Source organism: Coloeus monedula (assembly GCF_965178545.1).
Source record: "Coloeus monedula genome assembly, chromosome: 4".
In the NCBI taxonomy this organism is placed as follows: domain Eukaryota; kingdom Metazoa; phylum Chordata; class Aves; order Passeriformes; family Corvidae; genus Coloeus; species Coloeus monedula.
In genome coordinates this window covers 63,174,940-63,448,074 of record NC_138784.1, presented here as the reverse complement: position 1 = coordinate 63,448,074, position 273,135 = coordinate 63,174,940, and the positions used below count along the sequence as shown (strand labels likewise).

Here is a 273,135-nt window from a genome sequence, read left to right as displayed (position 1 = left end):
CTGAAGGGGACATCCTGGCATGCCACCCACCATTCCAGACAGCCCTTGGCTACCCTGCTGCCCCCCACCCCCAAAGTACAGAGAAAGCTGGGTGCAGCCATCAGAGCCCCACTGGTAGTTAAGGCTGAAGCAGCAGAGGGGAGCACCCAGCCACAGCATCCTCTTGCATGCTAGAAATGTGCTTGTGCAGCCATGAACTGAGCCTTCTAACAGCAAAACCACCTGAGCCACATGTTTAGAAAATTCCTGAATGCTCCTGAAACCATTTCCTACAGTCCTAGAAACACTTCCCACAAGCCAAGCCCAGGAGTTCAGCTGCTGTCACTAACAGGGTGAGCAAGATACCACCCAGCATATTGAATAAGTGCCACTGTTCCACTCAGCTCTGATTTCACAGGGCTTGCATACTGAGTTGGTAAAAACCTTGTCAGTTTTTATGTGATTCAATTCTATTTTATTGCAAGGAAGTGCTGCAGCAGAAGAGCAAGCTCACACACCTTCTGCTCAGATGAGCTTCTCCTCTAATGCCATATGGACAAAACCATCACACAATTTCAATCCCAAAATTTTGTAAAAGTTTTAGTAACTCCTCAAGGTTTATTGTGCATTCTCTTTAACCCCTGCCCTCTCAGGTAGTCTTTGATAGCTGTGAGTGATGGCAGAGCAGGCAGTTGCCAGATCCTGCCTGCTGGTTTGCCAAGAGGAGGAGGAAGGAGGAAGAAATGCCTTGGGCAGCTCTGGTGTGGACAGGTCATCTATCACATTTTGTTGAGAAGATGCTCAAGAGTGAAACACTGAAAGAGAGCTGCTAGCAAAACAGTTGGGGAATTTCTGTCCATTCTTCTTTCCATCTCCAAAGGGTAGCCTTGTACCCTCCTCACTGTGTCTCAGCTGCAGTGCAGGAGTAGGCAGCAGAGCACTTATTCTCCTCCTGGCCATACAGCTGTTTCCAGGATGATCTGTGGACAGCTTCTCCAAAACACGTGCTAGAGTTTCAGCTTGGATCATCAGGATTCTTGGAGAGGACCTGAGTTGGTGCCTGGCTGTTTACTGAGAGCACAGTTTACCCAGGGTCACTCTCCAGGTGATGGATAAGCACCCCACCATGAGACCAGGGCAAAGGATGCTCAGGTGGGATGCTCAAGAGGGAAAAGGTACCCACAGCAGGCAGGGAAATGGGAATGCACATAAATCCTCTCTATTATCACATGAAGAACAAAATAATTCTCTCAGGCCACTCAAATTGGATGTTTTATGTGTTTTAAAGAGACTCTTATTATCAAGGAAATAAGAGATGATGGGTCATTGGCTGCTCTGTGCATCTGAGCGTCTATCTGCCTTTCGTGCCTTTTAATTAGACACATCCAGATATTGTCCAGGCCATGAATACATATTGCTGTTTGAATTTTGGGCTACAGTGGCTACAAGTGGAGTTTTAACACATGTGGCATTCCACCACCCCTGATGTAAACAACAAAACCATCTGTCTGTGGTTATGAGGAGTTGACCCAGACCAATGAGTCCAAAAAGGGCAACAGAGCTGGTGAAGGGCCCAGAGCACAAGTCCTATGAGGAGCAGCTGAGGGAGCTGGGGGTGTTTAGCCTGGGGAAAAGGGGGATCAGGGGAGACCTTATCATGCTCTATAACTCCAAGAAAGGAGATTGTAGCCAGGTGTGGGTTGGTCTTGTCTCCCAAGTAACAAGTGACAGGATGAGAGGAAATGGTCTTGCGTTGCACTAGGGGAGGTTTAGATTGGATATCAGGAAAAACTTCTTCACCAAAGGAGTTGTCAGGCACTGGAACACACTGCCCAGGGAAGTCTTGGATTCACTGTCCCTGGAGGTGTTCAAAAGGTGTGTGGGTGTGGCACGTGAGGTTATGGTTTGGCAGTGAACATGGTAGTGCTACATTAACATTAACGGTTGGAATTGATGATCTTAGGGGTCTTTTCCAATTTTAATGATTCTGTGGTTCTATAAGCAGAAAGGTGAGAACTCCAAGCACCTCATTAAAACTGAACTTGTCCAATATTTTTTGGCCTACGGCCCAGGCAGCAGTGTTATCCAAGGTGCCTCAGCATGTTTATTTTCAATTGCAGGGCTTCATCATCAATGTTTCTCTCATCCTTCATCTCCCTCCATACACTAAACACAGTGCCAGCATTCAGCAGATGATGTTGCTGTTTAGGCTGGAAGAATTCTGTGGAGGTACTGGGAGGAGATCTCTGGTGCTTCATTAACCCATGGCCTTCTGCCAGCTGATGTGGTTTCGTAACGGTACCAATTTTGGTGTGACCATGAATGCCAGTTGCTCTTTAGCACAGCAGTTGTGTGTTTGGAGTCAGCAATAAAAGGTTAACACTTGGAAAGGTGTTATTTTCTAGATGCCAGTCAAATACCTGGCAAAGAAGATCATTTAAATATGTCTGGTGGCAATTAGGGGTGTAAAGTCTTAAGGTTGTCTGAGATAATATATACCCAGATCTAGAAGGTCTGCCTTTCTCTCTATATTTACTATTCATTTTGCTGACTTTACAGTAACAGCATGGAAGGAACCATCTGAAATTCAGTATGTCTTTTATACCTTGTCTGGAAGCAACCTGGAAATCTCCCTGTGATTCATCTTTACTACAAACAAACCTCAGTGTCCTCTTTCTGAAATGCACATGAACACTAAAATGCTGTAAATCCCTCCAGGCTGACTGTACCCCAGCTCTGCAGTCAACAGAAGTGATTGCCCTAATTGAATGTGTCAATTATGAGTAATAACTCTGTTGTGGTGAGGTCAGCCTAACAGAAAGCCTTTAAAGACTTTAAATAGGGAACTTAACAGCAGAGCTCCTGGGTGGTTGGGTAATACAGCTTCCATGAAGACTGCTTTCATTAATTGATTTCTAGGCAACAGCACTGTAAGTAGCTCTAAGAAAACAAACTTCAAGGAGTCAAAAGCCTATAGTGTGATACAAAACAGACTGAAGGATGTTGCATGTGAATGACTTACTTATGTCTTGTAACTAGGCACCTCTGGCATTTATTAAATTTCACTTTCATGTGTATAACACCTGTGTGCAAAATTTGTCCAAAAAATTAATAAAGGTCTTAGTATGTTACTGCTGAAACACCGAGTGCTGCTGGGAATCCAATAAGCAATGTTAGGCATTTGAATAACACAGGTACATGAAATTGTGATTAAAAATAATTGAAAGAAAAGGCTCATTCAGTTCTATTAAGCTTTGATTGTTCCTAGGAGTATCAGGACACATGCTCCTCACCATGCAACATTATCTTTCTCCAGATTTCAGTTTCACCAAATATAGATTGTTCAAGAGGCTCACAAACCCCCTTATCTCACTTCACAAATAAACAGATTAGTCTCAGGCATGTTTTCATTCTCTTTATTTAGTAGTGTTTTGTCCTATATTACTAATTACCATATTAATAGCATTAGTAACCACATTTTAAAAATACACCAAAATTCCAGACTCAGACCATTTTTAATAGATGTTATTTATCACAAGTATGTCCATTTCTCATCCATACTTTATCCTTCATTTTTGTTCTAAAGGGTGAAAGAAGGCTCATGGAGGTATCAATGGCAAGTTTTCTTTTGCAATTGGAAAGTACCAATCCATTACATACTCACATCATAAAAATGTTTCTACCACAAGATTATATTTCATATTAATTTTTTAACACAAGCAAAACTGACCCATTTTTCTTTTTCAGTGCCCTCCCTAGTCCACCTTATGCTTCTTGCATACTTATTTGCTACTTTCTAGTCTCGGCAACATCAATTAAAAGTGTCTTGTAAAATAAATCTGGACTGTAGATACATGCTGAGCAAGTCAGAAATTTTTCTCCAAAATAAACTTTGCTTGAAAAATGTCAGTTTATTGTAAGTTGATGGGGAAGCAGGCATCCAAGGTCCATGGCAGAAGGGTTTGCCACCACCAGGCTCACTTGTTCGTGTACCACCATCCCAAGCTCTGGGGTCTGGGTATCCTGCCCTGGGGCACCACACTCTCTGGGTCTGTGGGTGAATTAGCTGCAGGCCAAGGTGACCACAAGAGTCAAGGGGTGTAGGAAATTTGAGGGAATGGGAAAAGGTGACTGCTCTATGTAATATGGGGGGAGGAAATGAAATATTTCAGTCTCCTTACAGTAACATTTTTAAGCATTTCTAGTTCTGAAATTCTTTGTTTCCTCTCATTTCACAATGAAATTCATTCTTTTTCTTTTGTTGCCACAAAAATAGTGATTTCCCCCTAGTTCTGCGTTCCAGCAGTCTCCTGCAGAGGCCCCTGTGTTATGACAAAGGAAGTGGGGTTGTGATGACAGTGGCTGTCCTCTCCCCCAGGCTGTGGCCTTGTAGGACCCCCTGAGCAGTGACCCTTTCCCAGGAGGCAGTGAGGAGGCTGCCTGATAAACAACTTCATGGTTTGGTCTCGGGGTCTGGGAGAGTTTAGCTAATGGTGAATTGGCAGAGTCCATTTGGTGCAAGAACCTTCTGTTCACTGCCAAATGCTGGGGCACCCAGGTTTTTACCTTTGCAAATAGATTTCCTCACTGAGCCCCTGTTCCAGTGGCTGCCCCCTGCAGCACCAGCTCGGGGGCTGTCACCTCCAGCGAGGAGGGGGAGCCTTTGTCACCCTGCTCCCAGTGCCAGCGCAGCCCCTGTCCCCTCGCCCCGTATGCAAATCTGCTTAAGTACACGGAAACTGGGCAGTGAGAATTAGTTTTTAAGGGAGAGTTTGATTTGAAAACACCTCCACAGCTCTGTCCTCATTTGAAATTTAACACAAGGTATTATTTTATCATGTTTGCAAATGTGGATTGTGTCCTCAGGGGAGGGAAAGAAGTCATTGATATGGAACAGAAATGTCAGGATTTTAACACAATTAATGGTATCCATCTAGTAAATGGCATTCATGCCCCATACGCATTGTATCTTCATTTCCATATTGCTCAAACTTTAAATGAAATAATATCATTATTTTGACTTCCTTTGTCAATTAGCTGATGAACAATTATTTTTGAGAATTTCAGATTACAAATCCTATCTGCAGATTAGATTTTTCACTTTTTGTGATAAATGGAGTTGCGTATAATGAAGTGCAGTAGAATATTGGTCAGAGGCTTGAGCTTGAGCTAAGCACAGCGTGAACATCTTTATGTTTGCTGGCAGTAAACCAGCTTCTCTCTTTTCTCTGTTTTGCACAGTCCTACTAAGCCAATCCTCACTAGAATGAGCACAAAACAAATGAATAACAGCTTTTGTACATCAACATTAAAATGGGAAGAAGCTTGGGAAAGGGCCTTCAACAGAGAAGAATGCTGACAAGTGCAAAAATGCCTGATGGATAAGCACCACCTTCTAAACATAGATCAGCCAGACATGGAAGTGATTTCAGAAGAGAAATGCAATCATGGATTACACACCAGCTCATTAGAAACTGTTGCGGAATACAGCATCCAGAAGACATGCATGAAAAGTCACATTTGGGGAATAAATTAAAAGGGGTGTAGTTGTTGCTAGATAAACATATGTAATATATATGCGTTGAAGAGGTTTGTAAATGTCATTTTTTTATTCGGACGGAAAGCAAAAAGCTTTAAAACCTTTCACAGTAGAGAGGCAGTTAGCTTCAGACTATTCCTATCCCAGTAGCCGAGAAGCTGTTAGGATATCTCTCTTAAATTAGCATTTATAGACTCTGAATGTTTCCATTACCTAGTGAAAAAAGCGTAACTTTTACTGCTACATTGCTGCACTTCATTTTCTTCACTGTATAATAAATTGACTAAAACTGTAAAGCTTCTCAATTTTTACTGCATATGTGTTCCAATTAATATGTCTGTAACAAACTTAAGACTCAAAAATTATTTCTGACCTATATTCTAGTTCTATGAAGCATATATACTATAAGGTATGTCTGACTGAATATCATAATGCTATAATTTCCCAAGATGCATAGAATTGTTTGTATTTGAAGTGACAAAATAAAAGCCCTTGATTTCTTTTTTAATAGGAGAAAGTAATTTACCCCTTAAATGTAACACACAGCTGCTCACTTCAAGGGCATTCCTTTTCCCTGTTCTTCCATGCAACTGCTGAGTGACACTCTCTGGCCCATGCCAATCAGATAAAATGAAACCTTCTGGCCTTAAGTTTAAGCTCAATACAACTCAGTAAACCCTTGAGTTTAAACTCAATACAAAAAATAAGAGACTAGTAGGCAAATACATATTGCAAATAGCCATGTGAGGGCTGGATGCAAATAGCCCTGGGGTGCCGGTGGGAAAGCGATTCCCTCCTCAGGTCCCAAAGGGCACTCTCAGTTCCAGAAGCCACTGAGAAGTAAAAGAGGAGTAGGCACGGAGTATGAAGAAAGAGCTCTTAGTGAAAGGCCTGGATGCCAAGCACCAGGCACAGAGCAACAGAGGGAGGCAGGGACCCCCTCTCTGCTCCTCTCTAACACTCCCACCGAGGCACACGTCTGTCCTGGCTCAGGAGTGGCCATCAGCACGTTGCTCCCTACATGTCTCTCGGTTCTCCTGTGTATCACAGATGAATCCAGCCCAAAATGAGCACTGCGATGCTGGTTTCTTCAGGGCTTTTTAAGCCTGTTGCTTTGTTCTTTGGCTTTCAGGGGAAATGGCTAAAATAATAATCAATTGCTAGTGTTGATCCCAAATAATGCAAAATGCTGAAGACATGAGGTAAACACGAGTTAAAACTGCTTTTTAACTATTGACTCTACAACACAAATTATTTCAGAATTTAGTGCATGAATCTCAAAAAATTTATTTTACTTTTGAATGAAAAATTATCTTTAAGCAAACTGCCAATAAACAAATACAGGGAATTAGACAACCTTTCTATCTAACTACCACTGTGGCACTGCTTGTCTTAGAGACTGAATACTGATGTGGATGTAAGCCAAGTAAATTGATTTGTGAATCTGGGCAGCATTTAAAAAAAAAATAAACAACACATTTTTTTAATCCAAAACTGCTCTTGTAACTGTATGTAGGAAATTCTCCTGACTTCTAACAGACCAGCACTAGCTGGTCAAAAACCCCACCCAAGTCAGTCAACCACCATAAACATTTACCCAGTACCTGCTATTGACCCGAAAGGGGTGGAAGGTAAAAATCAAGTAGTTCACGCATGAAGCAGCATAAACTCATTTAAGGGCCCACTTCAGGCAGGTTTTTAAATCTGTGGTTAGTCCAACCAGTGTCAGCTGGAAAATGCACATCCTCAGGGGCCAGATGCAGTCAGGAGTCCCTGTTAAGTGGTGTCTCAGTGAAGCCCATCCTCATTCTCTGCTTTTTGTTGGCTCACAACCACTCTTGCGCCTCAAAGCCTGTGAAAGGGTTTGTTACCTGGATGTGCTCTCGTATCACCATCTTCATTTGCTCCTTGAATTTACCTGTATCCCACATTATTGCAGTCATGGCACTTTTGCTGTGACAGAAATCACCAAAACAGGGTTTCTCTGTATTATTTTGTTTAGCATCATAGTGATGGTGTAATGTAAAAGCCCTTTCTAAATACAGAAACAAAAAGTTTCATCACGAGACATCACAACCCTGTCAGGGCAGCTCAGTGAATATGAACCATTTGTACACAGTCAGAAGGAGAGATGTACCAGGATGTATATCATTAAATGTTGAATCTGTAAGAATAGTATGTTTTATCTTTTTAAATGTTACCACTTTCCCATCCCACTCCATTGTAACTTGTCAATTCCAATTTCTTTCTAAGTCAACAAACTGTAAAGAAAACTGTTGAAATACCTGATTTTCTGTAAAAAGTAATAACAACAATAATTTTTGTTACTTCAAAGTATGCTTGGTATTAAAGTACCTAATAAAGATCAACAATGACTTTTGTAGCATACTAAAATAAAGTGTGATAGTGGTTTTCTCCAGCTTATCTGTGGTAAGGGCTGCTGTTGTTGGGATTACAGCCCTCCTAAACACAAGCCTGGACACCTCCTTCACGTCTGTACCTACAGAGATCCCTCAGGTATGTAAAGGCCAAGTAAAATCTGATCTCTTAATGAGGGCAGGGATTTGTATGCTTGGGTCAAATTCCTAGTATAAGAACCTTGATGGTAAATATCTCTCCACCCTCTGGTACCTGGCTACATATCTATAAATGGGCAAAAGTATAAAGTTTCTGATTACTCTATTTGGTATAAAACTTGGTTTACAGTAAGAGAAAGAAGAATGTAAATTATTTATAAGTTAATTATGGTTAAATAGAGAACTTCCAGGTTTCTAGGATGCTGAAGTCCTGTTCCTTTTTAAAAGCAATGCATTTCAGTTAATTCTAAATAGATTGGAAATCCCAAACAAGTGATTTCAATGACACAGTAAAGCTCAGAAGCTGATCGCCCGCTAATTTCACTACATGAAGGTATACCAGAGCCATCAGGGGCTGCCACATCATTGCAGAGTTTGCACCAACAGGAGGTAAGTACTTCCTTGTCAAAGAGATGCTGGGTTTGCCTCCATGCTGCTGATGCAGCAGTATCTGGAGATGATCTAGAAATTATTGTGACTGGGGTCTAATTATGCCCAAACTCCCAGGCTCTGACACATTTCGATTGGCGTAACTGATCAGCTTCCCTCACACCATCCATCTTTCCCTGTTCTAGGGAGGAAAATGTAATGCTGGCCCCAGCAGCTTTCTGTCTGTTTTCACTCTGCTAGTCTGATGTCCTTCAAACATTTAAAAGTTTTAGTAGTTTCAGCTGATTCTTTGAGGATTTGAAATGGAATAAGATCTCGATAGTTTAAAATAAATAAAAACTCACCCCAGATTTGTCCTGACTAGTTCACACATTGAAAAGCCAGCCATATGCTGAATAGGTTCTGAGGTAGTGCCAGAAAGCAACACTTTTTTCCCCCACGTGCTAAAGTCAAGAGGTTTATACATTTCTCCTTCCCAAGAAGCTGCACTTCGCAAGTGCAGAAGGGAATGGCTTTGCCTGTTGTTGGAGTAGCTGGCAGTACCTGCACACATTAGCCATGCTTGCAGCCATTCCTCCTTGGCCTCTGATCCTCATTGGCTTACATTAATAATTTGAGAAGAGACTTTCACAGAAGGCCCGGAATTCTGCAGAAGGTAGAATACGTAGTTTAAAAATCCATCCTCTTCCCTTTAGATCAAGTAACGTTTGTGTCATGGTGCTGAAAACACAAAGCCAAGGCTCGCAGTGATCAGATACTGCCATGATGCTTTCTATTACCCATCTGTCTCTCTTAAATTTTTGCTTAGTGTTACTTTATGCTGCCTTCTGAAATGTCTTTTGCATTTTAAAAAGTAAAGTGATATATCCTTCCTTTCTTCCAGATAGTCTCATAACCCCATGGGGAGCAGTTACACAGCTTTTCCACTTCACAAAGTCACAAGAGAAGTATTGCCTCTGCAAGAGACAAATCTCCAGGGAAAAAGTATAAGCAGACACATCATGCTCATCAACTCCCAAGAGGAGATGTGGCCTCTAATTGCCTACAAGACACTACAAAGCTCTTCTCCTTTTGAAAAAGCTCTAAAAGTTGCTGCAGAGCACTTCCTGAGATCACCAGTGAGAGACCAGCCGCCAAGTTTAAACATCAGCTCAGTCACCTGGGAAAACAGCCTGGGAGTGAAGATGCTCCAAAATGTTTGGAGCTCAGGCTGAATTTACCTCCACAAACCAGTTTTAAATAAGGATAACAATATGGATTATGACTCCATAGTGCAAATTATGACTCCAAGTGCAAATTAGCTTTATAGTAGCCTAATATAGCTGTTAGGATTATTAATAAGCAAAATTATATATTAATAATTTCTTAGGGGAAAATATTAAATAAAGATTGTCAAAATCCTATATGCAAGAAGTCTCTTTGATATGATTACCACATATTTTAAAAAGCATTTCCACAGTTTAACACCAGAAGATGCTCTAGATCATCAGCTACATTACCAGTTACACAGACTCAGGATTTCCCTGTCAGATCTCGGCACAGGAAGGTAGGAGTTTTGCTCTGCCATAGCAAAAAACCAGGCACTTCACTTTGACAGCTCTCAAGCATGGCTTTCTCAAAAGGTACCAGGCAAGAGTCTGGGATGTCAGCACAAATGTCAGGCTTACAGGTATGCAATTAGCACCTTGATTCTCCTTTATCTAACTTCAAGCCAACACAATGCAAAACTAGTAATAAGCTAGGTGGCAGATGTTCAGTATGAAAAAGAAAATTAGGTCTCTTCTCTACTTGCTTTGATGTTTTTTCCATTAAAAAAAATGAAATTAGTTGAAGTGTCACTGGAATATTCTGAGGGTCTACTAAGTGCCTGCTGTATTTGTATTGTATTTGTATTTGTATCTCAAATGGCAATTGAAAGTAATGTAAAGTATTATGGTCCTCAGGCCATGAGCTGAGATGGTTGGTGAGGGAGTTTTCTAGAAGAGCTTTTAGGTGATAAGCTACTATACATGTCATCAAGAAAGGAGCTGGTTTATTCAATATAGCTGAATTCATGTATACTTAAGAAGGATAAGGAATAAAATAATTCAGAAATTCTGAAAGAACTTCAGGCTTAATACATGCTATCACTGTTTGGGGGAAAGGGGTAATTTTTATTTTATGTGCTTTAATATAATATGAAAAATCCTCATATGCAGGTTTTAATTTATTTTGCTTTAAGTAATGTGAAAATTCTTCACTCACAAGATACCTTGGGGATGCCGGAAGCAGTGGAGGGGCTTTCCTGGAGCAGCCCCAGGAACGATGGCTATTGTCCTTATCTGTGCTGCCATCTAATGGCTCACCAGCCTCTGCGGGCGTCGTTCTCGGGAGTTACTTAAAGGCAGATTTGCATTTGCATTCCTAGAGATCAAGGTAACAAAACCAGTGCACGCGTTACCTCCTGTGCCTCCCAGAAACAGGGCAAAATCCAAGAGGTGAAACCATCACCGTATTAACTTGCACTGCATAAAGTTTGAGACAAAGTTTGAGAACTTCAGTGGTTTTATTTGAATTTCTGAGACTGAAGAGAATAAGCTTTATCTTTATAAATGCAGATGAGAACTTTGCTTAACATTTTAAAAGCATTTTCCAGACCTATGGAGCCCAACACTTCCTAGGGAAAGGCTTCTGCATTTCCCAGATAGGACAGACACTAATTTCTATTTACCCTCTCAAAGAACCATAGAATCATAGAATGGTTTGGGTTCAAAGCGACCTTAAAGATCACCCAGTTCCAACCCCCTGCCATGGGCAGGGACACCTTCCACCAGACCAGGCTGCTCAAAGCCCATCCAGTCTGGCCTTGAACACTTCCAGGGATGGGGCATCCACAGCTTCTCTGGGCAACCTGTTCCAGTGTCTCACCACCCTCACAGTAAAGAATTTCTTCCTAATACCTAATCTAACCTACTCTCTTCCAGTTTCAAACCATTATCCCTTGTCCTGTCACTAGGACCCTGCACTTGGCCTTGTTGAAACTCAGGAGGCTGCCATGGATCCACTTCTGGAGCTTGTCCATGTCCCTCCCCATGACATCCCATCCCTCAGATATGCCAAGTGTACCACTCAGCTTGGTGTTGTCTGCAGATCCACTCTCAGCTCCAGCATAAGCCGGGCAAGCTGCAAGTTATCAAAGCTCCAAGCAGTGTTTGGGGGCACAGAATGGAGGGATAGAACAGCAGAAGTAGGAGGCATCAGAACAAATGGAAAAGTTAGGTAGTTTAAGTCAAACCTCTGTACCAGGAGATAACCATAACTGGACAGCATTCCTCCAAATTGCTCTTGTTGAAAAAGCAGAGGTTAATGAGGCTACTGAAATAATGACTCTGAGATGATACTAAATATGGCAATGATGAGCTACGGTCATGCAATAGGAGACTAATGAGCATCTTCAAAGGCAACAGAACATAGAAAATTGATGGTCCCTAAAGGAACAGAACATCAGATTTAGGCCATCCAAGATAGCATTTGCTCTGAGAAATGCTAAAATGGTAAAATCTGATTACGGATTACCAGGATGAGGGCTGGGAGCAGCTAAAGCCCCTAATCGCAGAGGAACAATGCAGGGACTCTAGAAGCCATTAGCACATTGACCTCAAGAAAAAGCCGGCTGTGAGGGTGCAGTGAGATTCAGGCTATGGGAGGCATACCAGTAACAATGAACTCTTCCTGCCTAGTGAGGCTGTGCAGCCTCCCAGAGTGATGTCCCCAGGCCCTTACCACTCCCAAAGGAGTCTGGAGAACAGGAACCAGAGGCAGAGACATCCTACACAGGCACTGCCTGAGGAAGGAAAAGGCCGAGGATATAGCAAAGCCCAGAGAAGTAAACTGGAAAAAGTCCAAAGCCAACACTGATTTTGAGACAGGATTTTTGGCAGAGAAGCTCCCAAAGCAATAAGAAATTATCTCCACACACATATATTGCATGTATTTCATACTGAGGCACCTGGTAATCTTCTCAGAGGCCTTAGACAACAGGCCTCCAAAATGAGTTTGTTAAAGAACATGGCATGCATGTATGTGAGCCAACTTAAATAACTCTGCCTGCTGCTTTTTCATGGTAGGAGTCACTGCTCAGTGTTGAGCTCTGAGGAACCACCAGAGAAGGTGATACTCAGGTCTGCCAGTCATCACTGGACTGTGCTTCTGTTCTCACAGAGAGATCATACCTCCAGCTGTCACCAAATAAAACATATATTATATATATGTTATATATAGTTATATATTCCTTATATATTCCTTCCCCTTTTTGCTGCTTCTCTACCCTTACAGGCTCCTCCAAAATAGAAAAGCAAAATACATACATAAGTGTATTCAGAACCCATAAAAAACTCACAAACACATCACATTTTACTATTTTTCAGTAGCATGTATTTCTTTTTTTCCTTTTTACAAGAATTACAGAGGAGGAAGAGGCTTAGCTAAATTCAGCAAGTGCAGGGAAGAATCTCAGAACCTGAGATACACGGAAAGGCATGGAGTCAGAGTACTGCAGGAACATTCATGTTGGAGGGGCTTTGGGAGGCATCTAGTGCAACCTCCTGCTCCATGGGGTCACGGCACTCTCCATTCTGGTCCCGTAAACATCAGCAGTGAAAAGTACATGGTGTTTCTGGGCAGACTGCTCCAATGCTTAATTAATCTGCAAATGAGTCAATAATTAAGTAAATATCAATGGGGACATGCTGACACATGATATCAGAGCAGCTGCTATGTGTGTGGCTACACTCTTAAGGGAAACCATTCCAGTCTTCTTACAGTATGTTTTTAACTCATAGACATGTGCACAGAGGTCAGTTTTTAATGTATTAACAGTGCTAACTTGTCATTGGTACTGAATTATATTCTTGCTGTAGTTGGAAGGGATGTATTTCACTTAAGCTTGTCCATTCTACCTATAAGAGCTAAAGTCAGAAAGCTTTATTACTGTGTTGAGAAGTAATAAAGGTATATAGACCAACAGAGAAATTATTGGTGTGTAACCCTCATATTTGTAGCTGTGTTTTCTACAGAATTCCCCACCCCAGGCAGAAAAAATCAGGTTGAGCCCACATGTGGCTCCCAGACCCATGCCTGCAGCCTGGACAGTACATTAAACAACTCTGGCAGCATGCAGTACCTCTGTAAAAACACCAGGTTCTGTGAAAACTGTTTTGCATTGCTGGGGTAGATTGGAAAATTTGCAACAGGTTGTCAGTGAAAACTGAAACAGGTTATGCAAAGGAGCTGCTGAAACCCAGAACGAGGTGAAAGAAGCCAAACACAAGTTACTTGTGCTTGTACAACTTGGTGGATGTAGGAACGCACAGGCTGGCCTGGAGGTGTAGAAGACCAGTGTTACAGTCAGCAGTGTCTGTTTCCAGACTGTGAATTCTGTTCATCTAGGACCCTTCTCTGCTAGTGGGGGAAGTCCTTCCAGACACTGGGAAAATACTCAAAATCTGGAGACAACTGTGTGGTGTTACATCATCACAGCCCCTGTTTCTTACTGGACTTGAACAATATCATGAAGGTAATGAGTCTTCTTTCCCATTTCTGTGATTTTTCTCTTCCCATCATCTTCCTTTTCCTTTCTATTGCTAATTATCCTTCTTTTTTTGTTTTTTGTTTTTTTGTTGGTTTTTTTTTTTTTTTTTTTGAGAGAGAGAGAGTTTATAATAACTACTGTTATTCTGAAAGCCCAAATAATTTATCCTGGACTTCTCAGTAAAGAGGTATGGATGTATTATGTTTGTTTTATTTTGTTGGTTTTGTTGTGGTTTTGGTTTGTTTGGGGTTTTTTTTCCTATTCTTAAAGTGACTTCTGAGCACTCACAGTCATGATGAAATGCAGGAAAATATGGACATCACATATTGTAAAGTTTTCTAACCCAGAGGGCACACAAAAACTATTCAAAGCTCAACTGCACTTAAACCTCATTATTTTTAAGCCCATCTCATGCTACTTTGTAGTCTAATTCACTGTATTTTAATGCCAAGTCCTGCAGTAACTAGCTAAAAAGAGCACTCATCCAAGGGTGTGGAAAAGAATATGCCAGCCAGATGTCGTCCCAGGCCAGAAAATGAAGGAGTGCAGCAGGGAAAACAGGCTCCAGGTCTGAGCTGCCTGGTGCAGTGCCTGCTGGGCATTGTGCCAGAAAACAGCCTGAAGCAGTTTTCCCAGTTCTCACTCCTGTTCCCTCCTTTCTACCGCGTGTTAGATGGTTAGTATCAACAAGAGACCTTTTTAAGCAAAGGGATTTATTGAATACAACAGGATGTAAAGGGAAAAGACTTTCCAAAGGAACAAGGGAGGAGAAATATTTATGAAGACAGAGCATTCCAGAGCCCCTGTACAGCCCAGACCAAGATTAATATTTTGCACACCATGTTGTTAGATGAGAAGCCCAGGGATACCTCCAAGCCCCCCAATCCCTCCAGTGTCAAGTGAAGGTCCAGTCAAAGACATTGGTATGTCCCATTTTGTAAAGGTTTTGGGGTCACCACAGAAGGAAGAGACAGAGAATCAGAAGGGCTGAAGCACCACGACCCAGGATTTCACTGCCTGACTTAAGGACCAGACATGCTGCTAGAAAAAACTGTACTTGTATGCTACAGCTGTGAGAGATCAGTAGGATCCTTTTCTTGGGACTGGTCAGAAAGTTTAACATGGAGGAGATCAGCAGATGCATTACTCAAACCAGGCGCAATTTCTGTCTCCACATATGTCCAGCCACGTGGCTTGGTGATCCTGGCTCTTTTCTTGTGGCAGGGATTAGTCCACCCTGTGCCCAGACCAGCTCCATCAGAACTACCAGTTGTCCCAGTATCCCAGTTCTGTCCCCTTTACGAGACAGAAGCAGAAATTTGTCTGCTGGTCTCAAGACTTCATCAGCTTCACTAAAGCATGAGCCTCAGCCATATTTTTACCTGGGCTATCCAACATGTTAAAATCGGAGATGAATCACTAAGAATGTGGTGCCATGGCTGGTTCATGTCAATTTAAGCATGAGCTGCTATCAAGAGGAGCAGCCCTGCCCTCCCCTGCACACTCCCATTGCCTCTCCAGTGTCAATACTGGTGCTCATCTGTGTGCACAGTCAGCTGCACCACTGAGCTGGTTCAACCCACTCTATGGCCACATGATTATCAGTGCCAAAATGCATTGAGGAGCACCAGCTTGGGGACTGAAAGGGAAGTCTGTAGTGGATTGACATATCTTGTTCAAGCACCCTACACAATGACTGTGTGTGCAGAGTAAGTCTGGTGCATCCTGATCCCATTGGTGACACTGTGCATATACTGGACAACCCACTCAGTACTCACACAGGTGGTCCAAAACACCTCACATGTGCCAGTCATAAAGGACACTTGCTGTGAAGTCCATCTCTGTGTGACCACCAAGACCACTGAATATGCACAGACTGTCCTGGACAAGTCTGACCACTCAGCAGGATGTGCTGAATGTGCCCATTGCTCCCTAGACACAGCAGGATCTCTCATTTATCTATGGGAACGGCAGCTCCTCCTAGGACAACACCACCTCCACCCATGATTCTGCCTGCAGATTCCCAAATTTCCAACCTGTAGCGGACTGTCCATTCTCAGGGCTGTCCTGAAAGAAATTGCTGTGGCATCAGGTGAGTCAGATACAGATGAGTCAGCTGTAAATGCTACCCAAGACAAGGAAGAGAGATGACTTTGACTACAGAGGTTTTTAATCTGACAACAAAGCCTTCCATATACTTGGAAGTTGAAGCTACTCAGATAAATGTGACAAAAATGTGTAAGTAGGAGGGTCATTCAATTTTAGTACATAGAAAACTGCCTCCATTTCAAGTTTTGAATCAAGATTTTCAGCAAAGCAATATTTGGCCTTGATCGAGGCATTTCTGAGTGCAGTGGTATCTGTACAGAGACTGTGTAGCACTGCATGGAAAACCCAGACACCCCTGACAGACAGGAAATCTTCCTGCTGTTGCTCAAGGAGGACTTGCCCCTAGCTCTTCCCTGCACCTCCCTGCCAGGGCTTGCTGAACCTATCATGGGGCTCACAGAAGGGAGTTTGCCACTTAGATTAAAAAAGTAATGATAGAAACTGGCAATTAGGATGAGTATACAGGGTCATCTAGTGACTCCTCTGAGAGCATTAACACCAGCAGAGAAGTTGGGAAGGAGGGGAAGAGTCACAAAAGAGTTAGGAGGGAGGAGAGGAGTCATGACTTGGAAAAAGCAACTTAAACTGAAGGAAGGGCACTTACTTGATTTAATTTACCAAAGTCCTCCAAACAACTCACAAAGCAGCCTGGCTTTCAGCTGACATAATGTATGTTAAGTGAATGTAGTATAATTAACATTATTTGACTGGAAAATAAGTATTTCCAAGTTTCATTAGGCTTATAAGGAAAAAAAAAACAATTTTAGATGAATATTCCTGAGCAAAGATAGAGCTGTGGATTCAGAGTTGATGTTTTCCATGGCAAGTTACTTATGTATAGATGCTAGTGAAATTACTTGAAGGAGGCAGGGGAAGCAAACAACCTTTGGCCAAATGTGAAGTGCATGCACTGCACTGACCACCATGCTTCCCTCAATATGTTCTGCATGACCTCAGTTTCCATTTTATCAAAACTTGATTGAACTCAAGGTTCACAAGAAACAAGGGACTGAGTCCCAGCAAAAGGATATTTTCCCCTTGTTTTCCTGTGCCATACACAAGCAGGAGCAGTGAAAACAATGAGAAACCAAGCTGCACCCTTTTGCTCTGCACAACTTCCTGAAATTTCTCCTGAGCCAGATAAATCAGGCTACAGCAAAACACAGGTCAAGGTTAAAATGTCATCTGCTAGGATGCTGTGGAATTTGGGAACAGTCATATTTTCACACCATCTGCTTCTTTACGACAAATTACTTTGTGACCGGGGTGTATAATAAGATGTACAGAGAAAATGTAAGATGAATATCCTTCTAGCCTTTACTAGTCTCACCAGAGAAGCAACGGAAGTCTTGTTTTAAACTAAGAAGGGATAAAAAAGCACTAAAAACTGCATGGGAAATGGCCCAGAACTGCAGAGGATTTGGACAAAAGGCTTTCAGGGCTGCAGGCAGAGGCCTGGCTGGGGACGGCAGAACCAGCCGCTTTGTCACTGCCCTGGGGCAGCAGCCGACCTTCACCCACAGCAGCACATGTGTCAGCGCCTGTCAGACCGGCCCACCTGCTGGATTAACCAGTTCAAACTGGGTATTTGGAATAAACCGCAGGAACTTTCCTGGAGGGGATTAGCGAGTGCCTGCAGTGCCTGTCCTGACCTGAACGAAGATCTGAGGGCATCCCTGGCATTGCAGCTGCAGCAAACAGCTGAGAAGGGCTCATGTCTTTGTCAGGCACCAACCAAAATCGTGGCAGACAGGACGGCACTCCACAGGGAGTGGTGCCAGCTGGAGGCTTTCATTCCCATTCATTCCAGTTGTCAATGCCCTGCCTGAGGTCATCATGCTGCTGCCACTCACTTCTCCAGCCGCCCACCGAACGAACAAAAATGGGGAGTTGTGCCATGGGATGGGAGGAAGGCCAACGCTCCATCAAGGCAGCAAAAGGACAACCCACTGACAGAGGCCTGGAGGGAGCTGTGACATTCCAGAGATGATGTCTGCTCACAGTCCAAGAAGTGCCCGAGTCTGTTTTCATTTAAACCAGTTTTACAGTCTGGACTGGACTGGGATTCATATGCATTTTATGTGGCCTACACAACCCGCTCTGCCCTGCAGGAGATGACAGTTGCTGCCACAAGTGGTTTGCAGCCTCAGAGCGACTCAGATGCCCAAAGACCAGAGTGAAGCCTGCTCACTTCTTTCTTTCTGTGACTTTTCCCATGGCTGGCTGGATCACTTGGTGGTTTCTATGTCCCTTCCCTGCCTTGAGGCAACATCAGCTTCTCCATACAGGCTGAACAGGCTTCACACACTTTCTCTGGAGTCTGGAGCAGTTTTACAAACCTTGGAGCTGTGCAAAGGTACAGGAAATGTCCTGCTGGCTGCTGCATCCATCCAGGATGTGAGGTGATAGTCTGTGAAGCCAACCAAGTGGAGGTGATGGTGGCAACCTTCAGAAGGAAGCCTGGGGAAGGGGGAACCTTCTTACTACCAAAACTTGCAGTATCTCTGTGTTTTTTTTCTCCATTTTCTCATGTTTCCTGATTGTGTTACCAGTCTGTGAAATTCCACAAATTAAAAGTTGGACTTTTTTTCAGGTGAATCTTGGGGAGTTAGGAACATAGCTCCTAAGAGCATAATTTCCTCAGTCCAGAACTGTACCTGTGGACTGATGACCACCATGCATGCACATGCATTAATGTCCTGGGGTGATGGTATGAAGCCGCTTTATTCCTTAACCATCCGCTCAATGCCCAAGGACGCTGTGCCTCTAAGAGGGACCCGGGGTCGAGGCCACGGGGCCAAGTGCGGGGCAGTTTAATGGCTCAGCCCAACGGCTCGGGGGGCTCGGGGGTCTTGGCAGGGCTCGGGAGGGAGTGCACCGGGAGCGCTGTGCTGCTTTTTGGGTTTCTTTTGTATTCTGGATAGCTGGAAAAAGGTTTTTTTCTTGTTCTTTTTTCCCTTTCCTTCTCCTTGCCTCACTGCCTCCCTTCTCTCCTCACCGGTCCGGGGAGCCTGTGAGTGGCCCCAGCAGGCCCACAGGGTGGCCCCGGCTGGTCCAAGCCCACGTGTCTGTTCCCTCTCCCAGGAATTTTGAGGTTTTGAGGGTTTTTTTATCCTGTTCTACCCTGTTTTGTTTCTGTGTTAATAAACAGTTTGGTTTCTTTTTCCCACTTTCACTTCTTGTGACCTATTTGTCTCATTGATGGAGGAAAAGAGGAGGCCCTTTTCCCTTCGGAGGAGACACTCCAGAGTGTTTCCTCTTGAAGTTTTGTCTCAAAAACGGAGACAATGAACATTGCAGCCTGCTGACACATTGATCCTCTGTAGCTGCTTTGGGACAGGAATACATTAGTGCACACCAGAAAAAAACCCAGCATTGAAGGAAAGTTGTGCAACAGAGGGATGTTGCACTTAAAGTAAGGTTTGGGGTCATCCAAGGAAGACAGACAGGATGGACGGCAGGTAGAGCATGTACAACATATTCCTTATTATCCTCTTGTGATGTTCAGCAATTTACAAAGGTACCAAACTAATTCAGACTGTCTCACCAGGATCTGACACGTTACAAACCACAAGGTAAAAAATCAAACACAATGGCCTCACCTTCTTGATAAAAATATGGGAGTGGTTTCTTTATATCTCATCCACGCTTAAGGGAAGAGATACATGGTCTGGGACAGCAGAGCTGGAAACTGTTCCATAGGAAGTAATATAATCCAAAGTCCTATGTATTTTTAAGAAGTTCAACCCTGCCCCCTCATAAAGCAGGTATTTCAGTATGTGGCACTTGTGTTAATTGAATGCCCTCTTTAACGCAAATAAGGAAAGCCACACTAAAGTCTTTCAAGATTTCAGATAAGATCTGCAGCTGGTATAAATAAGCAAAATGTCACTAAGGCCAGAGGAATCGCTCTGTTCCTCCCTCTCCTGCCGCTGCAATCCCTGAACTTGACCCTACATTTCCATGCTCCTACAAGGAGCGCAGCACGAAGCACGTCGCAGCAATCCCTCCTCCCTGCCGCCTCAGCCTGTCTGGCCGTGCTGCAGCTGGAGCCCTGGCCCTTCCCCCGGGACACGGCGTGTCAGGCTGCCGGGAGGGAAAAAGCCAGGGAGTGTCTGGCCAGGGCGGGAAGGGAGGGCTGAGTTCCTGTCACTTCCTCTGTGATTATTTCAAGATTTTTCAGTAGAAGTCTTTACAGGATGGGTTGGGCTGTTTTATCAGAGACAGATTTTGGCAGGCTAGTTCCCAGGGAGGTTCTTTTCACCCTGCAGCCCTCAGCCAGAGCCTGCATACCTTACTTACCTCTCCAAATCCAGCACAGCCTGGCCCAACCGATGGGCAGATTCCGGCCTGCTGAGGGAGACAGCCGGGAGTGCCTGCAGGAGGACAGGCTTTTGATTTCATTTAAGAAATAACACTCAGACCTTGGCTGGTGACAAGCAGTCCTGATGGTGCTAACATAAATCTCTAGGTCACTTGCTTGACAGGGGCAAGGTTAACCCTTCATAAGCAAGGAGAACACTTGAAACTTTCCAACCAGACTTTGCTTTCCCAATCTCTCTTTATGGCCTCACATTTTAAGCGGAACAGCTAGCAAAGCGAGCAGGAAACAACAGCTCCTTCCTGCCACACAGCCCCAGCCATCCACGCAGGGAGCTTGCCTGCCCTGGGGCTGGGTTTGGGTGTCGGCCAGTGCTGATCAGCATCCCCGTCTGAATCAGAATCATACAATAGTTTGGGTTGGAAGGGACTGCTAAAAGTCATCTCGTCCAACCTACTGTAACTGTCCTGTTGCCATTGAAGCTAAGACTGGGAGAGAGATTATCCCAGCTGAATCCCAGTAAACAGCAGCAGAGCAGTAGCTCTGTGGCAAATGTGATAGATAATGATTTTTTGTTTAGTTGTTTCTAAATTCCCTACATTTCACGTATGTGTTCTTATAACCTGTAGTGATAGGACAAGGGGTGATGGTTTTAAACTAAAAGAGGGTAGATTTAGACTAGATATAATGAAGAAATTTTTTACAATCAGGGTGGTGAAACACTGGCACAGGTTGCCCAGAGAAGTTGTGGATACCCCACCCCTGGAAGTGTTCAAGGCCAGGCGGGATGGGTCTCTAAGCAACCAGGTCTAGTGGAAGGTGTCCCTACCAATAGCAAGGGGGTTGGAAATAGATGGCCTTTAAGATCGCTTCCAACCCAAACCATTCTTTGATTCTATGGGACAGCTTCTGTTAGGACAAGGGAAGGTGCTGTGCCAAAGATTGACTACAACAGAGGGCAATCATTTGAAGAGAAATACAATAATAAAGCAATTAAATCAGGAGGGTACCAACTATTTTCAAACAGAAAAAAAAATATCAAGAGGAGAACTCAAACCACAGTGGATTAGAGGTTTAGTCAGTATGAGGGAGGGAGGACGGAGGAATGACAGAATGACAGGACTATAGTGCAGAAGAGGTTTCTAACATCCACACAAATTTTACTGTGCACATGCATCAAAGGTCCCTATGATATGTAAAACCGTGTGTCCTGATTGAAGACAGCAGAGTTGACATACATCCCTTCCTCTTCTCCATGGTCTGGCTTTTGGAGTCCTACTGCTACATTATACTGCTTTGCTGGATGCTCTTTATCTTGGCTCTTAAAAAGCCCATGTGGGAGAGCAATACTGGGCACTTTGGTATTTTCTGGGCTTTCCCCTGCCCAAGGGTGCACTGTTTGTGAGGATGCCAAAACTTCTTCTCTTGTTCTGTCCATAATCCACTACCTGAAGGGTCTGGCTCTCTGCCTGGGCAGCTGCAAAGAATTAGCCCAGCTGAGGTTCAGCACGCAGGGAGGGAGTGCAAACAAGACTTGTTTTTTGCCATTCAGTCCACTCAACCTTCAAGAAACCTTGGAATTAAAAGTCCTAAGTACAAGTATTGAAATTGACTGTAAGGTCAGTGCTGCCTGTGGCAATCTTGGTTTCACTGACGCAGATTTGCATTACTTCAAAAGTGCCTTGAGAAGCCCTTTTTTTTTTTGACTTGTATCCCATCCTTGGAATGTCTTTAGTGGTTCATATTAGCTTACATGATCTCCTAAGAGTTACTGTGTCTTTTTTTCATTACAAAGGACTTTAGGTATTCTCACAAAGGGATAACCTGTTTGTTTCAGATGGCTTTGCTGATTCCCAATATCAGTTTTTCCCAACATCAAGCTGAACACTATTTTGCGTGCAAAATTTTCCTTTCTACTTCCTTTTCTGGCTGTACTGGTATTCACAGATTTTACGTATTTATTTGGACTAAAGCATTTTAGAAAGTACATTTCTCATTCATCCTCAGTTCATTGGTCTTTATCTTTCACAATGCTTCCAAAAGTTGTAACAATTGAATATTGGCCTTGAGAACTTCTGAAGTGTCCAAGTGCTCAGGAGTTCCAGAAAAAAATAAAGGCAAATTATAAATCACTCCCTGCTGAAAAGAGAGGCTTTCTATATAACTTCTGTAACATTATTCTTAAAATCATACCTGAAAAGGGCCTTAAAAAGTATCCCAGGCCACCATGTTCCCCAAGACAAGGTCAGCTATGCACTCTAGATTTGTTAACCTCTTAGCCATTTCCAGCAAGGATAATTACCTGCTGAAGACCAAGTCAGAAAGTATTTCTCCCCAGACAAAGCAGTAGATTATTTATTTCATGCCCTATTATCACTTATTTTTAGTAGTTCTCATGTATCATTTTCAGAACTGAATTGGTTTGAGGTGAACTGGATTATTCCTGCATATAAAGAGGTTCAATTTTATGTCTGGCAGGAAACAATATAAACTGGAAAAGGAAACCTACTTGCAAGTGGAGGGAAAAACAACCTTTGCTATTTCTTCCACTGTCTTCTTCAATATTATCAAGGACACCTCCATCTTCTTGCTAGTCTTCTAAGACTGATGCACAAATCTGCCCCATGCTTTGTCCCTTTGCCTACCCAGCATCCATTAACTCAGGGCAGTCTTGTTCCCCTCCTGGAGTCTTCTCAGGGCTAATACCAATACAAACCTGGCTCTGGGGATCATCACCATTATTAACACCACAGAATAAAAGCAAGAGAAAATGTATTAGACAGTGAACAAGATGGGGAGAAGTGCATGTCCTTGTACCGTCACGGGGAAAGTCTTTGTAGTGTTCTCACTCCTACTTGCCATTCTCCTGGTGAATGCATCCACCCCGACACAAATAATCTACAAGCAGCAAACAAACCCTTTCTAGTACTCTGTCGCTTTACAGGAAATAAACAATGGCACAATTACTCACTAATATCTCAGAGAAGTCATGCTAATTGCTTCTGCTGAAGCTCCAGGCCTCCTTATCAAACCTGCCAGGCTGAAGAAGCTAAAAGCCTATAAACCAGTAAATAATTAACTTTGAAGATTTCCTTCTTGCATCTCCTGGTGCCTCTTTTGCCTGCAACAGTGAATGGCTGAGCAACAATTCATTGTGATTTCTGTGGAGAACCTGTTTGCTCTTGTGTCACCTTGATGTGTGCTTTAAATCAATTGAACACTTCCAAAGAAATTAAGCACGCAAAAAATATCCAAGAGAGCAGGGTGTGGAAGTGCTGGGGACACCCCTCCACCCAGGCCCCTGCCATGGCAGGAGTGAGGGCTGCCATGGCGAGGGGTCAGTAGCAGTCCCCCAACCCCATTTCTCTGGGAAGGTTTTTTTGTAACACCTTTGCATCTTTATTCTTCTTTGCAGGAAGATGCCAAGGACTGACATTTGGGCCAGAGTTCCTGTCTGAAGCAATGGCTTCTCTCTGATCCACTGCAGTCAAGTCCCATGAGGAAACACCACAAGATGTTCTCCTTCCTGAGAAATATCTGCCTTCTGCTCCCCTCTGTGGTTTAATTAAAGCATTTTAGCATTCTCTGTTCAGCAGTTTCACCCTGTAGGAACTCTGTCAGCTCCAAAATTTTGCCTTGGGAGTGCAGCCATTTTGGGTGTTTGCCTGGGCATCAGGGCCTACCCCTCATTTACTTTTACCAGCTCAAACATGCTTTAACCCACAAAAACTCCTTAATGAAGCTGTACATTCTTAGCAAACCCAGCTCCTTCAAGACTATACTGGTACTTTATCATTCCAATCATCTTCTTTTCTGATAGGGCCCCAGTACCCACCTGCAAGCATGTTTGTTTACACAAGGGATGCTGGTCCTCTGCAGATTTCTTCATCCTGACTCAAAACAGCCACTGCAAAGGCACAGCAGTGGGAGGTAGATGGGGGTTTTTGTACCTGGCAAACAGTTCATGTGCTTACGTGCACATATGCAGCCATAGGCACTGCAACCTTTCCCATCCTGCCAACCTGTGTGGGTCAGTAGTGATGGGATTATCACAGAAAGTAAAGCTAAAATATGCCTCACGAGTGACCTTCATCAGTCATCAACATGTGGTCCACAACTGGTCCCCAGCAGCACAGACACAGGACAGCAGGTGTCTACATGAGGTCCTATTCCTTTTGGAAAGGTTTCCTTTCCCTCCCAGAAGCTGGTCTGTAGCTGGGGCCTCTGGCAGGAAACCAACAGCATAGGGTAACACAGGTGCGTTTGGGTATTGATACTACTCCTGCAATGGCCACCCTGCTTCCTCACACCTCCATTTGCTACCAAATTACTCGAAGATGGGAGCAGGAGACACTCTCCTGCTGTGCAGCAGCAGAGCATCCATGAACACCAAGGAGATCTGAATCCCTTGGGGCAGGAGAAGAGCCAAGGCAGCTGCAATTCCTGTCCCTCCAAGGTTTCACCCACACTCCACAGTTCCATGTATATAAATTAAAATTAACTTATTAAAGTAAATTAAACTTGTCTGAAACCATTCTCTGGCAGAGAATGGCCCACACCCTTACTATTGAAATCTTAGCCTCTAAAGCAGCATGGCTTCACCCAGGTTGCCCACTGGAAAGGAAGCCTGACACATGCTAATTCCCAAATCTGAGCTCAGCCTCATCTGGGTGACCATCTTTGCCTCAGGCCAAAACCAGCCTAGGAACCACTGTACTGCTATAGATGGTTTAGCTCCATGCCACAAAAAAAAAAAGCTCTCTGATGGTACTTAGCTTGACACAGGACATTTTTTTCAACCAAATTTACCTCCCTACTGGAGTGTGACACCTATAGAGATGAGGTTTGACCCTGAATTCAGTGACCCTCTTAGTTCACTGTCCTTAATGAAGAGAAGGCATCTCTATGGATGTATGTTCTTTGTGGATTTCTCAGATCAACCTTGGTCTTAAAAACTCCAATTTAATCAGTGTGACCAAACTTGCCTTCCTCATAAGATACTTCTTTACATATAAAACAGCCCACCTGGTGCTCCCCACATTTGGGACAAAGGAGGCTTGCAGCTGACCTATAAAGCATGTTATTAACTTACACCTTGTTTAGGTTCTCCAGAAACTAGTCCCTGGCAGTGCAGACCTGCCACAACAGATCTGAGAATGGCCCATGGTGCCCTGTGTTCCCCTGGGCTCTGCTCCATCCCGTAGGCAGCTCCCTGCATATGTGACTTTGCTTGCAGAAGAGGGAGTATCAACCCCACAGAAAGCTGTTGCCCATGAGGAAAGGCTGTTTTTAATTGAGGCATGATAAATCATTTCAAGTAAGTTACAAGTGTTGGTCAATGGATCTTCTAGCAAAATCCTCTAAATGAGCTATTCCTATTTTGTTTCGAATGGTAACACATACTTTCAAAGCACCGAATGCTGAGAAACTAAAATACTTAAGTGTAACAATGGGTTGCATTATTAAATATATGGATAGTTATTCAATCGGTTATTATAAATCTCAAAAGAAGTGCTTTAAAAGCCTGAAAATAAAAAAAAAAATAGTCAAAGAATGTAAGAAGGGCTGTCTCCACTGTTCTGTGCACAGCAATATTTCAATACAAAAAGGATGCTGCCAGATCAGTATTAAACATCCTTTCTGTATACTAGTGATTACACAGGTATAAAGACAAAGGGAATTAATGCCACCAAAACAGCACAAGTTCTCCCTTTTCTCCACACAGCTTTCTGTCCCATGTGCTAATTGTGCTTTGCATAGGGCTTGGACACTTTGCTGGAAAACTTCTAAGGGAATTTATTTTAATAAACAAGTTTAATAAAGATGCTAGGAAGTTTGGTAAATGTTTTGGGCAGGCAAAGTGATGGCATGGAATCTGAGGGAAAAAATATATACACATATATATACACCAAATACCCTCTGGTACTACAGAGGAAGGAGGAAAGGAGTGATTTTCAGTAGTAGTTGGGCAAAACCCCCAATTATTAAAAAAAGCACCAAATGACTAACACTGACTCACTCTCTTGGCATGATGTAGGTAGATTTCCTACTGTTATTTGTAGTTGTGTTCTGGTCTGGTTATGACATGTTGTCAGTAAAGTGGTTTGAAAAGTGTTAGCCTGGGGTCCAATAGTTCTTTCGTGCCATTCAGTATCCTATAAAATACAGATCTTCTTTTTTTTAATTTCTTTACATACCTCAAAATTCAGCCACTAGTTTTCTTCCTGCAGTCCCCCATCATCTCCACAGTCCCTACAATTTGGCTTGCTAGCACTAGCAGAGTTCAATGTATAGGTTTCTTTCCCTGTTAGCTGTTGAGTCCTGTCTCTTCCTGGCTGCTTGCTCCAGGAAAGGCCTCTTCCTTATCCTGGCCAGGAACAGGAACCCTTGTGACACACAGAGATTATCTTGTTTTGTCTTGCAAATTCACAACCTAAGAACCAAGTTTCAGCACACTTTGTTCGGAAAGAAGAGCTTTGGCCTGCATTTACAGACGTGGTCAAGTACCTTACAATCTATTTTTGTGCCTAAATTTTTTGAAGTAATTAGGTGCTTTCACAATTTTTAGGATCTGTGGCCCTCATCCAACATCAAGAGCAACTGTTTTGGCGTTATGGGATATCCAGTGTGCTTAAGACTTAATAAAAAGCAATGGTATGTTTTGCATAATCTCAAAGAGTATAGTAAGGTATTTATACTAGAATTAATTCACTGATTAAAACAGAGAAAAATATAGGGAATTTTATGTTTAAAATCATATAGAGAACTTCCTTTAAACAGAATATAGAGAAAGGGCACCAGAGCTGTGCCTAGACTTAGGGGAACTGGATGTCCTGACCTGCATGGTCCCTGGCCAAAGCATTTCCTTGTGGCCAACATGCCTAGGTTTCCTTCCCTGGGGAGCCAGGAGAGATGGAGGGGAACATTTAGTGCATAGGCATCTCATTTACTGAGTGAAATACTAGAAGATGGAAAGTGCTTAGGAGCTCCAGTATGTATTATCTTGGTTCAACAGGTGAATAAGGGAAACACAGTGACATGGAAAGCAAGCCAATTACAAATGGCAGATTTGAAAGAGCAGAGGAAGGTGACACCTTGAGCGAACCTACAAAATCCCTGTCAATAGGTATTGTTGAGAGGATCCAAAATATCACTGGAGGGTTAAGAGGGTAATGAGGATGTTTGACATTTTTTAGACAGGATTGAAAAATTGCTAGAGGTACAAACCACTATGCTTCAGAGCCCAGTTCCTCAAATGCTCAGAGGTAGAATTCAAGAATATTTGATATTTGTCCTCTAAGGAGCTTCTTAAACCTTCTGCTGAAGCAGCTGGCACTGGCTGCCCTAAAAACAAAATACTGCAATCCATGCATTGGGTTGGATTTTAATCTCCATTTGAGATTACATGAACTGCTGTGAATTGTCTGAAAAAATCCTGATCCAATATTTAAGTCAAACAGTATTCCAGGAAAAAAGGCAGGAAGAACAGCCTGTTTTCTGTCAAAAAGAGTGGTGGACTTCAGCATCAGGGGGATATCATCCTGCTAGATACAGATGTGAGACACAGAAGTGGAAACCTTGTGTTTTTATCTGCACAAAGCTATCTAGCCCAATTCATGTTTGAATGACAAACGGCCTATTTGCTCTGCCACAGTAAGGGCAAACCTGATTCATGGATTGACTGTTTAATCAAGCATCTCGTCTTCAAATAAGTGCTTTTCTGTGTTTGAGAATCAGTTTCAAGGTCATTTAGCAACTGGCAATGTCATAGAAGAGAAGGAGCTCAGTCCAAAAGCAGGGAAGGCAGTGTCTTTCTCTTGGCAGTAGATTAACAAAGAAAATGTTGATACAAGGCAATGACACGCTGTCCTTCTGAACATGCAGATGAGTCTACATAGTATTTGGATATGGAAAGTGCAGTGCTGTTATCAGGACTACTTGGCACCACCATTTTAGAAATTTAGGTGAACTAAGACCATGTAGCCACAGAGAGGAAAGGCCAGGGCAAAATGTATTGACAATAAAATATGTCTAGTAGATTGTGGGTAATTTCAGCTGAGTCACTTGGACAATAATGGAGTAAATCCCAGCATTGTGAAGAGCAATCCCACCTACATATTTTGGAACTATTCCAGTTTGCTTAGCACTTTCCGCAAGGCATTTAGCAGGGATGCCCTTTCAACATTTTGCTACATGAATCTTCTGCTTGTGCGGTTTCAGTCAGTTCCCAGAACATAAATTTTAAATCTCAGATGTTACATTTATGCTACATTTTTTTCCCCTTGGGGTTTTCATGCAAGATTTAATAATTACAGTGATATTTAACACTAAAAATCTGTGAGTCTTTAGGAGAAATTCAAGTCTTTACAACTTGCCACAGAGAGTCATATTACTTCTACAGTTTATAAACTTATTTCCTCTAACTTCTAGTTCTACTGCCCAGAGGGTAAAACACAAGGGTTAATTTAAAACTTTTGCTTTACTACATGCTAACTTGCACCACTTGAAAAGGTCTAGCATGTGTTGCTGGCTGATGAGTCCTGCCATAATTTAGCTCCCTATTGTATGTCTGACCTTATTAATCAATATGTCTTGCTTACATTCTGTTGGAGAACAGTTCTCATGTGAAGCCTTTTTAACTTAATTGTCTGTCAGATGAGATTAATTTCATCCTCATCTTGGAAACAGAACCTCCACATAAATTAGATCTACTTGGATACTAATAAAATTATAATAAATGTTGGCATGCAGTTTCTCTCATTTTCTTTGTAATGATAAATGTCATAGAAAAATAAGCTTTTAGGTAATTGCTTGTACTCATAGTTGACTAGAGTAAGAGAAAGAGCCTAACTTTTTTCTTTTCTTAGCAAGCTGTTAGAAATCCAGACTTGTGTTACAAAACTAGAGGTAGTTCTATCTCACCTAATCTTGCAGTATCTGAAATGGTTTCTGTCTCCTCTCCTGTCCAGTATGACAAGAAAAAGTTATAGCTGTTTAGTAGATTGTATTTCCACCTTTATTAAATTTAAACTCTCCTCAAAGTCCTGTTAATGAATGCAGTGTTGTGACAGTACTGAGCAGTTACGGTGGAGCTCAGACAATAGATTTTTCCTACATCTGAACCTTCCCTATGCCTCCTCAGCTGCTCTGAAGCACAGGGACGCTCTATTTTATGATGTTGTATTTCCCAGGATCGTGGTTTTATGGAGTTGAAGCTGGAGCAGAGCCTTCTAGAACATACCTACAAGCTTAAAGCAAGGACCTTATTCAGCACAGTGCACAAGTGCACCACTTATCGACCCAGCGATGGGAGAGGCCATCACTCGCTTGCAACTGCTCATGGAGTTGTGCCATAAATCCAATCAGTGCTGGGCTTCAAAGGACACCGCCACCGTGCCCCGCGAGTGTTTTGGTCTTCAGTGTTGTTTGTAGGGAATTGCTTTAATCCAACCACAAATATTATGCCCCATGGCATGGAAAGAAACAAGGAGGGACAGAGAACAAGACAGAAGTCTGTAGGCTGGTACTGCCACCAGAGTCACCACATCACCACACTAAAGGACGACTTCTGCTCTGCCCAATTGTTCCCTGAAGTGTCCAAGGCATGAGACACTCTGCAATCCCCCTCTCCACAAACAGCATGGACATCTTGCTACTTGTAGTTTCCTCATATCCCAAGCTCTGGAGATGGAGCATCTAACATTTCAGTGTGGGAAGGCTTCTGGAGCAAGTTCAGCTTTCCTTTTGCTCCATCTGATGATATTTTAGATGGAATGGGTTTGAAAAAGATTTTCCTTCTAACCATATTGAACAGTTAAGGGTGAGGGAGGGGTGGAGAAAATATAAGAAACAAACAGAAATTTTCCTCATAGGATTTCTTACTTTCATTCTACTTTAAAGTCTCCCTAATAAAAATTCTTGAATCCAAACAGTGCCAGGGTATTTCAAAAGAACAAGCTGACTTTTTTCCTTATGCAATAGCAATTGAACACCCTTTTTTGAATACACTTAATCAAAGCATGCTGATATCTTACCATATGCATCAATCATATATCCCCCAAGGTATATATGTCAGAGCCAGGAAAGAGGAATGTGCCTTTGCAGTCACATAGCCAGTGAACCACTTTGGGTTTGTGCCTCACTCTGAAGCCCATGTTGAAAGTATTACTGTAAGACAGATGATCCTGGGAGGTAAAGCTGCATCCTAAGGGTACATGGCAACAGATTCTTTTTTTTAATTCCAACCTAAGAGTTTGAATGAATCCAGGCTGAAAAGTTCAAAGGTTTGATAGATCGGAGTAATCTATCAGGTGAACAAGGCCAGGGCACTTCCATTTCTGCAGTTAACCCTGTCCTGGAGGAAAGAGGTTAATATACCATCTGGTTTCCTTGGACTTAACTGATCCCAAAAGACCTCTTTCACCTTCGTTGGTGAGGGGCTAGCAAATGAAGACATAAACTTGCACATCTGGCTGCATAGTGAGATGCCTTAATTATTCTGCTTCACCACCCTCTCCTATGCAGAAGAGTGTTCACGATGCCAGCACAGGGACTCACAAACTCCATGTGTCACTGTATTTATCTCGTTTAGGAGATTGAAAAGCTGACAGCAAATAAAGCAGATGCTCCAGACATTCAACAATTTCCTGTTCCACATGAAAAGTCAGCTTTCAGGTGTTGACTCTGGACTGCTTCTCCTACATAATGCTTGCTAACTGGTGTTCTGATAGCAGGTAGCTGTTGGGATGGCCCCTTGTCATTTCTCTCCATTGCCATATGCAGTGGACTTCCATAAACACTAGCCATTTCAAACCAGGTTTAAAACTGGTTTGTGCTGCCAGAACCAAGCAAAACTTGTTTACAGGAGTTACAGAAGATTTGGCCCCAGTATCTTCATAACTGAGCCTCTCCCTGCAATGATCACCTTCTCCAAGCAAATTACTATTGCAGCTGGTGAGGGGTCAGTAGCTCTGACCGAGGAAGCTGTGACCGGTCCGGAGAGATGGTCCCAAGAGAGATTGTCTTCCTGGGGCCCGGTGTCTTCCCTCAGCTGCTGGCTGGAGGGCCTGTGCAGAAGCTGTCAGCTCTTTAGTGATTTTCAGCTCGTGATTCCAGCTCAGCTCTGCAGGGCAGCCTCCAGGCCAGACCAGGGAGAGACGAGAGGCCCATGTAGCTGTTCCACACGAGGGAGCTTTATTGGTCCAGCAAAGGGGAGCCAGGGACGGGCATGTCTCTGCCCCCGCAGGGGCAGGGGGCTGGCTTTATAGGGATACAGGGGGTGGGTGTCAGAGGGTAAAGGCCAATGGGCTACAAAGGATCTGCACAGGGTCTCCCAGAGGATTCTGGGTTTGTCTTCTTCTTGCCATAACTGAAAGTGGCTGCCTTTCCAAGGAGTCCTGCTGGGAGGTTAAGCACTCTCCTTATCTCAGCAGATGTCCCTCCAGGGCAGGGACTAGGCATACCCCACAAATTACTTTCAAATAAAAAAAAAGGCTAGGATATAATGTCTATAGAGAGTACGTAGACCTTGGTATCAGTGCTATTTATAAGGCTGATGTCTTGGAGGGGAAAAAGCCGCTCACAAAACTATTCTGTCAGAAACATTCATGTATTTTTTTTTTCCCAGAAGGGTGACTTGCAGTACAAACCTGTACAGTTCAGGAGACTCAGATACTTGGGGTCTCACTTGTGATAGCAGCTCAAGCTCCAGATAAGCTCATGGGAATTACCAGGCTATGAGTTATGCTACGCTCTGCTTCCTTTTTTCTTATCATTTCCCCAATCTTAAAATTACAGGTCAGTTGACTGCTGCCAGACTGATCTTGTGCTATTTCTGAAAGCTTTTATTTGTTAACAAATCACCAGTGAATAGCAACTGCTTCCTCCTTTAATAGGCCTCAATGTATTTCATTGATAAGATAGGATGATTATAAACTTCTGCAACTCTCAGGACTGAGAGAAAAACTAACCTTTATTTACTTCATAGAACCTGACAATTACTGGTGCAGTTATACTGGAAAGTTCATCAGAGGCCTTAATTAGACTTGCTTACAGCTGTGCCTCCTCATGCCCATGAGAGCAATCTGCCCACAACTCTGTCACCCCATCATCAGTGAACTGATGTGTTTTCACAAGCAAATTAATTCCTGAACAAGAAACCTCCAGGTGAAGGTGCTTCTGGGAAAGCTGCTCTGGGGACATTCTTCTCCACTGCAGAGCTGAGTCACTTGCCTCAACACATCAGTGGAGGAACTGTCTGACTGGAGACTCCCTCTCATCGATGAGATCAAAGGATAATTCTCCATGTACCTCAGGTGTGAAACTTCTCTGTAGCTCTGCATGGTTCTCTATTTCTACAACCCCTTTCTTGTAGCCAATACCTCTCTGTTCAAAACTCCTAGACCTACCACAACAAAGCACAGAGAGAAGTGGATATGGTGACCTGTTCTGCACAGCAACTTCAGCTAACTGAGGTGTTTCATGTCCTGTCCTGGGGTAAGTTGCTGCCACTCCTGCCCAGGACGATGATCTGTAGGAGCAGCTCTTTCACCTGTGTAAGAAACCATCCCAGTGCAGTGAAAGCCTGTGTGAAAACTGCCCCAACTCTGCTATGAACAAGCATAAAAATACAAGCCACAGGGAGAGCAGGTAAGTAACAATAAAGAGGGGGGACGGACACACAAGACAGGTAAGAGGGCAAATTATCTGAATCATAACTGAGGCAAAAATCTCACTTCGGCAGCCTCCCCTAAGGAGCTAGCTATATACCAGCATTCCCTACGCTAGTATACCCGAAGGCCTACTCTTGAAAATGTTGCCTTAGAGTTCTCTCTATATAGGATAAGAAGAAATATACAAGTGCACTTACATTCAAAAGCTTATGAGTTTCAGAGCTGTCCCCCAAATGCTTGTAGAATACATGTTCCTTTTTAAGTCTTACTCCAGCTGCTGAACCACAATAACTCATGGATGGAGAAGACTGGAAAAATAAAAGCAGATCACTTAACAGGCATTGTACTCAAATCAGCTCTGTTCTACACATTCCTCATGTTGTGATAGCAGACTGCATAACAGACCTCCCATACAGCTGATGTGTACAAATGGACGATATTCTACAACCAGTCATACAACCATACCAAAACCGACATCTCCTTCTACTGCTGTTTTCATGATCTCAAAGGCTGTCAGACTGTGGAAAGCACAAGACATCTCATGTATCATTGATCAGCCCCCAGCTGATGAAGACAGGGCAGTGAGCCTGACAGCTACCCTTCACTGAGGCTAAATTAAAGAGCAATTAAGTTCCTTTATGGAGGAAGATGGTTGGACACAGCAAGTATCACTGCCCAAGTACACCACGTGGGACATAAATTTGCAATGGAAAGAGAAGCTTGGAGACAACTGGTTGAGCTACATGAGCCTTTGTGAAAGAATCAGCAGGCCAGCAGACAGAGTAAGCAACTCCAATTTCAATCATGAAGGAAGTGGAGGCTCTTTGAAACATCAGCTTAGCTAGAAATGAAAGGCTGGGCATGGCCACTAAGAAAAGTACTGATTTGGGTGTGCTACATTCATGCACTAAAGATGTATGAATTTATCAATGGACTTATTCTCCTCCTCAAAGAACCCAGGTAACTCTTCAGGCCAGGAGAAACCACTGTGTGACTGCAAGACATGTACACTGAAATAATACAAATTGCTAGCACAGAAAAAACAGCCCTTCCCTGATGTATTATCAGACCTAAAAATGATATCACAAACTCCTCTACAGATAATAAATGGCCTGTAAAATCAAGATAAGGTATTTTCCTAAAATACAAACTGCAGTTGAAAGGGAAATTACTGACGTAATGAAGAAGTTAGTAAAGAACATTCTACAGGTTATATTGTTTGGGAAGTAAGAATAAAATCATACTTGTACCTCCTGATCTTAACATTTATGATCAAAGTAGGCATCTTGTCAGAACAAATATTTTGTTTACTCCTTTAGTTTTACTTAGAGAAAATATGCATAAAAACTAGTTGATCTGCACTGTGCTTAAGGAGCTGTTTTGCAAAGGACATGAATGGGAAGAGATGCATCCTCTCCCAGCATGGCATGGGGGAAATAGTGCTTAAAAGCAGAGGAGTTACTTAGCCTGATACAGTTATTGGAGCATAAGCCTAATTTGACAATTGATTTAATAAAGATGAAGTAATTAGTTAATACTTCATATCTCATACGAAGTTATTAACACAGTTTTAGGTGGGAGATTTGGGGGGGGGGGAGGGAGGGGGTTTTGGTTTATCCCCTATTCATTATCTTGCTTGTATCTGTTTGTGGATGGTTTTCTGTTGGGCTAACTGCCCTAGAGTTCAATAATCTCATTACCTTGCTAGTGTTGCATCCATATGGATCAGGACATAGCTTCATAACCATGACTTAAAACAGAAGCAATACTGAAGGGGATGCCCACACCTACTCCATCCATTCCCAGCCACAACTATTTGTTTCCTTCCATCTGCACTAGTCTGCAGACACTATACAACATAGATCTGGCTGTAAAATAATATAACCCTGCAAGTAAAAGAGTCCTTTTCAACCAGAACAGAGGAAGAACCTCACGAGTTCCAGAGTCAGTACAGTACTAGTCATGTATGCCTGTATGGCGGGGAAATGATGGGCAGCAAATGTAGAGACATTAGATGGTGCAGACAGATTGTGCATATAAAAAGCAATATCCAGGAAAGGAAACAGTGCATGGAAGAAATCAGCTTTCCAGAGACTTTGTGGCAGCCACACTAAGTGTAGAGTATACAAGAGACCTTCCTTTGCACAGCTGGTTAATTTCTAAGATTTCATATAATCAATTAACATCCTCCACATTCTCTGCATCAAGAAAAGCTCAAGAGATTTTTTTTTGTTTCATCTTTTAATTTTCTTTTCTCTAAGCACTAGAAAATAAATTACCAGTTTGCAGTGCCAAAAGGCAGGTTTCTTTTTATTGTTAATGTACAAGAGATTACTTGCATGGTAGCGTGAGAGACTGTCTTACACATTACAGCTCTGCTACTACAACACTTGGAGGAGGTCCTGGACTTCTGTATCTGTATTGCTTGTATATATTGGCTGATTGAGCCCTAGGAGCTCTGATTTGTTCATTAATCTTTAATGACTAGTCCAACTTGCCAGAGTACTTAGCAGGCCAAATTCCATCTTGTTTTTTATTTCATTCTAGTGTAAAAATTCTTGGAGTCACCAGAGGGCATCATTACAGAGTGCTTTTTAAGTTCCATATAAATAATGCTGTAAGAAAGTAGATTTTGGGAAAAGTGCCTGCTAATAGCCATGGGAGTCCTTAGAGAGACTGTGGCATTCACAGGACAAGGGAGTATTTCTGTTTGCCCTTTTCTTAGACTCAGCACAGTACCACACATACTCTGCATTGCTGCAAATACTTCAAAGAAAAATTCCACTGGAAATAGTTTAGCTTAATTATAAGCAGATCCAAATCAGAGAATTAGCAATGGAACAATTAAAAATGTGTTTCATCTTCAGCCATCTCTTCCTTTCCCCACCTTCCTCATACATCATCTTTTAGCTGAATTCATTGTGATGAATCTAAGAGATTATGACAATCTAAAAGAAATCGAAATCTTACATACTTTATTTCACTTAACTTTAGAGATTTTATTACCATTCAACACTTTTTTTTCCCCCTCGATTTGTGGCTTTTCATCAGCAAAGAAAAATAATTTACCTTTCTTTACCCAAAGGGACTTAAAAATGAGGAGTCAGTCTCCTATCGGTAGCATGCAGCCTCCTAGCTCTGCTTGCCAGCAGGGAGTCTGTTCAGCTAATTCCCACACCTCTTCGTGAGCTGTTGCTGCCAGACCTGCAGTTATGTTAAGAATAAAGCAGTTCCTTTCCAAACACATGTTTTCAAGGACTTGTATATTTTTGTACAGTATCAGACTTCGCATTATGACATCCTTTCCACTGATTATTGATAGATTCATTTGAACTCTATTCATGCTTATCTGGAAATATAATCTCGCACGCAAGGACAGAATATGGCAATAGAGCTCAGAGTTGACTCCTGGACACATCTAGGAAAGTATTTTACGTGGAATTAAACAATTCATATTTTAAAAGGCAGGAGTTAACTGCTGCGATACTGAATAAGGATTGCTGCAAGCTGGCAGCTCTGCTACACACACTCTTACCTGCCCCCTCCCTTCTTCCTGTAAATGCAAGATACTACTTTTCAGTTATGTCATAAATTGTGTAACACTAAACTTTTGCATTCACAGCATCCTTGTTGTGCACTAAGGAACTCAGTCCATTGTGAGCACTGACCATTTTGTCTCCTACATATACAAATACATTGTATATTTTAGGGAAAAGCATATATATACACCTACTGTGAAACAGCAGAACAGGATGTGAAGCACCAATTTGGATTCAGTGTTTTACGAAGTGCTGCTCTTGTACTTCAGAAATGTCAGTTCTTGTACATGCTCAGTGCAGACATTTGAATCCACAGACTTATCAGGCCTATGCTAATATGTCCATTCCTTTGTTTTGTCAAAACATTACAGTATAGCTGGCAGTCTTCTGCAAATTGTTACTCCATTACTCATTGAGCAGTAATTCAGATGCTTAGTAAAACTAAGAGGATGACTTACTCCCAAGTTGCTGGATTTGTTTGAGCATTTTTTTCCCCTTTCACATATTTTGCTTCATTTCATTGGATAATTTAGGAGTAAATCTGTGAATGATCTTTCCCCAGCAGCTACATCAGACCTGGCACTATAAAATTTTTAAAGACTGACGTTAAGCTGTGCAGGCACAAGGAGCGTTTTGTTGATATTTTAAGGTAGGCAGGGTTAACAAAAGGCAACAAAGACCACACATTTTGCTCAAATTATTAATGACAACATTCTGTTCTCAGGAATGTCTGATTTTGCTAGGCAGATTTGTCTCTGAATTCATTTACATTATCTATTTAGCTATGCAAACCACACAAGTGAAGTCCTGTGCCTTTTGAAGAGCTTCACCCAGTACTTCGCAAAACACCCAGAAAAGCTGTACTCAGAAAAAAACTGTTTCTTTCTTAATCTCTCTCTGAAGCCTTTCCCCATCCTCTTCATGGAGAGAAAGTGTGAGCACAAAGACTTCACTGGGCAAAGGAAGGGTACTTGCCCCCCTCTCTCCCCCTACAGATTCCCAAATGTCAGTCTGGATTATTTTTCACAAAACATCAGGTATGGTCATGAGATGGTCCTTCTGCAGCAAATAATTGTTAAAAATAGGAGACAGGAGACAAGATGGTCAGTGCTCACAGTGGTCCAAGTTCATCAGCGCAACAAGGTTGCCGTGAATGCAAAAGTTTAGTATTAGCTCAGTGGAGGACTAGAAAAATCTTGGGAATTAAATCTGTCAAGGTTTGCTAGATGCACAAACTCCACATTCAGCTCAGGACATGAAAACTGTTGGAAGCAGGGACAGCAGTCCAGGAAAAAGCATTTATACCTGCTCTCTTAGGCTTTCATCAAGGCACCTGCTTACAGTGTCTGCTGCAGAAAGGATCAGTATCAGACAGATGGATCTCAGCCAGGCCCAGCACAATCATTCTTCTTTTATATCCTAGCTGCTGCTCTGTGAAATGGCCATAATCCTCAGAGCTTTCATCCAAAGAGAAACTTGATAGAAATTACTATTTTGCTATAAATGTTGTCACAGAATGGCAGGTACCCCACTCTAGAACCGCTCTGGGTCAATAAGCCTGAAATAAGCAACATCTTTAATCTCTGAACAGCCAGAAGAAAAGTGCTGGCAAGGCACATGTTATGCTTAGTTGTGTTTGCATCCTGGAGGTACCAGTAAGTTTCAGACTTTGCATCAGGCCAGAAAAATGATATTTGTGTCCTTTGAATGACTTGGACTTCTGCATACCAAAAAAATGGTGAAACTTATTTCTTTAGGCAGCAAGTCACCAAAGACTCACGTTTTCAGATCTGACATAGATGTTTAGTTAACTTTGCAAGTTGATGTACCTCATTTACTCTGGAGTCTGCACCTCTGCTGATGGTCTGGTATCTAGAGAAATTAGGTATTTTCAGACAGTTGCAGTGAGCGATATGAAAAAGTATTTGACTAGACCCACAACTAACTTCTAAGGAGATGCAGCACATTTTCCTGATACTATTACAGCCCATGGAGGTGAATGATTATAAACATACAGCACAATCTAAATGAACAAACAAACAAGAAAATCTAAACTTCCATCATATTATTAACAGTCAGTGAAGTCTGAAAGTCAACTTAAAATCTAGCCCATTAGAAAAATCTAGTACTTAGCAAACACTGCTACTTTTGTGTGAATCTAAAGATTTTATTTTTGTCTTTTGGAAGATGTAAGTCTAAGTCTATTTTTTCTGTTTGAAGCTTCATTTTGAATGACCACACTGTATAGCTAGAGTGAAGTTTGTGGACTCATCAACAAGTAACTCCTAGCATCACAACCACACTGGATCACGATTAGGTGCCAAAGCACACACCATTTACCCCCCAAACTAAACTAAAACCAAGGTTGAAGCTGGGGTCAGCCTCTGCTCCCGGGAAGCTGCTCACCTTATGCAGCTCGCAGAGAAACAGCACAAGAGGGCGCCTGATACCTCCAACACCTCAAGTCCGACTTCCAGTCTTTTCGGCAATAATGTCATATTTCCAATGGCATGACAAAGCCCTAAGCAATGCCATAGCTACATATGGTTACCTTCAGTTCTGCTACCCCACTGAAGGCATTTAAGAATATTTTCATCATCTATTAAATAAATGCTGGATTCATCATCTATTAAATAAAAACTGGGGGGGGGGGAGGGGGGGGAGGAGGGAGGAGTAGAAGAGAAAGACAAAACAAAAGCCAAATAGGCTAAATAATTTCATGTCAAATTTATTCTGGCAACCACCAAACCATGGACTTTGGCAGATTGCTTGTTGGTTTTAACAGAAGCCACTTCCTCTGCAGCAAGAGGCATATCAGCACTATTGTCTGCTTCCTGGGGATGGGCTCAGGGTGTTTCAGTGCTCCAGGTGAGAGCTCCAAGCTGCACAGCGTTCTTATGTGGAGCTGAGGGATTGAAAAACACAGAGCCACAAACCCCCACCGGTGTCTCTATGGGGAATTCTCCCATGCAAACCTCATTAGGAAATGAACTGGGTATTTTTTCTCCCTGCCCTGTCTCCCAGCACCCTGACAGGTCCTTTCAGCAGAGGAGAGGAAAGCTCTGCCCAGGGCTACTCCACAGCTGCTCATGCTGGAAGAGCCCCTTTGAGCCAGACAGAGGTTTTCCCAAGTTCATTTTAACACACTGATTTCTACCACTTTAAAGCTCCCTGCATAATTGCAGCTCACACAGCAGAGCCTGGCCTGGTGCACAGGTACAGACCTCACCAAGCAGCAGGCCCAGGCTGCTCCCAGGGCCAACTGCTCCCCCCTTGAAGCCACATTCCTCCCTCTCCTGCAGCAACATCCCCAAGGACAAACTGCTCCATCCATGCTGCCTTCTTAGGACAGGCAGGAAAACCAGAGAAACCCTGCTGCTCTTCTGGTCTATGAAAGAGCATGGGCAAATAGGACTTCCTTAGTGCTTTCCTCCCATAAGCAGGGCTGCCTGCTCAGAGGAGCAGGGATGTGTATAAAGTTCCCATTCCTGCTTTTCACTGCTTTGTTTGCTTAGGAATAAGCATATTCCCTACCCTTGCCTTCTCTTCTACAGCTCCGCACAGGCTATGGAGGAACACACAGAGCTACGCAGGCTCCAGATGCTCACCCACATTAGGGGAACACAAGCAGTCCTGCAAGTAGCTTCCTACCGAAGATGGCATGAGGTATGGCACTGCTCCTGCTGCCTCTTCCTTTTGCTCTGCTTCCCACTTCCAGCAGAGGCTCAGAAAAGGGACCTTCCATTTGGATTTCAGCCATCAGAGCAGGAGCAAGGTCTTCTTGTAGGGGCACAAGAAAGCCTTTCTTGCAGGGGTTGGGGCAGACCACACCACTGTGCTCCTCCCCAGTGGTGTGTGACAATGACATCATTATGCCAATAAATGAGACAGGAAGTGCAACGAAGCAGAAAAGCCACGGAAAGAGTCTGTGAAGTTCTGCCAAGAATGCTAACAATGGCGCTAACCAGAAAACAAGAAAAGGGTTTGGTTCATCTAACTTCTTCCAGTTTTAGTAAGCTCTAGTGTCACTTGTAACAGTAGGTAGTAAAAACCCATGACCTTGGAAAGGCACCACTTGAGGTCTTTTCTCTTTTTTTCCAGGTGATGGTAACCTACCATCTTACCCCAGACCACAAATTTCAGTACTTTGACAGCAGTATAATGATCCAGATAAACTGACCGGGATTTTTAAATTTCCCTTTTTTTTTTTCCTCCAAGTTATACTAGTGCATTACCAATGGTCTTCGTAAGCCATTCTTGCGTCTGTCTTTCTACTATGTGGATTCCTTTATTTTCCAGAGAATTGCAGCTGCCCAGGTCTGAGCTGAGGCTTCTTTACAGTCACTCGTGAGTGACCTATTTCATCTTGTAATGTAAACATACAGGCCCATCTAAACCTGATGTGTAAGAGTTCTCTCTCCATCAGTCCTAGAAATTTCTAACCAGATCCTAGAAGCTCACAGACAGCCAAGTTTGTGTCTCCTACCTGCCTTTTTGTCAAGCAGCTGACAAACAGTGGCAGTGTTCAGAAGAGAGGTGGCACTTGGCAGTAGGGAAGCAAAGCCTTCAACAACCACAGCTTTCCAGTTACAGATGTGGGCATAACTTACAGATAGGACCTTATGAAACCATAAAGCAAATCTGATTGCCAACTACTGCCAAAACAGGAGATTCCACCTCCTGCTTCCCTTGCACTGCCACTTACTTGACTCTGTAAAGAGCCATTCATAGAGCTACGCTGGCATCAATCAACCCCGGCAAGCAAAGTGAGGTTTCTCCTGCTGACCCAGCTCACTGCAAGTTCACCTTCCTGACAGCGCTGGTAAGCAAGCGGACTGGGAAGGGAAGGAAGCTCACAAATCCTTTGAGTTATGATACAGAACCTGTACAATACAATACAGAACACTGCAGCCTTAGCAACATATCATTTCCGTCAAAAGCTTGTTCATAAACTGCCATTTTCTACAACATAAACAATCCCACATAGAAACTACATTAAATACAAGCAGGTGTTACTGTTATTCATATGACACTTTCAGTTCCCTGCAGTTATAGCTATATCACCTATATTTATTAGAAAAATACAGTTATTAAGTAAGTTGTTACTTCCCCTCATAATTCAGCATCAGTTTTCCTAAAACCTACAGGTATGAAAAACATTAATTAATCTCCTTGACCTTCAGAAAATTTTATTTAATAATCCTGTTTAGCTCTCATACAGTTGAAATATTATGAAAATACCAATGGAGATGTAGCAAATGAGAGATTAATTCAGACCTAGCTCTTAAATGGGCTTCTGTATAAAATACACCCATAAATCAGAGACATTTCCAAAAAATCCCAACCTTAAATAGGATTAAGCAGTCTTCAAAAAAACACTACTCTCATCAATAGTCTGCCACCAAATTAAGTCAGCCTTTGTCTCATTCATACCCCCCCCCATAGGTGAGGCCAGAAAATCTGACTGTCTAGAAACAAAAGCTGTGTGCAGCTGTGACAATGACATTACTCCTGAGTGCAGTCACCTGTGGTGTGAGATACAGGCCCCAAGTTTACCTCCCTTGATTTTGTAAGCATGCTCCCCATTGTAAAGGCTTTCAAAAGACACCAAACAAGAAAGAATAGCAACTCCTGATTTAGAACCCATAGCAAATAATTTTTTGCTTTGGTTACAATAGGAGGTACACAAATGAATAGATTTGCTGCTTTTGACAGTGGCAGGAATTGGGTTGCCTTGCCTGTTCCCAGGGCTGTTCTCCCTTTGTACCAGGTGCAGAAATAAAAACCAAGAATTTCTGATGTATGTTTCTTCAGATAACTGAAAATTCTCAGTACTGCTATTGCTTCAAAGCTTCACAATTACAAGAAGTTTAACTGTTTCTGTTCAGAGTCACCTCTAAAGAAAGGTAAAATCAGTACAAATAAGGCTGTGCTGACCAAATGCAGAGGGCAGTCTTCCAGTCTGTAGGGATCTCTTATCATATTCCTCACTAATGCCCAGTAGCACATCAAGGACATGACAAACACAGGCCATGTCTGGAATACAGTCACCTAAGGGAATGTATGAATTCCTGCTGTTTTAAGGACAGTATTTACAATTGCAGCCTTTCCCTGCTCCATGCTGTGGTACAGAGCAGTACCTCCAGGAAGCCAAGACAAGGCCACCAGCACCTGAAGCCTTGCTACCGGCAGTAAGGAGCCTTCCAGAATACAAAGGGACCCTACAGGAAAACCAGAGAGGGACTTTCTACAAGGGCACGTAGTGATAGGACAAGGGGGAACGGCTTCAAGTTGAAAGAAGGCAGGTTTACATTAGGTACCAGGAATATTTTACTGACAGTGGTGAGACACTGGAGCAGGCTGTCCAGAGAAGCTGCAATGTCCCATCTCTGGAAGTGTGCAAGGCCAGGCTGGATGGGGCCCTGAGTAATGTGGTCTAGGAGAAGGTGTCCCTGTCCATGGCAGGGGGGTAGAACTAGATGATCTGTAAGATCCCTTTCAACCCAGACCATTCTATGAGTATGATAAGGGGAACACTACTGACCGAATCATTCCCCTCGTCACTAGCAGCCACTGCAAAGGTAGAAGGACAATATCCACTTGTGGCAAGTTCCTTCAAAATATAAAACATAGCTGCAGTTAAATGAACACAAGTCTGAAGGCTCTGTGCCCTGATATCCCACACAGCATCATCCTGTGGAGCACCAATGACAGCCTGAGCTATTGAGGCCAGGATGGATGCAGGGAGCAGGTCTGGAAATGTTCCCTGCTGAGACCAATACAATTTAGTGTTAACAAAGAACTCAAAAGTACTAGAACTGCAGACTGAGCCTGCCCCAGGTTGTATACTTTCAACAGAACAGGCTCAACAGGACCATGCAATCACAGAAATACACTACTGTCCACCAAGAGAACTGTGTGCTCATAGAAGCACAAAGGTTTTTACCTTTAAGCAGCTACTTACCCGAACACAACTCACAGAAGCACTGGGCTGCTTCAGCAATACTGTGCAATTAATGACTGATACAGCTGTACATTCACTGCAGATTTTTGGCAGCTATAGCCACATCATGAGACTGGTCATTTATTGTTACATAGAGACACTGAAGAGACACAGAAAGGATTATTTGCCCTTAACTTGTAATTGGGTGTGTCCTTTCAAAAATACTACAAAGGGGGACTTTATTGTGCCAGCCAGGAGAAGACTATCCCCAAAATATGGGGGTGGCCTGGGTGCTCTCCCACCCTTGGGGTCACCAAGAAGAGAATTCATTCCTGGCGAGAGAATGAAGCTGCAGCACCAGGCTACAGCACACAGGAGCTCAATATGAAAAAGCAAATCTCATCCCGAGGGAACTTCTGTTTACTTGAATGCCTTCCCTGTAATCCCATTTTATGGGCCACATGTTTTGGGAATGCTGCACAGTCAGGAGACTGGCAGAGACTGAAGGGACTGAAGTCCTCCTTTCAGAGGACTGTAGAAAAGCAGGACACAACCTCAAACACTCTCAAAGCAGCCTTCTGCTTAGCTACATGTGTATTATCATAAATATTTTGGTCTTAAATGGGTACTGAACTCCAGCAAAAAATATAAGATGTTGCTTTTTGAAGTAAGAAAAACAAGGGGTTTAAAATTCACATTGGAACATTTTTCCTGTTTGAAAATTAAAAATGAAATGTAACACCTCAACTTTTTAAAAATAACTCCAAGATGATAATGTAGGTTAAAAAAAAGGGAAGAGTGAACAGGTTTACCATTTTTTACTTGATAGCTCCCTTTATAGATAGGTCCATTAGCTTGCAGATGGAATAACACAACTCAGCAATAAGCATGGGTAGATTCAGAAACACTAACCACTATCTTTCTGTGCGGTATCAGATCTGGATACGCCACATTCTCTCTTTCTGCAGTAAAGACTGAGCAGAGGTGAATCAGTGTCAGGGAGAACTCACCCTGCTTGAAGCAAACTTCATATCCTGTAACTTGCACTCCAATATAGTAAATATTGGCATGGCTGCATACAAACAGCTTTTCAGTTGAAAGTATGTCAATTATCAATTGATTTACTCACCTGATAAATACTCTCAGCTACTTGTTACCAACACAAACCCTTTGTTCTCTAGCCAGGGAGCCTAATGTTTTAATCCCAGTCCCCCAGTCTTTTGCTAAGAGCACAGTGCTCAGTACCTGGCAGGAACAAGCACTTGTTAAGCTGCTGTGGTTCCTTTGCATTAGGATTTTCCATACAGTACTGTGAAATAGAAAGGAGGCACAAAATACAGCGACTTATAACCCTGAAGAACAATGAGCATTTCTGTGAGCTGGTTTTCTACACAGGATGTGGGCTGGGCCTCCTTGAGTTTGTGTAATCTGTCTGAAAGTCCCAAAACCACACTCTGAAAACATGCTTTTCCTTTAGCAAACAGACAGTCACACATACACAGTCTAACAGTAGTTTACACATCTGTCATTCACCATTAAGGAAAATTTTCATTAATATTTTTTTCAAGCATTTTTTATGCCAAATTAGGCACATAGACCCTACCTAATTAAAATATATAGCCTTTTTTGATCCAGCAAGAACTACATCTAGGGATGGAAGATTCACTTATTTTAAATTAAGTCAGAAGTTTCACTTCTGATAGTGCTTTAGGTGCCAGTTCACATTCTAGGATCATTACAGCCCAGAGACAAAAACTCAAAGGCACTGGAAACATTATCATGGAATGTGCTGGGAAGGATTATCCTATAAAGCAGCTTTTCTAGATGCTCAAAGACACTAGGTTTAACAACTTCAGGCAGTCCTTTGAAGTCCCATATTTCAGACACTCTTCTAGAGATCAACTCTCTCCCTTTTCTCTGAACAGCACCAGAGGACAGACCACCTAAAGGAACTTTGCTGAACAAGGACTGGACAAAGTACAGCAGAGATTAAACACAAGAGAGAAATGGCTTCATCCAGAGCTTTCCTCTAGCAGTACAGGGTAAAAAGACAGCAGATCTCAAGTAATTTTTGAAAAAAGAGCATACAGGAGTATTGCACTGTTTTACACTACTCCACGTTCAGAGAGCTTAATTCCAGTTGGAACTGATCTGCCTGATAATTTGACTACGACCCCTCCCTCCATCCCTTTCCTGTTTGCCTCTTGGAGCTGCAAGTCCTGGTTTAACAAGAACAATTGCTGAAGGAGTTCATACGAATTCTCCTAAAGTTTGTCTTCACAGTAAGCATGCCAATCTTGTATTTGACACTGAAACTCAGTACTGTAACAAGCTGCTAGGAATACTTCTATTCTACAAGGAAAGCAGCTGTATGAAGTAGGTATGTGTGTCAAAATACTTGATAAAAATTTACTACCGTAACTTCCAGGATGGATTACATGTTTTTAACTCCTAGTGAAACTACACAGTAATTTGAAGCTCTATCATATTTCCACTGCTCACAGTTTTTTGAGTTAGTATTTTTGAAGCTATAGCAAGTAGTTTGTTTTTTTTTCTTTCTGGGGGAATCAGAAAGAATGGGAGTTAAGATTGAGCAAAGTGGAAAAAAACCATTAATACTCCAGCAAACTGAAATTTATTTTTGCACACAATCAGGTTTCAAGTGGCTAGAAAACAAAGAAATCTTCCCTTCCACTTTCATATGTTAATTGAGATTAGCATATTATACTCATTTAGGCAAATTATGAGGGAATAAATCCTCAACCATGTTAGACACAGCAGTTCCTACCACACCCTATGATATTTTGACAATTACCACACAATTTGAGTCAGAAACTATTACATTCAGCACGGAACTGGTTGGCTTCTGTCTTCATCTCCAGCAACTTCCTGCCTGAGAACATGCATTATGCAAAAACAGCTCCTGCAGCCATGGAGGGGAGAGCTGCAAGGAAATCCCAAAACCCAGCAGGAAGCAACGTCTCTGTGATTCAACATGTTGAGTCTTTTCCTCTGAGAAACCAGCATAAAAAGCACAGCAATAACTGCACAGAAAAAAAATCCTTATGCTGTCTGCATTACAGATCCTAGAACCACTGGAGTTTTGAGTGACTGAGCCTGTCTCCCTCTTCAGATTTCAACACGTCTTCCTCTAGCATACTTTCACCTAGGATAGTTTGAGAAAAGAGAAAGGCTTGTTAAATGTTGCAAGACAATTGCATTTCACCTCCATCAGCTGTGCAGAAAAAACATTTCTGGATGCATTAACTAGATTTGATCCTTTCACTTGAAAAAACCCCCAAAACACCCCACAAAAAATGTAATATGATTATACCAAAGTCTGTCACTGCAGTGGAAGTAAAGCAAAACATCTCAGTGAAGGCTTTCAGTGTGCTGGGCTAAGTGCTGTAGGCTTCCACATTACAGAGACTGGACAGAGGGAAGGTACAAGCCATTTTCTAGGCAAAATAACAATAAAAATACCCAAATAGTTTTCTTAATATCACAAGCCACATAAGAGAATTAAATTCCATTCTGTTCCCTGCTATTCCCATCTGGTTTCAATTTGCTAGAGAAGACTGAAGCCTGTATTCAAAAAACAGACTGCATTGTAAACATTAGGCTCTGCCAGCATTCCTAGTAACTCATGAGGTACCGGAGTTACCATGGAAAGGCTAGGGGAGGATAGGAGAAAAAGGTCTATGAAAAAGCAGGACTTGCTCTCTCATTAAACCTGTTTTATTGCATTGTTTTAGCCATGAAAGGAAAATGAGAAGTGTTTGATGCTCCAAAGACACACACTTGCAGAAAATCCAGTTCTACTAATCTCTGTTGTTTTGCAACATTATGAAAACAAGCAGGGGAAAGCTGAGTAAAGTCAGAACAGACTGCCTGGGCCACTGACACCCCTGTTTTATATGGCTTGTGATTATAGGCTGCATACTGTTGCTTAATTTATTTCTTGTCATCAGTGAAAGATTGCTGCTTCATTTCCTGCAGGAACAGTTTTGTTAAATTGTGACAAAATAATGAGACTACAGCTAAAGAGCATCTCATGGTAATATTTAACAATATGCCTTTAACAAAACTTTGCCCCATCTCTGCCTTTTCCTCAACCCAATAGTTTCTAGTTAACTGTGCCCCTGACATGAGGCACTGATGTGCTTTGGAAAGCCACTCACACAGTTTACACAGTGAAAAAAAGGAGAAGGGCGTTTCTGCAGTAGCATGGTCCTGGAGGGATCCTGTTTTACATCATACAAAATCTATTTTGACTAATCTTGGGTTCACAGCCAGCCCCAACTCAAAATTTGAATACAAGGTTAGGAGGAAGTGATCTTATTAAACACATCAGTCCTTTGTTCACAGCATGGTCCCACAAATGATCAACAACTGAGGTGATGGAGCACTACACTGTAGTATCAGAACAATAGCCCACAGGACTGGTAAAGAGCAACTAAAGAGAACATCTCAAGCTGTGATTGCCTCTGGCATCCACAACTGGCCCCAAATTAACACTTCCTAGTTCAGGCACATTAAGAAGCTGTCAGTGTTTAAACGTTGAGTTGAACTCCAGTAACCTTGATGAACATGGCCCTACTGCTAATCACTTTTTACTTAGCTGGGTTACCACCAGTAACCTCTAAGTAGTTACAGTCTTTTTTCCAAGCACCTACAACACCTCCATAACTCCTCCTCCAGCCCACAGGCCAAGCTAACAACCCCACCAGCTGTCTCAGTGCTGGTTTTGGCCATGCCACGACTCCAGACTTCTGCACTGACTCCTTGATGATAGGTGTCATTAGCTAACAGACATTAACTTTCAGCAGGTTCTCATGTAAAGCTTCCTGTCCTTTCACTGTTTCTAAAGATGGCTGCCTTCACCATAGGCGCTTCTCTTACTCCGGGATTAGCTCACCACACTTTTCTCCTTGGTATCAGCTCACTTCATCAATTTCCCCAGCCCCTTTCCTCTAGCTTTCAGTGCTGTCTTCCTACCTGGAAGTCCTTAAATTTCATCTTAATGGACCCCCTTTAGCCTTACCATGTATATTACATATCAATCTGCTGCTTGCATCCTATTATTAACACTCCAACACCACCAGAAAGCTATAACCACATGCTTTCTTCTTTCCTTTCTGCTCAGACATTGGTGCAGTTATAATAACTACCAGTAATACATACTCATACACAGATTAGAGCACCTCAGGGTGACCATTACATGAGGAACTTACCCCAGGTCTTCCGTATCTAGATAATGTTATTCTCAGCCTCCAAAGGATACATGCAAACAGGCTACGTTATACCTAGCCAAGTCACATCTATTTCACACATGTGAAGAATATATAAACTGACCAGAATCAGGAATTGTGAAAGGCTCATTTTGAAACACAAACTTCTTTAACCACACCCACCCACAATCCCCCTCCACCACATGGATACACTCTTTTCCCATGAGAGGTTCACAGCTTGGCCAACTTTTTTGGTGAGTTCTCAAATAAGCAGCAAAAGGCTTTATTCTAAAGCATCAAACCAAGAACTGGAGCATGATTCACCTTGCAGCCCCAATTCTACTACCTACAACTTCATCAAGAACAGAAGGCACCATCCCTGCTTACATTCAGACCCTTCAATACCCACAAAGGACTTGCCTGCAGTGTGCAGACCCTATTGTCTGAAAGCAGTGCATGTTGACTTAAGCCCATCCTTCTTGTGATTCACCACTTCAGCTTATATTTATATACTGTTTAACAACAAAGGCTCCTTTCCATCTTTTGATAGGGATACTCCTACCAATATTCAACTAGCTACATGTTCACACAGTTTTTAGTTTATTATTCATTTTGTATTAAATAAAACTGTTAGAAAATGGGAATCCCCTGGATTGAACCACAGAGCAAACTACACAAGTCCATAGAATTATCGACAAAAGTTTAACTAGCAGCAAAACTCTTTATTTTTCATCTGCAATTTAAAAATATAATTGAAGCCAACTGGAATTGCTTAACTTTCTCACTAGTCAAGTAAACATACTGCTATGTCTTTTTAACTGAATTAGTATAATTCAGACATCAAGAGATTAAGATTTGACTGCCTGTGCCTAATTAGTGATGAGAGAGGCTACAAGTCTCTGTAAACAGACACTCCATTTTCTCCAGAATTCAAGATATTGAAAATTGTATTCTCAGTTAGTATCCTCTCATATACAGTTTGTTTCCCAAAGCAGCTAATACCAGCATAAAATTTGTGCTTCAGCAGGAAAAATCAAAGTAAGCAGCAAGATCTGTTCAGCTTTCTAACATCCTAACTTTAAATGAAACAAAACTCTAGACCTAACTGCAAACCAATATCCCCAAAGAGAGCATCACCACTGTCACTAAATGAGTAGAAAACACATAGTGGAAAATACACAGGAGTCTGAAGAAAAAGTGCAGCCCTACATAGTAGTGACATTTCTGTGTAGCTGCTGGAGGAGCATGCTAGGACAAGCCTGCTGTTTCTATCCTGGCTCCACACACAGGGACACTTCTGCATGCCAAAACCAGTATTTATCTGCTTCTTGCCTGAGTGATTCTAAGCCTGTTCTGCACATGCTTCACAGTGCCAAGAAACTCTGTACTTCTAGGTGGATTGCTGCAGACTGGCTTTTGTCAGGAAGACTGATCGCTTTTATGAAGTGTATGCGCACACCGATGCCAAACATACTGAGATTCATACAATAGGCCCAGACACTTTTCCTCCCAAAGTTAACACCTGTGTACTGCTGCCAATACTCATGCAAGAGGAAAAGAAGCAATTATATTGTCTTACACAGTTTTTCCAGTAACCAGGACCACATGCATTTTTTGCCTCTCTCCCTTAGGAAAAAAATCCAAAACACTGCTATGGCTTTCTTTATGCCTCTATGGATCAAGGTAACAAAAAACCCTGAACTGCCAAGTGAAGCAGTCTCGTATTGCTTGAACTGGACAAGTACTATTATCAAGTTACCACATTCCTTTGTTTCATAGCATGGGTATGTACCAACACCTCCAAGTAGGATGAACTCGTAGCTATGCACAAGAGAAGCAACAGCTAACGCGAAGACATTAATGGTTATTACCTAAATATATTAAGGTTATTATTATAACTAAGGGGAACTGGAGTATTCTGTTTCACTGTTTTCTCATGTTAGTCATGCCTGTGCATAGCCTCAAAGTTCCCATAACAGCACCTGGAGGACTAATTCTAGTCATAAGCTTTAGCAGTCGTTGCTTTGGAGACTATTCATGTGCTACTATCAAGTGCAGACATGTTTCAGTTACAACTCTAGATGCCCTTGTGTTGGTTCAAAAAGGAGAACACTGTCGAAGTGCTACGATGTAACACTATGTGGCTGTACCACCCCCTCCACAAAGCCGGTCAGGAAATGTACTGACCTTGTTCAATTGGAACTGGCAAACCAACTCAGGAGTTGCTATTTTTCTTCTCCTCATTAAGGTACCCAAGGTTCCTGGGGGAGGGGAAGACAGGAAACAAGCACTCTTCCTGCTCCCCCAACCTAAAAATAACTAAGACAGTTTTCTGCAACTTTTAAACCACAGAAGTACTCAATAAAGCCTGAAATATTTATACTCTGGGCAAACAGTCACAGAACTCCTTTTTTGCCCAGTATCTTTTTATCATTATCCAAACAGATCTCGAGATTGTGGCAGGAAAGTTTACTTTTCTAAGGGTAGACATAATCCTGTTGCCAGCTGTCTTCTTAAACTATAGCTTTTTTTCCTGCCAGTCAGTTAAGCTGTAACTACAAGCTACAAGCCTATTTTGATTTGTGAACTTGAGCACTAAAATCTGCAGGTTTAGCAGTTTCTCTTTCACCTTAGAAAACAAAGGAAACAAACACCTCAATCATAAAGTTGGGTACAATGTTGCAGAAAAAAAAAAATGAAGTTAAACAGCATACGAAAATTGCTAGAAAAAATGCATACATTACAGAATAGGTAGAAAACATTATGTATAAACATGGAAATTAAATTCCTAGTAACTGAGCACTGTAAAACACAAGACTGATTATGCTATTCAGACAAATTTAAGTGAAAGAACATTTGCAGGATTTTGGAGGCATGCATGCTCAAAGGCTTCCTTACTCCAGTTCTCCTGCATTTAAAAAGGCTACTGATCTGGTTGTTTGAACTTCCTCCCTTTCAAAAAGCTACAAAAGATAGGGCATGAACATCTAGTTCCAAAACAGGATTTAAAGTAAAACACGTATCTAGGTAAGGATAAGCACCTTCCTTTCTGTACTGCAATCTCTCATTCTTCAGCCAGTTTCCATGATTTTTTTACGTACTTCTCACAATCTGTTCACTGAATGGAAAACCTACAAGCTGATTTTGGCAAGTCTGTTTGGCAGGTGAAAATTTAGGCATAAAATTGCCATTCTTTGTGCTAGCCTTCAGACCAGCATTTTCTTTTGACATTTAGAAATAACAATTTCATTCAGATACAGCAAAACTATCTTAAGTTTTGAAGGAGTCCTTAAGTTTGAAAATAAGAAAGCTTAAATAAATCTTACATGCTGTATTGTTAGCTCATACATACTACCAGCTGACCATGACAGAGAGTATGCCTAGTTGTACACATGCAGAAAACGGGGGAAGGAGATAATCATGGAATGACTTTCTACTTCCACAGAAAGAAGTCTCCCAGTCACCCTCTCCATCCTGAGGCTCCAAAGCTTACTCAAATTTCACATATGAGCAGGAAACCAAAGTATACCACGTGGCCAGAAATCCGTAGTAGTTCAGACGTGAGTTCCCAAAGGGAAGGAAGTTATAGTTAAATACAAATCCAATCAGTGTTTCCCTCCACGAGGTCTAGAGGATGAATGGAAAAAAGCTCAGCTTTCCTGTTGCACAACAGCTAGGAATAATGTGATGTAGGATGTAGTGTAACTGTTTGAAATAGGGATGTTACTCACATGCAGATCCCCTCTAAACTGGTCTTTCAGAATTCTATAGTTGCATATAATGCCATCTGTTTTCATAATTTCTATGATCAGTAGATTACAGACATACATAGCCTTGAGCTACTTAAAAGTTGTACACTGTTCAAGAACTACAGGTTTAGGCCTGCTTATTTTTCAGCCAAGACAGACAGATTTCAGGGAGGTTTCCGTCTTACAGTCCATCCTGTTGCTGCAGTTAGGGGCAAGCCCTCTACTGATGATGTATTCAAATTCAAGCTTTCTTCAGTTCCCTTTTTTTAAATACTAAGTGAACAGCAGCTTAGAAAAGCTACAAATACTGCTAAAAATACTTTTCCAGCAACTGTTCTCTGGTTAACATCAGGAATACACCCTTTTTACCCACCCCTCTAAAGTGCTGCAGTTACCAGTAGAGGCCTCCATCATCCTCCCTTTGGCCATCTGTAATCACAAGCACAGTCATTCACATATACTGGTATTCTGTGCTTCCACTGTTTAGGCTTCCATAGGCTGAAGAACAGCTAAACAGGCTAAATGGACCTTGGGTATATACTCACTGTTTACAGAAGAATATATCCAATTCTTATTTTTCCTTGGAACAGCCAGAAGGTCCAGGAGTCCCCATTCAAACACTTCCAGCTGAAAATCAAAACTAAGGGAGTTTCAAAAAGATATCATATGTCAGACAAGCTACTGCTTAATGAGACCCAAGAATACATATTAAAATAAATGCCTACATTAGACTTATGTAAAAGAAAAGCAAATGACCTTAATGAAACATCTCATCTTTATTTACAATATGACAAACAGAGCAAGATCTCAGCTTATCAACTACAGTAAAAGTGTTTCTTAGCAGTAATAAACCCTCTCCTTCACTCCAGTGCCAGCTGGGCACATCCAAAATTCAGATTCAACCAAGAATCTTAAAAACACACAAAGAAAAACAACATCTACTGAACCTGCTTTTTTGGACACCCAGTTCAGTGGGGTTTTTTTCCTCTTTGCTGATCTATTTCTATAGTAGGGATTGATGATGCAGAAGAGTAATACCAGCTCTAAAACAGTACTCATTCTTGCATCATGTAAGAAAAACCCACTACGTAAACTGTTACTTCAGATATCCCTTAAAAGCTTCAGATGCGAAATGTGATCCAAGACTGCAACATGCTATTTCTAGAAAGATGCAACAGATGTTCTACACATATTAATACACACATCCAGAACAGAATGTAGAATTTACTTTTACTAAGTGCAATCAATACATAAATCTGGCTCAATGCCATTCAAGCAAAAAGAAGCACACAGAGCAAGACACTTTGTTCAATACATAGGTGGGCTCCCGGAAAAAAAAAAACCTAAGCTTAATGCAGCATCTACAGACACACAGAAGTACCTTTCAGCAAGTCACCTCTATACAGACGAGCATTTGTAGACAGCTCAAGCCCTCTTACTTGTGATATGCTATCTACTAAATACATTGGAAGGCTGTGAAGATCATTCATAGGAGAAATTTGAAACGTAAGGCACAGCCAATACACTGAACAGAAAGTATATGAGTATACTCTTGTTAGGTTACAAAAGTATGTGGCATTTTTGGGGTTTGTTTTAAATGAGGAAACAGTTTTATAGCCCATTTCAGTGTCATTACATCACTGAAACTAAAGGGCATGTTTAAGCAAACAGACAAAAGGTATCATACCCTTCAAAAAGATCACCCTGCTTTGCTACCTGTAGGATGAAGTTAAAATAGGTCCGATGTTAAGTTCCTCTTCTTCCTATAAGCAGGAACACTTGGCCTACAAGGCAAAAATTAGGTAGTTGCTCTTCTCCTTGATTTCTGTTAACTACTTCAAGTTACTTAAAGGGCAACAGGATTATTAAGTAGTCATACCACTGAAACAGAGGACAAGACAAACTAACAGCTGCACTTACAAGGCCACCAATATCTGTAGCACACAATCTACAGGAAGCGTGGAGGAAGAGCTTGCCTGTTCTAGAAAAAGAGAAATAGAAGACCCTGCACTGTCAGCTCCTAGAAGTAGAGCAGGCTTAGCTACAGCCTTCAGGCTACAGTCCTAATAATGCTTTGAAATTATGATTCCCTCCCATCATTTAGGTCTACATTAGCAATTGCAGGGTCCCAGGAGTGCCCTGAAAGAGTTATAAGATACATAGAACTCAGTATGTTGACTTTGCACTGCATAATTCATTTTATAGCAGCATGACTTTTTTCTTCCTGTTCACAGTAGTTTCCCCAGTTTGAAATATCCCTGCCTGCCAAATTCAAGAGACAAACAAAATAAAGTCTAAATGCTTCATTGGTATTCTTTATTTTTTGACCCAAACTACGTAACACATTCTCTGAAGTAGTCCCTTCAATTTTGGAATTCCCTCTCCAGCACAGGAATATGTAAACACCCATATGTAGTGTCTGTACTACAGGCCTAGACTAAAGTAGGCAATGTTAAACACAGGGACAAAAAGCCTTAAAATACTAGTTCTACTTCCCTGCAGAATCTAGTTGCACTTTTATGCAATTTTCCAGTGTTAGTGAAAATTTAAAGCTGGCATACAGTAGTGCCACACAGTTATAGTTAAGTGGGTTACTGCAAATCAGTAGCAGATTAAGCAAACCTGCTATGTTCAAGATTCACCAGGAGAGAGACCATTTAAGGTACTTAAAGCTCTCAACTCTTCTTGTACTCTCCCGAACATAGCAAAGCAGGTGCTCTGGCACTACGCATCAGGACTTCTATTAAAGTTTGGCTAGACTGTCACCACAGACCTAGAATCATAAGACCATACCAAACTGGGAAGCATCCATTAGGATCATGGAGTCCAACTCCTGGCCACATGCAGGACACCCCAAGAACCACACCATCTGCCTGAGAATATTGCCTGAATGCTTCTCGAACTTAAACAGGCTGCTGCTGTGACCACTTCCCTGGGGGAGCCCATTCCAATGCTCAACCACTCTCTGGCTGAAAAACTTTTCCTGATATCCAACCTACACTTACCCTGACTCAGCTTCGTACCATTTCCTCAAGCCCTGTCACTGGTCACAGGAGTGAAGAGACCTGTTATCTTTTATTGTTGGTACCTAGAGTCAAAGACTCTATAGTCCACTACCACTGTTTCCTAGTGATCTGTCATCTCCCCTGCCCAAAAGAAGTCAGTGCAGTTCAATTTTACTATCCCTGAAGAGGAGACACTCAAGCTCAAAAATTACTGTTAGCTGAGCCCAGACATTGTGGCTCCTGCATGAAGTACAGCCTTTCCTATGACTGTGCAGAGATAGGGAAGCAGAAGTGTTTCTCAGAAACAGTTTAAAAATAGGATCTGACAACTGCCCAGCATGCCTTTACAAGCTTATGAGCTTGTTCCAACATTTGTATGCTGGTGTAATGGAGCACAGCTTTGGAGATGAATTTGAAGCAGTACCACTCTGACAAAAGCAATAGTTTCATTTTATGAAGAGTAGCCCTCTAAATCAGGATATTTGTGACAAAGACATTTTGTGATAGTTAATAATTCTCTAATTAGAAGGCCCACAGTTGTTCTGGATGGAATTTGAGACAGCTTACCCTGGCTCAACAGATAAGACCACACTGCACAATCATCAGTGTGACAAATTGGACCACAAACACTGTGGCCCAAAATGAAGCAGCACAACCATCGTTTAGCACGTACTGGGGAATAAAGCTGGTAAAACACCTCTTAGGCTAGAGATTAAATCACTATCCCAATATCATGACCAGCTATAGTCTCACAGTCTTTTTGAGGGATTACTTTGTCTGCACTAGAAGTGGCACAGCTCTGCACCTCCAATTCTTTTTACCTTACTTCACTAAAATTTGGGGAATCACATGGCAGTCCGCTAACCTGCTAAGTAAAGGCAGGAACAGGGAAGGAGGGAGTTTGGCACAAGAATTGGATGCTAATGCTTGTTTCCCAGCTACCTCTTCAGCTTAAGCTCTTGTGCCCTCCACACTAGTTCTAACACCTCATATCTGCCACACAAGCTAGTTCTGGACTTGTTTTCGGTTGATCTATAGCAGCTGTACTAGCACTGGATCAAACAGCTATCAAAAATCCATATACAACAGCCAACCAGAGAGAAAGATACTAACTTCTGTCAATAGAATACTAAGAATTGAACTCCACCTAAGAAAGCTTCATGGGTTACCAATCTACTGAAGCTTGCTAGAAACAAATCCATTATTATAACCAGTGGTACTCTATGTCAAACAGGTACCCATTCTTAGCACACCCTTCTGCTGTCAGACATCACAGAACGGTTTGGGTTGGAAAGGACTTTCATGATCATTTAGTTCCCAGCCCCTACCATGGGCATGGACAGCTCCACCAGACCAGGTTGTTCAGGGCCCCATCCAATCTCCCCCTGAGCACTTTCAGGAATGGGACATCCACAACTCCTCTAGACAACCTGTTCCAGTGCCTCACTATCCTCTAAGCATCCCTTCCTAACATCCAATCCAGATCTCTCATCTCTTAGTTTAAACCCATTTCCTATCACTGTCTGCCCATGTAAAAAGTCACTCTGTATTCTTCGTAAGCCACCTTTAAATACAGGACAGCTGCAGTGAGGTCTCCCCAAGAGCCTTCTTTTTTCTGTGTTGAAAAACTCCAGCTCTCTCAGCCTGTTGAGTATTTCTGGTTTGAGTCTTAACAGACCACACTGAGTAGGACTACAGCAGTCCTCACAAGCTAAACCTTTGCAGAGACATGATATACTGCTGCATATCTACTTCTGAGTAACATCTACTGCATGACCATGCCACATTAACAAGCTCACAGATGGAGCAGTCACAGTAGGAAGTTTCAGTAGGGTTTCTTTTGTCCAACATGTAATAAGCACAAAAACACAGCAGCTAAGATTTCCTCGGTTTCTGAGCTTACAAGAAACACAAACTCTTGCTTTCTGTGACAGGACCACCTTCAGCAGTACTTTTGGGATGTTAAAGTCTCCAGTTCAGTAATTTCCCAACTCTGGCACAGTCCAAGTCTCCAAACTGGCAGTATTTCCCCCCATTTTCTTCCTAAAGATCCTCAAAAAGTACCATTGTGCATATACTACTCGGGAACCATTCAATCACTGGTTATTTTCATCTTCATCAAAGAACTGCTATTGACAGTGTTTCAGGGATAGTGCTGCATTATAGTCATGTCTGAGCACTACCTCACTCATGAAAGTAGCTACATGGACCTTAATACTGCTCTCCAAAACAACTAGGAGCTTATCGGACTCTACTTCAAGTAACAAGGTCATGCTGGAAGGAGAAAAACCACTGCCCCACTTCACTATCCAAAGGTGATAGCAGTGAACCTGGTGCTAATTCCCACTAATCCCAGGATTAGGAGGCCACACAACAGCTTTAAAGTTGCTTCTTTAAGTGAGGAACTCAACTGTTAAGAATTGTAGAACTAGCCAATAACTATTTTCCTCCTAAAGCAAAACCTTACTAATCTCAACTTTTTCAGAAAGGCTCATTATAACACAAAGCCTGAAGCAGTGTGCAAAGGAAATTCCTGTCCTGCTGCTGTTTGAGCATTCAACAGTCCTTCCACATCCAGGTGGATAAACTGATCAGTTGTCAGTCACTAGAACTCCTCTACCTCGCAAATAATGCAAATTCATTTGACTAGTGACTACTGAGACCCACAGGTATCACTTTTTGCTATTAGCTAAGAACTCATCCTGTAGGAATAATTCTTCACTGAATACCCCAGCTATTAGATTATCAGCCACTTCTGGAAGAAGCAAGCTTATTTCAAGTTTTACCCTGTACCAAAAAAAATATGCTTAAACCTAAAATCCTGTGAACACCTAACTAGCCTGTAGTTGAATATAACATTTCACTTAATTTTACAGGCTACAATTTCAGTGAATCTGAAGTGCTTTGGCCACCCACAACTGGAGGTCAATCTAGCAATGACTTATATAGTCAAGGTTCAGAATTATTTTTTGAGAGTGCCTGGCTCAGTGATTCCGGCTACATTAGCCAAAAGCCTTTAAGACACGCCCCTCAAAACTCCCTAATAACTACAGCTTTCCTGACAAAAAGCACACCTAACTTCACTAACAATTAAAACCTGCACATCTCCATTTTCCCAGCAGCTGCTTCTGTCTACTTCCATACAAACAGGACCGTTTGTCAAGCCACACAAAGAAGATTCACATTAGAGAACCATCCATTACAATTAGGCTTATGTTTGATCCATTCTTCACTACTACTTCCCCCATGAAGAATGAACAACTGAAAAAAGGTGCAGGATTATCTTTCAGCATGAGCACTTCAACTGTCTCAACTATGACATTAATGCATAGTCGGATCTATTACACTGTTAGCATCTCTCTCCTTTCTCCCCTAAATACCCTTGAACTCCTGTCAGTCCCTTTGCAGGGCCAAAGGTAAACAACAGTGTTTAAATAACAGGTCTTAGCAACGGCTCAGACCACACATACGTGCACAGACAGGCTACCATGGCAAGTTAGAACCACAAGTCTAACTGCTGGAGAACATCCAGCCCATTGAAGTATCCTCATTAAAGAACAAATTGTAGTTCAATAGAAATTGTTAGTTTCCCTGGTAAACTACCATAAATGTAAACTACACGCCACTTTTTACCCAGTCTCCCTCTCCTACAGATCTTTTCTTTCCTTTGAGATTAAAACACAGCTTGCATCAGACTGGCTGTTGGGCAAATCCCCTGTCTCAAAGAAATATGCACATTTTGCTTTTATTCATCTCCTGCAGCACAAGTAATTCAGAATCCATAAGACATTGTTTTGAGACTGCACTGCAACACTGCTGGAGCTACTGCTTCTTTGAAGGTAACTAATACTGCTTCCCTGAGAACTGCTAATAAAAACAACCTTGAAACAAACAAGAAGTTACTACCAGCTCATTAAAACTTGCCTATAGCTTCATATAAGCACAGCCACACCTCCGTTCAAGTACTGCTGCAATAAGCTGTGAGTTACACAGAGAACTTTTAAAATAATTCATTTCTTGGTTTTCAAGCAAAATCTGTATCAAAGTGAGTTACCTAAAAGGCTGGTTTAAGAATTAAAATTCTAGCTGATTTTCTATATAAACCATTCTCTAACATAAGCATTCAAACAATTATTTTACAGTGAGGCAGGCAATTACTCTGTTTCATAATTATAGAACACATGCCTAAATGCAAGTAGCAACAAAAAGGTTTATTCCCCCTCATCTTTAGTTCAAATTAATGTTCTTCTTTAAACACATCTGCAACAAAGTAGTCACAATGTCAAGTCCCACATGAATCTGTGCTGTATTAAAAGAATCACTGTACACTGAAAGCATCCCTGGAAGCTTCCATTACAAAGGGAGTATTTACCTTGTGTCATACGATGCCTACACAAGAAGGATCAGTAATCCAGTAATTTTAATGTTTGATCAACAAACCAACTGCCTCCTCCTAACACCATTTCCAGTAAGCTTTATTAAAAAAAAAAAAAAAAAAAAAAACCAACACCACAGCCTCACAATCTCTAGGACGCAAGAATCTTGCGCTTTATAGTCTGCACAGAAGTCAGCTGGCACAATGCTGACAGCCACCTTCTGACACAAAAAAGGGGGGATTGCTCTTTCAGAAAACAGAGCTTACATCCTAAAACCTAAGCTCAAATGACACTACAGGCTTTTGAAAGCTTCATACTGTGTCATGCTTAACTACTGTCTTCTTCCTTTCTTTCCTGGTATCCTCTATAAACCTACAAAGGAAAAATGTAGTGCTGTTAGATGCTTCTAATCCTCCCACAATATAGGGATGCTCTGCAGGCTATATATGCGACCAGTATGAACTACTTACAGTAGCTCCCAAGTCCCCAGTCAGTTCTTATGTAACTGAACTCCACCTCACCATATTACTTATGTAACGCATAATAAGGAGCATCTATTATACAGGAATCTTGTATATTAGTCATACAGTCAGTTACTTTAATTCCCATAGTTCTCAAACAGCACATTTGTGAAATATTCAAGCTATCAGGTTACTACTGCGGAGGTAAAAAGAAAAAAAAATCCTATCTGCCTAGGGACGGACTTAGAACAAAAAAAGTGAAACATTTCTAAATAGAACAAACCAGCATTTTAAACTATCAACAATTTTAACTGTTAATTTGTTCATGGGGTTAGATGCAGTGGCTAAATTTACACCCTGGCATACAAGAACAAGACATGAGAACCAGCACTAAACTGCTTTGAAAACACGAGAACCTCAACAAAACAGTAAGAGGAGTTGCACTCCTTTAAGAAAAGGGTTAGGATTGGAAAACATACATTTTTTGCTTCCCATCCATCGAATATTGAAATAAGACACCCAGAAAATAGATTTTGCCAACCTTCCAGGCCTATCCAGACCTGTGTAACAAGTTCATTTTCCTATGGACCTCAAAGTACAACATGGGGAACGTTCATCATATTCACAGACTGTATTTTTCATTTGCGCTAAGCATCCACATCAATTCTCATGTTAAAAGACGCAGGCCGTATGCGGCCTGATTTAGGAATATACCCATCACTCCACAGAAAGCTGCTCAACTCCTGCAATAGGAATCAACAACACACAAAGAACAGCGATCCGTTTTTCCTGTTCAAACAGAATAAAGTCATGAACACCTGGCAGATTTTCCCTTGGCCCCTCCATCCCGTACCCCCGGCACAGCAACACTAGAACAGCAAAGACCTCCTCATCAGAAGAACAACTCCGCATAGCCTGTGCGTTTTCCTCAGCGGCTTTAATGAAGTCATTTAGACATCGCTTAAAACGGCTGTTCCGGTAAGAACCGCTTCATAACCCCCGGGAACTTAACTTGGAGCAGAGTGCCTTCGCACCAAGCGGGCGGCACTACCGTGAGCGCACCCGGCTCCCACACTCGGGCGGAGCCAGCAGGCGCCCAAGGGAGAACTTTCCCTGGCGGTGGGTAAAGCCTTGCGCAGAGAGGGGGCGAAATGGAAAGCTTCCCCCATGAGCAGCTACACCCTGGAAGTGGGTGGAGAGTAAGGAGAAAAGCGAGAACCTTCCTCGGCAGCAGCTACACCCTCGTGCATATAAGTCTGATGGGGGAAGGGAACCAGCGCGGGACCGACGACGTTGTGCGGGAGGAGGGGGAGGGAAGCCCGGGCTCTCCCGGGCAGCCGCCGCCGCCGCCTAAGCCAGCTTGGTCCGCAGCCAAACCCCACAGGAATGCAACGCGGTCACATGACCTCCGGCGGACGTGCAACTCCCTTCCCTCTCCAGGGACACCCTGCGCCATCTTGTACTGACGCAGTTACAAAGGCAGGCACGAGTTGCTCCCCTCTCGCTCGTTCCCCACTCCTCTCCGCACAGCCCCGGTACTGTTTGGGAAGGGAAAGCCCAGGCCTGGTCCTGCTTTCCTTTTCGCCAGCTCTTCAGGGACGCCCTGCCCGCGGAGTCCTCCCTGACGCTGGGATCATGGCGCCTGTTTTCTCCCTTTGCCTCCCCCGGCAGCTCCCGACCCTGCCCAGCTGCGGCTGCCCCTGCTGCAGGATGATGTCAGCACCAGCCAATCAGGGCGCGCCGGGCCACCCCGGCCGGCCCGGCCATTGGCTGCGCCGCCGCTCCCGCCCCCCTCCTGACTCGGCCTCCGCCGCGGTTCGCTGCGGAGCCGCAGCCAAGGCACAAGTGCGGGGAGGGGAATGGGGGGGAAAAAAAAAACCCTACACAAAAAACCGACAACCAAACCCACCAAGACGCCAGCCGCCATTTCGCGCAACAACAGGCAGAACCCGAGCGAGCAGCCCCAGCCAAGCGCCCTAAGGAGAGAGAGAGAAAGAAACAAGAGACACGCACAGAAGAGTTAGACAGGAAAAAAATACCCATAGACTCCGCCATGATCACAAGACGTTTAATCACCCCCCCTCCTCCCTCAGACTTAATGCCCCATTACAGCCGCCTCCTCTGCGTCCAACCAGCTAGCAGAACCCTTCACCTCGGCTCCCTCCTGCCGCAGCAGCAGCTGTTTAGAGCCCCAAACTCTCTGTGCCCAAGGTGTGGGGGGACGCTAGTCTATGACGCTGCTGCTAACTGCTTCTCCAATCACCCGAATGTGGCGGCTCCATCGAGGCAGAGTAAGAGCTGCCAGCCCAGCTTTTATCTGGTGCCCCGAGTTTGCGCACTGGAGGAGGCTCGCTCAGCCCCTGGTGGGCGTCGAACGAAACCCCAGCCGCCGCCTCCCCTCCCTCAGTCAGCCGTATCGCTGGAGGGGCTGAAGCCGGGCAAGGGAGGCAGGGCGGCGTACGGGTACAGCGGGAGCTGGGAGGAGATATGGTAGCAGGAAGAGGGGCTCCTTACGAATGGCAAAGGCTGTGTCTGCCCTGAAAGACTGAGCGAGTTCCTGGCTGTGGCAGCGCCCGCTGGTCTGGATGGAAGGGCGCCATTCCTGCTTCCCGAGCGCTGTCCCTTAAAGGGCAAACGAGGCTCGTTCGCTGGTTGTCTCGTTCCCTGCAGAACAGAAACGCCTTCAGCGAGTGCTGTCCCACTCGCTTAAGGAAAGAAGCTTTCTCCCACTTGCCTTATATATGAGTCCTAAGCGCTTCGGGGAAGATTCTCAACCTCGAGTGTCAGAGTTTCAGTCAAAACCTCCTGAGCAGGTCTGCAAATACTCCCGCTCCTTTCTCGGTCCCCTCTTCCCCGCCCCTCAGTTCTTCTGCGTGTGTGAGATCCGGCGGGTCTGCCCGGCTTTTCGCGCAGTTTGGGCCGAAAATGTGCTGTTTGAGATTCACAAAAAACACATATGCCGAGAGTATCGATGGTCGTGAGGAAGAAGCCGGAGGTTGGGGGTGTGATAGCGGCCGAGGAGGGAGTTTTTGCGCTTATTCCTCCGAGGATGCAGCTGTGACTCAGACACCCTTGCTCCCACGCGCGCTCGGCCCCACAACAGGCCAGGACGGAGCCCCCGCCCCTCCCTCGCGGGCTACGCCGCCGGGGCTGCGGATCGCCCCCGGCGCCAGCCCCCGCTGCAGCCGCCCCTCCTCCGCTGCCCTACTTCCCGCCTCACGGCCCCCCTGCCCAGCCCCTGCCGCAGTCTGGTGCCGCGGCCGCGCCCAGACCCCCGAGCCATTCAGCGTGTTGCAAAATGGACTCTAAGGGCTCGGCGGGCGCGGGCTGCGCTCCCGGCCCGTAAGCAAAATGGCGGCTGTTTGGCTTCGCCTTGGTAACCCTGCCCCTGTCAGGCGGGGCGGGTGAGCCCCGTGCAGGGGGAGGGAGGGGAGAGCGGACGCCATTTTCCCAGAGAGAGGCAGTGACATAGAAGGGAGCGTAGGAGGCTGGAGGGAGGGAGGCACGGGAGCAGCGGCGGCAGCAGCGGGGTTTGTACACAGGTCCCAGGGCAAAGGCGCTTTTGAGCTGGTCCCTGTAGGGTTCTGCACACTGAGCTAGGTTTGGGGGGAGGGGGGGTCTCCTCTTGCCCTTTTCTTTCTTTTGCTGGAGCCTACTGAGGGCTGAGTCCTGCCTAGGGTAGGGATATCCGCAGTGGGCTATTGCATTGTTTTGGTTGGGATAGAGAAGGGGCTCAGCTGAGGGGTCCTGTTGCCTGGCCTGTGACCATTACAGGTGAGTCTTTGGTTATTCTGTTGTGGGTGCTTTGGGGGAGGGGGGGGGGTGGAAAAAGGGAATGAAATGCGATGGGAACGTCTCATTACCTTCGGTGCGAGTATAACTCCTTCCCACCCTGAAATGTGTTTAATTTCTGTTTAAGTTGCCTTGAATTTGCTTATCCTTTTGTGGGGTTTGGTTAAAAATGGCAGGCTGTCGCTATATCTTATGAATATGGCGGGTTACTGTAACTGGAGGAGCTGAGGAGAATTTTTTGGCAGTTACGCCAGATTTTATGCATTATGCTTGGAAAATGAGCCAAAAGGAGCTATTATGTGACAACATAGGCTTTCTTGTGCTGACGGTTTTCAGAACGGGTTTGTGCGTTATTGGGACTGCGTATTGAGTTTTACGAAGCTTGGGGAAGCCTATTCTTTTCCTCCATCCTGTATATTTTTGCTTTGTGGTACTAAAATGGCTCGTTGTAGGCCTAATCTCTTTGCCTTCCACACCCCCGCCTCCCCGCCTGCCTCCCTGTTAATATCTCCGCTTCGTGGTGTAACCTGGACAAACGGAGAGCTGTCCCCAGGAGTTTCTGTGCCAATTTAAAAGGGGATCATTCTCCCCACCCCCTTTCTCGAGGTTGTAAGTAGTTACAGTGGTGCACCCCTTTCTTGCTTTAGTTTCTGCAGCCAGTGTTCGTGTTCCCTGGGTGGCACATTTCAGTCTTCTTCCTGAAGCAGTAAGTGTTGGTGGGTTAGACCGTATTGCTGCAGACATAGGGGAGGAGAAACAAACGGTTCACTGTGTACTACTAAATAGGGTAGAGAAACATAATATAGCCTGATTATAAAGGTCCTGTATTCCCCCATACTCGGCTATTAGGGAATGTGCGGTGTCTGAAAGCCCTGAGGTCCCTAAAATGGTACCTACTACGTGTCGTCAAAAGCAGAAGTTCAGTGCTGCATCTAGATTTAGGAATGTTTTAGTCCATTTATTTACAGTACCTTAAAGGAATAATAACGAAGCGTTTCTGTTACTCACGGTTCAGATCAGAGAAAAGCAGGAGATATCCATGGCAGTATTTACAATGCATGATTAATTGATTATCATCACTATACTTTTAAAGTTACTTTTAAAAAAATATGGAGCAAATTTATTAATTTCCCTCTTTTGTCCTTTAGAGATTCTAAAAATGGCGGCCTCAGGCTGATGTTGTGGTAATCTAATCAGCTCGGGTCCTCCACACCCCATGCAGTGCGTTTGTCTGCAGCATATTAGTGTCTTACTATGTTTAAATGAAAAGGCTGTTTCCTTCAAATAACGTACAAAACACCTCTTGACTTTACTGTGATTTAAAAATGCTGTGTTCCAGCTGATTAATTTTATTGGTTATGTGTGTGAAAGGCAAGTGAACGAGACCACTCTTGTCGGGGAGAAGGGGGGTGGAAAGAGGCAACAGACTCAAGCAGCTCCTTCGAGGGGTGTGTATATGGTGCTGTAAGGTAATATGTATGTCAGTTTAGTAAACTGGAAAAGCTGCTGCGTTTGCGATCAATACTGTCCTGTGTCTGTCTTACTAACGATATAAAATCGGTAATATTTATCAACACGAGCAGTAGATTAAGATCACTGAGACAGTCAGCTAAATTCTTCCTGGAAACACGTTTGTGAACCTCATGTTCATCTTCCAGGAAATACCTTCACTGGACATCAGTGTAGTAATTCCATCTATTTGTAGTTGGAGAATACGAAATGAATTTAAGGGAATAATGCATGCAAGATTATAACCTGTTACTTTATTTAAAGACGTGAAATTTCTTGCTGCCATGTAATCTTGGCATTACTTTTTTTTTTTCAATTTATTTTGTGTATTGCTGTCTAAATTGTATATGTGGTAATACACGCACAAATACTGAGGGAAGGTGCAGTTCATAACCCCTAATTTTTTTCCTAAATGAAATATGAACCTTTTAGTATCACCACTATAAATACGGTTGAGTGGGGGGAAGGGAGGTCACAAGGATTCATTATTTGGTAGTTGGTGTAGCGTACTCTGATACATACTATAGAGGCTGCAAACTGTATGTTTTAAGCCAAAATAACAAAAAATACTTTTTCGCTTCTTTTTTTAGTGCCTGTCTTTAATCTCATCCTTTAAATTAATGAGATATTAATTCCTCTTCCAGTATAGCTTTAGAACCTTCTGGATTTAAGCAATCAGAAGTGATATTGAAGGTATTGAAGTGGCAAAGCTATCTTCAATCTCTGATGAATTTTAATTTGGATACCATTTAGAAACACTGATGTGGGATTTAAGGTATACCTAAAGTTAAACAGTAAGACAGTTAGACTTTTAGGGTGTTGTTAATGCATACCTTTAGTGTGTTTTGAGGCCAGAGGCTGAGTGATTTCGTTAATTCTCCAGTAATGCGTGCTCCCATCATCTTTATATAAATGTGATTTTTTTTTTTTTCTAAACCATGCCTTATTCTCTTTATTTAAAAGTACATGAAAAAAAACTCTAAAGAGTATATGGGCCTTTATGGAAACCTTTTTCCCTTTTTTCTTTCCTTCAGTTGAAAGCTCCTATTCTTGATTTTTTTCTGACATTGTGACTTAGGGGGCTATACAGTCTGCAACTCTTCATGGCCTCTGTCATGTTCTCAGGCAGACATCTGATTCACAATTAGAGGAAAATAACTTTGTACACTTCACAAAAAGTGTTTGGGGGAGGGTAATGAAATAACCCAAAAAATACAAATTTTCAAATTTTATAGCTTGTTTTCTCCTCTGAGAACCTCTTGGGAATTTAGAGAGATCTTCCAGAGTTTTCCTGTATGAGTTTTAATGAGTCAGTTTGCCTTCGTGACTCCTGTTTCTCCATTTGTAAAAACAGATCTGTGATTTTTTTTTTTTTTAAGGAGATGATGAGTCTACGAAACAAATTCTACTCTTATTTTTTAACTCCACTGATGTTTTTATTTATATATTCATAAAGAATGAAATATCTCTCCCCCCCCCCCCCCCCCCCCCCCCAAACTAATACAAACCTCTTGAAAGGGGGAAGGTTTGAAATGTAAATTTTTTTTTTTTAAAGTTAGGTCTCTGTTCCACAAATACTGTGTTACAAATGCAGTAGTATGGATTGAAGTTATGAAACCATATATGTATCTTGAAGCTTTTCGTGTCTGAAGGAAAAATTTGCTTAACTGTCACTTAGCCTTTTGGGTGAGTGTTTTTGCTGTCTGGGAAATTCCAGAGGGGAAATAATACTGACTCTTTAGACTAAATCTAGGGAAAGTTTCTCTTAGGACTAAGTAACCTCTTCAGGTTATTTTGAGGTAATGCAGCTCCTGATTTCTCTTGCACAGTTTCAGCACACACAACTATTAAAGTTCTGTTGGAAAGCAGCAGAAATACAGAAATCAGTGTCACACTGAAGGCCGTGCTGTTTCTCCAGTTCTGATCTTGGTTTGACTAAGGACAGTCTTAATTTTGCATGCATGCTAATACTAATTTTAGTAAGGACTATTTGTGGGACTGAGTTAAGGAGTGGTGTATGTAATTGTGGAATCGTGGTATTGTTCTGACGAGATTAATGTAAATGAAAGTTTAATTAAAGTATTTTGCTGTTGTCATGCGACATTCTAACAAAATTTAGTAGGAGGGGTATAGATGGGTGATATAAAATAGAACCCAATTCAGACTTCTGCAGAGATCCTAAAGAAGTGCATCTATGTTATTTGCCTTGTGACTTCCATACAAATGAGTATTTGTGAATCTCTCAAAAGCAAATTTTGTTAGACAGTGTTTTTTCAACAGGTACACTGTTCAAGTGTTTCCACTGTGCAAATAATAGTTTTGATTTATTGCTGAGAGTGACACTTAAGGCATCTCTGGGGGAAAAAAAGGTTCCAGCAAATGTGGAACGTGGATTAGGAAAAAAACCCTCAATTCCATCCTTCCAAATTCTGGATTATTTAAAATATTAATTATAGTGGACTTTTGAATTGTGCAAGATGGATATTTCTGTCTAGTTCAGTGTTCACATTTTCTTAGTAACCAAAGGATTGTACCCACAAAACCTGATTTCTTTGAGGATCCAAAATTCTGCTCATGACCTTCATATTACAGAAAAAACCTGCTGTAGTTGTGTTCAAAGAAAAACTGCTGTTACCTTTTAGGCATAACAAACAAGTACTTAAAAGAAACCTTTTCAAGGTTTCATATACTTGCTAGGAGAAAATGACATTATTTTTATTTCCTCTTGCAAATCTTAATGTGTTAATGAAACAGGCAAGATTTTAAGCTGTGTTGGTTGTTAGAAAATTTTAGTAATTAAGGTTATCTGTAAACCTTTGAAGATAGTTCTGTTCCACAGAGTATTTTTTTAACATGCCTGACGTTGTATATTATTTTTCAGAATTAAAATATGGGTAAGAACTATGGTAAGTCAGTGTCCATTCAAGTTACGTATTTCAAAAGTGCATGTGAGGAATATATTATAGTAACACACAGATTGCACCCTGTGCAAGTAGTGTGTTTGTTACTTTTGCATATTGTATTACAAGAGTGCTATGTCTTGTTTCATGTGATAGTTCATGCATTGCTTAGGTGGAGATCCAGTGTTGTAAAACCTAACTGAGACTTGGAAGGGACCAGCAATTTTGCAAATCAGGCACTTGCCAAAATAGTATTGTTCCTAGTTTTACAGTTTAGTTTTAAGTTAGCACTTGGATAGTGTGGATATAAAAATTTCATGCTGCAGGCTCAGGTTAAGGAAAGCTTTTTTATTTTTATTTTCATTTGTAGTTGCGTTTTGTGTATTTGATACCGTTGTAATCTAGGTAATCATTCACTTTTATATCTTCATTGCAAAAAAAAATTGCCATCAAGTTCAAAGACAAGATGATAAGACTAAATTTTCACTACCTTATTGTAATCTATATTGCAATTTAAGAAGGAAGACATATAATCTGTTGCTGGCCCCCTTATCACAGAATGGTGTGAGTTGGAAAGGACCTTGAAAATCACCTTGTTCCAATGCCCTTGCCATGGGCAGGGACACCTTCCGCTAGACTGGGGTGTTCAAAGCCTCATCCAGTCTGGCCTTGAACTTCCAGGAATGGGATGTGGCACTGCTTCCCTGGGCAACCTGTTCCTAGTGCTTCAGCACTCTCACAGTAAAGAATTTCTTCCTACCATCTAATCTAAATCTCTCATCTTTTGGTTTAAAACTTTTCCCCCTTGTCCTATCGCTATCTACTTACGTAAAATGTCACTCTCCCTCTTTTTTTATAAGCCCCATCTCGGTAGTGAAAGGCTTCATTGAGGTGTTCGGAGCCTTCTTGTCTCCAGGCTGAATAACCCCTGTTCTCTCAGCCTGTCTTTGTAGGAGAGGTGCTCAGCCCTCTGGATTATCTTTGTGACCTCCTCTGGATCTGCTCTAACAAGTCAACTTCTTTCTTGTGTTGCGGACCCCAGAGCTTTATGAACTGCAGGTGGGATTTCTTGAGAGTGGAGTAGAGGGGCAGAATCTTGACCTCATGCCCATGCTGCTTTTGATGCAGCCGAGGGCATGGTTGGCTTTCTGGGCTGTGAGCGCACGCTGCCGAACTGTTGTGCTGCTTGTGGACCAGCACCTGCAAGCCTCTGTGCTCCTCAGGGCCATTCTCCACCCATTCTCTGCCCAGCCTGTACTCGTGCTTCAGATTGCCCTGACACAGGTGCAGCACCTTGCACTTGGCTGTGTTGAATTTCAAGAGGTTCACACAGACCCACCTCTCAAGCATGTCAGGGTCCCTCTGGATGATATGCCTTCCCTCCAGAGTGTTGCCACGCCACAGAGCTTCATGTTGTTGACAAACTTTCTGAGACTGTTTAATCCATGTCACCAACAAAGATTTTAAACAGCTGTGGTCCCAATACCAGTTCATGAGGAATGCCGCTCATCACTTGTCTCCACTTTAACATCAAGCTTGACATCTTGCAACTTGTGCGAATGCAACCATGCAGCCAGCTCCATATCCACCAAATGGTCCATCCATCACATTCATGTCTCTCCATTTTAGCGTTAAGGATGTTGTGCAGAACCGTTATTTATCAGTCATAGAAACTGATGAAACTAACAGCCTGTATTTGCCACTTGAGAATTTAAAATTGTATACAGGATGGTAGATTTGGGTCTTTTACCCTGAAGAGTTATGAATACTTAAATTTGTTTGGTGTTCATTACTCTTTAACTTTTCTAAATTGATAGGGCTAAAGATACTTTTTAACAGTTGGTGATGCTCTTAGGTTGCCTTGAGTAGACAGAGGCGCCTAACTTCTAATTAGAATGGTTATTATGGGGCTGGGTTGAAAACTGTATCACGAGACAGATGATATTCCAAGTCTAGACGTTTAATCCTGTTTTAACTATTGATTTAAAGAAAGGTTTCCAATAAGGAGTGGTTTTAGTCAGTTCTGGTTAAACTGAAGACTTGAGAATTACAGCAGTTTATATATAGCTTTTGAGGAAGGTACAGAGTGATTACATGTCTCCTTTGGTTTCCAAACCTATCATTCTAGAACTGTGGAAGAAGCATGAATGGTTTATATATAATTCGTAAACAATACAGTAGTTATTTTACTGGTGATAAGGGTAAGGTTCCTCCCTCAAATGCCTTACCAAGTAATTCAGCTGATTTTTAAAATTTTTTTTTGCTTAGAATAGGAACGTTTGATGTGAATCTTTAATACCTTTAATATTATGTAGGATTTTTATGAATGACTGTGTTGTGGGGTTCTTCTAAATGTTTGTTCTCTGTCTTACTTTCCAGTCATATCTTTTGTGCTGAAAGACAAATGAAAGCCAAACACTGCATCTTTTTGTCCCCTTCTGTGTGGCAGTAGTAGTGAAAATTAAAAGCCATGTGTTGAGCTTCCATTGCTGGGCAGAATTTCTTTGTGCTTGAAGATTAGGTATTTTCTATCTCTGTTACTACAGTCAAAAATACATACTGAAACCTCCTTTGAAAGCACAAAGCTATAGAGTTAAAATGCATGGAATCTAAATTTCCTAACCCAGATAATACAATTTTGCAAGATAATTGCAATTGAAAATAAATTGGGGTTTGTTTTCTTGAAAGTAGGAAAGATCTTTTGATCTTAACACTTCGGGGTTTTTTGTGTGTGTCCTTGAACATGATATAGTCCCTCCATCTGTTCCCTCATTTTTTCTTGCCAGTACCCTCCCCAAGTTTTTGTAAAGAACATTTTTGTTACCAAGAATATTTTTGTTACCAAAAAATATAGTCTAGGTTGAACTGTAATTAAAATTACACAAAGGAGTTCTTCTAACTGCCAGAAAGAATTAAAAGTTTGTGTTTGAAAGACTGTGACTTTCTGACTTGCTTCTGTTTAGATTCCTAGGCCTAAGTGTACCAGTTGGGCAAATGTTTACAAATTGCTTCCATGAGTAGAAGTAGAAGCACTGTTGATCTAGTTAGGTAAATCAAATGCCACAGATTTAAAAGAGGAGCTAGTTTTTGGAATCTACATAAGTGAAAACATATCAAAACAAAAATATGTTTAGCTGAAGTGTCAAACTTGAAATAAGTCAAAAGAATTTACTTCTTCTGTAGTAGGTAGCTAATAATTACAGTAGACTCCCAAGTCTTACTAAGCAGCATAGAAAAAAATTAATTAGTCTATTTGATTTCATGAAGCCAGCAAAATGTTTATAGTGTTGAAGGCAACACCAGTATCTATTTTTAGCCGCATATTTTTCCATCCCAAAATCTGTACTTGTTGGGAGGAATATTGGTGACTGAATTGCTATTACTGTTATATTTAATAAAAAATAAATAAACTTAGCCCATACAGTTATAGACATGAATTAGAATTCTTACAGAATGTGGACTGTATCTACTTGCAGAAAGCCTTTATATTTTAGGATGTTTGTCAAGAATAACAACATAAGGTAACAGATGTAATGTTTTCTTGGTGAGCAATTGCTAAGTCACAGGCATTTTGTCTAAGTTTAATCAACTGCTTTTTTATCATTTTGTGCTAGATGGAGAAATAAGCATTTGCAGTAAAATAGCTGACACCAAAAATGACATAAAGCCAAGATACTTTTACTGGGAAATGACTTTATTAGTGTTCTTAGCTTTTCAATTCTTCATTAAAGGCATTTTACATTCTGTGATATACCATAGCAGGCTAATGTTAGGTAGCTAATATGTATACTTCTTCAAGCAATAAGTGATATTGCTATGAAAAAATAATTTTTCTCTTACTTCTCTTTATGTGCTGTACTTGTTTTGTAGTTTACAGTTCTTTGACTCTCCAGCTCAAATAATTTATGGTTTTTGAATGGCTAGGCCTTTTTTGTGTGACTTACTTTCAGTTGTATAGCAGGTGTTTAGTAAACTTAGAGACCTCAAGCAATTTGCAGTTAATTTTCAATTTTGGTTGAGTTCTGCAAATAGAAAACAAAATCTGTAAGCATGGTGTTTGTTTGAATATCTCTGCTTACAGTGTCTTTGACAGATTTCTGTTCAATAAACTAATTCTTACTCTTTCTGTGACTGCTGTTACCTTTATTTCCCTTCTGCCACTCATTCTTTTTCTCTTCCTAGTCCCATATTTTGTCTAACTTCCACTGAGAGAAGAAAAGGAGTGAAGAGAGTGAGGAGGTAAGGGCAAGTCTTCATGTTTCAAGGGACTGATGTAAATATTTGAGTAAGAGACACTGCTTTCACTCATGGGAATAAGCAAGAGCAGCACTGTTGGACCAGATAGTAAAGGAAAATAGCTTATGTCCAGTGGAAAGCAGCTTTGCTGTATAGCAGAGACTTGGGTAAACTGGCAGACTTACTCTTGGTTTATACTTAAAAATGTGGCTTGCTCTGTGCAGACTAGTCTGTGTAGTGCATGTTATGACCTGTGTACTGATGGAAACCTTGTTACATGATAGAAACTCAATTTTTTTATGCATAAATCTTGGATACCATAAAGGAGACAGGGGTTTTCATTTCTTTCTTTGAGATAGTAAACTCTGACCAATTCATAAAGTTTGGCTGCCATTCCAAATGTGACTGTGCTCTTTGTTGAAGGTAAAATCCTGTGTTTGTCTCAGGATGTTCATAAGCCAAAAGAAACAGTTTGCCCACAGAAGTTGTGGGTGCCCCGTTGCTGGAAGTGTTGAAGGCCAGGTTGGATGGGGACCCTAATCAGCCTGGTAGCAGAAGGTATCCCTACCTGTGGCAGGCTTGTTGGAACTGGGTGATCTTTCGAGTCCCTTCCAACCCGAGCCGTTTTGTGATTCTGTGCTAGTAAATCATGCTTATTTGCACTACTTTAAAAGCGAAGTTGGAGGAGGAGTCTTACTTTGTCAGTTGTAATAGCAGTATTTCTGTTGGTCTAATCATCAGGTAGGTCTGTGTCAGTACAACCAGTAATGTCATAAAACAGAAATTTGGCGGGGCTAGGAGCTTAGTACCCTTGAGCTCTCTGAAGCTTACTGAAAATTCAAAAGGTGATAGGGGCAGCTATGAGCAGTATCCTGCAAGAAACAGGGAGAGAAAGCATAATAATTTTAGCCATTATCTGTCATGCTTAACTTCAAACCAGCCATAGCAGGTATTTTTTTGGGTTTTTGTCTGACAGGGCACATGAGGAGGAGGTTAGAGGGACATGAGTACTGACAAGGTATAGGTGACAGTGGACAGCATAGAAGGTTTTTGAGGGGCTTGTGAGTGAGGCTGGAAGAGTTAATACTGTGATGGGGAGGAAGATACTGCTGAGAGGGATATAGAGAACATTAAATCAGTGGGAATGTTTGAGCACACACTACAAATACCAGATTCCTTTTAGAACACGTTGTTTCTTCTATATGATGTGCAGGAGTTGGTCATTAATAGGTCTTAATTTGTGTATTTGAGTGTGCCTACTATGTCATATTTTTCCTACTCCCCTTTCTTACTTGTCTCAGCACAAATTAGAAGTAAGCTGCTAGTTTATCTATTACATTACCATGGAAAGCAGCAAACAGTAGCAAAGGTCTTAAATTGGACTCAGAGTTGTTCCTAAGCCTGCACAGTTCTTACTGCACCTGCAGTGGTGTAACATCTGGAAGTTGGATATCCATCCTAATCTCTTAGGAAAATCTATACAGTTATGGAGCATGTTAGGGGAAACAGAGAAAACTTCCTTGTGTGTAAGATTAGTCATTTATTCATGTATTCTGCTTCTAGGTCTGATTAAAGATGTGTTACCTTCTGAGAAACACACAGCAGTGAATAAATATTGATTACTTTATACATTTATTTATGGTATGTGTATATATGCTGCATATTTTTTCCACGTTTGTGTGTTGATACATGCATATACGTATATACATGTGCATAGTGTAGTTTACTATTTGAAGGATATCTAGAGTATGCCATTAAAATGCCAGTTGCTCTTGCAAATTTTAAAAATAACCTAATTCTTGTTAGACTTGTATGCTCAGAGCACTAGTAGAAAGCAGTTTAGAAAAGCATGATTTTATTTAGTAAAATCCTCTTTAAGTCTTCTCTCTTCTCCCTTTCCCCATTAAAAAAAAGTTAAAAAAAAAACAAACAGAAAAACCCAAGAAAAAACCAGAACCCAACACACACACACCTTCCAAACCAAAAGCAAACAAATTCCAAAGAGGAGAAAAACCTGTAGGTAGGAAAGCCAAGTACTAAAGCTTAGTTTGTTGGTTTTGTGACAGTTCAGGACATGAGTTTTCACACTGTATTTGTGGACTCTGCCAGACTATTGGTAGTTGCATTTTTAATTAGATTTCTCCTGTATAGATCATGCTAGGGCATAGGTGTGTCAACTTTCCTTAGCTCCATTATTGTGGATTTCTTGGGATCAAGGGTGGTTCCCATGACCATGGGTTAAAATTATTGGCCTGTAAATCTGAAGGAAAATGACAAGAATTGCTTTTGCTCATGACTGCAAAACGTGTGTACACATATGATGTAATTGGAGGGAGGAGGAGAATGTTTAGATTGCATTCTCAATAAATCCAGCTTATGCGTAGAAGATGCATGGTGAGGTAATAAAATACAGTAAAACAGAATACTACCTTTTGGTCATCTATTACCTGAGATGACTTTGTATAAACAAGTAACAATAAGATATGCAGGAGTCAGCAGAGGTCTGAAAGCAGTAATACAGTCTTGGAAATCTTTAACATCTTGACTGAAGGACCTTATTGGTATCAGAAACAGTAATTAGTTTTGTAGTGATTCTTTGTAATTTTGGAGCCAATGTGGACTCACAGTAGCATGGATTTTCAGCTGGGAGCAAATGGAAGTTAGAGTTTTGGTTTGGGCTTAGTGGTGTAGAACACTTCTACAATCAAATTGACTTGAAGTTACAACCAGGTTAGCATTGTGAGCTGGTTAAACTGAAAGGTTTTGCTTGGCTCAAGACTGTCACGCAGGTAGTTTGTGTTTTAACACTGATTTTTTTTTTTTTTTTTTTTTCATCTGTAAGTCTCATAACTCTTCTACCCTCTTTTCCCTCGGTCAGTGCTTGAGTGGAAAATTGCCTGTTTCAGCAATTTCATTTGTTGCTCAAAGTTAATTCCCTTAAGATTTGTACACATCTCATGAAAATGAGCCTTTTTATATACTTTATAACTAATGTGTGTATTCTGATACGTAGTGCTGCTCCAGGAAATGGTTACTAATTTCTTGCCTGGATTTAAAGGTGTGAGGCAAGGGGTTTACCAGTACTCTTAGTTTAGCAAAGGAGAGCCTCTTCTGTACTTGTGTTCAGGGGAAATAAGCTCTACTTGAACATGAGGTGAACTGTCCATTGTGGGATAAGTTGGGAAACTGTAGTTTTTTAGGTGTTCGGGCCTGACAGTTAATTACTCTTGGCCATTTCAGTTACTCAATTTACTACATATGGGAAAATTATCGCTTTTACCTTTTATGTATTTTGTAGTACATATTTCAAGTTACATAATTCTGCTTTTAAGTAAAGGTAGTTGTCATATGTAGATAGATTAGAAGGTTTTGATTAATTTTTCTTCAACTCTAGTTCTGTGGATTTTGTATATGGACCTTGTGAAAATACAGAGTAGGTAGAGAGATGGTAATTTGGTTAGTATATTAATATTTCTGTAGTGACATTAGTTAAGGACTTTAAGGTGAAGTTGTATGCATCAGTATAAAATCTAAATAATTATTTATCTTCAACCAGCACTATTTTCTCTAATGAAATACTTAGCCTAATTATAGGCTAATTAGAATTAAGTTTTCCTCCTTAAACCTCTGTGTTTAGGGAGATCCTGGTAATTCTCTTTGCAGAGGCATTCTGTGATGAAATCTCCCAAATCTTGAAACTAACTAATAATTACTTAATAGTTATTAGATATCTAATATTCTAATATCTAATAAAATCTAAACTATCTAATAACCATTTTTTTAATCCTGTAATTGTTAATGGGTGATTACTGATAACTGCAATTGGCAGAAAAAATATTGAAGAACTTACATGTATATTGAAGTCATAAAAACAGTAACAATAAGACTTAGTGTTTTTGTAATGCCTGGTGATGTGAGAAACGTGAACTGGTTTAGCAATCAACTTAATTTAGTGTAGTCTTCAGTATGTGGGAAATTATTATATTTGAGGTAGGATATAATTTAATTGTAAGCTTAATTCATTATTTCACTGATGTCCTTTTTTTAATTAGAAAACAAATTTTAAGTCTCAAGTTGCTTTGTTCTTAACTTCGATAGTAAATGTATTTTTTGTAACTTCTGTATGCTTTTTGTTTTTTGTATTTGTCACATGACAATAGAATCTGAAAATTGATTCATGGAAAGGGAAAAACAAGGAACAGTAACCCTGTGTAAAAAACTGTCAGAGATGTGAAGAAGAATAGTAAAAACAGCTTTCATTAATTTTTTTTCCCCTCTGGTTTTTGTAGTATTAGACGTAAATATGGTTAAAAACAACACCAACAAACAAAAAACCCACACCATATTGTAATAAATAACATTAAGTATTATAAATAATAATACTATCTTGATATATTAAAGTCTCTTTAGGATTTTTTAATATTTAAGACAAATAAGTTTTTACTGGTGTTGCCACCATCTCTTATAATTGATTTTTATGGAAAGTTTTGTATCTCTGCATCTAGATGAGAGCTTTAGTATTCTTAGACATACAACATAGGGTTTAGCAGGTTTAAAACTACTAATGTAATTTCAGGAGATCACCCACTTAACTTCTGATTCAGGAGCTGAGCTGTCTCTATTTGGGGCTTTTTCCTCCTTTGGGTACCAGTGGAAAAGTTAAATTTTTTCTTCTGATGTGACACAGGTGATCTTAGCGGTACGTGACAGAAAGGAAATGTGGTCTTTGTTAGACCACAGAATAATGTTGTGTAAGTGGAATACCTCAGGGATAATATGTAAGGGTTTTTTTGTTCTTTAATGCATAAATTATGTTCTCTGTACAAAGTCATAGAGATTAATATTTTGGAATGTATTATGCTCTTATACTGCTGTTGTTAGAATACAATTAATTTTTTAAAAAAGGGTTCTGGTGTCATAAAGTGGATCATGAGAAGTATGGTGAGGCTTCAAATATTTTAGACTTGATGTGGCTACTGAGTCAAAAAGCTCCTCTGTATTCTGTAGAGACGCGAAGTGCCATTAAAAGTATAAACCAGTATGAACGAGCAGTGAAGTGTGATGGGTGTGAAGAGGTTGATCTTGGACAAGATAAATGTTTTAACCAGATAGAACAGAAATTTGTTTGGGTATAAGATGGACATTTTATTATTAGGGCAAGAGAAACTTTCTTACTGCAACTAAATAAAAGCAAAATTTATTTTAATAGGGGATGGTTCTTTTTCATGTAATAAAGGTGTACGGTGATTATGAGAAAATTTGGTGAATCTAAGACATTGCCAAAATTCTTTCAGAGCTTAGAGTGTACTATCACTAATAGAGTGGACTATAACAAAACTGGAGGGCATCTACTGTTATTAATTAAGGTACAGTAGATGAGCCATTTTGTCCAGTAAAGAGCTGATCAATGAACTTTGGACTAGCAGTTTGTATATAGTGGCTTTTAACTCTGTGACCCTGAAATTAACTGGACAAACCAGTGTGGTCTTCCTATCTTTAAAATTCATGTACTGCTTGAAGAAAGACTTTCTTAAACAGGAAGTTGTGGAAATGAGTGTACCTATGAAAACCATTTCTTAAAGGCCATGGATGACAGATTGTCAGAGTTCTGAAAGAATAATTACTTGAAATAGATGGATGCTTGCAGAAATTGGAAAGTACCAAATCATGACAGCAGATAGTATTCTGCTTCAAAGGATAAGCAATCTCTTCTTAGATAAAATTCCCCAGTGGTTGTGTTATTTCCTTTCTGAACTTATAAAAGTACTGGGAATATGTCATGACAATGCTTCTGTTTCTGTTGGTGAGCCTACTTTCTGTTGGCAGAAAATAATTATTTCCCATCATCCCAAATTTGACATCACTGTAGTGATCATTATTGGATGGCCTATATATAAGGTCACAGTTTTGTTTAATAAGTGGGTGTAGTGTTACTAATTTATCCTGCATCTCCCCCCCCACTCCCATTATGGGCATTTGTTGAGCATGGCTACTCATAAATAATGAGCAGTATTTGTTTGAATTAACTTGGCTGTGTAAGTATTGCAAGCCAGTGACTGCCTCCATTCTTCCATACTTAACTGTAGGTAGAGGAAAAGCGTTAGAGGGTTTTGTGTGTGTGATGAAAAAGGTGGTAAAAAACAGTGAGTTACTATTGCAGTCATGTTCCACTTCCGTTTAGGTGCCACAACATCTATTTTCTGCTCTTCAGGCAAAAAAAATATTTGATTCCTCAAGTTTCTGATTTTATTCAGTGTAGATCAGGGTATTAGAATTTCTGACTGAATTCTGACAGAGCTGTATTTGAGTAGCTTGCCATAGGATAGGAGGTTTGTTTTGGCTGTTTGTCCCCCCCCCCCGTTCCCCCCCCCCCTTTTTTGTTGTTACTTTGTTTTGTTTGTTTGTTGTTGTGGTTTTTGAGCAAGAATGGTGATGTATTTGCTTTGTCAGAGATTGTCATTAATTGGGATATGCATTAGCCGCTGATTTTCAATCTACACATAGCTCTAAAAACATATGTGTGGCTCTTCTTCTGCATTACATTTTAAAAAGCACCCCAAATATCACTTGATTATCAGATTTGGTAAGCAAATCTCTTCTTTCTGTGTTGACAGTGGAGGTCACTTGAATGTATGATGATTGAGTAACCTCAGGGGGTGTTTTTGCCTGCATTATTTTACAGCTGATGCTCTACCTGGTTAGAAGTGTTTAAAACCGCACCATCACCAAAATCAAGTTAAAAGTACAAGAAATATCTAAGTGAGGATCTTGATCCCAGGCAGTGGTGTCCAGTATGTCTTTTAGACCTACACTGAACCACTAAAACTGGTTTTTTAGAATTACCTAGTAACAGGCATAAAGTAAAAAGTCCATTCTGCTAATGATTTGGTAGCATAGGTCACACTGCAGGGAGTAATGGAACAGCCATTAACCCTGGGCTAGCCGATATACCTGGATTTAAAACATTCATGGTTTCAGTTACTGGGTAATTTTTTTACTTTTTCAGAAGGTGGGAACTAAATGGTGATTTGATGTTTCCTGTAAATTGTAGGTGCAGCTGTTCAGGATTCTGCCCTACAAGTAGAGTTACCTGTATGGCGGCAAAATGAGAGCTCACTTAAATTGTTAGAGGGGTTTACGGTTTTCTTCATGCCTTCTACTGAAAGTACTCTATACCTGCTTTTGGTTTAACATATTTTTCTTGCTACTTATTCTTGAAAATAGTATGTTTTTTCTTAATTTTATGCATGGCTAGTGATACGGTTTGTTATTTGTGGTATTTAGTAAGAAAATGCCAGCATTTAAATGAGGAAAGCAAAATATTCCGAAGGCTACTTGGCCCGATAGCTTTCCAGTTCACTGTATAATAGGACCAAAACACACCTTTTGCTGTCTAGAAGGAGAATGAACTGTACGTTTAGGCACTTCAAGCATCTTGGTATGTTCTTATGTTAATTGCCAAACCTCAATATTACAAAATTTAGGAAGTTAGATGAAGACTTGCTGCCATCTTGTACTTTAGAGATGTCTTGTACATGCCACTTTGTCATCCTGAAAGTGCTGACCTATTCAATAAAAGAAGAAATTCAGATTTAATTCCACAGTGTTTGTCTGAAGTCCATTTTTCACTGGGGGCTTGTGGTTTTTTGTTATCATGGTGTTTGACAAGGATAAGATGTTAAGATGAAGTTCAACCAGGGGAAGTGCGGGATTCTGCACCTGGGGTGGTCCAACCCTGGATGTACAGACAGATTGGGGAATGAGAGGCTGGAAAGCAACGCCATGGAAAGGAACCTGGGGGTCCTGGTCAGTGGAAAGTTGAACCTGAGTCAGCAGTGCCCTGGCAGCCAGGCGGGCCAGCCATGTCCAGGGGGGCATCAGGCACAGCATCGCCGGCTGGGCAAGGGAGGGGCTTGTCCAGCTCTGCTCTGGGGCAGCCTCACCTCGAGTGCTGGGGGCAGTTCTGGGCACCACAATATAAAAAAGACATTAAACTGATAGAGAGTGTCCAAAGGAGGGCAACAAAGACAGTGAAGGGCCTTGAGGAGAAGCAACTATGAGGAAGGGCTATGAGGAACGACTGAGGTCACTTGGTCTGTTCAGCCTAGAGAACAGGAGACTGAGGGGAGACCTCACTGCAGTTACAACTTCCTTGTGAGGGAAGAGGAGGAGCAGACACTGATCTCTTTGCTCTGATGGACCAGTGTGACAGTACCTGAGGGAGCATCCTGAAGTTGTGTCAGGGGAGGTTTAGGTTGGATATTAGAAAAAGGTTCTTCCCCCAGAGGGTGGTTGGGCACTGGAACAGCTCCCCAGGGCAGTGGTCCCAGCACCAGCCTGACAGAGTTCAAGAAGCGTTTGGACAATGCTCTTGGGCACATGGCATGACTCTTGGGGATGGTGCTGTGCAGGGCTGGGAGTTGGTCTTGATCATCCTGGTGGGTTCTTTCCAAATGAGCACATTCTGTAATTCTTTGAAAATACATTAATCTCAAAATTGTTGTGCTCTTGTAGACATCAGCTAAGATACAACATTTTGTGGTGTGAGTGTCTTTACTAGGCACAGTATGTGCTTCATTGCAAAGTGGTCTGTGGTCTTGCAGTTTTGACATTTTGGAAAGAGTTTGCAATTATTTGTTATGTAAGTACTGAAGATACTGGTCTTATTTTACTTAAATTATGTAGTCATTTGTGTAAAACCTGGTCTGTATTAGTGTATAAAAGTGCATTAGTTTACTAATCAGTGAATAGCTGAGAGCTGTTTACGTTTCTCCTGTACTTGATTGGGTCTTCTGCCCTATGCAGTAAGGGAAGTGGGGGACTTGTAGTAAGTGGCGGACAGGTCAGGTCCTTTATGCACTCATGGAAGTCAAGCAGATTGTAGTTTGCTCTACAGTTAAAAGCTACTAGTGATTATTTTAATTTTACTTCTTTAAAAAAATCACTTCAAAAAGTGGCACTGAACAGGCATTGTATCTTCTAGCAGTGATTTATTAAAATGGAAAATGTTTCCTGTCATTATTGTGAATTGTTAGAATGGTTTTGCTTTTAAAAAAATCCTAAATGGTAGTTAAGACATTAGATTTTTTTTTTTAAGTGCAAAACAAAAGTGAACAGTGCTGTCTGAGACCTAGTTGCAAATTCTCTAACTAGGTTTCTGTTGAAAGGTACAGCAACTAGGCTTTGACAACACAGAGCAGTAAGCAAAAGTATTTCATGTTCAGTAAATCTGCCATAAAGTGAGTCCTTGGCACTTCCCTGATTGTGCTGGGGTTTTTAATAATAAATTTGAGTGATTGTCCATTTGTAATATTTTCAGGTTCAGTTGTTAAGATCGTCACACTCTTTATAAAGAAGTTTATTTGCGGTTAACTTTTAGAGAGGATTGAATGTTTTCCTTTCCTTTTGCTTGTGTAAAATTAATGAAATAATTGTGACAAATATAAGTGGCAGTTTTTAAATTAAAATACATACGTGATGTAAAATTGCCTGGGTTTAAAATGAACTCACTTAATCTTTTGCATGTTTTGGGTTTTTTTAACAGGGTTTGTGGATGCACTTAGATGTTTGCAATGAGCACTGTGGCTGGCATGCCCCAGTGTTTTGGATACCAATGCATAGGACTCCGTAGTAATCGAATTTATCAGAAACGAACGTCATGAGCATAGTGATCCCATTGGGGGTTGACACAGCAGATACTTCTTATTTGGAAATGGCTGCAGGCTCAGAGTAAGTATGTGAACATAATTTGTAAGTTTTCTTACTTGTTTTTTAATTACTTTTTTATTCATTCATGACTCTTCCTTGAATACAATTGGAGAAAAATGTCTGCTTAGTTTTGTTGAATCTTTAATTAGTTAAATTAATAACTGTCACTTTATTCTTATGTCAGTTTCTTCCACTTCAGGGGGAGCAAAGGAAAGAAGCTAAATGTTTCTACAAATGCATATTTTTCTTGCTTATCACACTGAGAAGTAAAGATGCTGCTTGGTTTACTTCTCATGCTTCAAAAATTTTGCCATTTCAGTTTCCTTTTTAACTACGTGTAAAAAATATTTTTGATTTTGCACATTACAAAGGTAAATTAATTTGGTGCATTAAACTGCAAGAAAGTAGTAGTAATTAAGACAAGGGTGTATTTCTTCATGGAAATTGAAGGCCTAGCTTAAATGGCCAATACCATGTCTTCAGAAAGTTATTTCTAGTTGTAAAGCCTAGTAGAAAATAATTCATTTAGTAACTGTGTGTAAGCGATTACAAAGAGCCAATGAAATCATGCATTCAGTAATCTCTGGCTTTGCATGAAATAAGTGTAGTGAGTTTCTGGGTTTTGGGGGATGAGGAGGGTGGCTTGTGGGTTTTTTGTTAGGTTTTGGGGGAGAGGGGGGAGGGGTGTTGTGCATGTACTTGTGTGGTTTTTTGTGTTGTGGTTCTTTCTGTGTTTTTCCCCCTAGTCTCCTGTACAGTATTGATTGGCTAAGGTTTAGGTATTGTTGATCTCTGACTGGATACTTCTCTTGTCAAACATCTTTCCATGTGTGTAGCATCAACATGACTGTCAAATGTTTGGAAGAAAAACCACTTTCTTCTCAAACTTTGAAGGGAAGTTTGAGGTGAACTCTAGAATGGCTTTTTTTAAAGGATGTTTCTCTCCTGTGCTTCCAGTTATATATGAGGCTCTTCCAGGTTTGCACCGTTTCTTTGAAGAAAACCAAGAATTTGCAATTCAAAGTTTTTTGTTACATAAAATTTTTAAAGTTGTTTTATCTTTTCGTATTATGAACACTATATACCTTGGTACAGATTTTTTAACTTTAGTAAACCATTCATGTATCTTTTCATTATCTTTTCCTGTGCTTTTCTTTTATGTTTAGAGAGGGTCATGATTCCTGAGGTTGCTGACATTCCTTGCAGACACAGCATGTCATGCTGAAATTAAAATAAATAAATATAGTTGTCAGTATAAACAAGATAGGGTTCACAGTGTGTCGCTTGCTTGATGCTGTGGCAGAGCAACCCAGTCAGTAGCTGCTTTTCTTCACATGTTAAGTGGCTGTTACCAGTTAGATGAATTCTTGTCATCTCTGCCATACTCCTGCTGAAATATGTGTAGCTGCATGATTGGTGTACGCTGATTCAAAAGCCATGTCCCTGTCACAAGAAGTGTGACACAAAGGTGTGTCCCTAACCTACCAGCTTACACAGTTGTAAGCCTTTACTGTCACTGTCTATGTGATTTTACTTTTTGTTCTTGTACATTTTCCTCCAGAGAGTAGTGTGTTGGAGATAGAGTGCATTAATAGCAGTCATAGATGGTCTTTGAGCACGTTCTGGGGTTTTCCCAAGAGGGAGGAGCTGAATTTTTCCACTGTGACTGGCAGGTCTGATATTGCTTCATCAGTTGCTGAAGCATGAGCAAACACAAGAATGGGGGAGTGGCAAACTTGATTATGCAGGAGAAGCAGCTTCGGAAGAAAGCTCTTTGTGTAGTGCAGTCTCTTAGTGCTGAAAGATTATTCCTTATGCTTCAAACCAAGGCATAAGCGCATTAAAAAAGGGGGTCATTTATACGATTAACAGTGCCACATATTTTAATAATTGTAGCAAATAGCTGTCTATAGAATAACATACTAAAATGTTTAAACACCTTAAAAATTGGGTGAGATGGTCTGTTTCTTACATTACGTGTACTTAAGTGGGGTCTCCAGATAGATCTTAGTGCTGTCATAGTCAAAACACACATATTTTGCCTTTACTTGTGGATCTTACTAAAGATGAGTATGTGTGACTTTTTAGTGGTAAGGTCCTTGTAATAGTAAGCAGAACAAGCCATTTCTGAAGGTTCAAAATGTGCTTCCTTGGCTTCAGAGTGCTAGTGTAGCTTAGACCATAAGTATAAGCTACACATTGGGAAATGCCATTGGTGGTACTGCTTTCCTGGTTTTAATATTTATACATGTTCTTTAGAGAGAAGGCCTGTGTAATAAACTTCACAATTACAGTGTACAGATCACTGTATTGAGTTCAGTATCCAGGAGAAAAAGAACACTGGTGTAGTCTTAAATACAGATAACATCCGACCAGCCTATACTTGTAGGGCCTGCTACAAGGTGCTTGGGTAGCAGAACCCACTCACTTGTAGAGAAAGCAGTCCTTGGTTCTTGTTGTCTAGGTAGTGAAGCCTGTCAAATGTGTTTGGTTAGAAGTGTCTTGAAATAGAAAATGTTGTTTCTCATGCAAAATTTATTGTATTCTTTTATCTGAGATGGCCTTCAGCTAGATACTGTTCAGGTGTGCTGGTGCAAACAGAAAACAAACCTGGATTGTGGCAGATTGATGTTGCTCAGGTTGCATTTGGAGTTTTGATGCATTTTCAGGAAGTACTGTTAGCTAGGTTTTCACAGCTTAAAGCTTGGATACCGCACCTGCCTTTGAACATTTTAGTTCTAATGAGATTTTGTTTCCCATTTGAATATCTATGTATTTATGCCAGTGGTTGATGGCCCCAAATTCTAATCGATTGTATTTTGGGTGTTAGTCAAACACAGTGTGCTTTTTTTTGCTTTTACCCCCCCCCCCTTTTTTTTTTTAATTTATTGCTAAATGGTCAGAAACAAAACAATATTTAAAGGAGTGGAGTGGGGAGATTACATTTTGGAGACGAATTGACTTTCTTTGAATTGCTGCCGGTCAACTCCCTTGATATAAGTTAGCTGTAAGTGTTTGGGGACTGAGGTTTGGTAAATTAACTGGTCTCGTGTGTTCCTTTAATTTCTCACTAATGCCATCTGCTGGCAACATGCAGAATATTTTGTTTCCATTTTAGATATGAACAGTAGGAAATGACCCAGAACATGTAGTTGTTTAACTTGCTAAATGAAAATTCTCTCAAGGTTTTGGGTTTTTTTTTATATATATATATAAGCATCTCTGCTTTTATAATTGATTTGAGAAAATACTATATTTCTGTTTTCAAGGTATAGGTATGTTTTAAATCACTGCAGCCTAAGAGCATGTAGAAAGCTTTTTTATGGAGCTTTTTGTTTTGTTCCCTGTGAACATTTCACACAGTTTTGAATTGCTGACCACAACGCTTAATGAGTATATACGATATTTTAGCAAAATAACATGGTCAGTTTATCCCAGTAATGTTTGTTTATATAGGAAATAATACTAACGTTTTGGTCAAACTTCATATATACTGTGTGGTAGTGCAAACATTGCGGTTTTGATGAACACCAGAAATACAATAAATATCTTTCTTCAGTAAGACTGAAGTTGTTTGAGGTGAAGCTGAAAAATGTGGTATGATCAGTAGGCTGACAGGCTTAATATCTCAGTCTCTTACAGAACTGGCTAATGTCCAAAAATACAGGCAAGGAAAACCTTACAGTGTTCTCACAGAGCTGAATGCTTACACTTTTTCCTCCTGAAAACTTGCTGGGATGCCTGTAGAAATGCCAGTGGTGGGATTAGGGGGTGTTTGTCTGTAGCACAGTAGTTAGTGCCTTGCTGCTTGGGCCCTGCTGCTTGAGTCCCAAAAAAATGTAAAACTTGATTTTTAAGTTAGGTGATATCTCATGCTTTAATCATCTGTACAATTAAATATTTTTCCAAGAGGCATTCCTTCTCAAAGCTATCCAACTCTGAGATGCCTATTTCAGAAGAAGGGCTTGACCTTCGAACAGACAGTATTATATAGGGCATGGTTGCAAAACCAAGGAATTCAGTGACCTGTCTGCCAAAGTTGATTCTGTCTGTGGCTCTGTGGAAAAAGGGTGCTCATTCTGTACTGCTTATGGGGTCTGTATCACCTTTCTGTTGACTGTAAAGGAAACCTACGAAGGTTAATTTCTAGCTTCAGTGAATGCTTTTGGAGCTCCTTCCTCTAGTTCTTGGTTTCTTCCACACTTCCCCAGCCCAGTGCAGTGGGTAAATGGAACAGTAACAGTTACATTCAGAGCTCTAGTGAGTATCTGTTATAATTGAAAGTAGTGTCTGTGCCTGGATGAGCATTTGAGAAAAATTTTACTGAAAGCTGATTGTGCTCCAAATTTGTATTTATGTTACAACTTCTTAAATAGTTGCCTTTCTGTATCACCTGATTTTTCTCCCACCATTTTTGTGGTTTTCCTTGTTCAAGTAATGACATGCCTTTTTCGTATTAACATTGTTCTCTGAATCTGTTTTATGAGTGTTAAAATAGTGATAAATGAATGTTTTTGGAGGCTTTACACTTCTGCTTCCCACCACTGTTATGCCTCTAAATACTAAGTATTGTTCTCTTAACTGGTTTATAAATTGTTAGAGTAAGTAAGAAATGGATGTAGGGATGTCTTCCCTCATATTTTGCAGGAGACCTGGAGTATCTTTCTGATTATTGTAGTCAGTTGATGAAATACACAACCTCTCTTTTTTAAGACACTTTCATTCTGGTGTCTTTCACTGAATGTTTCTGTGTTTAAGTAGCTGGTATTTAGGTCATAATAATACTTACTTTTAATGAAGGAAACTCTGCTAAATTAATCCTGGATGGATTCTACCAGAATCCCCTCCTGCTTGTCCTTTATTAGTAAGCCTTCCTGCTCTGAAAACTTAGTATTTTCCAGCAAGACCTGGGTTGAGCATTGAATGCAGAGTGGGTAAGAGTACCCGTGTTATTACTTGTGCCATTCAGGAAATGGTGAAGAGTAGTAGTAGTAGAAGCAATGCAGTGATGAAGATTTACTTGTACTGGAGAAGCTAATTTCTGCCCTAGCCATGAGGAATGTGTAGCTAATGCCTCATTCACTGGCATTTTAGTTGGCTAGGTCATGAGAAGGATCACTGGATCGCAGAAGAGGTGTATGATTACAGCACAGATGTGTTGGTAAATAGGTAAAAGCAAATCGGTTGGAAAGGCACAGTTTTTTTCATTTTTGTCTTTTAGTCATGAGCTAAAGTTCTGAGCTGCTTCTAGAAGCTAATTCTAACAAACTCCAAATAAAATTGTATTTTCAAGTTGTGAAGGGGTGTAAGAGTAAGCGAGGATTTTTCTGGGTTTATGAGGTAACAAAGAACAAGTGCTATCAGAGTTGGTTTGTCTCATGCCAGTCAGAAGTTGTATTTTTAACATTAATACTTCACATGATTTGTGTGCTCACATGTTTGTTCACTCAAAAAAAGGCAGCTGATGACTGTTGGAGACAACAATCTTTTAAAAAAAGATTTTTTTCTTTGGACTCTAGAAACTAAAGCCCTCCCCCAGTAGTGCTTTTAACTAGTTTCTTATTAAACAGTTTTATCATGTGGTAACCTCACATGGGAAAAAGCTCATAAGGAGAAATGGGCAACCAAACCCATAAGTAGGACACTTTCAAATAGATGTGAAAATACTGCATTTTGTTCAGAAAGTTAATGATTAATTATATTTTTTCCAATGTTGTTGGTGTCCTTTTAAATCAAGCTAGTATTGCTTCATGGCATAGCAAAAAATCCTCTGTCAGGTATCTTAATGTCAAAGAAAAAAATCCCGTCAGTATCTATTTTAATTTAACATTCAGAAATACCAAGTTTATTTTAAAAATCAATTCAAGGAATTAATAAGATATGTGATAGGAACTGGAATTCACGCACAATAAATATAAAACTAGAAAAGTAAACTAGATTTATGATGTGAGTCAAGTCCGCTTCAGTTTTAAATGTTGATATTTTGTGGTGCCTTTCACTGTTTAAAAAAAACCCCACTGTAGGTAACCTGGATTCAATTGTCTTAGTGTGATTAAATCATATGGTGCAACAAAAAACCTGCAAGTTCTCTCAGTCACGCGTAACTGTTTGAGAAAGGTCGTGAAGATGTAATTTTTTGTGCTCAAATAGATCTTCCTGTTTTAGTACTCCTTTATCTTCTTTCATATTGTGGTTTAGTGCATATCTACCATAGTTTGTATATTGAAGAAGGCACTGCCTTTGATACAAAACATTCTCTTGCAAATTGTTACCACCTTTTTCTCTCTATTTAAAGATAAATCAATAGAAGCTACCTTGTTTAGATAATTTGCTCTAGTTAGGATTTCTGGTTGTAGGAGCAGTTAGTGCAGGTGGTGCCCTGCCACTGCCTCTGTGTGTCGCTGCAGGGCTCTATTGTTGTGGAGCCCTCGGAATTCAGCATCAGTCCTTGGGCAGAATTCCTTCTGGCAGCTTCTGTTACTGCTCAGTTTTTTGGTTTTTGTTTTGCTTTGTTTTGTTGTTTGTTTTTTTTTTTTTTTTGGGGGGGGGGGGGTTGGTTCTTGCATGAGGGGGCTGCTGGGGGAGTTGCAAGTTTGTTCCTGCCCCTGTGTGCTCCTTTAAACAGAATCGGCAGGAAATAGAAGTTGTGCTGCAAGTACCTCCAATTTATTGATATAAATTACATAGTAATTGCATTTGTTCTTCATCTGTCTTTTGCCTTGCAGACCAGAATCTGTAGAAGCTAGCCCTGTGGTAGTTGAAAAATCGAACAGTTATCCACACCAGTTGTATACCAGCGGCTCGCATTCACACAGTTACATTGGTTTGCCCTATGCAGTAAGTTTTGTGCTAACTATTCTGGACAAAATATATTATGTAAAAATCTGCTGGTTTTATCTGGAAAAGCTGATTCATGCTTATATTTCTGTATCTTACTGGGAGTTGGGTAAGTTGGCTAAAAATGGTCAGTTAGAAGCAAAATACAGAATATAGTGCACTTAAATATATGACATAATTGAGAAGTTAGAAAATAAGATTGAATTGTGACATAACTAAAATTTTAACCTTTTACTACAAAAATAAGAAGCCTGCAGTTCTTTGGCAAATCAATTCTTACATGTTGGCTTGAATAACCATCGGTGTATGAGCATTTACAATAACTTAACTTTTTAACAAAATCCTAGGACCATAACTATGGTGCTCGGCCTCCTCCAACGCCTCCAGCTTCTCCTCCTCCATCAGTGCTTATAAGCAAGAATGAAGTAGGCATATTTACCACTCCCAACTTCGATGAAACCTCCAGTGCTACTACCATCAGTACGTCAGAGGATGGAAGCTATGGGACAGATATTACCAGATGCATTTGTGGCTTTACACATGATGATGGATATATGATCTGTTGTGACAAATGCAGGTAATAAATATTAAAGTAAATTAAAAAGTAAAAATTACTTAAAACTTAAGGCTGCACTGAAAGTAAATGTAACTAAATGGTGTTTTAATTACATTGAGTCACAAGAAATTTCCTTCCATCAGAAAAGCGCTTGAAGGTTGTGTGGTTTTCTCATAGGCAATGTACTTGGTTAAGGCCAGTGAATATTGTATAATTTATTCTGGTCAGTCTTGACTGCTCATTAGTTTGGTCATGCCTTCACTTGTGCATTGCTGCTTACTAAGGGTATACCTTTTCCCCCTCTAAAAATAATGTCTCTGGTACTCTGTCCCAAGTTATTTGTTAGTATGGTAAAATAAAGACCTGGGCATTACTTAATCTGCATGTACTGAGTAATAAAGCGTCTTGGTGAATTGTGTATATGTGATTCAAAGAACTGGAAGGATGCAAAATAATGTGAAAGAAACTTCTCGAATATTGGTTTCTCTGTGCATGATCCTTCTGATAACTGTTTAATTTTCAAAGGATTTAGTTAATAAGTATTAAAAGACTAACCTAGTTTCTTATTGGAGAAGCTGAAGTTAAATGTTTAGACTTCTGAGTTTATGCTTAAGCACCTACTTGATCATAGTATAATAAGAGACTGCTGTTAAATACTTGGAGTTGGAAAAAAAAATCAGAAATTTTTAGAGCTGATATATTTAAGAGAAGAAGACAAATCTCATGTTTCTACTCAATATTAGCCTGTATTTTTACATTCAGTAGGGTTAATGAATGCTGCTGAATTTCTTCGATCTTTGTGTATTTATAAAATGATAGTTATAGCTAATTAAAATACTAATTTGAGCTGCATTCTTCTGTCTGCTTATGTAACAAGCTTGTTAGTAATTTCTGATGGTCCCTGATTCTGATAATCTTGCTCATTATTTTGAAATGTATTAAGATGTTCTTCCAGCAGTGAAGTTGTAGGCAGTCACCAGAGTAGGTAGAGTTTTTTCTTCCGAAGAAGAGATTCTCTGTGAGGAGTTGTGAATTTACCATGACTCTTTCCAAGTGGGAAGATAACTATTTTTGTGTCCCTCATCCTTCTAGCAGTGTAGGGATGAGTGTTAGCTACTGTTTTAGGTTAGCCTTCAGTCTAGCAAGCAGTCTCTTCCCTGACTCTGGGAATCAGTTAAAGCTCTTTCTATGCTGCACAACAGACTACCAGTTTATAACAGGGTGTATAAAAATACGTATTTATTTTTCTCTTAAAATATGTAAGGAAATCAAACCATATCTTAGTGTATATTTGTCAGTATAAAAATATCTTATGTATCCGTTTCTAAAAGGAAATTGAATCCTTTTGTTTAAAACCAAACCACTTGTTTCTACGTAAAGCATAAGTCTTGTTGCTGAGGGTATTTGTCTCTATCTTATTGTCTATTGTGATAATTTGCCATTTTATTTCTGATGCTAGAGAAAAATTTCCAAGAGATAAAATGAGTCAGCTAGCAGAGTGGTGGCAAAGACAGTGATTGAGATGTAGTTTCAGGCAGTATTGAATCTGAGTAAAGATGCCAATGAAAAAAAAGAACAGCTTACTTTCTCTGTGTGTTCTGCCCACTGTTTTAAAAAGTGTACTTTAAAGTTGGGATTTTGTTTTGGTGTTTTCGTAGTGTCTGGCAGCACATTGACTGCATGGGGATTGACAGACAGCATATTCCTGACATATATCTGTGTGAACGTTGCCAACCCAGGTAAGTAGTTTTGTTGATTTTGAACTCCAGAACTGAATGGAACAGTGCACAACTGATGTTTTTCTAAGTATCTGAACATTCAGGTAGTTTACTGTTTATTCTGTAATAGTCAATGGTAAATGCTGGAGGTCTGTTTTAATACTTAGACATACGGATTTATTTTCTAATTTCAGGAGTTTAGATAAAGAAAGAGCAGTGCTGTTGCAACGAAGGAAAAGGGAAAATATGTCAGGTGAGTAACATGTGAAGCTCTTTCCTTAGTAAAGGTCATAAAATAAGTATAAGTTACGTATATAGACTTAAGAGTGCGTACATGGTTCCTGCAGTTTTGACAGTCTTCAGCATATAAGGTTCAGTAAATCAATGCCTTTTACTTGACTGTATTTTACCAAGATAACATCGTATCAGAATTGCTGTAGTTTCACATGTCTTTATTAATGGTTTTCAGCACTGCCTTTTTTTTATAGCAGTGCGGAATAATTCAATCTGTTGAACAATGTTCAAGTTTCATAATAAGCAGTGTTGCTTTTCTAATAACTGTAACTCCTTTGAGTAAGGTGCTGAAAATAAGATGGAAAAGCTTCAAGTTTCTTCTATTGGTATGAGAGAGGGTTTCTAAGTCTTTCTTTCTGGAAAAAAGTTTTGGGAGGAAGTGCTGGTTTGTTGGATGTAGCTTGGGTGTTTTGTTATGGCTCTGGGTTTGTTTGGGCAATGGGAAAAGTTGCTAAACTGAGTTAATACGATGTAGATTATAACGATGCTTTGAGGGTTTTTTACCTTTGATAACCAGATGGCGTGTAGTGCAAGTACCCGTTTCAATCTATGTATTTTATGCAAGTAGTTCTTGTACCTGTTCATGGGATTTTAAAACTCATCTGGCCTAACTCGTCAGAAGTTCTGTCTGGCCATTACCAAAGTGTTTTGTAGAATTCTTGGTTGGCAGCTGGTACTTTCAAGCTCTATTACAAAAGTAATAATTTGAGCGGAGGTTATCCTCCTAAATGTAACATATTTTACTTTACTGAAGCAGTGGAGTGTGTGTGTGTGTTTTAAGATTTCTTTTAAAAATACCATGTAGATATGGTCCTGCTGCCCACTTCTTAGGCTTCAGAAAATTTGGGGGTATGTGGCACAGCTGTCCTTGATGCCATTGACACTTGGTGTTGTCAGGTACTAAGTTGCCTAAAGCCCCCTAAAGGCATTCATGACCTACTTAAAAAAACACAGTCATTTTTTGTTTTGTCTGTTTTCATTTCAACAAAACCAAGCTTATTTTACAACATTTTGGTTGATGACTTGGTCACCCAAATTTAAATTCTAAATATTTCTAGAACTTAAAATTATTTTTGCTGATTCTATTAAAATAGTAGAACAAGTAGATTTATAACTCACTTGGAGTTAATGAGTTCACTAAGTGGTCTGACAGTACTGTGAGGTTGAACTTGGATTTTCATACAGAATAGGGGAAGTTGATGATCTGAGCTATTCAGTCTCTTAGGATTTGTATGCACACTATCTGATCATTTACTGTAAACTTAAGGGAAAAGAAATTAAAAATCTTAGGAGGAGCTGACAAGATCTTACCTTTGAAGTTAGTGTTTAATCCTCCTCAGTCTTGATGATCAGTGTTCTAAATCTGTTATATGCATTCAATAGGAAAGGAAATACTAAATGGTAAAGCAAAAGTATCAAAACGGAGTTAAAAAGAAAGGCAAATTCAGGTCCTCTTTAATCTAAAATGTGGTCAAAGTGCAATATTGATTATTGTGATTTATTAATACATAACTTGAATGTCTGTGCTTACACCTCTTAATTTCCATTTAGCCTGGCTGAATGCACATTATATTGACTGCTGTACAGTTCATTTGGACTTGGTGATTTTGGGTATAAACTGTGTGAGACATTAGTAAAATGGGCAATTTTCATGGATGATTTCAAGTAGGAAAAGCAAAAGTGGCATCAATTTGAATGGATCTTTTCAATGTTTTAGATAGTCAACAGGAGCAGAATGTTACTTTTAACTTAATTATTACTAGTTTACAGGTATTTGATAAAATGTAAGTGCATAATTTGGGTGCTCTTTGAATAAGTCTATATATATAGGGCTTTTTACTTAGATATGAGAATTCTTCACAGTATAATGTTTTCGTTGTAAAGATTTCTAAAGAGTTGCTGGCTTAGCTGTGTTTCATCCAAAGGTAAGCAGTGGGGAGAAAGTAGTAGATCAGTTGGTGTGTTTCAAGAAAAGAGCTTTTAAATTAACATTTCACATGGTAGAAAATTGTGTGTGTTAAACTTTTATGTGTAACCACATCACCTTTCTTTCTGGCAGCATTTTTAGCCTGTTGTTCTGGGGCCTGTCATTGCATGAGATGTTGTTGATTTTGTGTTTCTGGTATAAAAGTCCAGTTGTGGTGCATCTTACTGTGCACTGGATTACCTACTATGGTTCAGTGAAGCGAGCACCTTTGTTAAGCCCGTACTTAGTTGTATACTGGATGGTTTGGGTTTGATTGGTGGGTTTGGGTTTGGTTTGTTTTTTTTTTTTTAAGATAAAATATCTAGATGTACAACTTACACAAGGATGTTGCTTTAAGCTGTTTGGCCTTGAAATTGATGCTGTCAAGATCACTTGCTGCTTCTGGGTAAATTAATCTGGGCCCATTACTTGTTGTGAAATTTGGAGAGTTTGTATCTTGCTTCTGACATGAAAATTCAAGATCTCCCCTTAGTGTGCTTTACCAAGGCTCTTCAAAGTGAAAGCAGGTTATGTAGGTTAGGAAGGAGTGTCTCAAAACAACACTATGTAATTATATGTTCAGTTGAGGTAATTATTCTTTGCAGTAAGTTAGAGCACGGTGTAGACAACAATACTGAAATGTTGCTTCCCTAAGGAAGACAGTGTTTTGTGGGGTTTGGGGCAAGGGGAAGAGGTCTGTGGCTGTGATGTCATGATTCTGTAGGCACTACTGTATGTACTACAGATGCTGACAGTTTCAAGAGGGCCAGGGGTTTCTATTTCTCAGGTGTTGGTTATTCTGCTACTTCTTCTTCTTTGATTAGACATTTCTTCTTTCTGTGTGCTTTTTATGCTCATTTAGAAAATATCCTCCACAGAAAAGTAAACAAATTGAGAAGACATCATCAGTTCCTAATTTATGAAGTATAATTATGTGCCTGATAAAGTGTTCAAAAGAATGACCAAGATGGTAAAATGGGTTTGTTTGCTATGCACAGAAGAATCCTGTTAAGGAATGTTGTGAGCAGGAAAAATCCAGAGTAACCAGTAGCTGGAGTTCTTTATTTAGTAAAGAAGGTTTCACGAATTAGGACTGCTGAGTGCACTGATTAAAGCAACATCCTTCTGAGATCAGAAGGAATGTTTTCTCTGTTCTCGTATTAAGTATTTGTAAAGCCTGCTTCTGTACCTTATGAGAAAGTTTTGCTTAGTGTGAAGTGTGTTTACTGAATGCAGACTATTTGGAAAAACTGCTAAAATCTGAGAAGTCTGTACTGAGCACATGCAAACAGCAGTCTCTTATCTGTGTGCATCATCTCTCTTCCAATCCTCTCCATCCTTCACAGCCTTTCATCTTGACAGAACTAGGGTAATCCTGTTTCAGGTCAGGATATGTGTTTGTCTGACATAAATGCTGATGTGTGCTAAATTTCAGGCTGTGGCCTTTAGGTCTGTGAGAGCACAGCAAAAAGAAAAATGTCTGTCGGTTTGTGTCTGATGGTCTCTTTTCTCTTCCCTAAGTAGCAGAATGTTATGTTAGGGGATTTTGAGTACAAAAGGCTTTTGGCTAAATTGACATATAAACCCTGAAAAAGGCATTTGACAGTGCAAATTGCAGCTGAAATAGTTGATTATGACTTACATGTGATGAATTAATAGAGGTTCACTAGAAATGCTGGTCAGTCATTAATTTTAATCCCTTCTAGAATACAGTCTTCTGAGAGAATCCAAATGCCCTATTACAAGTAAAAGCTATATATAAGTGAATAAGTTAACAGTTTATTTTGGGGTTTTTTTACCTTTTTTGTTCTGATTCTAATTCTGCTTATAATGGACTATGGTCATTAATTCCATTCAAGGAATGGAATTTAATCTGGTACCTTTTTCTTACCTCACATTACAAACCTCTCTTAATGACCAGTTTCTCATTGGTGCGTCATTTTCATGCTGTTGCAACTGTTGGTGAATTTTGCATATGAGTGCTTGGAGCGTTTGTCAGTATGAATTTCAGTGTTTTGAAAGCAGATGTAGAGTAACTAGTGAATGTTCTTTCTGCAGGACTTGATTATTTACGGAATATTCTTTGTTTTAAAGATGGGGATACCAGTGCGACAGAGAGTGGTGATGAGGTTCCTGTGGAACTGTATACTGCTTATCAGCATACACCAACAACAATCACTTTAACTCCTACAAGAGTTACAAAAGTCAATGATAAGAAGAGGAAAAAAAGTGGAGAGAAAGAACAGAACATAGCAAAATGTAAAAAAGTAAGTGAATTTCTCTTACTATTCTGTGTAAGAAATTATAGCTGTGTGACATTTCTTACCAAGAGACACTGATTTAAAAATGAAGCTGTTTTACTACCTGGTTTTAGCTTGAAATGTACTACTCTGCTGTAAATGATAGTCTTCTTGGGTGCCTGACCCCCATGGCCCCTCCTTACTTCAAGTTAATGTATCCTGGCTGGGAATGTTCAGTTTGATAATTGAGGCAGAGTCTCACCACAGGAATTGAATTTAAATGATTATTTGAAATACTTAGAGGTGGGACAGACCAAGCTTTGGGATACCCAAAGGAGAATTCCTTGATAGTCTTCATTTGCGGAGGTTTTGAGCACAGAAATGTTTGCTGTCAGTTGTCCTGATGTGACTCCACGTTCATTTATTTGAGTTGCAATTGTGTGGAAGTATGCTGTCAGAAAGTTGGCTGCTAAACTAATTAGATTTTTAAAATGCTGGCATTATAATGTTTAGCTACGGGTGTATAAACAGTATGATACATGTGAAGACAATACCTTTGTGAAGAAGTAAAGTACATGGAACTTCCTAAACAAGAGGTTTTCATAGTTAATTTCATTGGCTTGGATGAGAATTTTGTCCTTTAAAACTTGAAAGTCAGAATAAGTTACTGATGTCTTTTTGGAAATCTTTAGTAAAATGTTCCTTTGATTGAACAATCCTCAAGACAAATCTATTGCCGTGTACTCTTCCGTTACCTCTGATATTTTGGCTCGGATTCTGAAATTCTAGAGAGTCAAGTTGTAAGGAGGGAGAAAGGTAGAGGTACCTGACCACTGTGCACTTAGGTTGGAATGCTGAATTGGTTTTTAAAATACATTTTGTGAGATGTAACCTCTTACCTTCTTGAGATTTCAGCATAGCTTGTTCTGTTGTTTTCATCTTGCATGTTTAATTGAAAAGCTAATTCCTTTAGAGATTTTGTATTTCCTCCAGTGACTATAAATATCTAATTTTATTCCAGGCATTTCGAGAAGGATCCAGGAAATCTTCAAGAGTAAAGGTAATGTGATTTTGTTTGGGTTTTGTTTCAAACCTTAACTGTACATTACTTAAATAATAAGCATCAAGAGTGTAATTTGGGCTATACACTAAGCACTACAATATTCTCTTCTTAGTAACTAATATATTACATAAGCATCACAGTGATTTTAAATTAAGATAATGAGCACTACATCTTTGTCCTGCGAAATTAACTGAAATAATTAGTGCAAATTTTTGTCAAGAATAGGTGGTTTTCAAGAGCCAGTGGATGAATTGGGGCTCATGTGTGCTATGCAAGGGAGTAAAATTGAGTGAACACTTCATTCGAACTTAGTGGCTCCAGCTTTTCATAACTGTTAAGCAGCAAAATAATGAAATGGCTGTATTGCATTTGAAAGCTAAGTTAGTGGTTCTGCTCTTGTCAAACCTCCATCTATACCTGGTGGGACTCCTGGATGTCTGGTGGGATTTTACTCACTGGTACTGGCATAGTCCGAGGGAATCATATTGGGATGTCTGCTTTGTAAGATCTAAGTGTTACAGCAGTCTTTTAATTTTCTGTTAGATAAAAATGTCCATGGTATGAGAACTAGGTATTTCCATAGTTCATTCATGCTTGGTATATATCAAAACAAGTGGGATGCAATTTATGCTTCAAATATGTAAGATGTGCCTTGTGAAGATGGAATTGGGGAAAAAAAATCTCTAATTTTGTGAGGTTTTTTTAATATGGTGCTTGTAAGGTTCCACTGTTTTTTCATGGTTGTCTTAGCATCACACCTTTTAAATGCTGTTTGTCTGTATGGTTTTCTTCATGCACAAAAGAAATGTAAACAGGTGATTTGAATTGCTGAACTACTTGTGTTTTATTAATGTTTAATAGTGTCTCTGCTCAGGTGGATAGAAAAGGGAGCGTTGGCTGGCTGCTGCTGTCCGTAAGGAGCTTTGGTTGGCTGCAGCCTGGCTGCTGCTTGTGAGGTCTGGAGGTACAATGGCACTTTCTTTAAAAGTGAAAGGATCTGAAGCACTGCAGAAGAAAATTGTATAGTGAGGAGCAGATAAGGAGAGAAAAAATTAATGTGCAAAGCCTGTAACATTAGAATTCCAACCTTAATGTAGCAGATGTACGATTAGTAAAGTTTAGTAAGTTACGCAGCGGAAGAAAAGATAGGCATGATCTTTGAAGTTGAAAGGGGAAAATCAAGTCTGTGTATTACAGGATAAAAGCTGGAGTTCTCTATATTTTCATATGTTCACAAAAGTTGAGTGGGCAGGGAGATCTGACCCTCCAACTCCTGCACTTAGATTTGTGATGCAGTGCAGTTGTGGGAAGAAGCAATGTCATTCTCCATTCTCATCCCACTAAGAGTGGGAATCGCTGTTGAGGAGGGAAAGTATTCCTGAACTTGGATGATATTTAGTAAATAATAAAATTCTTGAAAGGACAAATGTAAAGTGACTGAATTTAACTCAATGTTTTTAAGTAATGCAAAGTTTTATACCAGACTTGCTAAAAAAACCCAAACTTTAAATCAGTGGCATATCTTTTCCCATCCTTTTGTGTCTTGTTGTAGACTTTTTTTTTTTTTTTAATTTTAATATCTTACCTTCTAATATCTGGTCATTTACTTTAATTTTTAGGGCTCAGCTCCAGAGATTGATCCTACTGACAGTTCGAACTTTGGATGGGAAACTAAAATCAAGGCATGGATGGATCGTTATGAAGAAGCAAATAATAACCAATACAGTGAAGGTGTCCAGAGGGAGGCACAAAAAATAGCTCTCAGATTAGGCAATGGAAATGACAAAAAAGAAGTCAGCACCAGCAATCTGCTTTTCAAACCTCCAGTAGAGGTAATGAGCTGTGCCTTGTTGTGTTACTGCATGCTCTTTGTGCCATGATATTAGATGCCTTAAAAAAACCCCAAACAACCAAAAAACCCCAAACCAAACCAAAAAAACCCCAAACAAAAATAAACACAGGAGGGGAAAAAAAACCAAACCAAAACAAACTACAAAAAAAAAGGGATTTCACATTCAGTTCCTGTTCCTTGTCTTACCAGATCTAAGCATCAGCATTTTAACATAATTTTCAGAATTTGTAACTGATTTTTATACATTCTGTACCACCCTGGTTGTGTTTACACTTGCATATCATTTATCCTAAACACTAGCTAAGGTGTTAGTCTCAGCCTGAACATTGGATTATCCTTAGACTGTATTTTGACACACAGTCAGCTTTAGTCAACTTCACTGCTGTTTCTTGCTGAGGGATATCTCGAGTGGTTAGAGTAGAATCAATCATTGAAGCTGAATTTGGTTTTTTTTCCCCCTACTGTGTGTATCAAGATGTTCATTGTCTACATTTTTCTTAAGGTGTGGTAAGTGTTCTGGATGTTCATGGGTGGTGTTTCTGATACTGATTTTTTTTTAAACCTTGTGATCCTGTAATTTCTGGTTTATGAAGAAATTGTGCAATGTCTTTTTCTAGCCTTACTTATCAGGAATTTATCAGTTACTTACAGGCTTAAAATCAGAGCCATGTAAAAGACTTAGCATTTTATAGCAGATATCTTGAGGAGTAGTTACTGTAGCAGATTAATGGAAGCATCTTTGCTTCTTTTTCTCAAAGACCATCATGGCATATGGGACACCCTCCTTAGAGGAATATCCCTACTTACAGAGCCTTTTGCCTACATAGAGGCTACTTCCTTTTTGATTGGTGATGACAGTTATGAGAGGTGTGAGTTCACTAATTGCCAGGGTATGTATTGGTTTTTAATTAAAGCCATCCTTCCATCTAAAGATATGAAAATGAATTTGGAAACTCTCTCAGGATTCTATTTTTTTAATTATTATGTTTTTTCCCTGTTCTGTTTTTCCTTGAATGGTTTGTGAATGTCATTTTATGTCTGCATGTTTTGTTTTCTTCAAAGGAATTGAAGCCTTTTGAAAGTGTTGTGCAAAACAGTGCAGCAATTCATCCTAGTCATGGTGAGAGTTAAGTGCAGTAAAGGCTATAGTACTTGAATTGTGAGAACATGAATATGTTGGTTTTCAGCCATGTCCTGGAGAAACTAGGGCTGAAGCATTCCTTGTGTCTAAATTGATTAGTAGCAGCATTGGTAGGGGAGCAGGACAGCTTGGTCACTTCAGTCTGGAGGTTTAACTACAAAAAGGAGGGCCTTTTTAGTTCATACAAAATGGTTTAGTAGTTGTGAAAGTATAATCTGCTGTTAATAATAATGGGAAAGTGGTAGGAAGTGAAAATTCATAAATGAATCTATGTCTTTACAGAGTTATGTGCAAAAAAACAAGAAAATTTTAAAGGCTGCCAAAGACTTGCCTCCTGATGCACTTATTATTGAATACAGAGGAAAGTTCATGCTGAGAGAACAATTTGAAGCTAATGGATATTTCTTTAAAAGGTTTGTTCATTCCTAATGTTTTAGTAAAGTAATTGTTAAAATGCTGTTTGCCAAACAGTTGCTTCAAGTACAAAGGGGTCTTAGTTACCAGCAGTGTCTCGTATTTTACTTTGTCTGTATTTTACTTTGTCTGATTAAAAGTAATGACAACTGGAATCTTTTCTGCCCCTTTCTCTTCTGGATATCCTGTTGTTTAGGAGCTAGTTTTCTCTTTTTTGTTCTTCCCTGATTACAGGATTCCTGCATGCTCAGTTGGGTAGTTGTGCACCTTAAACTAGGAAATAGACAGGTTCTACCATCCTAAAATAATTAATATGGTAATGATAAAGGCTGTATCTTTTGTGAGAGAAATGGATTTTAAGTCCATCAGGCTGAGAATGAAATTGGACACAGGTCAGCTTGGGGCTGTTTCACTGCTAGAGTTCTCTAGTTGGTTAATTGACTGTGCTGTGTGTGACTGCTTTTTTCTTCCTGTGAATTGTTTTCAAGGTTGCCACTAACTGCATGAGCACACCTACTTGGGAATTTGAAAAAGGCCTGTTGGAGGAGATAAAACACACAGCTTTTGCTCAGTAAAGATGGAAGGGTTCCTTGGCATTTGGAATAGCAGAACTTGAAGCATGGCTTCACAAAGTATTTTGGAGGCCCCTTTCCTTCAGGAGGGTTGGTGCTAGTGATGCTGCAGTTGTTAGGCAGATGTAGAGGTCTTACTTTTTCTTAAATGATTCTACATGGCATATAAATACCTGAGTTTCATTTTGGGGCCTGTCATAAGAAAAGTTTAAATATGAAAAACTTGGTATTTTCCACGTCTAGTGCTTGCTCTGTTAGTGTTCTCCCTTTAGATCCTATGCAGATGATACAGGGCTGTACCTCCATCTTGAGGTATTCTGAGAATACATTTGGGGAATGTACCAGTTAAAATCATGAAGCTTAAACATGTCATTCTTAGATTGACCTCCAAGTTTGGTATAGTGTGCCAAGCATCATGTTACAAAGCTGACTAATAAGAACAAGCACTATTTAGCATCATAAAAATTACGAAATTCATGGTTTTCTTGTGTGTTTTTCAGGCCATACCCATTTGTTTTGTTCTACTCCAAATTCCATGGGCTAGAAATGTGTGTTGATGCAAGGACTTTTGGAAATGAAGCTCGATTCATCAGGCGTTCGTGTATGCCAAATGCGGAGGTGAGCGCATTTAGAAAGTTAAACTAGGTTTTATTTACTTAAAAATCTCCTTTTCCTTGAGGTTCCTGATAATTTGAGCAATCCCTACAATTTTTATACAACTACTTGAAAGTAATTCATGGTAGTATAACAACATTCTCTTGACTACAGGTGAGGCATGTAATTGAAGATGGAACAATTCATCTTTATATTTACTCCATCCATAACATTCCAAAGGGAGCAGAGATTACTATAGCATTTGATTTTGATTATGGAAATTGGTAAGTATTTGAGAATGCTGTTCTAAAATACGTCAAATGCTCATTAAGTTACTTTGCAATTCAGAATGGCTTTGGTTTTGTATCGTTTGCTTTCTTGCATGCTTTAGTAACAAAAGGCTCCTTAGGCACTGTATTTACAATGAACAGCGTGTGCGTGGGTACAGCTGTGTATTTTTATTACTGTGTTTCTGTGGCCTGCTCTTAAGCCAGCTTGGGTGCAGTGCTGTGCAGACATGCCTTTGCTACTTGACCTGAGCTATGTATGACCACAGAGTAGGTGTGGTAATCAGCATGGGTTCAGACTCCCTCGAGATACCCTGCACTGTTAAGAGTTGTAGACGTACTCCTTCTAAAAGTACATCGTAGTTGTGTTCAGTACCTGTAGCTGACAGCGTGTTTCAGGTGAATGTGTTTGAGTAACATTTCCTGTGTATCCAAGGGGAGCTTAAAATTGTGCAGAGTGACTCTGAGTTTGGTGTGCTCATGCTGTAAATTGTGTCTGCCATCTTTGCATATGACTTTGATGCATCTGTTCGTTTTGTGTGGGTTATATTTCCGCCTAGGATTATACTCAGATTTTAGATGTCTTTTGTCTTTCAAGTAAAATACTAACCTTGAGTTCAAAAGAATTCTGTGTAGCAAAGCTAAAGAAGCCAAAACTTGTTTTAACCAATAGATAAGGTTTTTGAATTACGGTAGTGTTGTATATTATGGTGAAAACTTGAGTCACCTGCTTTTTAAGATGGTTGGTTTGCATTATAGCAGATGCTAAATGTGAAATATCAGTGATTTAGTATTGGAGGGTGTCATTGCTGTACAACCTAATCAAATATGCCTTCTTGCATTTAATTACTTGCAGTAAGTACAAAGTGGATTGTGCTTGCCTCAAAGAAAACCCTGAGTGTCCCGTTCTCAGACGTTCTGAGCCTACAGAAAACATCAATACTGGATATGAAACTAGAAGGAAAAAGGGAAAGAAAGAGAAAGATGTTTCAAGAGAAAAGGAGACTCAAAATCAGAACATCACATTGGATTGTGAAGGAGCAGCCACCAAAATGAAAATTGCAGATAATAAACAGAGAAAGCTCTCTCCCCTCAGGCTGTCCATTTCTAATAATCAGGTACTGACACAAGGATACTCAGAAATAAGAACTTTTAAATACAGATACTCTCTTTTTATAGCTACTAAGGAATTTTAACAAGTCACTGAAAAGCAATGTGGACATTTATCAAAAATCAGAATGATGGATAAGCTGTTTAGAATTTTATATATTATTTTCAGTTTTCCTTTATATTTGGTTGTAATTAAAAGTATGTTGGTTTGGTATACCGGTTTTAAGTATTTTTTTTTTCCTCTGAATGTCTTTGTGACTCTCTGATGTGAAGGCCTCATGTCATGGTTTCAGGAGCTCCCAGTCTGTCCTGAAGTGCCTTTTGGTTAATTGTGTTACTCAGTAGTATTTTAAACATAGCAGTAAGTAGCCCTGTTATTAAAACAGAACTCCAGCCCGGAATACTGAGTGTTGACTGCAGCTCCATTTTTAATAGAGCTCTGCAGCTCCATGTTTAACTCAGTTGGGAGGAAAAAAGTTTTTTGAAGCTAAATGTGTAGGTAGAATGATAAAGCTACCTGGTAGTGTACTGTGATAGTGAATTTTAAATTAGTCTTTTTTTTGAATGTGTCAGCTTGAAAGAGCTCTTGGGAAGGGTCCATGACATAAATTACTGATTTTGCAGAGCACCTATTAAAGATAACTATTTAACATGATTAGAGTGTTACCTTAGTAACTGCCTATATTTCTTCATTTTGGGGGTGGTGGTGATGAGTTTTTTTTGTTTGTTTTTTTGGTTTTTTTGTTTTAATATGATGGTTTTTGATGATGATTTAGGGGCTGAGAAGAGGGAGTTATTCTGGGAGGGAGCAATTCCTAGTTCTTTTAACGTCATTTAGGACTGAAGGAAATAAGATAAAAATGAGCATGTTGACACCCAGTTTCCCTAAGATGATAAATTGTTCTGGAGTGTTAGTAGCTAAATAGCTTAAAAATGCTTGGAAGTCCAGAAGGCATGCACATGCCTTGCAGATTATCATCTCCAGAGAGGTAGTATTTAAACTTTCCCATCTTAAGTGATACTTGCTTTGTGTTTTGTGTCATGTGTCCAAGAAGTGATAACTGGTATATGGAACCTTCTCCCGATCTTCTAATGTAATATACAGTGCTTATATAGAACCGGAGAACTTCTATTGTTTTTCGAAACTAAAGAGTAGGAATTGTGGGAAGAATAAAGCTGTTAAAAGTACATTTACATTTTCCCATACACTTTCTTTACAGTAGCATCATATATATCATCCCAGGAAAAAAGCTACTAATTTACTGGTTTCTATGTTTAGATATACATTTTAAGACAAACTATAAATCTTTGTCTAGTCTTTTATGTAAAAGTGAAATTAAATATAGGACTAGTGAACATTTAATTCATCTCAAAGTTACGCTTTCATGCTTGGTTTTTCTTTCAAAACAGGAAACCATTGTTAGTTAGGTAACTTTTGTGTTTCCATATGATATGGCACTGTCATTAGATTATATAGTGAGTGTTTAAATGGAAAATGTGACTTCAGTTGAATACACTTCTGAGCTGAGAAAAAAAAACTCCTGTGTAATGGTTAACATCTACTTTGGCATTCATTCTATTTTACTAAAACTGATACTATTTTTATGGGTGTATGACATAAAGCTCCTAATTATTTAACTGATTATTAAGTGGTTAGAGCAGTGGGCATTGTTAGTGTCCAAAAGTTTCTTTTGGTTTTTTTTAAGTTTTAATTCTGATACTTCTCTTTGCTTGGTGCAGTGGGGGAGCAGAGATGGAACACTTTCATCCTGTTTTTTTGGTTTGGTTACTTTTGATGTAGCAATCTGAGGATTCTTAGCTCTGTGTAGCTTTTAGTTCACTCTAGTTTGTGAGAGGAGCAGAACTTCTGTAAAACAGTCATTTCTATCTTCCAGGAGCCAGATTTTATTGATGATCTAGAAGAAAAAACTCCCATTAGCAATGAAGTAGAAATGGAATCAGAGGAGCAGATTGCAGAAAGGAAAAGGAAGATGGTAAGTTGGGAAGCAAGTAGTTGCCTAAAAGGCATCACTAAGGCTTAGTGACACCTGCTCTTCCCATGCTAATTGCTGCTTTTTTGTGGGCTTGTAGAATCTGAGCATGTGCAAAGTCAGATCCTTACATGAACTTATCCTTAAAATGCAAGGCTTGCTATTTGAGGACACATCATCTGGGTTCATCACTGCTTTCTGACAAAAATCTGCTTTTATCTTCAATTGTATATAATCTCTTTCGTGTCTTTAGATGATTTCTGCAATGTTTTTTTTAGATCTAATTATTTGTTCTTTATTATTGCTTGTTATTTGTAATGGTCATTTTTATAAATAGCATTGGGAATCTAGATTTTTGCCTATTTTATTTGAATTCCCAACTTAAGTCAACAGTCTCAGAAATCCTAATTTTCAGATTTTGGTAGAACAGTGCTAATAAAAGTACCATCTTAAAATACGCTTTTTTTTGTTAAGTATTCAAAAATTTTACCAAGTTCTTAAATCCAAAATAGGATTCTCTTGTTTGTCAGGCTGGTATGGATGCAGGCCTTTCTTCAGAAGTGATTGTAACATGTCAGTTTAATCTGAGGTTCTGCTGGACTTCATGTCAAACATACATTGAACATGTTTTGAAGTACTTAAAAAACAGAGTAATTATGTATTTATATATATGAAAGATTATTACTAAAACTGATCATGATTATTGTTAAATCCATCAGACAAGAGAAGAACGGAAAATGGAAGCTATCCTGCAAGCTTTTGCCAGACTGGAAAAAAGAGAAAAAAGAAGAGAACAGGCTTTGGAAAGAATCAGCACAGCAAAAACAGAGGTTAAATCAGAATGCAAGGAAGCACAGATTCTCAATGATGCTGAATTTATACAGGTAGTTATCTGGAGCTTTATTTTAAAGCTAGCTTTTAACATCACATATTTTGTCAATTTGGATGGTGAGCTGCATGTTAAGATGTAAGAATTTTTTTTTCTTCTGAACTCAAATATATGTGACCAAAATCTATGTGGTTCTTTGACATTGTATTTTATTAGCTCCTGAAATTTTTTCCAAATAAGATACATTTAGAGTTCTTTAATGAAGAATTTCAGTTTACATGAGTTTATGCAAACATACACACACCAGCTGTGTAATTCAGTCTGTCTTTGAAGTTCAGGATAGAAGCATTTATTGATGCTGAATTTAGTCACAGGTGACTTTCCTTAGGCACCCTCTGTAACCAGGGGAGAACAATTCGTTTCTTCAGTGGGTTTTTCAGGAACATATAATACTATAATCTTTCTGTTATTTTAAAGGAAATGAGTTAGTAAAGTGTATTTTTTTTTCTGAGTTCCATCAGATGATACTTAATGTTTTATAAACAGTTTTTAACTCTGTTGTTAATGGATGCTTCTTAGTTTACAAATACTTACATAATGATTCTCAATCCAGGTGGTTTCCCTGAGCAGTTTGTGTCAGCATTCTTTTAAGTACCTTCTGTGACAAAGCTAAACACCTAGTAAACTATAAATTGCAAAAAGAATATTGGACTGAAAGACATCATCATATAGGCAGTTGATTTCTAGCTTATGGATGAATGAATGTCAGTTCTTACACAAATCTGTCATGATCTGACTGGTGATGGTTTTGTGTGAATACTCTGCTGATGATACAGCACGTGCTTGGGAGGAAACTACAGGAAATCCTGTCATTTGCCTTCAAGAAGGAGAGAAGTATTGTAGTTCTGACAACAAAAATGAGATTGAGGCTTTTTGGACCTGTAAAAGAAGAGGGAACTGACTTTTTTTTTCCCCCCTAAGAAAGATAGGTAGTTCTTAAATGTGTGTGGGATCTGTGTACTAGACTTCTGTCTTGTCCCAGGAACCGGCAAAAGAAGAAACTGCCACCAAGCCCACCCCAGCCAAAGTTAATAGAGCTAAACAGAGAAAAAGCTTCTCCCGGAGTAGAACTCACATTGGACAGCAGCGCAGGCGACACAGGACTGTCAGCATGTGTTCAGATATCCAGCCCTCCTCTCCTGATGTGGAAGTCACTTCACAGCATAATGAAACTGAGAATGCTGCACTGGTAGCTGAGCCTGAAACAGAAACTGTTGTTACAGAAATGGTTACTGAAACAGAAGCTCCAGCACTTAGTAAATGCCCTACTAAGTATCCTAAAACAAAGAAGGTAAGTCTCTTGAGGAATGGGGAAAACAAGATGCACCTTAACAGAGTTTTAAAAAAAATTATAGGCTGCTTCATCAGTATCCAACTGCATGTATGTTTTCTTTAAAATGTTCACTCATTTCTTGAAAAAAAAATCACTCAGTGGTAATAGATTGAAATACATGTAATGAATGTCCTTTGGTGGAAGTTAGTTTGGATTTAAGACGCTTCCAGAATACATCGTCCAGAGCAGTTTTGGAACAAAATATTTTCTAAATTGATTGAAATAATATACATAACCTAAACATAACTAAAGCTGTTAATTTAAAGAAAAACCCAAGGAAATAAAAGTTGCCTTTCTTTCCCTTGTTCATTGTGTGCTTCAGATAGCAAACAATATCTCTAAGGAAATCACTAACTTCTAGTACTTCTCAGAATGTCTGTTCTGAAGTGAATTGATAGAAACACCCCAAATGTATATGTGCATGTTTGGGGGAAGGATTCTTTACTCTTCAGTGCTTCATTTTTAAATTTTTTTCCATTGGACTGCATTGCGAGAAACTTGTAAGAAACAGCACAATATTAAAAGACACTCAAAAACCTTAAATCTGCAAGTGCAATTAAAGCAGTACAGCTCTCTGCTTTAAAATTCACAGAATGCATTAAAAAGTATTTGTAGTGTGATGTACAAGAAGTCCTGAAAATTTCCATCAGTGGAGGAAAAGGGGGAGGAAGTCATAGGCTGAAACTCCTTGTCAATAGAAAAATAACAATTTCAAGATGGTTTTTTGTCTTAAACCCCTAAACAGAACTTAGGTTTTTTTTCCAAAAGGTACCTGAGTCATTCTGTAACACTGCTTACTGCATCACTGTTAAATTCTTGTGAGAGGGAACACTAGAATCTTTCTTTCTTTCTTGCCTGTTGCATAGCAGAAAAGAAGAAAGGCATCCTTAATACTATGAAACAGAAAAAAAGTGCAGTAAAATTCAGGTTTCCGATATCTGTGAAATGCCTCTGCATTGCACCCAGTGTACCCTAAGTGCAGAGAAGGTCTTCCTTTAAAAATTAATTAAATAAAAACGTGTTTCTAAAAGACAACTCAAAATTAAATATATTATGATAATTTGTGTTAAAGCCTTAATATCATATTAATACTTTTTAATGTTGCATGTCCTTAACTCTGAGTCATTTTAAAATCTAGGAGGTTAGTTTATCTATTAATAGAAACGAAAATCCACTGGCGTATTTTTTAAAAACACTGAACTAGCTAGGAAAGAATACTCTTTTTGGACCAGTGTGTCTTCATATTAAATTACACCACATTTACAGTTAAAGAGTGTTCAAGGCAGCTATGTGATGTGTTGACTGAGGCACAGTCTTGACAGTATGGAAATCTGATGTGGGGTTTCTTTAACTTTGTTCTGTTAATGTTACACTATTTCTCCTCAGCCTCACTGTTCAGGTGCAAGTTTAAATTTTGGTTTGGAATTCTGTTACTAAATTGACATCCTAAATACAGTTGATCTGAGAACTTGTATTGTAATGTTCAGTCAGAATTGAATGCAGAAGTAAACGTAGTTTACAACAAAAAAAAATAACTACACTTCCCTCCCCCCCCCCCCCCCCCCAACTGGTGTGTAAGCAAATCTGTACTGATTTCTTCTGCTGTCCCCATGATTTCTCTAAAACTGACCTCATTTTTGCCAGGTATGTTTAAACTTGGAGCCTGGAAACAAACTGTTTCTGGTTTATGTAATAGCTGACTAGGTGAATAATTGAACTAAACACTTTCTAAAAGCCACTGATAAACACACTCAAAAACACTATTTTTTTCTCTCTCTCTGTTTAGCACTTGGTTAGTGAATGGTTAAGTGAAAAGAGTGATAAAGCAGGGAAGCCTGTGGACAGTCTGCCAGAAAGGCCTCTACGCATAACCACCGACCCTGAAGTTCTAGCTACTCAGCTGAATTCTTTACCCGGACTCACTTACAGTCCACACGTATATTCAACTCCAAAGCACTATATCCGTTTTACTTCTCCATTCCTTTCAGAAAAGAGGAGGAAAAAAGAACCTGTGGAAAACATTACTGGCTCTTGTAAGAAGGTAATGCTTCCCTTCATTATGGTATTCTATCCCATATTAATTAAAAAGAAGTTTTTCTTTATTAGCATAAATTCAGGCAGAAAAAAGGCTGGTTGGCAAACCAGTTGTATTGCACATTTTGAAATGTTCATCATTAAAGTTTAAGTCACTAATTTGAACTTGTTGTATTACAGCGTTGGTTGAAGCAGGCTTTGGAAGAAGAAAATTCAACAATGATTGATAGATTTAATTCACCATCACAAGAGAGATCTAGAAGTCCGGCCATCAATGGTGAACATAAAAGTCCTTTATTACTGAATGACAGCTGTTCCTTAACAGGTGTGAAGCTTTTATAAATACACTACATAAGAGCTATATCAGAGTAGCTGATTGTGGAGCACTGTTTTTTAAAGTGATCAGTTGATGAAAATTCCAGGGGCGTTCGCATGTTTTCCTGGTACTTTCATTGAAAGAAATGCTTAGTTTCATAGTGGTTGGGAGTTTTTCCCCTCTTTAATGTATATTAGTTAAGAAACCACTGTATTTCCTAGCATTTAAAGTCAACAAAAGACTAATGGTTTTGGTATTAGTATTAAGAGGTCAAGTTATAAATTAAATTTTCTATGCTTTCTGTATACTTAGAATCCCTTTAAAACTCAGTAGGCCAATGTAGCACCAGGGGAAAAGCTGTGTAATCTTGTAGGCATAATAGAAAATCAAAGTGTACTAAAACCAACACCCTTCCACAAGCATATAGGGCCTATCAGGTGATTCCTGTTTACAGTCCTGAATTTTGAATTTCCGTCTTTTAGCTGAACAGTCTTAAAAATGCGTAGAAGCTGACTACCTTTTCTGGAGACACAGACAGTTCTTCCCAGCATCCTAGCACACAGAATTCAGTTACTGACGTATCTGTAGGCTGTTAAGAGTTTATTTTTCAGGAAGTCTGTAGGCTGTTAAAAGTTCATCTCTCAGGAAGCCTGCCCTTCAGAGACTTTCTTTTAATCTTAGAATTCTTTAATTTGGAATTACAATTTCATTACATAAAGCACTTAAACAACTGTTAGTGATTATTATATTTAGAAATCTTCTAACTTTTTTCTAATTTTAACACACAGATCTAACCACACCACTAAAAAAACGAAGACTGTATCAGCTGTTGGAGTCTGCATTCTCAGAAACCTCTACACCTACTCCTTCTCCCTATGCCACACCAACCCATGCTGACATCACTGCCTCTGAACCATCGTTGTTTGCTACTCCTCCAAGGGTAAAATCAGAAGATGAAGCTTGTCGAAATGGTTACAAACCCATATATTCACCAGTTACTCCTGTAACTCCATGTATACATGGAAATACCATGCACTTTGAGGTGAGATTTACAATGAATTGTTGTAGAGTGTTCGGAGAAAATGTTCAGACATTGCAGTGTAAATCAGTATTTGTACTCCTGCTACAAAATGCTGGGGGGGTGGTCTTTCTGGAGGCTAAAAAATAAATTGACTTGCAGTTTCTTCTTATTTATTTAGAATATTTCCTCACCTGACAGTTCCCCAGAAATAAAAAGGAGAGCTTACAGTCAAGAGGTAAGGAAACTTGCAAAACCTGCAGATGGTATCTCGATTTCACCTGTATGACTGCTCTGTTCTTAGCAAATGCTCTTCACCAGCCATTGCAAGTTTCTGAGAATTTAAAGGGTAACTTCCCCATTAGTTCTATTTGCTTACTGCTTTATATTTCCACTTCACCTATTATATTCTCTATTTTAAACTGGTTTCTCTTTGTATCACTTAAAAATTTTGATTTGGATAAGGATCAACTCCTGTAATGGAAAAGAGTAACTACTGCAATTTATAGACAGGAACAGAAAAAGAACACTTTGCTTTCCAGGCTGCAGTGAGATTCAGATTAACATTTCTCCTTGTTACCAGCATTTCTTTATTGTTTTTGTTGATCCCAGTTACGCTCAGAGTGAGAGAGCAGAACAGAAAGTAAATCTGCATAGGTGGTGGATTAGTTGAAGAGCAAGTGCTGTTGGAATATGCCTGGGTATTCCCAGCCTGCAAGGATGCATGTGTCCTGCTGTGGGGCTTCATCAGGTGTCTTTCAGAAGTGTCTTGGAAAAACTTCTCCTTCCTTCTCCCTCTTCAAAATGGGTGTTCTGGCACTGAGGAGGATTGATTTTATATTGAAGCGGGTGCTTTGTAGCTTCCTGGCCTGGGACTTGCACCTTTTGAAGCTCCTCCCCTTCCTCTGCCAGTCATAAATAAAACCTGGCACTTAGTGTTTATTTTACTTGGATTAATGTACATTTTATTGAAATGCTTTAACCTAATACATGGGAATAGTAGAACTAAGTGTCTGGCTGTAGAATTGTTTCTTAAAAACAGATAAATTCATGGTACTGGAAGGCCTTCAATCCCACTTAAAGGCACATGTGAATGTCAAATAGTTGCCATTTTGATGGAGTGTGAAAAAATAGTTAACATGCTTTTTCTTCATGCAGGGTTATGACAGAACATCGATTCTAGCACTGAATTCTTTCAGAAATTCCAACCTGACAGAAATGGGCCTGCAAGAAATAAAGACTATTGGATATTCTAGTCCAAGGAATAGGACTGATGTCACACGGCAGTGCACTGGAGAAATGGAATCTGTGTCAGACCTCCAGCTGGGACTCGAAGTAGTTGAGCAAAGTGCACTGCATAAAAACCTAGAAGCCCCCACACATGATAGGACTGATTCAAACAGCCAATTAGAAACTGCTCATTGTGGACGGGGCACAATTTATTCTTCATGGGTAAAAAGTCCTGACAGGACAGGGGTAAATTTCTCAATGAATTCTAATTTGAGGGACTTGACCCCTTCACATCAGTTGGAGGTAGGAGGTGGATTCAGAATAAGCGAGTCAAAGTGCCTGATTCAAGACGATGCAAGAGGCATGTTCATGGAAGCATCTGTTTTTTGTACTTCAGAAGATGGAATTGCACCTGGCTTTGGAAGGACTGTCAATAATGACAATTTGATGGATGGAAATTGCACACCCCAGAACCCTCCACAAAAGAAAAAGGTTATAACTTTAAGAACCATTTGGTCTGTCTTCCATTGTCTGCTAATGTTACTTCTATAACAGAAAGAATCCCAATGTAATAAAAACCAACTGGTGGCTCATATTTACAGTGTAGTAGACATTCAGGTGAAATGATGAAGGGCAAAGAGAAAAGCTGCATAAAACCATCAGTAAATGTATTTTTCCAGCGTAAAAGATACAAATTCTATTTCGTATGATTCTTAAATGAATTGCCCAATAAATAACTGCTTTTCAGGTTTGAAAATGGTTCCTTATGCCACCCAGTGTTTTAGTATTCTGTTACACAGAATATATACTAGCATCATAGAGATCATATACTGTGAGCATCTGTTATGAATTACTGCAAGAAATTGGACCAACAGATTTATGCTACTCAGACTTTAAAGTTAGAACTGCACAGACATCCTTAGGTCCAAGAGATATCTTTCTTGGCTTAATTTGTTTGGGTTTTTTAAAATATTGTTTGAAAAATAAGTACAATCTAAATTTTCTACTGTCATGAAACAGTTCATGTAGATAAGTGAAGTAGTCATGGGCAACTCAAACCAGGATTGGAAATTACTTTGCATAACTCGTAGACTGCATTTTACTGTCAGGTTGACTCCCTTTGCAGAAAGGATGACAAACATGAAAGGCAGTAATCTCCAGTGTACCAGCTTGCCTGTTTTGTCTCACCACAGACTCTAGTAATCTTTCTTGTTTGAAAGGTGTGATTTATTTTCTTTATGGAAGTAGTGATTAGGAGGGTGGGGTTGTTTTCTGTGTGTGTACGTGCATGCAGTGGGGTTTGGGTATTTTTGATCACACTGCAGCCCCTTGTATATGCCTGCTCCTCTGGGGGCATCCTGCTGGGGAGCAGTGAGGAGTGTACCTTCAGCAGTTCGCCATCAGAACTGGAGTTTTGTTTACTTGCTTCAAGCTGAGACATAAATGGAGCGATGTTGCAGGATCTCTGTTCTTACCTGGTCACAGCCCTGAGAATTTGATACATCTTGTGTGTGTTACTGCAGCTCTGCTGTTTTGGCAAACCCAAAGAAAACCCATAAGCTAAAATTTCTGTAACTTGACATTATTCTTTTCCTGAAGGCTAAATTAGTCTTCACAAATCCCAGCAGCACTTAGTGCTTCAGTAACCCTCCCCACCTCTCTTGCTGGCAAGGATTCTTCCAAGTTGTTGCTGCTGAGAGCTTACGCTACACTAATACTCAAATAAAAAAAGGGCTGGCTGCCCCCTGATACCCCCCAATCACAGGATTCCTGTCTAAAAGTCTGCTTGAAGAAACAAGCAGAGAAAATTGTACCCCTGAAAGAAGGGGTTTTAGAGTTTCTGAGGACACACACACAAAAATTTGCAACATTTGACAGTATAAAAAAAGAGGTGGTGGGCTGGATCCCGCCTAAGGTGAAAGGTGAGAATTCAGGAATTTTGTAGGAGACTAATAAGAGCCTTTTCCCTAGGGTCACCTAAGACAGCAATATCCTTAGGTAGGTCTTTGCAGGATGTTTTTGTGTATTTCTGCATTTCAGTGGACACTTGCTCCTGTTTTCTCTTACTATTGCACAAGTCCTTTATCAATATAGTCCTGTACATTGTGGCCACACCACATAGGTTTCTTAACATTTAAGCTTTCTTTAAATCAGTATTCTGTAGGAGATCCCTGTCACATGACATGGAAATACTACAAAATTGTTTGAAAGCAAGATCAGTTCTTAACCTGAACTTTTTTTTGCAAAATCAGATATTTTTCAGTTTCTGCCCTGACATATGGATGGGTCTCTAATAGGTCTGTTTGAAAGCAAACAAACAAAACCCCTTGGGCCTGCAAACAGAGCAGCTGCCTTGGTTTTTCTCTCTGTGTGTAGAAATGGATGTCCAATTTTGTTGAGGACTAAGCCAGATAAAGATTTTTTTTTCATTATTGCACTTCAGTTTGTTGGTTTGTATGCTGTATGGTTCAGAGCAGGATGTTGGTAACTAGAAGAAAATGTATAGACATTAAATGTCATTTTTACCAAACTAGTGTAGTTACTGAATAAAGTAGGTCTGAAGGTCAGTATTTCAGTTTTCTACTTCAAATCCTGAAGATTCATAGTGGAAACACTTGAACATGTATTTTTTTTCACTGGAAGCAATTTACTAACCATTTAAACTGGTTTCTGTTCTATGGAGTGTCAGTGTAGTGAGTCTACATACATAATACATGAAATAGGAACAATGTGTCATTATTTTTGGTGATAAGAATTAGCTTAAAAATGTGTTCTTAATCAGTCTTTCTTAAAATGCAGTAAAGACACAAATTCAAAGTAAACTCTGGGAAAAGTAAGTCCCAAATTCTGTATGTTAAGAAAAGGTATGAAGAGCTTAGCGAATCCTTTGATAATGTGTAGCAGAAGGGTACTGGGTTCTCTATGCAAGAGAGTAAATCTTGAGAGCAGAATGTGACATCTCTTGAAATTAGCTTTACTAGATCAGTATAATCTTAAAATTCTGCAGCTACAGGAAAAACTGTAGGGTCCCTTGTAACTACAGCCAACAAAATGACTTCAGCAGTGGACCTTGTGCTGACCTGTGTCATCCCCTTCTTCCCTGAGGCAGAACACATACCTTCTCTTGGCAGAAGCATTTTTTTTTACTATCATCTTTACAGTTGGTAGTAGCACAGTAATCTGTAAATTCACTGTAGATGTGGTGAAATATCTTCAATTAATCTCTGCCCTTTTTTTAGAACCACTTACGTGGTATGTCTTACTGAAATACAGTACGTTTAATAGAAACTATGAGAAAGAAAATGGGTAAAACTTCCTTTCTAATGTTTTTTCATGGGTTTTTTTTCCCTTTAGGTGTCCTTGTTAGAATACCGTAAGAGGCAACGTGAAGCTCGAAAAAGTGGCTCAAAGACAGACAACTTCCCCCTGGTTACTGTATCTCCTCATGCTGCTGGCGGAGGAAATACAAGTAGTAACAGTGGTGCTAATGATGGGTACAACAATAGTGGTGAAAATGGGGAGCAAACTGATAACACTGCAAGCCTGCCTTTACCACTGCCAACTACTATTTATAATGCAGCTCCAGAAGACACTGGCAACAACTGTGCAATTAAGGAATCTTCCTCCAGTGAGAAGAGTGAACCAGAAGTTCAGTGGTAAGCCACTGGACTAAAGTTCAGAAGAATTATTTATGTAAATTAAGTTTTTGGTATTTGAAATCTAGTTTTCATTAAGGTTGCTGTTGCAGATTACTGACTGGAAGCCCTTCTTTCAGCTTAGTAAAGAGTTGTCTTACCTTTCCCTCAGAAATACAGCAGATACCTCATAATGGTTAGAATACATGAATAATTACCCATAAGATACTTGTTAAATTATTTTAATCCTGCTTTTTTATTTTCTAAGAGCAAAACAGGTATTGGTTTGAGCATTTATGTCCTTGTATTTCCACTGTGTTGTCTGTGGGCTGAAGAGAATTTTTCATGTTAAATCCAAAGCCTTTCCAAAAGTATTGTAGGGCATAGGGTGGAACAGGAAAATAATCTGTATTGATAAGCAAAGGTTTCTGGGAGACCTTCGAAGGTCTGTTTTTCAGTCATGTGGCTGGAATGTGTGTGGGATGTTTGCTGTTGCTTAATTGCCCGGGTGCGGGGCTGAATGCAGCCTGCCAGTGGCTCGCGCTCAGGTGGGAGCATGTGGCGACACTCGCAGCATCGTTCTTGATTGCTCAGTGGTTCCCTTGTTTGCAGACCCGACTATATGGGCAGAGTGTGCAATGCCAGATACTCCAAACAACCCAAGATCCTGAGGAGAGGTGGAGTAGGGATAGGGAGGAGATAGAGCAACTTCAGTCTGTGTAAAACACTGCACAAATTTTCCTCTGAGTTTTTGGTAGCTTTAAAACAGATGATCAACTGTGGTGACCCTGTCTCCTAAATGTTATTAGTGCAAAATAAACCTGCAGATATTTTTCATGCTGTAGTGAAGGCCTAAGTGTGGTGGGGAAGAACCATGGGCTTAGAAGTTGAACATCCTTCTGCTCAGATGCTCTAGCTATTCCAGAATAGAAGGATTTTGTAAAGCCAGTTGAAGGGAGAACGTAAGTGGTCTTCAGTGTTCCACTGAAAAGTGGCTGTTAAGTTCACTTTGCAGAAGCTACTGCACTAAATTGTAAGCAAAGACTGTGGAAACAGGCTAAACAGGGAAGAATTTACTACTAAGATTTTGCAGTAACCCTGCAGAGCAGCACCAAAACTTACTCCAGTGCAGCAGTATTGTGGAGTGATGGCGTATGCCCTTGCCAGAAAGGAAAATAGTTTTGTGGAGTGCTGTCCCTTACAATGTTCTTGATCGGGTTGTGATTGAGAGATGTAATCAATTAAAAGAGGGAAGGTAGGACTGTCACTGCATGCCCACTAATCCGGCAAGTTAAGTGTAGAAGCTTAAACAGAGATAGATTTGTAGTGGTACACAATTTACAGCTATGCATCTTCTATTAAAGAGCAGATTCTTAACAACCAACAAACAAGATAACTATTTCCAATTCTGGAAGAAGACAGTTTTCTACAAATGGAGATTATGAACCAGTAACTGTGACCTTTATTGTTTTACTTTTCAGTTGTTCAGAGAAAGAAAAACCCACAGATCTACAGATACTTCCTTAATAAGAGGAAATGCCAATTTTCGTAATATAACAAGGTTGCAGGAAATCACTATATTCGAAGTGGGAGAAAATAGATACAAACTACTTAAGTAATAATGTTCCTTACACACAACCAGTTATTTGGTTGTTATGAGCAGCCAATGCTGTAAACTTTCTCTGACTCAGTATTTGCATATACATTGTCCTAAATTTGGTCCCTGGGAGTACATCCTCTTACATTTAAAATGTGTTTCTCTTGCAGGACTGCATCAACCTCTGTGGAACAAGTGAGAGAACGAAGTTATCAGAGAGCTTTACTTCTCAGTGATCATAGGAAAGACAAGGACAGTGGTGAGTTGATTTATTGTTGAAGATACATAAATCTAACCAGTTTCCCCATGGTAATCGCAATCATTCTAATACTGTGTTTGGGTCTGCTTCATCTGTAGGGGGAGAATCACCTTGTAGGCCATGCTCACCGTCTCATGTTCAGTCTCCATCTCATTCAAATCTCATTTCCCAGTTGCAGCTTAAGGTCCCTTCTTTCACTGAAATTACTGAAGGTCAGTAAGCAGATGACCTTGTATGACACTTGACATATTCAGTAGTCTCTAACAACAGCTTTAATAGCTCTTTTAAAGTCAAATATAACGTGCTTACTGATCTCTGCAAAAGATTTGATTTTCCCACTTTGATATTTATCTCTTTTTCTGTAGAACCTGATTCTGAAAACCCAGAGCCAACTTCTGAATGTCCGTCCCCAGATACTTCACAAAGGACTTGTAAGAGTCCATCAAAAGCAAGCAAGGTAATGCAAGGTGTTTGCACAATAAGCATAGGAATAGTTTCATCCGTCTCTTGATTTATCTTTAAAAATGTTAATTGTAGGATTTACTACTTAGGTGACAATACACACATGTTCATCTGTCTGTGCAGTAATTTCACATAGGTAAACATTTGCAAGAATATTTGTCCATATACACTAAAAAGTGGGTTTATATGCTGTGCTTTCAGTAGCTGTGTGTGTTTATGGATGATCTTACACTCTCTAGACAGAGAAGCGATTTTATCATTGGATTCAGTATCAGTGCTGGTCTAAGGGGTGAGTGCTGAAGAACTGGCACTCAGAACCGACAGCAGTGATGTGATTTACCCTTAACAGGAGGTTGCTCTTGCTGTGCCAGGGTTTGGCACTGTTTGGCAGTCAGGGCTCTGATAATATGGAGAAGGATTTTGACTAGTTGCCATATTAAATGAAGTCATTCAGGTTGTCTCATTTAGTCTGTTTGCTTGAACTACTCCAGCTTTAAAATGTTAAATCACTGTTTATTTCTGTAAATGATCTTTTCTGGAATTACTTTTTTCAGATTCAGAAATCTAAAACTTTTAACAAAGAATGGATTCAGGCTTTGACCTAATGGATCATATTTCTGTTCCAACCTTAAAATACACTTCAGTAGTCTTTGACTTGGAAGAATTATTGATAGATATACTTGCTAAAAATAGTGCCCTCTTAAGCTTACTCTTCCTGTTACTGATGTTTTTCTCACATCAAATAGACATCCTGTGCCTCAGCACTTTCTTTCAGAATCTAGGAGGAGAGTGTTCTGAGATGTTCTTTTCTGTTTATTGCAGGCATGGTTGAATATTTTGAATGTTTAGCACTGACTGCCTTTCTTTTCATTCCAGCCCTCTTCACCGAGTCCTGTAGTCTCAGCACAGCCACTTGGGAAAACACCCACAAAACCCGATTCGCACTGGGAAACTGCAGCTAATGCACCTGAGACTGAATGTGCGAATCATCCAAAATCCGAGCTGCAACAAAAACAGCTGACAAACAATGTCCAAGCACTTTCAAAAAATCATCCATCTCAGTCACATCTGCGCAGCTCTGCTGAGCAACTTTCACATTCACAGAAGTTGCCTTCCGCACCTTTGAAGCTGCATTGCCCCCCTTCGCCTCATGTAGAAAATCCCCCCAAGTCTTCTACCCCTCACACACCTGTGCAGCACGGTTATCTTTCACCAAAGCCTCACTCACAGCAGTTGGGATCTCCATACAGACCTCATCATCCACAGTCACCTCAAGTTGGAACGCCCCAGAGGGAAACACACAGAAACTTCTACCCGGCAGCACCGACCCTTCAGCCCAGTAATCAGGCGCAGGCCAGTGGCCCCCTCTTCACTCAGACAACATCAGGACAATCTTCAGCTTCCTACAGCCAGTTTAACCAACAAAATTTGAACAGCAACGCGCCACCTCCACCACCCCCTCCACCCCCTTCTTCTACTTACTATCAAAGCCAGCAACCCTCTGGAAACTTTCAGAGCTACAGCCAGCTGAAGGGCAACATACCCCAACAGACTGTGTTTTCATCTGGACCAAATCAAGCACTTCCTGGCACTGCAGGTCAGCAAACAGTGCCGGGACACCACGTAGCTGCAGGGCATTTTTTGCCCTCTCAGAACCCCGGTATTCATCATCAGGCATCGGCATCTGCTGCTCCTCCTCCTCCTCCTCCACCACCTGCTCCAGGACCCCACCTTGTCCAGCAGCAAAGTACTCATCAGCAGCACTCTGTAGCACATGTTGTCGGTCCAGTTCATGCCATGGCAGTGGCTCCTGGATCACACATTCATTCTCAAGCTGCTGGTCACCATTTGCCACCACCACCTCCACCACCAGGTCCTCTCCCCCACCACCAACCTCCCCATCCTTCAACAGGACACCAAGGTTTGCAAGCACAACACCAGCATGTTGTAAACTCAGCACCGCCTCCCCCGCCGCCCCCTCCCTCCAATGTTATCAGCTCGGGGCACCACCCTGCATCAGCACAAGGGTTACACCATCCATCCCATCAAGGACCCCCCCATTTCCCTTCCAGTGCTCACACAAGCGTCTCCTCCTATTCCTCACAAGCCCCACATCACACAGCATTAGGACCTGGACCTCAACATCAGCCTGCTGGCACAGGACCTCATTGCCCACTCCCTGGTCAGGGTCCTCACATCCAACCTCAAGGACCAAACAGTATTGCAACACCTACTGCTTCCGGGTTCTGCCCTCACCCCGGCTCCGTGACCCTTCCCCACGGAGTGCAAGGGCAGCAGCAGGCCTCGCCCGTGCCGGGACAGATCCCCATTCACAGAGCACAGGTGCCACCCACCTTTCAGAACAATTACCATGGGTCAGGGTGGCATTAAAACAGATCCCTTTAGTTATAAACATTTTTAAAATGTTCTGTAATATAAACCGTGTATATTTAATATGTACCTATTCAAGGTACTTTTTAAAGCTTGTACATGATACTTTGTATAAAAGCAAACACCAGTGCTCTTCCATTGTATCCTTTCCATTTTTTGCTTTTTAAAATTCCTGAAAATGTGCTGTTAAGCCAGTATTAGGTATTTCTTTTTATTTTCTAAGTGGACATTCCAGCTGTTTTTTCTGGCAGTAGGTTTGATGCTGCATAATGTTTAAAATTTTATTGTTGCAGTTAAATTCATTTAGTGAAAGTTTTCTATATTACTTTTATACAAATGTAATTAAATAAGTACACAGGCTAAGTGATGGCACTAACATTTTTTTTTCCATTTTCTGTCAACAGTTTTTGTGTGCATAGAGATAGGAAACAATGCAATACAGATTTTTATAGTTTTGGTGTGGACATGGCTTTTTGTTTCATCCGTTACTTGCAGAAATTGTAATTTAATGTATAGACTGTTTCTAATGTCTCAGACAAGTGCTGTAAATACTGTATTTCTTTCGCTTGTAAAGTTGCTTAAAGCTTCTTTCATTTGATATAGTATTGTATATAATAAGTCTTTTGCAAAAAAAAGTGTGATCTTTGTGATAGTAGTACAGTATATGATCTTTAATTTTTTTTTTTAATATACTGTCACATTGCAGCACTGGTTGGGCATTTTAATTCATGTTAATAAATCACAGTTATGTCAGTTTTACCTACTTGTCCTGAAAGGGTGCTGTATCAGCAGGAAAGTGGCCTTAAGTCTCTGATCTCCCCTGCTCCCTGTGAGGCTTCACTTCCCTGTAGTCTCCAGCTCTGGCTTCACTTCTGTAGCCCAGGGAGATGTGGAACAAGCTCAAGGAGGGGATTCTTTCCCCTGCTCAGTTTAGGGTCTTGGGTCAGTTTACTCTGCATGTAATCAAGAGCACTGATGGGGTATTTTGATGCTAGAGGTGTTCTGACCTTGGTTACAGAGCAGGGAAGTACCTGCCTGCTGCACTACCTTCCTGTTGCCCTTTTCTCGTGCTTCCTCAAGCCCTCCACTTGGGGTATAGGGGGGAAGCTGAGTGGGTGGTGCTGTAATGGGGTACAGAATGTTACAAACTCTGTAGCAGTTTGGGGTTTTGGTAAGGGAAGTGATTTTATTCCTGTTGCTGAAGGCGGCAGCTAAGCTGGTGCTGTTGTGCTCATCAGTGCAGTTACTCTGTCATGGGTGAGGGTGTCCTTCCATCACAGCAGTAACTGCTCGGTTCTGCTCAGCAGGAAGGTGCTCAATGGCTCCACCTCAGACCAGAAAGGAGAACCCCAGGGTGAGAGGAGAGCTGAAACAGAATAGGAGGGGAAGTGGCTGCTCCTACCCCCTGAAAGTAAGTGGCAATTCTTTTAAACATGTAGGAAAAAAAAAAGGGGAGGCAGGCAGCTTTAAATTCTGATTTGCTTATAACTACTGAAAAATCTTGCTAGTTGAAATCATCCACCAGAAATGCTTTCCTGAATAGCTACTGGTTCTGCAGAACACACACAGTGGAGTTCACATTTTACACTAGCATCTGTAGTGTAGGACAGGATTAGGCTAGCAAAAACAGCAGAAAAACCCCACCCACCCTCTGTGTAGTTGCTCAGACACTGATTTTGAAAATATGTGCATCATCCTGTATAGCTCAGCACTCAGATCTGGTTGTCTGCCCCTCTTCCATAGCTCCAGGAAGTGACAACATCATTTCAAATACAAGAGAACATAAAATACCAACTGTGACTGGCAAGGTCTTAGTGCAATACAGGGAGGGAGCTGCTGCACTGGGGAGCAGAACAGGACGAGGCCTGGGCAGGGCTCCCCAGTGCTGCTGCAGCACCAAGGCCAGGCAGGGGGCAGAGCTGTGCCAGCCCAGTGCTTGCTCACCTGCCTTGGGCTGGCCCTGGCACTTCTTCCAGTGCCAGCATTTTCTGTGTATTCAAGAACGCCTTTGTAACTGGTTGCAGCAACCAGGCACTACAGGGCTAGGCTGGGTGTGAAGCTGAACGTAATTTTTACCTCCAGTGTGAGTCCATTGTGGCACCATCCTTCTGAGCAGCGTTGTCCTTGCAGCCACTAAAAGCAGTTCCAGGGATGAGGATGAAGGCACACGGTCCTGAAACCCAACTGCAGTCAGGGCCTCAGCACTGGACGAGTTTCCCCGGACCAGAGCGTGTCGCACTGCGGTGCCTTGGCAGTTCTCTAGAAGAGTGGCTGCCCCAGCCCTCGGCATGGGACAATCGTTCCCTTGTTTACAGGACTTGTTACAGAACAGCTGGTGGAAAGACGCTTTTTTTTGGTCACATTTCACCCAGCAAACCACGCCCACCCAGCCCCTCCTGCCACAGGACCCGTGGGGTTGCTCTGACTGACACCAGGTGATGTGTTTCATAAATGAACATGGGAAGCTGTCTTTCTCTCGCCAGGACAAGCCAGCCCCCACCTCCCACCCCTCCAGCACCCCAACAGCTGAGTCGTGGCTAGGCAAAGATTCCAATGACCAGCAACACTGTCTGAAAAAACAAAACACTTTAATTAGACAACTGCAAGCACCTCAAACAACTGGTTATTGTTACAGCATGGGGCTATCTTCTCACAATCTAGTTATTGCAAAGGCATGTGAATAAATTTTTTATGGACAAAGTCAAGAAAAAAGTGGCACTGTAGTTACATGAAGATCAGGAGTAAGCTTACATTCATCCCACTGACTTCTAAAAGAGGCCCAAACACACCTCCGTACTGTACATTCTAAAATCTGTATTGCCTATAAGCTTCAGCCTATGCAGCTTTTTTTCCTAGGAAACACATAATTGTTGCGTGCAACTTACAATGGGCAGTCGTATGTCTACGGATGGGAAAGAATAAAGCTAGTGCAATTTGTTTTAGAAACATGTAAAGCTATGAATGGAATGAGCATGATCTTGCTTCTTGGATTATTTTACCCACTGCACTGTAAATATCTGCAGCTATATCCTTCCTTAACTGATGCCAAGCACACACTTTTATTATAAAAGATCAGTAATTCTACACAGAGAGTGGTTCTCATGCTCTACTTTTAATTTTTTTTCTTTTTCTTAAGGTATAGTACAACTTACAGTGCTTATAAAAAGGCAACACCATATGGTACCATGTCTTCACTATCACATTGTAAGGGAAATTGCTATTTTTCTTTTCTTAAAAGCACTTAAAATAGGCAAAAGTTCTAAAAGGGAGTGCTAAATGATAATGCATACTTTATTAGAAAGAAGTCTAGCCTTCCTTTAAAGTGCCGTTTGGGGAATGAAATCCTGTAAACCAGAGCCACTTTGTTTAAAATCCAATGAACAGGAACTGCTACAGAATAGAAAGTTTACACAATTCCTTAAAGCAGTTTAAAGTCCACTACATGCAATTGGTTTGCTATAAAGCTCTCTAAAACTTAGTCGCTTTACTCTGAAATTGAGTCCCCAGTCCCATATTTAAATGGAAATAAACATTTACAGGGTGCATTTACATACACTATAATACAAGAATGACATCCCTTTGCCAGAAGATAAAATTGTACAATTCCTCGCCGTAACTCAGTTCTGACTTGATAAATTTCTTACACTCGTAAATTATATAATATGCATCAGCTAAAATATTTTTTTTTTTCATAAATAGTTACAAAACTTGCCAAAACACATGGGGGGGAAGTTTCTTTTGTTCAAAAATCTGACATCTGAATGTCACACAACACAAGAAACAATGCTTAAAGACACGTTAAGTGTTTTCTGAAGAAAGTGGGTGAGTAAACTACTAGCTGAGGACAAAAAGACTACCCTTCCCCAAGAACACAGTGCACAAAAAGCAAAATGTCAAACAGTACCTCAAGCAAAATAAAGGTCTGAGGATTGAAGCCAGCTCACGTGTGATCCTGCTAAAGATTTTGTGACAGTCACCATTTAGGTCCAACGCATTGGAAAGTGGTTGCTGGCTTTTTTTTTTTTTTTTTTTTTTTTTTTTTTTTTTTTTTTTTTTAAACAGCTGGAAGATTCTGCTAAGAATTCAGCCACGGATGCCTAAGGCATTCTCCAGCTGAAGCACGTTTCTCTGGGACCATTTCTAGCATGGGGATCAGGAAATCTGTAAACTGTGCAGCATCTTCATGAGGCCAACCGTACTTCTCCACAAGCACATCAAAAAGACTCCAAGGTTTCAACTTGGTGATGTGTCGGAGTTCTCCTGCAAACAGAAATATTAACAGCATTAGAAAAACACCTTGTTACCCAGGTCAATGACTAATCCCTGTTTCGTTTTTCTCCCACTCTGCATTCACAGCACCTTGACCAGGCTGGGAATCATTGTTTAGGAAAGGCAGCACACACCAAGCTTGCTCGAGGTCCTCAAAGGAGATGAGTATGTTCGATGTCAAAGCTGAGAAACTGTTCCTACGGCCGTCAGTACGTTACACCTGGACTCCACTGGTTCTTCCTGCAGTCTTCACTCTCCCGTGCACAAAGGCACTCATTCACACTCACACCATGGCCAAACAACACTGCAGGCCTTTCCTTCTTAATCAGCCACTGAATCCAAATTTCACAGAATCTGCTCCAATCCCAAAATGGAGGTCTCAGAAACACAGGTCCTTGCCCCACTATGTGGCATTTGCCAGCAATGCAGCAGAGCACTGATTCAGAGCACTGATTCATTCCTAACGAAGCCGAGCAGAGGTTTGGTGCTCCAGAGATTCTGCTCCATCTCTCAGGCAAACACCCCCAGGAAGCTTGGTATGAATCCTTCCTGAGAGGGAAGCACCTGCTGCCACCCCAGTCTCTTTCAACCAACCACCAACACAAGTGGTAGCAGCAGCTGCAGCACTGAGTTTCCCCAAAGACAGGGGACTTCTGCCAACCTGGCAATGTGTCCCAGACCAAACAAAGCAGGCAAGAACCCTTCTGTAATTCAAACCAGCAACACTACCTAGGTCTGTCCACGGGTCATCCAGCATGATGGGGAAGACTCTTCAGTCTCCTGCTCCTCCATTGTGTGGGAATGAGGCCCAAAGCCATGAGATGTGCCATGAGGTACATGGTGAAGGGATTACCGTGGGCACAAGAGAGACAAGCAGCTGTCAGGCCAGATGACCCTCACTGCTGCCAGCAGGAGGGAGCGATACTGAGGTGTCACCTTGCATGCGACCCACAGCCTTTGAAATCCAGGCTCTCAATATCCCTCATTTTTATGTGATGTGGCTGCCCCCTCACCATTCATGATGGCAGTAACAGGGTATTTGACTACAGTTGCATCTTTACTTCTCCCAAAAGTATATATCTGACATTTGAAATCCTCCTCAGAGAGGATGAGAATAGGACCCCACCTTGCAGACATGTCAACAGGCTTGCTCCTCTCTCCTCCCCAAAGCAGGGGCATCTCTTTGGTAACATCTGCCTTCTGACTGTGTCAGACCACAGGTAGAACACTTCTATGCAGTGCTATACACTTACACTTTGTAGATCCAGTGCATTTATCACCAACAATCTAATGAATCTATGGCCCCTTGCTTCAATGAACTACACTAGTCATGAATCTGTGTGTGTGAAAGTTCTTACTGAATGTGACCAGACTTAAGAGTGCCAATCTGCTCTAATCAGTAATCAAGCTCTGCCACACCAAGCCCCTCTGATCTCTGGGGACCAGCTGGAACACAAGGGCAGTTGTTTCCTGCTGAATTTCTGTACTCTTAATGCAACCCATGGCCATCCCCCTTCTTCTCAGGCATATATCTGTGCCAGACAGTCTCCATGGGACACTGCAAAAACCTTTTGAGAGCCCCCAGTGGTGCTTCTGCACTGAGGAGAGCGATGGGGTCTCACCCAATACTGGAAGCTGAGCAGGCTTCACAAGCTCACTGCACCACCTGGGATGGGGGCATCAAGCCATACTACTTGTAAGCCAAGTGGTTTGTCAGCTTGGTGCTTGTCTGTGCCTGTAACCTACTGCCCATAAAATGCCATCAGACATCAGCTCATGGCTCAGAGTTTCTGCGCATCCCTGTGGCTAGAGAAGTTCCAGGGCAGGAGAAGTAAGCTGTGTCCGTATGATTGCCCCAGAGGCTGAGCATCTCAATGCAATGGATTAAAACCCCCAAAGGCTCAGCAGGCCCTGCTCAGCTCAGCAGTTTCTGCTGCCTCAGCCCTCAGCAGTAGGCTGGGTTGAGTGCTTGAAATTGTTAGGTAGTGCTTGAAAAAGCAGCTCTCAGCTGCTGTCACAAAGTCCCCCACAAGAGCAAGTGTGCAAACAATCCATCACCCACAAGCTCAAGAAGAGTCCTGCTGGTAACAGAAGCTCAAGGTGTGCTGCCCACAGCAAGGAATGCCAGCAGAGGCCATGTTCTGGTTTATGTGTGAACATTCACAGTCCAAGCATGTCCCATCAGTACCCAAAGACACAAAAAGGCTCTGCCTTGGGCCCACAGCTGCCCCACATAACAGGAAGGACAGCACATCTTGGAGCACCATATTCTTTTCCATGCTCACACTCAGCCCTTTAAATTTTTGTGCAACTCTGCAATTTAACTGCTGAAAATCTTACCTTTTGGAAGGTTTCCAAAAGAGTGTATTGGTGACTATTTACAAGAACAGGTAGTACATTATGTAACAGGAATGCACGAACTCAAATACTGCCAGAAAGCAATAGGAAAGTGACTTGTTACTGACTGCAAGTAAAAAAATTACCAAAAAAAAAAAAAAAAAAAAAAAAAAAACAAACAAACAAAAAACCAACATGTCCATGGCTTCTCCAGCTCCCAGCATTCACTGCATGGGCTGCTGTAATCATGTACCAAATTAGGCTTAGCTATGGGGGAGGGTGAGTGTGTGTTTCCATCCAGCACTGTCTTCATCTTTGCACTCACATTTTGTCATTTCCAGCATCTTTCCTCCCTCAGATCTGATAAGGTACGACTGCATGATGAGGCTGCTGGTGCCACAGTGGAAGGCGAGTTCTTGCTGTTTGAATACTCCTCATTTTGTGAAAGCCCATGCTAAGGCCAGCACAATATTCAGCAGAGTTCTGCTGAGGAACAAAGTATTTAGCACTATGGACTGAAGTTTTCCACAAGAAATTCCGTGAAGATTGTAAAAGCCCTTAAGATAGGATACAGTAAAAATTATCTGTACGGGGCCACACTTAGACTAATGCTTCCATTTTCAGTAAGGATCATGATGCTAACTATGGAAAAAAATAGGGTAAGTGAAAGACAATTAACACCACTCAGGTGCACAAAAAAGTCTAAGAATTAATTTTCATGTGGGTCCTTCTCATTTTCATCCTAAAGCATGAGAGTAGCACAGGAAATGAAGGTGTCTGCCAACACGTATCTTCATCTAGTTCAAGATGTTTGTACCATGTCATTGGAGGAGAGCAAGGCTGTACCTATATTTTAGGGAGAAATTTAAAAAGCACAGGCCCCACCAGTCTGACACCATCTGTATTCAGGGCATTAGCATGAATTTTCAAAGAAGTGCTAGAAATGGACTTCTTTGTGAGAACTTCCTAAGAGAAGCTCTTTATTTGGATTTGTGATAGTGAAGCACACAGGAGGTAATGCACAGAGGACAAGGGAGTTTTCTGAGCCATAAAACTCCTGTTGCCAAAGCAGAGGCAGCAATGATCCCTCTGAAAATTGGACTGTTAAGTCAGAAGGAAATTACTAAGAAAATTTCTGAAGGACCAGGGGTTAAAATGCTATTTAAAGCTTTCTCTGCTGACCGTAATACAAAAAACCCAGTGCTCATCGATGAAATTCATCCAAGACAAATTTAAGATGTGTCACCAGGCAAGAGGAAGATTACTGAACACTAGGACATGGATGCTGTGAAGGACTGGGGAAACAGCAGTGGGATATAATCTGCTGCTACACACCTATGACACAGTCCCAAGAACTAATGCAAGGACTGCTGGTACAGCAGCTGGAAATGAGGAGCTTGGAGGCAGCCCTCCCTCCCTCCCTCCCTCCCTCCCTTCCAGGAGGTTAAATGAGCAGCATAACAGTGAGTGCTTCTCATTGCTCAGCTTCCAAAGGGCAAAGCCAGCACCTGGCCAGCATCTTGCACAGGTTTAGCTCACAAGGAAACAGGACTAGCAAATACCAGAAGAACAACAGAAGGGACCATGGTCTAGAAAAAACAAAAGGGTTTTATCTTTTAGTGCCAAAACATATTAATAATTTTTACAGTCAAAATCACTCCCGTGACAACACTGGAGAAAAGGATTCCCTGGAGTTACTACTGGGCTCAATCAAGATGAGACCCTATAAAAATACGTGAGCATTTGTGTTATAGTATAAGAAGTAACTTACAAATGCTTTTCCTCTTTTAAATGCACCGTCCTATTTGAGTGTCACAAACTGCCTCAGGCAATTACTGAGAAAGGACTCAATCGTGTCAACTCATTAAGTTACTAACATTTTTCTTTTTGTGCCTGTGACTTCAGTAGCACAACTCAAATGTTTAAAGCATCTCTCTGAGGTCAGACTTGCTTGTGGACAGGAGCAAAACTCAAACGGTGATTTCCTGATTTTCACTCAAGACTGATGTTTTCCAAACAGGAGCTCACAGTGGGATTTCTAAGTCCACCCTTAGACCACAGCAAGAAATTCTCCCAAGAGCCTCAGGCCTGTACCTCGAGGCTTCTGATCTCTGGTGCTCAGGCCACAAGCAGATGAGTACGAAATGCAGCAGCTTGCTGGCAGACTCTGAAGCCTATCCCTCATACCCTGCCAGGCCACCACACACAAATCCCTGCTGGGGACACCAGAGGCCGGCAGTACTGGGGTGGCCAGGGAAAAGAAAAAAGATACCTGGTGCCCAATGCAAGGATGCTCAAGTAAGCAAGACACTTGCCACCTCCCCTTTTCCTCCACTAAGCACTTCAGTTTCCCCAACTTGCAGCAGTAAAGTAACTGGTATGATCCGAAAATGCAGCTTGGTTTGTTACTCCTTTGTCTTGCATGTGAGATTCTCTCGTTTAAGTAGAAACAGGTGGGATCCAGTCTACTTAATCTTCCACAGCAAACTTGCACTTGTATTTTGTGTAGTTGGTGAACCAAGCCTTTAATCCTACCTTAAATCCCACCCTGTGGATTTTAAGAGGCACCCCCAGTGCCTCTGAGGAATGTCACTGATATTCAGGCCCTAGAGGACAACAGTGACACTCTGCAGTATAAGATGCTCGTGGAAGCACCAGAGACGCCCCACATCACAGGAATTTTACAAACTGCCCTCTCCTGTGCACTGCCAACACTGCAGTTACTGAGTAACTGTTAGGTCATTTTACAGTTCTATGGCATCATTAGAAAATGCCAACCTGTCTGCTATAAAGTGAAAATTAGGAATGTGAGATACACTACAGCAGCTGCAATTGCTGTCTGAAGGTGCCGCAGGGTATCTCGTGCCTGGCCCTCTTACTGCTTTATACATTTACAGACTTGTGGGCCTCAAGTTTGTACATCTCAGTTACCAGGAGATTGTTTGAAGCCTGCTGACACAGTCTCTCTCTCTGCCCACCATGGCAGCCAGCTCCTGAAGCTCACTGCCTGCTGTGCAGGGAAGCACTTGCTTTAAAGCCATCCTCTGCAAATTTCACTGGCTTCCCCCCAGCTCTGACATGGTGGATGCTGGCAAACAGCAGTTCTGTCTTCAGCTTATCCACTGACTTCCTAATTAAGTAAACCTTTCTGATTCCTCCAGCAACCCTCTCTGCTCCACACTCAAAAGCCCCAGGCATTTCAGCCCCCCTTTAAAGGGCAGCTGCTCCCTCCTAGATCATCACTGCTGCCCTTCTCTGCACTGCAAGGCCATTACCAGCCTCCTTAAGGACACAGAGGCATATGGAGGTCCCCACTGTACCAGAAATATCCAGCACAGAACACGCAGCCCTCGTGCACAGGAGGGTCAATCACTGATTGTGTCCAGCCTCACGAGCTCCCAGAGCCCAGCACTGCCAGCTCAGCCCCCAGACACCAACACCTCACTGCAGCTGTTGGGCTGCACTGCCCAGCCCACGGCACAGCTCAGGCACATGGAGCCACAAGCAGGGCAGTCCACAGCTCTGGTCAGCAGGACTGCCCTCCCCAGCTGTGCCAGCCAGCCCTGGATGTTCCCCTACCGCAGAACAGGATGCTCCTGACAGACCCTGTCCCTCCATACAGCACAGCACTGTCTTGTACTTCGAGGGGATGGAACACACTTGAGGCATCACCACATCCCCCACGTGTCAAAACCCTGCCTTAAAGAGCAGCCTGGGCAAAGACAAAGTTCCATCGCTTGGCACACACCCATCTGCCCTGGCTGCTCCCCCAGTGTGCAGTGACCACACTCAGCTCAGTGTCCACTGCCAGTTATTCCCTTCCCACCTCCATTACTTCTTACCAGTAGCACCTGCTGGTCACCATCTAGGACCGCAGCTGCTGACAGATGATCTTCCAACACGTTATGAGCTACACATCACTTGAGTCCTCACACTTACATGAACATTAGACAACAGATTCAGACAGACACTTGTTAATATCCACACTTTGCTGAGTACATCCCCAAATGAATTTTAAATGAAATACTGAAAAGAACACCGCAAATTGTGGCTTTTCCCAGAAAGCCAAGTTTACACCAAAGTTCTTCTTTAATAACAGCTCTCCATTTAAATGGATATATTTCTTCAGTACCCATAAATGAACATATTCTCCTTTTGGATAGTATTATGCTTTAAATTAGTGTTGCATAAATACCGTTACCTTTTTTGGTGAAAAACTCCTTGGAATATTTCCCCAACATAGCGTATTTTCGAGGGATTTTTCCCAGCAGTTCAATGATCAATGCTATGTGGTCTGCATTGGAGAACATTGCCAGCAAAACAGAAACATACAACAGTTTAATCAGTACATTGCATGCACACACTAACACTGGCCCGGTACAGACAGAAATAGATTGATCCTGGTAAAAAACACACGTGCACACTGCTCGCTCAGTGGCTACTTTGCAAAGATGCTTTCAGCAAAACTTCCTTCTCAAAACAATGTTTGAGTGTCAGCTGCCACAAACAAGTTTTGCCATGTAATTTAAAATGTACCAACAGTTATTTTTCAGAACATTTGGGTAAAAAAAAAAATTGTCAGAGATTCCTGGGAAGTTTGCTTTTCAAAATTAAAAATTTTGTTGTGTGATTTCAGGAAATGCTCCTCACTGGGACATGCTACAACCAGCAACAGCAATTCCACTTCTGTCTGCATCACGGCACCTTTCAAAAAGAAGAGGTACTACCTCTGCGATTGAAGAATTCCCGAGAATATTTTCCAGATAGAGCAAAGTGCCTTGGGATATTGCCTAGCAGCTCTATGATGTGTGCTATGTGGTCTATGAGGGAGAGAAAAAAAGGACACGGGAGTGGAAGGGGCAGGGAAAGGATGGGATAAAAAAGAAGAGGAAAGAAACTGGAATTAGTAAAAAATCAGAAATAGTTTAAAATCAACAATGTTTGCAGCAAATCCATGCAGAGGTTTCCAGGATCAGCAGAGCTCTGGCATCATTAGTAGCATTTAGGAACAATGAATGATGCCCACATTACCACTGCAAAGAGCATTTACAAGCAAACAAGCATGAAAATGGACAGGTATACAGATGAAAGCAGGAGTTAACTCTGATTTTAAAAAAGTAATTAGTAACTGTCTAATTAAAATAAAAATACACAATGTAAACATTATTCCAGTGTCACTCTTTTATAAAGGGAAAATACTATAAAGTTCAAATTTGTTGTTTCTTTTCTAAACTAAAACGTTGTTATTTTCAATCAGGTTTCCACACATATGCAATCTTACAAGAAGGGCAGTTTAAATCCTTCAGGCAGTTGTTAAGTAGATGAGTATCTGCAGAAGGGAGTTTTTGCCCACCCACTGCTAGTGGTGGAACTTAAAACTAAAAAGAAAAAAAATCACATTTATATTCTGAAAACAACGTGTATGAACAGTTCTACTCAAATACAAAACTTAAAACTCACTGTAACCTCACTGGAAATTTAAGAGAAGGAGTATGAAAATATGAAGAAACTCTTACAGTATCTCAAGAGAGTCATACCTTCATCCCTGGAATAGTCTTCACCAGAGTGTGGTTCAAACAAGTAATCTCCAGTCGCTAGCTCAAACGCCTATAACGTAACAGACACGGTTATGGGTATTTCAAAAATAACATTTTCCATCATAAGATGTCAGCAAAACATCACAACCACCTCAGAAGCGAGAGGGAATTAACATTTGAAGCTCAAGGCCTATGACTTGGATCTAAGACTGAGGAGAGGCCACTTACCTGGGGACATCATTCCTGCAGTGCACGAACCCAGGCACTGGAGAGAGCCTCGTGTCCAGCCCCGCGCACGCCTGGGGCCGGACGCGCCAGCAGAGTGCCCACCCCGCAGGTGCTGCTGCCCATCCAGCTGGGATGAAGGAAGGAAATCCCACAGGGCTGGAAGTGCAGCCCCCCCACCCCCGCAGCACCTGGCCCGGGACATTCCGCATTCCGGCAGTGCTGCCAGCTCAGAGCAGCACCAGGCTGCCGAGGGAGCGGCTCCCCACAGGCCGGCTGCACTGGACTGAGCTGATGGTAAACACGGCTTTACAGACTCGTGCATAGTCTGGTGATTGTAGTCAAGTATTTCTAAACACATGTCAGGTATTTCTAAATACGTAATAAAATCTACACATGTATCTGAAGGCTATTTACCTGTCAGATTGCATGGTGGAGACTGAATTAAAGAAGTCTGAATACCAAGTAAAATCCACTCATGACTATAATTAAACACTTGAAATTGGCCAACAGAGTAAGCTTCTTTGACGACTCTGAGTTTTTTAAAATGCATTTTTGTTGAATCAGATGTCGTCAAATTAAATACCTCAATGATGGGATAAACTGTGAGACTGACACTGACGGGAAATCCAGAACAGACACCAGGACATCAGATCCCCTCAGGGCAGGCAATGCTTCCACTGGATGCTAACCCTGTGTTAGGTGAGGGCAAAACTGACTTTCTCTTTATGGGTTAATGAATATGAAAAGCTGCAAGGCACCAAAGCAACTACGAGAGCCCCTACTTGTGTGCAGACATGGATTCATCTGGTCTAATTTGTTAAACTATTCTCTTTCAGCTCTGGCTCACCAATTGCCCAAGCAGCCACAGGAATCTAATTCTTTCCAGGTGGTTCAAACTTCAAACTATTTTCCATGTCCAAGACATGGGAAGACATCTGATCCAGAAAAGCATTCCAAAAATGAGGCAGAGCTTCCTGGCACAATTCTAGGATGGGATTTCACTCCATTAGAACATTTACTATAAAATACTTGTCTCCTGAAAATAGACACTTTTCTGTTCCAATTTTTAATCTGGAGTTGTTAAATCACCTGTAAATTTAGCCTATTTATGAGCACTTGGCTTCTTCAAGCTGTGAACTGCAGTGTCATCCAAGTGGGCTACGGCCAACATAACTCACTGCAATCACACAGCAGCCAAGAAAACAAGAACACTCCTTGTTGACATTTCTGTTGATCCTATGAACGAGCCTTTAACTTCTGAAGTTACCATCATTACAAACAGTCATTCACTATTTTCTTATTCTATTCTTAGCTCAAGATTGACAGTTTCATTTTACAGCTGAAAAAAATCTAAAGGACTTCATAAAGTACCAGGTTTCTAAACTGAAATAAATGTTAAGAGCAGCCAGAAGTCATCACTGGGAGAGATCTCTGAACACAACACAGAGAACATTGTTATTCTCCTGAGATGAGACAGAGAAGACCCAAGTGTCCTCTCTGTATCTCATGGGAATATATTTATTCTTAGGAAGAGCTGGGCCAGCTTTCCCAGGAGAGCACATACTGATGGGGCTGATTCCTGAGGACATTGAGAAATTCACTGCTATGAAACACAGATCCCTGGAGAAGAATGGAAACATAGCTGAATTCAGCCACAAAGGTAGACTACACAAGAATACAGCGCCTGTCCCAAAACTGAAGTATTAATAGCTTGATATGTCTGCGTGGGACTAAAAAGATGAAACTGAAGAATTGTGAAAAGTGTTTCTAGAGAAGCACAAGAGGTAAGCATACTGCTGTGGTACTCTAAATTTGAGATCGGTCTGTGTATCGCAAGAGCTGAAAGCTCTCATAGATTTGGAGTATTTATACCACCCTCTCACTGAACAAAAACTAAAGCTTTTCAGAATGATGATGATGCTTCTTTTTTCCTTTTTGTATAGCTCTGACTCCATGCCCAGGATGGGCTGGGGCCACAGCCTTTGATTTTCTGGCTGTCCCTAAAGGACTCTAAGAACAAAAAAACTGACTCGGATGCACAGAACCAGTTGCTGTGGTAAGTATTTGTAATGATAGTTCGTAGCACCCAAGGAGGACAATGTCTCACAGGTTCATCTATGGCAACCTGGTAGTATGTTCCCATGTATTATCAGGACAGACTGGCTACACAGTGCAAGATAAATGAAATTCATTTGTCCTCATTTAACAAAGAATAAAACCCAGACCTAGGTTTCTATCATAAAGAATCAGTGTTAGAGATACTATAACGAACACATAAATAGCTGTAAGAACGACAATGACATCTCTGGGTTGTATCAGTCAGTTTTTTTTCTCTTTAACTCCATACCCAAAGGTGTGGTGCACCGGAGAGCTTGTGCTGTTACTGACTCAGTGCCACTGGAAGAGCAGCTCTCTGCTGCTGGATACTGAGAGCCACAGCTCTGGCTGTGGAACCACTGATGCTCTGAACTTCCTGGGCATTCTCAGTACTCTCTCACACTTTACATCCAGCTGTAGGCACATACAGTGCCCCAATCCCCAAACAGGAGGTCACTGACACTGTGACGACATGAGGAGACCAAGACCCCAAGGGCGGCACAGTGACCACAGGTCTGGTTCGCCCAACTGTGACCCGTCTGGGGCCAGCAGCGTGAGAGAGACCGTGTCAAAGTAGGGAAAAGCCAGGAAGGACCCAGCCTCAGGCATTATGGAGGCTGAGCAGAAGATACAGGAGGGGGAGGCTGGTGGAGCTGGATTTGCTCAGGTGGGAGAAGGGAGAAGGAGGGATTTAATTGCTGCACTCCACTGTCTGAAGGCAGTGGCAGAGAATAACAAGATACACTCTTCCCATTGAAAGGACAACAGAGAGCAGACACAGGCAGCAAGATGGGAAATCCCAATCAAATATGAGGAAAAAAAATTCTTTGGTGAGACTGGCTGAGTAGTGGGACAGGCTGTTCAGAAAGGCTGTGGAAATGCCATCCTGACAGGTGTGCACCCTCTGAGTGACCTCGTTCAACTTTGACAACAACCCTTGTTCAAGAAGGGGGCAGATAAAAGAGATCCCTTTAAACCTGATTTTGTCTATAATTTCCATGATGCTACAAATACAGACTAACCATATTTACTTACTTCCCCTTTTAAAGTGTTAATTTGTAAAAGCTAGTTTCTTGACTCCATGAAACTCCAACTTTAAAATATCATGATTTTTTTTACTTAATGTTGACATTTACCAAGAGAAGTCAGCATTTCATTTATTATGTGGAGATAAAAAATGAGATACAGCACACTCAACATATGGCACAGAAGCCCAAGGCAATCATCCATCCTTACAGACTGTTCTGGCAATTTCTACTTACCACTTTCCTAAGGTTATCACAGAAAACCAGTCTAGACTGCTTTTCTCCACCTGCAGATGGTGAACCTTTCATATGAACGGTTCCACTGCTGTTTTATAGGCTCTGAAGAGGCTCTTTTTCTTTCCTGCCACACGACTGCACGCAAACCTACCAGAGTACAGAACTGGGTGGCATCACTATTGTATATAATGGACCCATATCCAACCACACAACTGGAAATAGCTACATTTTCACTGTGTGACAGCTGTGTACTCAATCTGGTGACTGAAAAATGGATGCACGCCTAGGGAAAGCTGTCTGGGAGAGGACTGGAAGAACATTCACTTGGACTGCATCAGCCTCCCTGAATTGAAGCCCCAGCTGAAAAAGAACAAGCTACAGGCTAGAATTATTATTTTGACAGATGAGATGTAGCTCTTGGCCAGAGCTTCTCTGCCCCAGCTGAAATGAAGAGATGTGAATGGGAAGACTGTAACTGCTTTAAAAGTAGGCTTGGTTTTAAGAACACTGTTCCACAGGTCAGTGGGAGCATGGAAAGAAGATCAAAAAACTTTCTGAGATACACACACCAGCTGACAGTTTGTTCTCCCATGGACATCTCCCTCTGAAGAGCCAGGCAATGGGAAGAATATGAAAGGCATTTTGCATGGTTAGTGCTTGGTAAGAAAGGCCAGATATACAAAACAAGAGACTTGCATGGGATGCTCGGAAAGGAAACAGGGTTCTTTTATTTGCTGTACTCCAATCTTGGAATCATGCACATACTGAGTGGTTGCCTTGGAAAGTCAGCTCCCTCTCAGAAATCATTTTCTGTTGAGTATTTCAGGTTGTCCACCCACCACCTTCAAAAAGGGGGTACAGCGAGTAATAACAGCATTCTGTACTGTATCTGCCTACTGAAAAATATGTGCATGGCAACTTCAGCTTTTTCTCCCCTCAAAACTCCATTTTTGATTTTTCATTTTTCCTCAAAATACTGCTTCTGTGCAGACTGAGGCTTGTCATCACACCTTTGGTATGTGCCACTCACACATACTAACACGATGATACTCATGATCCCATGGAGACATGATCATTTTTTCCTTGCTTACAACAGTGGAAGAGTAGTTAAGGACAGTTACCTCTCCACTACACATTCGAGAACATCATACAAAGAAGTAAATTGGGGGCACAAGCCTGCAATTTACGTAAGGGCACTTACATGTAGGTTTAATTTTAACATCGTATCTTGCTCGTTGTTCATTCTGTTCCTCTGAGTTCTCTCACATGAACAGAAATGCCGATGAATAAACCCCACTGCTGTAAACTTGCTTGTCTTGTAGTAGCATGTCCCTTGTTTTCAAAGCTCTTTGCCTGTCCCCCTTTCCCTCACACCTGGTAGTGATTTCTTTAATCATCTGTATTCTCTTTGGGTAGATAAAACACCAAGTACAATTTACACCTTCTCTGACTTCCTGCTGATCTACAGCTGTCATCTATTTGCTAGGTCTTATTACAAAGAGAAGACATTGCAGGAATCACAGCTCTCCACAAAAGCCACCTCAGAAAAGTGTTAAAAACTTTAAAAGTCTTGTTCACGTCCCAGCCTGTAACACAGTCACCTATTTCCCCACAGCTCAAAAAAAAGGTAATGAACAAAAGTCAGATGATGAGATTCATCACTTCAGGTGCTTTTCCTGTTTCTAATCCAAGGAGATTGTAACAAGGAAAAGCAATGGAATCATGGCACTTGCAGTCACTTCCAGAAGCAATACAAAAGGGATGCCGTCTGCCAGTACTAACCCTCTTATCTTGCCAGGATTTCCTGGCAGCAGCAGTGGAGTACTGTGTTCCATGTTTTCTGGGATTTAGAAAATGCTAAATCACTCCGTGTCTGTTCAGTTTCTGCTCTAAAGACAGCAACCCTCTCAATACTATTAATGTGGAAATTCAAATCGATACAATTAAATCATCAACACTGCTTTCAATCCTGTCAAAGGTAGTGCTGGTTCCAAATCTATTCCTTTTTTTGGGTGAAACTGAGAGATGCACCTCCCTGTTGGCCAAATTAAATTAGGGCTTAGTACAGCAAGGGAACACCTTCTAGAATTTAGTAAATGTGGAGAGATTCCCAGTGTCTAGCTTTCCATGAGAGCACCTGAGTATTCCACTTAAATAGGCCATGTTGTTAAAAGAAAAATAAAAGGGCACTGTACAATTTCCCTAAGCAAACTTAGGAATGTCCAGCAAATGACAGCAACAATCACTCAGACAGAGGTCACCAAAGTTTAGGAAAAACAATAAGGTACACTTTGTTGCATTCTTTGCCAAGCACTGAACAAGCAAACAACTCTACTGTGGTCTGGAGAAGCCCACTGACATCTAACCTCTTTCACTGGCTTCACAGCACTTCATGCATGCACTGATTATAAGCCTCCAAAGATATGCATCATCCTCTTTTTTCCCTTCCTTTATTTGTTTTTCTAGAGACTTCGACTCAGCTCACCTGAGCAGAGGACTGGTACTGGTCTGAGGCTGTTCACATTCATCCTTTAAGCCTGATTCAAAGAAGATTGGAGCACAAGAACTGGGCCAAGTCAAACTATCTAAAATTAGAAGATTCAGCTCACAGGCTGCTGGCTTGCAATGCTACTTATTCACTGACATAACACCACAGAAACAGCACTGTAAGGTTATTAGCACTGAGTTATTCTGTCCTCTTTTGCTGTTTGGGTAAAGTCCTTACATGGCTCTGATTACGTACACTTCCAGCACAAGTGATCCTGATCAGAAACTGGCTAGTCCCATACTAAAGTCAATAGAAATAAAACAGGATTATTCTTTCCTGGAAGCTGCATCAAAACCATAGAGCTCCTGGCTAGATGAAGCCATCTCAAATTAACTGAGCCCAGGAAAGGAATGTTCTCCATGCAGACACAAAATACCATGTCCCAGGAGATTCGTACAGGGATATTCTGGAAATTGCTGTACATACGGGAACACAGATGCTTTGCATGCTCAGGGCCCTTTTATCAGAGGCTTTTGTTTAATAACCTCATCTTCATCCTTATTATTAAAAACTGTGTAAAACTGACAGGCTAATGGTATGATGAAAAAAGACATTCTGCTGCTGCTGAGATCAAACACAACCTTCTGTGCTTAACACACTTTATGCCATAAATACAAGCCAATGCAAGAACCAGTAGCTGGGCTACTCATGGTCAGTGCTATCCCTCAGTGAGCAAGATTATTTCATTAGCAAGCAAAAGGCAGTGAAAACCTTAGGCTCAAATGGAGATCTATAAAGCGTAAGGCCAGGTTAAGACCCCAGGTGAATCCTGGTACCAAGCATTCCGAGTCATCCTTCATAAAACCCAGGACACATAAAATGATAGGTGTGTTTTATAGACACATAAATCTCTGACACAGAAACCCTATGGACACTAAGTTCCAAGAAAGGCCTTTTTTGTTGCAATTTTTTAAATGGAGATGTGAGCTAGAATATCTGACACAGGAGTGGATACAGAGAAAATCTTCTATTTTGCAATCTAAGCAGTACTCATGTGTGCTTGGTGCTGTCACATTAGGTGAAGTATGGATGGATGGAAACTTGACAAGGAAAAAGTAATGGAAATACTGCTGGACCACTCATTTTGCGCAGTACTGCTTCCAAAAATGCCCTTAATTACTCTGGACTTGTACAAGCAAAGTAATCTCTGCTCCCCTTTGAGAGTCCTGGACAACACGGCTAACAGGATATCTGAGCTGTTATTTTGGCTGAAAATAAACACCACCTGCTCCAGCAGACAATCCCTTGTAAACACAGTAAACACTATGGAACAAAGTGAATTAAATACGAAACAGGAGCAAGATAACCTAGAAGGGCATTTTTTGAATCAAATCGAGGTACAACAAGGAAACCAAACTTTAGAAAGCAAGTGGGGCTGTAGTGGCATTAAAACTCTTCGTCATTTCACAGTTTTTGACTGCTTTAGGAATTGGAGAGATTCACATCATAACTTCCAAAGACAGCCTAAGTAAGTTATCTGGGAGTTTGCGGTTCCACATCAGGAATGTTTTCCTGCCTGTTAATCTCTGTTACAAGTCCTCTGCAGAAAGAGGTATTAAGGTCTTCAAGGCAATCCCTACCTCAGTGCTGTTTTCCATCTGATACAGGATCAGCATCCACAGTGCTCTGACCCATTTTCTCAGCCACACAGCAATGAAAGCAGATTCTGGGGGCTTTCCAACAATGAATTTTTTCTATGAGCTTGAGAGGCTGCTCTCTACTTTTTACACATCTATACCATGATGACAACTGAATTCAAAAACTGTATGTCAGGGCTGTAAATTTCTACTGCAGTTCTTAGGGGCAAAAACCTAGAGAGTGTGACACAAGGCAGAATTACAGCACTACTGCCTCAAATGCTTTTACTACCTGCAAAGCTTATGTAACAAAAAAGCAGAAATATATTTTTCTCATTAAAATACTGAAATTTCATTCATAATTGTGAATCTGAGTTAAGATACCTCCAGTGACAGTGATGCTTTAGGTTTTTTTCTTTCCTTGAGTCTGAAGAAAGCAGTATAACATGGAGAAGTTGTAATAGGCTGGGCAACCCCGAGTACTGCATGAATATTATATTCCTTAGGTGTGATATTGCTATTAAGTACCCCACTATCTTTAAACACAATTCTAGATAGACTTCAGCCTGATTTATGTGCCTTTACTACAAGACTAAAAGACTATAAAAGACTATAAAATTAGCAGCAATAGGTACAACTTGAAAGAAAGATGAATAAAGGGTGTCCAATAAAATAAAAGGTTACCAAGCTCAACTGAGGTTTACAAAATACTAGGCAACAGAGCAAACAGTCTCTATAATAATTTTTTAGTTAGTTAAGAGAAGAGTAATTAAAAGAATTAAAGAACTAACTGTGAAATATTTTATATGCTTTATTTTCAATGTAATAGAAAAATTCTCCATTTTGCCCCCAAATGGAAGAGTAAATTTGGAAATGGATGGGTTTTCTGTGTACTAAAGGAAAAGCTAGTATTAAACTCCAGAGGAAACATACTTTAATTTAACTTATGGGTTAGTTACTTCCAACACATGGCCTGCTGAGCTTATAATATCTGTAGGATTTTATGTTCCTTTCAATCCCCCTCCTCCTCCTCTCCCTCCAAGCTGCGTAATTCTTCTCATCACCCACGCCTGCAAACTGTGTCTAGTATTTGAATCTTCTCCTCCTCCTCCTCACACATTTACTCCTATCAGACATGCATTTGTAAAATATAAAGGCTTGATTAAGTTTTCGCTTTTAAAATAGGCAAAGGTATTTCTGAATTTATTTTTTGGAAATATGTACTATCTTTAATGAGAAGATGTATGCAGCTTGTTTATCCTCAAAGAGATATTACAGAGTGTTTCAGAAAGCTGCATGATTAAGTTTTCACTTTTTCTGTTCTCTAAAGACTCTTAAAAAGCTGTAATTTCAGTTCTGTGTTAAAACTAATTCTACAGAATTTTACCATATATTTTACACTAATAAACTGAATTCCTTCTCTTGAAAGTTTAGAACCAATCCTAATTCAATCCATGTTTTCACTGCACTTGGCACCAATTTAAAGTGTTTCACTGTTTTGCTACTTTACACAAGAAAAAGGGATGTAATCACAGTTAACAGTAGCACAGGTTCTACGACTGGAATGAAACAAGCAGCTGTACTTTTTCAGTTACAATTTGTCATTCAAAATAGACATATATTTTCTCTCTAAACTTGCATGTTTCTGACTACAAGTTTAAAATGCATCACATGAAAATTAGATGTGGCCTCCAAACTATTTCCTTTTGATTAAGAAGCCTTGAGAAATTGAAAGAAAGGAAAGAAAGCAGCAGCAGCTATCTGATACAACATACTTTATCATACATTTGTGTCAAAATGTCAGAACCATCCGCATCAGGTTTCCTCACTGAATAACAACTGTTTTTAGAAGGTTTACTCCTGTAAAATACACATTGTATTGCTCTTACCATACATGCTGTACTCCAGATATCAGCAGGTGTACTGTAACCTGCTCCTATTAAAACCTCTATGGATCTATATTGTCTTGTCTGGATGTCTTCTGTGAAGTGTTTATGCTAAAATAGAAAGAACCACATTAATGGAAAAAAAGGACAATAAAAAAGCTTGTTCTAAATAGTGAAAGCTAAAATGATGTAGTCACACTTACCACCCAGCAGGCATTCCCCAGGTCAGCAATTTTAACTCTAATTTTATCTGCATTTCTTGGGTCTAGTGGATTCACCAGTAAGTCAGCAGCACGAGTTTTTGCTAACACAAGCAAAAGGCAGAATAGTTAGTATGTTAAGCCTACTATTCATTATCTCTAAGCAGTTTTGCCTTGACACTTCATTCAGTGTTGTCATACACTGAAGACATCAAAATAATTCGCTGAATGTTACAAGAAATTAAAGCAACATAAATAGGATTTCTTACCCAGATTTCTAAATATCCTTATGCACTTCAAGTGCAAATTTTTTGCATTCTTTAGCTGCCAAATGACTATTACTAGAATATCCAGAGGAGCTTCTAAGCAAACCCAGTGTATATGTTTCCCAGAACAGATTCAGACAGAAATTGTTAGAGAACTCAGACTCCAAGAACTCACCCACTACACGCATGAAAGATATGCTCTTGGAACAGTTTGGTTGAGAAAATAAATCTTGCACTTCCATGCCTGGCTACAGTAAATAAAATCTGGTTGGATTTTTCTTTTTTTTTTTTAAAAACCTATCCCAAGGGGTAAAAGACTCACCGAAACCTGGCTAATTTGAGAGCCTAGAGGGCTGTCATCCTTTTCACAAATAGTTCAGCATTCAAAGTTCTCTGAAGGTCCTATTTGCATCAACTATGATCCAGACTAAAAAGGCAGAACATTAATCTAATTAATCTTGCAATCTTTAGAGGCTCTTGGGACACTGAAACCTTAACACAGACCAGTGGAGGTGCTGCTTTTTTCTCTGTTTTGACATACCACCTGCTAGATCCCAAACTGCACTGGAAAGAAAGCAGATAACAGAACCAGATATCACAAATCACAGGGCAGCACAGGACTGGTCTCAGCTACAAAGACTAAATTGGAAATTGATGGTAGGATAAGCAAGAGGTACAAGAGCCAAAAAGAACTTGTGACTCCCAATGATCTGTTAAACTGGTAAAAGACTTGGAAGAGGAAAATACACCAGACATGGGACAAGGACAAAAAATACTGGAGGTCTAATGGTGAATTAGGAGTGACTGAAATCAGATGGGGATCTTCAACTGCTGGCACGGGAAGCCTGAATGGGTCATCAGAGCACTGAATAGTGGCCAAGCAGAAAAGAAAGTGGCAGGATCCATCAGAGGAGAGAAGGAATGAAAATACAGGAGTAAATAACAAAAGAGGGGGTGGTGACCTCAACAAACAGCCCTCTAAAAGAGCTGGAATGGAGTCCAAGACTCAAGTTTATAAAAAGCACCAATACAAGGACAGAAGTAAAACACTCAAAAGATAGGAACTAGTAAGACTAGTAAGCTTAATATTAAAGTATTCCCTTAAAAGCATGCTGCATAGTACAGTGTAATTTTTTTAACACAACCACATGCATTACTCAAGAAATAACAGGACCTCAGCTCAGTAGTCTTTGCAAAAAAATAAAAACAAAAACAAACAAACAAACAAAAAAAAAAAACCAAAAAAAAAACCCAGCAAGAGATAAATCCTTCCCACATGTCTCGTTGAAGGACTGCAGTAAATAAAGTGGAAGGAAGGCGGGGGGAAAAAAGCCTCATGACTAAGACATCTGAATATGGCATTAGGCAACAGCTTTCTTCAACCCTTTTCTGAGAGGAACCTGAGCAGGTAATAGGCGAAAGTGTGCCTACACTTTTGTGTTTTTCTCAAAAATTTATGATGCTTATGTCCTGTCTCTTCCGAAAGACGAATTCTTGGATTCTGTATCTGACAAACACAGATCATTTAAAACTGAAAGTGAAGCCAGAACAAGTGTATCTTTTAGAAAGTACTCACAAAAAAGCATCCAAAGAAGCTTAACCTGTGCACAAAATTAGTGAGCACTTCTGTGTCCTAGTTCCATAAAAACTAAGAAATATCACCTTAATTCTCACAGTCTCAGAATGACAATGTACTTAGCAAACATTCAAACACTGGAAGGAGGAGGAGGGGAGTCGTGAGGAAATTACAGATCTATCTTCAGGGCATTTGGTCATGCAGTGAAAACTTGGAAAAGATAAAAACTGCTTATCCACTGAACACAAATTGGTTTGTGCACTGAATGAAGCAAGTACCCCCCAAAAATGAGACCATGTCACTTAATAATGTATAGCCATGCCTAGAGAAAGAGGAACAAATAAAAGTCTTCTTCAGTACAAGAAAAGGATACTAAAATATGGTGGAAAATGGTGTAGCACCATTTAAAAATATTGAATAGCCTCTAATTCCTGTATGCATCTTCTTTCTAAATACCTTCATCTCTTTTATTACTGTTATACTCAATGTTATTATTGATGCCTTTAGTATCTGTAACATTCAGCTTTTCCTCTTTCTGCAAAAAAGGTGAACTATCACTGAATTTACTGTCTTTCTTTGCACGAAAGGTGTGTGAATTGATGGGATAACAAAAAGGAGGAGTAAAGTAGGTTTGCTTATGGAAATAAGCTGTTTCCATGAGGACAAAACTGGCTTTAATCTCTGGAGGCATGAGGATTTTACACACCACTCCAGGTAAACAGCAGTAGAGTCTTTCTGCCTATATACAGCTGGCAGAATGAAAGAAACTACCAGGCATCTAGGAACCTCCTGTACCTTGTTTCAGGGACTTCAGACTGTCAGGAGATGGACTAGAAGCCTTATTTGCCTGGATCTTCCAGAAATGCAGTTCTACTGAGCTGTACTTTATTTCATATTTCTTACCTTACCTGTCAGACCCTGTAATAAACTGTGTGAATTGCTCTTCTGAAGTCTTAAACCAAGAAATACACTTGACTGCATTTTTCAATGCAGCTCTATCTAAATTTAGTAACTTCATCTGCGACAATGGTGATGGCAGGCTTGGTGATCTTCTCCCTAAGCTCTCATTTTCTTCTATCTGCTTACAGATTTAGTCTCTCAGAATCTTCTTTATTAAAGCTGAAACCCATATATCTATCATTTAACTGCTGGCACTATAAATAAGACCTGTGTGTAATATCCTGAAGCTATTTAATTCAGTGGCAAAAATCCAACTCTGCAATGACACCAAGATTTCACCTTCCATATCTTCAAATGGATTTAGAGGCAAACAGGATTTACAGGCAAAAGTTTTGGATTGATGGCCAGAATTTAGATGTCCAAAACCATGCTGAATATAGAAAAGCCATAATGATTTGAGGGTTGGCAACATGCCCTGTTGAGTTTTAATAACAGGTTAAGACAGGAACTGTTTGACACAGAAAGAATAATTAATGAATGAAAACACAGCATATTACAGAATTTTTCAATATGACAGAAAAGATGTGACAAAAAGTAACAGATAGAAGCTGCAGCCAGACAAATTCAAACTTGCTGCTACTCCTCTGAAACAACTCAGAGTATCAAGCAGTGGAACACACTTGAATCACACTAGATTATAATCTCATTTGTCCACTAAAGAGCAGGCATCTCTTTCAAAAATATGTTACAAGCCAACAGTAAAGGTTACTGGGCTTAACAGATGGTATATTACTGACTTGTTATCAAAGGTTGTCAGGTTACATGAGCTCATGCTCATCTTCTACCTTTAAACTACAGGAATGATGTTTCCTTGCAACTATAAATTTCCTTTTCTCTTTCCTGGGTAGACTGACTTGTCAATGCAAATATTTATTCTACGATAATTCATGTAATACCCCCTAAAAACAAGCTCTAGAGTGGAAAATAACCCATAAATCACAGTTCTGCAAGAAGAATCATGCAATTTACTTAAACAATCTTTTCTTAACCTAACCACTGCCTCTGTATTCCATTTATCTGCCTCTTGTATTTAATACAATACACCCCCATGCTACTAGACAAAAGTCACTGAGAGGAACACTTACTTTTTGGCAAATCTCCAGTGCTGGAAGCTGAAACCGTTCTGCTCCTGTCATGAGATGGGCTGCTCTCCTCTCTTTCAGTTACAGTTGATCCTTCAGAAACAGCAGAACCACAAGCTACAGACTCTAGAGCCCCAGAGAACACCGACGCTGAAAATTCAGAGAACTGGGACTCCGGAATTTTATGACGTCCATTTGGCAATTCACCATTAAACTGTTCATAGGAGCTGCTATAAGAGTAATCACTTTTTGCATTTGGATCATCAAGATTATACTCCTCTGGATTTGGACATTCTTCCTCTTCCTCATCTTCATCTTCAATCTGTTGTTCCAATAGGAATGGGCCGTTCACAATATGGCCATTTGTTTTGGGGGATTCTATCCACTTAGGGTCTGTAGAGTCAGTGTTGACAAGTTCCTGCTCAACGTCATCATCTTTTTCAGTGTTTTCCTTCTCTGTGTCTTCTTTTTCATCCTGATCTTCTGCTTCACCTGAAAAATTTCAGTGAGCAACACATTACATGAGACCTCAATAAATCAGACCAAAATTAGGCATTCACCATTTTTAACTCTTCAGTAACTACTTGACTTCTGACATATCACACAAGGAAACACTGAATATCACTGAAATATGCAAACCTTAAAATCTAAATTAAAGGCAAAAGAAAGGACTAATAAGGCTGCTGGAAAAATAAACAATGGGAAGTGGATCAGGAGGGAACAATCCAGAAGAGAATAATGTTATGAAGGGAAGATGAATGAGGCCTTGAAAGCAAGATTTAAAAATCCACAACTCAAACTGTGTCAGCAGGGAATCATCATAGAAGCAGGAAAATTCTCAGTAAGAGCAGAACAAAAACAAACCAAACTGAACTACAGTCTCAGTAGTTACACCTTTATCAGGACTGAAAAGTTGACAAGAAAGTCAGGGAAGCCAGAATGGAGCTGGACCATAATGATTATGGTCTAAGTCACCAGGATTGAACAGGAATTTTAACAAGACATCTCAAAAATTTTAGTGAAGAAACTGCAATCATTGCTACCAGACAGATAATTAAAAGAAACACTGTAAGAAGAAAAGGGGAAAGCAATGATGACTCCAACTACTACAGTAATATTACAGAAAACAAATACATCTTATTGTTCTTTTACTTCACTAGGATATTCAGTTATTCCACTTAATGTGGCATGATGACTGTTCTGTTGAGTTTTCTATGTGCTTTTTCGAGTTGTTTATAGCTACAGGCTACTATTGATGGTTTTCTTCATTTCTGTAGTAGGTTTGACTTTTCTTTACCTTTTTAGGTTTTGTAGTTACAACTTTACCTACAGGAAAAAACTAACTTAATAATCTAGGACAGTTTGGGAGATTTTGTTCACTGCACCAGATGCAACACTGCACAATTACTTTCCCCTCTGAAACAGCAAACTCAGAGTCAATAAAAGAAAGTAATACTAACCATCATCATTTCCAGGTTCTTCATCTACTACTTCTTCTATATCAGCTGTTTTTAGTTTCACCTCTGGGTGGTACTCATCTTCTTGTTCATTTGATGGTACAGCTGAGGTTACATTTTCTTCTATTTTTTTCCTTTCAGCTTCCCGCTCTAGCTCTTCTATTTCCTGCAGGCGTTTTTCTAGCAGCTCAGCTTGTCTCTTCTGTTTTTTCTTCAGTTTTTTCTTTTTGTTTTTGGATATTTTTCCAACCTGAAACATTAATACCAAAGAAAGAAAAAATACCCCATAAATAATTATTTTCAAGGCATCTCACACCAAACTCATTTGCAGTTTGATTACCATTTTTTTGAAAATACTAGATGGCAACTAATAGTAATTATATTGCTTTTTCCAGTTTACTACAAATCAAGAATGATATAGGGTTATATGAGGCAAAAATCCACCAAAATTTTACACAGTTAATCATGTTTTTATATGGTCATTATTAGATAGAAGAGCAAAATACATCTATACATCTAAGATGCCACAGTAAAATTCCTATGATCCTATAACCTTGAGTAAGCATAATAATCCTAAACTCCAATCCAGATTAATAGATGATACTGTATGTGGAAAATAATCTGGTATCATATTAGTTGTTTGCATATAAATTTAATACATAATTTCTCTCTGTGTACAATGCAAGTAATAACCAGCAAAAGTCTTCTGAGAAAAAAGACATGAGAAAACTAAAGAGACTGAAAATAGTGAATTTTAAACAAAACCTGTTTTTTTCTTGTGAAAGGAAAGCATTTTTATTATTCCCTTCTGCCCAAAACATATGAATTACAAACAGCAGATGGCCATCATGAAGTTACTCATTTTATATAACATCATGATTGAAAAACTCAGGTACAACAACAAGGAAATGAAAAATGAACACAATAGACCTAAGACTGAAACACTTCCTTACATTTTAACTGAATTGTGACTTCTATTTTTACTACTTGATAAATAAGACCTATCCAATTTTCATTCATTAATGTTTAGAGATCACAGTAAGAAATCCTCATATAATTAAAAAATTAAGTCCAAGGAACAGAGAGAAACATTTCCTCAAAGGTTTATCTGTTAATCCTGTTCTCTCTGTAAGAAGCCAAGGGATAATCTAAACAAGACAGTCAGTTTCACAACCCTGGTAATTTTCATCCATGTTGCATGCCCATTGAAATGATACATGTACTGTGCACACAGAAAGCAGGCTTGACCAGAGATACTTCTGAACAGCTGTATTACCACTGGTCATTTGCTATATGCATATGGCAAAGAGATCTTTCAAACCTCATAAAATTGCCTCTCCTTAAAGGCCTTGATGATTAAGGCCTTTATGCCCTTAAGATATCTGCAATGCACAATAGTTAGTGCATTCGCCCATTTTTGTCAGGATTTGAACGAATGGATGATTCCTCAAGAGAATAAAATGGCAATGCTTAACTTAGTTTGACATAGCTACAGAACTATATGTCTGTGAGGATTTCCATCACAAAAATACTGTGCTTAGAACTGGTAAAGCCAGAGACATGAAAAGAAAAATGTTCTGTGAAAGATAAAAGCTTTATTCAAAAGAAGCTTTTAAAAAGGGTCGAGACTACTAACAGTCTAATATCTACTAATACCCACAGAAACACAGAAAATAAGATAGTTAAATTGTGTTATATAACAATACTTACAGGCTTTTGTTGTGGAGCTGTACTCACTAAAAAGACAAAAAAAATTATAAATAAAATTAAGATTTTCTTTTTCAAAAACAACTCTATAAAAGCAAAAACTAGTAGAAATAATTTTAAAATATTCTTAAATAAATAAGGCAGTGTTAAGTTTACTTTGTTAGCCAGAGTTTTTACCCCTTACAAGTACGTGCTGCCTGAAATCATTTGATGTCTCCATTAGAGCATCTGGAATTAAAAGAAGCTAACAGCAATCTGTGTTCACTGTGTTGTAGTTGGCAAACAGTTTATGAAATTTCAAAAAAAAAAAAGTCTGAACCATGAAGAGTGGATAGAAAACATCAAATGACTGCTGAGCTGTCACAGATTAAATGGATATATCAGCTGGCTGAGCAGGTAGAGACTGATTAAATAATTCAGGGAATATTAGCAAAGATACAACTACTGTGTTGTACCCAACACAAAAGCCAAGTATTCATGTTTTTTATTCTGAAACAAGGCAGTTTGATTGCTAGGGCTGGAGGCATGAAGAAGTGCCTAAGGCAAAAAACACACCATATCACAGAAAAATCAGCTCCAGCATAGACCTCTTCCTGAGCACCTCTGAGTAAGACTCCATCAGTGACTGGGTCTGATGAGATTGCAATGCTGCCTGCGACATGCACAGAACAGCACCACAAGCCACACAAAACCTCCCTCCAGTGATCAAAACGAAAAGAAATAACCAAACATGGGAGACAGAAGCAAAGTGAAAGTGAACAAGAGGAACTGAACGGGGGAGAACCTCTCACAAGCTTCTTCAGACACACAGGCCTATGGCAGTTAAGGAATGCAAAATAAAATACAGCATTGCTTTACAGGTTCAGATCCTGCTGCTAAGCTCAGAGAAAAACCTGCCTGAATACCCCTGAAAGGGCAAGGTTTTCGAAAAGGTTATTAAACCTCAGCACCATCACTGCTATAAAAAGGGAAATTATACACAACTTATTCTTGCAGTGCTGTAAAGAAAACGCATCTTCAGCCATATATTTAATTACAATTTGCTAAGAACAAAGTGTGATAAGAATCCCGTTACTTAAAATAATATTTATTGTAATGTCAGGAAGCAATATAAAAGCTGCATGAACAAAAACAAGTTATTTCCCACACATATAACATACAATCTCTAGCTATGTGATTATACATTATGTAAAATTCAATATAATATATTCACCATTTAAACAATTTTTCATCTAAAAATATATAACGCTGTGAAATGGATTCTGACCACTGTATTTGTTCCTGATACAGAAACTATTTTTAGCATACCTCAGAGATTTTAATCTGCAATATATTTTCTGACAATATTACAAAGGGAGTTATTTCTCCCCTGCCTGTAGCTGATGTGCTCAACAGGCAAATTAGTAGCAACCATAGTACTAAAAATACATAGTGCATACTACTAAATAAAAAATCACTAGAAAAGCCACACTTCCTCCTTGTCTTCGCTGATTGCTGTGAACTTCTTTACCTTGATTTCTCCTAGCTAAACATAAGGTACAGTTCCTATCTAAACTCTTAGCAAGCTTAACATAAAACATTTTATACCACTAGGAAAATGGGCTTACCACAAGTTCAGTTAGGTACAATAAATTCCATTTTTAAGGGTGAAAACTATGAATGTAAAACTTTTCATTGCATCTTAAGAATAAGTTACAACAGACAAGAAGGCAGGTAATTCCACAAGGACACTGATGAACTTGTAACGGAACTACACATAATTTAGATAAGATTATTAATTATTGTCAATATTAGACATGCAAGCTTCCAGTGTGACTAAAACCCAGGCATTGAAGCTTGTGGGATGGGAGGGGAATAAGTTTATACCAATAAATCTTTTTCTGTATTGGGTGACCCTGAAAACTTGAATGTGCAAAACCAGTAGGAAAGCGTTTCTCTGATAGTTTCCAGAGCAGGATAAGAATTAAACAGGCATGCATCTTTCACATGCAATTATTTAAAATGTGAATTTTCATTGAACAAAATACTGTTAGCAATAATATACTGATGGTAATTTACTACATTGTATTTAAATATCTTGTTCATACCTGCTGAGCCAGAGGGGGGAGGAGCACCAGCTTTCTGCCACTCAGTAGCTTCAGCAGCCATCCTGCGCACGTAGGCATCATCCACGCACATCAAAATGTTCTCTGGCTTTATATCCGTATGAATGATCTTGCACTTGCTGTGTAGGTAATCTAGACCCTGAAGTACCTAATAACAACAGGATTTTTAAAAAATTTGCTTGAAACTGCAATTAAATTATTTAAGAAACTCAGCCTTCAGCCGCATTTAAAAAAGAGCCTGATTTTATCCCAATGCTCAAAAGTACCCAAAAACTGGAAAAAATATATACCAAGTAATAGCATAAACGTAATTTTCCATTGCAGCATGGAATTACAGTAGTTTATGAAACAAAATGGATGCATAGTAATACCAGTACAATAACTGAATTGCTTAATACTCAACTTTCAAAAATCAGTTTTTTAAACATGCGTAGCACAAGTTTTGTCCAAGGAGAAAAAGAAAAAAATATCTGTATTACCTTTAATAAGCCTTACCAATAACCTGAAAGCCTTACCAAACAATGCCACTCTCACTAGTCCAAACAGTTAATTCCAGTCTCACAAAAATTAAAGCTTTTTAATCTTTCAGGACTAAGCTCTTCCTCTTTTCTCAGGTATGAACTGTTTCAATTACTTGGAATTTTTACGTTTGTCTACATTCAAAAAGCAATTCAGGTTGGAAGACTGTGTGACTCAAACCTTCGTCTAAGTCATACCACCTTCAAAGTTGTATCCAACCTCAGAATCAGACCAGCCTGCTCAGAGCCTTCATCCAATTCACTTCCACCTACCTCTCAAATGCAGAGTTGGCTGGGCTGTGCACTGTCGGCTGGGTAAAAACCTGAGTGGACACCAGGCCCAAGAGCTTGGTGAGGAATGGAGTTACATCCAGCTGGCAGCCATCACTAGTGGTGTTCTCCAGGGCTCAGTACTAGGGCCCCCCCTGTTTAATACCTTTATCAATGACCAGGACAAGGGTACTGAATGTATCCACACAGAGTTTGCAGATGACACCAAGCTGGGCAGGAGTGCTGATCTGCTGGAGGGCAGGAAGGCTCTGCAGAGGCATCTGGACAGGCTGGATGATGGCCTGAGGCCAGTTGCGTGAGGTTCAGCAAGGCCAAGTGCTGGGTCCTGCCCTTGGGTCACAACAACCCCAGGCAGCACCACAGGCTGGGGCAGAGTGGTTGGAAAGAGGCCAGGGGGAAAAGGACCTGGGGGTGCTGGTTGATAGCGGCTGAACATGAGCCTGTGTGTGCCCGGCTGGCCAGGAAGGCCAATGACATACTGGCCTGTATGTAAGCAGTACTGTGGCCAGCAGGACCAGGGCAGTGATTGTCCCTCTGTACTCAGCACTGATGAGGCCACACCTCAGATCTTGTGCTCAGTTTTGGGCCCCTCACTACAACAACTGAGGTGCTGGAGCATGCGCAGGGAAGGGCAACAGAGCTGGGGAAGGGTTTGAAGCACAAGTCTGATGAGGGAGCTGGGGGTGTTTAGTCTCTTAAAAAAAAAAGGAGGCTGAGGGGGGACTTCATCACTCTCTAAAACTGCCTGAAAGGAGGTTGCAGCCAGGTGGGGGGTCACTCTGTTCTCCAAGGTAACAAGTGACAGGACCAGAGTAAATATCTTCAAGTTGCACCAGGGGAGGTTTAGATTGGATATTAGGACAAATTTCTTCACTGAAGAGGTTGTAAGGCTGCCAAGGCAACAGGCTGCCCCATGAAGTGGTGGAACCACGCCCCTGGAGGTATTTAAAAGAAGTACAGATGTGGCACTTAAGGACATGGTTTAGCGGCAGACTTGGCAGTGGGTTAATGGCTGGAATCTAAGCTCTTTCAGGTCTTTTCCACCCTGAATGATTCTATGATATGTTATATATATGCTTTCTCCTTGCTGAAACACTTTTTCCTTATGATTGCCTCTCATCAACTTTATTTTCATAGAATAGCAAAAGAACATATTTTGAAAGAACACATCCCAGTGAAATGTTCTGAAGTCTTTCAACTTGCTAACACTCTGACTCTACAAAAACTTAAATACAGACAGACAGCAATTTTTTTAAAGAACAGGTTATTTTCATTTTTCAGAGAGATACCATTTTTGTTCATCACTATCATCATCCTAATGGTATTTCTTACTCTTACAATGATTTACTTTCCAGATTTTATTAAGAAGCACGACATGTCAACCAAAACTGCAATTTAATATGAGTATTCACACCTATGGAAAAGACTCATTCCTTCAACTTTTTATTCTCTAAGGCAGCTCAGGAAACTCCCCTGTCATTGGGAAACCTCGGTTAAAAAACACAACCCAAACCCCCCAAAAACCCCAGCATGCAGAAGTGCAGGCTACCCATTAAGATCCTCTTGCAAATCGCACTGAGATGAAAATAAAATTATCTTATCTTAGATATTAGTAAGAGTTCAGTTTAAATATTGTTATTCTAACCTTCGGACTGTTAACAATGGTGGAAAAACCTAATGAAAATATTAACAAAACTTACCTGTCGAATTATGCTTTTTACACAACGGATAGGAAGGCCTTGATAATTAGACTTGATTATCCATTTTAGAAGATGATGTCCAAGTACTTCAAAGACCATGCAGACATCTGGAATTTAATTAAGGATGACTTCCAAATAAACTTGTTCATGAGATCAACAAAAACGTTTGCTTCTGTTCTGGCTAAAGGAATCATCACCCCCTTTAGAGGGAAAACGGTTTCCCCTAAAAGGAGCATGGTAAATGCTTTGGTATGTCATTTCAATTATACAAAGCCAGTATTCAACTGCAGAACAAATTAAAATAAAACATTTTAATTAAGCAAATTTGTCCATTATTTCTACATGTTAATAACAGCATTAGGGTGAATAATTAAAATAAGTAATTGTAAAAAGTAACTAATTCATTGTTGTTTTCTTTGAAACAGTTCAAAGTACTGATTTGGCCTATCATTTCTAGTTTTTAATAAATTTTAAATTATCTGAATAGGAGGTTTTAATAACAAAAGTGTGCAGCAACCATGTTTTAGAAAATGAACCATAATAAACATTATTTTATTAAGCTCAATATAGTCACTTGACAACAAATACTAACATAGTAAGAGAATGGATCTCTTAAAACCTGCAGTTTTAACTGCCGAGAATAATGGCAATTACCAAAGAACTCAAGAACAAAAGAAATGCAGAACTCAGAAGCAACATGCAAAAAACACCATGACAAAATATTTGACACAGCATTTACTACTGGCCACTGACAAGAGGCAAACAGTCAATTACCAGGGCAGGTTATTAGGAAAAAACAAGATGTAGGAACTTTCTGTGATTTGTGGTTCAAGGGCTTCCTAAGTTAAGAGACACTTAGATGCCTGGGTATGCTATCTTTCTTTTGAGAAAATCCTCAGATATTGAAGCTAAACTAAAGTTTCACTATCCATATCGTTCTGGCAAGAAGTTATATACAACTAGACTGTACTGTATTAATCCTCAAACATGAGCTGGGAATGACCTTAATGTACCTGGAAATCAGAAAGGATATTAAAATCTTAACTACATGATACTATAACCTTGCAAAGAATAATGTAATACAAATAACAGAGTATTAATTGATGGATACTGCAGGAAAATCTCAATGAATTAAGACTATCTCAGAGACCATTCATATGGAACTACACTGCTAGGAGAGAAATCTTACCTAACTTCTCTAAGTTTTATTTAGTAGAGTCTTGGCAATGATCTTAAGAGTCACTGCCTTGTGTCAAAATGAGACATACCTTGTCTGTCAATTTATCACACATATTCTTCTCAGGTACCTACGTAAAGGTAACTCAAGTTTTGACACCGACATCCCCTATACTGAAGTTACACAAACAGTAAAAGGTCTTAAGACTGGTCAAAGCACACTGTGAAGAACTGTAACACACCTGTTGCCAACTGTTCATCTCATATCACATTCCTGAATTCCTGTATTAGAGGAGACACCGAATTTCCCACTCACATCAACTGAATCTACTCAGAACATTTTAAAACTCAGTTCCATTCAGAAGAGGAAACAGTCTTGGTTACTTTACCCCACAATGAACAGTAGTCACTAGTAGAGCATACAGCCATCATAAAGGATGAGCAGAGCACATCAGTTCTGCAGGGCTTTTTAACTGAGCCCACACAGTCAAGCTGCAAAGCTACACAGATTTCAAAAAGGCAGGACACTGCAACATTCAGAAATGAAATATAGGCCACCCGCCCACAGTCCTTCAGACCACTGCTGCTGCAGACTCTCCAATGCACATTCCTGACATTCCTTGCACTTACGAAAGTGTTAAGCCTTGCCAGTAACCAAAAGAAAAGGGGATGTAAGGAAGTAAACAGCTGAGAGGGAAGGGGAGGCCACCAAGAAGGAAAATGTAGGAGGAATGGCAGAGGCAGGTAGAAAGAGGGAGGGTCACATGAAAGTGATGCCTACCTGAAAAAAAGAGATTGCAACATTTTGCTGGGAGGACTTGGACAAACTCAAGGGACACTCCATACTGGAGAGACAACTGGAATGGGGAGAAGATACAGAGCAGGCTCAGTGTTGGGAGTAGGTATGCAAAAATGTGACTGCTGTCTGATTTACCATCCTGATCTGAAAAACATTAACCTGAAGCCAGACTGTCCAGAACAAAGAGTTTGGGAAAAGCCGTGCATTAACTATTAGGAAACCAGCCTTTCAAGTCCCAGGATCCTCCTACAGCACCAATAACCTGACTGGTGAGGAGGTCCAAAAAGTCCTGCAGCAAAAAAACCCCTGAAGCCCACCCAGCAAACATGCTTCTTGTGAAAAGCTCTTTGAAGCAGCATGGGGGATGTCTCCCAGTGGGAAACTAAGCACAGCAGCAAAAGTGAGAGAAAATGTAACATTAACCAGCTGACAGACTTAAGTTCTGAGAGCTGTTCTTTCTTGACTCAAATCCTACCTGTAAACTATCTATCTATCTACAAATACACATTACTTGAGCATTTAGAAATGACAAAGGTTAAAGGCTACTTAAGCTCTAGCACCAACACTGAAGTCTTTAAGATGCATCTCAGTTGCTTTTGGATTGGCAGCATTTAGGCACTCTGGTATTTAATTAACACTCTATATTTTCTGGAGATACATTTATTACAATCATTGTAATGTCTGATTGGTGGGAATGTTTTCTTCTTTATTTTTTCCATTTGTCTCTCCAAACTCTTGTTCCATTATGTGATTATCTGAATCTTTCATTAAAAAACTGCTATACTCAAATGAACATTTATTGTCTCTAATAAATGTCCACTGCAAACAAACATAATAATTTACACTTACTGAAAACACCAAAGCGCCCAAGTTCATGCATTCTGTTATTTCATGATAAAGTCATAACTGCAATCTACGTAAAATATACAAGTAGCTAAAAAATTATCTACCTAGTGCAGCATAACATATTATTAAAATTCCTCTGTATATAAACACTTGCTACAGCTCCTAAGAGAAAGATGACAGTTTGCAGTCACACAGTGCAGGCCAATGGCTCTGCGCATTCCCAGCTCTGTTCTACATGGTTCTTGACAATTTTCCCTGTTTGGAAGCTCCTTGACATTTTGTGGTATTAACCATCCAAAGGATTCACCCACCTCTCTTCTGTCTTGCTTTAGCTTTTAAATGCATTCCATGACCAATAATCAAGCTTCTATGAAGCACATGTTGTTTTTATTTTATAGTCAAGCAACAGATATTTAGTGACTTGCCCAAAGGAAGCTGGAAACAGCAAAGCATGGAAGAAATCTCAAATTACTCTACTTCTCTCAACCTGTGCAACTCAATGACACTATTGTAGCACTAATAGGGCATTTTAAAAAGTAAACAGCACCAAAACATTAAAATCAATTACCTTCTCCATCCTAAGAGAACCTACACCAAAGATTATTTTCCCTAGAAGATAAAAAGGAGCTGATGAAATAATCAGTGCAACCAACTGCTGCTCAAATAACCCAGGATGCACAAGCTGTTCACAAGAAAACTCAAAGCACAAGATACCTGGTGTTCTATTTTTGCTGGCAGTCAGGACTTTGACAGACTTCCAGCTGTAATTTAAATTTCAGTCCAGTTATCAGCCCATCCTGCATGTATTTGTACTTTTCTGGAAAATGTACTTTTCAGTAAGGCAGGAACATTTGCTTTCCATATAAAAATTTCTGTACTGCCAGTTTTCAAGAGGAAGGTAAAACTGAAATAGAATAAATCAACATCAGCTGTCCAATTTTAATCTGCCAACACAAAGCTACCTGACCCCTTATTTTTCACTAGCACATGGTCTCTTTTGGCTTTGTCAATGTAAGTGCTATATTTCAAAAAGAAATAAGTTTGGATATGCTTTCAAAGTATTATTGCTAACAAAATTTACTCTTCACACCTAGAAACAGCCCTCACCTTTAATACAGCTGTATATATACACGTGAATTTTAGCAAGAATTTAAGAACATTATGGGGAAATTGCTCTGAGAAACCGATAAGAGTTATTTCTATGTATAGCTATTAATGCATTATCCTACTCCGTATTTCGTATTAGTGTTTTACAATAAAACAGTAGATCAAAATTTTTGGTTTCTAAAAACAACTTAATTATTCTTCAATTGTACAACTGTCAGATGAAGACCTGAAGTGCTTTGGTTGCATTGTATTTTAGTGAACACAGACAAAATACAGATATTTATATAACACTTCTTCATAAGCATCTCAGCTCAAACAAAAACCTATCTTTTGCAGCACAACAGCAGCATGAAGAAACTCAACCCAGTGCTCTTTGCCTCACTGTGTTACGCAATTTCCTTGATCACCATTTATATTTTAAATGACTACTAGCAACTATACGGTTTATTTCAATTCTTTTTAATTTGATGGTAAAACCCAGGACAAAAGCAGACCATACTAAGCAGAACATATCCTTCTACCACAGTAGCTGACCGCTGAAGCAACCAGGAAACAAATAAAAATGGGGCAAAGGAAAAAGAGATAAGACACCAGTCTGTAACTGAGAATACTTGACCCCACACTCTCATTCTCACCACATACCCAAAGGCTCCACAACTAACGTCAAGAGATGGATGAATGGGATGAAAAGTGCTTGTACACTTCTCTCTGGAAGGATGCTTTCTAGTGAAAGCATATTTCAGTAAATTCACATTTACTGACAGTCACCTTCTATACTACTCTCCTAGAAGGTGAGAGCTGGTGAAAAGTACCTTAATCTCATCTGCTGAAGACTGAAGGCACATCATCGAAATCAATGTATAATTAAGCTCTCTAGAGCAAGAACTGTCTTTCTGGCAATATGACATCATGAACAATGAGGTCTGCTACTGGGCTCCAAAACACAATGAGCACATACATAAATCCAGCAGTAACAGTAAATGAAAGCACAGTAATATAATAAGCTGCTAAAATACCTAATATAATTAGCAAGGATAACTCAGTTTAGCTCAACTCTAAACTCAAATGTATTTACAGACCCAAAATTTACGCCGAGAACAAGTCAGTTATATTTCACTTCATCTCCTTTTCCACCTCCCCCCTTTTGTTTTTTTAAAAGAAGCATTTGAATGCGAAGCTTCACAACCTTTGCCAAAAACAAGGTTAACACCTGGCCAAAAGATGATTACATGAACAAGAGAAGCATCTCCATGACCTCACACTTCCCACAAGAAAACAGAAATCAGCTTTTTCATGACACTGACAATTTCTCTTTGCCAATCTAGAACAAAAAAATATTTCTTTTAAGCTTCAGTTACTACAAATGTTTTCAGTAAACTCTAGTTTTTAAGTAAACTATCTCCAGTTATACCAGACTATGACAGGATACATGTGACTTCTTTTTTAATTTTGCACTGTGTTTAGAAAAGCTAAGTTACTTTCACTCCAGAGAGTGCCTTACACACTGCACTTCTCCTTGCATATACATATATTTTAGTCTTTCTAGTTTGTAAATGTGAAGTAAGATTAACTAGAAAAATCCAGCACCAAATGCTTACTTATTTCAGTAGAATATTTTTAATGAGAATGCCATGTTCTTAAAAGGATACGAATTCCATTCATTCCAGAAATTTTGAAGTCATCAATTAGCTGTACAACCATATCCTTGTTGGGATCATTAGGGTCACTTTCACGAACCTAAACCAAGAACACAAACACTGACATTTTAGGAAAAAAATCACTTTAAAATACTAATTAGTTAGATTTCCACATAAACAGTATTTTGGAGCTTCAGAAAACATGGTAACACATAACAAGCCAGATGTTTAGAGGAGAATATGTAAAAAAAAAAAAAAATCTAAAACCAATTCTCTGTGTTCTTTTTAATCCATTATTAGTGTTATTATTGTTATTGAACACTGTATTGCAATAGTGATACTTACACATTTGAGCAACTTTATTTCATCCAAGGCTGTCTCTGTATAATGCTGGGCACTTTTTACAACTTTCATTGCAACAAACCTTTTTCCCCTTGGAAAGAAAAGATACATTTTCAACACATATGCTGAGCTAAAACAAACATACTTTGAAGGTTGGGAAATTTTAAATAGACTATTTCACAGTCTAATGCATCCTGACAGAAAATGCTGAAATTACACTTAACAACAACTTTTAGCAATACTCTGTTAACAGCCTAATTTATTGAGTATTTTGTCTCCTTGATGCTAATGTTTCTAAAAGAGGAATCTGCTTACACATTTTATCATTTAATGAAGGTAATTACATTTTTTCTTTAAAGATACCACAGAAATAAAAATATTAGCTTATTCTTGCATGCTCAAGGCAACATGCAAATTCAATAAACAAAGCTAATTTGTCAAAGAAAATAGAATTACATTTATTTCTGAGAGCTTTGATAAACTACACCATTAATTAAGAGCTAAATAAGACTGTAGGCATCTTTCTGCACAAAATGATAGTAAACAGTTACATAACTTTATCATGCACGTAAAACAAAAGTTACTGCAAACAAAAGAAAGTAACATATTATGAAAAAAGTATATGGAAATAAATAGTTTTCTTACTGCATATCCCAGCATAGCCACACTGTAGAGAAGTGTCCCCATCCTAACTTTCTAATAACATGATACCGGCCATTGAAAAGATCACCAATTTTCACTGGATGATAGCCTCCTTTCATGAAAAATAAGTAGAAAAAAGAGTATTTAGAAAACAAACAATAATTTTCAGGTTTTCAAGTAATTCTCTTATAGTATAAATGTTCCTTTTCAAATTGCCCTGTACTATAAATAGGAAATCTGAAGAAAACTTTAATGTTAAAAATTCTGCGTTGCTTGGCTTGGAAGGGAAAAAAATCATGTCCTGTAACTACTGTAGAGTTTATTCACCCTTCTCTCTTATGGCTTTTATTGATGGTAATATTACCATCTGTTCTCTATTTCCTCAGGCTTATCTTCCACTTCAGAGACAGGACAGAAAATATCTACATTATTTCTTTATCATATTTGAAGCCTCTCCAGTCAACATATTTTGGATGATTGCAGAATCTCAGCAGAGATTGTTTTAATTCCCATTTGCTTTCTAGTAATAAAAGTAGCAATAAAATACTTCCTGAGAAAATGTTATGAACAATGCAGGATTTATTGATACTCTTCTACTTGGCTCCTGACCCACAGTAGCAATGCCTTTTTCTCATCTCTGAAGGTTTTACAGTGAGGAGGAAGAAGAGAAAGCAGGCAGCTCTGGGCTTTGTCCAAACTGCTTTTTCATTACCAAAGTCTGCAGTCCAAACTTACACCACTACACAGGTTCTCCACAACTCCATTAGGCAGAAAGGCCAACAGGAGAGGGCAAGCTGAAGCTCAGGTTTCTAGGAGGTGTAATGAAGCCTTTTATTTCCTTTGTATTTTAGGAGACATTCCTACTCCTAGTTAAACACAGGGAAGACAATGAACACCCAAGATTTTTATTCAGACCTTAACACACCAACAGTAACATCCACAATTCTACCTAAATTGCAAACAATAAAGCTGCACCATGCAACCCTCCAGGACATCACCAGCAGCAGACTCAGAGCAGCTTTCAAGGAATCACTTCTTTGTCCCTTTCTGGTCCTTCACAATGTCATGCCCAACTGTCCTTTGGCAGGATCCTCAGTTATTGAATCATGAAAACCTCAGACTACTTCTGTAAGTTGCTGTATCTGTTTTGAATCCCCTGAAAATCTTGTTAGAACTGGTTAAGACAACAACGTGAATTTATAACTTAATTCCTTGGATTTAAAACAGGGACTTCTCTCTTATCTCCTTTTATCTGTGGGAACAGTGATGTCCAATCTGGATATATTTATATTCTTTTTTTTTTTAATAACATCTTCTGCCTTAACAGAAGTTCAACAGTTTTTTTATGAACTCTCTTATGCTGCCAGAGCAGATTAATAAAGTTAACACAACTGTGCAACAGAATTATAAAGATTACATACTCAGGAGTAGGTTAAAGCTTAAATGACGTGTTGTGTTAGATGTTGGTATGTCTAACAAACTCTAAAACACACACAGCTTTGATATATATGTGCTAAGGTGTAACTGCAAGCTTAGCAAACAGCAGACCCTTCCCTCGGGGAAGACCTCCCCACCCCTCCCATCACTGGGAAGGAAACGTTCCTGAAAGCTGCCAGGACAACTCACCCAGCAAACTAAAATGATACTTTCATTTCCACTCCCGAGTTGTGCCAACCTCAGTAAGGATACCCACACTGCCAAGCCGGAACTCCTCATTTCCAAATCAAAAACCAGATCACTTTTGGAACCCCTGATGGGATTTACTCTCCAGGAGAGAAGGGGGGACATGGACTTACTGAGAGTAAGGGCTTTCTATTATACTGTCCATTTACAGAAAGCAACAGTATCAGCCACATATGAATCCCAAGTCTATTGCAGCTTCATTATTATAGAAATTTTGCTGAATAAATGCAAATACATGAATCTGTACTAATACAAAAACTAAAAACAAAAATAAATTTTATTTTGTCTATTTAAGCATCCTTCTAGTAACAGCTGATGGAGATGTTTAACAATCTGGATAAATATGATCATTATTTAAGACAGTTATTGACTGGTTCAAAACAAACAAACAAAAATATAATTACTTGGTAATTTTTTTTCCCGCAAAATTCTATGCAAGATGATGAAGTCATAGATGCCAGAGGAAACTTAAGAGAACATACAGGAATTCTACCTTTCCATTACTGAAAAGGTTTGCATTTGTTAAGTGAATCAAATCTGATGACCTGCAAAATTTATATGAGACTTCTACACAATACCCATCACAGATAAAAATATATTCTCATAAATAGTTTAGGCAAACAAGTGCCTTTTAAGTCTGACTCTACAAATAGCTTTTGGCATACTTGTGTTTCAAAGGGTCAAAAATAATCAAAAACTTGTGATAGTTTCTTCTCATCACAGACAGAAAACAGCAGAAGGGAAATAAGAGAAAGACTCCAAAGTTAATAAACTGGGGATTGAGAAGTTATTTTAGTAAACTCTACGTGTTGGAAGCGTAACAATACTATATATGTAAAAACCATGTTATTTTGGTCCCTACACCACTGTCATAACTAATTATAGCAATACATCAGCATATGTGACAGATGCCAACAGTGGTAGCATATATAGCATACAACTATATATATTTCACAAGATACTTTCCACTGTCCTGAGTCACAACAGGAGCAGTTTTGGAAATAACCTGTTACCACTCCTCTACATGTTATTCTCTGATTATTCATATCAGCAACATATGCGTGTACACGTTGTGGACAACCAGGTAACAACCCACTTAGTTATGTGTATTTTAAAAAACGGTGTCATCCCATGATTAATGTAACCATTTAGTCGTCCATGGTAACAAAAGTATTTCTAAATATTAGTAACAAGAAAGCATCCATGCAAAATTAACAAGCTGATAAAAATTATGTGCTTTTGGAAAAACAATACTGGCATTTGAAAATATACAATGTATAAGTAGCACTGCTGATAATGTAACCAAAAAAAAAAAAAAAAACCTGAACCCTGTTGTACTATTCACTGCAGCACACACAGAAAAAAAAGTGTCTCTCACAGCTAGCTAGCTACATGCATGCAAGAAAGAGGGTCAGAAAAATGAGTTCATTATTCCTGAATGTCTCCTGAATGTGTTGGTAATTGTAGCTGGCTCGTTCTATGTTTGTATAGGGAATTATTCCCTTTGTGAACTGGATGAATGGGAGACATCACCAGGGGGCAAAGAAGATGATCAGAGAAGCAAAAAATTCCAATTACACCCATGGCACAACACACTGTTGAAAAAAATCTCCAAGTGTTTCAAGGCTTTTCAGAGAAGAAGAAAATCTAGCTTTATAAGGTACCCCTTGAAAAAATCATTCAGTTGGACTTTTGGTATTTCTATTCCTTAAACAAATAAATATTTGAAAAGCATGTTATGCAAATTAAGTGACACAAACCAAAGTAATGTCACAGATTTAAACAGGCCCTGGAGGAAGCCCCCAGGGAACAGAAGTTAGTCTGCTTTTCACAGACGGCTGTTAGTCAGTCTCTTTCACATCAGGTGCTAATACAAATTGATCCATTTTCCTCATTAAAAAATACTACTATGACTATTTACTAATCACCATGTAATGTGGTCAATATGCAACCCAGCACACAGTAACATACCTTAAAAATAAAATCAGTAACAAAAATACTCAGGAAGTACAGCTAAGAGGCCATATGTTGAATTCCTGAAAAAAATAATTATATACTCGTCATCAAAATTTCCCTCCTATGAAATTTCAGATTGGGGTTGAGAAGAGATAAGTATGCTCTGTGCCTCAGTCAAAAATCCTGGAAGACTGCCATTTTGAAGACCAAGTTAGGAATAAAAGAGACACTCCAGTAATAAATAGTAATTTCCAAATATTTGTCTTCCATTCTGTAAATACAGATTAGGCTACCCAAAACAGAAAAGGATATTCAAACTAAAAAAAAAAAAAAAAAACCTCTCAAAAAAATGGAAAATGTATCTAAATGCCATTCCTGGAGTTCTTTACCAAATAACTTATTCATTCCCTATACAGAATATAAAACATACAAACAAATCCCAATGTGGTCATGGAATTCAGATCCTTATGGTGACCTTCCCTTCAGTTCCACATCAGCAGACTGAAAGAAGGAAATGCACTGCTCAGTCTTACAGGAAATTAGGGTCACAAAATAAGTAAATCCTCTACTGAAGCAAAAAAGCACTGCTCTTGTAGAAACAAGTAATGATCATGACATCCAAATGGACCAAATCTTGAACCATCTTTAATATACTTTCAAAAATTCCAAGCCTCGGGATCAGAAGAATTCAGAAGAACCTGTATGCATACAGGAGTTCCCTTTAACTTTTCAGGAAGCCTGCAAGTATTTTTAATGTAACACGTAGTTTATTTTAAAAGTATACAGATCTCACTACTGACCTGCTCCAGTTAAACAGGTAACTCATAAGCAGGCTCTCAACTTAGACTATTTTTTTGTTTTGTGATCTAGCTTCTGCAGATGGTGACTTTTGCGAGAGATATTGGAAAACAGACAACAATGGATTGTTTGAAATTAAATGCAGCCCTTACTTTGGGAAAGAATTAAGTGAGAGTTTTGAAATGCTTAATCTCAAGGAAATACGGATGTTTACAAGTACACAGATGTTTAAACAAATCCTTATTCACTGATGGAAGATGTTAAGGACACTGAAAGAGTTATCTTAAGGAACAAATGTGTTTTAACAAAATAATAAAAAACCAAAATACCGGAGCATGGTTTAGCAACATGTTTTTCTTTGCCCTGACACAGATTTTGACATTTAGTTTGAGTTCATTCTTCAGCTTTCACTACTGGCATTTCTAAGCCACTTATACATTTGAAATATAATATACTAATAAAATTCCTTACACCAAAATGAAACAGTCACTTTCCATTGTTAAATCTGAAAACATTAAACACTTGTTCCAGGCTGGGAAGGGGAATTCTTAGAATAGCACATTTCCAGGCTTATACAGAAACTTCTGATAAGACATTATCATATTTGACACAGGAAGAGTTTCTTGGTATGAGGAATACAGAATAACAGATAAAGTCAGTGTCCATACAGTGCTTTTTGACTATTCAAAAATACTAATCTGAAGTGATAGAACTCTGATGTAAGTATATTTGTATTCTTGAAATCTACTACAATAGATAACCCACAGTTGATAAAACTGTTATGTATCATTTTTTATGTAAGTACAGTGTACATTCTACCCTAATGGGAACAGACTTGCAACTTTAGCAGTGACATTAAAAAAAACTTAAGTATTGACACGGCTGTACTGCAGTCATGCTTTTACACATTTAACAGTATTTTAAAACTGAATATAACCAATACAAAAATTAAGGAAATTGAGTTAAAATGAAGATGTAGAGAGCCTCAGACAATGTTGAGAGCTGTGGAAGACACCATGTGGAAAAGAAGCATGTAACACCTTAAGCTAGTGCAAGTGTGAGAAGAAAGGAAAAAAAAAGATACAGTTTAAAAAATAATTTTAGGTAATGCTGTTAAAGGCACCAAGGCATTTTAGAACCTTTTGGAGTGTGAGAGGGGTTGTTTGTCTTGGTTTGGGTGTTTTTGTTTCTCTTACAACTCACATCAATAAAGGGAAGTTTATTCTCTATTCTTCTAACTAGGGCATCAGGAAGAATACAAGGATGAAGTACTTCCATATTTATTGAAAAATGTATAAAGAAGCTATGGCTAAGTGAAAAATTAAAGCTGAAGACAATTATGCATCGGGACCTGAAATGAAGAGTTGTTCCTAATTCTTGTATAAGCAAATTCCATAATTAAAGATCAGCTCTTTAAAAATCCCTCAAGAACAAGAGCCAAGACTGGCATGACAGTGTTTACCTCACCACCAGTGGTGAATTGCACACACCTTTACAGTAATCTGCAGGATCCTCTTGCTCCTCATCGTCAGACCCTAAAATCTCTTCCTCTGGCTCAGGCGGGGCGGGCTCCGGCAGGGGCGGAGGCGGGGGTGGGGGTGGAGGCGGAGGTGCAGAGGGAGCTTTCTGCTGAGGCTCTGGCCTGGAAATGGGAGAGAGAGCACACTTAGTAAAGAGCCTCATCACTAGGGTAGCCCAGCCCTTCGGGGGGGATGAAAAAACAGTGGGAAATAAAAAATGAAAAAAAACCCATGAAGCATCTCCATTCTCATTGTCACCTTTTGTATCCCCCTTGGTACACTAAGGAGGCATGGACAGAGAGGAACCTGGCCAAACCAAGAGCAGGTCTCAAGTGAAAGAGCTTGCAAAAGATACATGAAATACATAATCAGATACAGACAAGCTTTTGAAATTCCTGACGAGCAAATGAGATGTTAGACCCATCTTCTTGAGCACAACTGGGAAGTATTTTTTCAAAAAATACCAAGTTATTCAGAAGCTCCTGCCTGCTAGCTGCAGTAGGAAGGATCTCATGAATAGACAGCAAGAAACAATCTTCTAGAGACACTGACCCAAATCTTAATGCACTTCTCATTCTGTAGCTGCTGCCAACTATGGAAAGCTGTATCAGTATACAAAATACTGAAAACATCTATTAGAAAGTAAGAGAAAAAAACTGATCTTCCTAGGTAGTCTACGATTCTCATTCCAGAGCATATCACATGCTTTAATGTGCACTAATTAATTAAAAAAACCAAAACAAAATCACCAAAGCCTGACACCACCAAGAGATGGGTTTTTTCCTTGTTTTGCAGCTCCAATTAAAAAAAAAAAAAAACAACCAAATTGAAATAGATTTTATATCCTGTTCCGAAGAAAGCCATACCAGGTAGAACTATGAACTACTCACATTTCAAAATCGAGCATTTTCAACAGACTTAAGTTCAGGGTTGAAGTGATATGACCTCTTTGTCATATAACTAAGAAAGCCTTCCCCAAACAGGTTGGTGCTGTTATTTTTTGTATTCATAACTCTTACAAATAAAAAGTATATACTTTCCAAATACAATTTCAAAGTAACTAAAAGCATTTGTGCCATCAAAAGCTGCTATAACTTACATTTATATCTATTTCAAATTAACCACATCTAAAAAACACCATATTAACAGTATTTTATCCTTCATGTCATAAAAACCCCAGAAATCTGTAATTTGCTGATGTTTCAGAATTAAGATCCGAATACTTCCTTGATCATGAGTAAAAACCGTACTTATGTTTATCCCACATCTAAGTCCCCTTCCTCATAATTTCTTTTTCTTCTTACACACTGCAATTGTTCAAGACAGAGCACTTGGTGTCAAAGAGAACATGGTTGGTCAGAAACAAATTCCAATGGCAACATTCACCACCTGCACAGCAGCTGCTGTTATGCCTTTGCTTTATAGGACATCACTGCAAGCTGCATGGAATACCAAATTTATCTGCCTGCTACCCCTTTCAGATAATAAAATTCTTCAATCAATAAACGGTCAGATTTTAAAAGGAGTATTTTGAACTAATTTATCAATTTAAGTTACGATGAGATCTAACGAAGTAAATAAATTTATGTAATTTTTAAGCACATGAAACTAGACAGAATAGAAGAGAAAGAAGGGATCCATTTGTAGGAGAAACAATAAATATATTTGCAATGCTCCTACTTAAATTATGTTGGTTGTTTGCCTCCCTCTTTCATTTCTGGCTCCCTACAGAAGTGTTTATCTGGTACACCGAGAGGAAAGCAAACTGCAAATGCAAGGTGCAGCAAATCCTCTGACCAGCTAATCTTACCACAAACCAGATTACTGGCCCTCCTGGTTTCATGAACCAGCCAGGTTTCACAGTGTCAGCAAGCTGACAGCTCCCACACCTGACCTGAAAGCTTTAATCCAACAAACCATCATATAAGGATCTACATTACAAACCCTGAAACTTCATCTGCTAGGCACAGGACCATTTTGGATACACAGATCAAGAGCTATAAACTCTTAAAAATTAAAAACTAATGGTTGGACTTGATGGCCTTAAAAGTATTCTCCAGCCTAAATGATTCTACAAGCAGCAAAAAAGAATGCATAGTGAAATAGTCTGCACTTCATCAATATATCTGAACATGCCAGGAACAGAGGCACATCCATCAGTGCCTGGACTCCTTATTTTGGATGGTACCATCATCTTCCTTTGTTCTGACCACAAGTTTCCATGTTACTATTTTGGTCACATGAAATGGTACAACTATAGAAAGCACAGGGTAGGGTAGGGAAATGCAATATGGGGGTGTAAGTTCAAAAATTCGTTGAAATTGTGCTGATTTTGGTTTTTAAGATGACAACTACTTGCTCTATTTCTTTACATGACAGATTTTAAAGAGAATCAGAAGCATTTCAGGAATTGAGATTCACACATTTTGTCATTTTCAAATAAATATTAAGCCATTCCAAGAATCTCCCTCTGAGAGAGACAGAAGTATCCAGCACAGGATTTAAAAAAAACCACAAGACAAATTTATTCCTAGGGAAACAGGTTAAGAAAACAGGGTTGGCTCTGAGTCTTTCTCAAGCTACTATATTTGATTTTGGTTTGAAAAGGGTTATTTTTCCTGTCTTCAATCCCAGTTGATTTTTATATTCAGGACTGCTTTCTTACTGTCCTTTGTGGACACCAGGAAGAAAGGAAGGATACTACCTTGTTTCCTTCTGGATTTATGATTTTTATCTGCAAATAACAAAACACTGCTTTAAACTGAGGAAGATCTTTGATTTGTCCATTTAGCTTTGCTTGCACCTTTTGGAGCAATCAAATATTAGTACAGAAACATGAGGGAAGGAAAGCAACATGCTGAGTTACATCAGTCTGACTGCTAATTCTGCATTTTTGGCAATTTTTTCCTCTAGTTTAGAATTCTTAGCAAGAGATTCTTGTTGTTCTTTAGTTTTGTTCACTTTTACTTTTCTAGGGTATATGTAGAGATCAAGCCTTCAACACTTCACTTGACAGCTTAAATTCTGCCTACAGGTTGAGTAACTCATCCTGGCATCCCCAATCCAGCTCTTCTGCCAATTCACAGTTCCACAGTGTTAGGAAGGACATCAGTGAGAGAACTCCAATGTTGCTATTTCTTAGTAGGCCTTTTATCGAATTGCAAAGATAAGTTATGATGAATGCTTTAACAACATCTTCATTTGCAATTTATGGCATGAATATACAGTTTATTCAGCTTAGATTTCATTTTTTCCAGTATAGTCCGCTAAAATGTAAATTATTTTTCTTTTGAGTAGATTTTCAAACATCATTGGCATTAAAAAACCCAACCATTTAGAAAGCTGTGACTCACCAACATGTCTGTAATCTCCACTTCCTTTTTTGAAATATAATTGTCAAATACTATCATAACATCAAGAGCTATTCAACAACCATTATTTCAAGTTATTACTCTTTCTTACTCCTAAAATGCTTTGTAATAATGTGCATTATGTAGCACATGCATGCAGAGATAAATACTAAACCTGCTTTTCTTTTTTCTGAAGTAATCACTTGGTACTCTGTGGTCTACCACTATTAGGTTGCTCATCACCATCCAAGCATAAACACTTAATTAACAGAAGACGACGACACACCATTCTAGAGTCTCAGTATTCTGTCAGCAAGTACGCCCAGAACTGACCATCTCCACAGGCTACAATGACAAACCTTATAATTGTATTGAAAGAAACACTACAAACAATTAGCAAACACTAGCCAGCATTTTTTGTCTTTTAATTACTGCCTTTTCTGTGGACAAAAATAAATTTATAGCGAAGTCCAATAAAAACATAATTAAAACCTATTTTTAAATTGCTGTTAGAGGGAATACTTAGGAAAAGACAAAAGAAAAGCTGAAGTATTTCTCCTCTGCAGTGAACTTGAAGCAAAATACGTCAAAACCCTGCATGGAGTCTCACAAAAAAACCAACTGCCCACTGTTATGAAACACAACATTTCCGACAACTTAATTTTATTATTCTCCCTCATGGACATGTTGCTTCATGCTCCCACTGGGTAACAGCCAACAGTAAAAGCAATCTCCTTAACATTCAGACCTTAAAATGCTGAGAAAATTATACTATGAGAAATCCAGAAAAATCCATTCATTTTTTTGCTGTTGTTGATGTTGTGGGGTCATTTGTTATTCTTCTGTTCTGAAAAAGGTAAAACAAGAGCAGTGAGAGTGATTAAAATCACAAAATGCCTTCCATATGGGAAGCATCTGAACATACCAGAACTCTTCAGCCAGGAAAACAAGACGGAAGAGTGCTACAAAATCTTGAGAGATACAGAGAAAGCCAATAGGAAATGGCTGTCCACTGCCTCATCCCACACAAATTGGGCCAAGGTGACAGAAAATGCAAAGAAAAAAAATTACTCATGCAATATGATGTTAAAAACTAAAGCGAACTTTTTTCCCTCTGATATCACGCATAAGAGAAGTTAGTTAAGTTCAAATAGGGCTCAAAAAAACTCAAGGAAGAAAAATCAATTGATGGCTAACCCAGGAGCGCCTTTGGCTCGTGAAGCCCAGCAGCCTGAGACCGCTGGATGCAGAACAGTATTCAGCACACTGGGGCCCAAACCCTGCACTCCTCCCCAGGCAACTGCTCCTGGCCAGAGGGAATGCAGGTGCACCTTGGGTCTGTCCTTGTGCAGTCACCTCATCTTTTCCTCAACAAATGAATCATTTCCATTACTCAAAACCAAAGCAGACTTCAGGCCTCTTTATCCAAAACCCTCATAGACAAAAAGTATGTTTTTATTATGAAGTAGTGGATAAGAATGTCTTGCAGGCAAGACTGCTATAGAACAAGACTACCTGAGGAAATCCTCATGTTCTCATGGGGAATAGGCGTGCAACAGCAGGAGTCCTTCACTACGAACACTGTACTGCACACATGGTTACTACTAAAACCTGCACCTGATTCTCCTAACTTTAGGAAAGCATTTTTCAGAAGGAAACAGACTGTGCCAAATGAAAAAAAAAATGTGAGACAGAAATTGGTCAGATTAAGCTAAGAACTACCTCAATCTGAGGGGAAAACAAAACTTTCCCTTAAGATTTTCAGATGAACACAACCAAAGACTTTTTTTTTGCTAACAGAAAATGCAATTAAAATTAGGTTAAATGACTTCTTCATATACCTAATAAAATAAAATATGGAATAAACTATATTCTAACAATGTTACGAACCTTCTGACACGTCCACAGAGGTTCTACAGGGAATTTCAATCTGAAGAGGTAAAAAGAGGAAGCAAGGGGGAGAGTGAGCATCAGAAGAATTACGTTGTAAGCCTCCTAAGAGATGGGAGCTTTATGAAATCTACTAGTGTGTGTAGGTCCATCTGGAAGGAGCTCCAGCTATGCTTCTGTCCAGCTCCAGAAGGCAATAGCTTTCGTGCTCCTGGGAAAGGCTCTCAAGGTTCTGTAGAGTTAAAAGTCTGAAATCTTTATACACAAATTTCTTACAGCTGTTATTAATTCCTTAGAGACTCAGCTATTTGGATCTCTTTCTCATTTGTTCAAATGGTGTCTGCTTTATGAGCTGAATTCTTGCCTGCTCTTTTTTCCCAAATGCACATTTAGCTTAATTAGACAGGTGCCTTCTAACACTGAGCTCTTTGAACCGGAGGCAGCCTTAAATGGAGGCTTTCTAAAAAAATCCACATACATAAAACAAAGAACAAAAACCATAAAAAATATCAAAATAACTCTGAAGTTATCACTCAATGAACAAAATTATGTCACATGTTTTAAGTAAGACTTTAAGTGGATTGTAATTCAGAATATTATTAAATTTTAATAGTTATGATAAATCATTTGTAATTTAATCATTATTTTTAATTATGCCAGAGGTCATCTTACTGCTTTCAGAAAGAAAGTCTACAAACCCAGAAGGAAACAGGGCATAAGGTGATGTGTTTTTACCTAACTCCAAGAAACTGTTGATGTGAACTCCCAGGGACAGCTTTGCTTTGTATGAAAAGCGCTATTCGTGTTCTTACTGTGGTACAAAACTGTACTACAATCTCCAATTCTAGCAAATTTATGCATAAAAAGAGAGAGTGCTGGTATGTCATAAGCATTAAGCAGTTTCTACATCTGGTCATTATCAAACAAAATTATCATTCCTCCTGGGACTGTTAACATTCCTTCCAAAGATACTATCCTACCATCAAACATTAACAGAAGCACCAGTAAAAATCCATCCCAGAACGGAGCAGGCTGAGACACAGTAGCTTTCATAACCTCAAACAGAAACACAGAATGAATTTTTCATTCCCATCTTGCTTACTAGTCTTTTGGAGGCCACCTTGGGCACACTCAAAGTCCAAGTGAAATGCCAAGGAACACTGCCTTCTTCCGTTCAAAACAACAGCTACTATAAATAAATGCCATTTCACGCAGCAAGTACTGCAGTTTTACCACGTCACCACCCCAGCCCAGCATCACAGGAAGAGCACATCACCATGGGCAGAGCTGAAGGGAGCCAGTAGCAGCCTACCATTACATCAAATCACACCTAGGATGAAGAAGTAAAGTCTGCCAAGGTGAGGAGGCAACTCTTATGGCCTTTCTCTGACACAGTTACAGCAAGTTCCCAGAAGTAACTGGTTTCAAGCTCTTAAAGTCAGTCCCAAATGAAGTTTTGCTGTCAAACAAATGCAATTCTGTTAAACTGTTACTAAGACAGTCAACCAGAAGCCAAATCTACCCAGAAAGCCTCAAGCTTAATTGGACTTGCCAAAGTCATGTGTTCTCTTCCTCAAATACTGCTTTTCCCGCAAAGTTGTATTTTCCAGACGAGTCATTCATTACAGACTTGCAAAGAGAAAAAGTCAACAGTTAATTAAAAAATAAAGATCCACCCGGCAGCACAAAAAGAAAATATATAAATAGATACTCAGCACCTTACCTGTATTTCTGGTCACCAGTAAAGTGTTACAAAGGCTGAGAATGTTAAAATCATAGAATACCTTGAGTTCGAAGGAACCAACTAGCATCATCAAGTCCAACTCCTGGCCCTTCAGAGCCCCAGAAATCACATCATGTGCCTGAACATTTCATCCAAATGATTTTCTTAACACTGTCAGGCTTGGTGCTGGGACCATTTCCATGGGGTTCCAGTGCCCAACCACTATGTGGGTGAAGAACTTTTTCCTAATATCCAACCTAAACCTCCCCTGACTCAACTTCACGCCACTTCCCCAAGTCCTGTCACTGATCACGAGAGTGAAGAGATCAGTAACACACCTTCTGCAGAAGAGGTGACTATCAGACCCAGCTTCACAGAGAAGCATCACGCACTGGGCAACCTGACACCTAAAGAGCTACACCTACCATCAGGTTTGTCTGGATGGAGGTCCCTGTCACAGGTGTGACTCCATGCAGTGACTCCAGCAGCTACAGCGGAATGAGCTCTGAGGCATGACCAGACCGACCCTGAGCAAGAGTTCACTACTGAGACTGGGGAGCAGGGTGCCTCTTTGTGCCCTTCTGCACCAACTACTGAGTCTGTCCACTGCCTCTGTTAGCAGCTCCCAGATGTCACGTCTGGTGCCTGGGTTACATGTACTTGATTCTTTCACTCTGCCAGTGGAATGGCCTCCTATGGAGAGGAGCCTTTCTTCATGCCCTATTTGCCTACTGTGGTTGCTTGCACTCACTAGAGGCTACATTTCATAAGCATGGAGGTGGTTATACTGCATTTCAATCTCCCACCGCTGCTCTGGCAACACCCAAGTCTCATCAGTAAGTCCCACAAGAGCTTTTGGCTGCTACAAATTAAGAAATTCCAAAGCTTTTGGCTACCACAAATTAAGACATTCCAAAGAGGAGAAACAGACACCTGTGATAAATCCATGTACCATGGACTAATCAACAGAGAATACAATTCCTTATGTGTGCATCCTAACATGTCAAAATAAAACCTCCACCTGAAGTACGTCAGACATGGAATACCACTCCAAAGCAATGATAAAAAATTAGTTAAAAAAAAAACTAATCTCATAAACCACACATGAAGCTTCACCTTCTTCAAATCCTCTTGCAACGAGAGTCTCTTCTCATGCTGCACAGCTTCTTCCTCTATCTATGTGCAGGAACCTCCACTTCTGACCAACAGGATGACCTGACAGAAAACACTGGCAGACAGTGACAGAAATGGACGCTATTTTGACTTCTTTTTCCTCTCACTATGGCCGCATGATGGATTACTTTTAACAGAATGACTCACAAGTGTATAAATGGAAATCAATTTTTTACTTTCTTTCTGGCATGTTATGTTGTAGTATTTAATTTCTGCCTTTCTCTTTGTCATGTTAAATTATAGTGTCTCTAGTCTTTTTATTAATAAGATATATTCAGAAAACATGCTGTTGTTGCTTCAGTATCCTACAGTTGCCACTAGCAACAAATTTACAAGTTTTGAAGGAGAGGGGGAAGAAGCACCCTCTGCTCTCCAACAGCCCTAACTGACCCTGGAGTAGTTAGCAGATTTAACTTGATTTGGCACCAAAGCCACTTAAGTAACTGACCCTTTGAGGTCAAATACGGACTGAAATATGAACTCATAACTAAATTACAAAATACGGGATTTAGTCTTTATCACAAGACAGTTAACTCCTTCAAGGAAGTATATATTCCATTTTTATGTTATAAACCATATGAAGATAACTGAAGACAAATGAAGCAAAATGAGCTGAAGTAAACCAATAAATGTAGTGTTTCACACCCTCTTTACCTATTTAACGGCCTAGTAGAAAAGATTTCATAGGAACAGTAAAATTGTAACACTTCACTTAATATCAAATGCAGTCAAGCAGCAGAGTACCTCTTGCCTTTGGCTGGCTATTTCTTCCTGACCCCTAAAGCACCCTGGTAAAATGTAATCCTGACTTCATGTGATCATCTCAGTGCAAAAATGCATTTTTCATGCCCATGTTTACTTAATGTTTAAAAGACCCATTCATCCTGTTAAGTGCGAATGCATCATACTCTGGATTATGTCTGGGAACTCAGTTCTTCAGGCAATGAGAAAAGGGATGGAATAAGGTTGCATGACTAAGTCAGCAATTAGAAGAACCTCTCTGTCTCCAGCAAATACAAACATTCACTGCAGTGATAAATTCTGAATGCACCAGTTGGAACTCTGATAACTAACTTCTCTCCTTGTTAACCTTGCTTTCAACTTGCTTGAAACAACCATCTTACATGAACTCTTTACATTAACAATCATAACTCCTTTTCACTAACAGGCTTTCTTTCAAAATAAAGAATTCATCTCAATCCTTCAAAAAACACACAACTCCTCTCCCAAAACTTCCAAATTCCAGTAGCATTTCCTCTATAAAACAAGAGTTTTAATAAATCTCTTCACAATTCCTACTAGCATTTTATGAAAGTACCCAGCTTGCACTGCAGTTTCAGTAAAACTGATAAAAGAAAGCTAAATATGCAACTCAAAACATTTTAACTTAATTATTAGACAAAAGTTGGAAAGATGCCTATCATGCAAAAACATTTTGCTAGTGTTCAATAGTCAGTTATATTCTTCCATTTTGGTACATGTGGTCATAAGTACAATATATGAAATGTCTGCTTTGAGTTTCTCTCTGTATATTGCTCATTCATGTTAAATTAAGCATTGATTTTCCTAACAGAAGTAAGTAAAAGCAGCAGAAAGATTGCCAAGTCCAGCTGCAGTCGAAAGCAAGCAAATGGAAAAATCACAGATATGTTTTTCACAAAAACTCATTCTCACCAACACAGATAAATAACAAGCAGCTGGTTTTAGCTTCATGACCATTTAATCTTTCTGTCTTCTTGTCTTCATAGAGGCAGTAACAATTGTTACTCTTCAGACACATGAAAACACACTCTTATTTGCATAATTTTGATAAACTGATCTTTAGGAAAGCAGTTACTTAAGCTCCTTGGGTTAAAAAGTATCTTTTTTTAAGTGCCCAGATCTCTGATATTCTTTTTTGCTGCTGTTAGTTTACTTTTCATACTTCTTAATGCAAAACTTAAGTTGATCTCTTGTCCAACAACCTCATAGAACATGGTATAATTTATTTATTTTTTGCAGATGTTGTTTCCAAAAGCCACTGCATTCAGCATGCTCTCCTGTCACATTCCCCCAATGAAGAGGTCATCATTCTCAGTCTGTAAGGCTCCCCCATGAGCCCTTTGACTTTCCAGATGTTTCCAAGGAAATGCCTTTCTATCCCTTATGCCCATCAACCATTTGTCTTGGGGGCTGTAGAAGCAATTTTGGAGCCTTCCATTATTTTTACAGCTTGCAAGTGAAGGACCTTTCATTTGACTGGATCTTCAACAAGCAAGCAGCCACTCAGCAGTTAGGAAAGTCACCCCAGCATTACAGAGCACCGTCCAGCTGGCTTGAATGAGGCAATTTTGGATACTAAATACTGTGACAATTCCTGTTGAGATTTTCAGAATCTATTTTGTGTCAGCAAGCCTGAGAATAAGGGTTATCAGACCATCTGACTCATCCCAGCCTTGGCATGCTTTACCTCACAGCATGGATGCTGGATGACTCACTTACTGGAATATTCCTACTTCCAACAGCAAAAGAGAGTCTCATCCATGGTGGAAAAGCATTCAAGGAATCCCAGCTGTCGTGATATCCCAGATGAACTGTCTCCTTTGTAGAGAAAATGCAACTCTTCAAGAGGCACCTGCCTCTGTGAGTGAGATCTTTCCATATCCTGTGTCTTGCTACCAGAACGCTGTGCCTGAAGCTTCCTCCACCAGGGCAGTAAACTCTACAGCTCAGGAAAAGAAGCTCACCTTGTAAAGCTAAATTCTGGACCCAGTTTACAACAGGAAGTGGACAGCAACTATTATTTCCACGAGGCTACAGCCTCCAGTTCACTTCTTTTCCAGGGGTAACCTTATCTCAGGGTTTCTCGGAAGGACAATGGTGTCTGCTGCACCTGATCCCACACAGAGCTGTCTGAAAAACTGAACAACTTTTCTATTCTAGGTTTCAAAAGTCAAATGAGCAGGATGATTGGCAAGGAACAATAAAGATGAGAAACACTGTGGTGCTGAGTTCTAATGGCAGTAAAGGACCCTGACAGCATGACTTCAAACCCATGACATTTTACAAGCAGAAACTGAGGTCCAAGGAACATGGCAAGCTTACTGCTACTGAAAATGTAAGTGTTTAGGGTTTATGTTGGTGACACAGCTTCTGATCTGACTGGTGCTAAAACTATGACACACTACATGTTTGTGATGTGCCACTGCCATGACTTTCACTGAGACAGTGTCAAAGGCAGTTAAAGTGTTCTTTGCCACTGGCTCAGTAACAAGCCTCAGAGAAGTCTTCAAGCTATGTAGACTCTCAGTAATAATGAATAGAAAAGAGCTGAAGGAAACTCTGAGTTGAATCACTGTGTTTCAGAAGACAAAGCTAAGAACTGGAAGCATAGAAGGTTCATCTCCCCTTAAGTACGCATAGTTACTGCACAGGCAAAGTTGGTTTTCTCCTCCTAAATGAGGATGCATATATGCGGTCAGTGCCACTGTGCACACAGGCTATCACTGAGAGTTTTGATTTGCTAAGCCTCTGAAAACATGATAGCTGAAGCACAGGCTGATTGTAGGATGGGATGGAGATATTCCACTATAAAATGAGACATCCTTAAATCATCAGTGTGACAAGGCAGCCAAGCCTTGGACAGCTGTAAAATCAAGCTTAATCCTGATTGATAGTGTGGGTGCCAGACATAGGAAGAGGCTAATATTCTTCCACGAACATTTTATCTACTTGGATTTCTACAAGAGTCCTAGCTAGGGTAAATCAGTTCTCTTTAGACATTTGATGAATTGTTGCTAGGCAACATCAGACACAGACTAACTGTATAGTGCCAGGGTTGGGAAAGAAAGATGATGATTCATAGGGATGAAAAGAGCCCTTCACACTTCTAAAGAATACTGCTTCCAGTTCAGTTCATCTTCTCAGAACATCCCACTTCCCTGAGGTGGAGCAAGAACTTTGCGTGTAGGAGGAATACAGAAAGTCGAAGAGATCGTAGAACCATTCAGGTCAGAGAAGATCTTTAAGGTCATCATGTCCAACCATTAACCCAGCACTGTCAAGTCCATCACTAACTCAGGTCCCTAAGTGCCACATCTACACATCTTTTAGACACCTCCAGGGTTGGTGACTCAACCACCCACACAACAGTCAAGATGAGCAAAGCTTCACCCTAGTCACATCAAAACTGCAAGCTTAAGAACTCCCTGCCCTTAATGAGTCCCACTACTAAGTACTGCTGAAGGATAACAGAGGGCTGAAAGAACAAACAAGCAATGACTATCTTTTGGAAATACAGAAATAGTAAAGAAAACTAGAGTGAAAGGACTACCATGAAAAAAAGAAAAGCATTTTTCTTTAAGTCTGCAAAGACCTTTGTGAAAATGATTTGAAAGGATTTCAGAAGGTGAAAACTAGAATGAAAAAGCTAGGAGACTACGCCTCAGTCTGTTTTGCCCGTTTTGCCTCAGTACAAAACCTCCTTTGTCTTCAGTACATACATACGTCTCCTTGCTATTTCCATGCAAATATAGCAGTTATAATTGTGTATATATTTAACAGTGGCTTTCTGTAATGTTAGATAAAACTAAAAATTTATTTTCTATTGCAAACAGCAAACAATAGGTTTCAATTTCTATTATTAGATGTATCTACTTATCCAACAAATTTATAAAAGTTGCTAGATGCTTTTGTGCCTTGAAATACATTTCCTGTCTAAAAATGTAGGTCTGCATCTCTTCCCTTGCATAAAAATACCAACCACAGCACAGCATCAGCCTTCCTCCCAGTGCCACTGTGTTGCCATGGAAACTGGACCTGATTTCGACTGCCAACATAGCTTCCATGTAAGCAGGAAATGAGCTTAAGTAATATTTATATAATATGCAACAGAGAACATATATACAACATTCAGATTTCATTGGAGGCCTCGAGACTGGCTGAAGCAGCTTTAAGTATTCTCAGACGGTTTCTATCACACATACAAAGTACATTTTTATTACTAGTCTCAAAAGCACAGCATAGGAAATGCACATGTATGTGGAATTCAGTATATTCCTTTCTCCTTGCTTTTAATCAAAAAGACAGACAAGCTCCATACTTCATCAGTAGATAAAATCATGTGTTCTTCAAATTGCCCTGTGAAAAAACTAGAAGTTAATTTATTCCTTTAAGGGCCTTACTCTAAAAAAGGCACGATAGGAGACTATGAAGGCTACTTTGTGTAACACAATCTGAAACAAAGGAAAGCCAACCTAACCTTCAGCATTCCCCTTCTTTTAATAGGATGGCATGTCTTTCTTCTCTTTCCCCCCACCCCTTAAAAAAAATTTCCTGCTAAAATATTGCCATAAAAACACTGCCCCACAATTCTGGTGGGGGTTTGGTTTCAGTTTTTTCCTCTGAATACAAACTGTGTATGTCCACAAGCATAGAAGGGATCTCTGGAGATCATCTGATCCAACATCCTTGCTGCTCCAGCCAAACCACCTAGAGTCAGCTGTCCAGAACCATCTCCAGATGGCTTACTTGGAATATCTCCAAGGATGGAGATTCTACCACCTCTCTCATGGGCAACCAACTCATGCTGGTGCTCATCTTTCAGCACCAGGCATGAGATCAGGACACATTGTCAAACTTCTAAACAGCAAGCAACCCACTAAATGATGCCCAAAATACATTTTCAATACCAAAACAACTTTTTTAGGCAGCTTACTGTAAAACGACTAACACAAAATACCTTTCAAGACTATTTAAAGGGGTGGTAAATGCTGCCGAGACTTTCACGTAGAAGTAAAAAAACTAATAAGTCTAATTTCTCTCACCACTCTTAGACTCTCTTAGAACACTGTTTCAAAGGTAACATGTTTTGAAAAGAACTACTGCTCTTAAGCATTTTTTTTTGTCTGGATGTATTTATTACTAGAAATATCAAGAGTGGGAGACACAGAGGCTACACATACTCTCCACGCGCAGACAACATGAGAAAGACTCAAAAGCTGATTCAAATCCTTGATCTGCACAATCAGAAATGTAATTTTTACCTCAAGTAGCTAGTTCTTCCCTATACCATAAAGCCAATACCCAAAATCTATTACTAGTGTCAAGTCTTACCATCTTTCTCACCTTTATCGTCTTTCTTCCAAACAAAATGCTTTAAAATTGCAAACATTAACTGGAATGAATTATCTTGAGGGCAGAAATCCCACAAAAAGGAGCAGACCCAGGAACTTGAGCAGAATGTTATTAAAAAGGCTATTCTAGGTCAGTTCAGTGATCTACACAGACCAATAACCTATATTTAGAAAAACAGCTACATGCAGATGTCAAAGGAAAAGCATAATAGCAAACTAAGCACACAGGGATCCTTCCTCCCATAAGCAGTTTCATGGTCTCCAGAAAATAGCAGCTCAGAGGCCACCAGATGGGATTCCTGTGTATTTAGTAACTCCCACCTGATGTTTACTCTGCAACTCTATCCAGTTTCCCTCTGTGCAAATGGAAACTTCTAACATCCATCTCGCATGGCATGGAATTTCAGAGCATACTTACACCTTTTCCAAAAGATCATGACCTTGTGTTTGCTCTGTATCTGCCATCTCGTAGCTTCAACTCATTTCTTCTGATTCTTGTCCTGAAAGCCTGCGAACATTCATTCTGCAGTCACCTTCTCCCTGGCACACAATTTTAAGAGACATCTACTGTACACCCTCTGCCATCTGTTTGTCAGCCTTGAAGAGTCCTACTCAATTTTGTCTTTCCTCACAGGAAAGCTGCTCTACAATTCAAGATCCTACCCTTCACTCTTCCCTGAACCCTGTCATGCTATTCTCTTTGTAAGCAATATTCCACAGGCAACGTGTGGAGGGTATGTATTTTGGTACAATGACATTTTCTACCATGTTGTCTCCTCCTTTGTTTCTAATCATGTATTTGCCTCTTTTTATCACTACTGAGCACAAAGCTGATGATTTAATGAAACATCTGTTTCACCAGTAGTTCCCTAAATAATGATTATCACCTCAGAATCCTTTATTTTATATGAAAAGTTACGATTATTTCTCAGTGTGTACTGCTTCAACATTTATCTAGGCTGAATTTCATTTGCCATTTTGACATCCAAAATGCTGGTATGAGTATGGTGAACTGGGGCTGATGTAGCTTTTTTGACCAAGATCCACAAAGACAAAAATGAAAAAGAAGAAATGCACATACTTCCATCACATAATATAATCAAAAAAAGTTTCTTTGTATCTCCTGGAAAACAAAGATTTTATTAGTTTTTTGTTTGTTTCTAACATCCTAGGTCTATGACTAGCTCTTATAACTGTGACTCCCCTGAACCACCTAATTATTTTCTAATGAGAGTGTGATTATGGTATGAGTTATTAGATCTTTAAATAGAAGCAGATTAATCAGTAGCTCTAAAAGGAAATGACATTTCCTTTTAAAATATCATTTTACATTAAAATAATTATGTATCTCATGAATTTTAAATAAATAAGATTCTAGAATTGTACGAGACCTGAAATTAAAAATATTGACCAAAGTCATACACAAAGACTCCCGCTCTGCTTTAGTTAACTTTGGACAGCCCCACAAAACATATGCTTTGCAAAAGAATGCAGAGAAGACATATTCTCTAAAATAATTTTATCTTTGGCTCAAAGATACCACTCAGGTGTCATCTCTCTTGAAAAGAACATATGCAATTTATAATATAACCTGGGACTTCAAAACAGTCATCACATTCATAGAAATTCAAGTTTAAATATTAAATAATTGACAGGAAGAAAGTATCAACATGAAATACTAGGTAGTATAGACTAAATTAGAAGAGAATAGTGTTCATAATCACAATTCTGAAGCCATATGCCAGGAAGATAAAATGTACCTACCTAATTCAGAAAGGTGAGGAGACTAGAAACTAGAACTTAGAAACCGAGTTGACTTCAACTGTCTACAACAATGACAGAAAAAGAGGGCAATTTACACATTAGGTGACTAGTAAAAATAGGCATTTAATTTCAAGTGAATGAGTGCTATATTAATTAATGAATAAACTTTATTAAAAATAATTTTGCTTTTTTATGGGGAGAGTGTAACAACTGAAAGACAGGGCTACCTAAATTCCGGTGGTAACTGTTTACACTGCCAGAATATGAATAAAATGAACCACACAGGGCACAAGTTTTGATCAGAAAAACTGTACTTCTCTGGAAACAGCTGCATTAATAAAATCCTAGTGACAATAGGTAAAGATAATTGAGAACAATTTTAAAATCAATCATTTGGGCTTCATTGCTAGCTATTTACAGAAGCCAAGGATCAGTGTAGGCCAGACAGCTCGAAGCTTAAAGAAGATTTTTGCTTAGCAGTCTAGAGAAGATAGCAGTTTCTTCAGGCAATTTATAAATTAGTAGAAGTCATCCATGTGTTTGTAGCAAGGCAATATACTGAAAATTTTATTACGTTTTGCAGTGTAGTATGTTTTATTTTAATTTCATTACTACAACTGCAAAGAGACCTGGACTTTATAACGTTATTTATTATTTTTCAGGTGACTGGAATATATCCAAATAAAGATCCTACAAAATTATAGCAAGCTGCAACTTAATCCAATAACATAAAAAATAAATTTTCCCTTCAGCTATTTCTGTACAAACTGCTTTTCTCAGAGATGCCTGTTATTTACCTATGTCTATCATTAAATAAAAAGTAAAAAATCTTTATGAATCATTAAGATCTACAAAAATGAATAAAAAAACCAATAGTGGTTTGAAAGCAGCTGCTTCTTCGTGCAAATGAGAACTCCAGCACCAGAGTGATCTTTGTTCACACAGTCTGCCATTCAGCAGCATTCTCAGCTGTACCTTCCACAAAAGGTGTAATTTCCACTCCACGTGAACAACGTACACATTTGTCAGTACCATCAGGAATTTTAAGAGCAACTGGGCAAAATACAAACATACAAAATACACGGGTAATAAATAAAACTAAATTAACAGGAATGAATCCTTAAATGAAAACTGCTTTTTAAATATAAAATACTAGTTTGCACTTAAAATTCATGGTAAACCTCAGGAAGCTTGCTCTGACTTTCTTAAAATTTTTTTCTGTCAGATCCCACTGGAAAAAGCACCACACTACCTCATGTGCTAACACACAATTACATGGTGTTGAAATGGTTACAAATAATACTTCATAATAATCAGTGACCAGATGCAAAATTGTTATTATAAAGTGGGGCTTAAGCCCTGTGGATATTTCGCGTCTGTTTGGGGCTTTTTTTTCAATCTGTAGAGTAAAATACAAATCTAAGCTAGGACAAAGATAGGTGAAGGAATACTCCCTTGCTGATCTTCAAGGCTCTGCTCACTCCAGCCTCTCCACACAGATCCTCCAGCTGACCCAGCCCAGCAAGAGCAGAAAACAGTCGTAAGATATAAACAGGAAGATTCATTCATTTATTTCCTGTAAATTTTCTGACTCTGCTAAGTGTTTAGATCAATTAAAGAAAAACAGAGACATCAGAAATGTGACTTAGCTCACGTTCTCCTGCCTGGTTTTGAACTGTGACTGGAACTGCAGGTACCACAGCGTCCACTAAAAGAAAGGGTTTTGGTTCAAGAGCGGAGATCACAGCAAGAGGAGTGTGTAGGTACAAAGATTTTACTTCAGTTGTGAGGCAAAAAAACCCGTCTTTGTTTTGCCCCTTCAGCCTCGGCCCCTCCTTTTTTGCCATTTATTTTAGGCATTTATCTCTGGTAATTATATTTAATATTCAGTTAAGGGATACATTATTTCCATGAAAGTAAACCACAATCTTCGTCACAAAATGTCAGGAGTAGACAAAAATTAAGCACTCCCTCTCTCCTTTTGCAAAGTATAGGCTGCTTAAGGGCCTATGCAAAACTAATTTGCAAAACATGGTTCTTAAAACTCTCAACCCTGATATGTAAAGGAAGGACCAGAATGCATCATCACTCTGGGTACTGCAATGAAATGAAAATGTCAAGAATATACACATATACAAGCAAAGGAACACGCACACACAACACCAACACAGATGCCTCAAAAGATACATAATTCTGAGGGGTTTTTTACCTTTTTAAAAAACAGATTTGATACACAGCCACCACAAAATTTCTAAGCTCCAGGTGTTTTTTGGTCTGTCAGATATAATGAAAGCAGAAGATAATCATACTGATTCTGTAGATGATAAAATTATTCAAGAAAACTTTGTTCAGGTTGAGGAAATTCTCAGGAACCAGAAACAATGTGAGCAAAACTGCTGTTACAATTTTTTTAAAAATATGGCAATAATTTGCATTGCAGTCAATGTGCAGTGCAAAACACATTGTGAAATAAAACAGTATTATTTGCTCCTTACAAAACAAATCTAGGATTTCAAGGTCACACAAATACTGGGGGTGAGGACCTCAGGAATCATAGTGAGAAACTTTATTACAGACGTCCTCTAAGAAACACAGAAAATTATCTGAAAACAGGTTTGAGGGAAACTCAAAACTTTCAATTTTCTTTCAATTACCTACCAATTGTATATTTATAACTGCCTTAGTAAGGATTTTCTTTTAAAACTGAAATACAGTAGTCAGGCTGCATGTTTGTACAGGAATGGTTCTTTAGGAAGAAGTAAAAATATTAGAAAACATGACTTGTTTGTTGCACTGTTACTTCCCATGCTCTACTTACTGTTGTTTAATTAATTATTTTAGAGTTAGGGTTTTAAATTCTTTAGAGAAAATGAGAACCAGGATGCACGTACTCTTAGTGCTACATGTGACTACACCTCAGAGAGAGCTCGAACTACAGCATTCTCCTACTCATACAGGCACTGTAAACTGAATTAATCACCTGAAAGGCAGCTGCAGACTGCCCTGTCTCCATTCCCAGAGGTGGAGGAGCCAGGACAGAAACAAGTGAAGGGGTAGGGCCTGCAAAGCCATACTTTTTTTTAACACAGAAGAGAATACTGGTGTGGCAACACACACGAAATGAATTGCTTCATTTTGGTTTTCTCAGCTTCCGACAGTTCTGCAAGGCTAAGCAACCAAGCATATGACTCCACGCCTAAAAAAGGTTTATGGATATAGACTTAAGAGAAATCCCTACAGTGCCTGCAATACTCCTGACATTTTGGTTTTTTTAACTTAAATTACATTGCTCTTTGAAAGATACTGGAAGAAATTCACTAGTGGGAAGTAATTCACTGCTGGAAAAGATCAATTCTAAAAATGAACAGACTGCCCAAACTGTTAAAACCCCCAGATTTACCAAGCAATCTACCTGAAAAGCATAGGTATTTGAAACATGCTGGTTTTATTTAGCCTGAAAAGCATAGGTATTTGAAATATGCTCGTTTTATTTAGTCTATGGCCAAAAATAAAGTAACAATTCTTCTGCCTGCTTCCTTCTATCTCAGATCAAGTAACAATTAGGAACTACGCCCAAATGACCCACAATAATTTGCTCAACTTAAAACTTCACAGAATTTTTTTTTTACTGTAAAATTGCATGACCCTAAATAAAACTAGTAAATTCAACTTCTACAAGCTAAAAATTACTGTAAATCAAATTAAAAAGGTATGTAATGATTGTGTCATTAAGTATGCTGCTGCACTAGTGGCTACAAAGACTGGACAAATTCCTCTGCAAGAAGTTAAATGCTTAAGGTCAAAGAGAGAATGTGGCTATGAACAATGTGTTCTTCCACATTTTTCCTCTAAATCAAAATAATGAGAAAAAAATCAAAAATAGCAAGTAACTTTAAAAGTATTTTTTCTTAGAAATATACTCTTGCAGGTCCCATTTTTACAGCTCAATAACCAGTTCAAACCAAAGGAGGCCATGTTTTGCAGAACCAGCCTCCTAAAATAAACATGCAAAAAGGACAGGAAAGTTCAAAAATTACTGCTGCGAGAGTGTATGAATAGAACAGTAAGTGACAGTTTTGGAAGTCTGCTTTCAGAACCACAGAATCTGCCCTCAATTCTCCCAGGATAGGGCCTGTAGCTAAATCAAAACATGTCTGAATACAGGGTCTAATCCACACTGAAAGTTTATAAATGTGGGCACACTCTTCTGCCATGGTAAGCCATACTTCAAAAAGACTTAACCCTAACTCATAACACAAACAGCTCTTAAGCTGTTATCTCTTTTACTCCTCACACCTAATCTAATCTACAGTAATTTGGAAACATTGTAAATAATTATATAAATTTAAAAGGACAAGTTATCCTGAATAATAGGATAAAGAAATATTTTATGAAAACTTTAAAAGGACAGTCAAACATCAAAAGGCAAAATAAAGTCATTCAGTATTTTTTATAGGACTCAGCCTTCACCTGCAAGTGCATCATGGTGGTGTTAAAACTGTAAAAGCCTAAAGGTAAGAACAGCAAAAATCTTTTAATAAACAGTTCTTGATACTGGGAATGATAAGCAGGCTAGTATTCAGGCTCAGGGTTATTCAACCAGACTGATAGTAAGCTGGTTCTTGTTAGAGCTAAGGAAGAAGCTCTAAGCCCAAAGATATGTTCACTTTTTCCACGTAATTTCATGTAATAAAAGCATAAGGTATTCTGTAATTTTAACAGTTTGCATTGCAAAGTTATTTCAGAAAAACACTCTTGCCTGTATCCGTCCGGATGATGGACGGAGCAGTTATGTGTAGTTGCAACAATGATTCTTCTGCACACAGACAATGCGGAAATCTTCAGATAAAGGCTCACAGATTTGCCTTCATTTCTCCAGCAGGTGCCTTTCAGCACTTCCTCAGTGTCAGCTGCTCCAGAACAACACCTCTGTGTTCACTACAGGATGACCTCTCCAGCAGGCTGGCTGCCAGGCCCTCGGGCTCAGCTCCATGTCCTGCTGCCCAGCACATCCACCGGCTTTCCGCGGGGTGAGATCTCCACACTCCTCGCTGGCGCCGAGTCCCAGGAGTTTGGGAAGAGCACGGTAAGTGTGAGAAGTGCCTGAGCAGGTACACACTGAAGAGCACAGGCAGCTCCAGGCACAGGTACCCCAGGCACAGCCTGCCTGGGGAGCACTCCAAAGGCACTGAAGGCACAGTAGGGGATGCTCGGCTCACGGCTCTCTGCAGTCCCCATGAAGTCCTGTCATTACACTTCTACCCACACAGTAAGGTTAGACACCTACAGATAATGGCAGCCTTATCGGCACAACCAGGGAGCTTTAGCAGAAAAACTGAGATGCCACCTTTGAATATAAAAAGCTGAGTGCTTCTGAAGGACTTACTGCTTATATAATGGATTCTTTGCCCTCTTAAATTATGGTATGAGGGGAGAGAAATTGCTGTAGTCGAGAAATATAACATGAAGGCATCCAATTCAGACTCTCATCTTATACTTAAGATTAAAAAAATGTTCTCATAAGAAACAGGATCATTGCATTTCCATTGCAATTACTGAATGTACACTTATATCAAAACAAAGCCTGGAGTTTAAGTCACTTGCCAAAATATTACACTCTTTCCAAAAACAAAGGAGTTCTTTTTAAATAAAACTGAGCATCACTGGAAGTGCCTGACAGTCAATGGGCTGATTAAGAAAGGAGGTTCTTTGTAGCAAAACTGTAGAACAGTCTTTGTAAAAAAACAGGCTAAAGACAACCTTGAATTTTGTGAGAAAGAGTCTAGCAAAACAGAACAAATTAACTGTGTTTCTATGAGGATTTTTTTTCTCCCTTTTTGCACAAGGAAGAAACTGCAGTCCAGAGTCACACTGCTTACACAGTACCCAAATCCAGAGTACGCCACTTGCCTTCAAAACTGCAAATGGGTCTGGCTGAGTACAATCTTACTCTTCAGCACTGCCCATGAACTGTCATTCAGATTAAAAAAAAATTTAAAAAATATAGACAAGTGGGTGTAATATTCAGGCAGCATGTGCTACACGTACACAGTGGTGAAAGGGAACTCAGCAGTTGATAAGGCACTGTTAACATCTATAAAAAACTTCACAAGTTTACTTGTAAGTAAGCTTATAATAATGCCTTTTCCTATTACTACAAAAAAGCAGTGGTGTAACGTATTTTTATACAAAGGTGATTTTTAGCATTTTAAAGCATTGCTAAAACTCTGGACAAACACTGCATCACTTGTAGTGGCTTGTAGCTTACAGTAAATAAATTAGTGTGGGGGTGCAATTAAAAACTGTATGGCAGTACTATGGCAAACAGAGACTGAAGTTACTTGCAAGACTGTAGTCACATTTCTGTGAAAGACTGAAACTAAACTGGGAAATCAAAACAGACATCTGAAACACACATAAGTGACAAGATGAATGAGATGTCAGCTACCATATGCAAGAATCAGAGAATGGAATTTGTACACCAGTTATGAAAACAGGAAAGCAATAATTGAATCTACTTAGATTTAAAATGGACTCCATTCATCTGTATGAACAGGCTATAGGGTAGCTTGAAATTTCTCAACTGTAACAGAAGCAAAAAAAAAAAAATTAAAACTAGAAGAGAACTTCTAAATTTTTAAAGTTTATATAAATTTTTAAGCCAACTTAAAATCAGGATTGCAACCTAAAGCCATTAAGGCCCGAGGTTAATTCAGTAAATGACACAAATAGAAAGACAACAGAACAGAAATTTTCCAAGAATTAGTACTCTTCTCACAACAGAAAAATTCTGGCTTTGGTTCTCTTAAAGAGAGCTCCAAAACACTGTCATGACTTCTTCATTAATTCTGTATGTACTCCCAGCTCTTCTATTTCTATAAAATACATATAAAATGTATACCACGCATATCTAAAGCAGCCTCAAAACCAGGCAAGTACTGGAAGAGTTTGTCCAGCTTTGTGTGAATCCCATGACCCTGCATATATCTCACACATACTGTAGTTACATTGTTATTGTCATCAAAAACTATGTTGCATCCACTCAACCGTTTTTTACTTAAAAAACACATGCCCCCTTGAAAAAGAACAACTCAGAACACAGTAAGATGTAGGATTACATACCCTCCTTTTGCAAGTTCCTTTTGCAAGAAGCTTGAAAACCTGTATATTTTCCTTTTGGAATTTAAATATTTTTCTTGCTTGTTCTTACCTTCAACATAAAACTACCATCTATGTTTGAAGATTCTGCAGGTGGTTACAAGAATTATGTGATTATGACTTTAGAGATGATTAACATAAGAATCGAGATGTGAGGTTTTATTCTGTTTTGTCCTCTCCACCTCAGTCTGCACTGATAAGGATTCAACAACTCTGCCACTTTAATTAAAACAGTGGGAACTACTAATGCGCATCTGACTCATGCAAAACAGAGAATATACCAGACTAGAAATTTTATTTAAAAAATGTAAAGACCTGGATGAGTATCAAAAACATTTCTGAGAGTAGGAGGGGAACATTTCAGAACACCTTCACAACTTCTGTATACATTTCAAAGATAAGGTACAAGTTTATTTCTTCCTTATTCTGTACATGGCATGTCCAAGTGAATAATCATTAGAGAGAGAACAGTTATGGCCTTTAGCATAGCACCTGAAATGGCTTCAACAACTTACTGCTCACCATTTCAAAACAGTCTTCACAACAAAGGACTAATACAGAAATATTTTCTAGAAAAAAACCACGAAGTTTGTGATTTTTACTATATACTACTGATCACTTTCAAACCCACACATATTAACTTTTTCTTATCTACAGATATAAGACTTTATTCAGGGATCTACACTGAGCAAGGTCTTCAAAAACGTAGCATGAATTTACAACACTCCATACTTTAAGTACTGAGTATATCAATCACTTTGCATATGTGACTTAACCCATCTTCTAAAATTTAATATAAAACAGCACAACTGTTATTCTACCTGTAGAGGTATAGTAACCAACAGTTGCATATTTTTATCTTCAAAAAACATTTTTCTTACCTGAAGAGTTCAAAAATTATCAGTGTCAAGTGTGGTCCATTAATGCTCAGTAAGAAAAAGTCTCGATTTACTTGAGCCATTTACACATTATAACTAATCTTCTCCAAAACAAAACTTATCTTGACAATCCATGTAGCTACTTTGAGTTCTGCTAGCAGAAGAACAGTTACACTGAGTCACATCAAAGTTGCATCTACCTTGTCCATTATCCTACTCCTTGCAGTGGCTGAAAGTGGACATGTTGGGAAGAATACAGGAATGATCAAACAACAGCCAAACACTGGCCCAGTCTGTAACAATGTGCCACTGTGGCCCACAGACAAAATCTTTGTATTTATCAGTCTTCAGTGAAGTATTTTTCTAAAAACTTGTTCGGTTGCTCCTTGAACTGATAAAATTTTAACATCCTGTGGCAAGAACTTCTACACACTTAACTGCCCATATCTGAAGAATAATTTCCTTTTTGTTTGTTCAGAAACTGTATGCAAGCTTCCTCTGTTGGAAGAAACAAAGGAAAAATATTTTTTATTTACTTTTTTCATTTCATTCACCATTTTGTATTTTCCATGTAATTTCTCTCAATCATTTTATTCTTTCTGAGATGAAAACCATATTAAAGGCACGAGACAGTGCTTATTCACTCCTTCCTTTCCTGACAGTCTTTACAGTCCTTTCACAGCACTGAGCTGTGACTTCTGCAGACCCAGCATTCCTCAAGCACTGATAATAATTGCACTAGATCCCATCCGTAGATGTAAAAGGTTTTTCCCCCATGAGCTTCATTTCACATTTCTCACACTTAGGCACATTATTTCCCTCTTGTAGCATTTTTCTGCAATTTTTCAGTAATCCCTCAATTTTACTATCCAGACCGTATCAGCATGACTAGTACTAACACTACAAGTGCAGGAAGTCAAACTCCCTACTTTAATTTTTCTTACCTGCCTCCTCTCCTGCTAAATCCACCAAAAAGTCCCCAAAACAAAACCCAACTGGCTAACTTTTCTGTCTTACAGGTTAAACGCAGTGAACAGAAGAGCTGCAAATGACATAGCTGAAGCAAGATAGGGCACAGAATAACCACCACCAGAAGACGGAATCAACACCTTCCCTTCCTTCCCATTTCTGATGGCAGGAACTAATCTCCCCTTTTCCTTTCCTGGGGCTGAGCGTGGATCTGTGGCTCAGTCACACATATGAGGTCAACCTGAACTCAGTGTTGCTGTGAAAGAGGCAGTTTGCTCCTCTCTCTCACAGCCAGGGGCATACAGCTCTGCCCTCTGCAGCAGCTCTAGTACTCCTTTATTCATGTCTTTTGGAAACTGTTCTAACAAGCTGAAACATAATGGGCAATTTACAAAGTAAGTGCAAATGCAGGGATAACCTGATGTGGACAACACTGTACAGAGGATGGATAAGTTATTTCAATGGTAATGAGGTCTTGGATTTGCTGTTATTCAGTGTATCTTCTTAGTGGTATTTATTAGAATTACCACTTTACAATCTGCACAATTCACTTGCATCCAACTCAATTCTTCCAGTGAAAAGGACTTCTGCTTAATTCCAGGCACTTCCTCTGCCTGTGTTTGTGTTCACACCACTATGCCCCATAGCTCCCTAACCTGGACAAAAACCTGCTTCCATCCTCTGTGGCGATTTTCAGGCTCAACAAACCTTCATCCAACTGATTACATAAAAAGCATCAGTGCCAGCACTAAACAGAAGAAGCAAGCACTGGGACTAAGGCAAGACTTTAAATGTGGGCTTAAGCCAACTGTGAAACAGCAGCCTTGTTGTGTTTTTTCTGTATGAAATATCTTCTCTGAAATTTTACACAGAACCTTAAGAACTATGCAGTAACACATAGAGTACAAATGGCTTAAAGGGTAAATACACATAGTTCATTACAGACTCAAGAACAAAACTCAGGTGAGCTGGGTGATTCACCCCAACATTTCTCCTGCCAATGATACTGAAATAAATACACATACACAAATCTTCTCATACTCTTGATCTGTACAGTATAGCCTTGTATTGAAAATCTTTAGCATTCTATGCAGACTTCAGCATCATCTTAACCAAGTCTTACTGACCTGACTAATTCAACATTCTGTATTGTAAACTACGATAAAGAAACACAGCATTTTTGAGCAGATGAACAATGATTTCAACAATGTTGAGAGTATATACATGAATGAATATTTTATAATGATAGGTATTATATGTATTTGAGCCAAAACACTTACTAGAGGTAGAAAGCTCTTACATTTTACTATATTAACAGGGTTCCTTAGCCAGGTGTTGTCTTTCTTCTCAGAATGAAACTGAATCGTGCAATATTTTTAGTCACTGGTATTTGAAGATCCCTCCTTTTAAACTGCTTCAGAGAGAGCAAATGCCATCACCCTAAGTCACCTTGTCAAAAGCTCAGTGACTGGCAAATATTCTTATTCTACCTCCATAAAGAGCTATCAACAAGGCAGCCCCATCTCCTGGGGTTACTAAACCTTAGATCAAATGTCCTTTCATACTAGCATGATCTAGCTATGTACTATTCTAACTTTAAAGCTTTAACACTTTTCCTGCAACAAAATCATAACATTTTGCAGACAGTGAACTTGAAGCCATTATTACTGTCTATAACAGCTACTTTCATGTTTCAAATGGGTCTTTGACAGCTTTTAGATCTCCAGCTTCTGGCTGATGTACCCAGATCACTGAAATGAGCAAAAACACGAAAGGTAATTCTCTAGGGTATTTTGGTGGGATTTTCTTTCACAATTCAGAAAACTTTTCTTAAAAGTGTTACTGTTGAACCAGGGTTAATATTTAGAAACATTTCTCATTCAAAGACTGGTCAAAAAAAGCTGTAATATTGATTACAGATGAGAACACCTTTTCTCATTGCACAAATAACTACTTGTTGCTATGCATGATACATTCAGGAGGATGTTACACTGTGAACAAACACATCATTACTTCACAGGAATTCTAACAGGACTGCCAATGCCTGCCTTTAGCAATATTTTCCTTTTTAGAAATACAGAGGTGAGGCATCACACGTGCTGGACATGTAATCTTTGCAGGTCAAACTGTTACACATTTCTTTTTTAAACATCTATGACTACATTGTCAAACTTTAACAAACAGAAACAGAATGCCTTAAAAGTCCAACAGTTCCACTGCTGCCAGTAAGAACTGCTGAGACAAGACATTAAATGCCTTATACCACACAGATTAATTGTTGCTGTTGATCTGTGAATTAGAAGATGCTGGATCAATTAATGCTGAAAAGAAGTGGTAAAAACGGAAACCATCAAAATGCAAAGATAGCCAGCTATCCTAGACACTTCTGGAGAGCAGTGATAAAATGTCACACTCATGATGCTCCTATAAGAGGATCAGGATCCAGAAAAAAACACCCATGAAAGTCTTAACTTTCATCCCCCCATACTGGAAGGAATTGTGTGATAAGGCTCTACAAGACCAAATGCACCTGTGTTTTGTAGGTCAGCTCTTCTTCTACATCAGCCTTCAAGTAGTGGCTGACTTAGCAATTCCTGAGTGGGAACCATATACCCAAGAACATTTCGTAGTTTTTCTTCCTGCTGTTTCATTTTAATGTACCTTGAACCCAAAATACCCACGCAGTATGCTAAGGTGAAGATCGCACTATCTAATCATTAAGATGAAAGAAATGTCTGCCTACTTACCAGGTAGACATTGAAGGATTGATTACTAAATAACTCAGTTATGTGGAACCATGCACGAACTTTATTAGGCATCTGATTATTCAATATGCTGGAAGACATTCCATATTCTTACTTAATACTAAATGAGCTTTCATCTAGATCATCATACTCTTTTATGCCAGAATTTCTGTTAAATCCTGAAATTTCAATTGCAACATTTTCTTTTCACTAATGGTTTAATGTTTGCCAACTGCAGTTACAACGGCAAGGACTGCAATAAAAAAATCCACAAAATAAGGGTGAAGCACTAAGGCTGACTTAGAACAGTAATAAAAGAATCCTAGGTGAAGCTTTAAAACCTAAACACAAATGTTATGCTCCCATCCAGCATTCAGGCTCTGGCACTTACCTGATGCCCCAGCAAACTAACTCAGCTCATTGTGGTGGAAAACTTGTGGGGGCAAAGGGGACTTCATGAAGGCTGGTGCTAGTGAGGAAAGCTGCACCGCTCATTTGGGCTGCAAAATACTTAGGCTGCAGTGAGCCCTTCTCACAGACCCACACACAAAAGTTATTTATTTATCCCTTGTAGTTCGGTGGGAAGCATACGGAATCTGGGTAAGTCTGTCATGTCACCAGCACCAAAATCCTGTTACAGGATTTGCCAACTGGAAATCCAGCAGCTATCCACCTCAAAGACAGCTGGGACAATGTAAGATATCACCAGCTCTCTAGGTACTTGTTTCTGTTCCAGAAATCAGCCTTCCTGAAGGAAAGTAAACAGAAGAGGGAACTAATACTATACCCATAATTCATTAATCATTAATCCCAGTACTACCAGATACTGGTTCCCTAACAAGCCTACATAGATGCAAGAAAGGCAGCAGCATTAACTAAGCAATCCTCACACTCGCAAGGTCAGCTTGGGTTGGGTGTGCACACACACAGAGCACCTGCCAAAAGCTTCAGAACAACTGCTGTTTCCTGCTGTAACACCAAAAAATCCAAGAAAGCACAGCTTCATCAAAAGGTAAATCAAAGTATGTTAAACCCAGTAAAGGATCGCCACAACCATGCCTTAGTTCCTCGCTGATGTGTAACTGCATAACACAACATGGAGAAATAAAATGACAATAAAAATGGCCACAAGAATGATCAAAATAGCTTACAAGTTAAGGCAGTACGAATACAACAGCATTTGATAACCAAACACAAGACTTTTGCTTTGACTGTCACAGGCTGGCATCATTTCAGCCACAGCACAATCAGATCCTGAGGGACAGTAATGACTTTTGGTGCTCTGCTTAAAACCCTAAGGACTATCCAAATAAATACAGTCATTGATGAGTCCTGGAGGGAGATAGATCAAGCTTCCCTCAGGCAAGGATGTTCTAATCATCAGCCTGGTAAAAGTAAGCTAGAAACAAGAGTATTATATAGACACAGGTACTTTCAATCAATGTGGGCATAAATTAATGCTGCTCATAGAAACCAGGGTTTGGCCACCCTCAGTCAGTATCTGTTTCTTTTAGCTAATGCTTTAATGTTTGCAAACTGCAAGTGTAACAAGAGTGGGAACAAGATAAAGAGTCACCTAAACAATGCTGAGGTGTTAGGACTGACTTAAAACAAGCACAAGAGAAGATCAGGTGAATTTTTAAATTTTGTTTAAAAAAAAGCAAGAGATACTAAACTAAGTTAAACACATAACAAAATTTAAAAGATATATTTCATTTACATGTGCCTTTGTACTTACATTTCAAACAGTTTCTCCAAACTGAAATACCATTCCTTCTGAAAAAACGAAAACTGGGAGAAAAAAATCCTTCTCTTCAGACAATACACATACTATGTCTCTCCATACTTGTTTGGAAGAAACATATATATGCATCTTTCATACTAAGAATCCCAGTCCTTAAGAAAAATCAAATCACTTGAAAGAAAAGTTCTAAATAGACAAATCACAGTCATACAATTGAAGACATGCTAGCATCTCCTGCGAATAAGACACTCCCTTCGTGTTTATACTGTTAATGAACCTAATTACACCACAACACCATCATCATCATCTTAATTATGTTTATGGAGTCCAGCTCAACAAGAGCCTGGATTGCCCTGAAGTATGCAGATACAACCACTTGCAGTTGACTAAAACTTAAAAAAAAAAAAAAAGCACACAATATGACCTATGCAAAACACAGTATATTCAACAGATTTTGGAAAAATTACACTATCAAATCGGCAACAGTGGAACAGTAATTAGTAATATCTAGACATATTTGCCAAATTTAACTAGAAGGAAGCTCATAAAACTAAGAAAACTACACTGCCAAATCAAATAAATATTGCAACAGCATGATGACTCATGCAAAGCATTTGACACTGTCCCACACAATATCCTTGTCTTTAAACTTGAGGGACATGAGTTTGACAAACAGATCACTTGTGGATAAGGAACTGGCTGGCTGGATGCACTCAAGAGTTGTGACCAACAGCTCGATGTCCAAGAGGAGAGCAGTGAGGGCTGGGGTTCCTCAGGGGTCAGTCTGGGGCCGGTGCTGTTTCACACCTTTGCCAGTGACAGGGATCGAGTGCACCCTCGGCACGTTTGCAACAACACCAAGCTGTGTGGTGTTGTCATGCTGGAGGGAAGGGATCCAGAGGGACCTTAACAGGTTTGAGAAGTGGGTCTGTGAGAACCTCAAGAAGTTCAACACAGCTGAGTGCAAGCTCAGTGAAGCAAATCTCAAGGCAATCTGAAACACAAACATAGGCTGGGTGGAGAACAGAGTGAGAAGAAGAGAAGGATTTGGGGGTGCTGGTGAATGAGAAACTTGACACAATTCAGCAATGTGTGCCTGCAGCTCAGAAAGCCTATTGTGTCCTGGGCTGCATCCAAAGCAGCACAGCCAGCAAGTCGAGGTGATTCTCCCCCTCTACTCCACTACTGTACTCCTACCTGGAGTACTGCATCCAGATCTGGGGCCCCCAAAATAAGAAGGATATGGATTTGCTGGAAGGAGTCCAGGATGATCAGAGGGCTGGAAGAGCCCCTCTGCTATGAAGACAACCTGAGAGAGTTGTTGTTCAGCCTGGAGAAGAGAAGGCCTCTGGCAACACCTTAGAGCACCTTTCAGTACCTAAAGGGAGCTACAGGAAAGCTGAAGAGGGACTTTTTTCAAGAACATGTAGTGGCAGGACGAATAGCTTCAAACTGAAAGAGGGCAGATATAGATTCCAAAGTTAATTCTTTACTGTGAATGTGCTGAAGCACTGAACAGGTTGCCCAGAGAAGCTCTGGCTGCCCTATCCCTGGAAGTGCTCAAGGCCAGGCTGGATGGAGCTTTGAGAAACCTGGTCTCAAGTGGAAGGTGTCCCTGCCCATGACAGAGGAGTTGGAACTAGATGGTCTTGAAGGTCCCTCCCAACCAAAAGCATCTTATCATTCCATGAGACATTACTCTTCCTTACATTTCATTTTTTTTCCTTTTGTAAAATAAATAGTGCATTTCATGGTTCCTAGTAATTGGCATTTTGAAGTAAAATCAACATACAAAATAAGATGACTTATAAACTCTCAACTTTACATCTTCCTATCCAGTTAGTGATTCACTCCCAACAAATCACCTCCACTGACACTTTGCTGACATCACCCACACCACTACAAAACAGCAATTTAAAACCAGTCTGAATTTCACCAAAGTTTTAACAATTTCTGCTACATTCCATGAAATAAAATTCTAATTAAAAGCAGACTTTTGCATTGCTATGGAATTATGGGATTGAATGCTAACAGCAGCAACAAACGTGCCAAAATATAATTAGAAAGAAACTTGAAAACTCCCAGTCTTCTCTTGTAATTTAAATTACAAAACTCTGATTTTCAGCTCTGGAGGACTTGATTAAAAAAGAATTAAATTACTTGGGAACAAAAGATAAAATTAGATGTATCACGCTCATGGCTTTGGGACAAAAGGTTAACTATGCTCTTAACCAATTCCACCTATAAAATACTGTGTAAATAAATAGTAGCTGCCTGTAATGCCTTATATCTGCTGCACTTCACAGAATCATAGAATCACAGAATTGTTTGGGTTGGAAGGGACACTGAAGCTCATCCAGTTCAACTCCCCTGCCACGGGCAGAGCCACCTTTGACTGGGTGGGGTTGCTCTGCACCCTGTCCAGCCTGGCCTTGAACACCTCCAAAGAAGGGCCATGAGGATAGTGAAGGGTCTGGAGGGAAAGCCACATGAGGAGAGGCTGAGGTCACTTGGTTTGTTCAGTCTGAAGGAGACTGAGGGGAGAACTCAGTCTTCAACACCCTCATGAGGGGAAACAGAGGGGGAGGTACCCATCTCTTCACTCTTGTGACCAGTGACAGGACTAAATGGAATGGCCTCAAGTTTTGTCAGGGGAGGTTTAGACTGGCTAACAGGAAAAGGTTCTTCACCCAGAGGGTGGACAGGCAGTGCAACAGGCTCCCCAGGGAAGTGGTTACAGCAGCAAGCCCGACAAGTGTTCAAGAAGTCTTGGACCAATATTCTCAGGCACATGGTGCAACTCTTGGAGTGTCCTGTGCAAGTCCAGGACCTGGGCTCGATGATCCTGATGTGTCCCTTCCAACTCCGCATTTTCTAAGATTCTATGATAATACATTCCTCCTCCAATCAATTAAACTACTCATAAGAATTCATTTACATATGGCAGTACGCACAATATAAATCACCAAGGTTTACATTTCAATAAAAATAGCTGTAGCCCACTAATTATTATAATGTGCCTATCCTAACAAAAATGCAGTGCTATGTATTTTACAAGTAAATCCTTGTGTACCAGTATCTAAAGCATCTCTAAGCATGGAAAGGAAAAGAAGGTTATCAGGAGGAAACAACACGGATTCACCAAGAGGAAATCAAGTGTGACCAATACGATACCATCCTAGGATGGCATGCCCGGCTTGGGTTGATAAGGACAGAGCAGTGGATGTTGTCTACCTTGACTTCCACAAGGCTTTTGACACTGAATCCCGTAACATCCTAATAGGAAAGCTCAGGAAGTGTGGGTTAGATGAAGGGACAGTGAGGTAGACTGAGAACTGGCTGAATGGCAGAGTTGTGACGGAGTATATACTTCGACCACTTTTTTGCTATATCACAACACATTCTACTATGTCTCTTGTGAACTCTGGCCATTACAAGCTGATAACTGAGTTACCAAACTTTATACATATACACAGAACTGAAGTATTTTCATGTCTCTGACTTTCACTTCATATATTCCACATCTCTTTCAATGCATCAATACTTTAAAATAAATGTTCAAATAACTAACACAAAATCGAAGGTATGAGGTAATGAAACAAACTGATGACAGAGGACTGTGACCAGATGGTAACTCAGCAAAAGGGTGACAAGAAGAATGAAGACTGGAGTGGGAGGTAAAGGGAAAGCTCTAGGACAAATCTCCCACTGTATTATTTCCATGTAGAACTCCACTGCAATTCAGTCTCAGATTACTTTTTGCAGGCAACTGTACACACATGAACTACTAGTTGTGAACAAAACAACAAGGTCTTAGAAGTAGTTTACAGAACCAAGAAGCTGTTAGTCTCAGAAGCTTTCAGGACTTAAGGAAGATAGGTTTTCTTCAGCTCTAGCTGACTCATACAGGTTTAGACCAATGGAGCAGGGTGATGAAGCACCAGATGAAAACCTAGTGAAGCCTTCTAGAGAAGAAAAGCAATCATTTAGAAGGGGGGAAAAAACCTACAACCAAAACCCAGGATGGACTTAATCTAAACACTCTTGTCCCAAAGAAATCCAGTAGAAACCTGGCAGAAGCCTTGAAAAACAGATCTTAAACCAGCTCACACCTGTCCATGGGAAAAGATCTGGCAAGAACTATTTGCAGTGAAGGGCAGGAGTCTTCAGATGCCATACAGCATGACCTGAGAACAAACTGCAGTGCCCAGAAAGTTAATAAAGGTATTACAGTGCACATAAAGACATTTTTTAAAGTTATACTTTAGGTACAGCATTTTTGTCCTACAAATTTTATGTCTAAGATTGAGCTACTCTCTAAGCATTCAGTATTTGGCTGCAATCAAGGCTGAGAGTTGGGCTGAATACCCTCCTTTCAGTCTCAGTAAAAAAGGAACATTAGGTCTTTTACACAACAGCTGAAAAAGCAGAAAAAAAAACCCCAGCAAAAAAATGCTGTGCCTGTGATTTCAGGAGAGAGTTGCGTGGGGTTTTTTGGGTGTTGTTTTCTGAATTTTAAGGGATTTCTTTAAGTACAGTACTTGCTAGACAGGCAGACTTGAAAACATCAGCAGAATAGCTGCTTGTTGCACTTTGTTTCTACTCTGCTCAAGCAAATGAGCTGTGTTTACATGTTTTGTGTAAATAAACAGCACTGCACACACACACACACAAACTCACAACCTTCAAATAATATAATCTATTTCTCTTCCTGAGAAGAACAACTTGGCAAAGACTCAAGCATTAGCTCTCTCCTGGGCTCTGAGAGTAGAAATAATACATGCCAGGTTTTCCAAATACCAATGTCAGATAGCCAGATATTGACTAACACACATTGTGGCTCTGTGTCTTTTGTCTGCTCAGCTACCTTGCAGAGGAATTGAGCAGTATCTCAATGCCTGCGGCTCAGATTAACAACTGGTCTTCCAGTCTACCTTGGAGACACAGCCTTGTTTAGAATGGGAGTAATATGATTCTTCTTGCCTTTTTTAAACTGGCGCTTTTTGACCGCTATTATCAAGACATCCCTTTTCTGGACTAGAACACAGAGAAGTAGAATGTGAGACCGTTTATGCTCCAGAGCTGTTATTATTATTATATTAGAACTATTATTATGCATCCCTGTGTGACACTGATCGTGCCGTAATTATGCCTCTCCTGGTGGGAGAGATCTTTAAAGTCCTTACTAGGAGTTCCAGAGACAAACGGGACTCTCAGCCTTCGCTGCTCCTTGATAGCTGTTTATTAAGTCTTATCAGAGAAAAAGAGTCACTAGTGTGATCCAGACACAGCACAAAGCAGAGAATGCAGGAGAAAGCCTAATTATCAAGATTACACGGCCTTTTTAAAGGTAAATCAACCAACGGTTACTAAAAATGTACATTATTTTTACTTTTCTACCAATTATTTAGTAACACAGCCAGGAACTGCAGAATTCTTTGTCCAATCATCCCAAACTACTTTTACTGCAGAATATGGAGTAGTAGAAGAAGAAGGTTTGGAGAACAACAACAATCCTCCATTTTGATGGGTTTTGCTTTTATCTATTTATTACATTAACAAACCCAAAACCTCTAAATTTTTCACCCTGTGACAATCTTACAATAGTAGTCTATCACCTAATTTACACTAGTGTCATTTCTAGTTCTTCTCTAATAGTAGGCAGTTTTTTCCACAGACAGAGGTCAAAAGCTGTGTTATTCAGGGGTGTGAAACCCCTCAAAACAGGCAGAGAAATATTCTCCACACTCTGGGTTCCCACAGCTGTGCTGCGCTACCTCAAATGGATTTTGTAACAAGCACAGATACCAGTTCAGCAGAGTCAGTAGCATTCACTACTTGCTTTTGGTAATGCCTGAGCTTTGCCTTCACAAGATGTATAAGCCCGACACACTCAGCAGCATAAGTTCGAAGCACAGAGTATGTATCTACACATGGTAAGAATATACATCACTCTTCCTTTTCAGAAACATAGGTCTAAAAACTGAATAGGAGTTACATAGTAGACAAAACTCTGTAATAGCAAACTTCCAGGAGACTGAGAAGTAGTAGCAAAACATCTGTGCATTTCATATCCTCAGCTAATTTCAATCTTTTGCATGCTCACACTATACGGCCAAAAATCCAAACAGACCTAGATCCAGTTTTGACAGGTCCTACTAAACCCCTGTGTAGTGGTTTGGTCCAAAATACTCATTACTGTTTACCTTCTGTGAGATAAGAATTAGGAGAAACGCAAAGCAGGCACCAACCTTGAAAGAATATAAAGAAGCTTATTAACAGACCTAAAAGAAGAAGAAAAAAAAAAATCATACCACACCTTCAGAACACTTCTCCTCCCCCCCCCCTTTCTCCCAGTGACAATGTAAAAAGACAACCCTTGAGATGTTCAGTCTGTTTACCACTTCCATAATAACCTTGTTCAGTCCATTTAGGAAGAGGAGTCTCTCTTGCCCATGCTATGAAAACATTATCACAATGAGACAGCCGCCCAGGTTGGTTCTCTGCTCGCATGTGAGTCTCTCCCCACGACTTGCAGCTTTACCCACAACTGCTTTCGAGGGTCCACTCTTGAATTACTGGAGTACAATTTTAAGGTTGAGCCATTCAGAAACAAAAGTTCTCTTCACCCATCTCTGGGAGCATTTCATCTCTAAGAACAGAGGCCCTTCTCCTTCCCTGGGAGCAAAGGGTCCTCCCCATCTTCATCTCCAGGACTATCTCTGGGAGCATCTCTAGGAATTGAGGTTTTCTCCTTTTCCATTTGGAGCAGAAGTCCTCATCGCTTCCATCTCTCCCTATTCAAACTTCTCATTAAATTACAGCTGCGTCAGCATCTGCCTATCTCAGCGCAGGTGCTTTTGCTCACAAGTACATGTTGAACACTCCACCCCCCCATGCCTTCATGAAATTACAACAGGTACTCTGATACATCATAGCTTTACAGCAGAATTTCAGCTTTAAGCATCTCCTCTTTCTCCTCCCTCAGGTTTTCAGCTCTTCACAGCACTAAAAGGGTTAATCTCACCCAGGCCTTGCAGCTGGAATGAAGCTTATCACTGTTGGTCACTGATCTCTGCCGGACATCGGTGCAACTTCAGCTGAATCTTGGCCACACTGGTGGGGGGTGGGAGCCGAGCCGCTCCGGCTGCCCACAGCAGGGCTGTGGGGGGGTTCCATGGCTGGAACAGGTCCATGGCTCCAGGATGGCCATGGCCTGGCCCGGCCTGGCCCGAGCAGGGCCTGGGCTGGGCCCGCTGGCCCCCACACGGGGCCTGCAGCCACCTGTCCCAGCACTGGAAACGAGAGAGAACTTGGGGGGAGTTTGTCTATTCTTAAATGTGGATCACAGAGGCGGTCACAACTTTAAGTGGCTCAAAGAATTGTCCATATTCAAACTGGCCAGCTGATAGGTTCTGTCAGGTCACAGAGGAAGCTGTAAGCACCCCTTGGCAAGGACATCACTTCCGGGACTATGCTTGCTAACCCATGACACCCTGGGAGACCAGTGTTAGGTTATCTGATTAAAAGCTAATCATAATAGAGAAACAGATCCAGCAAGGATCAGAAGCAAAACAACAGGTCAACCCTAACAACCCCAACAGTGAAAATGGAGCATGTGAATCAGCTACTCCTACGACTGTCAATTAGATTTTATTCCCCCAGTGTGAAACCTATCATGATGAGTCAAAGAAGAAAGTCTTCCCAAAAAACACCCTGAAAACTAAAGGTTATTGCCTTAAGGGGTATGGGACTTACTATGGGATGTAGGTAGAGAAAGAACATTTTGAGATTGTGTAAAACTTACCACAGTACTGTGAGAATAAGCAGGACGCTACGAAATGCTTAGGGGAAGGCATTAGATGTGGAGAAAGACTGGTAAAGAAGTGGGTAAGGGAGAAATAAGTAAGGGAAAATAGATAAATGGGGCAGGTCCAGTGCAAACGGGCATCTGGTCAGGGCACTTGCCTGACTAAGCCCTGCCCTTGATCATGACAGTCCATCCTATATTGTCTATACCTGTCTTCTTTGTGAATGCACTTTCTATTTTGAGTTTGTGTGAACTCAAGCCAATTTCAAGTCAGACTGGCTATCAAGTAAATAAGGTCCAAGTGCCAGCAATTGGAGTGAGAACATGAATTCTGGGGGTTCATGGGTTTAGGGGCCAGAAACTACACAGACCATTTAGAACTGGCTGGGGGAGCACAGAGAGCTTGTGTGTGAGTTTCTGCGAAAATTCCACTGGACTTCCATTGTGAGGAGCTGGAAAGGAGGAAAAGGACGGGGCTGTCCGCGCAGTTTTTGCTACAATGCTCTGTGTGTGTGTGCGTGCATTTATGTGGGTGCCAATAAAAACCCTGGTTTAAGTTTCTGCTGCCCTGCATGGCCAGCTGTGTGTGCATTTTCTGTACGTGAGTGAGTGCACGCACACACACCTGTGGGGAATACACGTTCCTCACTGGCTGGCCCTGGGGACACAGCGGTCCTGCACTTACCTATTTAGCTACGACAGGAGATACTGCCCCTGGGACACAGAGCCCTCCATGCTTGGCTACCTCTAACAGCTGGCATGGCTAAAAGGACACATACTTCTAGCAAGTTTCTTAGCAAAGCTATCAGTAACACTTTGAAGGTGAAGTGTCTATATCTGCCTTAGATTTGAGTTTGGGTAGTCTTTAAGACTTTTAGTTGCAGACCGCTTAAGCTGTCCTGGCATCTGTTGGAACACACTTCATGCAGTTTTGCTAAGGCACTTTTTAAAGCACGGCGTATTTAAATTGTAGTAAAAAAATGTATTGGAATTCTCAGACACTGTTCTGGTTCAACTGGATGACTTCTGGTTCTTTTAATAGCCCTTGAAATTCCTATGTGCTAAACACATTTGAAAAGAATCTTGACCAGTTCTTTCCTGTATGTTTTCTTTTCAAGCCAGGATTCATTTAACAGAAAAGTAACATAAATAAAGCAAACATACAGGTGAAACAAAGTAGATATAAATTAAACTACAGGAACATATTTAATAAGATTGCCTTGGAGAAACCTGTGAAGAGATTTCCATAAAGAACACTACCACTTTTAAATATTAATGGTCTGCACAAAAAAAACATGCATTCACTGGCAGCATACCATAGTTGGGATGCCCAAGGAATAGGGTCTAAGCTAATTCATCATGTCAGTAATTCACTCACAAATATCAAGAGTTCTTGAGAGAAAGAGAAGAGTTTTTCCTTGATCACCAATTTCTTTGTAAGTTCATTCTTTTACTTCTGTTGTGGAACACAAGCATTCTGAGGATGGCTTTATGTGGCTTTCTAGACTAATACTCTGAAACATTAATTACCTGGAAAGCAGCCAAGTGAGATTTCTAACTAAGTCCATGAAGACTGTACTCTTTACTTTCAACAGAATGAAAGGTTTTAATTGATAAAAATGTACTTCAGAATCACTGTGGCTGATGATCTTTTTCATACCTTAGGGAAGTCTTGGTCCAAAGCTGTATTAGTCTTCTCAGAAGCTGGCACTTCTCATAGCTAAGACACCAAGCAGCAGTGGAAATTCCTGATTCTTGTCACATACGCAACAGGAGCTGTCAGAAAGGCTTTACACTGTCATACTGGGGATGACAAAGCACCACTCAGAGGAAACGTGGTCTGCTAAGGGCAAGGTAATCCTTTTATAGAAGGATTCATAAAGAGCAGGGCTAATTCCAAACATCTTCCATTCTAGTTCATGGCATGAAATAAACAGAGGTGAATACGTGGCTGGTATGTGGGCATAGCAGGAACTGAATGCTTCTGTGGACAGTGGCTGCAGCAGCTGAAGACAACAATGAGAATCTGTAGGTCCTGATGCTGGATACAGAATAACAGAAGAGCTGTCCACTGAAACCCACAGAAATTTCAAACCACCTTTCCATCTCCACAAAAAAAGAAAAAATCATTGCTGGATGTTCTGATATTGCAGTTGCAATAGAAAAAAATACTCTTTCTAGTAGTATTAATGAAAAAACAACTCTCCAAGTTTCTGCCAGAACTATTACAAGTTAAGCTTTGACAACACAGGACAGAAATGAAGCTTAATAGGGCTTTCTGTTGCAATAATATGACCTTCTTTGCCCCCAGAAAAGATACACACTATTGCCATGTACAGTTGTACTGAGCAACAGAAATAAGGATGAGTCCTTGCCTTCTTAGAAAGGCTGTGACCATTCCAGCAGATTTGTGGCATAGGAAGTTGCTTCATGAAAATAAGGCACTGAATTCTTAAAAGGTTTCATGTTACTCCAATGACATTTTACCAAGTAAGAAGTAGGTTCAAGAAATTCTCCTTCCCATGGAATTAGGCTGCTCCAAGTTTGGGGGGAAAAGGTCTGGAAGACTAACCAGCCCAACAGTAAAATACAAATGTTTCACACCCTCTCAAGAGAAGAAAATACGGTATTTTAGTAAATGAGGGTATGACCAATTTATGGCCATTTAGCAGATATCAAGATAAAATTAGGACACTTTTATTAATACAGAGAGGTTATTTAAAGTGCCTTTATTAAACACAATGGTCAAAACTTCACACAAATAGAACATCTACATGGGATGTGGTTCTGGTTTTGAACACTGTCCAATCAGGAAAGAGAAGCAATCAACCAGCCTGGCTGACCTAAAGCTATAACTAGACAAGGAAAGCTGTGTAGATAAACTTGGTGAAGAACATAGGCAGAGCTTGGAGCTGCACACATTTCTTTTGAAACTGAAGCTTTAAAGAATAAAAAAAGAGAGAGTGAAGCAGAAGAAAAAGGAAATCGCAGCTTACTATCCATCTAGTCACAAATATCAGCATGAGTTTGGCAGTCATCCTAGATGAGAAATTTCAGATCTGTTTTTAAGGTAACAGTGACTGTTTAGGTTTTGTCAGGGTTTACCCAAGAGTAAAGGTGAGTTTTGAAGACAATACAGAAGCACCTAAGGCAGACACTGGTTCAGGAAGTGTAAATTCCTGAAGACAGAACTAGTAAAAGACCTTCTGGTCACAACATCCTTTGGACAGAAAAAGTATTTTTCAGTCCACTGGAAAGTTTAGATGTCCTCCAAACTGTATAGTAGGATTCTCATCAAGTCAAAAGCTGAGAGATGCCACAATTTCCTGATAATATTCTTGTAACAAAAAACATGCACCAAAATGGAATGCTTAAATTTGCATACATTTGCTTAATCTGTTGCTAGCATCCCTCAGTAACTACATCAATTCCGGATCAATGAAAATACATGTATCACAACACAGTAAATTCACCAAATTACATGAAAGTCTAAACATTTTATTATTGATTTGTAAGTATAAAATATGAATATGTACACTACAGCAACAACAGAAATGCAAACACTGGGCATAGGTACACATTGTTTTATGCAATCTATCAAGTAACATTCCTTTACCATCCACCATGGGGCTGGAGCGGACCTTTTAGTGAAGGTATGACTAAGAAAGTGATTAGGCAAAAAGTTTCAAGTCATGAAACAGAGTAAATCTGTAATACAAAAGGCTTTGCTTAAAATGTTCCATTCCTTTTATCCAGACATTTTACCCTGGGATAGAACTGGAATACCTTGGAAAGTATGTTGTGCAAGTCAGTTTTCAAATTTTTGACGTACTTTTTTTTTTTTAGCCATTAAATAACTCTATTCAAACCAGCATTGGATTGCTCAAGTTAGTTTCCAGTGAAAAGTTCTCATACAGGAAAACCTCATATAACTCCCCAGAACTTTCAATCTCTCCCTTTCACAAAATTCTCCCATTTTCATTCCAACAGGAAGTGACAAAATCTAAGATTTTAGTTTTCAGAAGGTATATTAGAAATTTCCCTGTAATAAATACCTCACAAATACCTGCATGATGATAAGTTCTTAGTAATTTTTTTTAAAAAATTAAAGAAAAAAATTAAGTAGTGCACAGGCCATCTGAGTAATAGGGATACAAATGGCATATTTCACTTGTTATTAAATATCAAAGTATACAATTTTTTTACTTACAGCATGAAATTCCAGACAGACACAGAAATAAATCAAGTCTATCCCCGAAAACCAAAATACACTTCAAATTCTCCATCTTTTCAAAGCCAACTGATAAACTGATAGAGGCACTACCAGCTCCAAAAAAGGGTACACTGTCCCCTAAAAATATCACCTCAAGTGAAAGACTTGCTCCACAAGTGGCTGCTTCTATACAGGCTATTTCCATTTTTTTCCTACACAAGGACAATGGCATGTGCAACATTCCTTGCCTCTACATCCCTTTCATACTTCACTTAAAAGCCTTGCACGCTAAAACAAGTGAGACTGGGAAACCTTTAATAGGAAAACCACACAAAACATATGATTTATTTTGGGCCAGGACTGCTAATCTAAAATCAAGCACCTAGTGTAAGAGAGCTATACAGGTACACTCTCACCCAACAGAATTGGTGGTAGAATCAAGTGCCTCCCTGGACAAATAGCTTAGGGCCCACACTAAGATAGGATGATTTTCTTTCTACTTCTGAGATAAAATACAACAAATAGAATCAGCTTGTAATTTGGGGGGAAAAATATATACTGTTCACTGCTATCATATATTAAACAAAACACAGAAGTTGTAGTTGTATGACTACTAAAAATAGGTTTGAACTGTCCTGAAACAGAAGCTGTGCAATACTTCTTTCATCCTATAAAAAAGAACAAGTAAAGCAGGAAGAGAACTGAAGAAAATACAGTATTTTGAAAATGTGTTTAAAAGTTACTGGAACTGATTAAATAGTTGCATTATTCTGACAACTATTTTTTCTTTCCACGTTAGTTACATAAATAATAGAATCATTATCTTACAATGCCCTATTATCTAATAATTATTCCAAACCATTTATCTGACACACAGCAATATCAGCTTATAGCCCATGTTGTTAGCTGATGGTTCTACTTTTAAACATTTTTTCTATATTTATTACAAGTTACACTTCTGCCTTAGGAGTGCACCCACAATTAAATTAAAAAAGAGAAACACACAGACAAAAACTGAAAAAAAAAAATTCCCTGATGTTCCGAAACCTGAAGCAATCTTTCAACATCATAACTTGTTTCACAATGCCTCCTCTTATAACTAACATTAGGTCTCTTAGAAAAGGAAGCAGACAGTACTCAGTCTCCATCCTTTTTCTTCCTTCTCATTATTTTAGATTTCTTCCTCCTTTCTTTTATCCCTGACTACCTCCGTGGCATGACCTGATGAAGAAACCACGTAAAAGCAGTGAGAAATACATTAATCTGCTCTTCAAAGATAAATTACAAAGACAGAGGGGGTATATATAGCCCAAGGCCCAAAAAAAAAACCCAACAAAAAGCCAAACCAAAACCACCAGTGTTCCATAAACCCAAATACTTCTACCCATTAATTAACACGAACTTGTCATTTGAAAGTATCTTCCCTTTACTGTTATTTATAAAACCCCTCAAAATCATGAAAATTGAATTATATACACACCAGCTACCTACTTTAAGACTGTTCATGAGTGCCCACTATGAACTTCTTTTAAAAACGCTGAAGCAGAAACTCATTTCAAAGAAACATGCATATGCAGCCTTTGCAGAATGAGGGAAAAAGAGCAGGTCAAACACTTCAGAGTGATCAGCCTTGCCAAGAACCTTTATCAGAAAATGCTCCATGGTCAAACTGCATTGCTGACACAGATTTAGAATCCAAAATCAGAGCTAAAGAAATGACAAGTTCTTTGTCTTAATATGTGAAAAAGAATACTACATACATTAGGTTTGAAGTCTTTAGAGTATCAAGTGATCCAGGTGAAAGAATTAACTTTCCTCAAAAAAAACCAGAAACGTGCCAAGACTTCCACATGGCCCCTAAAAAGGCCAAAAAAAAAAAAAAAATCTGTGCAACTCAAAGGGTTCACTATACTGTGATGAGAATACATAGATGAGAAGAGTGCATAACTCATACAACAGAAATGAAAGTATTTTGGCTTTCCTGGAGAGCTCCTGAAAGACAATCTCTCCTCCATCTGGGTGCTGCTACTTGCTTCCTCATGACACTTGCAAGACGTGGACCTTCATGCAGCCTCCAGGAAAACACAAAGAATATGAGGGTACGTGGTAGTTCAATTACTATTTATTAGATAATGAAATCAGGTGAGTGTCACATTGTAAGCACACTGCAGGAAAACATCCATGGTCTCCTTAAGGCTCAGACAACCAAACAAATCAATTCAGCAACACCAGCTGCAGCGGGTTACCTGATCCACCGCCCAGTCCATGTGCACACACGCATCCGCAGTTACCTGGGTTACCTTATCAACAAGGAACCAGGACTTTGGCCAAAGGCAGCATTAACTACTCGGAAATTCAGGACACAGAGATGCTGTCTGATTGTGTCTGCTAATGAAATATCCCATAGCACACCAAAACACAGGTATCTTAATCTTATCACCTCACTTCTGCAACTTCAGTTTTTCTAAGGAGAAGGTAAGGGGAAAGGAAGGAATCTATGAAAAATGTCTCAGGTTTGTATTAATTTACTTTTCAAGGCTGCCAGTGTCTTTAAACATCTCATATGTTCCTCAACAAAAAGGTTCATCTTTCTTCCTAATGTCTTCTAAAAGGTTCCTAAAATTATAACAAACTATCCTAAGAAAACACTGAAGGATTTCTAAAATGCTGAGCCTCCACAGCAGCCAAACCATCCATTATATTCCAGCTTTCTTCTCATCAGTAAGATGTGACAGCATGTTGAACTTGCCAAATGAGCAGGAAAACCTACAAACACTAAACTGCCTTGTAAAAACAAAGACCAACCAAAGAAGGAGGCAAGTAATGGGCTTCTCTCTCCTTCCTTCTCTATGCCCATCTCATCAGTCTCTGTAAATGCACAGAGCACCTCCTCTCCCCTCCCCTCTGGCTATGCAAGTGCTGTCTAGCAGCCTCTGCTAGCGTGGAAAACAAGAAACAAGCCATGGACTCTTTCAGATCTTCCACACAGCATTCCCACACGGAGAACTCGAGCTTCTCAAAAACTCTAACCACTAGGAGCAAGGACAAAAAGCAGCAATAAATAAATATGCAAGAATTAATTCCCTTTCTCTGTTTTTCAAGAACATGCATATTCTTATGTCTGTATGGCATAAACCCACATCGCATTTTTTCTACAGAGCAGATTAGGCCACTTTAGCCGTTCAGACACCCAGTATTATAATTATTTATTTTTTTAAAATCTTACATATTAATTTTCAAAGAGCCTTGAAAGGAACTGGCAGCTAATAGGATAGACAGCACTGTTTCATAACAGCTTGCAAAAAAATTCAGTCTATTTTTAGATAGGTGAAAAGAATGTGGTTATTTAAAAAAAAACCCAAAAAACAGAAAACAAAACTCTCCTATAAAATATAACAATGTTTTCATTTATAACTGACCATGCAGCTGATATGTCAAATCAATCTCCAGGTGAACAGTACCACATATTTAAATCCTCGAAAGAAATCTGTGTTCATATACAACAATCACATTTTAATCTCTATTGCATGATAACACATCATGCTGTTAAAAAACCTTACTTTTTAATAAATCACATTCATATGAATCTCAGACAAATATATCTTTTTCTAATTGTGTGTTATGAGCCTTTAAAGGACCTCTTCATCTAGGACTACCATTAGTTCAACTATGAGCATGTTCTGCTCAAAACCAGACTGATCAGATGTTGGGTGCTGCATAACATTCATTTTGATAAAATAAATGTCTGTGTTACATACCAAATTCCCACACAGCAATGCCAACAAAAGTCTTTCCAAAATTCGAGTTAACACCTGTTTCCTTTACTATTTTCACTCCATCACCCTCCCTGTTACCACCACCATTTTATGAGTCTTGTACTTAAAAATTTTAGGCATAAGAGTGGGATAAAGGTTACCAGATAAATATTTGCATTTTCTCTCCTCATTCTTCATTTTGAACAAGTAAATACTAAAATTTCTCTCAAAGCTCTTCTTATATTTCTCCATTTTGGAAAGGTGACTTAACATCCCATTCCCCCCCACCATTTTCTGTATCTCTCATTGCTGATATTTTGTTATAACTACAGCTGATGAAAGGCAATGCAGTTTACTTCTACGTACCTTACATAAATACACTTGTAAGTCAAATTGAATTGCTCATTTTGATTTTTCAAACCACCCATGCCACACAGCACTCGTTCATTTTGAAAGATGTCTTTTAGCCTGTTTCCTTAAGATAGCATTCAGTGCCTTATCATGGCTCTCTATGCTGAGCCATTCAATAAAATAAACTTCAGACCATCATTTCAGCCTAACACAATTTGATGACTTAAAATTAATAGTATTTTTTTTTTGCCCAGGTCCAATATTAAAATGGAGAAACAGAACATTCAGAGGGTCTTTTGCATACACCCAAAATGTTTACTGTAAATAATGGGGGGGAAATGGTATTATGTTTCTCTAGACTGAAGCAGTTTCAAAAATAAAAATGCCCTAAAATTCAGTTGCAAGCAAAACAGAAGTGAGCAGGGCTGGTTTATCTGAAATCAACAAAATAATCACTAGGAGGCTATTTCACGTCAGAAGACTTAAATGTACATTTAGTTCCTTTAAGTATTTCTTTAAAAATGAAACAGCTACTTGAAATAGCACTAATCTGATGGACAGATAAAATAATTGCTTTAAGAACACTTCTGAGTCATTTTGTCCTTACCTGCAGGCATGAACCATTACTGCATGCAGCGACTGCTCCATTTCCTAGCACAGACTTGAACAGGGATCACATCTATCTTACAAAATGTGACTAATAGGGGGATTTGCGATTCCTGAGCTACTTTCCAAAGGACACTCCCTTTTCCACATAACAGGGCACGAAACGCTTCGCCAAGTTTTATTTCCTGCCCATCTGAAGCGGCAGGAGCGCGGCAGAACGGCGGGGTCTCTGCGATGCCGCTCGCGTGACAGGCGCGGGCGCGGGGTCCGCACCAGCCAGCCCAGCCCGCCCCGCCGCGATCCGCATGCTGCAGCCCGCCGGGCTCCGGGGGACAGGGTGGGACCCGGAACCCTCGGCAAAAACGCACAAAGCTCGACCAGGAGGAGAGGCTGGGTGGGCACGGTGCGAGATCCAGCATGCAGCACGCGGACAATGCCAGCAGCCCCGCGGAGGCAGAGGGAGAAGCCCCGCGTTCATGCGGACGGGGATGCGGCCGTACCTTTCTGGAGAGGACGACTTCTCAGAGTTAACTGACATCAGCAGCTCAGTCTTCTGCTTGATTTCTGGAAAAATCAGAAAACGTTCACCACCGACACCGCCTGCCCTCGCCTTCCGGAGGTCTCGCTTCCCTGCGCCCTTTTGTCCGCCGGAGGCCCGGGACGCGGCGCTGTGCGAGGCCGCCCAGCCGCGCTCGGAGGGCCGGGCCCGCGCACATGACCGCGCACGGCGGGCGGAACCATCACCGAGCGGGGGGCGCCGCTCCACGCCCGAGCGCGCGCGGGCACCGCGGGGGCCGCGCCACCGCTGCCGCCGGCGGGGGGGACGCGGGGGGACCTGCCGAGGGGAAGAACGCCGAAACAAAGGATTCCCGACACGGATCGTCTTCCCGGGTACCTTGCAAAGAGGTACTGCACACCCGCGAAAGCCTCCAGATTAAAAGCCCTGAAAAATATGGCTCTTTGAATCATTTTTGTCACAAAGAGCGAGGTATTAAATCACTACTTTCATACACGGGTGAGAAACCAGATGCGGAAAACGTTAGGCACATCTGGATTTCGGTTGTAGGGGCCTGCCTCTAATGTCCCCCAAATACATTGAAAAGTTGTGTTTCATTTTCCTTTATTTTTCTTTTTTTTTTTTTTTTTTTAATACCCGGTACTGCACCCAGAGGGTGGTTGGGCACTGGAACAGCTCTCCAGGGCAGTGGTCCCAGCACCAGCCTGACAGAGTTCAAGAAGCGTTTGGACAATGCTCTTGGGCACGTGGTGGGACTCTTGGGGATGGTGCCGTGCACGGCCAGGAGCTGGACTTGATGATCGCGGTGGGCCCCTTCCCACTCAGCACATCCGTGATTCTGTAATCACCAATCCAGCACTGGTAAGGCCTGGGTTGATGCCTCATTACCAAAACGCTGGCAGCACGCCCAGGCACGGACACCCAGCCTGCTGTCACCAAGGGGAGATGCACCCTGCCACTCACTTCACAAGACCCTGTCGAAGCAGAACAGTGACTGCTGAAAAGAGAATTCACCAGCAGCTCTGGAGTCGAGAGGTTTGTGACCCAAAAAACCCAAAGAACAAAGTCAGGGACATGAGCATCATTGTAAGATCATATCCTCGCCAGAGACCGTAGTGCCACCTATGGTAATACTGGTAAGACCTGAGCAACACTACATCCACTTGTTTACAGCCACAGTAAACCCGAACTGTTTGGGATTAACCATTCCACAATGGAAGACCTTCAACCTGAATTTTCTTTCTCTCTTCACACCTATCTCAGGTACAAAGCCTCGGAAATTTCTGAAAACAGAAGAGAAGCTGGATAACTAATTAATATTTTTTTTTCAACCAAAGTTACAAAAATATTATTACTATCTGAATGAGTTTATCACCCTCATGCTCTGGTGGAAGGCTTGCAAGCTAGCAAGTGATCATCACTTCTTTAAGCATATGCCACCTGCTCTTCCCAAAACATACTATTCAGAGTAACCTCCAAAAGTATCTCAGTTCTCACATCCAAAGTAGATGCCTCTCAGATCTTTGGAAACATGTCTGTTAAATGTCAGTATGTTCACAACTGGCTCCACTGCATGACTGCAAGTACCATAAAAAGTGTCTTTTACCATTGTCCATCCCAGGCAGCGAGTGTTCCTACCATCACAGCTAGTGGGATACTTCTCTGCACACCCAGACTCACATCCCAATGCAGGGATGAACTGAAGTTCATTTCCCCTACCACAGATCCTTGACACCAACTGACTATAGATATGGTCCTCAATCTCAAAGTCCAACAAGTTTTTTAATTTCTTCTGAAGATGCTTAAAATTGAAAATTGATTACATAAACAGATATTAACAAGGCAAGATTTTATAGCAAAACAAAATCCAGAGTTTGGGATGAAGTGATCAAATGATCTATTCCATAATTAAGTCTCCACATAGGCTTTGCAATAGATGTCTAGAGATTATTACACTAATACTTTATTGCTAACAGTATGCTACAAGATGTTAAAAACAAACCCAAGATATAAGTTACTTCACTGCAAACTATGAGTCCCTGGATTCTCTTAAGAGATGCACAGACATTTCTCCATTATGGTATCATAGCACATAATTTAATTTTACTTTTAGTAACCAAGTGACAACAAAGCTGCAAGAAGAATTTAAATAAAATGAGACCTCACAGGAAAAAAAAATTCTAATGTCTTAATGAGCATTCTACTCCACAATTAGATAAAACTTTCATCACATGATTTTGGGGTTTTTCTTTCCTCTGTTTCTCTTCCGTCAATTTGAAATATTTTCTTATTTGGGATTTACCAGTCTTTTTTCTCTGCTACCTGACATTTTTGCAAGTGGACCCCTTTTGTTCATTCATAAAAGCAAATCTATACCTTTACACATCCATATTGCACCAGTAAGGTCAGGCTGATAACATCACTATCACTCCTCATCAAAACTGATTGTGGGAATAATGTCAGCAAAATAAAACAGATGAGTTTTACACTAAGTGCCTATAGGCCATAAGAGAATAATGGCTGCAGAAATAGCAATGTTTTGTTTATTTTGATTATTTATAAATTACATATCCAGAAATCTGGGCTCAATTACAGAATTTATTAGAACTTAGAACTTGCATCCCAAGTCCAAATAACTACAGAAAAAACCCTTCAAACTGCAGTCACCATAGCACCACTCTACCAGCCTTTGCAACCAGAAGAATGCAAATTACAGTAGTATTTGTTAAATTCAAAGTAACAGAAAAAGAAAAGAGAGGAAAAAGTAAAGTTTTACAACTGAACAGCTCTTTCTGGAGGTTTCTTGGTTCAACACCCTCCAACCCAGCACAGAACTAACAGTTCCACCTTCAGTTTACCTCAATTACACAAGGGGCACAAAGGCAAATGCTGGACTGTTTAGGACCTACTGTTAAGAGATTCCAAGAACCACCTTTAATGGGTTTCATGACTTAATTAGATAACTGGACTGATCAGCACCCAGAGGTACAGTGAACCTCTGCTTAGTGAGCAAGCATTTATGTCCTCACTGAAGAGTTTTGGGTTGTCCTAATTTCTGAGGCCACAAAAGATAGCACTCTACATAGAACCACATCCAGAATAGATCATAACACTGAAAAAAAGTTGAAGATGAATGAAAATTAGGGCTTGCACATCTCAAAGCAGCAGTTAATGCAGCAAATTTCTTCAGCTACAAAATAACAGTAAGTTCAGGTATGGGGTAGTATCATTGTCACCAACTCCTCAGTCATTCCATGCACTTCATCAGCCCACTTTGCATAATTTTGCACTGTGTACAGATCAAGTGCCAGACAACTGGCTCTCAGCCAAGCCCTGAGAGAAGCAGATACACTAAGTCTCCTAAAGCCATACTATTCAAGCTGTGATTGAATGAAAACAAAAACCAGAAAGGCTCTGCACTGCCCAAAATGGCTTCCTAATCATCATGATTTTTATTTTTTCAAGCCAAAGCAAAGCAGAAACTAACGATAATTTTATTTCTTTTTTAGCCAAGATGTTTGCCTCCTCCAATACGTTCAAGTGCAAATTCTGTGCTGGACCAGAGAAAAAGGCAACAGATCAAGTAAAAACAGGAAGGAATCTCCTTTTAGAGAAAGATCATTTGCTTTGCCAAGAAATAAAGAGACCAGAGGCTCGGAAAAATGGAGAGGAGAGTCCTAGAAAGAGATGCTGGCAGTTTGTAAACTCACTGGGGATTTTCAGAGAGCATCATGCCAAAAGCTCCAAACAACCTGAAGTTTCCCCACCAAATCTAGAACAAAAAACTTCAGAAGGGAAGAAACTCTTCAAGACAAAGAAGAGAAATTTTTTTATTTCAACAGAGTGAAAGAAGAACAAAAAAAATTGATATGGGAACTGGGAATCTCTGAGGAATATATACATAAGATGGAAAAGAAAACCAGAGGACCAGAATTAGCCTGGAGTTTTGTTTATTTATTTTATCAATAAAAAGACCACACAAGAGCTCTCCACAATCAAAGAAAATAAAAAACCCTAGCTGCTGTTGAAGCACAGATGGAAAAGTGTGGACAAGGTATATGGCACTGCACAAACTGTTCCCTATGACATATGGGTAGTTATCAGAGTCACCACAATTTCAAAGTCAAGTGACAGAAGTCACTGTTTCACTAAAAATTTAATCATGTCTACCACAAACAGATTATCTCAGTGGTCTACAACATGTTCATCAGTCAAGATTAAAATATCTTACTGACAGTGCATGTATTAAATTTATCCAGGGCAGAGATCCACTGTTGCAGAACTCAACTAATACAGCTTTCTCCCCCCGCAACCCCCATGCCTTTTGGGTGCAAAGGAAGAGACAAAGTAGCAGCTAAACATAAGTACCTTCAATTTTTTGCAGTGTAAAGCCTGCCATACATAGTTTCCATATATGCTTTTTAAAATAAATATTATGCTAAACAGATGCAAGAAAAAGATACTTCGTTTTTAATTAATAGGTAGGCTCATCCACACACATTTTGTTAGTATAATCTGATCATACACCAGCAGGTTCAGAGCTTTTCTTCCATTTTCTGTGTGGTGTGTATGTTGGGACACAAGCTTGAGGTGATTTTAGCCTTTCTTCTACACTGTCTTTAAACATGTACTTCCTTACAATATCCATCCTAGTCTATTCTCCACTGAATCTTCCATCCTTATATCACAGCTACAGCTGCCTGGCTCTTACAGTTTGCCTATAAAACTCTCATCCTGCTGCAAGTTGACTACTTCCAGTGTTACTGTTAAAAGAAATAGTCCTGCTTCCCAAATGAATCTATGAAGACAGATCTGAAACTATTAAACAAATCAAATTAATCAAACTGCCTATTCTAAGTAATTTTTCAGCCTTGAAGTAATGAAATGCGTTAACAACTTTGGTATCAGTAACGTGATTTGGTGTGGACAGATCTATGTTTTGAGCTTTGGATAACTGTTGTAACAAGTGACATGCTAAACAACACAAAAGAAGGCAATAAATTTAAATTCCCCTGATGAAGCACTGGACACCAGACAAAATTAGACAGATTTGCACACAGCTTGAGAGGTTCACTGCTTTATATCTTTTAGATCATGTACTTTTAAAATAAATAGTTCTAAAAGACTGCTAGAATCACAAGCTCTGTGGTTGAAACAGGGGTTTCAAAATGGCACAAATCCAGAGCATGCCTAAATTTGGTAAGCATATGAATACTAAATGGAGTAGTATGGAACCATAATGAGTATAACTGCCCTAAAATAAATTGTTCTTCCTGATATTACTAAGCTTTTGAAGTGAAGAAAAAAAATAGTAGCTTTATGGACTTCTTCAGGTCTTTCATGCATAACATTCACATCAATGCTGATACACAAGTCAGTGACTGCCTCACTGAAGAGTAAGTGACAGAAAACCAGCTGTTTGCAATCTCCTGTTGAGGAGATTACATTAATATTCTTAATATTATTCCTCTTCAATATGTTAAATAATATTTCTGCTCAGAGCATGAGGAAATTACAATAGAACTTTTAAGGTTATGCCATACTTGAAATATTAAAATCACCATTTTAAGAAACTGTTTACTTCAAAATGATAAAGCAAACTCTCTCCTTTCCTAAAGACCTGTATAAGAAGTAGTCAGTAATATTGAAATGCACTTTAAATTTTAAACATTTTTGTAAGAGTCATGTTTTAATTACTGCTCTGAATGAAAAGTATGTTTTGAAAAAACACTCCCTCATCCCACACACAAGTCTTAGGGACCAGATAAAAGATAAAACAGGAAGTACAGATCCTTTCTTTCTATACACTGCACAAGTTCAACTACAGCTGGGTCCCACTCATGCTCATCTTGGCAGACATACATAATAGGAGTTAATATCTAATAAGAGGAAAAAATAAATAGGAATTTTTTTTAAGTCTTCCATTTTCCCTTGCATAAAGGGGAAGATGGATTTACTCAGTATCTACAAGTACATTAACTGGACTTAATAGTACCGTATCTTTTGGGGTTTTTGAGAAACTATATGTTGCTTCTGATCTTCTCTTAGTGATCTCAGAGCCTCTGCTTTTTACATTTCTGATATACTTGAAACTACTGCAATCACATGCTCAGGTACTTTTAAAAAACATATTCATATTCATAGTAGCATCACTGTGATCCTTCTAAACAGTTTTCGAGACATGAGCTGTGGCTGAAAAACAATACTTTCAGAAAATATTCTGAAAAAAACCTGTCTTTTTTCAAAATGGCTGCTACTCCCAGTTAACACCCAAGAGTTAAGTCGACCCTAATTCTTAAAGACAGACATCATTCATATCCAGATGACACTGACAGTTGCTAGCACTATTCTCCTTAACGGATATAGAGGCCAAAGCTGATCTGAAAGACAGTAGATACATTTAATGGTAGCTGATGCCTTGTTTTTGCAGAAGAAAATGGAAGACTGTTTACTGAGAACTTACAGAACAATGGTATTTTACTCAAGAAAAATAGCAACACCAGTACTTAACATTTTACTGAATCTTCACCATGAGGAGGACACCAACAAACACAGGATATAGAAAGGAGTGAAACATGGTAGGAAGGAAATACACACTGCAGACCACAAGAGTGAAAACAAGCTTGAGAACATCCACCATACAGTCAACTTTGTTTCTGTTTCTCCAAAAGGGAAAAAACCACACAAAATGCACAGATGAATTTGTTTTTTACTCGTTTAAATAATTAGTTTCCAAATATGTAAATATACATAATTCACGTAAGTTACACCTCTGAAGAATTTTTAACAGTGTCTTAATATAGCTTTACAGTTTTAATATACATATATACATGCATATATATATACGAGAGAATAATTTTGGAGGAAGTTTGTAGATAAATTTGAGGAAGCATTAGATATTTAAGACAAAAAGCATTACGACATGCTACAATTACTCAATAAATGGCCCATTATGAACACAGGGAAGCAGAATTACCTAACTATATTTAACTAGCTAAAGCTAACTATTAATTTGAATTTCTTTTAGTCACCCACATAACTAAGCCTTGTTGACATAATCTGGCATTTTATCTATTGCCAGACTGTAATATTCTTTAATGAAGTGCTTACTAAAATACAAAGGTGACAATAAGAGGAATTCTTCATTCTCCTAGTTCTGCTGGGTCTGGCAGCATTTGCTGTACCAGATGTATGCCCAGCACCACATTGTTTCTTTCCCTCCCTCCTCTCATCTCATGCCAATAACCAACTCTGACTTAAGTTTCTTTGAAAATCTGTGCTTCTACAGAAAGCCATTCTGCAAAGAAAAAAAAAAATGTTCATTTTGCATAACTACTTGTCAGATTAAATACCAGTAAGCACACCAAGGAAAGCACTATTAACCCCAAATATATCTGTGCTTGTTATTTATTAATTATTGATGTACTGACCTTCATTATTTGTAAGTAGTTAAGGTTTATGAGAAAGATTTTGTTTGGAAGGGACAGAATTAAGGACATTTCCTAGAGCCGCTAGAAAGCAAAAAGCTTATTCCTACAAGTTTATTCATTTTAGGGTAAAAAAAAAAAACAAACAACAACCCAACACAAAATATTTTAAGTAGGTTAAAACATATCCTCTGTCCTTTAAAAATCAGCTGCCAATCAGCTATTACTAGGCAAAAAAAATACTTCCATACAGAAATAACTGGACACAAGGTAGCTACAAGACAGAGTGATTTAAGAACTTATTATTCTGTTAGATAAAATAAAGTAAGTCATCTGCTGTATTTTCCAAAGCTTGTCTAGAGATAGTGGTTTGCCAAGCATACATGGACAGCTTTTCTGCCAAAGCTGAAAAAAATTCAACTTCCAGCAAAATGAGTGTTAGACACCCTCAAACTGCATCATTTCTACTATCTTTACTATCTTAACTCAATGGATGGAGTGAATGATTTCTGATTTCTAATCCAAAATTAGCATTATTAGTATTATTTTTCCATCATTTGTTATTATGTGCTTTTGGGGTTTTTTTCAAAATTCAAGAAAAAAAATAAATTGCTCTAATGTAGCAGAATGACAGTTCCAGTTTTAAAGAAAACCTTATAAAGCAATGACTAAAGCAATGACTCATAAAATCTTGCACACATTGATTCCTCCCTCTCCTAGGAGATGAAGCTACATGATTTACCCAAAAGGATTAAACGAGGTCACAAGTATTGAATACGTGTTATAACCTTAAACTTCAGGTTAGAATTTCTTCTCAGTCATATTTTTTAGAATCATTCACTGTTCTAAAAAGCTTTATGTTTTTACTTTTTGTTACAAAATTTACAGCTAGAAATCCTTATAGTAGAAATATTTTAAAATTAAAATAATTAGACAGCATATTCACCAAATGCTTTTCAATAACTTTTTATATTGTGATTATCATCACAGTATCTACACAACTGGTTTTTCCAAACATTCTTGCAAGGTTTTTGACATTTCTTATCCAGCAGATCATCAGGCTCTTATACTCCTTGAATTTTCGGATGCAAAAACATTCTCAGCTCTGTTCCTCTAGGACATGAGAAGGACTTGTTTCATCTCTTCCTGGCCTCATAAGAGTACAAGCACTTCTCAGGAAAAGCTCCATCAAAAAAGCACATTATTCCAAGCCCAAAGCAAGCCAAAAATCTTTCCACTTTAGCAGTGACTTGTGCCCTACTGGGACATGGATCCACATGGTGATCAGCTTACCCAATGTCTTAAGTCTTGAGGAACACTGGACAGGTTACAGAGTTGTCTCTGTCAAACTTCCCACTAAATGTTCCATATTGTTTATAATAGAGACAAGGGACAGAATAGGGAAACAGAAAGTGGCTTTACATGAAGGAATAAGAGCAAGAGGAGCATCCTCAGCAGCCATTAAAAGTGCCAAAACCAAGATAATGATGCCAGCTGTACCATGCCACACTCACCAAATAACATCGTATACTCCTGGCTTTACTTCTAGTTCCTACATTTGGACATAGTACAACTCCTGTGTAAATAAGCCTGACCACGTCCACTCAGTCATAGAGGCTCTGGAACCAGTGACCATTGAATGAAATAGAAAGGATTTGCCTCACAGCAACCTTCCCAACATTAAACAAACCTCAAAATTCTGTATCTGACCAGTCAGCCATCCTTCAGGTATGTTCTCTGCAGCTTGTTTCTTGTAGAAAAGACAACTGAAGGGCCAAAGCAAGCTCTGAAATCCTGCTAGAGCCTGTCAGACCAACATCAATTACTGCAAGGAAAAGTCTTTGCATCTGTGGCACCTGCTCATACCTTTGCTATCTCTGAGGTAAAGCACACAACTGGCAGAAGAAACTTAACAGGAAAGCACCACCGCTTTCCAGTCTTTAGAAATGCACGTGCACTGACTGCAACCATCCCTGCCTCTCGCACATGGTTGTGCCTTCCTGCTGCCATAACCACGACCACTGACAGCAAAAAAAACCCCTGAGACACTGCATAGAAGGAAATCACTGTCTACTGTAACACACACCCCCAGTAACCACGATAAAGCTGTAATGATCACACCTGAGAACAATATGATTCTCCATTAACATAGCATCATTTTATTACTTTAAAATTTTTAGTTAAGTAAATGGATCTACCTATTCTTAAATTACATCTTGATCAAGTTTAATCTTTTGCAAACAGTATCATCAGTAAAGCTGTAACACAGAAAAATTAAATTTCAGAATTATTACTGGAGATAAAATTGTACCGATGACAAATTTTAAATACGCATGCAGTGCCCACGAAAGGAGGAACCGTCTAATTATATTTTAAGTGTTTTTCTCACATATACAATTTTCACTCTTTAATTGCCAGTGCTCTGGATTTACATAGCAACATGAAAATACTGGGGATTTTTCTAGTGGGCTTCTCTCTAGTGCAGTGGACACAGCAGTTAACACAGGAAAGTATTTCTTTAAACTGATACAAATGTTAAACAACCCAACACTGATAAGTTGGCATTCAGCCAGCTTACACTTCCCACTTTGTAAGGAACGGAAATACCGTTAATTCTTCAGATGCCTTTGTGAAGTCTGAATGTAATTACAGCATAATACATACATGTACTGAGTATCTGTAATTGGAAATATTAAAAAGAACATACTATGTTGACAAAAATGGAATGAGAAAATATGAGGTGTTTCCAGGTAAGGGGGTGCTATGAAAGCCTTCTACTCCTGAAGGACTTCTATTAGGAATATTTTTAATTCTATAGATAAAACATACAACATTCATGCAAATACATGTCAAAATATCCCCTTGCTTTGTTTTTGCTCGGTTCTTCAAAGAAATGGGATGATTTTTTAAAAAAACCACAACATTATACATATGCAACAACAATAAATGATTGAAAAGGAAACTGGAGAAATATCTATAAATTTTTGCTGCGAGATATGAGAAAAGGAAGAAGAAATTTTTTTAAATCTGATCAGAAAAATATTCTGGATACTAAGGACAAAATATTTTTATAGGAAAGAAGAGAGTTGAAAGCAACCCCAAGAAGGGAGGTATTTACATAAAGCAAAGATTTGTCCAGAACTGATGAGATCTGATCCTGCAATTGGTAAGGCTATTTACATCTCTGCTGCTTGCCTTTTATTTCCTGTTGTTCATTAATATCTCATCTACATTATATCATAATCAGCCACTGCTGATGAAAAATTACAAGTGTTCTTGGCTGGCCTGCAAACCTACCTCTTAAACATTAAGACTTTCAAGGTTATTTTTTTTAGCTCTACTTTTTTTCTTTTTACATCCTCTCCTCTTCTCCATCTGACTTCCCCATCACTTAATTCAGCAATCAGATGAGAAACCTGCTATTGTCTTGCCTAAAAAGCTGGCTACAAATAGTTTCTTCTGTAGTGAAGACACAGTGATTGTGAGGAATGAGACAACTCTTAGAAAGATTAATTTATTGAAAACAGAAAAATTGAAAAATTACAGAAATTAGAAAAATATAAAAATTTGGGATCCTATGGCTCGGTAGATGGTATGCCCCAGGAGCGCAGGGATATGAGATCTTCTGGCTGAGACAGCACTAGACCTCAGGTAGAGAAAAAGAACTTGCAGTGCTGGGCTGACTTTAAAAAAATTACTAAAAGCCCCTTAAAAGGGGTAAGGCTTTTAATGCCCAGCACTGACGTCTCCCACAGGCAGCCTGGAGAGAGCAAGAGGGGGAAAAAAGACGCCACCTCTCCGCTTCGTCCTTTTTAAGGTTTTTGCTCCGCCCCCAGTCCGCCCACAGCCCGCCCCTTCGGTCCAAGGCGATTGGTGCTTTCCCTTTGATGGATCATCTCCATCCACCAATGGCTCATCGTTGTCAAGGGGGGTGGTATCAGTTAGAGATAAGGGAATACAATGCCTTCATTAAAATTCTGGTATTCAGGTTGCCATGGAACTTGCCTGCAGAGTAATGGCTCTGTAGCTAAAAATAGCTGCTGGCTATTAGACTGGGTGGGGGTTTTTTTGGCCTTGGAATCAAAATGCAAGTGAAAACACCAAAAAAAAGTATTAAAATACATCCAACACACCTCAAAACACTTGTAAAAGTATACAGTAAACACAGGAAAGGTAGCTCTTATGGTGTACCAGTGGTTTGAAGTTTGAAAGGGGCAAGTTAGTGATTTTTAACTGGGGAATTTTTAATTGGGAAGGGTGCAACTCTCTTAATAAACTATTTTGAACAATTGAAAACACTAATAATGGAACTAGATTTTTGTACCTGGGCTGATGGGTTAATTTTAAGATTCAATTTAAAAATATTTAACTCAAAATTAATTAACTAAAGCACTTAATATGCAAAGACCAAGCACAAACAGGGATTTCATGTATGACAGTGATGTAGGTGGCAAGAAATCACCCTCCACTCTGCAAATGTGTGGCGACGTCATAGCCCTCTGGTACCTCCCATCTTCTCCTAGATTGCATGAAGCAGATTTTATTGAGCCACACTGCTAGAGGTGCAGGAGGACATCACCCAGCCTGGCACCCAGCCTTCGCCTCCCCTGCACCCCCAGCTGCTCCACTCCTGGTCCCAGCGCTGGTGGCTGCCGTGAATGAGCCAGCAAATGGCATCACTGCCATGTGCTCATACCCAGCTGATGGCATCTTCAAACCAGGAACTCAGGACTTCTACACATCTTTCCCTACACAGGAGGCACAGACTTCAGTGGTGGCAAGACAGGTTTTCAACAACACAGTCCTAAGTTTGGCAGCTGTTAGAGCAACATCTAAACAATATACTGTTGAACGGCTGCCAACAGTGTCAGTTACATCTTCCATAAAAGTAAAACCCTACTGAACTAAAAGAAACTGTTTCAGAAACTGACCAATGCAGATAATCACAAAGACATGAAAAGGAAAAAGAAAATGGGAAGACAGAATGACAGGTAACACTCTACCTACTATTGTAGGTTTTGCTGAGGACTCAGAGCAAGGGTGCATCCTTAGAGCATTTCCCTTCATATAAACACAGGGGAACAAACTGAAAACTTTGTTAAATAAGATAAAAAACCTGATGAAATAGCATGGAAAGTTGTATTATCTGAATTCTCTTCCAGTTTCACTATCCTATTCACCATTCCCTGAAGTATCTAAGTTTACAGTCACAGAAGATATGTGCATGAAAATCAGATCACTCGAGTTTCAACAGGACTGGCAAGTCTAGTCCAGACAAACCTCACCGATGATCACCCTGGCTCCCATACAAGGAAGGAAACACGCTTCAAAGATTATGTATTTTTAAATGCCACTACTACTTCCCCCTACCTTTGGGAAACATGGAATGTGAATACATTTATATCATCTTTATTTGCTCCTGGTATTTAACACCCATAATGAGAAACTATGAATAAGCATCATAAGAAGAGACCATCTAACAAATTGATTCTAAACAATGTGATTTTGTTAAGTTATAAGAATCACCAATATGGCTTCAAATGTTAATTAGTAACTACATGAAGGAAAAGAAATTAAGAAGAGTACAGAGACAGTTGGGAAACACATGGAGTAAAATAAAATGGGCAGAAATCACTGAGAGCAGAGGAAAAATTAAGCAGGAGAAAAATACAGCAAAATTTCTGGAAGAAAGAGAAGGAACACTGACAAAGAAAAGGTATGTTGCCAAGGTGAAAACAGACAGCTGAAGACAATAGACAAAGAAGGATGAGAAAGCTCAGCAGAGTGTAGGAAGAAAAGCAAACTAAAAAAAGATGAGGACTAAAACTTACAAGGGAAAACACTAAATGCAGCAAATGTGTTCAACTTAAGTGAGCTGATAAGAGGTCGTTAAGGAGAAGGACAACAGCAGCATTTTGAATATTTTAAGGGAGACTGATGTGTGCGTTTCTGTGCAGAGTCTACACAGTACCCCAGAATATGTACTGGAAAGTAACACTTGCTTCCCCCCTCAAAAGGACATGACAGTAAGGACATTACTACTCCCCCTCCATGCCTGCACTGCTGCTTCTACTCAAACAAGCAACTAAGCAATGGCAAGAGCAGCTCAGGAAATGGCAGATTCGCAAGTTGCACCCATCACCTTACATTTAAAACCATGTTTTGGAGATTTCTATACAGTGGAAAATATGATATCTTGAGTACAATTTAACCTGACTTTAAGAGAGTACAAAGTGTATTTAGAGAACCTGCAGCATGTGCTTTTTTACATTAGAAATTCAGCTTTTGCCCATTGTGAATAAGGCAGTACAATAACATCATGGAAACAAGAAGTAAAACATAGATTTAAAAATTGGATCGTCTTCAGAGTTTTGATTAGTTATTCTTCATGCTTATTATATAGTTATTCTTCATGCTTATTATATAGAAGACTAGGGAAAAGAGCTTGCTTTTTTTATTTTTTAAATATGGAACACCCCCAAATTGCTATGTTAAAGTTGGAAAAACTTCCAAACAAAATGAGTCAGCAAACCACTCCTCCAACAAGAATAAAAAAAAGGCAAGACTTAACATTGCCCTGGTTTATTTTTTCTTAGAAATATCATTAGGAAAAGTGATTGAAAGTGACAAAATATTCAGACTTTATCCCTCTAGGAGAATTATTACAATTATTTCATTCCTCTGTTAATACGCTTGAGAAAGCACATAAGGGGACTAGATAAAGAAAAGGCCAGATCCAGAAGAAGTGTAAATTAAATTATTTTATGTTATGTTCAGCTATGTCCAAAGATCCTCGTAAAAATCTAGCTGGAACAGTTGTAAAAGCTACTAAACCCAGGATGTGCAGGTGTATAAATCCCTAGTGTACTATCAAGATCATTGAGGATATCAGCATTATTTTTAAGAGATAAAAAATGGCTTTCCTGCAGTTCTACTTGTTCCACTGACTGAACAGGCATAATGACAATTCTCAGCCACTAACTTTTAGACAGATTGAACTAATTCTGCCTATTAGTGTCTTCATCTGAGTTACCAAACTCCTTTTACCATAGGCAGGGAAACTGCAAACTCTGGACAGAGTTCAACTCATTACTTGGTTAATCTAATCCCAAACAGGCTGACTTCCCCCAGGTGCCGGCATCTCTCCACCAACAATAAAGATGTCTGTGTAACCAGGTTTATGTGGATGCCTACGCTGAAGAGATCCACATGAGATCAAGTGGATCCCACCTTTGCTGTACAGATTCAGGTAGTTGTATCAATTCATATAATCTTCACCCATTTAGTTACCAACTTCTGTTGTCATTTAACATGGGATTAAAATATCACTTAACATCACCCATCTTTGTGTATTAATGACACCAACTCACTTTCCTTCTATAAGGTATAAACAGGGAAAGAAGGCTACGGCTTGGATGGTTTTTTAGTTTGCTGAACAGTAGAGTCACTCAGCTGTAATTTTTAAAATTACTGTTATTCACTGCAATCCATACATGATAAATATTAGTACAGGTACTAATATCCCTCCACCAGCACATAAATCCCCTTATACAGACACAAGTCATCAGTCACATTAACATTTCATCTTCATTGAAAAAGAAAATAACATGGATATGACAAAGTTTGAAGACAGGAAAGGCACAACTAACCAGGGAGAGTATCAGTGGAGAAAAAATGGAGTGCTTATAAAAGTTCAAAGAAAATTGTAAGAAGAGTGCATAGGCATGTCGGCTGAAAAAAATAATTTTTAAAAAGCAGACAGGGAAAATCAAAGAAATTTCTGTTGTGTTTCCTTATCATCATTCTTATATTTATGCAAAGTAACAAAAGGGGTATTTTATTTTTTTTTAAGTACTATGGCAAGATAGGCAAAGAAGTACACAACAGCACAGGGAAATTTAAATACTGATGGAAATGCACTCAGGCTGATAAAGTTAAATGGGATAAATCTAAGCAGATATATTTGTAGATTAAGAGACACATAACAGGACTGTAAGAACATTTTCAGACCTATAATGCCCCTAATCCCTATACATATGACACTTCTGGTTACCAAGCCAAATTTTTAAAACCTGTGATTTTTTTAAAACCTTTATTTTTTAAATATGGAACACCCCCAAATTGCCCCCTGTGATGGGTAGAGTAAAGGCCATTGTAGAATCAGTATTTTTATTTACTGTCCTAGAAAATTTAAAACTTCATGGGGGATAAATATATTGCTACTGTTGGCAGCACGACATAATCATCAATGTAGTCACTGTGTTGTTTCCAGAGCACAAGTGCTCCAGAACAGGTATGGCCCCAGTCTGTGTTCTGCAGCCAGGGCCAGGCTCTGAAAAACTCTGGATACTGCCACAGTTACAGCAACCATTATTGACCCTTTTTGACTCAGTTGTGCATTTCATTTTTTTTTAAACTTTGAAGCTAATGCCACACTATCTGTTCACATATGTAGAGCATGTGAACTCCTGACAGAAGACAAGGTTTTAAACACACAGCAGGTTCAAGGAATCCTCATCAGAAAGACTAAGTATCTTATTAAAGGGCACATTTTAGTAAACATCAGTTGAAAAGTGTCTGAACAGGACAGTTAAACAATAGAAGACCTAATCCTGTAACCATTCACTGAACTAAGGTTTTAACAAATCTAGAAGGCAGCTGCATGATAGAATAAAATTGAATCCTCCACAGTCCAAGTAACAAGCAAAAGAGAAATAGGTCAATCAACAAAGATGTCATCTTTTGCTGTGTAGCAAAATCTATCCCAGAGTGCTGACATGTAGTGTTTTTTGCTCTGACTTAACACTTTTGTAATAAATGTTTATATTAAAATAAATGATGCAACATTTTAAAATATAAAGATACAGTTAGAATTCAAACCAAGAGTGCAATCATTAAAGTGAAAATACTACCTAAATTGTAGCTATCTTTTATTATTAAACCATGTCACAAAGTATAAATTATTTTATTCTGCCAATTAACCTGCAGTGTCAGATCACTGAAATATCTTTGAAGAAGCTAATGAGAGGCCATCTAGTGATGGCACAGGTTGGCTCATACCTGGATACTGCCATGCATACAGATTGGTGCCACAGCAGCTTAAATTACCTCTCCATTACACTCCTGACAACAGTATACGCATACTGAGTGTCCAAGCAAGAATAGTTGCATGAGATAATCAGAGTTTAAAAACAAACACACACAAAATACAACCATACTCTAACTACTTTCTGTGCACTTCTGGCACAGCACCCACAAAAACTAGTCAGCTGGAAGATAACTGGATGATTTTGTTTCCCTCTTTTTTTTCTTTTCTGTTATTTTTTTTTAACTTCTCCTCTGAGATGGGAGGATCAGTGTTTTGCAAAACAGCCTGAAAGAGCAGAGGATTCACACAGGTGTGGGATTTTCAGTCATTGCAAGTCACTTAAGTCATTACAAAACACCAGAAATGCCTGACTTGATAATTTGGCCCTCCTTGTATAGCACTGGTGTATGTGCCACTGGGGCAGAGCCTATTTTTGCCTCCTCCCTCTTGCCCTTGGACAGCCGCAACAATCAAATATTCAAGACTGCTGCTAATTTCACAAATTTTGCCTTAAGTTTTTCAAACTTTACAGCCAAGATTTGTCTCTCTTTGCCAGTTAAGGAGGTTTTGGTGATGCTAAAACTGGCACAAGTATAAGACCAAAATGTAACTGCACTTAGGGGGTTACTATCAGAGATAAAATCCTGCATATCATTAGCTGCTAACACATTCCAAAAGCAAACCTGTGATCTGCATGTATTTACTCACAAGTGGTATCATTAGTCACAATCCCAGTTTAAGCCCTCTGGCAGGCCTTTACTCCTTTCCTTACTTCATTCTTTCCTAACTTCATTGTGAGTACGTGGTCTTGAATCATGTCAAGGACTCCTCTTTTTTTTTACCTTGTTCTTAAGACTATTTTTGTATACCAAATAGACTATCTATATATTTTAAGCTGTGTGTTAACCTCCTAAGATCTACCCAGAGAGAATGTGCTCAGAGAAAACATATTTTAAACTACTAGTCTCCTTTATATTGTTCATTTTCTCAAATAGTTTTGTTATGTGGTGGCATTGTTGTGACTGACTCAAAAAGTAGCAACCTTCTACTGAATATGAAAAGAATATGTAAATTGTTATGTATGAATGAGGAAAACAAGCATGGTGAATAGCTGTGTTTTCCATTTTTAAACACAAAGCTATATATCCCACAGCTACCTGAAATACTGCTCCTGATTAAGTAATATTCACTTCAATTTGCCTGACCCTGTCGGTCAGTTCAGTGTTTTCCATGTATAGAGCTCACAGCAGGTTTCACCACAGGTTTCCAATGCTGAGACAAGAACCATTTCAGTCTTGCTATACCCACAGAGCTAGACTGGCTCTCTGGAAGAGGAGGACATGTTCATCACTGACCTGAGTTCTGCCCTGTAAGACCCATTTTGACAAAGTACAGTGAAAACTTTCATTAGTGTGGCAGAGAGGAAAAGGCGCTGAAATCAATATTTTATTACAGTCCACGTTTAAATCCCTCTAGTAATCCCTGTTCTTTTGCAGTTTGCCTTACTGTTTAAAAAAAAAAAAATCATTAGTCATCTTTTTCCTGCGGCATTCCTCAAGGCAGACTGATTATAATACTGCCTTCTCTCTCTTTGTGAGCAAAACGCTGCAGAGGACACTTGGCGCTGGTTTATGTTCTTGAAGCACCGCTTTCCTTTCATCTCAGAGACAGCTGTACTGCACACAGTTCCTCAAAAAGCCACGGTCATGCCCAATAAGTACCAGGATACATTTGTGTTTTATTGACACAACACTGTAGTGTAAATTCATTCAAAATCCAAAATGCACATTTTTCCAGTGATTCTGGAGAGTGTCAACTGTGAGGAAGATGCCAGACATGTTTCCCTTTTGAGGACTATTATAGTACTTTCCAATTAAAATCACTTTGTTTTTCTTCACACATTAGTAAGTACTTTCTGTACCTTCACAAAGAAATGGTAGGATAAGTGCGCTCCAAATACTTACCTACATTATAGTATTAAAGCCTTTTTAAGATACATTTTCATGCTAAGTCCTTATTTTTATCTCCTTCAGCATTATAGCCATGGAGCATTTGTGACAGACTTTAAAGCCTACTAAGACTGCAGTTTTTCATATTTTAGCTCCAACACTGCCATCAAACACAATTCAAAGCAAACACTGAGGATCCCATTTACACCAGCCAAAACATCTTACATAATAATGAAGTATTCTTATAAGAGTTTACATTATATTACCCTCAGTTAGGGTTAGAACATACTGTTCCATATAAAAACCTAGAGACAAGACTGATTCCCTGAACCAAGAGCTTATGGGCTAAGAATACAAGGAGTATACCATGGGGGAAGAGAAGGCAAGCATGGTGAGATAAAAGCATTTTTAAGTGCATCTACACAGGCAACATTTATCATTAGAGTAATGCAATTGCCAACCATATCCATCATCCCTCAACTCCTTATAGCTAGGATGGCAGAAAGGGCTAAGGATGTTGAAAAAGGTGAGTGCAGCAGCTACAAATGTTGGTGATGAAGGGTATTTATAGGACAGGAATACCATGGGAAGAAGAATGGAGCATCTACAGGAGATAAGGAATGAGTGGGGAAGGCTTACAATGCTGACAGATATGAAGAGACAGATGATGCAATCAGATTTGCACATGAGGGAGGAACACAGTGGGCAAATGTAGAAAACACGGAAAAAAATAATCAGGATCAGCTTAGCAGCAAATGTTGATGAAGAATCTTAAAAGGATACTTCAGTCAAAAGAATTCACTGTGCATGCTTCTTGGAAGGACTCAAGGGGATGATCCTGCAGTGATCAAGCTGGTAGATAAGGCATACTTATTTCCTCTCTCACATAAATTCTACCCACTTGAGAAGCTGCCTTTTAGTATATAGATATACTGCTCCCAGCCTCAATTAAGATGCTCTTCCGCATTTTGTATCTTAAGTCACAGCACATCATCACACACTCCAGGGGTTTTTCAGGGATTTTGGGGTTTTTCTTAATTGTTCTAAGAGTTTTCATGATTCCATACTAGCTTCACGTGGAATGAACTGGCAGTCTAACACAATTTCATCTGCAATACGGTATCTTTAGCAGCACAGTGTTCTTTAACATATGGAATTAATGTTATGCAAAATTTGAAGGAGAAGGGATTGGTAATAATCTTGCTGCAATGCCTCTGAGAGCAGGAATATGAAAATACTATGAATTAAATGACTGTGTCTTCTAGAACCATGTACTTTAAAATACCTTCCTGTTACTGGTTTTACGACTTCACTAGATGACAAAATGACTACACATTGATTTCTTCAATAAATGTGCATTTCTTTCAATCTCTGCTGAATTCTGTATTCACTTAATTATATGCCTGAATAGTAGGATCTCAGTATTATTTAACCCTTAAAACAACGGTGCATACATTTAACACTGTGTCTATCTGCTTTTTGCCTCTAAGTATGCAGCAATATGGAGAAACTGCTACCATTCATTTATATTCTAATGCTTTTCTTGAATCACACACTTCTGTATGATGAAGTAGGCAACTGCACAGTGTCACTGGCAGCTAGTAATTATCAACAGTCGCATGACCAGTCAACATTTCCTCTCTACAGCTGAACCCAAACCACAAAAGATGCTAAATTATTCACCTAGTTCTCCAAAAGATGATCACGGGTCTCTTTCCCAGATTCTTCAATAACTACAGAGATCAAAGTAGCCTTCACCCACTCCAACCTTCACTCTGAATCTACTCTCAACATCCAATGTTAAAATAAACTCCTCTGTCAAAGAAGGTGCTAAGCATCACTTCAAGGACAAATTTGGCATGCAGAATTTCTAACTATGTGGCTAGCCAAATCATGCAAGAGAAAGGTTAAACAACTTTACCTATACCTATTTAAAAAAAGAAAAAACAACCCAAAGGTCATACACCTAATGATTTTCTAGAAAAAAATACCATCTAATAAACGAAGATCAAAAATTTTTTGTCTATTGATTGCTTCTCTTCTCATTCTTGAGCAGAAAGTCCTATTTTAAGTCAAATTATGCTAATTAAATGTAACAATCTCATAGCACTGTCACCGTCATAAGCACTACCTGCTCACTGAGAAGAGCCCCTGAAGACTTCAAGTTGTAATAGTCATCAACACATGGATGAGTGTGTATCATCAGGACAAACCAGTTCAAGGTCCTTGCTTTTCTACCATCAAGACAATCAATTAAAACAAGTTCAAGGAGAACAGATCTAGAAGCAAAAAAAATGACATAGAATGAAATTACTCAAACCACTGAGTCTTCAGTGCAGCTGCCAGAGATATCAGTGTTAGGGACATCTGCAACATTTATGTCAAAAGGTTTATGTAGATTCTAATGGCTTTACATTCACATAGTCTGCATACAACCCTGAATCTCAGAAGGTCCTGCCTCTTCAATGAGGTCTTAACTGACCAGTGCATTTAATCTACATCCTATTAAAAATAAAGAAGGTAAGTAAAAAGGCAGAAATATAACTTCTGAAACCTAGTGATACAGGGTTTCACAGGATAATGCATTAATATTTGTAGATCATCAATCAAAGCATGGAAGGCCACATTTAAGGGAATTCATTTTCAAAGCAATACTTCCTCTAATTACTTAAAAATAAATTGACTATTGTATATTTAATCATTACAGTCAAGGAATACAATAATGTAGAAAAATTGTCATTCTTTGTGAACTAAGATATCACAAGCCATCCCCAGACTTGGGTTTGTGCTTGAGGTATTTTGTCCTGCGGGAAGGGCACATCTCAAAATTCGGAAGTGCTGATACTGATGAGGGAGTTCATGAGTTACCCTGAGTGAGAAATGTCCAACAGGCTTCAAGAGCCTTCAGCCCATAATTTCTTTCAAGAAGGAGGCAAATGAAAGAATATAAAACCTACTAAGAGGGCAATTTTAGAGAATGCAAAGTCTTTTTCTCTGTTGGAGAGCTGGCATATGGTGAGCTATCACAATGTTCAGTATTATTTACAGAAAACAATTACAGAGCTTCCCATTATCTGAAAGGTAAGTCACTACATCAGCTTTAAACTCCTGCAAAATGAAATACAGGTATAGGAAAAAAATGAAACAAAAAAAAGACATCACTCTCAATGTTACAACAAGAAACGTATGTACAATATGATAGCTCAATGTGTCTCTGCAACCCTGTGCATTGTGCTCTAGGATGACCCTGCCTGGCAGTCCCTGTACAAATGCCTCTTCCTTATACCAGCAGCCTGTGTTCTGAAAGCTGAAATCAATGCCAGCAGGGAAATCCTTCAGATAAAAACTTTGAAGTAATGAGGTTCAAATCAAAATTTTTCCCTTGCAAGGCAGACTAAAAATCAAATACTGCTCCAAATTTAAACACCCTGAGAACATTTATAGGAATTTATCTTTTCCCTTTACTTACAGGCTATTATTAGTTATTTTCTTATCAAGGCACTGGAAATGCTTGCTTTCTCCTATGATGTATTAGGGCTTCAGGTTTATAACTATACAGTTAATGTAAAAATATTACTATACAGCAGAACTAACATCTTCAGTCATCTCTAACTATCAAGAGTAGGCAAAATGAGCAAATAATTTCTAAAACACATATAGCAGAAGATAAAAAAAAGCTTTGTCAATCCACAAATAAGTCTGACAAACAATTCTACTTTGGAAACTCTGCAATACACAGATCTATCACTTGAAGGCATAAAAAAATAAATAACATTTGTTCTGTTTAAAACATCACAAGTGTTGAACCCACCCTCTTATTTTTGATCTGCTTTAGATCTGACAAGTAATTCCTGCTTTGATGGAGCATCTGACTGTACAAATATTCTGAGTGCCTAAGACAGTATTTAACTTTCATTTGGTAATTTAATAACTGTAAATGACATGCACATAAACGAACAATTTGTTTGGAGAGCCCCATCAGCTGATGTCTGAGATGTGAATCAAAGGTCTCCTTTGTCTGCCTAAAAGATGTTTTTCCAAGTGACCTCTGGCATGCCACTTAAAGGAGAAGCTTGAAGCTTTCATGAATCTTGAGGTTATATTCCTATGTGACCTTTGCTAAAGGCTTTGAATTTACCTAGCGTTAAGTTATTACAAAGAAACCCAGTTTGTTAAATTTAGAATATCAAATGTGCTACAAGTAACATCAAAAATTAACAACACGTAGAGCCCAAAACAAAATTAAATGTAGGCCTCATGCAAAACAAAATTGTCTGGTTTATGGATGGCTTTCAAATAATGATTCAAGAACACTTGATTCAAATACATGTATTGCTGCAAGTAGCTAAAAATCAGTACAAGACTGAGACTATAAAAATCTAATCATATTCATCTCCTTATATGGATTTATTAAATTACCAAAGGTCTTGATTTCAGTTCATCACCAGCAGCAGCACACTCAAATATTGAAGGAAATTCACACTGGCTCATGCTAGAACAATCCACATTGACTTAGCATTTTAATTACTCATGTTTCAGCCTGCTATCAGCTACTGTACAGTTTTTGTTTACAAGTCAGATTTTTTTTTCTCCCATCAGTGTCTAAATAAATAGCTTAGTATTCATACTTGCTTTGGGTTTATATTTCCTTGGAAGCCTCCACAAATATGAATAAATGCCCTAATGCTTGGTTTAAAACTTCATTCCCCAAATCTGACCCAGAAAAACTAAATATGCCAATTTCTCTGATTACTTTTTTTTTAAATAATTCCCAAGCAGCCTCCTTAGTGATCTAATTTATTTAAAGTAAATTAGCTTTCTCTCCCTGTTCTTCTGGTATTAAAATTAAGCTGCGTCCCATTGTAGTTTTTGGTGTTTTAACTTGATATAGTAAGATTAACTAGCACTTTGATTGCTCTTCTCACACAACTGAATACAAAGCCTTTCAACCATTTCTGCCCACTCCATACTTTTCACCTCAGCACAAGTGCAAAATGTCACGTCTAAGGCAGTTACATCACCCTAATGGTGTTCAAAAAACTAAATAACACAATATTAGCTTCACTCACACTAGTCACTTCTTAATGCATTGTTAAATAATACCACACAAACTAAAGAACAGCATAGAATTCATAACCACGGCTCTTTGAAATTATAACCCTGGTGGACCAGAACACATATTGCTGTCCTGAAACACCACATCTTCAAAGCCATATCCACACTCCTGATCACTGCAGTTAAGATACGCAGATAGACCTGTAGTCTAAAGACCAAAATAAAGCAGTATAGGAATACCTAATTCTTGCTTAAAGTTCCAGTTTTAAAACCACAGTGATGAGATTTCCATAAGCTTTGCTTTCTACAGCCATTCCACCACAGCGTGGCAGTGAGTCACAAATACAGTCACACAGACACAAGTTCCAGGTTTGCAGAACACAAAAGCCATTTTCCAAAGCAGCACAGCACAAGAAAAATCTTCACAGCAGCATAGCTCCCTCTCCAGCACATGGTAAATCCACAGCAGGAAATGAAATAACAAGGCTGTCCAGGAGTGTTTTTTCTTAATGACAATTCTCATTAGTATTTATGGTGATTTTAGGAAAAATTTAACCAGCTACACAATTTAAATAAGATGGAAGTACCCTTTCCAGCTTCCTTCCCACACTAATTTTCACATTTAGTAATATTTATTAAGATAAATTTGGATTATATTTTTTAATTGTTAAAATATTGAGATTTTGCATATGTTCACTAAGTAAATTCAATGGGGTGGGTAGAAATACTTGCAGAAATAACTAATCACAAGAACACTGTCATAAACAAATTACATAATAACCAGAACCTGATTTCCTATGATTTAAAAACCTTTTTCCCCACCACTCTCTTACTCCAGCTACTGCAAGCTTCTCCAACACCCTTCAAATACACCTTCCTGACACAGGACAGCAAAACTCTGACACCTGCCCAAACCAGAGGTGTTAATTCAACACTCCCTGCCCAGCAGGCAATTCCAATGCATTTTCATGGTTTGTCTTTGAGACTCAGATCTCCTGATTTGGTTTTAAGACTAGGCTAGAAGAAGTTTTCGCTTGCAAAGCCTGTTAGGTACCTGGAAGATTTTGAAACACGCAACTTCTCTGGAATATTACCTGTCCTTTGAAGTTATAAAAATTGGTATTTTAGCATTCGCTACTATTTTCAGTCTAGGACTGATTTATATGCACATCAAGGGATTTATTAGCATGTAAAGCTCATCTTAGCACCTCAACATGCTAACGTGGAAATTACTTACATTAGTTGATGCAGTTTAAAGCAAATTAAAATTGTATTTTAAACCTACCACAGCACAAAGATGTGAGGCTCTTTTTACTTCAGAGACTATTCTAGACAAAAGCATAAGCCAGTGTCCTCTGGCTCTTAAATCTACCAAAGCCAAATGTAATTTCTATGTTGAAGAATAAAAAGGAAAGTTTTGTTCAAAGAAAACCTCATTGTAGAAGAGGACAGAACTCACAGAAAATCTGAACAGGACAACAGGTGGGACCTTTCACCTACCTCAGACTAGCACATTACTTAAGTTGCTCATTCTTAAAGTGAAAAAAATCAGGCTGTGTACTATATCATGGCAGTTACAAGGACAGTTGCATTTTTATTATATACTCCCCATGCTCCTAGTAACAAACTACAAAATACCCAATTCTGCGAAACATTCTATATAGTGCATTTTTGACTGATTTTATCAGTCATGCAATGCAAACAAAAGTAGTAAAGAGGTCAACCCAAGCATGCAGCTGACTGATGGCCAGTATCCTGCTTGCTACCACAGACCTGCCAAACCTTTGTGGGAGAATAAAGAAAAAAAAAAGAAAAACAAAAGGTCCAATTTAAAAAATGCGCTAAAGGGTACTAAAAGATGCAGCTTTTTTTTTTTTTTTTTTTGTGGTTGTGAAACTGACTTCCTTTTACTATTTGCATTTGTTTTTATGTTCAAATTGTTCGTAAGCCCACAGATAGCTGGCTGCTTTGCCAGCTAAAATTTCAATTTTAACCCTGTAAACATGACTTATCATTTACACAGCTCTTTATATGTCAAACTTCATTCATGTGTGACAGAGCAGTCACCTTTTATTGCAGGAAAAATGAAGTAAAATTCAACATGTACCTTGTAAACAAATAATTACTTGGGACACACATGGAAACAAAGTTTAATTTAATGAGAACACAATAGATTCTGTAGCATATAACTTGATTATCTTTCAAGACAAGATCTTGGGCCTAGGCTATGTGGATAATTTGTCTAAGACAGGAGAAAACTCAACACAATAGAAAGACTATTTTAGTTTTTATTCAGGATTTTACAAAATGAGCCCTGTGGCCAAACTGCATTACATTTGCTTTTCTTTTTCAAAGTAAAAAAACAAGTAAGGAAAATAATTCTGCTATACGCAAAGAAATGTTTTTGTATTGCAGCTATCAAAAATAGATCCATACTTTGCTGAACCTATTTCTCAAAAGCATGCAGTACTGAATAGGAATGAAAATCCACACAGAGAGCAGATGATTCAGATGATTTTTGGAGCAAAGACCACTGCCATCCTCCAAAATTTCTCAGACCACCACCAAAACTCACTGTCAACTTTTGTGTTTAATTGTAGTTCTGCAAAGTCACTGCAAATTATTTTTCCCTGCCTGTCAGGTCACAACTAAGGAGCCACTAGAACACAGGTGAACCAGAAACACTTCTTATTTAAGGGTCTACAAACACACACACACTGGTAGCACCTCCTGAGCACAAACAGTAAGGTACAGGAAGAAGCAGTGAACTCTTTTACACATTTCTGGTGATTTTAAAGCAACAACAGATCAATTAGCATGGGTGCTGAGTGTTCAACTGCTTTCAAGGATCTCCTCCTCCCCAGGAGCCACATCTCCCTCACTGCAGAAGCTGCCTGCAATCCCTGCTCCCCGGGGCTGTATTGCTGCTAGACACAAAACCAGGTACTGCTTTGCTGGATCACTGGGAGACAGAAACCAAGGGCACACCTACAGAATTTACTCTGCCTTTAAGAAGCAGAAGGTAAAATAACAAAACTGTTATTTGCATTGGGGAAAAAAGCATGTGCAATCTATAAACTTTAAACTGGAAAGCACTGCAAAAAAAATGTTACAATTGCCTTAAATTAAGGGAATTAAAGCATTTGCAGCATGTGAGGCAGACAAAAAAACCAGACATCCCTCAAAGCATCTCACTTTCTGATGGCCTTAGAGAAATGCACAGGACTGTCTACAGAGCACAAGTCCTGATAGGATACTTGCTGAGTCAGGTAGTTCAAGCAGTCCATCTGTTGACTTTTGCTACGTTTTTGCCTTTTTTTAACTTATTCAAGGATTCTTGTTTCCAAAGGAAAAAAGCTCTCTCAGATATAAATGTGATCAGGGACCTGCTTAGTGATTAACCCAGCTGAAACCAGTAAAAGAAGACCCAGCTTTTATAAGAACAAAGGCATTCAGGATTCATTCTTAATGGGATTCCTCAGTAGAGAAAGACAATTCTAATGAAGGACCATTAAAATATCAGAAAAAAAAAATCACAACAAGGAAAGCATGACAGACACTAAAGTACAAGGAATGTTCAAGTTGTGTCACGGCTGTCCTTGTCCCTATAGAAACCAGGAGCTGCCTGAAGAGGCAAGGGAGCAACACTAAGGTAGAAAATCACAGAAAAGTGTCAGAAAACTGTTAAAGGAGACCCGTTTGAAAAGACTCAGATACAGTAAGCCTGTGGTAACACAGACACCAGACCATCACAGAAAGCAAAGCACTCAGAACAAGAATGCCAGGTGGGCATGGACACACGCTGTGCAAAGTACATGCCAGACGTGGAAGAAAAACTGTTAAGCAGAAATGACATAACATTATTTCTTGCTACAATACGCCCTGAGAAAAAGGACAGCTAAGAGAATTATAGTATGTTTCTTTGTAGCAAAAGAAATACCACCAGGATTCAAAATTGACACAATCACAGAAAATACACCCTAATGTATAATACCGGCAAGTTTCTGCCTTGCACTTAACTCAGGCCTCAAACATAACCAGGATACTTCACCTACAGAAACATGCAACAATGAACACCAGTAAGAGGAAAAACAGCAAGAAAGTCAGCACTGGACTCTGGGACGGAGTCTAAAAACCTCTAACATCATTTGCCAACTCATTTTGCCTGCTAAGTGAATTTTAGCATTTACATTCCCTGCTCAGTTATCCCAGATATAATATTGACGTGGCTTTACTGATCCTTATGCCTAAGACAGCCCATAACCATGAGGCACTTTCTACACAGCCTCTGACAGCATAGTGTATAAATTATAAATTATTAAACTTAATAAAACCTTAATAGCAGCAGACTCTACAGGCATAGGTCTTACCACAAAATAAAGTTTTGGAAAGATTTTCCTTTTATCCCAGTAGTGTTTGAATGTCTACTGTAATAGAGTAAGATTAAACTGCCTGCAATTACAGAGGCAGCACACACACAGAACCAAGCTACAGTGACAATACTACCGTGTATGATGTCATTACTTATCTTAAAAAGAAAATAGAAAAGAATCTGAAGTTAAACCTGTAAAGAAACTTAAACAAGCAAACAAAAAAACCCAAAAAAATCCAATCCTTAAGGGCATGATCCTTAATTGCCTAAACGTCATATACTAGACATAGCAACTTACTGGAACACTACCACAGACTTTAGGAAGCACCACTCACAACCTCTCTAACAAGCAGTCCAGTCTGATCTACGACAGAATTCACTGGGCACAAAGACCACCAAATCAAGATTTCTCAACACCACTTGAAAAGCAGCACTTGACAGGAATGCTTGTGCTGTATCAACCACACCAGAAATAGATCAGGAAAAATTGCATGACATAAGGACTGAGAAGCAGAGTCACTGCAAAACCCTAATACACAGCAGACAAACAGAACAGAGAAAGGCAAAATATGAATCACTCCAAGATAAATTAGTTTGTCTAGCCACTGCCTGATAAAATGATTATAAATCCTAACAAAATAAAGACCAAGTATTAAAGTAATAGACAGCACTACCTCCTCAAAAATACCTAATGGTCACAGCAGGGTTACTGACATGCCCATTACTGACAAGCCAAAGCATTAGAAATAAACCTCAAAAAACTAAAGCACCCAGGAAGAAAGCCTAACAAGAGAACAGCATACTACACAGATGTTCCAAAAATGTATGTGGAGTGGTACAGGCAGGATGGAGCAGGCAGACAGGAGCTCCAGTGAAACCACACTGAAGGAGAAATGCCACAGTTACTGCATGCCAGCAATTTCATTATATGTATTACCAAAGTAATAACCCAAACAGGAGCTTGAACAGTTCCTGAGCAGAAACACCAGCAAAAGCATCTTTCTGAAAAAGGATATACGTATCTAAATAAAAGGACCAGACACCTCTGATAAGACAAGCCCTGTGACATGGGATATGGTTTCTATACGTGCTAAGCTGCGCCCACAAGCTATTTAATGACAAGTCTCTTCAGTCTTCTCTCTCACATACAAACCCAGCCTGTGTGCTGTGCAGTGCAGCGGCACCTACACCAAAAAAGATATAATCAGCACATCCATTAATAAGTGTCTATGTGTAACAGACAATTAAATATTTCATAATTTCATTCACTCTAATTTGCCATAAGTAAATTTATATTGACTTTAAATTAACTAGCTCTAAATGTTTCATGTTCGCACCAGTGAGGATTTGTTTCTTAAGTAACACTGATACGACCCAACTGATTCTAACTGGTAGGTTAAAACAAGTTTCATCACGAAGCAGTATGATAATAGTTCACCTCTGCAAATGTTTAACAAACATTGCAGACATACAAAAAGGGGAAACCACATTTCCTCTCTATCCAAGCAAATACACTCAGGTGTCCTCAGTCACCAATCACCCACACCAAGTGCTTTGGCAGAACACTTCCTCTCTACATCAAGAAAATTTTGCATACAACAAATTGTAATGTTTTCACTTTAATCAAACTCCTTAGTGCCCCATTTTAGATGAAAACTTGAATTGCACGTCGTGCAAAATTTTTAATTGATATTGCCACCTAGTGGCTTGTTTCAACAATATCAAATAATCATAAAAGCCAGCAGGAGAACATCAACTTCTACAATAAATTTCCCAAAACCCATCAGATACAGTATTTCACCAGTATAGAAAAATCTAATAGTGCTTTCCACCCAAAACAAAGGAAATCCCCAAGGACTACTTACAGAACTAACCCTAAGGTAGTACACACTCCTTATAATAAAATTATTTCTATGGGCAGAATAAAACAGCATCATAAAATCATTTGGTTTGTTATGTAATAATGCAATATTGAAAACTCCAAACACATAGATTTTCGTAGTGGTACTTCTCCTCTGAAATTATTTATAAAGATTACTTTTTTTAATTTCCTGAATACAAAATAGAGAAGAGGAACATATTTCCCATCTCTCTGGTATTCAGTTTACTGTAGGTCTGTTGTTGTATGTTTCACGTCAAGGTGATGCGAGTACCCTAAATACAGAAAACAAAATGCAGAACAAGTCCTAATATAAGGGAAACCAACTTTCAAAACACTTCTGCTGGCAAGTGCATTTTAGTTACAAAAGAAACTAAAAACTAGACAATAAGTTCTTAGTATTTATACAGCTTTTCCATTGCTATTTCACATAACAAAATTGTTTAGGTTGGAAAAGACCTTTCAGATCATCAGCTGGAACCATTAACCTAGCATCACCATGTTCACCACTAAACCATGTCACTAAGGGCCACGTCCACATGCCTTTTGAACACTTCCACAGATGCTAATTCCATTCTTTCACTGGGCAGCCCATTCCTTTGGCAATCTGACCACCCCTTCAGTGAAGACATTTCTCCTAATACCCAACCTAAGCCTCCCCTGGCGCAACTTGAGGCCATTTCCTCTGGTCCTGTCACTTGTTCCCTGGGAGAAGCCAACCGCCACCTGTCTGCAGCCTCCTTTCAGGCAGTTGTAGAGAGTGATTAAGGTCACCCCGGAGCCTCTTCTTCCGGCTGAACACCCCCAGCTCCCTCAGCTGCTCCTCATCAGACCTGTGCTCCAGACTCTTCCCCAGCTCTGTTCCCTTCTCTGAACTCGTTCCAGCACCTCAATGTCCTTCTTATAGTGAGGCACTGAAAAAAAAACGAACACAGGATTCAAGGTGTGGCCTCACCAGTGCCAAGTACAGAGGGACAATCACTGCCTGGTCCTGATGGCCACACTATTGCTGGTACAAGCCAGGACGCCACTGGCCTTCTTGGCCAGCCAGGCACACACAGGCTCATTGTGACCCAAACCTACACACAAAATAGAGTCCTACAGTTACAGATAACCCTGCTCACTGTTCAGACTACAGCCATCTTCAGTATCCTGTGGAAACATTGGTGCTTATTACGCAGCATTAGTAAAAGCTGATTGACAAGACTGTAATTTTCATCCTTTCTGCTTCTACATCCCTATTTCTAATGGACAAAGACTTTCTTTTTACCTTGCTGCTTAAAAAAACCTACATAATTTTCATGTGTCTATCCATCCAAGCTTTTTTTACAGCATGAGGTTCAACAAGACCAATGCCAGGTCCTACACTTTGGTCACAAAAAGGCCAGGCAGCAGCACAGGCTTCAGGCAGTGGCTGGAAAGCAGCCCAGTGGAAAAGGACCTGGGAGTGCTGGTCTACAGCAGCTGAACATCAACCAGTGCATGCTCAGGTGGCCAAGAAGGCCAATGGCATTATTATAGTACAGCCCACAAATATATATATTCACATACACATAGAGAAAGACTGGGTATTACTCCACTTTTTTTTTTTTTACACATTTTATATAAAAATTATACTGATGTCATAATCAGGAAAGAAAAAAAGAAAAAAGCTTTTTTTTTCCTTAACCTTGAGGAGATACACAGACCAGGTCTTTTGCTTATAATATCATTCTCTAAAATACTCAAAAAATCTCTCCATTATTTGCTGCCATGTTTCTGATCTACTTTAGAACACTAAGTATTTCTATAATGAAGGAAGATAATACCTTGAAAATGCATTCAAGCCCTTTCAATATTTAGCTAAAATGTTTATTCAATACACAATGCTACATAGTTTTGTCTTCTTATACCTCAAAGCCCTTAGAGCCTCTTTCATGACTTCAGGTACAAAAGTTCTATTGTGAGAAGAAATAACAGCTTTCTAATGAGGTGCTGAATAACTACACGTTAAATGTAAATAAATCAAAAGCTACTCTGCAAACCACCAGTATTTAAAGATACTACTTCAACAAGATCCAATCTTCATAGGTCTTTCCTTCCTCATAAAATTTCTGCTTGTACTTTCTGCAAATACTTTCTCAGATATGCTGATTTAAGTACCATCTTTTGAATTCCCACTTCATCCATCTTCCTGCAAAAAGGCCCAGAATGCCACTTCACTCAGCCATCACCAGATCAACACTAAATTTATGCCTCGTCACTTCCTAACTGCCTCTTGCCAGCTTTGAAATCACCTGAGCAGATGCAAGTCCAGAACAGCAATTTTATGTATTCAGCATATTTGCATCCAGGCTACCTGAACAGAGAACAGTGATGACTGCTCACCACAGTTCACACTAAGCAAGACCATGGAGCCAATAAAAAACACTGCTGCCATTGTTTGTAATGGACCACAGACTTTGCGTTAAGGTGAGCCTTGGGACTTACCACTCTCTCTCTGAAGATTTGGCCTGCCTAGAGATTTGTTTTAGCATTGAACAGAAACAGCCCACTGATCAAAGGACTATTACCTACTTTGTTTCAGCTGTTGCTTCACCTTGTACAGTTGTGCATGTAGCAGCCACTGTTATACATAATATAACAATAATAATTATTCTGTGTAAATAACCATTTAAGATGCTGGAATAAAATGCAGTATCAAGTGTTCAAGACCTGGAGCCACTGCAGAGGACTAGAAAGTGACAGGATGATACAGAGACTTGGGGCTACAAACATCTCACCAGCAGTCAGCTGCTGGCTGCAGAACTGCAACCTGTGAGCTGGGCAAAACCACTCACAGAAGGAACAAAGAACAGGCATCAAACTGATGTAAAATACACCACTATATAGTAAATCTGGATGGCTTCACATACATTGTAACATGGATTTACAAGGCAGCACAGAAACAACATGTAGAATCACATAAAAATTATTCAAGTGGATTTCAGAATAAGGAGTAAAAAGCTACCAGCATCAACCTCATAGACCTTTCAGCAGGGCCAGGAGGCTGATGTCTGGCCATATCCCTCCCTTCTCCCAAATAAAAGCATCCACCCCAGAAGAGTAGGCATAGCACTGGAGAAAGAGCAGGTACTACAAAGTTCGGGTATGTAGCATTTTGTCTGTAAGCAACTGGAAACAAATGCTGATATCACTGTAACTCAGCTCTCAATAATTATTTGATTGGCCCTTTAAGACTATAGCAACCTCTCTGAAACCTGTGCAACAAAGCAGTGAGGAGAGACTCCAAGATTTGGAAGGGCAGATACAGATGAATCCATTAGCAGCTATTTAACCTGCACAGAAATACAGGTCCAAGCTGCATTAATAGAATACCTCAGCAGCTGGTGGGTGCAGATCATGCTGCAAATGTGGGAGATAAACAGTGAAGAACTTCAGGATGAGAAAGGACACAGCTGGAATGGTCACTGGATTCCTCCTTCCCAGCCTCCATAAAGAGAAGAGTTCAGAATTAATGTATCATCCTCTAAATAGGACAATGTATTACTAGGAGGGGATATAGCAGGCCATTTTATTTATACATACAAACACATAGACATTCTCTCTTCACCTCACTAAGTCTCCATTTCCAATTTTCCCAGAATTATTAGAGCATTTTGGGTGCCTGCTCACATTAACTGGAGTACATGCACATTTTTTCCCCCATCAGTGACACCCTACATTGTACATCAGTCTTTCCATCTTCTGCTAAAGCAATAGCCCCCTGACTCTGGCTTCTGCCCTGTCTTCTACTTCCTTTCTCCAAACACCCCCCCTTTATATTCATGTGTATCTGCTAAGATAAGGCAATGTCACTATATGCTCACTGACTTTTCATTCTGATATTCTAGGTATATTCTATTTATTGGCAGCAAATCACAGCTTTGCTGCTTTCCATCGCTGCTGATAAAAGCCAAAATTAAATTCTATGCTGTGAAATGGGTTGAACATGCTTTTAATTCTTGATTAGGTTTTATTTCCACATGATCTGTAATAATTCAGTTTGAAGGAAATTATATTATCTTAAAAACAAGGCAGATTGCTCCTTTTTATTTCGCTTGCTTATAATATCATCCTACATTGATGGGAACACCACAAGAAGCAAACCCAAGAACAAAGGTAATAATACTATGCAAAGAAGTGAGAAGAGACCAATTTTTCTACTTTGTGGTTTTTAGCCTCTCCTGGAACACTAAGAGATTACACACTTCATCCCTGCTATAAGACTATTACCTCTGTAGAGTGCTAAGGGACTTTATCTACTGAGTTTAAATGATATTTAAAGACTCCCAAATTAAGTTTCTTATGTTAAGGCAGTATTTTATGTACATACACATACATAGCTATTGCTTATTACTTATGCCAATGCAAATGAACTGTGAAATACGAAGTATAATGTATTGGCATAAACTGTGGAGAAAAAAAATTGGCTAAGGATACAAGCACTGAAAAGCAATAAAATCTTTGTCTTAGCTTTGCAGTATTATTTTAAACCAGCTCCTTTATTACCAATGTAAATTTCACAGCATCAAAATTGAAATACACTACAGAACAAAATCTGAGAAAAAGTTTGAAAAGCGGACTCTGAGAATTACGATTCTTCTTGCTGGAGATTGCTGCTTTGCAACAATCATTGCTAAATCAAACATACCAGCATCTGGTGCACCACAGTTCAGAGCTTAACATAGTAATTTAAACCATGCACAGTTTCAATTCAACTTAATACCTCGGGGCTGTGAACTGTAATTAGGAAGAAGCTGGCACACATTCAGTTCCATTGTCCTTGCATATTAACATCGCTGTGTCTTAAAAACATTCTGAATAAACTAACAAGACAAGCACGTTCTCTGCACTTTGCCCATCAGGTCCTGATGCTAAGAAACAACTCTCAGAGGTCCCATGTGGTTTGGTTTGCTTTTTTAAGTTTTTGCTAACTCTTGCATTATTTTCATTATTTTTGCCATAATTAAACACATACTGTATAGATTTGAGAGACACTGTCAACACATATATAATGCCACTTTCTGATTTAAAACCTCAGTCACATTCTTCTACTTAAATGTATGTCCTCCATAAAAATTCCCACTTATTGAAGAAATCACATAAAGTGATTTTTAGCAATCTATGCATCTCACAAATAAACTGAAAAGATAATTATTTGCTGACACTTAACTTTCTGGTGTTAAAACCATCATAAGAGGACCTTCTTTTACAGTTTCATAGTTTTATTTTTAAAGTTGCTTTACTACTTGACGTATTTGTCTAAAATTTTGATTGTTTTAAAGTGGGAAAGAAGACAGCATAGCAATGCAAATATGTCAAATTGTTTGATTTAGATTGCAGCACAATTAGGAGAGTGAATTATTCCTTTTTACATGTATAGACCACAAGTTAGCACATTCCTTTTTCATCATTAGCAAAGGCAGAATATCAGACAAAGCCATTAAGAGAGTCCTAGAATTTTAACAATATGAATTCTGCTCATTAGACACTGATACATACAGTAAACCCACACACTGATGTGTAGAAAAAACTGTAATGAAAACAGCAAAACTTTCAAAATAAATCTGTGGTTTTGTTTCAATATATGTATTCAGCTGTGGTTTATTTTAACATTCCTTTTAGTTGCAGCTGTTAAAAATTCTCTGTATTCACTAGCATGGCGAAGCACAAGGCAAGGATTAAGACAAGCTGCTACTGCAGAGAAGGTACAAGTGGAAGAGAAGGAGTCTGATCTACTTAAACTTTATCTCAAGCTTTCATAATGCTACAATTAGGACAAGATATGGCACCCTGTGAGACACAAGCTACTGAGAGTCATTCTGGAAACAAAAAATTAGATCAAAATGATTATTTTAAAAGGGTAACATCTTTATTCCCAAGACAAATATTCTCATTACACAAAACTGATTTTCTGGCTTCAGAAATAAACACTAGAGAATACAAATATACTACTTTTCAACTATAGGAACAGGATAAATATTTTTATTTCCTGCACCATGTTTCTTACACAGTATGTCAAAAATTTGTCAAACTTTATTGCAACATTTTTAGATAAACTAAAAATCAATTCTCAGTAGCACTTGTTTTAGACAACTGAAGAAAAATAGGTATTGTCTATTGGAATATATAGTTTCAACCTTGTTTTTTTCCGGATTTACAAGCAACCTGGATTAGCAGTGAGAACACAACACTTAAAAGTAACTGATCCATACTAAACACCAAAGCAGCTATGTAACAGGTATCTGGTGATCTCAAATATACTGGTAGCTTCAGCATAGTTCTTTATAGCTCTATTTCACATTTTGAGCCACTCTATTTCACATCTTGAGCCCACTCGAGACTCACATGCGCTTTCACATCCAGCTTCTTCAAGAGCCTTGACTGGCTGGTGTGCCCAAATTATGTTTGCCCACAGCAGCATTGCTGAGTTCATCACAAAGCTCTCAATTCCCAAAACTGTTCATTCCTGATTGAAGAGTGTCTCTATGAAATGCACAGTGTGGAAGCAAATACCAAAATCGCTGTGTGTCAACTTCTCAACACTGTTGACACAATCTAACTTACATGTTGCCATATAGCAAACATTTCTGGGAAACAAAAAAATAAACATTAAAATCTCTAATTAACATTAAAAAGAGAGGCAATGCTCTAAGCATCTGAGTGGAATTTAATTAGATGTCTAGGGACCAGCATCACGGACTTGGACACCAACATGTGCTGGGCACCATGTTACTAATATACAAAACAGGTCACCCCAAGCAATAGACTACCTTAAAAAAAAAAAGTAAATGGATAATAGTATCTGAAAAAGCATTTAAGATGATTTTATTCTTTTGAGCCAGAACTCCTAATAGTACCATGAAGCTCCTGGTTGTATCCAGGTTTCCCTGACACTTTACAACATTCACCTGGGAATAGATTCTGGCAAAAGGGATCTGTCATACTGTGCCTTCTGACACCAGGAAAGAGAACTTGAAAGAAAGCTTAAGCCTCTGATCTCCTCAGGGCTCCCTCTTTCATAAAAATGATGAATTGGGACCGCTGTGCTAAAAAGAAAAATCATTTAATGACCCATACAGCCTCATTCTAACCAAATCACCATGTGTTTGTTTTGTAACTCAGAGCTACCTGGCAGCAGTCAAGCAGCATGCTGATACCTGTTTATTAGTGAAACTTGATAGCAATGCTTCCCTTTTCATCACTCACCTTCCAACTCCATCAGTCTGTTGCTCTTATTTATTCTGCAGAAGGGTGGTAAAGCCACTGGACATCCCTTACACACCAAAGCCTAGCACGGCCTATTATCTTGTGATTGACACTTGCACATGGCAAGTTGAAATAAGAAGTTTGAAATTCCTCAGGCATCTTAACTCTTACTTCACAAGTGAGTGAACTACTGAGCTATTACATAAGCATGGGAACCAAAACCTTAAAATAGAGCTACTTTTTCACAGCTACTGATGAAATAATCTGAATTCTTAGATTCACAACTTTAAAGCAATCCCAGGCTCATTTTGACATCAAACTCAGACCTGCAGATGGCATCAAAGCCTACAGGAAAGTAGCATTTCAAGCATGCCCATTCCTTCACTATTTTTCACGCCCAGGAAAGCCTCCCCCACCATCATCATTACCTTACTGGTTTTGGGCATGAAAGCTCTTCTCAAACACACCTCTACTGATTGACTGTACAGATTTAGTAGCTAACTCCAGTTTTACGGCTCCTTCTTGAGCCAGGTACAGAAGTGCTACACATTAGATCACCCTGCTTGGATCTAGGCTCACAGATCCTGTCAGGCTTGTGCATACTGTCAGATGCTGCAAGTGATCCACAGAGGTGGCCTTGAAAATCTAGGGGCTGCCACACTAATCTAGGTCAAACGAGTACCTAGGCCAGTATTATACCAGTGGGTGCCAGAAACAGATGCTTAAGAGATGAGTATACAAGTGGATCACTCTCTATTAGGACAAATTTACTTGATAGGGCTTGAGCAAACAGGGGCTTGGAAGATCACACTGCACTGACAATAGCATTCTTAAAAACTAATGGTTCTAGTTACCAGTCTTATCCTTCTTAAACCCACCTGTAACTTGGACTCTACAACATATTGCAAAGCCACATTCTGCTTTTTGTACTGTACAAAAAGAAGTTGGGTTGGGGCTTTTTTCCACTGAAGTCATTCACTGTTTTGTAATGAATAAAGGCAAGTTATTTCTTCTTCCCCTTCTATACCTGTAATGATTTTTCAGGCATATCAAAACATTCCTTAACCAGCTTTACATATCTGAAAACTACTAGTCATAAATTAAGCTGCCCAATATCCTCAATCACCTTTACTATCTCCTTCTTTGAGCAGTTTTTAGTTCTACATAATCTTTTTTGAAACAGTAAGATGAGAACTATATAACAACCATACATGTAAACCACAATTTATAGAGAAACACTATTTATTTTAAAACTTTAACTTTCAAACATTAAAATAGCCATAAAAAAAAAGTTGGCTTTATTTATTACATTTTTAGTTAAGTACCTTACTTAACTAAAGTCTCATCTGCACTTAACTGGCATTCTTTTAATTACTTTCTACGTGGATTTTAATAACTTATGCTTTCTTTTCCTAGGATTCAGTGTCCTATGGTTTTATTTCTACAGGGCACATGATCTCAAATTCCAAAGGTGCTAAGTGACCACTCTGGCAGGAGAAAGGAATAAAACCAGCTGCCTTAAAGCACACAGAGTGGGCGCAGCCTGTGTAACTGCCCACCTGGCAGCAGGATGAATCCCAACCAACGAAAGGAATATGGAATTGTTTCTTTCCTAACCACTCTAGAAGAGGGAGGAGTCACCCTCTCTATTGACTATACCTTCTCTCTTGAAGATACCCCTCAATCATGCATTTGCTCACCTTATACCAACCTTTCAGGCAACCAGTCACAGAAACAGCAATTCCATCACACCCATCTCCAGGCTCCAAGCAGCTACCTAAGAACCTCTTCTATAGTGATTCTGTACAAACATCTATGTCCCAGTCTGTGATAAAGGAATAACATCACATACAGGTGAGCAACAACAGGAGGGTACCAAGCAGGAGACAAACAATTATTACACAGAGAAATTACTGGGGTGAAACATGAGACAAGAAAAGGCAGAGCAAAGCAAAGGGAAGAAATACATCCCAAGAGAGCTTTCTTTAGAAACATGAATATGAAACCAATACAATTTTAATACAGTTTGAAAAATAACAAACAACTGATTTTAACATCAGAATATAAGGTACATATGCTGTATCTAGACAGCTCTGACCTTTATCATTGCAACAAGAACAGCAGAGGTATAAATTTTTTTCCTCAGGGATAGGAAAATATAATTGACCCCTAACTATGGAATACTCCCTTGCATTTTAGAAAACTGCAAACTAAGCATTGACAGTAGCTCAGGGCAACTGAAGCCCTTGATTCTTTTAACCTCCTACATTCAAATTATCGACTTTTAATTGACTAACTTCTGTTGAGGAAAAACAGTGAGGTACCAATACTGTCAAGAAGCATTATTTCACCAGAGTCTATTCAGTGGTTTGCCTTTAACCAAGAAGCTCAAGATAAGATTCCTTTAGCATTAACATTCAGAGACACTTCCTTAGCGGAACATTACTTCATTATGCAGGACATCGATATAAAAGTCAAAAGTCTGCCAGCTGCTTTGCTGGATAAAACCAGAATGTGTTACTTAGACACGCACACTATTTTAATCATAGGATTTCCCAACGTACAGCCTAAAATAAAAACAGTACACATGAAATGCAAAAAAAGTTAGTACCTTTACAGAAGTACACTTTGAAACTTAGACCACCTTTTTCAGCCAAAAAGCTTGTTCAGAGTGTCTTCCTTTAAATACAAAAACTTCTTCTATAGTTACCTTAGGCTCAGATGCAGACTGCTGCAATTCTGTTCTGTAACTTGTGCTTTATTATATTAGGCTTATTTTTCCAGCCACTTCTCTACATACTTTCTGCACATTATCAGAAATCCATCCGAACATAATAGTTTCCAAAAGCAGAGTTCATCCTAAAAGGTGTATTACTGGGATAGAAAGCAGACACAAGAAGACTGCTGTCAAAGCTCTGCCAATTTCAGACAGGACCATCCTTCTCACACTTACCATGTGCTGTAACTGTTAACAGATTAAAAGTGAAAAATGAGAAAACAAGGATAAGAGTTGTAGAGAAGGGGAAAAAAAAAGAAGTCTTGCTATGAAAACTTGGAAGCGAGGGCTGTAACTTCAAATATATGAAGGATGAGACACAGTACTTTAAAAACACAAATACTGGGAGCTGTAATGACAGGTAGAGAGACAATTTTTTTGTTTCTTCAGATATTAATAAAATATTTTCAATTTTTTTTAAGCAGCCTAGTAGAACACTGCTCATTCCCAAAGTCCCCATAGGCAATTAGAACAGAATTAGTTATTGATTATAAAACTATAGGTTAGATTGCAAAGACAACAATCTGGTAGAATCACAACAAAAGCAATTACTACTAAAAGGGAAGGGATCAATTATGAATACAACTGCTATACAGTTACATTTTCATCAGTCCTGTCCCTTTCTTCTGTAGATAACTGAGGTCACCTCATTCGCTTTCATTAGATATTGGCATAACTTTGGGTTCTATCCTTCTGAATCTTTCCTAATCCTCCTCTTTAAAAGCTTTTAAAAACTTAACATTAGCTTCTCTGACATTCTTCAGTAAATCATCCCAAGAAGAAAAAGAAAAAACCAACCAACAACTTCAGAAACATTACACTTGAGGGGCAGATACAACACCACTGCAGACTGTGAGAGTTTATGGTCATTCTCACATAGAAAGGCCAAGAGCTACATCTGTAGCCTTTGGTCAGGGCCCAGAATACATTCAGTCAATACTCATGAGAACAGGAACTACCTAATAGATGCTGCTTCTAAGAAAAGAAACTTACTGAAAGAGGCTGAAAAACACTGTGGTAGAGGAACACTAACAAACAAAAGCAGTGAATTACTTTTACACATTTAAGATTTCATAATAATGTTATATATCCTAAACCTTGATAGCTGTACAATACTTGTGGGTTCAAGAAATTAGATATCTGGAAGTTCACAGTACAGAAATCTGGCACTTCCCATGTTAACCAACATGGATATACTGCACCACTATGAAGTAGTATCACATGGACTATATCACCTGTTCTAAAGTGCTGCTTAAAAACAAAACCAAAATCAGTCTTTGTATTTGGATTTATATATTTCTATCAAAATATGCAGCACACATAATCCTCTCGCCATAGGTCCACACACCATCATCTGGATTTTTTTTTTACTTACAAAATGCTTTCTTTTAACTTTGGATAAAAATGTACAGTTGATGTGCTAAAGAGGACAACTCTAACTGGTTTTTGTCATATTCACTTAGAAATAAAGTCAAGCAAAAAAAAAAATATCCAAGGTAGAAGTTCACCCCAGTTGAAGGCAGCACTAGTCTGAACACAAAGAGCCTACCATTCTGCTGAATGCAAAAGGTAATATACCTGAGGCCATCTGTTTGCACTAAGTGAAGGACAGTAAACAGGCTTGTCTGTCTGTAAGCACGTTTATCTCTCTCTGAACAGACTCAGGCATCTGTCAAAATCACTATTTCACAGACCTCTCTCAACACAGACCTCCACTTCAAGGAGAAATAAATTGCAGAGGACCCAAATTAACAATTTTGATTAATCTTTTATCCAGCTAAAAAAATACATAAGTAGTTTGCACACACTTCATGCAAGTCCATCTATTACAACCAAAATCAAGTGCTAACTTATCTTAATACAGTGAGATATTCTGTTTCAATAGCCTGGATGTTTGATTTCAAAGTAAGGCCGTATCAAGTAAATTTTATTATTACATGCAACTATAGACATAGTCTTGATTCAAGACAAAGTGCTTTCTCTTCAGAATATGAGACACTTAGCTTCTATTTTCTTTTTTTTCCACCCTGTTGCAAAAAAAATTCAGATTCACCTCCACCAGTTCTCATCACTGACTTAGGGGGTCAACACTGAGCAGCTACTGAGGACCAATCTCACAGCCTTCTTTGGCAAATACGGTCATAACAAACAAAAAGCTATTCTGAGTACCAAAAGTTTTTCTTCTTGTGTCATCATCCTAATACTCTTCAAACAAAAGCCTGCAAGTAAGCAACAAAACGATATAACTCTCCTAGCCAGTTTTACAGGAGGATTCCTGCAGTTCCCTTTGAAGCACATTGTTACCAGCAACAATGGAAGTTACTTTATAAAGCTATGACCTGGCAGAGAAAAGTGTTCCTAAGAATCACAGTTAAGAAGAAGAAAACAAAACAAAAACCTAAAAAACCTGTGTTGGATTCAAAACTAATTCACAATTTTCATGTAGTGAACAAGTTCACTGCAAGGAACTTATGGCGTAGAATCTCCACCCCTCAAATCAATATTTTCATTTCCATATACTGTACATTTGATGTGCATCACAGATACCATACTCCTCTAAAACACTAGTATATGCTGTAGCAGCTGAATTTAAAGCAAGGCTAGGAACAGGACAAAAGAGATACTGAAAGAATATCTGATACTGGCTTTACTTTGGGGGCCTCAATTATTTGCAACAAGACTTAAAAACTTGAAACAAGTTTTGCTTTCATATAGAAGCATAAAACAGAGTAGAAGGCCTCCAGAGCATAAAAGTGGTTTGAAGAGGAAAACATACGTAGCAGAAGAGTTGACAAGATGGCTCTTGTCAACTACAGCAAAACCACTTGTTTCATGAGGCAACTGACCAGATTGGAGCATTGCATCTAGAAATGCCGACTCAGTAAGGCAAATGGCCAGCTCCTGACTGTGCACCCCGACTTAACAGCAGCCAGTTTCTTCAGCAAAAACAAAGACTACCAGTTCTGTACTTATTAAGTGTCTGTGAAAGCAAACTTTTAACAAACTCATTCAGCAAAACATCCCAAAGCAGCTCCACTAAGAAGTGTATTAAATGTTCTATCACCTAAGAATAGAAGTTTATTAACAACCTTGTGGTTAAGACTTTACTGAAAATTTCAAAAATAACTCTGAACCTAGAGCTACAATGAAATTTAACCTATTTCCATTTTCAAACTGGCAAAAAACAAATCCATGTAACACTACCAACTGAATTTCCAAAAGGCTTCTGGAAACAAGGGAATCAATTACTGCATATCTTGCACATAACATTTGTTTCTTTCCATTGCAGTAACTCCAAATTCAAACAACTGAAAGCATAGCACAGCTTTTACACAATGCTGGAGGAAATAGCACTAGTGGAACAGGATGTGAACGAAAGTTAGCTGTTGAAGTCTGATCACTGCTACACCAGCACCTCGTCCTATGTTATTTTTACCCATCTTAAAGGGGAAAAAAGCACCCATTCATTGTAACTAGGAAAAAAAAACAAACCAAACACTTCATGGTCAGAGATATATTATTATTTCTTCCAATAGAAGTCATAAAGAAAAAGACATTGCCCCTTGAATCATTTGCCATAGCACATAGCAACATCTCTCCCCACCACATATATATCCATCCACCATACACTGCTTTCCAGTTCTCAGACTGACGAACTAGGAGGAGAGGGGAATGAGTGACAACAGGACATACTTCCCTGTCAGAACAAAGCAGGTAGACTAGATCCCCAAGTACCAAAACAAAGACAAGAGCCAATTGGCAACTTAATGAGTCACCAATAAAGTCCCACTGAACAAAACACAGTGAAAGTTAGTGACAGAAGCATGTAATCCTTCAAGGAGAAAAAATGAAATAGTCCAAAGCCACATTGTCCTAGGAGAGAGTAAAGTGTGAACACGATAGAGATGGAAGAATGTTCCTATGGGGTTCAGTGAAAACAAGTATCATGAGAATGAAAAAAGATCAACTGACAGTGACAAGAACATGAAGAGCTAGCAGAAGACAAGGAAGGGAAAACAGAGAGCGACTTCTGTTCTTATCTGTAAGATTAACTGAGACTTAAAACAAACCAAAAAGATACGGATATCAGCATCACTGACGATTAGACACATATGGGAAGGGGAAACAGCCTGATGGTACCGAAGAGGATGAGAAAAGGACTGTCTATAGATGGGACAATGCTGCAGAAAGAAACCTCGGAACAGAAAGCACTGAGAAACGAGACCACAAAGATGAGAGAACTGGAGAGAGAATCAAGAGGAACACGTGGGCTGGGCAGATCCCCGACAAACCGGGGCTTCTCAGGGCCGGCAGCCGGAGCGCCTGGCGCGGGTTCCCACGGGGGCACTGGGAGGCCCTGCCCGAAGGATGCTGAGCCCGGCACCCGGGCTAGGGATGGCGACATCCCCCGTGGGAGGGCCGGGCCCGGGCGGGTGCAGTGCCCTGCCGAGGGAGCCGCCGTGTGTCCCGCGGGCGGCGGGACCGGGCAGCCGGGACCGCCTGCAGGGGCGTTACGGGGCGCTGGGAGCGACGCGCGAGGGACGCACAGACAACGGAGGGGTCGCGGGGGGAGGCTCCGTCCCGGCGGGTCGGGGGTCCCCGTACTCACTTTTTCGCCAGGTGCTTGTCCCTCCTGCCGGCCGCCGCGGACTGCTTGGGCCGCCGCCTGCGGGCCTGCAGGGCCAGCACTGCCGGGAGAAGAGAACAGACGGGAGCCGGCGTGAGCAGCGGCGGCTGCCGCGCAGCCCCCCCACACCCCGCTCCCGCCCGGCGGCACAGCGCGGTACCTTTCCGCGAGTTCATCGCCCCGCGCCGCGCGCTGCTCGGCGGGCGCGCCGCTCCCCGGCTCGCCCGGCCCCGCTCCCGGCCCCGCCGCCAGCCGCGACCGCGCGCCGGGCACCGTCCGGCAGCATCGGCACCGCCGCCCCGCGCCGCCGCTGCGCAGGCGCGGACGCGCCGGCGGGGCCGCGGCCGGAAAGGCGCGGGCGGGGCGGGGCGGGGCGCGGCAGGTGGCGGCGGGCGAGCGCACCTGAGGCGGGAGCGGCTCCGCGGCCGCCGTCCAGGAGCTTCGTCGGTCTGTCGAGCGAAATCGGAATTAATTTTGCCAAGTTTTGGGTCCTGGTCGGAGTAGCGGAGCGCTCCGCCTTGTTGCTGTGCCACGTTGGGAGCTGTGGCAAGGGGCAGAGGAGAGAGGCGTCATGTTCTCTCCACGGCAGCAGCTGGGGCGAGATGAGCTTTAGCTTGTCCCGAAACCTTTGTGGGGTGAGATGCCAGAACCAATTAACCTCATGGTCAAATCCAGGGAAATTAGATTTCCTTAATTCTGATTCTCACTAAGTTGTTTGATTATCATGACGGACAAGTCTTGGCAATTGGTTTTTTCCTGCCAACGGCACCTTGTTGTCCATAGTATCAGACACTGCTCAGATTTGGCATAATAATGACCCCCTGAACGCTGTCCCTTCTTGCTTACTGTGCGCAGTATGGCTCAATGCTTGACAGTGTTATGACTGAAATTCTGTGCCATCTCTACCTTAATGCCTGGGGCCAACTATGATCTGGTTAATATCCTAAACTCCAGTCTAAGTGTGAGGCTTGTCTGGCTTATCTTCACGTGGGACTGGAATTCCAAGGCATAGTAACTGAAAGGTAACAGGACGGTCATTAAAATTTGAGGCAGAACCACCTCTCTAAATGGCCACACAAAGAATCCATAAGGATGAAGATCCTGAAAGCTGCAGTCAAGGCATCGTGAGAGTGAAGGGAACTAGCAGTAATTGCTGGTCTTAAGTAATTGGATCATTGAGATTTCATCTAGACAGAAGATTGAATCCCTTGGTCTGGTTAGTTCAGCTTAGGAAGGGGAGAGCCACAGAAAGATAAAGCTAGACAACCCAAAAAGGAGGCACTACACTGTATAATGCTTTTTTGTCTGACTAGAGAGCCTGGTGAACAGAAAACAATAGGACCATGAAGTTTCTAAATTGCAGCTCTCATAAGACATCCCAGCTGCATTTCTAAATCAAAACATTTTCTGTGTCCCATCCTCCATCATAAAAGTACACAGGAAAAAAAACATTTCTGCTGCCAGTAATACACAACACTGGCAGGTCACACTTCTCCCTTACTGTAGTTAGTCTTTTAGTTCAGTGGGATAGGTTAGGTAACAGAAGGCTTTATTGAAATTTTGAAGGCTTTCTGCCGAGAAAGTTCAGGTGCGTGAAAACTAATAATAGCTGAAAGTTAAAAAAGCAAATTATGTATTAACTCATTGTTTCCAGACTAATTTTAACTTCACTGGGTAAATTGTGGGCCTGCATGAATACTTGTTCCTGTGTAGAGAATGACAGAGACAAGCAGCTAATGATGGAGAAAACAGTGAGACTTGCTTTTTTTCTTTGTCAGGGCAGTGCTGCATTAAGGTTATCTTGTGGCTATGGTTCTAGAGCAGAAACCATACCAGGGTCCTGATCATCTTTTCAGCAACTTGTGTGCCATTCTATTTACTTTAAGAGGAGTTTTATAAGTAGAACTATTGGACAATTAGGTCTTAGATAAGTACAGGGAGCTTTGCTTACATCAACAGGATTATAAATCCACCAGATCAGGAGTCAGGAAGGAATTTCCCTCACGAGCGTAAAGTCAACAACATAATCAGGACAAGGGAACAATCTGCCAGCACACAGAGAAAGGAATTGTTAGGACCAGGTGGGTGTATATTACACACACAATTTCATTCAATTCTAGTGGAAACATATTTTGCAACTGTACTCTTTCAGGGTTTTGTTGTTTTCTTCCTCCCCTACCGTGCCAAGAGTCACTCAGACGATGATCATGCAGAAGTGCAAAAAAATCACTGAGACTCTCTATGTATAGAGGATTACCATGTGCAATTAACTGACTGGAAAGTAAATTAAGGTCAGTAGAGGCTAAATATATTTCAGAAAATGAAAAAAAAAACAAAAACAAAACCCCCACCCTATTTCTCAGACTCAATAGACTAAGTCCCTGAGAACACAAATAGTAAATGAAATTTTTAAAAAATTACAAGAATAATTTTATTTATGTGCTTGTTAAGAAAGAATCTAGCCCGTTTATTTGAATCCACTCATTTCAGGGAAATTTCCCACCTTTATTTAAATAGATGTATTTTTCTAATGGAAATGATGAGCCAAGAGAGAAGACAAGACTAACCAGCAAAAGGCAGCATTTGCAAAATCAGTGTACAACATAAAGGTGGACTGAGCCATAAGGCATCTGCCTCTCTATGAACACTATATGGGAACAAGTGTCTGTTTTGTTGCAGGGATTACCATAGAGCTCATTCACTCTGGGAAAGGTGAGGTTCAGGTGATATGACCTATGCAGAAAGGAGGGACAACAGCAGATTTAGGTGATCTTATGTGCAAACATCAGGAGAGAAGGAGAATTAAGTATCAAATTATGGAATGGTATTTTTGCCTGCCTATAATATAGTTTGGAGCAGTCACCTGATATCCACAGATGTTTGATTTTTCCTTTTGACCTAGCTTTGAAATATGCCCCTTACACATGAAGACATTAACTTTTCATTTTGTACAGAATAAGAAGTTACCTAGCAGCAGTCCTGTAAACATGATGCTGTCATTCTTCTGAGAATAATTGAAAATTCTTCCTTCAGCAGAGGGATGTTAGAAAATTTTGCCCTGATTTCTGTACCAGTTCCTTTTAGCACTGCTTTTCCCACTGTGTAGTAGCGCAGGCTCATATCCTTATTTCTGCACTTCTCAGAAATCAGGATATGAGCCAACTTCACACTGCTCTTGCACAGAATGGAACAAACATGAAATAACACATGAGGCAGAGGAAGAAAAAAAACCCAACCAAACGGTAAGTGGTGGAAAAAGGAAAAAGAAAAATGTAGTGAAAGGAAATTCCCAATTACCGGGTGAGCCCTCATTAATATGCAAGTCTAGCCTTCTCATCCTCTCGCCTTTCATTGTTGTCTCTTGTTCCTTCAGTTCCCACCCCCATTCTGAATTTCTTTTGGTATGACACACCCAAGTACGCATACAAACAATGAGTCTGTCTTTCTCTTGCTCACTTGAAGAATTTTCTGTCTACCGAAGTGGTTTTTTTTCCTCCTCTAGTATGTAAACAAAGCAAAGGACAATTCCCAGCTTGGTTTTGAGCAACACAGACAACAAACCTACAGATAGGAAGGATTAAGCAACAGTAACTAACAAGCTGAGTTTCTTGTAAGGTCAAGACTACTGGCTCATCAGTGCTTAAGTATAACCACTTAACATTAGTAGGAGCATTGCACAAATTCAACAAGAAGAGTAGACTTTTTATCTCGGTAGTGTGAGGAGAAAAAATAGCAGGAAGCATGAGTCGGGATTTCCAAAAAAAACCAGGAGGTCAGAAATTCCTGTTTAGATTCCTGGCTCATTCACTGATTCATTGTGCCCTTCCTAAAGCAAATTACATGACTCACCTGACTAATTTTCTTCATCTTTAAATGGTACAGTGCATGCCAGCTACAGAGAGTTTACATTGGTGGAGAACTCTTGTTTATCATGTTAATTTGGATTACTAATAAAAGAAGAAAGACATAAAGAACAAAGCAGACCGGTTTAACACCAATTTGGCATGAAATTAGAGACTAACCTATGCCCAGAAATAGCTGCATCAACCCAGATAGGTATTGAATGTTGTCTAAAATAGGGCATGAACTGGCATGACTTAACTCAGATCTGAAATAGAATTAAAACAGACTCTGGCTGGAAATATTTTTATGAAAATATTTCTTCTGGTGTTGAAGCACTCAGGTTTTCAGAATGACTCATTCTAACTTCCCCCATTACTTCCAGCAGGTTCCCAAACACCCCTTCAGTTAAACTACCTCCAGTTTCATGGGTCCTGGTCTTAAATTTCTTCATTAGACTCTACCCCTGGTTTCCAGCTCTTTACCCAGCTTGCCCTTCTCATCTTGACCTGCATCATCTCCTTTTTCAAATACACTGTCTTTTTTGAAATTCTGTTTAAATTGGATGGTTTCTTCCTTCATGCTGATTAGAGGTCAGCAAGGGAAGAAGGGATCACTGAAAGATTAGCAGCTGCTTTCAGTTTTCTGTTCAACCTCAACACAAGCAATTATAGGGAAAGTTTTTCAGCAGTGATGCAGTGGTGTTTTGGACTCAGTCCTACTATTTCTTTCTGATTGGCAGCTATGCAGTCTGGTCGTGCATGTGAGAGATTTATCTGCTAAGCAAGCATGGAATATTTTCAGACAAGTATTAAACTCTCATATGTCTCCAACATGTGCAAAATGCTGTTTTACAAAGTCTCATAATTTGCCCAAATTTAACCAGATTTTCATATGGATTTCAATGGCACGTCTTTGATATTAAGGCCCCTTTCTATGAATGTCAGCCTCCTACTCAAAGGTAGGGATTGCCAACGAGTGAGATGAGAATCCATTAGAAATCAGATGTAGGGCTTACCCTGTTTCGCTTTCTCTTGACTTGGACTACACAAACAATAATCACAAAAACAATAAGGGAAAAACCGTAAGCTTAAGCTTAATTTAAGAGGAAGCAATGGACTAATTTTCTCGAGAAGAATAAAGCTTCTTTCTTCCCTTTAAGCTCCCCTGTTCTTCTACTTGATGCAAGATGTTTTCACAGCCTTCAGAAAAATCAGACACCAGCTGACTAGTAGGATGATGCCATGTTATGTCAGTAGTACCCCAAACGTCCTTTCTTCACACATCCTGCAGTGTGACCTCACTACAACGCCCTCGCCAACACCATCTGGGAAACTAACAGCCACTACCCTGCTGCCACTCAGTGAGGACCAGTGTTCCTTTACAAACTTCTGGATTACAATGCATTCTGCAATAAACTCTTGTGAGGGGAATGGCCAGTAAAGAAGCACTGGCCAAACAAGTTTGTCTGGACACAGTTCCAGAGCTTCATCTTGACAGCAGAGTAAACTTGTCCTGTTTAATAGGAAGCAACCATTTGGTAAAGGATGGCTCAGTTACACAGGCAATGTGCATTAGCAGCTACAATTATCAGTATATTATTGCTTGCCATTAATGCACAGAACATTGCATCTTTTGCTTAATTAGTTTTGACTGCATACTGAATCCAAGGAGCTACTGGGCTAGAGGGGCATTTCTGAGAAGTGGCTGAGGATTCTTTTCATATTATCAAAACAGCATTCTTTAAAAAATATGAATTATTTCATCACTCAGCATGGGATATTTCATTCCATATGATTAAAGTTTTACAAAGTTAACAGTAACTGGATCTTACAAAGTAAAATGTCAGCCGGCTTCAAGAGTCATAGGCATTACCAGGCTGGTTCATAACTGGTATGAACTAGCCTTTCAGTTTCATTCCATCTGGATAGGTCTATAACATATCTAAACCATGTAAAACAGCAACATGAATTTTTTCAAAAGCAGAAAATCTTACAGCTAGTTGTTAAAATAAAAGCAGGAATAGCTTAACTTGTTAGCCAACCTTGTTAGCCTTCACAAAGAACACTCGTGAATGAACCTCATTATTTTCAAAGAACTGAAGAAAGACTGATTATCCACCTCTAGGCATGGGAAATTCCCCGTGCTCCTACTGTAAGATGTGTAACATCAAGTCACAGTGAGAATATTATAAACAGTCAGCTATGTTCATTCAAAGCACAGAGAATTAATCTACTGCAATTTGGCCTTGTGCATTGTTTCTTGGAAATTAATTCCATGGGGTTGATTTTTTGGGTTTGATTTAATCATGTTTTACGCCTACTTTGCCATTCATTGTAGTAACACAAATGACTGTGGTAGGAAAAATTCACATGCTTTTGCCTTCAGAGCTGCAAACTATTACAATAAACATTAAGAACATAAATATTGTCACCAAAGAGTATGTCTTCATTGCACTGTTAAGTCAGGCCTTTAAAATCACTATACTGTTAAAATATATTCACACAATAAGTCTGTCTATTTACAGTAACTTCTGAGCCATCAAGATTTTTACCCATTTTCCAGAAGCCTCAGTGCCTTACTAGCTGGACTGCCCTGGTACAGATAAACCACAAAACTCAGGGATTGTGGCTATATCAGTTCCTAGTCAGGAAGAAATCCAGTGTAGGACAATGATTTCTTCTTTGTTCAGATACCTGACTTTAACTTGTTTTGAAAATAAGGGTTTTTCTTTTCTTCAAACACTAGTTGCAATAGGCATATAAGTCCATTTCCTAAAACCTCCTCCTGTGTCCTAACTTACGCATTATTCTTAAAGTAAGCAGAAAATTGCAGAAAACTGCAGAAAAAGCAGAATGACAAGAAACAATTGCAAAATGGTGATAGAATGTGCATCTGATTAGTTGATGGTAGGATACGTCGAAATCAACATGTTTACCAATATGCTTGGCACTATTTGCATTCAGTGGAACAGTGCACTGGACCATTTATATGGGAACAGAAGCAAGAAATGATACTGTGAACTCAATACACTCACAGCATGCCTGTTATCATTGAAAACCCAGGAGAATAGAGTGCCTTTTCTGTCTCTTCCTTTGAGCTGTAGTTGAAATCCATGTGGAAATACAATGATGTTGATGGTTTTTTGTACATACCAATTTATCTAAGACTGTTCTGGTTATAACAACAATGGTTGGACTTCATGATCTTAAAGGTCTTTTCCAACCTAAACCGTTCTAAGAGACTATGATCTTTATTTGCCCTGATCAAATTTTTGAATGAGGCTCCGTGTCCTTTCTTTTCCCCAAAATAATACATAGTTCAAGATTAAGAATTCTGTTACAAACTAAAGTACTGTATGAAATAGTACTGGGAATTTACCTGCAAATAAAAAAAAGTATGCAAAAATCTTATTTGCAGTGAAATCAATCTCCGTTGTAATGGAAGTCTGCATTGCCAGCATATTATTATCCTTTTCTCTAAGTCAGGCTAGTCCTCATATGAAAGAATTACACATGTCCAAATGGTCTTTCATTTCAGGAGTTAATGATTGGCTATTACTCTTTAAAATCTGGAATTGCCTAACCAGCTGAAGAACCTGATTATGTGAAATACATGTCCCCTGTATATCATATACAACAGGGTAAAAACGTGGGTGCTACAATTTATTGGACGTGAGGGGAAAGAGCAACTCAAGAAACTGTTCTTGATTTTGTAATATGTTTTTTAACTTTCCAGTTGTTCTCTAAACTATTGGCAACTACTTTGTTCCATCTTCTTTTTCAGTAGAACTCAAGATGCACATTAGGCCCATGTCCAAGGTTTATTTGCAGCAAGTTATCCTTGAATCTTTGTTGTTTTGGTTTTATTGGGGTTTTTTAATTGCTGCTGGATAAGGGTACCTTTCACCAAATGTGTATCTTATTTGGCCCACAGAGAGAGGAAAGGAAAAAAGTGTCACCCTGTAACACTTTGTATCATGCTGAGCCTTAAATTAATATTTTATGTCCTTACTGTGCTTTCATTTCATCTCTTTTTTCTGTTTGGAAACAGTTGTATCCCATGCTGCCAGTGTACAGAGCCTATAGTATTTCATATTAATGTGCTCTTACACAGAGATTGTGATGGTTAGGGAGGCCCTTGCTGAGGGACTGAAGCTGTCAGATAAAAGGGATGTTTACCAGTTAAGGTTTCAAACAGCAGTGCTATGAGAATATATTAATCAGTTGGAGATACTAGATTGGAAGAGAAAACAACTTTTTCCGGTATCTGGCAGAAGAGTATTTTAGTCTAGAGGGCGACCAGCAAACCACTGAATGGAGAGAGACGGTAAGCTGTAGAACAGATACAGGGAGTTCTCTACAACAATTTCACTGACTACTGTGATTTTCCTCATATTTCACTCATTTGTAAGACTCATCAAGCAAGAACAAGGAAAATACACAGTTGAACATTAAAAGGATCCTGAATTATAACGCTAAGTCTAGCTAAAAATAAATCTGATTCTTATCTTTTTGGCTGGAAGGCATCCTGTGAACTAAAGGAGACAAGAGATCAGACACAGGAAATACAAAATTATTTCTTCACTTCGAAGAAGTGGGACTTAGCATGGACACTCCCTGGAACAGTGCTTTAATGCTAGTACTTGTGTGACACTCACAGAATTCAGGTGTAGATAAAAATACAGGCACTTGGTTCTTGCCAAGCATCTAATCCCAGCTTTGAGTAAGTTTAATAGTTACCAGTTAAACCATGCCAAGAGAAAATCGTTAATTGCATCAGTAAATTTTCACCAGTTGGAATTTATATTGGATTTTACATGCACCTACCCAATAGAATAAGGCTCCCAAGGGGAAAAGGAGACAGAAGTTACAACTCCTGTTCTTAACCAAAGGATTATATTACGCCATCTGTTATCCCCCACACTAATTAATACCTGCACAGGTTATATTGTGGTGATGTTGTAATTCTATCCATTTTATGCAGTGGCTCTGTTATCAGTTCTGTTTCTATGTCAGTCTGTCCTTTGGTAATGTCATGGTCTCTGGCCATTTGGTTGTTTTTGAGACCTGCTCCATATCTCAGTTACCACTTCACTACCTCTGCTGCAGGAATTTCTTACAGTACAGCCCTTTTTGCCCCAGTCTAAAATCTGATACAAATTGTTCTGCCTCAAAAGATGTCCAATGTGAATGGACAAGTTGATGTACTTTATTTTCTTTTTCTGCATATGACTCCCTGCTTGATTCTTTCATTATCAAACTTACAGAAAGTGTTTATCTGTAAGAGTCTGGCACCCTGAATTATCTTTTTTCCTGTGCTCCCCCTAGAGGACCACTAGAAGGTTGTGCTAGCTCCAGCTAGCTCACAGCATGCCTGGACACAGCTGTCCCAGAACTCTCTTTTTGTATTGTTTAAATGAAATAGCTGTACAGAAATGGAGAAACTAATGTGAAAACAGGGACTTAAACTGCTATATGGTCCCTCATGGAAAATGAGTAAGCAGACAGACAGAAATAGAAGTTGTCTTGAAGTGTGCAAGGCCACAGAATAGTATCACAGTGCACATGCTGCAATTGATGTTCACTCCACTAAATAGGTGGGATGGATATCAAGTTACTTTATCTGCTTAGCTAGGGAGATAAGACTAGACTCAGGGGACCTCAAGAACATTTCCGAATATGACTTTTTCAGGAAGAGATTGCAAGGTATAAAAATATAAGCCATGCTTCCTCTCCCGTCCACTTTGGACATCAGTGGCTTTGTGTAACTCTTAACTTTTCCCCTCTCTGAGAAGAAATGGTTCAGAGTTTCATCATAGTAATTTTAGGTTTTTGTTATCAGGAACAAACATGCCTTCCTGAATTTTTTTAAATGCCCTCTGCAGACAAAGATCCAGGTGCAACTTGCACAAGCAGGTCTGTGTTAGCTCTAAATGAACTAGTCTGGGTACTATAGCAGCAGCTTTTTATTGGGAACCTGTGGTTACTCTGCGCTAAATTAGTGAATTGATGAACTAGTAACCTAGAAAATTAGCAGGCTACACTGCTGAATAAATGCAAGCCAACAAGTTAAAATTAGCTTAAATTTGTTAGGACAATCTGTAGTTACTCAGGATCTACAGAGCTGAGAACGGTATCTGTGATCTTGGACCTTGAATTACACTCTGCCATGTAGCAATACATTACAGTCTCACTGGCCAGCAGACCGCTGAGTTGATCTGAAATTCAGGACCCAGAATCCCCAGCTATTTCTCAGCCTTACACTGAAATGAAATCCAGCCAGGCTTGACCTTGTCCACCACCTGGTTTCATGGGTGTGTACTAGTTTGAAAACAAACCAGTGGGAGGCACCAAGTCAGAATAACAATTTAATGGAAATTAAAGAAAAGGAAAAAAAGTAAAAGAAAACGCTGGTTCAAACTGACAGAGTCAAGATACAACCTGAGTCCCTGTTAGTCAGGGTGGTGGTAGCAGTCTGGTAGAATGATGACTGCAGTCCTCTGAAGCAGTGATCCTGTAGTAAAGGGGTCTGCTCTTCCTCAGAAAGTCCAGTGGTGGCTGTGTAGCTCCTGTCCTCTGGAAATCCAGTGGGATGGATTGTCTCTGGTGTTCAGAGTCTCAGATTATATCCACGATGGGATGCTTGGTTCCTCCCTCTGGGTGGAGCATCTCACAATGGGGTAATGAGTCATGAGGCCAAGTGTTGATTAGGCTCATTAACAGAAGATGGTCCGGAGGGAGTTATCTCTGAGTCAGGCAGCAGGACAATGATGGGCCATTAAGAGAAAGATAGTCTGGGGGGAGGAGGCAAGGAAACACTGCCCCACCTGATTTCAACAGCTCATGAGGATGGTAATGGAATACACTGCAACCCAGGAAAGGGTGGAATAGGAATTGGGCATGAGGCCAGAAAGCAGCTATATTGTGCTGTGGTATGGTCTCTGATCTGGAGGAACTAATGAACCAGAGTTTGGTTATACTGTGCAGCACAACAGTTTGCAGTTTAGACTGGACTTGAGAAAGTTTCGACTGTTTTAGATTAATAATGTGTTTGTTGAATACTGTGTGTATAAAAACCTGGTTTTTTTCTAAACTTAATCACTGCTTAATCATGCTTCCTGAGCAGACAGTAAAAGAGCATAAACACTTTAGATTTTTTTCCCTGTTTTCCTTAAAGTAGTATACCATTAATTTCCTGTTTCTTAAGAGTTCCTTTTGGGGGATTTCTTGGCTTGACCTCTGGATAATCATTCCTCTTTGTATATAGCAACAATTCACCCTCTACATTTAAGCACTTAGACTTTAAGCATCTCTATTTTTACTACACTCATCTTCTAAGGAAGGTTTAACTAAAGAGGTTATGGTACCCTAACTCCCAACTTCTGTTTGCAATGTCCAAAGACTTTGCAAAAAATCTATCTGAAAAGTATCCTGTTTGTTGTCATGATGCATTTGTTTGTTTCCTAAGCAATACAACAAAGACATCTATTAATGAAGAACAGACACTCAGTTAACCACAGACACAGTTTTTTAATCAAGTAGCATTTAGTTAAATTGGAAAATCATCCTTTTGTAGGGCCAAAAGTGTGGAACCTAAACAGAGATATATGTCAAATTGCTCTCGTTTGAATAAGTACTACAGCTCGCAAGACAGTAATTTTAAAATGTCAAGAAATATTATCACCAGAACATTTGAAAGGCCAGAAATTTTTTGTTAAGTTTTTAGAGGTTTCATGCTAAATAACTTATTCATCTCATAACTCATTTAATCTCCTTCTTAATTTCTTTTCCTGAAGTGGAAAATTATTTGTTTCTACTAAGTGCAAGCAATCCTATATGCTAAGCTAATTAAAATATCCACACGAAACATCCATAAAACTACTTTAATTGGTTTTTTATTCCTGTTTTAATTTTTAGTAGTATTTCTATTAGTATTTTTTAAGCATATTTTCCAAGAAAACAAGGTTTGTATGAAGAGTTGGTCTCCCTCTGATATATTTTTAAGTAATTGCCTGATTTCAAATGAAGCTGGCAGTGGGTTAGTCTGCCAGCTATTAAATCTCAAAGTTACTGTGAGGACACTAGGGATGGCCACTACTAATGTGTCTCTTGACAGCAAATGAAGGAGAACTGAGAAGCTTTCTACTCTATTTGGCAGGATTTGAATGAGTCAACCCATTCTCCTACTGTGGTCCAGGCAACAAGCTGGGAAAAGGCAAGCAGAGGGTGTACAAATGATGTACAAGTGACTAGAATCATGTACAAATTACTAGAATTACAAGGTGGGGGGAAGGCATCTGAGATATAGAAGGAAGCTGAGGGTATTGGAAGGAAGTACAGGAAGCAGAGAGAAAGACTGGAAGAATATTTTGATGGCATCATGGTGGGAAGTTCTAAGGAACACAGAATACAAATTTATCAAAAACCAACCTACATTGGATTTACTATTCATGAAACACAGTAGTGGTTTCACAGTTCAGCATTGTCTTATTTTTAATGGAACCTATCTGCAGATAAATTATTTTCAGCTAATGAACATATTGTGATTTATACGTAAGAGAGGTTTCAAAAGGGACATTGAATCTTATGCCTTTGGTCTGATTGAGAGACGCAAGAAAAATTGCAAAGTTAGGATTCTAAGATAATACTTTCTCATTTGCACCAAGTTCAAGATCATCTTGTTTACTTTCTCACGGACCAGCTGAACTGCATTATTCCCAACGTCTAAATCTGTTCACATTTTTACCAATGTGTACAAATAAATCTGAAGTAAAATAAATGAAGATCTTTTGTAGGTATTCTTAGCTGTAAAAGTACACCTGTCTCTATGTCAGTTATGTGAACCATCTAGACTTAAAGCAGAAAATCAGAATTCACCATCTTGTTCTTTAAAGCAAATCATGGATTTGTTAGCCTGAGCTGCAGCTTTGCTTAAGGCACATTGTCTCAGCTGCAGCCATGCAGTGACTCAAGCTGCCTGCTTGTTGAGTGTGTGTTTATCTGGCAAGCCTTGCTGACAAAAACTGAGCATACCTTTATCAATATGCTGTTATTGAGCATGGGGGGATTCAAGCCACTTGCCCTTGTAATTTTTACAGTTTTTTTAAAAGTTACGAAAAATCCTGAATCTAAATTCTTTTAACTTGGTACAGCACTGTGAGCTGGTTACCTTGAGCTACCTGGAGCTGCTCCAGATACCTGGAGCAAAACCCTTCTAATAATCTGTCTGCAGTGTGTTGTAGGGCATCTTTTCTCAGTATCAGATCAATGACAAATACTTTGTATTGTTAGAGGATGCAGATGCTGTTCACACACTATGTAAATGCATTTTGTAAAAATACACCCTCAGGAAGGTTTTTTAAAGGGATCTCTTCTGAATGTATCTAAGGAAGTATGTGATTGAACAGCTCTGTAGAGGGATGCTTCAAAAATGTGTTAAGAAGCTTTGGTGGTTTATTAGATTGTATGGTTATTAGCAAGAGAGAAAGCACTGGAAATACAATGTATTTGTACATGATTCTTCACACTGTAATTGCCACTCTATCCTCAACTGCATTTCTGTAATGGGAAAAGTTAGCACCAAGAAAATGAGTGGAATTATTATTTGTAGACCTGCAGTGACTAACAGTGGTATGAAAACTTAATGGACCTATGAAAGAACACTCTGTCTACAGAGGAGCGTGTTTCTGGAAAGCCTCTGTACAGAAACTGCCCACACAGGGCTGCTGTGTGGTGTGACAGTGCAGCAGTGAGCACAGTGTTTCTGTGGAGGCTGTATACCTAGCTCAGCTATCATGATTTTCAAATGGGACTTTCATACTGCACTGGAGAGAGTTTTTCACACTTTCTCAGTTTGTAAAAGGCCATTCCAGACCCTATTGTAAGGTGGTGTGTAGAGCCAAATAGCTGCTGATTAATGCCTTCTGTTCTGTGCCTGGAGAATTTTATGGATTACAGTGAATAAAAGGCTAATTTGTCTCCTAAAGCATATATTGATATAAATGTGATTACTTTTCTGCACTACCTAACTTGGGTTAATGGAGTGTTGCTTCAATGTATTGTGTTTCTGGCATGTTCTGTCTGTATCCATAATGTCTTTGTGTGGCCTGAACTTCCTATTCATTACAAATCAGTGAACAGCAGTAAGCAGTTCAACAAACAGATATTTCTTAAGCTGTCAAACTCAAAGCCTGAATAATCTAAAGAGAAGTGCAATCAGGCCTGCCAACTGTAAACAATAAACACTGTTCTAAAATGCAGAATAGCTTACAAGTAAAATAAAACTGAAAAGTTAGGTTGACCTGCAACTCAGCTGTAGTTTATGAAAACATTAATGCACAAAAGAATGAAGGCAGCACCAGTGCCTGGTAACAATTCCCTGCTTTTCTGCTTTTTTCTCTTCTCTCTTTCTGCTGCTTTCATGCACAGTGCAACACACTACAAGCATATAAAAGAAAAGGGCTACAGGGTTCCCTGAATTGTTCCAGTCAACTCTCTTCATGTTTGATTGCTAACTCCCATGCATAGAGATTAGAGGGAGACTGGAATAGATTTTAAGGTCTTACTAAGAAGCTGAAGCAGCACCAGAGCAAGAAGTAGATATTCATTGCTCCATGCAAAAACCTGAAAATGTACAGGTACTCTCCCTGGGAGTTTGGCCCTTCCTTTTCCCTTCTATCTGTAAGAAACTATTCTGAAATTTTTGGGTCTTCACACACTTATACCTGAATTTGAAAAGATAATGTCAGTTTCTTAGTTAACTTTTCCTCCAGAATCTCCATTCTTCCAAACTGCTTTATCTGTTCCAGCGGAATCTGTTCCAGAATTACTTTGGACATAATGTTATGTGCTGCACAGTTCCATTTGATTTTCTGTAGCAGCATTTACTGAGGCTAGACAGGAAGATGCCCAGGCTTTCCAACCTGGAGCACCAGACTGCAATGATAGTCTGGTCACTTTTTGTGTGTATGTGGTAGAAACAGATCCACCCCTGCTTCTATTTCTACAGAATAAAGCCATCAGTCCCAACTGTATCATTGTAGAATTTTTACCTGGACCCACACCCACAGGCAGCAAGCAAATCCTGGTCAACAACAGAAAAAAATCACAATATATAAAGATGTTAATTTAGATATTATTTTAAAGAAAGGTTTCTATTCTTGGGAAAAGCAGTATGATTGGCAGTGAACCAGTTATCAGGGAGCAGAAAATAAGGAGCTGAGTTTATTAGTCAAGGCTGTCTTTCATAGCAATTCATCAAAAACATGCATGTGTTGGAAGCCCTAGAAAGATGAAAAGGTATCTTTTCAGTCCTGGAAGAGGAGACTGCCCTTTCAAGGATACAATGGTGCTTTTCAGAAGAGCAGTGACTGTGCAACATGTCCACCAACGGAAGGCTCCTTTCAGAGCAAATCTTGCTCTACTGCTTTAGGTAGCTATTCTCTAACATTCCTGATTGACTAAAATTATTGTTGCATAAAATATTTGTAAATATTACTTCTTTAATATGAGTAAAAATCAGGGGAAAACCCAGATAAATTGCTTAAGCAACCACTTTCTGAATGGTGTCTGTTGAACCAGGCTCCTCCCTCACCACAAGTTAAGAAGAGGAGGAAAGAAAA

At 39.7% G+C, this 273,135-nt stretch overlaps 2 protein-coding genes and 1 long non-coding RNA gene across 10 annotated transcripts; 2 read left to right on the top strand and 1 right to left on the bottom strand.

Annotated features, from left to right (window-relative positions):
* Positions 1-63,979: 63,979 nt before the first annotated feature.
* On the top strand, positions 63,980-121,161 carry KMT2E (lysine methyltransferase 2E (inactive)). 3 transcript variants are annotated; one of them, XM_082280519.1, is made up of 27 exons: positions 63,980-64,232; positions 72,842-72,898; positions 82,440-82,624; positions 89,329-89,440; positions 89,788-90,017; positions 91,655-91,735; positions 91,909-91,967; positions 96,069-96,241; positions 97,236-97,274; positions 98,897-99,109; positions 100,553-100,683; positions 101,757-101,874; positions 102,025-102,134; positions 102,994-103,255; positions 105,143-105,241; positions 105,958-106,122; positions 107,110-107,418; positions 109,247-109,501; positions 109,675-109,819; positions 110,599-110,852; positions 111,010-111,066; positions 111,987-112,550; positions 115,413-115,714; positions 117,461-117,549; positions 117,648-117,761; positions 117,915-118,006; positions 118,888-121,161. In XM_082280519.1, the coding sequence occupies exons 3-27, from the start codon at positions 82,554-82,556 to the stop codon at positions 120,400-120,402; spliced, it is 5,559 nt and encodes a 1,852-aa protein (XP_082136645.1). In that variant the 5' UTR covers positions 63,980-64,232; positions 72,842-72,898; positions 82,440-82,553; the 3' UTR covers positions 120,403-121,161. The 3 variants fall into 3 exon arrangements, with proteins under 3 accessions (XP_082136645.1, XP_082136646.1, XP_082136647.1); XM_082280520.1 differs by lacking the exon at positions 72,842-72,898; XM_082280521.1 differs by lacking the exon at positions 117,648-117,761.
* Positions 121,162-122,971: 1,810 nt separating this feature from the next.
* Positions 122,972-213,395, bottom strand: SRPK2 (SRSF protein kinase 2). Of its 6 annotated transcripts, XM_082280565.1 has the most exons (17): positions 180,753-180,970; positions 166,482-166,633; positions 164,209-164,273; positions 160,558-160,666; positions 159,916-160,003; positions 159,583-159,670; positions 154,006-154,112; positions 151,479-151,644; positions 149,395-149,420; positions 147,688-147,934; positions 146,231-146,719; positions 142,347-142,447; positions 142,147-142,254; positions 132,546-132,615; positions 131,736-131,828; positions 131,210-131,302; positions 122,972-124,662 (listed from the first exon to the last, which is right to left on the bottom strand). In XM_082280565.1, exons 4-17 carry the CDS (start codon positions 160,560-160,562, stop codon positions 124,478-124,480), a joined length of 1,866 nt encoding a protein of 621 aa, XP_082136691.1. In that variant the 5' UTR covers positions 160,563-160,666; positions 164,209-164,273; positions 166,482-166,633; positions 180,753-180,970; the 3' UTR covers positions 122,972-124,477. The 6 variants fall into 6 exon arrangements, 4 of the variants coding, with proteins under 4 accessions (XP_082136691.1, XP_082136688.1, XP_082136689.1 ...); XM_082280562.1 differs by lacking the exons at positions 164,209-164,273; positions 180,753-180,970 and adding an exon at positions 213,253-213,395; XR_014226367.1 differs by lacking the exons at positions 131,210-131,302; positions 164,209-164,273; positions 180,753-180,970 and adding exons at positions 132,290-132,386; positions 213,253-213,395 and having other exon boundaries at positions 124,616-124,662.
* On the top strand, positions 133,765-142,006 carry LOC309572351. Its single transcript, XR_014226369.1, has 3 exons — positions 133,765-134,557; positions 134,717-134,829; positions 138,599-142,006. It is a non-coding gene; the product is annotated as an uncharacterized lncRNA (long non-coding RNA).
* Positions 213,396-273,135: the final 59,740 nt, after the last annotated feature.

What these genes read in the sequence shown, in the direction of transcription:
- KMT2E (XM_082280520.1), top strand. Translation starts at nt 82,554, where the DNA reads ATGAGCATAGTGATCCCATTGGGGGTTGACACAGCAGATACTTCTTAT. An exon ending in CAGAAAGGAAAAGGAAGATG is followed by an intron (nt 105,242 to 105,957) that starts GTAAGTTGGGAA and finishes TAAATCCATCAG; the next exon opens with ACAAGAGAAGAACGGAAAAT. An exon ending in AGTGAACCAGAAGTTCAGTG is followed by an intron (nt 115,715 to 117,460) that starts GTAAGCCACTGG and finishes TTTCTCTTGCAG; the next exon opens with GACTGCATCAACCTCTGTGG.
- SRPK2 (XM_082280562.1), bottom strand. Translation starts at nt 213,290, where the DNA reads ATGTCAGTTAACTCTGAGAAGTCGTCCTCTCCAGAAAG. An exon ending in TCCCCCCTCTGGCTCAGCAG is followed by an intron (nt 149,421 to 151,478) that starts GTATGAACAAGA and finishes TTGTCTTTTTAG; the next exon opens with TGAGTACAGCTCCACAACAA. An exon ending in CACTGGAGATTTGCCAAAAA is followed by an intron (nt 142,448 to 146,230) that starts GTAAGTGTTCCT and finishes TGCTTGTGTTAG; the next exon opens with CAAAAACTCGTGCTGCTGAC.